Below are 246,046 nucleotides of genomic sequence, written 5' to 3'. Positions count from 1 at the left end.
GGGGCGGGGACTTCTCCCATCCTCCTGGAACTTCCATCCTTGAGCCCGGACTTGGGTGGGGGTGGGGCAGACTGGAAGGAACTGGGGTGCGGTGGAGGCTGGCTCTCTTTTCAGCCCCCGGGGGGAGCCCAGGCCTTTGGCCGGGGGCTGGGGAGCAAAGTTGGCCCAGTCCGGACTCCTGAGTGAGTCAGCCGGATCAGGGCCTCTCTGGGACTAACTTCTTCCTCTAAATAAAGGGAATCGTTCAATCAGCAGGCATTCAAACTTAAAGTCGCTCGTGGCAGACTGGGCATTTCCGAGGGGGAGCCAGGGCAGGCTTGAGTTAAGAAGGTCTGAGCACTGGACTGGGGCTGTGGCGCAAATACTCTAAGAATGAGCCTCAGTTTTCCAATGCATAAAACGGGTGCGACAACCCCAAGAATGAGGCTTGCTGGAGTAAGCTGCGCGCGGTCCACCTAATTCAGGGCAAGAGCTTGCTCTGGCCTTGCACCCCGGGGTGGCTGGGCTGAGAAGGCGAATTAGTAAGTGTACTGCATGGCCCAGCTCCAACTTGCCCTCCTTAGGGAAGACGTCCCCCACTACCATGACAAAACACACGGCCTGTTCCCTCCTCGGTGCCGGAGAATGGAGGACCCCGCCCAGGATCTGGCAGCCCTCAGGGACCCCACTGCCCTTTCCACCGCCCGATCGGGCTGCAGGGCGCCTGGAGGCCTCCAGGTGGCGCTGGAGACGCGCCTGCCAAGCCAAGCTGGGCGGGGCTGGACTTGTCCTTGAGAAAGGGCTGCTCGGGAAGCCACCCCAGATCCACTGAGAAGCCCTTTGGACACCCCCGCCCCCAGCCAAAAGTACTGCATTCAAAAAATGAAAAATTAAGAGTCAATACATATATGTATTTATGTGGTCAAGTTATGACTGAACTCGCCTCATCTTTCTGAGTTGGGGGTCTAGAGCAGGGCCAGAGGTCTCTGTCCTGGCGGGGTGACAGGTGAGAAGTGGCTGGGGTGCTTATCAGAGCAGGGAGATTTAAATAGGGCCTTGAAAAGTGAGTAGAATGTGGAGCGGAGGGGAGAGGGAATTCTAGGCTGGAAGGTGGGACTGGTTCCAACAAGTACAGAACAAAAGAAGTTCATTTCCCGGGTAAGAGGGTGGAATTTGGCGAGTGGAGTAGATGGGGTGGGTGATGTCCTAGCCTCGTCCAGCTTGGGACTGGCCACATTTTGTCTCAGGGTGGCTTCAGGGACATTGAAGGAGGTGATCCATCAGCATGGTGTCCTTGCTCCACTGGCATTTCACTCTGGCATTGACAGATACTGAGAGGTCACTGTGGGCTGTGCCTAGCCTGGGGACACAGTAGGCCTGCCTGTCTGCTTCCAACCTAACATCATCCGAAGCTCCCCAGGGCCCTTGAGACAAAATCTGGGGCCTCAGCTTGAACCTGCATGCCAGTGGCAGCTGGACATTCCCTGGCAGATGGAGATCAGGAACGGCATATGTGGGGCGCTGGACTAGTAGCACCCTCCAAGCTTCTTAGGTCAGAAAGGCATAAATAAGGAGGTCTCGGCACAGGTGCTAAGGTGGGCTGGGCAGTGACTCTGGCCTGGCAGCAGTGGTGGGGGGTGAGCACTGGCGTGAGCCCTTGCTGTTTACTTTTAAATAAAGGCTCAGGGCTTCCTGCGCACCTAGAGCTCACGCTCCGAAACAAGAGAAGCCACCGCGATGAGAGGCCCGCACAGCGCAATGAAGAGTAGCCCCTGCTCGCCACAACTAGAGAAAGCCCGTGTGCAATGAAGACCCAACACAGCCATAAATAAATAAATAAATAAATTTTATATATAAATTAAAAAGTACGGACTTCCCTGGTGGCACAGTGTTTAAGAATCCGCCTGCCAATGCAGGGGACACCGGTTCGATCCCTGGTCCTGGAAGATCCCACATGCCGCGGAGCAGCTAAGCCCGTGTGCCACAACTACTGAGCCTGTGCTCTAGAGCCCACAAGCCACAACTACTGAGTCTGCACGCCACAACTACTTAAGTTCTCACGCTACAACTACTGAACCTGTGCTCTAGAGCCCACAAGCCACAACTACTGAGCCTGTGTGCTGCAACTACTGAAGCCCGTATACCTAGAGCCCATGTTCTGCAACAAGAGAAGCCACCGCAGTGAGAAGCCCACATGCCACAATGAAGAGTAGCCCCCGCTCGTCACAACTAGAGAAAGCCCGCGTGCAGCAACATACTGCAGCCAAAAATAAATAAATAAAATAAATAAATTTATATATATATAAAAAAAGTAAATAGCAAGGGGGACTTCCCTGGTGGTTCAGTGGCAAAGAATCCGCCTTACAATGCAGGGGATGCCAGGTTCGATCCCTGGTCAGGGAACTAACTAAGCCTGTGCACCACAACTACTGAGCTCACGCATCTCAACTACAGCCTGCCTGCCGCAAACTACAGAGCCCAAGCGCTCTGGAACCCGTGCGCCACAACTACAGAGCCCACGCACCTTGGAGCTTGTGCACCACAACTAGAGAAGAGAAAACCCGCAGGCTACAACTAGAGAGAAGCCCGCGTGCCACAACTAAGACCCAACACAGCCAAAAATAAATAAATGAATAATAAATAAATCTTAAAAAAAAAAAGTAAATAGCAAGGCAAACAGAAGTTTCCTAGAGAATTAGATAATCCTTAGGTGGGCTCCGTACACATAATGCAGTCCTTCTCTGGGCTTCATTTCTAGGTCTTCATGTTGCAAGAAATGGAAAATACCAATGTATCTTGTCTAGAACAACAAATACTGGCTTCTGTAGCTGTCTAGAGGTAATGGGATGTCAGGTATGGTATGATCAGGGCTCTGGCTCAATTTCTCTCTCTCTAAACACTGTCTTCTCCATGGGTCAGCTCTGTGTACAGGGTGGCCAAATGCTTGCTGCAGGTCCGGGTGGCACATCCATAGGCCATAGTGACTTGGAGTAGAACAGCAGTGCTCTGGGCCAGGGTGCCAAGCATGCCCTGGGGTCTCTCCAGATTGGGCAGTTTAGGTCACAGGCCCATCCCTGGAGCAATGATGACCTGGATGGGGAGGTGACCTGGATGGGGAGGTGAGAGTAGGGGTTGGCCCAAGGCTCAGGAGTTGAGAGGATGAGCCGAGAGTGGAATGAAAACCTGGACTGTCTCTAAAAAGAAGGGGAGGGACGGATGTGGGGAAGGAGCCCAGGGAAGAACAATGGAGGGAAAAGAGGAGATTGACAAGGAAATCCCTTAGGCGGGTTGCGGCTGGTGTAATCATCCAGGCTTGGGGACTGTCTGGCTGGCAGCGGGTGCAGTAGCTCTGGTGTGGAGGGCGGAAGGGGCTCTGGGTGAGGGTGCAACTGGAGGACCTTGGTGAGGGGGCTTCAACGCCGGGACTCCGGAAACCACACCCAGAACGAAGCCACTCAGGCCCTACCAGAAGCCTCCAAGCTCCCCAAACCTCCTACTGCTCTAACTGCCGCCTCCGCCAGCAGGAAACCAGGGGGGAGGGGAGGCTGCTCGCGGAAGGGGACAGGAAGGGCCGTCTCGGGACTCGGCCGGTGCGGGAAGTAATCGGGTAGCAGGAGTGTTGCAAAGGGCGGAGGGACCCGGGGGGCGCGGGATCCGCTGGGGCGGTCCGGGCGTGGCTCTGCAGGGCCTCGCGGACCCCGGGGCGCCCCCTTCCTAGCCGCGCCCAGAGTCAGGGGCTTCCCCATCGCGGGCGGGGCCTCTGCTCGCCCTGATCCCACTGCTGAATCCCAGGCCCCTTCCCCCCGTGGCACCCCTCTCCCATAGACCCTCCTTCTCCCCTGGGGCACCCGACGGCCTCTGCAGGACCCGGAAGGAACCTCAACTACAGCAGGTAGCAGGAGCCCCGCCCACTCTCCCACAGGCCCCGCCCACGTCCGGCCACAGCCCCGCCATTGGCTTCCCAGAGCTGGGGCTTCCCCGGATTGGTCCATCTCCGCTAGACCGCGCCCTCCCGCCAGCACAAAGAAAGGGGCCCACGCAGCCCACCCCCACCGCAGACTGCAAGGAATTTGGGGGGGCTGGGTCCCAAGGTTGCAAGCCCCGCTCTCGCCCCGACCGAGGCGCCCCGGCTGAATCACAGCCTGGGGGTTGTAATAGTAACTGCGGTCGAGGTTGTTGTGAGCCCCAGATGCGCTGACTCAGGCCTTGGGGGGTTCCGCTTTGGGAAAACCCGGGTCTCCCTACCCAGACCTCGCGCCCCGCCCCCCCGCCCTCCGGCTCCATTCCCACCCAGGAACTTACCCTCTAGGCCCCGTCACTCTGTCACTCCGCTGTTTCCCCTCTCTGCCCTTAGTGCTGGGGTGGGGGTGAGTGGACTCACCAATTTCGAGTTAACTTGATTATGAAGCTGTTACAGATGAGAAAACTGAGGCTCACAGAGGGTAGGTAGCCTGGGCCAAGTCACACAGCAGTCAGGAGTAGCCGAAAAAAAATAATGAGGTGCGGGAAGGGTGGGGGAGGGCTGTGGACGGTGTGATCATCCGTGCCTCCTCCCCACCTTCCTCCCTGCACACCTGAGACTCAGCAGCCAAGTCAGGGAAGGGTCTTCAGGGTGACAGAAGGGTGTGCCAGACAGCCTGCAGGCTGGGGGAGGGGATTTGATTTGATTTGATTTATTTACTTTTTATGGTCAGAACGTGAGCCATTTTAATGTAGTCAAGATTCTTTGTTCAGAATTTTTTCTTTATCAGTGATGTGCTTGATCCCAAACAACTGCACTATCCAACAGATACATAATGCCAGCCATAAACGCAAATCACATATTTAATTTTAAGGTTTCTTGTCTGGAGGAGGGGATTTTAGCAAGAAAACTCGGCAGTGGTGTCTAGAGAGCGTGTATAGGCTTTGTTCCCACCTCCACCTCCCAGGCAAGTTTTGCCTCCTAGAAACTTTCCTTACCTGTAAAATGGGTTGGTAACAGCTGTGAGGATTAGATGAGACCCTGCCAGTGCCAGGCACACAGTGGGGGTGGACATGCATCACTGTGAAGAGTGAGGAGCCAAAGTCCACAGAAACTCAGCGGGGGTCCTGGAAGGTGGCTGCCTCAGGCTCAAGGTTTCTGGTGGGGAGGAGCTGATGGCTGGAGCCATGAGGGCAAGCTGGGGTGAGGATCCAGGCTGCCCCAGGAAGCGTGGGTGTGGGGGGGACATCCGGGCCATGCCCAGGCTGGGGCGGTGGGAAGCGGGGGACGGGGATGGAGCCTGCCAATGCCCAGCAAGGACCAGCAAGGGGTGTGGGTGGGCTTGAGGCCCTCACGCTCCCCAGAAACACCTTAAACTGTTTCAAAGCTGATGGCACTTCTGAAGTTTTGGGAGAGGGTGGGCGGGTGGTGGGAACACTGGCCAGGACCCCTGGATTCAAGCTTGAGGTGTGTGGTATATCTCCAGGTGAGGGGTCAGGGCTGTCCCCTTGTCCTCAGCCAGTCAGTGGCCCTGCCCTCCTGGAGGAAGCCCCCTCCTGCTCTCTCCACTTCCCTGGCTCATTGCTGGGGCCTCTCCATTCTTTCTCCTGAACATAAGAATCCAAACCCTCCTGCCACCTCCAGGGTCCATGCAGGGTACAGCCATCACCCTCTGCCACCTGGCTTCACGTCCCCAAGCCGGCCACCCCACTCCGGCACCCCCCCACGGGAGCCCTCTCCACCCTGTGCATGGAAGCCCACCTGGCTCTGCCCCAGCCAGTGGCTTTAGGACTCAGCTGTTCCAGAAGGGAAATGAAAGAAGGGGCAAAGGGGAGAGGAAGGAAGACATCTTCTCTGTTTCTCGCTTTATCTTGAAAACTCACGCCAAGCGTGCAGTTTGTAAGGAACGCAATTCCTTTCAGTTTAACGTGACGCAGGCTTCTCCCCACTCATCTTTGTGCTGTCCTGGGAGGGGGTCTGGGGCTTCCAGGGGCCGGTCCAGGGCAGAGACAGGTGGGGAAGCCGGAACAGCAGGGGTGGGGTGAGGTGGGGTGGGGGGTGGGTGGAGTGGGCGAGCCTGGAGGAGGGTGGGGCAGGGCAGGGGCCTCCAGGCCTCTCCTCTGCCCTTCCCTTCCAAGACAATGGGCTGCCAGCTGAGGGAGCTAAGGGGCTGGATGGGGGCCCAGTGGAATCACAGCCTCTGGCTGCTGCCTGGAGGAGGGGGGCTTCCCCGAGGATGGCCCCCCCACAGCCTCCAGGGCCTCTGGCCCCCATTACTCTGCGCCTTCGTGGAAGGGAGGCCCGAAGGCTGTGCCTGGTCGGTCACCAGAGCCCCCCTCCTGACTCAGGGACTCAGTCACTCAAGGACAACGTCTTCCTTCCTCCCTCCCTCATCCCCCCCACCGCCTTTCTTCAAACGCAAAGTGCACCTACCTTGAGTACAAGTCTGCGTCTGTTGAGACGTGTCCAGCCAGGATGTCAGCCTGTGGAGCCCAGGATGGGCCTGTGGTGGGAACGGGCCAGGTGCGGCTTGGCGGAGTGTAGGTGGTAAGTGTAGGCTTAGTTTGGAGGGAAAGGAGAACCTAAAAATTTCTCAGTACCTTTTGTATTGATTACAGATTGAAATGATCATATTTGGGGCATACTCATGGGTTAAATAAGATATGTATATATATTTTAAGATATATTATTAAAATTGATTTCGCTGGTCTATTTTTACCATGTTAATGAGGCTGCTGGAACATTTAAAGTTACATCTGTGGCTAATACCGAACATTTCCAGCTCCTAGAAACCCCCTGGAGCCCCACCTGGCCAGCACCTCCCCGACTAGCTTTGACTGTTCTTGAACTCCCTAAAAGGAGTCACCCAGCAAGCGCTCCTTCCCGTCTGTGGGGTCATCTTGGTGGTGCAGTTGCTGCACCCTCATGGGGAATTTAACAAGCCAGACTCTGGACGGAGCACAGAGATGCTGTGGCCACCACGACAGCCGGGTCCTTGCCCTGGAGCAGCCCACACGTGGCGGGAATGATGCCGGGGCTCCCAGGGGCTGCAGAGGGAAAGGGGCACCTGAGCGAGGCCCACATCTGAACTGGACTGGGTTGAACTGTGACCCCCCCCAAATTCATTTCCTGTTGGAACCTCAGAATGTGACCTTAGGATAGGAAATAGATCTTGGCAGGTGTCATTATTTAGGGATCTCGGATGAGAGCCTGGGTTGGGGGCGGCCCCTCCATCCATTGGCTGGTGTCTTTTTAAGAGAAAGGAGAGGGAGATTGGGACCCAGAGAGACCCCAGGAAGGAGGTCTTGTGAAGGCAGAGGAGGAGATGGGGTGATTCGGCCACAAGCCAAGGAACACCCGGGGCCACCAGAGCCCGGAAGAGGCAGGAAGGAGCCTTCCCTGGAGCCTCTGGAGGGAGCACGGCCCTGCCGACACCTTGACTTCTGCCTCTGGACTCCAGAACTGTGAGAAAATAAATTCCTGTTGTTTTAAGCCAACTAGTTTGTGGCAATTTGTTATGGCAGCCCCAGGAAACCCAACTACGGAGACTTGGAGGAGCACTCCTCTGGGAACAGAGGGGAAACTGAGGCACTGGGGGCACGCGAGTGAGGTCTCCTCACAGAGCACAGGTTTGGGACCCCTCCCGGACTAGCTGGGCATCCCTGAGCAAGTCACTGCACCTCTCTGAGCCCCACTGTCCTTCTCCTTGAAGAGGCGCTGCTGAGAGTGGACGGAGACCCTCCTACCCAGGGCTGGGGGGCACCGCGGATGGTAGGGAGGGGCCTCCGCCTCTCTGCCCCCAGAGGTGCTCTGAGCCTGGTTCCTCAGTGACACTGATGCTGCAGGAATCAGCTCACCATCAGCTCCACCATCACTGTGCGCAGACCCTGGGGTGCCCGGAGACACTGGCTTCTAAGGCATTCCTGTTAGGGTTTTGTCTTGCACAGGTTTTATAAAAACATCCATAACTAGGCCAGAGACAAGGCAAGGGACACTGCAGCCCTCTGACCACTGCGTGATGCCTGCCAGAGCCCAGCCAGAGCTGCTGGGAGGGAAGTGCCCCCTGCGGGCACTTCCCAGCCTCTGCACCCCGTCTTCCCCTCCGCTGCCTTCCTGCTGGTCACCGCCTCGTGGGGTGAGGGCTAGAGGGCGGTGGGAGTCTGGGGACCGCAGGGGGGAGGCGGAAGGAACTGTGGGGTCCCAGCCAGTGTGGAGAGGCTGGGGCTGGAGGAGGCCTTGATCTGAGCAGGCTTGTGACCCGCCCCCAGGGGCCTGTCTGGTCCTGCTCATGCTGCCCACTTCCAGCCCCTCAGATGGTGTCAAAGTTCTTCCCCCCAAAACAGAAACTGCTTTCTGAGCACATCCCCCGGGCCCTGCTTGGTCCTCGTGACCCTCGGGATGTGGGGCTCCGAGGCCCCCCCCCGCTCCCCATCATGCTGACTCATCCTCCTGCACACGGCACCTCCTCCCCATCTCAGCCCCGGGGCTTGCTCCTCCCATCTGTCTTCCCCAGGTATCAACAGGACCACCCCACACTTCCACTGAAACCTTCCATGGCTCCCCAGCACTCTCAGGATAAACCCTGAGCACAGACCTGCAGGCTCCGGCCTCTCTACCACCCTGTCTCCCCCTTCCCACTCCCGTGCACCCCAGACCAAACCCCAGGTGGTCCCTGAACTCCTCCTGCCCTGCAGGCTCCCGTGGACACATATCTTTTTCAGGACATTTCCCCACAGCCCCCTGAGGTGGGCAGTATGGTACCCATTTCACAGAGGACAACACTGAGGCTCGAGAGAGAAAGGAAGCTAGAGGATGAGCAAGGGCCTGCACCCCAGTGGCTGCAGCTGCCCACAGCCCTGCTCGGAGACAGTTGCCCCGTCCGTGTGCCGACCTCTATTTCTTTGGCACCTTTGGTGAAAATCAAATGACTGGATAAGTCAGTTGGGCTCAGTCTTCTCTTCCATCCACCTGCGTGTCGGTCCTGTTCCAGAACTTTGCCATCTTCCTTACTGTGGTGTCAGAGAAAGTCACAAGGTTAGGGAGCAGTAAGTTCTTTTTGTTTTTTCCCCTCACTCAACCCCCCCCCACCACCATTCCACCTTCTGTCTCTCTGAGCGTGGCTCCTCCAGGGACCTCATATAAGCAGAATCCTACAGTATTTGTCCTTTTGTGTCTGGCTCAGTTCACTGAGCATACTGTCCTCAAGGTCCACCCCCGTTGTAGCAGGTGTCAGAATTTCATTCCTTTTTAAGGCTAGATGACATTTCATTGTATGATGGACCACATTTCGTTTATCTACTCAGCTGTCAATGGGACTTCTCTGGTGGTCCACTGGTTAAGACTCCACGCTTCCACTGCTGGGGGCACGGGTTCGGTCCCTGGTCAGGGAACTAAGATCCCACAAGCCACTCAGCGTGGCCAAAAAAAAAAAAAAAAGCTGTCAACGGTCACTTGGGTTCCTTCCACTTTTTGGCTACTGTGAATAAACGGTGCTGTGAACATGGGTGTACAAATACCTGTTCAGGTCCCTGCTTTCATTCTTCGGGGCTTATACCCAGAAGTCGAATTGCTGGACCATATTGTCATTCTATGGGGCGTGGATTTGGGGAGAAGCACGTTGTCAGCTTGGCTAAGAGAAGTGAGGGGAGGTCTGCAGGAGGGCTCTGGGACAGGTTTCCTCTATTTATAAAAACAGCCTTCCACAGAGAGCTGCTGGAGTTAGGGAGTCTGGAGTCTCTGAACTCGGATGAGAAAAGTCACATCCTGATCGTCACTGACCGAGTTCAGCATTTCCCTTCTTTAGGATTGTGAACAGCAAACCCCAGAAGGGCCTGTGCCTTTGCCACCAACACTGTCACCGAGGGTTTCAGAACATAGTACGTCTACTGCAGAAACTTCAGAATGTCGTTTGGACTCAAGTAATGGTAGTTTTTGAATCCACCACTAGGTATTATTTAATGTATTAAAAGAAAGCCCATATTAGCACATCACAAGTAAACAATAGGTTGACAATTTCAATGTAATTGGCTTCCTTGGTAATGCTACGTATTCTGTCTTATGCATTTAAAAACATGATACTGAGAAGGGGTTTGTCAAAAGCCTAGTTTAGATGATGCTGGGGGGATGTGATGTCTGGAACCCTGGTAGCCATTTTGTGACTCTGAGGGGCTCAGCCTGAGAGTAAAGCTGACTCAGTAAGGATGGTAGAGAGGAGTAGGGGAAGTTCCAGGGTCCTTTCCCAGCTATTATCAGAATTACCCAACCCAGGAAACTCCCCTCTTTAGGGCTTCTTATTTCTTGCCATAACTACTGGACTTGTTATTGATATTTATCCAGTTGAGTCAAGTTTCTTTCTTTCTTTTTTTTTGGCCACCCTGCAAGGCTTGCAGGATCTCAGTTCCTCGACTAGGGACTGAACCTGGGCCACGGTAGTGAAAGCCCGGAACCTAACCACTAGGCCACCAGGGAACTCCCAGTTTTTTTGGTTGGTTGGTTGTGGGTTTTTTGGCCGTGAAGATTTCATGACTGAAAGACAGTGTTTCCAAAGGGATCCATGAATGGCCTAGGAAAAGATGGGTGAGGACAGAATCCTGCTGGCCTGCACAAAGCCTTTGTGTGAATTAGAAAGAGGTGTTCCTCTGGGTGGCTAAAAAGTGCCCTGGCTGGGGGCTATGGCTTTTGGCAAGAATAAAACGTCTTTTCCTCCAGGCTGACACAGCCCCCAAGCTGGGGCACAGGGCTTGTCTAAGGGGGCTTGAGTTGGCTCTCCCCCCACCCCAGCTGTACACAGAGGCCCTGGGAGAAGACCCCAGGTTGAGGAGAGCAGGTGGGCTTCATGGAGGGGCTGGACATGAATCCGGTGGGGTAGAGAGGGGCTGGCAGGACCCCTGAGCCAGGCACATAGTGAAAGGTTCCCCTTCCCCGTATGAGCATTTGGAATTCCCCAGACAGTTGGAGCTCCCGAAATGCCGTGCAGACTCCACCCCAGGCTCTTTCGGGGAAGCAGCCAGAGTGCTGGTCGGAGACCACGTGCCCACTTGTGGAACTGTCAGGGTCTGGAGTCGGGGAGGGTCCCCGGGCCGCGGAGGATTGAGCCAAGAAAGGCCTGGGCAGCAGGGAAGGTGAGGGAGGGTCTGGTGTCCAGGCCACATCACCCCTCCTGCCTCTGGGTCCCTCTGTCTTGCTTGGGGCTGCCTGGCTGCTGGGTGGGCCTCAGGGATGCATGTGTCAGGGGTTTGTGCAGGGCCTGACATGGGTGCTGCTGCTGTGGCACTGGAGTTGGGGGTGCGGAGAGTTGGGGGTGCCCTGGCTGCTGGTGCGGGGGGAAGGCAAAAGAGGCAAGTCACCAACAACTGGCCAAGGCACTGGACGCTTGTTGTCACATCTGTCAACTCGTGGGATATCCCCAAACTCTGCTCTAGCCTCCCAGGGCAGGGCGAGGCAGCGCAGGCTGCTCCGGCCGCAGCAGAAGTGCCCGGACCTGCGCTTCTTACACGTAAACGAAACACAGTGAAGCAAAATGAAAGGTTCCTCAGTCACACAAGCCACATTTCAAATGCCCCACAGACTCATGTGTGACCTGAGGCTCCCGTATCGGACAGAGAAGGTTCCAGAACGCTTCCATCACTGCACAAAGATGCCTGCCTTGACCCCTGGGACGCTCGGACCTGCGGAAACAGGGCCAGAGTTTCCCCCACACACACTGGGGGCCTCCCCAGAGGAGATGGGGGATGTTTGAGGTGGGTCTTTTGCATGAGCAGGGGTTTGCAGGTGGAGAACAGGGAGAGGAGGAGAGCGAGGCAGGAGAGATGGACAGAGGCTGGACCACCAAGGGCTCTGGGCACCGGGGAGCCGTGAGAGAGCTTTAAGCTGCGGGGCAGGCAGGGCTAGCTTTGTGCCATGGAGGAAGCTGCCTGGCTGCCCCAGTGGATGGGTTGGGGGTAATGGAGGAGGCGGGCGAGGCTGCCGTCCCTGTGGAGGTGCTCATCACTCTTTCTCCCTCCGCAGGCGTCAGAAGTCAATCAGAATAGCGCTCAGAGCCCTCTGGGTGGGGGAAAAGCGGGCACCGTGCTCCTTGCAGGTGACCGTGATGCCCCTGGACCTGTGGGCGTTACGTAGCAAGGGTTCCGTGCAGGCTCGGGGAGGATGGATGAACACACCATTTGACAGACGGGGCCTGAGGCCTGAGGCCAGAGGCCGGCCTGTGCTGTGGAGGTTCACGGGCACTGGTGGAGGGGCGGGGGGGCCCCGAAGGTCGGCCGCAGGCCGAGGAGCAGGAGTGGGGTGGCGGCCAGGTGGGGCTTAGCCGAGGCCTGGCATGGCCAGGGAATCGGCCTTGCTCCTGGCAAGGACGCCTTGGCAGGAGAGGGCTTCTGCCCAGGGTGCTAATGCCCTCTTAATTAGCCAGGCACTTGCCAAGCAACTGCCGCCACAGCCTCACTTTACAAAACACACTCGGGTCTCAGAGCTGTTCCAGCACCTGCCATACTGTCAGGTGGATGGCCAGGTGCGGCCTCTGAGCTGCCCGCTGAGGCCAATCCAGGCCTTCCCCTCGGGACTTCATGGTCCAGGACGACAGAAATAGAAATGCTTTGTAGGGACACGCTTTTGGTAACAGACACGGGGCAGGTCAGCCTCTGTACCTTTGCTCCAGCCAGCCTGGCTCTGCCCGGCTGAACTCCTGTTCACCCAGCGTGGCCACCACTTCCTCCTGGGGGCCCTCCTGGACCTCACGGTTAACTCTGGGGTCTCCCCCACCGCCCAGGACAGCTCACTACGTGGGCCACGCTGTGGGCACCCACAGGATTGGTTTCTGACTTAGAAGGGTTACAATTTAGGGGCAGGAGGGGGTGTCACGGATCGCTTGGCAAATCTGAGAAGAGCCACAGACTGGGCCCCTGGGCAGTGCATGTCCCTCCTGAAAGCTGGACCAGAGTCTCGCTGTTCGGTCCAGGCTACAGTTTCCCTGCCTGTAACCTGGAGGCCCTGAACCCATATTGGCAGGGATGTTTCTGGAGACGGGGTGATGGGGTGACAGTCGGTCCTGCCCTCCTTGGCTCCGACCCGACAGTGCTGGGGTGTGGCCCGTGGCCCTGGAGGGCACAGCTGTCCATCGGTTACTCCCACTTAGGGCGCTTGTGAGGGATGTGAGGGGTGCAGGGATGCAGGCCGTACCAGGCTGCCTCGAGGGGCCACAGGGGCAGTACAACAAAGACACCATTCACAGGCTCTGGGCCCTGAGGCCGGTCATCTATGGGGGCTGGGCCATTGACATCTGTGCATCTGCAATGTGGATGGCCCTTCTGGCCCCTTACACACGCCTGGGACACACTTACCTCCTTTTGAGAGAAGGGAAAGTGAGGCTCAGAAAAGACGGGGAGCCCCCTGTTCACGGCTCTAAGTGATGCTGGCGGGAAACTCCCAGGATGTCACATCCTGTCCTTTTGCAGACGAGGAACTGAAGCTTCGAGGGGCCTCAAACCCTGGTCCCTGGACAACAGTCAAGACCAAGTGAAGGGCCCATGCCCTGAAAGCCGGCAGCCGTGGTCAGGTGTGACAGGAGGTTTCTAGCGTTGAGATCCTGGCAGGCAAAGACAGGGTGTGAGACTGCAAAGCTGGTATGAAGCGGGAGCCCCAGCAAGGAGCGGGAGGTGCTGGGGGCGGGGCGGGGGGCAATGGGAGCCAGCCTAAGGCTTGATTTTGTCACTCCTAGCTGCATGATTTGCTTATGTTCTTTTTTCCCCCAAGATTGATCGATTTTTTTTAAGTTGAGGTAAAGTTCACACAACATAAAAATGTACAGCACACAATTCTGTGGCATTTAGTATATACATTCACAATGTTGTGCAATCACCACCTCTATTTAGTTCCTTTTTTTTTAATTTAAAAAAATTTTTGGCTGTGCTGCGCAGCATGTCGGATCTTAGTTCCCCGACCAGGGATCGAACCCTCGCCCCGTGCAGTGGAAGCGTGGAGTCTTAACCACTGGACCGCCGGGGCAGTCCCTCTACTTAGTTCCGAAATACTGTCTTCCCCCCCCACCAAAGGAACTCCGTCCCCATTAAGCAGTCACTCCCCGTTCCCGGGCCCCAGCCCCCGGCAGGCACCAATCTCCTTTCTGTTTGGTTGTGTTTCTTCCGCTGCTCAGGCTCCTTCTCCTCATTGGTGAAGTGGGGATGACACCCGGTTGTCGGAAAGTTAAAGCAGATAAAGCCCTGGGCACAGTGCCTGCAGCGCCTGTGATTGTGAGTGGTTTAATGCCCGCCTCCTGACTGGAGCCCAGCACCAGTGACCCCAGGAGTGGTGGGAGCTGGGGCCCGGGTCTCGGCGGTTGGGAGAAGTGGGGCTTGGGAAGATTTCCTCGAGGAGAAGCCACGGGGAGCCCAAGGTGCCGGAGACCCTGGGCAGCGTAGCTTTGCCCCAGCCCAGGTGAGACGGCTCAGCTCCGGGACAGGCACAGGTCAGGGCCCAGCTAGTCCAGGCAGGATCAAGCCTGAAGCGTCAGGTCAATGTGACAGCCTAGTAGGAACCTGATGACCTTCCACATGCCAGAGACAATGGGGTTGAAACAGCCTTGGGGATGGAGGGGGTGGGGGGCGTTCACTGGGCCAAATCGTCATGGGATGTAAGTAAGATGCAGAGCAAAAAAAAAAAAGCCAAATTAACAAAACCCTCAGAAATAAAGCTATGCACTTCTCTATCTAAATATCTATCAATATCTCCTACCTGTCTATCATCTACCTATCACCCCTCCATCTCTACCTACATAATACATTTCTGAATAAAGGTACAGAGAAGGCTGGCAGGATGAGGTCCAAACACAACAGAACAGCACACACAGGAAACAGGACTAAGGCATAGGCGAAGATACAAGGTCAGAATGTCAGGGTTCATTATTGTTATAAACATGTTCAGGCAGACATAAAAAACACAGTATGTTGTCTCTTCTCGTGCCGTCACTGCTGGCACAATCATTACATCCTATCTATTCCCCACCACCACTATTTTTCTGGGGGGGAAGGGAGGACTGGGGTATTTTATTTTTTATTTTTATTCTTAGTGTCCTTGTCCAAAACTTTTTTATTATGGAAATGTCCAAACATTTATTAAAGTAGAGAGACTCGGGAATTCCCTGGCGGTCCCGTGGTTAGGAGTCCGCAGTTTCACTGCCAAGGGCCCGGGTTTGATCCCTGGTCAGGGCCACGAGGCATGGCCAAAAAATAAAAATAGAGAGACTCACAGAATGCAACCCCACATGCCCACCATCCTGTCTGGAATAGTTTAAGGCAAAACCCAGGCATCATGTCATTTCATAGGGAGTGTTTTTTCATGGCTTGAGGGATCTTAGTTCCCTGACCAGGGATCAAACTCGGGCCCTCAGCAGTGAAAGTGCCGAGTCCCGACCATTGGACCGCCAGGGAGGTTCCTTTAGGGAGTGTTTCTGACAGGTAAAGACATTTGTTTGTTGCTTTTACAAACACTGTGCCATTTTTATAACTACCTCTGTGTTGTCCATGAGGAACTCTGCATGTATTATTATTTCCATTTGACAGGTGAGGAAACTGAGGGTGAAGTAACCTGTCAAAGGTCCCATGGCAAGCATGTGTCAGAGCCGAGAGCCAAGTCAAGGCCTCCTGACTCCAGCTTCTGCTCCTTGGCTTTTGCGCTGGGATGCACCCCAGGATGTCATTTCAGGAAGCCCCTGCCCATCAGTGGTGGGTGGGCACAGGGAATTCTCCAAGCCTGCTGGACGGGGGAGGAGTGTGAGTCTTCGTGGCTCAGGATCCTCACTCGGGGAACTGGGTTCACGGCTAGCTGAGCAGCCCTTCCTGGTGGCCTCATTTCCCTGCCCAGACCAGGCAGGAGGGCGCCCGGCGGCCAGCCTGGGAGCGGCTCAGGCCTGGCCCCAGCCAAGCACCTCCGTTCTCCCCGTGCCATGCCCTTGTTCCGGGCAGCTCAGGTGGCGCCTGGGTTCCCGTGGGGCCCAGGGACACAGCGTCCGTGTTCCTGTCCTTCCCCAGAGGGACCCAAGGTGGAGCCTGCAGACAGGACCGTGTGACTGCACTGGACACAGAAGTGCCCAGTGTAACTGAGACTTGGGGAAGGGAAGAGGCGGGAACGTGGGTGCAGAGAAGGGAAGGAGTTTTGAAAATGCTCTTTTGCTAAACTGACCTAAGATTTTGTTCCTATATTGGCTTTTCAGCAATAATTAATCATAATAATAATTTTTAAAAAAACTGAGATGCTTCCCTCTGCCCTCATCCAAAGATCTATGGTCATGAGACTCAGCCATCTGGTAGTTTTCCCTGTACACAGGAGACCCCTCTTTCCCAGCAGCTGCTGTGGGCCAGGGCTCCCTCACCCCCCAATCTCCTCCCAAGCCAGAACAAGGCAAATATGTATCACCCATATTGGCTTTGGACAGAGGACAGAGTGAGCTCCCCATCACCAGAGGCATTCAAGCCAAGACTGGACAGCCTTAAGTTTTTACATGGTGCCTGCTGGGTAAAGAGAAACATGAAAACGTGTTGGTTTGTGGTTGAGGGCATCACTCTTGGAAGGAGGTTCTGGCCAAAGCAGGGCATCAATAGCAACAACCCAAATGTCCATCCATATGGCAGCAGTTAAATAAATGGCACACTCATGCAGTGGAACATTACACAGCTGTGAAAGAGAATAAGGAAGGCACTCAGGTACTGAAGCAGAAACTGGGTTCAGATGCAAGTAAGAAAGCAGGATTGAAACTACTGTTTAAAGATGCAGAGATTTACAAGAATACAGACGCAGGTTCGCTTGTCTTTGAAGTTCAAGGAAAGGAAAACAATCTAACAGCAGTTATGGAGGTAGTGGGTGGGAATGGGGGGAGGGGGGAGGACAAAAGCCTTTTTAGGGTTTGGGAGATTTGAACTATGTGAATATATTGTCTGTTCAGAAAAAAATTAAATATACTAATTTAGCTCCATGCCTATTGAAACGAACCTCGGTTCTTCATATACTCACCCCTACACCGCCCCTTGCCCCCAGTCTCAGGACTAACCTGATTTTCCCCAACACTTCAGGCTCTATGCTGTTCACTCGACTTGGACTGCCCTCGTCTGTAGGGAAATCCAAGGTCCCCTTTCTCTGTGCCCTCCCCCACACTGCTCCATTTGATTTTAATTTATTCAGCAAATCAAATCGGCACAAGGTTCATGCTCCTGACCGACTGATCCTAAAGCTTTGTACTTCACCATCGCTCTGACTACGGGACTAGGGTCCTGGGGATTCCTGGTGACCCTGGGGGCTGGAGGGAGTCTGGCCCGTCCCCAGGACTGTTCCCTGGACCAGCTGGCATTTATGAGCACTGACCACGTGCCAGGCACTATTTTTTAGGTGCCTGGTGTGTGGAGTCACCAACTTGTCTCCGTTTGCCCAAGACCTTCCTGGTTTGAAAACCAAATGCCACGTCCCGGGAGGCCCCTCAGTCCCGTTCACAGCTCCTTCTGTCCTCTCAGCTTCTCTCCTGGGGCAGGTGCTATCATTATGCCCTTTTTAGAGATGGGAAAACCACGAACCAGGGCTGTGCATTTGAGCCCAGGAAGCCTGATGCAGGAACCCAGGCTGCCTCCATACCCAGCCGGGCTCACCAGTCTTTCTATCTGTCAAAAGCATCACCTGGGAAGGCCTGGACCCGCTCCCACTCCTGGCCTGAGAGGCAGGAGCCCCCAACCCCAGCCTCCTTCCTGGCCTCCATGCTGCAAAGTTGTAGGAGGGGGACTCGGGTCAGAATGGGGAGCTGCAGAGCCAGGAGGGAGGTGCCATCCAGCCCCCATCCCAGCAGGCACGTCTCAGCAGACTCCAGTCCTGCTGCCAGCATGGACCCCGCCCCCAACCTTCAGTTATTCAGCTCCCTCTCCTCTGAGCCTTGGTAGTTGGCCAGAGGGTTGGGGTCTCCCTTACTAGGGCTTTCTGGGGACTGGAATGGGTTCTGAGGGTGGCCAGGGACAGTGTCTGCTGAGCTCCATGCCCTCGGGGACTCTCAGACAACCCTGAGATGGGGGATTTGTATCTCTTCTACAAAAGGTGAAACAGGCTCAGAGAGGTTAAGTGACTTGCCTACAGTCACACAGCCAGCGAGACCCTGGGTTTCAAGCCTATTAGATGACCTCAAAAAGAGACACTTGATTTCTCATCTCTCCAGAGGTGAGCTTTGTGGGACGGGATGCTGTGGGCAGTGCCTGCCTGGGGCTCAAGGACCTGCCAGTAAACCCATTTGACCCAACTGATGGGAAAGTAACATGAAATTACCCTGAAAGATAAAAATCCCTGGAGGAGGTTGCCTGGGGGGAGCCACAGGCACAGACCAACCAGCCCAGGAGCTAGTTCGGTGCCCTCTGCCTTTGGCCTCGAGACCTTGTGGGCAGCCTGTGGTCATGCTGGCATTCCAGGGGCCTGCTTGGCATGTGGGGAATGTCCCAGCAAAAGTCTTGGCCTTTGGAGATGCTCAGAAAAGGGAAGTGTTCCTCTACAGGGGTGGGGGTGGGCATGTGTAGGGAATATCCACGTTGACGGAGGAGGATGGAGGGCTGTAGCCAGCGTCGCCCCCTCCTGTGTGCCAGGCTCTGCGTCCAATGCAGTGGGGGCCTGGGGGTGGGTATCAAGTGGGAGGCACGCTGGCCCCTGGGGCTGGAGACCTGGGTTCCGCCCCTCGGGGCTGTACTGCCTGAGCCGCAGCACGTCTCTGACCTGCTCAGTAAAAGGGCACGCTGCTCACTCTATGCCTGGAGAACCTCACCAGAACCCTGTGGCTTCTGCATCCTCAGAGTGGACACACTGCCACTTGTCTCAGCCACTACCACGGAGACCTATTTGGGCCAGCCCGGCTGGGTGCCTGGGCCACAGGGAAGGGTCTGGGTGGCTTTCAGGGCAGTGTCCTGCGAGGGAAGCCTCGGGGAACCGCAGCCCCCGCTCTGGAGGCTGCAAGGCCTGGGTTGGGTGAGTTGGGGTCTGCAGGCCCCTCCCCAGCTCCTGGCCTGCACCCCACTCTTCCACCCACAGGCCCTTGGAGGGTCCCTTCTCAGCTCCTTCAAGGCTCTGCTCTAAAGCCACCTCCTCTGAGGAGCCTCCAGGCCGCTCCGCTTGGTACTGATGTGCTCTGTGGTCTTGCGGTCTCTATCACAACCTCAAACCTGGCTCGGCCTTCCTCCCGGCTGGGCTTGGGGTGCGGGGCCTCCGAGGGGTCCCGTGCTCTGGGTGAGTCCTCAGGCTGCGGTGCTGCGAGGGCGAGGCCTTGGCATTGGCGGGGAGGGGGCGGTGGCCCGAAGAGGAAGAGGGGGGACTGCCGAGGCCGGCCGAGCAGGGAACGCGGCGAGCCCAGCCCCCACCCGCGCCCCTCCAGGCCCCTTCGAGACTCAGTTCGCTCCCTGGGCCCCGGTGCCCCCTCCTCGGCGAGCCCCGGGGCGGGGCGGGGGCGGGACCTCGCGACGCTGACGTCACCCCGCCTATAAAGGGGCTCGGGCGCCACGGGCCGGCTTTGTAAAGCGCTGCTGAGGGTGAGCGCACGGCGGCGGCAGCTGAACAAAGGAGCAGGGCGCCGCCGCGGGGACCCACCACCGACCTCCCGGGCCGCGCCGGCCTCCCGCCCGCCGCCACCATGACCGCCAACGGCACGGCCGAGGCCCTGCAGATCCAGTTCGGTCTCATTAACTGCAGCAACAAGTACCTGACGGCCGAGACGTTCGGGTTCAAGGTGAATGCGTCGGCCAGCAGCCTGAAGAAGAAGCAGATCTGGACGCTGGAACAGCCGCCCGACGAGGCGGGCAGCGCAGCCGTGTGCCTGCGCAGCCACCTGGGCCGCTACCTGGCGGCGGACAAGGATGGCAACGTGACCTGCGAACACGAGGTGCCCAGTGCCGACTGCCGCTTTCTCATCGTGGCGCACGACGACGGCCGCTGGTCGCTGCAGTCCGAGGCGCACCGGCGCTACTTTGGCGGCACCGAGGACCGCCTGTCGTGCTTCGCTCAGACCGTGTCGCCGGCCGAGAAGTGGAGCGTGCACATCGCCATGCACCCCCAGGTCACCATCTACAGCCTGGCCCGCAAGCGCTACGCGCACCTGAGCGCGCGGCCGGCCGACGAGATCGCAGTGGACCGCGACGTGCCCTGGGGCGTCGACTCGCTCATCACGCTGGCCTTCCAGGACCAGCGCTACAGCTTGCAGACGGCCGACCACCGCTTCCTGCGCCACGACGGGCGCCTAGTGGCGCACCCCGAGCCCGCCACCGGCTACACGCTCGAGTTCCGCTCCGGCAAGGTGGCCTTCCGCGACTGCGAAGGCCGCTACCTGGCGCCGTCGGGGCCCAGCGGCACGCTCAAGGCGGGCAAGGCCACCAAGGTGGGCAAGGACGAGCTCTTCGCCCTGGAACAGAGCTGCGCCCAGGTCGTGCTGCAGGCGGCCAACGAGAGGAACGTGTCCACGCGCCAGGGTGAGTGGGGACGCCGTCCCCCGCCTCTCTGGGCCATGCACAAAGCGAACCCCACCCCAGTCCCCGCAGCCTCCCGCCCTTTCTCGCCCGCGGCGCCCCTGCAATCCCGAGCGACGCCCGGTGCGCCCCCGCTGGGCGCGCGGGCCACCCCACCCCACCGCGGGACCTGCGCTCCGATCCCCGGGAAGGGGCGAGGGGTGGGGCTTTGCCCATCCTTGGGTGCCGCTGCATAACCCCCACTCCGCCTTGATGTTGGGGCTCCTAGGCCGCGATTAGAGGCCGCCCCTTGTGCCACCCTCCGAACCCTCGGCCTGATCTGGGTCCTCCCTACGCGCGCAGATCCCTCCCTCGCATCCGCGGGCCTAGCCCGTGGGGAGGGACGCCCCTCGCCTGTTTCCTCGTGCCCCTCCCCCCGGCAGTGGGCCTTTGGCTCCAGGGCGGAGACTAGGGGTCGCAACAGGCGCGGGGCGCGCCCCCGCTCCATGAAGGCCGCCTTTCGCGGGCGGGATGGGGGTAGCCTTTGATCTCCGCAGGGTGCGCTTCCACCTCCCCTCCCTCCGGGCCTTTCTCCACCTCCGCTGGCTGCTGGGAGGGGTTGGCCTCTGCTGGAGGGGGGCGCCCAGTGTGTCTGCCCTTCCCCCCCAGCCCCTCCTCCCGCGTCCGCCCCGCGCTCGAGGCCGCGGCCTTTGTGAGCAGGGGGGCGGGCTCGTCGACAAAGCCCTCCCTCGCCCCCTTTGTCCTGCTCCTTCTCTGCAGATGGGAAAACCAGATGCGGCTGGGCGGGGGAGGGAATCGACTTTCTGCGGGTCCCCCCTGCTGAGGACCCCCCGCGCCGCCCCCAGGCCCAGTGCCCCGTCCGAAGCCGCCCCAGAAGGCGGCCTCCCTGCTCGCGCCCCAGCCCCGGGACGGCGTGGCGCGGATGGCGCCCCGCCAGGCACTCCGCCCCGCGCCCGTCGCGCGTCTCCTGGCCGGTACCCTCTGCTCTGCGGGAGACAGAGGGGTCTCAGCCTGAGCCCGGAGACCCCAGCCCGGCACCCTCGGGAAGCCCCCCTACCCTCGGTTGAACCCACCCCCAAGACTCCCGCCTGGAACAACTGGCTGCAACTCGATGCGTCCTCTCCCGGGGCCTCCCGCTGGCCTGGCCATTTCCTACTGGCCTGCGCGCCAGAAGTGAACCCTCCTCTTTCCCTTCTTAGACTCTCCCCGTAGGCGGCTTCTCTTCCTTCTGGCGCCCTCGCCCCTCCTTTGGGGGAACCTGTGGGTGTCTGGCTCCCCCAGCCGAGATGTTGGACCCCAGCCTCTGGAGATAGCTGGATGGGAGCCCAGTCATTGCCCAGCCCCCCCTCCCCACTTCCTTCTGACGGCCACCCTCCTGACCCGGCTCTGCCAAGGAGGTCGCAGCCCCGTGGCAGTTTCCTACCCGAGTGTGCTGATTGAAGTGGGCGGTATTTCCTCCATCCTACAGATGGGCAGGTTTAGGCCCAGAGAGGAGAAGCCATGTGCCCAAGGTCACACAGCAAGTAAGCAGCATGAAGAACTGGGTTTGACTCTAGAATGAGCTCTTATCTGGACCCCCTGATGCCTCCCAGCCTCTGGGGCACAGGTCCTCCCCTTTCCAGTCTCACACAGTACGAGGTGGGGCACGACTCCCCACCTATTCAGCAAACACTGAGCGCCTACCAAGTGAGACATGCTGAGGCCTGAGTGGTGAGCACATGGGCATCTCCTGGATCCTTCCCTGCTGAGCCCAATGTTCTTATTGGGACATGAGCAACATCCCAGAGGTGTCAAGCAAAGGTCTGGGGGTCCAGGAAGTACATGAGGGTCCCAGATTAGATGGGAGAGGTCCCTTTCTGAGGAGGACACTTGACCTGACCTGAGGATGAATAGAAAGTAGCATGTATCAGGTGTGTGGAACGGTGTTGCAGATACAGGGCACAGCTTGTGCAAAGGCCCCGAGGCAGGAAGGAGCAGGAAGCCCAGTGTGGCTGAAGAGAAGCTTGTGAGCTTGGTAGATGGGACTGGAACAGCCAGCAGGGCCACAGGACCTAAGTTGGGTGCTCATCAATGCAGGCATGCTCCATGCTTGCTGGGCTGCATCCAGCACCTGCCCTGGGGAAGGTGTGGCAGGAACGGGTGGCCCTGGCCCTAGCCCTTGGCGCCAGAAAGGAGCAGAGAGATCCTGGGGGTGTTTCTGGCAGGCACTGGTGAGCCTGGGCAAGTACCCTCTCCTCTCTAGTGAAGCTCGCTGGTGGTGTCATGGTGTGACTCCAGCTGATGGGGCGGGAGGAGACGGAAATTGCACCAGCAGAGCTGCTGGTTCATCTGTGCCTTTAAAGGGAAGAGAGCTTTGGGAGCCAAGAGTGGAGCTACACTGGCCTCAGAGTTTGGGGTCCTCATCTCGTTCTGATGTTGGCTGACCTCGGGTCTTCTTTGTGGGGTGGAGGATGACCAGAGGACCTGGAGCCGGCATGAGCTTGGGGGGTGTGTCTGCAGAGGCCATTTTGGACAGGCCTGCGTGGCAAGGAGGCTTCAGCTGTGCTTCCGACACATGTTGGGAAACGCCAGCCAGGAAGGAGGAGCATCCTGGGTTTAGCTGGCTGGGGGAAGTGAATCATCCTCCCCGTAGGCCTGCACAGGCTGGGCCTGGTGGGGGTGGGTTGCTCCCTGCTGAAGCTGCAGCAGCTTGCTCTCTGGCCTCAGTTTCCCTATTTGTAAAGGGCTCGCCCAGGGCTGCCCTGGGCACATTCTTTTTGGCCAGGCTGTGTTTCTGGGAGGAGGCCATCACAGCCTACATTAGAGGCAGGATCGGCCACAGGGCGTGGGGGTCCCAAGAGCTGATGTGACAAGGCAGATGGCACATGTCTATCCCAGGTCCTGGGAAATGCTGTAGCTGTGACCACACAGGTGAGGACATGGCTTGGGCAGGGATAGAGGATGGCAGGGCCACTGAGTGAGCAGTACTCATGCTACTTTGGAGCCTCACCTGCCCTGGGCTCCAGCCAGACCCTGGGCAGAGCTTCACCACACTTCCCACCTGGTCTCACAGCCTCTTTGCATCTGGCCAGCTGTGCCCTGGGGACTCCATGCTCAGGAAGTGCCCAATCCCAGCCGCTCGAAGGTGAGGCAGGCTGGCTGAGCAAGGGCTGGTCAAGCTGGGCTTTGCAGGATGTGTAAGAGTCCTCCTGATGCGGCAGGGCATTTCAGGCCCAGGGAACAGCTTGTGTAAGGACGGAGTAGGGATTTGAAGTGGTCAGGTAGTGGCAAGAGCTGACTGGGAAGAGGGCAGGGGAGGGGAGGCCACAGGTGCTTCTGGGCCCCCTCCCTTAAACTGAGTCGGGGTGGTGGAGAGTGCCTGCTTTGAGCAAGCCAGGGGAATATGCGGACTGCTAAGGCTGAGGGGGATGGGGACCATGGGGTGTGTTGGCAGGGAGGGGGTGCCCCCTCCAAGCCACCGTACAGGATGGCTCAGAGGCTGGAGATGGGGAAAGCCACGATGGGGAGGGACATGCCAGGGCCCGGTGTCTCAGTGGTGCTCCCTGGAGCGGGTTGGGGGGACGTGCCCATGGGCTCTGTTGAGCCCCCGCATCTCCTGCCTCCTCAGGGCTCCTGTGGGCCTGTGACTCAGGTTTTTTGTGCTGCTGTTGATGAAAAGAAAAATTCCGAAGAAAACCCTGTTCCCATAGTAACCGAGCTCTAATTAGAGACTCCAAGGCCCCACTCCAAGTGGGGCCTTTCCCATCTGGGCAGGGCCTTGGAGCCAGGAGGTACCCCACTGGAATGGGGAGGGGATACTCTTCCCACCCCTTCCTATTGCGGGCGGAAGACCTGGTGTCTACTTGGCACTGGGCTGCTAAATCCTTTCCATCTCAGACCGGGCCCTTTTGACAGGCAGAGAGGGAAACTAAGGCTGCGTGGGGGGAGGCACTCAAGGGCGCCTGGCCCCGGCTTTGCGTACCTTGCGGGCTGGCCTAGGCCTGTTTATCAAACCAGTTCCAGGACTGGACACACCCAGGCGGGACGGGGTCTGAGGGACTGAGCAGGTGGTGGTGGTTGTGTGGCCCTGGGGAGGTACCAGCCGCTGCAGAGCCTCCCTTTGTTCCTCGAAATAACTCTGGAATTGCTGGGAGGAGTCAAGCCTATGGTTGTCCACAGGAGCGCAGGGCTGGCTAAGCTCTCAGGAACCAAAGCCTCATTGAAAAGGAGCCCCTGCACTTGCTGTGTTTGTCCTCGGGCAGGCTGGCGAGCGCCTTGTTCACTGGCAAGCCTCTGTTATGTCAGGTAGGCTGGGCAGTGCTAGAGATCTGCCTGCCATTCGGGGCCCTTCCCTGCCCCCGTTGCCCCTCTTTCTGGGGAGCCCCCTCTGTCTTTTCTGCTGCCCAGGTGTGCCCGGTGGGGCTCCTCCTCGTCTGTGCTTTCCTTCCCATCAGCCGGCCTGCCACGTGTTGGGCAGGTGGTGCCATGTGGCTGGGCGAGGTCTGAGCAAGGATGGACCCCAGCCCCACATTGTGCTCCTGGGTGTGGCCTTAGGATGGTCGTCCTCTGGGTGGCTCGGGCATCCAGAAGGCCCAGCCCCTGCTGATCCTCGCCCTGTGCTTCACTGGGGCGTGATGGTGGATCGAGCTCACCTCTACCCCCGGGGCCTCAGTAGTCAGCAGATCCCTGACACTGTGGCTAAGGGGACCCAGGGGGCCTGGAGGGTCAAGCCCAAGCGTTGTGAGGGTCTGCTTCAGAGTGACCCGTGGAGGCCACATCCACCAGTCCACAGAGGGGAGGGAGGGTTGGGGAAGAGGGCATGGCAGGAGGCCTGAGTTTGCCCATCTCTCCTCCCGAGAGCCCTGGACCCCTAGCTTTCTCTCTGGGTGACCTTGGGCAAGGGCACCACCTCTCTGCCTCATTCTCCTTTGTGATGGATGGGGTGGCGCTGACATGGGACACGAGACCTGGTTAGCATGGGGCTGACACCTTTCAGGCCCTCTGGGTGGCGGCTGGAGAACTAAGAATGGGTCCTGGGGGAGGGCCTGGGGGTGCTCAGACCCCAGGCTCCGCCACCCACCAGCCTCTGCCACCCGCCAGCTTCATCTCATCTAAAAGAACACCTGCCGCCCGCCACTGATCCTGGCTTCAAAAGGCCTCAAGGCCCAACTCACCCTGCTGCTGAGGCTCTTAGGATCCATGGCGCTTGGGGATGTGAACTTGTTGGGACCAAAGATCCCCCTTCAGGTTTTATCTGGAGGAGCCCATACGGATGTGCAGAATGACATGGCTGCAGCTTGTGGGAGCAAGACTCTGGAAGCCACCCCCTTCACAGACGATTTAGGGACATGGAAACGTGTAAATGTGTTAGGCAGATCATTTGCAAATCAAGGTCTGTAGCATGCATGCACTTGCAGGTCAAGAAAATGCATATGTGAGCGCACGGGGAAAAGGCTAGGAGTGTGTGGTCACCCGCCGTTCACAGTGGCGTTCTGGGGGTGTGGTGGGCATGGGGGTGTGTGTGAATTCGCATTTATGAGTTTTCTAAATTCCCTGAAGGGAACGTGTGCTGTGACTCTCTTGACACGTATACAGAAGCAGGAAGGGTATCATGAACTACCCTATACCGAGTCCCCCAGCTGCAATATTCTGCCACACTAGCTCCCTGGCCCTTTATTCATTGCTTCTGGTTGTACTTAATGCAAATCCCTAACATCAGGGCGTTTCATCTCAAAATGTTTGTATCTCTAAAAAACAAGGCCATTTTCTTACATAATGACAACATGATTAACAATAATTAATCCATGCTCTCCAATCCTGGACCATGTTGAGAGTCTCCCAGTTGGTTCTACAATATCTTTTTTTTTTTTTTTTTTTTTTACAATATCTTTTTGCACTTGGTTTGTTGGAAGGTATTGCTTCTGTAATCAGAGAACGTGATGTGTAAATGGACCTAGCTGGCCTTGGCCCTTGACTTGTCCTGCCTGGGATCCTGGGTTCCGCCCTCTGACGTGAAGGCCAAGGGGTCTGAGCCACACTGTGGGGTCTCAGCAGCCCCCCGCTGTGTTGGTGTGTGCGGGCAGGGCTGAGGGTCAGCCAGCACTGGGGGGGCATGGGGGTCCCTGTACTAGCTGGAGGCTCTCCCCGCAGGTATGGACCTGTCGGCCAATCAGGACGAAGAGACCGACCAAGAGACTTTCCAGCTGGAGATCGACCGCGACACCAAAAAGTGCGCCTTCCGCACCCACTCGGGCAAGTACTGGACGCTGACGGCCACCGGGGGTGTGCAGTCCACTGCCTCCACCAAGTGAGTGCCCCGCTGCCCGCCTGTCACTGCCCGCACTCGCCCAGGCTGGCCTTCCTGTGGGGCGGCCTCGCCTGACCCTGTCCCGCCACCCCCAGGGATGCCAGCTGCTACTTTGACATTGAGTGGCGTGATCAGAGGATCATACTGCGCGCGTCCAACGGCAAGTTTGTGACGGCCAAGAAGAACGGCCAGCTGGCTGCCTCGGTGGAGACGGCAGGTAGCCACCTGGGGGCACACCTCAAGCCCTTGTTCCCTGGAGGGTCTAACTGTATGCCGTGGTCACTTAAGAACCCCACCCGAAGCCTGCCCCGTGCTGGGCATCCTCCCAAACTGGCACCACCCTGCCTCACCCTAGGGCTGGCATGCTGTGTGACCCGAGACTCCCGCTCTCCCTCTCTGAGCCACACCCTGGGTGTGGCACCCCCAACCCCATGAGGCTCACTTCTTTTCCACCTCCTGGGACAGGGGACTCGGAGCTCTTCCTCATGAAGCTGATCAACCGCCCCATCATCGTGTTCCGTGGCGAGCACGGCTTCATTGGCTGCCGCAAGGTCACAGGCACCCTGGACGCCAACCGCTCCAACTACGACGTCTTCCAGCTGGAGTTCAGAGACGGCGCCTACAACATCAAAGGCAGGTTCTCCTGTGGGCAGTGCTGGGTGGGGCCCCCTGGGCTCAGGGGGCCAATGTTGGACACAGAGAGCAAACCCCTGCCCCACTTGAGCCTGGCTTTGGGGCTCGGCTTGGCCACCCTGTGATGTGGCTTGGGCCAGGCCCCATCTGGACACCAGAGGCTGTAGGCTGGGGGGTAGCCCCTTCCCCTCTTGTCTGTACAGGAGGGAGATGTCCGGCCCACCCCAGATAGAGCTAGAGAGGGAGACGGGATTCTGGAAAGGCTGGGCAGGGGAGGGGTCACACACGAGTTGTGGGACCAAAATTCTGGTGGGAGGCGGGGGAAGGGACTCCAGTCCAGCATGGGCCGGAGGCTTGGGTGGATGTCACAGACCCCCGCCCCGCCCCATTCTGGAAGCCATGACTGGAGGGTGGGGAGCGGAGCTCAGGCAGGGCCTGATGGGGCCCCCCTTGGCCCTGCTCCAGACTCCACAGGCAAGTACTGGATGGTGGGCAACGACTCCTCCGTCACCAGCAGCAGCGACAGCCCTGTGGACTTCTTCTTCGAGTTCTGTGACTACAACAAGGTGGCCATCAAGGTGGGCGGGCACTACCTGAAGGGGGACCACGCGGGGGTCCTGAAGGCCTGCGCGGACACCATCGACCCCACCACGCTGTGGGAGTACTAGGGCCCCGCCGCCGGCAGCCCCCTCCCCACCCTGCCCCACCCGCCCTGCTAACTCTCTTCTCCAGGTGGGCTCTGCTGTGGGTGGCGAGCCCCTTGCCTTTCAAACTGGAAACCCAGAGCAAACGGTGCCCTCACCTGTTGTCCCACATGGTCTCCCCTGGGCAGGTCAGAGGCTGTGACCTGGTCCTTGGAGGGATTTCACATCCCTCCGCCCTCTCTTCTCTGCCCTGGGCGAGGCTGGAACTTCTTTCTTCTGACCTCAGACAACTCTGAGCCTTATTTCCCCGAAGAGGCCGAGGAGGAGTGGGGGGCTTGGAGGCCTTCCCGAGCTCCTGGGAGCGGCGGGGCGTGTAACTGGAATCTCCTGTCCCCTCCTGAACCTCCCCCTCCCCCATTTCCCGGGAGCCAAGCTCTTGCCCCAGGCCTGTTGGTGGCCCCCCTGGAGCGCCATCCCTGTGTTGTCAGGAGGACAGCTGGTGGACAGGACGGGGCTGGCTCCAGGCCCCTGTGAGTGGAGCAGGCCTGGTTTGGTGGCCGCCCGGGCCTGGCCACTGCACACACATCCTGCTGTGGTCCGGGGGTCCTGCTCCTGTCTCTTTTCTTTCACTCTGGCCTGACTGGAAGCAAAAAATGACCAAATCAGTAACTTTTTTCTTTTCAGTGAAATGTTATTGCTGGGGGAGCCCCAGGCGAGCCTGGTTGTAGCCATGAGTGGTCTTCAAGGGGTCTTGGTAGGGGGGTGGTGTTGACGGCATCTCCGGGCCTCAGTGCCCTCTGCCCACTAGTGGTGGGGTAGGTGGGGTGCCTCCCTGAATCCAGAACCTGCCTCCACCTTCCCAGGGGGTTCTCACCGGCCCCCTCCCTCCCATGTGCCTGGGCCCCAGGCCTGTGTCCCCACCTGGTGGTGCTGGGCCCTTCACCGCCTCAGCCAGGGCCCCTGGTATGATCGGTGCTCCTCTTCTGACTGGACTCCCGGGTCTTGGTGGGATGAAGCTGGGCGTTGCCCTCAGCCGGGAGCCCCGTGGAAGCCCCCTGGTCGCTGGCTCCTAGCCCCGCCCCTGCCAGTTCCCTTCCCCTCTGGTTAGTGTCCACCATGCATCTCACTCTGGGTGTCTTGGTCTTTTATTTTTTGTAAGTGTCATTTGTATAACTCTAAATGCCCATGATAGTAGCTTCAGACTGGAAAGAGCAAAATAAAGTTAACGCAAGTCTGCGCCCCTGAGGTTGCGTGTGTGTGTGTGTGTGGGGGCGGGATGAAGGCAGGTGGGAGGGGTGGGCCTGGGAACCCTCCTGCAGGTTTCTGAGTTAGAGGTCAGGCCCACACAAATCAGCAGAGCGAACTTCCTCCTGCCTTGGCAGGTGTGCGTTGACTAGAGCTTGGAGGTACGGGGCCTGGGTGCTCCCTTTCCATACTGCAAGGGGCTTTGTGTGCATCCATCCACACCCCACCACAGCAGGCTTGGGCCCCTTGGGACCTGGATGTGCTGTCTGGGCGCCCTTGGAGGACAGGCCCGGATAGAGGTGGGCACAGGCCCTGGGAGAAGTCAGCTGGATGAGCTAAGCTTGGAGTCCAGGGTGGATACCTTCATGAGAACAGGACCCCTAGGCCCAACTTGGGGAGGAAGGGAGGCACTTCTCTATTTGGCAGATAAGCTGAGGAAGTTTCCAACCTCAAGGGGGGAACCTGGGTCCTAAGCCCACCCTGCGGGCGTGGCCCCTGGCAGAGCTCCAGGTGGTCAGCCCTGCAGAGACTCCAGAGAGGAGGGGCTGGGTTGGGCCCTTACTGCGCAGTATCATGTTACCCAGAGCATACCTGTTCCCATCTTACAGAGGAGGAGACTGAGGTTCAGAGTAGCGAGGCAGAGCTTTGAGGGTGGAACGCGGTGCCCCATGGGTGTCCAATAAGTAGGCGGTGATTGAAGAGGGACTTGGGCGTGTGGCCGTCTTGCGGGGGCAGCGGGACCGGAGGGGCCGGAGCTGTCAGCAGAAGCGCTGATTGGCTGCTGATGACGAAACTGGGATGCATGCGCCGTGATTGGTGGTCCCTGGGGGCGGGAGTCTCGAGATTGACAAGCACAGATGGCGGCTACAAAGGGACGTTGGGCTCTCAGCGGGGTCCTGGCGGCCAACCCTCCACCACTGTTAAAGCCAGGCTGGAAGCCAGAAGAGTCTCAGTGACGTGGAAGGGACCAGATGAGTCCTCCGGAGCCAAGCTCCTCCAGACTGTAGGGATGGGGATGCACTGGAAGGGGCTCAGGGAGGGGTCCCCAGTTGGGCGGTTGAGCGACGTTGAGCGAGGTGGTTCCCTGCGGTGCCCGGGGTGGGCGTCTGCCCAGGAGCAGGAATGACCTGTCCTGGAATGATGCAGGCACCCCTCCCCGCATCCTCCCAGCCAGGCCCAGGCACTGATTCTGAATTCCACGCGTTCTACAAAAATGGGCTCAGAGCAAGTGGCTGCGCGTTACAGGGGCTTATTCCCCCCCTCCCCCACACACACACCGCGAATGAGGCGCAAAGGCTGGTGGGGGAGGTGATCACACCTAGGGAGGAGGGGCGCCTAACCCAATACTAGGGACAGGAAGGGCAACCAGGGCAAGGGAACCGCACAAGCAAAGGTCAGGTGGGAGGAACCTTGGGGCGGGGCCTGGTTGCGTCCCGGATGAAGAGTGGATTTGAGTGAGGCCATTGTCTCTAGGCCCACGTGGAGGCGACAGGCGTTCCCGGAGGCGGCAGACACTCCCGTGGGCGCAAATGGAGCACCGTGGGGACCACCAGATTCACTCCTGCGCACGCACCGGGACTCCCCATGTCCTGGTCGAAAGGTGCCCCCCGTCAGAATTGGCTCTAGGGCCCCCAGAGCTCAGATTCCAGAGCAAAGGATGCTGTTCTTCCTCAGTGATTCCCAGTTCACAAGGGTCATTGTGTGATCCTGCACACACGCACACGGGCTTATGTACATGCGTGGGTGAGTGCACACAGGAACACATGCAGGCACGTACAGGAGCGCAGTGCACACACAACACACATGCAACATAGAGACATACGTGGACGCAGGCACAGGCACACGGACCAGCCCACAGGAACAAAGAGCTTACGGTTTGCTCACCAGCCTGCACTGACTCAGCCCACAGGCTTCCAACCACTGTGCCTGGGGACTCCGTTCCCCTCAGTTTTCCCAGACCCTGACTGGCAGCTCCTCTCACCTCCAGGCTGGGTTTCCCCAAGCCTGCCATGGAGGGCCAGCAAGAGTCCAGCCTCCCATTGCTCAGATGGGGACACCAAGGCCTAGAGAAATGCCCAGTGAGTCTGGGCAGCTGCAGCCAGTGCTCCAAGTTACTCGTTGGGGTTAACTGTGAGCCTAAAAGATCATGTCAGAAGGAAAAACATTCAATTAAACTTGTAAGGAAGCAAAAAGGAAGGAGAGGCAACCCTTCTTCCCTTCCGTGGCTCTTTCCCTGTTAGGGGCAGGACTGCCGGAGGCCGGGAAGCTGGGGGCAGCTGTGGGCAGCTGCGGTCCCCAGGATGTAGCCTGGCCAGAGTAAACTGGGATCTCCACAGGTTGGTCCTTTAGGTCCATCTTGGGGTGGGACCCCAAGCCCTGCTGGGGGCTCCAGCCCCAGGAGGACACAGGTGGTCCCCCCTGGTGGGGGGAAGCCTCTGAACTTCCCAGGTGCATCTCCACAGGACACTTAAAGCCCCCTGCCCTCCCCAGCTCAGGTTCCTCCCCTGTTCATTTCTGGGGAGACCTCAGTGGAGGATATCCCAGACCTGGCTGGGCCCTGCTTCCTCCAGGGCCTCTGCTAGGATTGGGAAGGATGAGAGGTGACCTCCAGTGACCTTGGAGCTCATATCTCACACTGAAGGGTAAGGTAGGTGAGGCTACAAAGGGACCCCCGCCACTCTGGACTTCCTGGGGACCCTCTGGCCTCAGTTTCCCTCATTTGAGCGACGGACAGCTGGTCCCCTGGGCCGCAAGACTGTCTGACGGGGGAGGGGCTCTGAGACCTCTGGGGCAGCGAAAGGAGAAGGGAACAGATGGGGTCTCCCCAGGCAGAAGGAGGCCTGGAGAAGGGGCTCCGGCCTGGGAAGGGTGGGGTGGAGCTGAGCATTTGGCCTGAAGCCCCAGCCCTTTAGTGGGGCCCCTGAGCTTAACCAGGAGGAGGCTGATTCTCCGTGAGGAGATGGGGGAAGAGAAATTGCTCTCTTCTCCCCACCCCTCCCCCCAATCCAGGCCTGACCCCTAGAAGGGGAAGGGAAACCCACCTTCCAGGAACCTGGAACTGGGCAAGCTACTCTGAAAGGTTTTACTATTACTATCATTACTGTTACTTTAAGAATTAAGAGAGGGACTTCCCTGGTGGCACAGTGCTTAAGAATCTGCCTGCCAATGCAGGGGACACGAGTTTGAGCCCTAGTCCGGGAAGATTCCACATGCCGCAGAGCAACTACGCCAGTGTGCCACAACTACTGAGCCTGCACTCTAGAGCCCGCGAGCCACAACTACTGAAGCCCTCGCGCCTAGAGCCCGTGCTCTGCAACAAGAGAAGCCACCGCAATGAGAAGCCCGCGCACCGCAACACGAAGAGTAGTCCACGCTCACCGCAACTAGAGAAAGCCCGCGCACAGCAAAGAAGACCCAATGCAGCCAAAAAAAATAAATAAGGGCTTCCGTGGTGGCGCAGTGGTTGAGAGTCCGCCTACCGATGCAGGGGACACGGGTTCATGCCCCGGTCTGGGAGGATCCCACATGCCGCGGAGCGGCTAGGCCCATGAGCCATGGCCACTGAGCCTGCGCGTCCGGAGCCTGTGCTCCGCAGTGGGAGAGGCCACAACAGTGAGAGGCCCGCGTACCGCAAAAAAAAATAAAATAAAATAAAAATAAATAAATAAATTTATTTAAAAAAAAAAGAATTAAGAGAATAGGGACTTCCCTGGTGGTCCAGCAGTTAAGACTCCTTACTCCGAATGCAGGGGCCGGGTTGGACCCCCGGTCAGGGAACTAGATCCTGCATGCCACAACTAAAGATCCCCCGTGTGCGGCAACTAAGACCCGGCACAGCCAAATAAATAAATAAATAATTTTTAAAAAGGATTAAAAGAATAAATACCTAGAGTGTAAAGTCAAAGGGTGCCCCAGCCTCAGTCCTCCCCCATAGGTAGCACTGAAGTTACTTATACTCTTCCAGAAAATCTTATTTTATTTATTTATTTATTTATTTATTTGCAGTACGTGGGTCTCTCACTGTTGTGGCCTCTCCTGCTGTGGAGCACAGGCTCCGGACGCGGAGGCTCAGCGGCCATGGCTCACGGGCCCAGCCGCTCTGCAGCATGTGGGATCTTCCCAGACCGGGGCACGAACCCGTGTCCCCTGCATTGGCAGGCGGACTCTCAACCACTGCGCCACCAGGGAAGCCCCCAGAAAATCTTATTTTTAATTTAAGGAATATAGCCCTTAACTATGTGCCACGTACAAAGCCCTTCATTACCTCATTTAGTCCTTATGATGAGCTGAATTGTGTCCCCACCAAATTCATATGATGAGGTATTAACTCCCAGTACCTCAGAATGTGATTGTTTGTGGAGATCAGGTGTTTAAAGAGGTGATTAAAATTAAATGAGGTCATTGGGGTGGGCCCTACTCCAATATGACTGGTATCCTTATAAGAGGAGGGGATTAGGGACTTCCCTGGTGGCGCAGGGGTTAAGAATCCACCTGCCAATGCAGGGGACACCGGTTCGAGCCCTGGTCTGGGAAGATCCTACATGCCGCGGAGCATCTAAGCCTGTGCACCGCAACTACTGAGCCTGCGCTCTAGAGCCAGTGTGCCACAGCTACTGAGCCGGTGCCTGTGCTCCACAACAAGAGAAGCCACCATGATGAGAAGACTGCGCACCACAAGGAAGAGTAACACCCACTGGACACAACGAGAGAAAAGTCTGCGTGCAGCAATGAAGACCCAACGCAGCCAAAAAAAAAAAAAAAAAGAGGAGGGGATTAGAACACAGACAGGCACAGAGGGATGACCATGTGAGGACAGAGGGAGAAAACAGCTGTCTGCAAGCCAAGGAGAGAGGCCCAGGAGACATCAACTCTGCTGATACCTTGATCTCAGACTTCTGGCTTCCAGAACTGTGAGCTAATATATGTTTTTGTTTAAGCCACCCAGCCTGTGGTACTTTGTAACGGTGGCCCCAGGAAATTAATACAGACCTTATAACAGCCCCGCATGGTAGGTACTGTTGTTATTTCACTTACTGGTGCAGAAACTGAGGCACAGAGAGGTTAAGTAACTTGCTCAAGGTCACACACCCAGTTCGTGGTGCAACTGGAATTTTTATATAAAAACCTAACAGGTGGAAATGCAAATCAAAGTCAAAATGAGATACCACCTCACACCTGTCAGAATGGCTATTCTCCAAATGACAACAAATAAGTGTTGGAGAGGAATTTTAGAGAAAAGGGAAGCCTCGTGCACTGTTGGTGAGAATGTAAATTGGTGCAGCCACTATGGAAAACAGTATGGAGGGTCCACAAAAAACTAAAAATAGAACTACCGTATGATCCAACAATCCCACTCCTGGGTATTTACCCCAAAAAACACTAAATCGAGGGGCTTCCCTGATGGTGCAGTGGTTGGGAATCAGCCTGCCAGTGCAGGGGTCATGGGTTTGAGCCCTGGTCTGGGAAGATTCCCACATGCCATGGAACAACTGGGCCCATGAGCCACAGCTACTGAGCCCACATGCCACAACTACTGAAACCCGCACGCCTAGAGCCTGTGCTCCGCACCAAGAGAGGCCACTGCAATGAGAGGCCAGAACACCACACCGATGAGTAGCCCCCGCTTGCCACAACTAGAGAAAGCCCGCGTGCAGCAACAAAGACCCAACGCAACCAAAAATAAATAAATAAATTTATTTAAAAAAACCCCACTAATTCGAAAAGATACATGTACCTCAATGTTCATAGCAGCATTATTTATAATAGTCAAGGTATAAAGACAGGGCTTCCCTGGTGGCACAATGGTTGAGAGTCCGCCTGCTGATGCAGGGGACATGGGTTCGTGCCCTGGTCCGGGAAGATCCCACATGCCGCGGAGCAGCTAGGCCCGTGAGCCATGGCTGCTGGGCCTGTGCGTCCGGAGCCTGTGCCCCACAGCGGGAGAGGCCACAGCAGTGAGAGGCTCGCGTACCACCAAAAAAAAAAAAAAAAAAAAAAAAAAGATATAAGGACAACCTAAGTGCCCATCAATAGATGAATGGATAAAAATGGATAAAGAAGATGTGATACACACACACACACACACACACACACACACACACAATGGAATACTGCTCAGCCATAAAAAAGACTGAAATCTTGCCATTTGCGACAATTTGGCTGGGCCTAGAGGTATTATGCTAAGTGAAATAAGTCAAAGACGAATACCATATGATTTCACTTATATGTGGAATCTAAAAAACAAAACAAATGAGCAAACATAACAAAACAAACAGACTCAGACACAGGGAACAAACAGGTGGTTGCCAGAAGGGAGGGATTGGGGGGATGAGTGAAATAGGTGAAGGGGATTTAGATATACAAACTTCCAGTTACAAAATAAATATCACCAGAATGAAATGTACAGCATAGGGAATATAGCCAATAATATTGTAATAACTCTGTATGGTGACAGATGGTAACCAGATTTGTGGTGATCATTTTGTAACATATATAGTACATTAGTGTAATGCATACTATGTATACGTATAATCTAATGTACACTATGTTGTACACCTGAAACCAACATAGGTCAATTATGCTTCAATAAAAAAATCAACAAACATAACAGGACTTCCCTGGAGATCCAGTGGTTAAGACTCCGCGCTTCCACTGCAGGGGACGTGGGTTTGATCCCTGGTTGGGGTAGATCCCACATGCCGCACAGCATGGTCAAAAAAAAAAAAAAAAATCAACAAACATGACAAGTATGCACAGGCACACAGGCACTCAAAGTCATCAGTTCTCCCAGAAACAGATGGATACAAGCGTTCAGGCCAAGTGACTACTTTGGAGGTGACCCAAGGACAGGGAGAGGAGGGGAGAAGGAAGGCAATGGCAGGGCAGCACCATGGGCACCAGGCCCTGAACCCCTCTGGGTGGTTCAGGAGATCAGGACAATGCACTGCAGAGCCTTCCCTGAGGAGCAGGGACGCAGGCCTGTCACCACCAAACCTCTCCATCATGGTGGGCTGCTTTCCAGAGCGCCAAGCTGTACTCTGGACTTTCCCTGTGTGGACAGGACAGATGCGTGCCCACAGCTGGAGGGCTGCTGGGCGGGGGGCAGAGGGTGGTGCGGGGGTTCGAAGGCAGCACCTCTGCTGCAGAGGGGGAGCCAAGGGGATATGTGAGGGGCACCGACATGGCTGCTATGGTCTATGTTGTCATGCACTTATTATCATGACCCCCGTTGTATTTATTTTATTCCAATTAGTTAATTAAATAACTTTTAATTGTGGTAAAATACACTAGCACAAAAGCTGCCCTCTTAACCGTTTCTAGTGGTTCAGCGGTGTTAGGAATACCCACATTGTTGTGCCATCGTCAGATCGCCACCGTCATCTCCAGAACTCTTCCTCTTGTACAACTGATGCTCTGTCTCCTCCCCCAGCCCCTGGCACCCACCCTTATACTGTCTGTCTCTATGAATGTGATACTGTAGGGACCTCATCCTAGCGGAATCATGCAGTGTTTGTCCTTTTGTGACTGGCTTATTTCACTCAGCATAATGGCCTCAAAGTTCATCCATGCTGTGCCAGAATTTCCTTCCTTTTTAAGGCTGAATACTATTCCATCGTATTGATATGCCACATCTGTCAGTGGACATTTTGGTTGCTTCCATCTATTGGCTATTGTGAGTAATGCTGCTATGAACATAGGTGTACAAGACCTTGCTCTCAATTCTTTTTTTTTTCTTTTTGGCTGCACGGCATGGCATGCGGGATCTTAGTTCCCCGACCATGCCCCCTGCAGAGGAAGTGTGGATTCTTAACCACTGGACCACCAGGGAAGTCCCCCTGCTTTCAATTCTTTTCTTTTTTTTAATTTTTAAATTATTTATTTATTTATTTTTGGCTGCATTGGGTCTTCGTTGCTGCTTGCAGTCTTTCTCTAGTTGCAGAGAGAGGGGGCTACTCCTCGTTGTGGTACGCAGGCTTGTCATTGCGGTGGCTTCTCTTGTTGCGGAGCATGGGCTCTAGTTGCGTGGGCTCTAGTAGTTGTGGTGCACAGGCTTAGTTGCTCCGCGGCATGTGGGATCCTCCCGGACCAGGGATCAAACCCGTGTCCCCTGCATTGGCAGGCAGATTCCTAACCACTGCGCCACCAGGGAAGCCTTGCTTTCAATTCTTTTGGGCATAGACCCAGAAGTGGAATTGCTGGTTCATGTGGCCATTCTAATTTTAATGTTTTGAGGAACTGCCATAATGTTTTCCATAGCAGCTGCACCATTTTACATTCCCAGCAATGGTGCATGAAGGTTTTATTTTATTTTTTGACACATGCAGCATCGTATGCGTCCACTGCTCCGTCCCTTCACTTGTCACCCAACACATGCCGGTTTTCCTTATCTGCCCAGACAGACCTCACTCTGTCTTCTCATGCTCAGCCCTGTGACAGCCTCTCTTATCTACCTTGTCCCCTGCTCATGGACATTCACATCCTTTCTCATCTGTCATGACTGGCACAAACATGGCTGAATGGAACAACGGTGGGTAGAAGCCTTTTTACAAGTCTCTGGGGTAAATTCCTGGAAGGATTAAAATTCTTGGGTCACTTGACATTTTGATAGATGTAGTCTGACGGCCTCCCCAAAAGACGCTCCCCCCGGCCCCTGCCCAGCTGTGGGTGTTTCTTTACACTTTTCCCAACGTGGATGGAATCGCTCTTGAAGCTTCTTGCCAAGCTGAGAGGTGAGAACCCGGGTCCTACGTGTGTTGGTGTGTGCCATCAGCACTGTGCTCAGGCTAGTCTGCTAACCGGGAACACAGGGTGTTTGGCCCAGGGGGCTCCTGACTGCTGGGGCTCCCCCTTTCCCAAAGCACCACTGGCAGATTTGAGGGGTGTAAATAAAAACCTCGTACATCTCCCAGGGCTCCAGATAAAGTCTCATCAAAGAGCTGGTAACTGGGACTTCCCTGGTGGTGCAGTGGTTAAGAATCCGCCTGCCAATGCAGGGGACACAGGTTCGAGCCCTGGTCTGGAAGATCCCACATGCCACGGAGCAACTAAGCCCATGCGCCACAACTACTGAGCCTGCTCTCTAGAGCCTGCAAGCCACAACTACTGAGTCCATGTGCCACAACTACTGAAGCCTGCATGCCTAGAGCCAGTGCCCTGCAACAAGAGTAGTCACTGAATAAGAAGCCAGTGCACCACAACTAAGAGTAGCCCCACTTGCTGCAACTAGAGAAAGCCGTGTGCAGCAACAAAGACCCAACACAGCCAAAAATAAAAATAAAATAAATAAATTTTTTTTTAAAAAAAGAGAAAAAGAAAAAGAGTTGGTAATCAAGGAGGCCCTGGGTCCCTGCAGCTCCAGATGTGCTGAAGGGGGCTCCAAGGTGGCTGATGGTCAGTCAGTCCCCTAACTCACCTGGGCCAAGGTCCTCCCCACAAAGGCTGTCCTCTTTGAGGGTGTAGGCTATGCCCTGTCTGGCTCCCTTCCCCTTCTGTTTATTTTTTTCACTCTTTTTTTTGTGTGTTTCTTTGTTTTGGATAGTTTCTATTGCTGTCTTCAAGTTCAGTAACCTTTTTTAAAAAAAAATTTTTCCCCTGTAGCATCTAATCTATTATTAATTCCACCCAGGGTATTTTTTTAAAATATAAAACATTGTATAGTTTCATCTTTATAAGTTTAATTTGGGTGGGTTTCTCCCCACCCTTTTTTTTTTATCATGCTCATGTTTTCTTTTGCCTTCTTGAGGGAATCGATTTACATCTATTTATAATAGCTGTTTTAATGTCCTTGTCTACTAACTGTATCTTCCTGTTTCTAGTGATTGATTTTCTTCCATCCTTAATATGGGTTGTATTTTCCTGCTTCATTGCATGCCTTGTAATTTTTGATCGGACGACAGATATTTAGATTTTCATGTTGTTGTATGCTGGATTTCTTTTCTCTATTTTAAAAAATATTTTAATTAATTAATTAACTAATTTTTGGCTGTGTTGGGTCTTAGTTGTGGCAGTCAGGCTTCTCTCTAGTTGAGGCATGTGGGCTACCTAGTTGTGGCATGCAGGCTCTCTAGTTGTGACATGGGCTTAGTGGCCCTGTGGCATGTGGGATCTTAGTTCCCTGACCAGGGGTCGAACCCGCATCCCCTGTGTTGGAAGGTGGATTCTTAACCGCAGGACCATCAGGGAAGTCCGGATTTCTTTTCTTTTTTTGTGTTTCTTTTAATGTCTGTTAGCTTCATATGTTTTTGCTCTGGGTTGAAGTTAAAGTACTTGGAACAGCTTGATCATTTGAAGGCTTGCTTTTAAGTTTGGGGCCAAAGCAGCCCTTCAGCCTTTCATGCCCACTATGGCGGCGACATCTTTCTGAGAATTCTATCTCTGATCCATGCACTGAGATTCTTTGCTCTGCTGTGGGGAACATGAACTATTCCCAGTGCTGTGTGGCCTTTGTGGGTCGTTTAGTCTGCTTCTTTCTGCTGGTTATTTCCTGGCCTGACACCGGGTCCTCACATGCATTAACTCATCAATTGTCAGCTGAAGACAGAGGAGGCCCCTCTGTAGACCCCTAGAGCAGCTCTCCCCTCTTTTCTGCTCTTTTGCTCTGTGGATTCTCGGCCTCACCAAATTCTCAACTCTCCTCAACTCTGGGAGTCCACTGGTCTCTGCCAGGGCTTCCTGTTCCTGTGCTGCAGCCTGGACAACTCTCCAGAAAGGAGTTCACTTCATTTGTTTCTCTTGTCTCAGGGGTCACTGACTTTGCTCCTGTTGTCCACTGTCTGAAGACTATTGTTTCATATATTTTGTCTGATTTTTTAGTTATTTAAGGGGGAAGGGTAAATCCAGTCGGCCTTGTTACTCCACATGGCAGAAGTGGTATTTCTCCCCTCCCTCCCTCCCCCTTTCCTCTTTCTTCTCCTTTTTTTTTTTTTTTTTTTGCAGTGCACGGGCCTCTCACTGTTGTGGCCTCTCCCGTTGCGGAGCCCAGGCTCCGGACGCGCAGTCTCAGTGGCCATGGCTCACGGGGCCAGCTGCTCCATGGCATGTGGGATCTTCCCGGACCGGGGCACGAACCCATGTCCCCTGCATCGGCAGGTGGACTCTCAACCACTGCGCCACCAGGGAAGCCCGTCCTTTTTTTTTTAAAATAACAGCTTTATTGTGATAATTCACATACCATAAATTCATCACCTCAAAATGAAAGACTGTAGGGACTTCCCTGGCGGTCCAGTGGTTAAGACTCTTTGCTCCAAATGCAGAGGGCATGCAGTCTTTTTATTTGGCACACACTCTTTAGCTGTCACCCCCTATTCTTCCATGGCCCCCTCCAACCTTAAGCAACCACTAATCTACTTTTTGTCTATATAGGTTTGCTGATTCATATAAATGAAATCACACAATCTGCAGCCTTTTGTGTTTGGCTTCTTTCACTTAGCATAATGTTGTCAAGATTCATCCACATTGTTGGAGGTGTCAGGACTTCTTTCTTTTATGGCCAAATAATATCTCATTGTGTGGATAGACCCCATTTTGTTTATCCATTCATCAGATGATGGACATTTGGATTGTTTCCACTTTTTGGCTATTTATGAATAATGCTAAATTATCATTGTATTAAATACATTCTAGGGAAACATCTCTGTAGATTTATAACCCCAGCTCTTGATATCTGCACCATCAGGACACTTATAAAATCCCAGCCCATTAAAGCAGGGAGGGCTTTTCAGGCTACCCAGCCAACCCCTCCACTTTACAGATGGGGGAACTGATGCTCCGGCTGGCAGGTGACTTGCCCACCATACCAGGAGTGGAAGGAACACTCACCCACATTTTCTGATTCTAAAAACAATGAAGGTAACATCTGTGTGGCTTCCGGGGGTCAGATTGCATCTCCACATACCCTGTCCCATTTGATGCCCTACATCCCCCTTCTGAGGTGGGTCTTTTTATCCTCATTTCACAGATTTCTTCTTCCAACAGTTATTGCCTGAGCACCCCAGACCCTGAACTGGTGCTGGAGATGTTGAGCTGGGCAGAATGGTGCTCCTGGGATTTCAGGGAGGCAGGCACCGTGGAAAATATTCCAAAGGCAGGGCATCAATCAAAGATGGTCAGTGCCTCATGAGGATAGAGGTCAGGGGACTGGGCTGTGTCTCAGAGGCAGGAAATGTCAGAGCTGGGTAGGAACGCCCAGATTCAAGGTCGCTCTAGGCTTCCTTTTTGGCCTTACTCCCCATCAGAAGGGAGAGAAAGTATATGTCTGTGGGGGAGGTGTCAGCTTCCCCGAGGTCTGAGGCTGTGAGCAGGCTTGGCCCCCAGGGTGCCTGGGACAGGTGCAGCTGGGCCTCCAGCAGGTCGCAGAGATGTGCCTCTGCCTGCAGAGTGCCCTTCCCTTGAGCTATGGGCATGTCTCCATCTTATAGAGACACTGACCCTTGTAACTCATGCGTTTCAGCATGCGAGGTGAAGCTGCCTTTGAAGACCGGGCAAGGACGCCTGGTGGAGGTGCATTCAGAGCCCTAACTCTGGGCTGTGTTCATTTTATAATCATAGCTTTGCTTTTGTTCCAATTTGGTTTCTCTGTTTGTTTTTATATCATGTGTATTTTTGGTAAGTGGCCTTAAACGCGATAGAAATGAGTAAAGAGGGGGGAGGGGGAGAGAGAGAGAGACAGAGAGGACCAGACTTGGGGCTAACAGAGAAAGGAGGGACAGAGCCACTTTAGAAGGCTGCGGCCACAGTCCCCCCCAGGCGCCTCTTCCAGCTGTGAGAGGCGAGCCGCGCACAGGGGGCCACAGGGCTTGGTTTGGGGCACGCTGGGCGCTGCGCGAGGTGGTTTGTGTGCGCTGGCCCCGGGGAGCCCTTGACAGCCCGCGCCCATCGTGCTGGGGGGAAGCTCGGGCCGCGAGGGGCGAGGGGCCCTGGGAGGCCATCTCGGGGCTGCAGTCTCAGACAAACCGCAGCAGGGCTCAGAGCTGCCCGCGGTGGTTTCTAGCCATTGCGGTCTCTTGCTCGGGGTGGTTTCCTGCTGCCGAGGCCGCGGAGGAGCGGGTGGAGCAGCGGCGGGGGAAGGGGGCCGCTAGCCCCGGGGCGGGAGGAGCTCGGTTGGGCCCTGGTGGGGGCTTGGAGGGGAGGGGAAGAGGGACAGCACCGGATCTGCTACCCGACGCCCAGTAACCAGAGGGCCGGAGAGAGGGCTCGGCGGGGCAAGAGGCTCCTACCCCTGTCGCCGCACCCCCTGGACTTCCTCCCGCTTCCAGACTGCCCCTCCGCCCGCTCTCTAAGCGAGCCCCTCAGGGCCCCGGCCTGGCCTGCTCGGCAGCTCCAGGCCTTCAGGACGCGTCTGCAGGAGCGCCTCGGCAGGCCTCCACGTGCCCGGGCCCGCGGCTCCGCCAGCGCAGGACAGGCTCTGAGCGCCACCGGGGGTCCTCCTGTCCCTCAGCCAGTCCCCAGGAGCCAGGTCCCTTTGGACTCTCTCCTCCTTCCTCCCAGATGTGCTGCCGCCTCAACTGCTCCAGAGGCTCTCTGCAGGCCCAGCACTGATGAGCTGCTTGAAAATGCAGATTCCCAGGAAGCACCGGAATCACGGGCCCAGGAGCCTATTGACAAGCCCCAGGTGATGGAGAGGAGGAGCCAGGTTGGGGTCTTTCCCCACCCTCTTGGCTGGAGGCACCTCCTCTAGGCCACCTCCCCAGCCCATGGGAGCCTCCTGCTGCGTCTTCTATTCCCACGGTCTGCTGTTTTAGTGGCATGTTTTTTGTCACCACTGCTGGGGAGCCTGACAGCTCAAGACCACCCAGCTGAGTGGCGCCTTCCTGAGGCCCAGCCCAAGGCTGTACCATTTAGTGGCGCGTGCATAGGTGCCCACTGTGTGCAGGGCGTGGGGCATGGTCTCAGTGCCACAAGGGTTTTATTTTATTTTTTATATAGCAGGTTATTAGTCATCAATTTTTTTTAAATTTAATTTTTGCGGTACGCGGGCCTCTCACTGCTGTGACCTCTCCCGTTGCGGAGCACAGGCTCCGGATGCGCAGGCTCAGCGGCCATGGCTCACAGGCCCAGCCGCTCCACGGCGTGCGGGATCCTCCTGGGCTGGGGCACGAACCCCTGTCCCCTGCATCGGCAGGCGGACTCTCAACCACTGCGCCACCAGGGAAGCCCCTAGTCACCAGTTTTATACACCTCAGTGTACACATGTCAATTCCAATCACCCAATTCATCACACCACCACCTCCACCCGCCACCCCCCCCCCCCGCCGCTTTACCCCCTTGGTGTCCATACGTTTGTTCTCTACATCTGTCTTAATTTCTGCCCTGCACACCGGTTCATCTGTACCATTTTTCTAGGTTCCACATATATGCGTTAATACACGATATTTGTTTTTCTCTTTCTGACTTACTTCACTCGGTATGACAGTCTCTAGATCCATCCACGTCTCAACAAATGCCGCGAGGGTTTTAACTGGCACCTTCTAAGGCAAAGCCAAGCCAAGCCAGTAATCAGTTCTGCCAAAAGGATCAGTCCTTGCCAAAAATGTGCTGATGAAGGGAGAGGAACTGGTTCTCCAACATAATCCTGACTAAGAGGGATGACACAGATGGGGATTTAGATGTGACCATTTCCCACCAGGGGTCATGGGAACAAAGGGCCAGCAGGCTGGGGAGGGTTGGCTGTGCACCAGCCTTCAGGAAAGAGATTTTAATAAGCCCAAAGAGAATGCTAACAGAGCCTGCAGCAAGAGGTTATAAAACAAGGAGCTAATTAAAAATCATGTTTCAGAAGCACTTGCTCACATGTACCTTGTTACTGCTCAAGATAGACTGAAAATCTGCACATCTGGCTTACTGGTTTTGCGAAATACACCATATGTATCACAGAAAAAAAAATACACTGGAAGGAAGAAACATCAAAATATTGTTAGTAGTTACCTTTGGGTAACAAAGCACTTCTTCTTTATACTTTTTTGTGTTTTCAATTTTTTTTCCATTTAAAAACATTCACAATTGGCAAATATATTTATTTATTTAAAAAAGACACTTAAGGATGGAAAAAATAAAAGTTTGGACATTATAATGACAAATGCTCCTGACCTAAAAGCAGTTTTACCTAAAGAAAGAGGTGAAAATACAAATGATGCCTCCATGAGGTCAGATTACAGAGGGCATGTCTTAGGACAGCAGGGTGGACCATGGTCACAAAGATGTGCCAGTGAGGGGCGAGAGCACAGCCAAAGGCTCTCATCTGTGGTGGGCTGACACAGCTTTGCAGGAGAGGAATCTGGCAAAGCTACTGAAATACACCTGGAGAAAAGGGGGAACCCTCCTACACTGTTGGTAGGAATGTAAATTGGTGCACCTACTACGGAAAACAGTATGGAGGTTCCTTAAAAAACTTAAAATAGAGTTACCATATGATCCAGCAATCCCAGTCCTGGGGTTGTATCTAGAAAAGGCAAAAACTCTAATTCGAAAAGATACATGCACCCCAACATTCTTAGCAGCATCATTTACAATAGCCAAGACATGGAAGCAACCTGAGTGTCCATCAACAGATGAATGGATAAGGAAGATGTGGCACATATATGCGATGGAATACTACTCAGCCATAAACAAGAATGATAATGCCACTTGCAGCAATATGGATGGACCTAGAGATTATCATACTAAGTGAAGTAAGACAGAAAGACAATCATATGATATCACTTATATGTGGAATCTAAAACTTGTACAAATGAACTTATTTACGAAACAGAAGCAGACTCACGGACACAGAAAACAAACTTATGGTTACCAAAGGGGAAGGCGGTGGGGGATAAACTTTGAGTATGGGATTAACAGATGCGTGCTACCATATATAAAATAAACAAGAAGGATTTACTGTATAGCACAGGGAACTACGTTCAATAGCTTGTAAAAAAAGTATAATAGAAAAAAAAAATCTATCTATATATATGTATAACCAGATCACTTTGCTGTACACCTGAAACACAATATTGTACATCAACTATACTTCAAAAAAAAAAAAAAAAACCACACACACCCCATCCTTTGATTCACAACTCCACTGCTGGAAATTTATCTATTGCAACATCAAAGGGAATGTCCACTGAGGTGTTGTGTGTGGTGGCAAGACATCGCAAGCATCCAAATTTTCTTTAATGGGGCAATGGTTGGATCACTTGTGGCAAATATATACAAAGAAATATCATGGAAGGCATAAAAGGCACAAATTAGAGCTATATTGACCCACAGACCTGGAGGGTACTCCATAATTGCAAAGAGAGAAAAGTGAGTTTCAGCCAAAAGTATGAAACCACTTTTGTAACAACAAAGGCCCAGAGCCCTGATAAGCAGGTGCATGTTGAAATGTGCTGGAGGGCGAGTGGGGTAAAGAGGGAGGAATGTGACTCTGGTTACTTGAATGGAGGATGGGAAAAAAAGATGGTAGCAGATTGTGGGGAGAAAACATTACTTATCTACTGATGGAAACTGCAGAACAGTCTATGATATTGCTGCAAATACGTAAATATGGAACACGTACAGGAACAAGAACTAGATGGCATGGGTAAATTTAAAAATACACAGATTTAGAAGCTGGCAATGCAGGTAACTTTTGTCTTGGGTTTACTTCAGTACACCTTTTTCAGATGTGCAATTAAAAAAAAAAGAAAGATGTCACTCAGTAAAAAGTTGCAAGTGGAGAAGAGGATAGCGTGTCTTCTCAACATCTGAGCCCGAGCGTGCTGTGACCCACCCGTGCCCAGGGTACCCTCCAGGCCTGGCAGGTGGCAGGAAGTGTGTGGAAGGGGGTGTACCTGCAGCTTCTCTGCCTAGGGGCTCCCTGTTCTCAGGACTGGCCTCCTGTCTTGAGTGAGGTTTCTCTCTTTTGCATCCACCTCCAGGGCTGAGTCAGTGGCTTGCTGCAGGGGCCTGGAAGAGGGGCTGACCATACTTTCTTGAAGGGGATTCTGTACTGAAAAACAAATTAAAAAACCCCTTTGTGCCCAACCCGACCTGAGCAGCCACCCAGGCAGGGTTAGCATAATGGATCACCTGATCTTCCTCCTGAGCAGGCCCAGCCCCTCGGGGCTCCTCTGGGGTCAGATCCTGCAGCTCTCCAGCAGCATCCCGACCTCCGCTCTGGGTGAGCAGTGCTACGTGAGGTGTTATCACTCCCCTGGAATACGCTGGCTTTCAGTCTGAGCAGCCCCTGTAACTCTGTGGGGTCGTGGGGCCTGCCTGATCCGGCCGTGTGGAGAAACTAAACCAGAGAGCAGTCTGCACAAACATTTATTTACAAAAAACCAAGTTACATATGGTACAGGCTTTTTACATAACACAGTAGTTTAAACAATTTTATGTATTTTTACTACCAGAAGGTAAAGAAAAGAATTTAATAAACTAATCGTTTTTGCTATTTTTATACAAAGTGACAGGTCATGCACATTTTTTTAAGTTTTAAAATCTTTTGCTAAGTGCAAATACTAGATTCCTCTCTCCAGTTTTAAGGCAAGAATGGGACTGTTGCTGGGCAGTCTCTCGCTCCAGGGAGCAAGGAAGGCAGCCCAGAGGGGAAGGTGCCAGGCTGCCTCCGGGACTGCTCTGTCCCCCAGACAGGGGTTGATCTCTGGGGGTGTCCTGTCGTTTGCATCTTGCAGCCACTGACTGGTTTGTCTGATGGTTACAGCGCCCTCTCTCCCCAACCCCATCACTAGTACAGACTGACTCTCCAAGACACGAGGCACCTACAGGGTCATTTTGCAGACATGAGGGGGCTCATGCTTGGGTCAGAACTTGCGGCAAAAGTGACTGTGCTACATCTGCAGACCTGCGAGCCACTCCACAGCCTGGCTCAAGGAGGAACGTTAGAAATCAGGCGCCCTCGGCTCAGAAAGGCAGGAGTGGTTCCCTAGCTGCCTTGTGTGGCTAAAAACAGCCAGAACTCATCTCAAAAGACAAGTCTTCAGTTTGGCCTTGGGGGAATTATTCTGGTCTCCCTCCTGTGCGGTAACCTTTGGACTTTCGCATGCCAGGTCCTAGGGCAGTTGCTGGACCACAGTGTCAAGGGCATGCGACACCAGCCCAAGGTCTGTCCTTGCCGCTGCCCCAGGACCTCCGTGGAGCCACATACCCTGGGCTGCTGGGCAAAGGTGGAAGCTGGTTCCTTCGTTAGTTGATGAATCGGGTCAGAGACCCAGAAGGTTGTGGTGGGCTGGGGTGAGCACTGTCACCAGTGGGGCAGGTTGACAGCACCTGGGGTCACCCTCCCCATCCGGTGGGACATCTGTTGGCAGTTCACAGCCCTCAGAGACCCTCCCTTGGGGAAGCACAGGGAACATGCTTTAAAGGTACTTGAAGAAATCCTGTTGCTGTGCCCTGAGGGCAGGGGCAGGAAGCCCAGTAGGGAAAGGCTCCTGGCAGCAGAGACTCAGTGTAGCCTCTCTTCATGCGCCCCCCACCCCAAGCCCAGGGGGCCACCTATCCGCAAACCCAGAGGGAAGACAGCAATAACAGGCAACCTGGCACATCATCTCTCCATTTTAATCTCTGAAAAACATCTGAGAAGCTGATGGCAACGGGTGACCACACGGTGATGCCTGGTCCCAGGTGTGTCCCCTCCTCTCTGAGGTCTGTGTGTGTGAACTTCGGGGAACCCCACAGCCATCAGAGCTTCAGCAAGAGGAACGGAGGCCAACACAGGGAGCCAGGCAGGTTCATTCCCCACTGAGGCCTCTGCTCTGCACATGGGCTGGGGCATGAAGTACTGCAGAGCGGGTGGCTGGGGTGAGGCTCAAACACCTGGCTGGGGCTGGACAGCAAAAGGCAACTGGGAACATGGCGCGGACTCCCAAGCAAACCCACAGCCGGACTCACCTGACCTCAGGAAAGGGTAGCTGCCGAGCGCAACCTGGGTCACGTACCTGCTGGGGAAAGCCAGCGCCACCATATCTTAGAGGAGAATCTGTTCATTACCTCGGTGGTGGCAAACACGGATCCCCGGGAGAGCCACCAGGCCTCTGTCACAGCTACTTCAAAAGGATCTCGTGGGGCTTCCCTGGTGGCGCAGTGGTTGAGAGTCCGCCTGCCGATGCAGGGGACACGGGTTCGTGCCCCGGTCTGGGAAGATCCCACATGCCGCGGAGCAGCTGGGCCCGTGAGCCATGGCCACTGAGCCTGAGCGTCCGGAGCCTGTGCTCCGCAACGGGAGAGGCCACGGCAGTGAGAGGCCCGCGTACCACAAAAAAAAAAAAAAAAAAAAAAAAAGGATCTCGTGGTTGGCAAAAATTTCAGGACCATCCCACCCGCATCAACTGCCAGGCACGGGGCAACAGATTTCTTTGACTTTCCAGAGACTGAGGGAGAGAAACTCTAGTAGGCCACAGAAAACTGGAAAAGTTCAAAGTGAGTAAACAGCAAATGTTTCTTTAGATAAACTACAAACATCCCATTGCATGAAATGGCTCTGTGGTCTCATCCGAGAAGATCAAGAGGGAAGGCGAGACCCTGGAACAATCACTGTGGTGGCGGCCTGGGGTACTGCACTTGGACACGGTCCACAGCCTCCCCAACCTGAGCGGCGCTCCCAGGTCTGTGGACATCGCTCTGCACTTAGACCAACCGGCTCAGGGCAGTGGGGTGCACCTCACTCTAGGTGGGCTTCAGAGCGAGGGGGTAGGAGAACGAGGCCTCCACGACATGGTCCCGAGCTCTCAGCTCTCTCGAAACTGCACTTGTTACTTCACTTTATTATGGATCACACTGCTACGGTAAGGAAGGCTTACGTGGTTTTTAACTGAGAGACTTCTGTTGTCTGCCGGGGGAGGGGATAGAGGCAACCATTTCCCTTCATGTATCTCTGCAGGGACGTGAGTGACAGAGACGGGCTACCTTGTGGCCCAGGGCCACCACGTTGGCTGCTAGGATGGCAGAACTCTTCAGGAAGAGGGTTTTGCTGCTCCCTGATCTCTGGCCCAATCCTGTTACGGGCACCCAGAGGGTACTAGCCTGCTGACCACTCTTCAAGGAGCAATTGCCCTTCCCAGGAAGAAATCCAGCCTATCCATTCAACAGGCAAGTCCGTCATCCCTACTTAGCAGGCATGGGCACAGCCATCAGCCTTGGGGGCAAAGAAGCATCTATCTATCCAGCCTCCAGCCTGCACGGGATGCTTGGCGGGGCTCCCGGGAGGGGTGGGGCCTGGGTGTCAGAAGCGATGCCGTGGCTGGGGGCCAAAGTGCATAGGCAGGTTGTGCTCCAGCGGCACGTGGACGGGGGCAAAGTCGTAATTGACTCGTACATTGGGCAGAGGGGGCACATAGGGCGCTGGGATGGGGCCCATGTTGAGGGGGAAGTTGTTGAACATGGGCCGGACGGGAGGCAGGGGGAAGGCTGGGTGCACAAAGGCGTACGGGGCGATCTGTGGCTGGTGCAGGTTCTGTGGGACGGGCCTCGGCAGGGCTTCGATCCTCTGGACTTTCTCTGGAGGCTTCTCCAAGGGGGGCCCAATGCGTTTGAAGGTATTCTCTGAAAAGAAGATGGGATTTAGTAGAGAAAACAGTTAAATCCCACTGTGTTTGGATCTGGCTTGGGACCAGAGCTGTATATCCTGACCCTGGTCCCAGGGGCCCTGAGCTGTAGGCTGACAGCCTGGAGCATGAGGGCAGACCAGGAACCTCCAACTTTCAGCATCATTCTTCCCTGTGGACACAGGAGGGGTGGCCAGGCCAGAATAAGGCCGATTAAAGCCCAAAACGTAGCATGCACGCATGGGTGCATAGCCCCCTAACCAGCCATCACCAAGGACAAAACCATACTTCCCACCGAGTGTCACACTCCACAAGGATCACCGTGGAAAGAGGCAGACTGATCCAGCTCAGAACAGGTGAAGCTTCTGTGAGAGGATTTCCTTTAGAGCCAGGGCGTGGATGGCCACTTCCAGAAACTCCATTTCATTCCTCTGTAACCTCAGAGGGGCCTACTGTCTTTTTAAGTCTGCTTTGGCTTCCATTTGCTTCCTAAGCTCAAACTCACCCCTTGGGACCTCCTGGCCATCAAGGAGCTGCTGAAACTGTGTCTATGCTTTCAGGGCCTTTCCCAGAGGGAGGTGGATATGTGGGTGGGGTATATGAGTGGCCACCTGAGGGACAGCACTTCCCGGTGGTCCCTGGCTGGGTGGAGTGCCAGGATCCTGATGCAAGCCGGCAGCGGGGTCCCCTCCTCCCCTGTGCACATGGAGTGAGCGAGCACAGGGCCTGTCTTGGGGAGCACTTGCCTCCGTTCTTTCTTTTCTGTTCCTCTTCGGCCTCCTTCTGGATCTCCTCAATTAGCTTCTCATCATCTTCCTAGGAGAAAGGAAAGAAGATTACAAGCTTGCTCTCAGCCAGCTCCATGCAGCGCTGAGGCCCTCCCGGGACACGCGGGAGGCCAGCTTGCTGCCCATCAGCCATGGGGCTAAGCCGGAAACCTGCTGCTGACCAGCGAGGTCGTGGGCTTGCGTACCACCCATTCCCAGTTCCCCGAGAATCTTCTTCCTTCATCATTAGATGGTGTTCCCATGAGGAAGCCCATCTGAAAGGCTGGGACCAAGGAGCGGGTCTGTGCACTGCAGGTGGCTGTCTGGGGGCTGGGCTAAGAGAGCGTGCTCTGTTCACTCAGCTGTAAGGTAAGAACTCCCCACAGCTCGGAGAGGGCAGACTGATAACCCAAGGGTCTGGGATGGGTGTGAGTTTGGAGTGGGCAGGGCCTGAGGAGTTTCAGATCTTGAGTCTACAAACTCTGAGCACAGAAGTGCTCTCTGTAGAGCCCGGAAGTCTTGCTGGCTCCCCGAACTGAGCTGGACAAAAGACTATGCGGGCCTGCTGAGCCCTGAAGCTGGCCTTTAGCTCCTAGACAGTGGTGGGCTGTAGAAGGAGCAGCATCCTGCCAGAACAGTGGCCAGAGCTACAAGGAAGGGCACAGCAGTTTAAGAACAACTCCACTGTAGACCTCATCATCTCCCCTTCCCAAACTCAGGCTTGGTAGGCCTGCTTCGCGAATGGGCAATTCAGACTTGGATTATCCCTGTCTGGGGACAGGAGCCAAAGAGGTGCTCTGGGTACAGGCAGATGTGTTGGCTTCACCAGGGAAACCCTGGGGTCTGTGCCACATACAGTTCCCCCATCTCCACCTGCCCCAGGCACCGTGAACTGGGCTGCTGGCCCGGGACAGACAACCTGAACCATGCCTGTTCTGTGTAATGTGCTGGGGGTTCAACCCACTCCTCAGCGGCCCTGCAAAATGGCTGGGGACTGAAAGCACACTTGCTGGATTGAAAACACCACCAATACGGTACATGTCTTTGCTGCCAGCCGCAGGGCTGCTGCTGAACCAGCATGGCCACGGAGGGCATGGGACTTAAGTCTACCCGCCACGAGCTGGGGCTCGACAAAGAGCAGAGTAGACACTGCAGCCACAACCTGAGCGTGGCAAGTGCACTGATCAAACTGAGAGACAGGCAGGCATGTTCTGTTTCCTGGGGTCTTGCAGTAGCTTCTCCAGGAGTTAAGGGCAGTCAAGCTGGGAAGAAGTAAGGAGAAGGGCAGTGGTGCCCAGTGTGGGGCGGGGAAGCATGAGCCAAGTTTCAGGACTTCCAGAAGCCTGCTAGAAACATGGGTTGCCCCAGATGACGCATCAGGCAAGGCCTCTCCACATGGCCAGTGTGGTCTGGGTTGGAATAGTCAGTGCTAACTCTGGATTTTTCACGCTGATTGGATGCTCTTGACTGGCTGACGTCACCCGTGGAACTTCTGGGAGGTGAATGGAGGGCCACAGAAGGGAGCGCGTGAGCTGGAAAGAACACCTGGAGAGCCTGGGACCAGGGGAGAGCACAGCAGCCTCAGTGTGGAGCTGGGGAATGGGCAGTCTGCATGCAATGGGCAGTTACTAATGTCATAACCAAGATGGTAACTGTGGTTTCACAGACAGTTATGGCCCCTCCCTGATTCTGGAGTCATGAGTGTTGCTCACTCAGTGTGTGCTGGACACCTACTCTATACAAACCCTAAGACACAGTCATCCAGCCTCTTGGTGAACACTCCAAATGAGGAAACTTACTACTCTACATAGTAATCACTAAGCCAATCGACACTAAGGGCTCCAGTAATGCAGCAGGCTTTGGTGGAGGCAGTTTGAAGCTCTCCATGTGAATGTCAAGATAAATTCTACCACTATCTAGATTAGGAGCTGGCAAACATCTTCATTTTGGTGCCAGTGGCAAGCCTAGGAAAAAAGATTAAAAAAAAAAAAAGAGTAATCTAGAAAAATGGAAAGTAGGAGAGCTGTTGCTCTGCACTGCTCACTGAGTGACCTGGGCAAATTCCTGAACATCTGAGTCTGGGCATCTCACCTGTAAAATGGGCTGTTGCAAGGACCGTATGAGCTCAATTGTGTCAAGGACCCAGTACAAAGCAAGTACTCCTTATTAAGGACAGGAAAGTTGTAAAAAATGGCAGGAATAAAGATTTCAGAAAGGTGAAAAGTTTCAAGAAAAAGTGGTAAAGATTGGGAGATGCCCTAACATTTCTCTCAGTGGCTTCTTTTTTTAAATTTTATTTTATTTTAATTTTTTAATTTTTTTTGCGGTACGCTGGCCTCTCACTGCTGTGGCCTCTCCCATCGCGGAGCACAGGCTCCGGACGCGCAGGCTCAGCGGCCATGGCTCACGGGCCCAGCCGCTCCGCGGCACGTGGGATCTTCCCGGACCGGGGCACGAACCCGTGTCCCCTGCATCGGCAGGCGGACTCTCAACCACTGCGCCCCCAGGGAAGCCCTCAGTGGCTTCTTTATGGTATGAGTGAGGTCTCCTGCCTCTGGTCATCAATTGTAACAGTACTACATCACCCCCACCCCCACCCCACCCCACCTATCTCATCCCTCTTCTATCATATCACCTAAATGTGGTCATGCCCATCAGTACCCAGAGGGACACCTAAGGCCTCCGATGGCACAGGAAGGCACCTTAGAAACCAGGCATTCTAACTTCCTTCTACCACAGAAGGTAAGGTCCCAGAGCAGGTAAGTGGTTCAAAGTCATGGTTAGTTGGTGGTGGACTAGGCAGTGTCACTCAAATACCTTTCCTGGAGAAAATCCACAGAAAACTACTTTGAAGGTTCCCTGTCCCTGTCGTTTGATTTGAAAATGTGGAGGGTATATGTATGCTTTCATTCAAGAGTATGTATCGTGTGTCCAGTATGCATCAGGCACTGAACTGGATGTACAGCTAAGAATAAGGCAGACCTGGTCCCTTCCCTCATGGAGCTTCTATTTTTGTGCTGTGATCACAATTCCAGCTGGCATTCCACTCTGGAATTCTACATGGGCTTAAAGAGTAATTTCACAGCATTAAAGACTAACCCCTGACCCCCACCCCCTCTTTCCCCTCAGACTGTCTTGTGACATTTCTGTCAGGATAAATGAAGAATGAGGGATACTTTCTGAGTAAAAGATTCCAGGTCTCTTATAGCATTGTTAAGGGTATGGATGAACAGGGCATCTGACCGATTTTTATCAATACTAAGTTTCCTGTGATAAATCCGAACGCTCCTGGTAAAAGTTCACCCTTGAATAAATGCAATGTAAGAATTCCCTTAGGCCTGGAGGGGTGGGATAGGGAGGGTGGGAGGGAGGGAGATGCAAGAGGGAAGGGTTGGGGGAACAGATGTATATGTATGACTGATTCACTTTGTTATAAAGCAGAAACTAAACAAACAAACAAACAAACAAAAAAACAAGCCAACCACATAAAAAAAAAAAATAGAATTCCCTTAGGTGGGTCTGAGGCACTTGCACAGGCAAGTGTGAGCTGAGCGTCCTGACACGGATCTGCCGGCTCTGGAGGACAGAGCAGCCAGGTCCACCAGCTGGCAGAAACTCCCAGGCTGCCACTGAGAGCTCTTCCGGGGTTGGGGGGCAGGAGAAGCCTTAGAGCCTCGAGTTCTTCACCTTCTGAAGAGAGCCACCTGGAGCCTCTTCCCCTCCTTCCTTGGCTCTGATCACTCTCCTGATTTGTTAAGTGGACTCAGGACTATCTGTCCTTAAGCTCTGGCTTTCCCTGGTCAGGCAGTGCTCTTACAGTCTAAATGCAGTCTGTATTTCACAAGAAAATGTCAGCACTCAACTATTTTGAGCAGTGATTGTTACCATAAGAATGTGCGAATTGTTAGTTACACCTAGAATATGGGTCAAGCGTTTCAGATTTCAACTTTCTCCAACTGGTTGGAGTCACAGGACACTATATTTCGAAACTAAGAACTAAAACACTTTTCAATATTTTTTTTTTAAGATAAAAATTACATTTTCAGCCAAATATGTTAGACTCTAAGGGGGAAGACTTTTTCTTCACCTGGGGTAGAATTTCCTTCCATAAGCAGTTTCCCTTCAGTATTTAAAATTCCTCAAGTCAAGAGTGAAGGCATGGGCTTCCCTGGTGGCGCAGTGGTTAAGAATCTGCCTGCCAATGCAGGGGACACGGGTTCGAGCCCTGGTCCGGAAGATCCCACATGCCGCAGAGCAACTAAGCCCGTGCGCCACAACTACTGAGCCTGCGTGCCACAGCTACTGAGCCCGCGTGCTACAACTACTGAAGCCTGAGCACCTAGAGCCCGTGCTCTGCAACAAGAGAAGCCACCGCAATGAGAAGCCTGCACACCATAACGAAGAGTAGCCCCCGCTCACTGCAACTAGAGAAAGTCTGCGCGCAGCAACGAAGACCCAATGCAGCCAAAGATAAATAAATAAAAAATAAAAATAAAATTTTTAAAAAATTAAAAAAAAGTAAAGGCAGACTGAATTGTACACTTTAAAAATGGCAAATTTTGGGCTTCCCTGGTGGCGCAGTGGTTGAGAGTCCGCCTGCCGATGCAGGGGACACGGGTTCGTGCCCCGGTCTGGGAAGATCCCACATGCCGCAGAGCGGCTAGGCCCGTGAGCCATGGCTGCTGAGCCTGCGCGTCCGGAGCCTGTGCTCTGCAAGGGGAGAGGCCACAACAGTGAGAGGCCCGCCTACCGCAAAAAAAAAAAAAAAAAAAAAAAAAAAAAAAGGCAAATTTTACTTTACCACAATTTAATTAAAAAAAAAGAGTGAAGGTAGTAGGTTTAGGGTTGATTTTGAGATAACACATGAGGACTGGTCCCTCATCAGAACACTTCTTGGGTTGGGTAAGTGATACATGGGGATATTAAGGCTCTTCTAGAGGTGAGCTCCCTTGGGAAACAATCTAGACATCCCAAGTGTCATCATTCACGGTGAATAAGGACACTTGTGAAAAAGTCGTGCCATTCTGCAAATCTAGGACACACCTAACCTGCTGGAAACAGGGAACAATAGGAGGAAAAAAGATGATGAGAGGGCCAGGGGTGTGTGGGCTGGATCACAGAATTAACTGTCCTCCAGCCCCCCTGCAGGGCCTGAGTCACTTACAGGAAATCCAGGCATGCTGGAGCGGCCCCCACCGTAGTGAATTTTATCTTAAAGCAGCACTGGCTTCCTAACAGGCAGGCAGCTGGTGTGATGGGACTCCAGCTTTGGGGTTCCACAGACCTTGGCTTGGGGACCCCTCTACCCAACATGACTTAACCTGGAGCCTAATCATTTCCATAGCAGGTTTACTGTGAGAAGCAAATGATCTCACTTTTTATAAAGTGCCAAGCACAGTGATAGTAATAATGGCTTATTGTGTGCCAGCTCCTGTTCTAAGCACCTCACATAGATTTCATAACAACTCCAGGAGTTAGGTACTATTAATTAATCCCCATATTACAAATGAGGAAAACTGAGGTTTTTAAAAAATATTTTTTCTGATCAGGGATCGAACCCACGCCCCCTGCATTGCAAGCACGGAGTCTTAACCACTGGACCGCCAGGGAAGTCCCACGCATAGTAAGGTTTGAATCCAGGCCTTCTCAAAGTCTGAGCTCTCAAGTACTTAAACCACTAGTTTCTGAATAGAAGATTCTGGAACAGTATGACTGGAGGGGCCCAGAGTACTCTGCCTGCCCTGAGAACTGTCAGAGGTGACTATTTCTAAGCCCTGCTTTGTTCTAGAAAGAGTGTGTCTTGCTCTCTTTGAAATATAAGAGTTCCTTCTCTTTGGGATGGGCAGAACTCTGAAATCTCCTTTCTCCACTAAATAAAAGAAGGGAATAGGGCAAAATAAAACATCTCTACTCAAGGAGATGAACAGCCAGTACAGCAGAGAAGGGGACACTTGCCTGAAAAATTCCCATTTTCCTGGGGTCAGCTCACCCAGAAGTACATGTGCCATCACTTGGAACATCAGGTCTCTGACTGGCCTCCCCAGCACTTGGCCTTTGAGACAAAGCCAGCAGAACCTTCTCACCCAGAGTGGGAGCCGGGAGCTTGGGGAGAAACCAGAAGCCTAAGGTGCAGGCCAGGCTCTATCACTGAGGCCACAGGACTTAACTGGCTCATGGTAACTGAGTCGCCTATCGCTCCTGACCTGGGCGCTGTTCCAGGCCATCTCCAGATGTCCTTGCCTTGTTGACATGTTTTCTCATGAGGCTACCAAGTTACTTGTATACCTTGGAGTCCCATGGAATTTTCTCCTTCTTCCACAAAAAGCCAGGGTTTTTTTTTTTTTTTGCGGTACGCAGGCCTCTCACTGTTGTGGCCTCTCCCGTTGCAGAGCACAGGCTCCGGACGCGCAGGCTCAGGGGCCATGGCTCACGGGCCCAGCCGCTCCGCGGCATGTGGGATCCTCCCGGACCGGGGAACGAACCCGTGTCCCCTGCATCGGCAGGCGGACTCTCAACCACTGCGCCACCAGGGAAGCCCAAAGCCAGGGTTTTGATTCTCACACACATTAAAGCAATCTTGGGAAAAAGTTAAACAAAACACAAATAAAAAGGTAATTCCGGGCTTCCCTGGTGGAGCACTGGTTGAGAATCTGCCTGCTAATGCAGGGGACACGGGTTCGAGCCCTGGTCTGGGAGGATCCCACATGCCGCGGAGCAACTAGGCCCGTGAGCCACAACTACTGAGCCTGCGTGTCTGGAGCCTGTGCTCCGCAACAAGAGAGGCCACGATAATGAGAGGCCTGTGCACCGCGATGAAGAGTGGCCCCTGCTTGCCACAACTAGAGAAAGCCCTTGCACAGAAACAAAGACCCAACACAGCAAAAATAAATAAATTAATTAATGAACTCCTACCCCCAACATCTTAAAAAAAAAAAAAAAAAGATAATTCCTGGGACTTCCCTGGTGGCGTAGTGGTTAAGAATCTGCCTGCCAATGCAGGGGACACGGGTTTGAGCCCCGGTCTGGGAAGATCTCACATGCCACGAAGCAACTAAGCCCGTGCACCACAACTACTGAGCCTGTGCTCTACAGCCTGCGAGCCACAACTACTGAAGCCCGCACGCCTAGAACCGTGCTCCGCAACAAGAGAAGCCACCGCAATGAGAAGCCCGCGCATTGCAACGAAGAGTAGCCCCCGTTCGCCGCAACTAGAGAAAGCTCACGGGCAGCAACGAAGACCCAAAGCAGCCAAAAATAAAAAAATTAAAAAAAAAACAAAGAAAAAAGAAAGGTATTCCTCACCAGAGATAACTCCTAGGAAGATTTTGGCCTAATTCCCATTGGTTGTTTTTGTATCCACATCTCATTTTCAAAATCCCTGAGGTTCCCTTCTAGAAGGCCACACTCTGCACACTCAGGTCCCACTTCCCTGTGTGTACTGCGCTTGTTCACACACGCCTGCTCTCCAAGTGTCTCTCCCAGCCCCAAGGGGCTGGCAGGATTCTACCCACGAGGCAACAGGCTCTGACAAGGCAGTTATGTGTTGAAGGTCACCAAGTAGATGATGAAGAGTGAAATCAGAACCAGGGCAGGGCCAGGCTGCTTCTTCTGGGCTTCCAGTCCCCAGGGGAGCCTGGGCAGCTCTGGACTCTGCAGGCAATCAGAGGCCAAAGGCCTTGGGATCAAGCTATTAGGGGCCCCTCTGACTGCTCTGACCCCAACAAAGTTGGAGGCTAAACCGAGCCCATTTGAGACCTGAGCTCCCCTTCACACCCTGCCTGCCTTGGTCAGTGGTTAACTGTGGGAGGAACAGACAACTCTGTCCGGACTCCCTGCACTGGACACCTCGACAGGCCCTAGTGAATGTCCACCAAGGGCAACATGCCCGCCCCAGCATTCCTCTCCTTGGCCTTTGGCTCAGGGTTTAAGATGGACCCAGTAGGCTTTTTCTGCCCTCTTTCTGGCCCCTCCTCATCTTGGTGAAAACCTTTAAACAGATCCACAGAATATGCATATAAGCAAGTCTCAGACTGAGCATAAGGTAACTGTGGGAGGAACTGTGGGAGTAGAAGTGAACCCCACGGCACTTTCCATCACTATGCACAGCCACTCTGGGAGGGGAACCCACAGACCACCACTGAATGTAATGAGAACTGGGATGGGAACACGTGCAGCACCCACAGTGGGCCAGTGCACCCCAAATGCAGTGCTGAGGACAAAGGATCACAGCAGAGTGACATGGAGTCTCGCCGCCCAGCAGATCTGGAGGAATGCTTTATATAAAGAAATGAGGCGTTGCATCTTAACAGTGAGAGGATTTTATTTCCTTTCCCTGAATTCCTCTGAGCTCAGCAAGATACAGAAATGCTGGCCTAACAGAGAAGACTCTGACACGCTTGCTTCACATGGAGGTGGGTAGGGAGTGAGGCAAGGCAAGAGCATGAGGGGGATGGCAGGGGCCCGGCTTCTCCAAAACACCGACTCAGCACGCCAGCTGCCGGCAGGAAGTGAGGGAGAATTCACCAGAGAGATTTTAATGAAGAGAAACAACCCCAAACCCCAACTCCTTAAAACGTGTCCCTCAACAATGAAGCCCCACAGCTCTGCCCATGGAGCAGGGTCTGGATGGGAGAAAAAGAAAGAAGAGAAACTGCAAGTGGTTAAAGGGAAAAAGAGAAGGTTTCCACCAATCAGATATTGACAACAATCGCCAGCCACAGGCTGAAGGTTCCTAAAATAAATGTTTGAGTACTTAGCACACGGCTTGTTCTTGCGAGGCTTTTAAACATCCTTTTGAGCCCGTTTTCTTCAACATTTCTGGACACCAGAGCTGCCAGCCTGCTTGCCTGCTGCCAGCCTCCGGTGACCATGAAGGGAGGGTGGTGACTTTTCTTCTCCATTTAACTTTTCCTCCCCGTAAAAAGGTGACAGAATTGCAAGTCAACCGCTGCTTCCCTCCTGTAATTTTGGGGGTGGGGCTGGGGCTGGGATCCAGGTCATGTATGGCCACAGCTGTTGTTAATAAACTTGCAATGATTTCATAAAAGGCTTCCAAAGAGCTGAGGATTTAGTTTCAAATTATTCCCAGATTGGCTGCAGATTGCCGAGCAACACCAGACCCTAACCCCCCAGCGCCAGCTGTCCCCCTGCAACAGGAAATTGGGGGGAGGAGGGTGCGGCACGGCCTGGAGTGGCACATGCTGTGCAGCTGGGGTCTGGAATGGCCGGGGAGGGGGGAGGGGGTGCGGTGGAGGTCTGGACAATGTGCTGGGGAGGAGCAAAGACTGGACGGCTCTCTGCTGGCTTCTGCAACTATCTCCTCGGGTCACGGAGGCCTGGAACGCAAACACCTTTCTGTCTAGAGCTCCCCCCAGGGACCTGAAGGCAGCATGGGGTGTGGCCATGTTGTGACTCCTGTCAGGGTCAAGCACTCAGCCTGGGGCCTGCTGGCATCTGCTGAACATGACACATGCCAACATGCCATGTTTACCGGACTGAGCCATCCTGTGGCCCTCCTTGGTACAATCCTCTAGTGACATCTAAACCCGACTGGGGACACTGTCAAGGCCCCTTTCTACCATCTGCAGCTTGCTCAATGGGGAAGGGTCCAGCGAGGACCTATCCCTTGACGGAGGCCTGCTTGACTCACTGGGTGCAGGGACCCTGCGGGCAGCTATCAGCAAGCTCCCGTACTTGTGACCTCTTGCTCCAGAGAGTGGAGACTTGGGGAGTGGAAGGAGCTAACAGCTGGCTGAAGACCTGGATTTGCACCCTGGTTCTACCAAGTGACCTGAATCTTGTTTTCTTCATCTGCAGAATGTGAAAGTGGTCCCGTCTCCATGTTGTAACAGAAAGAATGGTGTTTAAAACAGTGACTTGAAATAAAATGCTAAGGCCAACTGTGGAAGTTAAGTGATGGGGCAACATGGGCGTTCACTTTACCATCTTCTTCACAGAAGGTAAATTTTGAAAGTTAAGGAAAAAAACCTGGAACTGAAAATTAGTTACCGAGCTAAACGCTGGAATACCTTTCTGAAGATACTCCCTAAAATGATCTCCACCTTTTCCTCCTCAACCCTGTCTGAAATACTTTTATTTCCTCTTCCTTTCCCAGGCCACTCAAACAAGGGTCTCAAAGGTGCCCAGTGCCCTCCGTGCCCGTGACCCATCAGGAAGACAGACACTGGTCCAGGCTGGGTGGTGCTGGAGCCAACTAAGGGGAGAAAGCAGAAAGCAGCTTTGTTTAAGATGCTGAGAGAACAGAAGACCTGAGATCAACACATGCCACGTTTTTTTTTTTTTTAATTTGGCATGCAGGATCTTAGTTACCAGACCAGGGATTGAACCTGCACCCTCAGCAGTGAAAGCGCAGAGCTCTAACCACTGGACCACCATGGAATTCCCCATGCCACCTTTTACTGACCACAATCTTCTGCAAGTTTCTTCATTTATAAAACTGGGATGATACATTGGCCTTAGAGGACTGTCAAAGAATTAAATATATTAACACATATTAATGTCAGGTTCAATCCACTGCAGGCTTGAGAAAAATAAATAATTCTCTTAACCAAATGGCTAGACGATAATGGTGCCAAATTGTAAACTGGCTGTTAAAGCCCTAGGGTTTTATTTGAACTGAACATGCTTCAAATTCTTATATTAAAAAACAAAGAAGTTGTAGAAAACAATTCTGTGCAGTTTCTGGTAGCCAAAACCCAAGATAAATACCGACTTTGTTTTGTATTAAAGAGAAAATGCTCTGTGAATTTTGCCCCACTTCTGGAATCCGGACTGCCAGATGATTGCTCTGAACATGGCTTCTAACAGTTAAGATGTAACTTGTTAACCCCCTTAAGTTACCACTCACGGACAAGAAAAAAGTAAGCACATATGGGTCCAGTAAAGTCCCGGGGTAACCATTCACCCACTGCAAAATAATGTTTGTTCATTTATGTGTTGTGATTTGGCTGTGCATTCTGACCCCTAAGCTAGAAAACTGTGGTTTGTTGTGACTGGTTTTCTTTTTTCCTTCTTAAAAAGACATCTTGTTTTTACAAGACTCTTGGTTGAATGTTTTGAGCTTATTTCTGACAACTAACAGATAACTGACAGCTTTCTAATATGCAGTTAGTTCAGTTCCCAAGCAATCTCTAGTCATTAAGGATGAAAACTCAACTTCTCTCCAAACCACGAAGGGATAACTCTCTCATGGACAAATGAGAGATTCTTCCTGGCCTTGCCGGTTAATTAAGCCAGAGAAAAGGCTGGATGACAGGGCATGCTTTGTTTCCCTGAACTTCTGAATGGCTTTGTGTTCCCAGAAGCCCCAACAGATGCTGGGTTGGAATTCAATCGGTCTCCTGGTGAGAATCAAGGAAACGGGGCTGATCCCGGTTTTGATGGGAACGGGACAAATGGAACAAAATCTCTGGCTGTGGCTACCAGAGGAAATCGGAGGGATTTGTATTTGCCTGACCTTCCTTTCGAACTTTATTTTGAGCAAATACAGAACCTTTCTCAGGGTAGAAGACGACAATTCAACATGAAAATGAGGGGCAGTTGCATGCTATGGCACCCAAACAAGGTAACAGAACACGAGATACGTTTATAATCAATTCCACGTGTGGGAAGAAAAGGGCGGTGGCAGGAGAAGAACAAGAGAGAGCAGAAAGGAAAACGGGGCTGCGGAGAAACCAGACTGCCTGCCGCACACCCTGCCGCACATGGTAACTCCCACGCTGCTCTCTGCTTCTAGAGAGGAAAGCAGCCTGAGGAATGCTTCTTAGGAGCCCGCTGAAGAAATAGACCCTATTTCTTCACCAAGTTCCTAGAGATGCTCAGGCCCCCAGTTTGCTCGCTGGATGGGACTGAGGAACCGAGTCAGTGGAACTGCCAGGGCCTGGGAAGTTTTGTCACAAAATACAGCGTGGGTTACCCTGGAAAGCACTTCCCACTGTGGGCCACACCTCCCTCCACTCAACCAGCAACAGAAGGATGACGGTTTATTCCAAAGTCGCCCCTTTCTTTCAATTATTTCCTCAGTGGTAGGAGGGCAGGCTTGCTAAGGGTCTTACTGGGTCACGGAGCTGTGGAATAAGAGCAATTCCTGGGTCCCTCAGCCCAGTTCTCCACCCAGGAGGAGACTGTTCCTGACATGCAGATACCGGGTTTTCACAGAGGACTCAGTGCTTTACAAAACTGTGGGGAGTTCTGAGGATTAGGATTAGGCCACCAGCCTGGTCTGCTGTGGCTTTCAACAGGGGCCAGCCTGTTACCCTGACACCTTTTCTTATCAGGCATATTGGAGGTGTTCTATATGAAGGATAAAGATTGGTGGCTAACAAGACTTTTATCTTTGACTTGAAAAGTTCTAGCTAGAACAGTGTTTTAGATTTGGATTAATGGTCAATCTTTAAAAACTGGGAGATTTCACATTAAAGTACAGATTTCCAACCTCTCTGGAAAATCTGAAGCCATGGTAACTGAGCACAGTCCCATCTGGCAACAAACTATGGGGGCTTAGGCCAAGTCACTCGTGTACTCAGGGCCTGCAACAGCTCCCAGCACACTCAGTGAGACCCACGGCCTGCTTCTGTGCCCACCTCTCTCACCTTCCTCCCCTCGTTCACCACCTGCAAGCCACACCAGCCTTCTTTCTGTTCCACGAATAGGCCGAATCTGTTTTATTTCTTTGGCCTGCCTTGCTCCTCCTCTGCATGCAGGTTTCGCTGTAAATGCTGCCTCTCAGAGAGGCCTGCTGAGATGACTCCCCCCTCCGGCTCCTGTCATTCTCCACTGCATCATTCTTACTGTTCCTACACAGTACCAACCACATGAAGGATCTCTGTTTTAAACTTAATAGACTGGAAACTCCAAGAAAACTAGTCCTGGCAACACTGAATAGTTACAAAGAATGGATGAATCTATCATTTCTCCAGTGATTTGAATGAAATTTTGGTCACACATTAAATTCTTATGGGACTGTTCCTGGTCTCTACCTTGTCCCCTTGATTTATCTGTCTATTCTTGCATTAGCCTACGTGATTTTTTTTTTTTTTTTTGGTGGTACGTGGGCCTCTCACTGTTGTGGCCTCTCCAGTTGCGGAGCACAGGCTCCGGATGCGCGGGCTCAGCAGCCATGGCTCACGGGCATAGCCGCTCCGCGGCATGTGGGATCTTCCCGGACCGGGGCACGAACCTGTGTCCGCTGCATCGGCAGGCGGACTCTCAACCACTGTGCCACCAGGGAAGCCCAACTCTACATGATGTTGATTTGTGCAGCTTCACAGTAAAAATTAGTCTCACTTTCAAAATTACAGGTAATCTTTCAAGAAAAAAAAAAGAAATCTGACTGAATTTAAAAGGGAATTGCAGTAAACTTGTAGATTACTTTGGACATAAGTAATCTCTCTGTAATACCAAGTCTCCCCTTTGAGGGACAAGGTGCTTCTCCACTATACAGGTCATCCTCACTTGCCCCAGTGAAAGCTGACTCGTCAGTGGCTATCCCCAGGCCTCCACGGGCTATGGTGCAGCTTCCTTGCTAGCTCCAAGTTGGCAGGGTATCTATCCACTGTTATGTGCAATCGTTTTTTGGTAGAACAAGTCTTCTCACACACTACATTGCCATCCTTACAGAGCAACTTACAACTAATAGTAATACTATCAAACTTAAAATTATTGGGACTTCCCTGGTGGCGCAGTGGTTAAGAATCTGTCTGCCAATGCAGGGGACACGGGTTTGGGCCCTGGTCCAGAAGATCCCACACGCCGCGGAGCAACTAAGCCCGTGCGCCACAACTACTGAGCCTGTGCTCTAGAGCCTTCAACTCACAACTACTGAGCCCGCATGCCAAGAGCCCGTGCTCCACAACAAGAGAAGCCACCGCAATGAGAAGCCTGTGTACCGCAACAAAGAGTAGCCCCTGCTTGCTGCATCTAGAGATAGCTTGCACGCAGCAACGAAGACCCAACACAGCCAATAAATAAATAAATAAGTAAACAAATGAAATTTATCGTTATTATATACATAAAAAAAAGAACAAAGCATATTTCTCCACATGTTCAAGTCTCTTCATGTCCTTCAATACGGTTTTATAGTTTTCTTCATACTTCTTGTTAAAGTTCATTTCCTGGGTATTTCATGATTTATATAGCTACTGTGAATGGCGTTCTGTATATTTATTTTGTATCTAGCCATCTTTCACTGCTTCTGATGCCTTTTCAGTTGATTATTTTGTCTTTTCTCAGGTTTAAAACAGTAGGTTTGCCTTTTTTTTCTTTTTTTTGGGGGGGCTGTGTTGGGTCTTCGTTGCTGCGCGCGCGCTTTTTCTCTAGCTGGGTGAGTGGGGGCTACTCTTCATTGCAGTGTGCGGGCTTCTCATTGCGGTGACTTTTCTTGTTGTGAAGCATGGGATCTAGGCGCGTGGGCTTCAGCAGTTGCAGCGCGTGGGCTCAGCAGCTGCAGCTCATGGGCTCTAGAGTGCAGGCTCAGTAGTTGTGGCACATGGGCTTAGCTGCTCCGTGGCATGTGGGATCTTCCCAGACCAGGGATAGAATCTGTGTCTCCTGCACTGGCAGGAGGATTCTTAACCACTGCACCACCAGGGAAGTCCTGCTTTCCTTCTTTACATATAAAAGTGCTTAGAACTTTTTATTGGGCACACAGTGGGTGTCCAATAAGCATTAGTGATTATCTTCTCCAATATCTATATTTTTCATCTTATTCTCTCAGCTAACTGCATTGGATAGCACAAATAATGATGATAGTCTTATATATGACTTTTGGGGAATGCTTCTATGTATTTCACTATTAAATACATGCTAATGACTGTTTTGAAATATGGGGCTTATAAAACATATTAAGTATCCTTCTAATACTACTGTTAAAGCTTAAATCAAGAATGGATACAGTCATCCCTAGATATCCACAGGGGATTGGTTCCAGGACCCCCATGGACACCAAAACCAGTGTTGCTCAAGTCCCTTATATAAAATGGTGTAGGATTTGCATATAACCTATGCACATCCTCCCGTATACTTTAAATAATCTCTAGATTACTTATAATACCTAATACAATGTAAATGCTATATAAATAGTTGCTGGTGTGTGGCAAATTCAAGTTTTGCTTTTTGGAACTTTCTGGAAATTTTTTTCCCTGAATATTTTCAATACATGGTTGGTTGAATCCACAGATGTAGATAGAACCTGCAGATACAGAGGGCTGACTCTATTTGTCTTTTTTTGTTTGTATTTTGTTTTGTATTTATTTATTTTTCACACACACTATTTTATTTCTACAAGAGATAAACTGACACCAAGCACTGTAAATGGATGACCACAACAAAAGCAACAATGATTGCAATTACCAAACATGAAACACACTCGTACTATGTCATAATACTGACATTCAGTCCAGTAATCCTCCACTGTAACAGCTCCTTTACTTTGCAGTGAAAATTGAGTTATAGGGGCTTCCCTGGTGGCGCAGTGGTTGAGAGTCCACCTGCCGATGCAGGGGACACAGGTTCGTGCCCTGGTCTGGGAAGATCCCACATGCCGCGGAGCGGCTGGGCCTGTGAGCCATGGCCACTGAGCCTGTGCAACTGGAGCCTGTGCTCCTCAACGGGAGAGGCCACAGCAGTGTGAGGCCCGTGTACCACAAAAAAAAAAAAAAAAAAAAAAAAATTGATTTATATATTTTTTGCCTCTGAGTCCTTGTGGGATTTTTTTTTTTTTTTTTTTTTTTTTTTTCTTTTTGCGGTATGCGGGCCTCTCACCGTTGTGGCCTCTCCCATTGCGGAGCACAGGCTCCGGACGCGCAGGCCCAGCGGCCATGGCTCACGGGCCCAGCCGCTCCGCGGCATATGGGATCCTCCCAGACCGGGGCACGAACCCGTATCCCCTGCATCGGCAGGCGGACTCTCAACCACCGCGCCACCAGGGAGGCCCAGGATTTTTTTTATTCCAACAGAAAGTCACAAAAATTATAATCATCCTCATCAGTGTATTTGTCTTTACCATCTAAAGATATCATATGGTAAATCATATTAATAGGGTTCTTAATACTGAACCATCCTTGCACATCTGGAACAATCTCACTTGGTCATGGTTTCTATTTGCTGATATTTTATTTAGAGAATTTTAAACCTATATTCATAAGTGAGATAAATTTGCAGATTTCTTTTTCAGGGTTACCTCTGAGAGGTTTTGGTATCAGCATTATGATGGCTTTATACAAATATATGTAAAACATTCCTTACACTTTTCTATCCTCGGAAGTATTTCAAATGGCATAGAAAAATTTTATTCCCTAAAGGATTAAAAGAATTTGCTCATAAACTGTTGCAGAATGCTGCTTTCTGAGGAGTAGCTTTTTAGCTACTTTCTCAATTTTTGTGTGTAGTTATCTATGCAGTTCCCTATCTTTTCAGGATTCAAAATGTGTTATTTATGTATAAAATCTTTTTGTCATATTACATTATAGATACTTTTTCCCTACAAAGCAACATGTAGCCATGCATTCACTTACAGTGGGGTCGGTCCAGAGGGAGCATCTTGAACACTCCTGGCAAGGGGCTCCTGGGGAGCGAGGATGCTGGCAGAAGTGGTCATATCCATTGATAGATACTCGACAGAGGTAGCACATTTGGGCACCGCAGCGGCAAGACATGCGGTTGCAGCCTTCTGATTTGATGAGGCCAGTTCCACACTTATGGCATTTCCTAATGCGGGCTGCAGTCATCTTTTCTTCACTAAAAAAAAGAAAACAGGATTGGAGATAGCACGGAAGATGAAAAAGAAAGAAAAATATGGCCCTTAAAGTCTTTCTTTCTTTCCACAGATAATGATTGCTTGGCTCTTTTGGTGACATTCGAAGGGTGAAAAGAGCCTATGTTTTGGGCTTCCCTGGTGGTGCAGTGGTTGGGAATCCGCCTGCCAATGTAGGGGACATGAGTTTGAGCCCTGGTCCAGGAAGATCCCACATGCTGCGGAGTAGCTAGGCCCGTGCGCAACAACAACTGAGCCTGTACTCTACAGCCCGCGAGCCACAACTACTGAGCCTGCATGCTGCAACTACTGAAGCTCGTGCGCCTGCAGCCCATGCTCCGTAATGAGAAAGGCCACTGCGGTGAGAGGCCTACGCACTGCAATGCAGGGTGGCCCCCAGTTGCCGCAACTAGAGAGAGCCCTTGCGCAGCAACAAAGACCCAACTCAGTCAAACAAACAAACAAACAAACAAACAAAAAAAGGAGCCTATGTTTTGGAGTCTCAGAACTGGCTTCAGTTTTTCAGTTGTATGACCTTGGGTAAATTATTTAACTGCCTCAAGACCCAGTTTCCTCATTTTTAAACTGGGAGAACCCAACTTTCTCATAGTGTTTTTTAAAATTAATTAATTAATTAATTAATTAATTAATTTTAGCATCTCATAGTGTTCTGAGGATTACAGATAAGATACAGAGCACCCTGTGGGGCAAGTGCCTGGCACCTAGTATTTAGAAAATGATTATTCTATTTGTTATAGGAGTCCCTATAGGCTTAAAATGGAGAGAAAAAACTCAGTGTCTTCCTAAACAATGTTTTTTACATACACAAAGCTGGATAATGGAGAGCCAGTAAACCTTAGTTACATACACACCTTAGATTTTTAAATACATACTTGACATAGGGCTGGGGTAGACACAGCTGGGGGTGATCCAATAGTCACCTCATGACTTCTTTCTGTTGGCAGAGCTCACTCCTATGACAAACTGGCATGTTGGAATACTACCTTCCCAGACTCCCTTGCAGCTAGGGGATGGGCACACATATGACTCAATCCTGGCCAATGGGAAGCTTGTAGGGAGGCAACTTGTTTCCAGAAGCACTTTTTACTGATATCTAGAGTCAAAATGACAGGTCTTGGCTTGTTTTCAAGAGCTGGCACTGCTGAATTAGTTACTTCTAATGGTGCTGTTCATAACTCTGAAATAACACTTGCCACCTTTGCCTATAATTGCTTATGTGTGTCTTCCTCTGCTGTGTTGAGTTCCTTAAAGTATAAGGCAGAGGCTATGATGCCTGTACCCAGCTGGCATGAAGAAGTATCATCTTGATGGGAAGGAGTCAAAAGGTATTCCTGCTGAGACCAAGAAGAGCATGAATGACCCCAAGAATGGATAGCCTTGAAGGACTCATCCCATTGCTCGAGAACTTCTCTCCTTTCCGAGTACAAACACAGTGTGTAACCAGGTAATTGCTTCAATGTAAAGAATGTAATAGTGTGGGGATGAGTTCTGATCTGCACTCTCCCTCCTAGAGCTGAAAGAATGCAGCCTTCTTCCTTCCACTGCTCCCAGTTTTTCTGCTAATAAGTAAGAGTAGCCAGATGAGCCTGTGGTCAGGCAAGTGTTTTTTCTTCTTTTTTAAATATACATTTAGGACTTCCCTGGTGGCACAGCGGTTAAGAATCCGCCTGCCAACACAGGGGACAAGGGTTCGAGCCCTGGTCTGGGAAGATTCCACATGCCGCAGAGCAACTAAGTCCGTGCGCCACAACTACTGAGCCTGTGCTCTAGAGCCCGCGAGCCACAACTACTGAGCCTGTGAGCCACAACTACGAAGCCCATGTGCCTAGAGCCCGTGCTCTGCAACTAGAGAAGCCATTGCAATGAGAAGCCCATGCACCGCAATGAAGAGCAACCCCTGCTCGCCGCAACTAGAGAAAGCCCGCCCACAGTAACGAAAACTCAACACAGCCAAAATAAAAAATATTAAAAAAAATTATATACATAAAAAATACATTTATTTATTTATTTTTGGCTGCGTCGGGTCTTTGTTGCTGCGCACGGGCTTTCTCCAGTTGCAGTGCACGGGCTTCTCATTGCAGTGGCTTCTCTTGTTGTGGAGCACGGGCTCTAGGCACGTGGGCTTCAGTAGTTGTGGCATGTGGGCTCAGTAGTTGTGGCTCACGGGCTCTAGAGCGCAGGCTTAGTAGTTGTGGTGCGCAGGCTTAGCTGCTCCATGGCATGTGGGATCTTCCCGAACCAGGGCTTGAACCCATATCCCCTGCATTGGCAGGCAAATTCTTAACCACTGCGACACCAGGGAAGTCCAGGCAAGTGGTTTTAATTATTGATATTTAGAAGACTGTTGTAGAATGCTCCTCAGAAGCCAGATCATGTGTTTAAAAATAGAAAAATACATTAGGAAATTGGCTGCTATTCATTTCATTTAGGTCTGTTTTGAATGGCCCAAAATGAAGGCAGGCAGAACTTTGGCTTGAAAAGAATTTAAACCCAGTTCAAGTTACGGAAGAACAAATGAGTTCTAAGTTTTGCTGAACAGGAAACAAGGTCAAGGAGACAAAGTTTTAAAAAAGTAAATATATTATTGTCAACAATGTACACATGTCCATGATTTCAGTTAACTCAGCAACTGTGAAGACAGTTCTCAATGTTCCATGTTAAGACTCACAAGGTTCTGGGACTTCCCTGGTGGTCCAGTGGGTAAGACTCCATGCTCCCAATGCAGGGGGCCCAGGTTCAATCCCTGGTCGGGGAACTAGATTCCCCCATGCATGCCACAACTACGAGTTCGCATGCTGCAACTAAGAGTTCGCATGTCGCAACTAAGAGTCTCCATGCCACAACTAAGAGTCCTTGTGTTGCAACTAAGAAGCCCACATGCCACAACTGAAGATACTGTATGCCACAACTAAACGTGCCACAACGAAGATCCCATGTGCCACAACTGAGACCTGGTGCAGCCAAAATAAATAAATAAATAAATATTCAAAATTATTATTATTTTAAAATAAAGTTCTTGTCTTTTATTTTATTTTTTATTATTTTATTTATTTATCCCCCTCCCCGCTATGCTTTTTTCAGCTGTACCGGGTCTTAGCTGAGGCATACGGGATCTTTGTTGAGGCATGTGGGATCTTTCATTATGGCGTGTGGTCTCTTCATTGCAGTGCTCAGGCTCCTCTCTAGTTGTGGCGTGTAGGTTCCAGGGTGTGTGGGCTCCAGAGCGTGTGGGCTCTGCAGTTTATGGCTCGCGGGCTCTCTCACTGAGGCGTGTGAGTTCAATAGTTGTGGCGTGCGGGCTTAGTTGCCCTGCAGCATGTGGGACCTTAGTTCCCTGACCAGGGATTGAACTTGCGTCCCCTGCACTGGAAGGCTGATTCTTTACCCCGGACCACCAGGGACGTCCCCAAAATTACTATTAAAAAAACAAACAAACAAGACTCACAAGGTTCTGATGAAAAAGTTTCCAATCTGAAAAGCTGTGACCAAAATACAATTGCAATTTTCTATGGCACAAACTTTCTGTGTACACGCACCCTGGAGACTGAGGTGTGGCTTTAAGCCATTGCACTCTGCCTGGGGCTGGCTCATGTCTTCCCTGGGCAGCTGCTTAGGCTGTAGTGTGGGAGAGGAGTGGCTAAAGAGAACCAAGGTTATATAGTCCTTTCCAGGAAGGGGGTGCATTTGCTTGCTCTGTTCCACCAAGCTGTCAGTCGCCAATGTGAGATAATACTGGGTGTGGTGGGGGAGAAAAGGAACTTCCAAATGGATGGAGAAATATGAAAAACACATACAACTCAGCATGGTTATAATGTTCAAATAGCTACTCAACACTGCAAGGATATCTATTCAAGTCCTTTGTTTCTGCAAAAGAACAGAGCTAGATAGGGTCAGAATGGCCCTGTACCATAAAAGGACTGCTATTATGGGATGTGGTGACCACCTATCCAGTAACGTGAAAGTGCAAAATGGGACTGGGGAGAAATCATAGTTGATTTTTTTGGGAGGAGGGTGATTTGGCAAGTAGATTCTAAACTAGGCAGGAAGCAAACAGCCCTACAGGATGTGATCGTTCGCAGGAAAGGAAGAGAAGCCTGGGCTGCAGCTGTGTGGACTGACCTTGTGTTCAAACAGGAAGGCTCACTACCCTCCTCTGCATAACCAGTCAAGATCCTACGATTCCATGATTATTTGTTCTCACCACTATTTAATTATGCTGGAAACTCCTTTTGGGAGCTGTCCTTATTTCCTGTAGCATACACTATTCAAAATCTTAAATGGCCTTCCTCTGTGAGCATGTGTATGCATTTTTTTGGTGATAATGTGCACATAAAATTTACCATTTTATCTATTTTAAAGTGTACAATTCAGGGACATTTAGTATATTCCCAATGTTGTGCATCCATCACCATCACCTAGTTCCAGAACATCTTCATCATCCCCAAAGGAAACTCTCTGTACCTATTAAGCACTCACTCTCCTCAATCCCATTTCCTCTGCAATCGCTCATCTGCTTTCTGTCTCTAATGGTTTTGTCTATTCTGTACATAGGCGAATATCCATATGCCTATGAATACTTTATATAAATGGAACCATACAAGATGCGGCCTTTGGAAGCTGGTTTCTCTCACTTAGCCTCTTCTGAAGGCTCATCCACAGTGTAGCTAGATATCTTCATTCCCTTTCCACGGCTGAATAATATTCCACTCTATGGGTATACTACACTCTGTTTACCATTCATCAGTTGGTGGACATTTGGGTTGTTTCCTCCGTTTGGCTATTGTAAACAGTGCTTCTAACGAACATTCTTGTACAAGTTTTGCTGGAATACCTGCCCCATCTTATACCACTTATTATGCTGTATCTTATGATTTAGCAATAAACTGCTTATGATTCCCTGTGTGTACCTTGTTGTCTCTTACTACTGACAGCTGGCAACTGGGGATTCCTTGGCTCTCTGGTCCATGGCTTCAGAGCTATATGGTGGCGAAAAGAAGTGGAAGCCCCTTGAGCACCCTCTGCCTACAAAAAGTGATACCAGATTCCTGTGAGCATCTTTTTTTTTTTTAATTTTTTTGTGGTATGCGGGCCTCTCACTGTTGTGGTCTTTCCCGCTGCGGAGCACAGGCTCCGGATGCGCAGGCTCAGCGGCCATGGCTCACGGGCCCAGCTGCTCCGCGGCATGTGGGATCTTCCCGGACCGGGGCACGAACCCGCGTCTCCTGCATCGGCAGGCAGACTCTCAACCACTGTGCCACCAGGGAAGCCCCTTGTGAGCATCTCTGAGAGTGGCACCAGCACCAAAGACTTCAAAGATGCAGGGGTGCTGATTCTCAATGAATCTCCTTTTACTTCTCTGTCTGGACTGTACAGAGGAATGGGTCTTGGAGAACACTGCATTACTATAAGCCTAATCAGGTGCTGACTCTAATTGCAGTTGCTGTTCCAGATGTCATTTCTTACCAGAGCAAATAAACATAACCTCTGGCAACTGATATGCAGCCAATGATCTGGAAAATGCTTTTATTTTCTGAGCAATAAGCCGAGAACACCAGAAGCAGTTGGCAAGGACCTTGATCATCTGTCAACCAACAGACAATCCACTGGACCACTATTCTAATGACATGCAAATAGAACCCAGTGAACAGGAAGTAGCAGGTACTTTACGATACATTAATATGGTGTATGTATGCCAGAAGGTGGGAGATAGATCTCTTGAAAATACAGAGATCTCTAATCTCTATGAATCTCTGGTGGTCTGGAGGTCATGTGTGTATATATCAGGCTATTCCTTCCAAAGCTACACACACATTGCTGTTATCTTGTATCCCCTACCGCAAAGAAAGAAGTCAGACATTTGGGAGGTCTTTCTGGATTTTGTAATTAACATATATCACATCTGGATACATGGTTCTGATCCATTTACTGCTGATACAAAAGCCCAGGGTTAAGTAGGGTCTAAACCAAGAGAAGCCTTCCAACTGCTATTGGACCCAGTGGTGTTCCAAGTATCTATGGCAGACCAACATGCTGAACAGAGCTGGTAGCGGGAACTGACAGGAAAGTCAGAAAGGGGGCTGTGCTTCAAAAAGTAACCAACTCTGGGAATTCCCTGGTGGTCCAAAGGTTAGGACATGGCACTTTCACTGTGGGGGTCCGGGTTCGATCCCTGGTTGGGGAACTAAGATCCTGAAATCTGTACAGTGTGGCCAAAAAAAAAAAAAGTGACCGAGTCTTCTCCTTCTGAGAAACATCTCTGGGTCTGTGACCGAGTCTTGGAGTAGTCTAAATGCCTGATCAAGAACCAGTTTATAGAGGTGGGCAATACTCCATCACCAACTGCAAGTAGAGTACATATGACCAGGCCTGAGCAGGCCCTGAATGCAAGAAGTTGTCTGTTTATGTGCTTTGTCACATTTATAAATCAGGGCTTCCTGCTTAAAAAAGAAAACAACAACAACAAAGAGCTAATACTTATTATAGACTTACCACATGGCAAGAACCATTCTGGGGATTTTAATCTTCATAACAACCCTATAAGTAGATATGATTATGCTCTATACTTTACAGATAAGGAAATTTAGGCACAGAAAGATTAAAAAATTTGCCTAAGGTTCCTAACTACAGCTATCCAGGGTGAGCACTCAATAAATCTGTACTGACTTCATGAATGAGACATCCTTCTTTGAGGCAAAACAAAGGCTCAAACAGCAACAACAGAAATCATCCGTTCCTCCCAACTCAAACTAGATATGACACGTCCACAATAACAAGAACAGATTTTGGGGGAGCTGGCTCGTAAACTGGCTGAAAGACAATTCCAAATGAGAAGTTTAAAGTGTTTTAGGCAATAGCACAACTGCTAGAATACTGCCAGACAAGAGGATGACTTTGAAAAAAGAACATTTTTTGACATGTTCATCACTCAAGGCCATGCCACTGGTCAGGGTGGTGGTCACTCTAAAATATAAAGGCTGGCTGACAGGGGTAAGTCTGGATGTGAGGAAGCAATACCAGATTTTTCTAGTTGGCGTGGTATTTGTGATTACTATGTATGTGGCTGCATTAGTTTTCTTTTGTTTACTGTAACCTTAATCACATCTGCAAAGCCCTTTGCCACGTGAGATTAAAAACAAAACAAAACAAACCACAGGTTCTGGGGATTAGGGCATGCATTATCTTTGGAGGCCATTTTCTCTTCTCTAACATAGTCTGCCGTCTGGCTTCCAAAGACTGATAACCATCCCACATGCAAACTATAGTCACCTCATCCCAAGGACCCCAAAGATCTCATCCAGTGTAACATCAACTCAAATTTCATCATCTAAATTAGGTATAGATGAGACTCTGGGTATGATCCACTATGGGACACACTTCCTCTCCATTTGTGGGCCTGGGAAACTGAAGAAACAAATTATCTGCTCCTAAAATACAATGATGGGACAGGCCTAGGACAGCAGTTACAGATATTCTGGTTCAAAGGGGGAGAAAATGGAAGGAAAAAAGGAGTCACCATTCCTAAAAAATTTAGAAATCCAGCTGGGCAAACTCCCTTATATTTCAGCTCTGAGAACAATCCTCTGTGGCTCATAGCTCTGCTCATGGCTTGAAGAGGAATAATCCTTCCTTTTTCAAGAAAGGTAGCATATGTTTGCAGCTGAGTAGTTTTTAATCAGCCTGTTTGCTGCTTATAGAATTTTGGGGGTCTGACAGACTTCTTTCATTTTGTACTGTCTCTTTCAGTCCAACCTGGCAGTGTTTCTACTGATATAAAATTCTCAAGAACCTTGTGGGTCTCCCATGTATGTCACAGGGATTCATTCCATTAAGACATGAAGCTCAGGGGCTTCCCTGGTGGCATAGTGGTTAAGAATCTGCCTGCCAATGCAGGGGACACAGGTTCGATCCCTGGTCCGGGAAGATTCCACATGCTGTGGCGCAACTAAGCCCGTGCGCCACAACTACTGAGCCTGCACTCTTGAGCCCACAAGCCACAACAACTGAGGCCCGCGTGTCTAGAGCCCGTGCTCCACAACAAGAAGCCAATGCAGTAAGAAGCCCGTGCACTGCAACGAAGAGTAGCTCCTGCTCGCTGCAACTAGAGAAAGCCCGTGCACAGCAACGAAGACCCAACGCAGCCAATAATAAATAAATAAATAAATAAATAAATAAATAAATGTATTATTAAAAAAAAAAAAGACATGAAGCTCATTCACAGATATTTCCTTGATAATCCCACCTCTATTTTTGGCTTCTGCTTAGATGGCTGAGGGATAATGCCTGAGTTTCCTAGAGGCTCCCTGGTTACACTGAGGGGATCTGTGAGTCACTCAGGCTCTTCAAAGAGCCTTTGTGTAGCTGAACACTCTGACATTCTCAATGCAGCCTTGGTTTTTTTCTCTAGAGCATGCTTTTCCTGACAGTCAATCTCTTAATTTTAGGGTCTTTTATCATCTGAAGAGTATGGGATTTTCAGAAACAATCAAGCCTGTTCCTTTAAAAAAAAAAAAAGTTTATTTATTTATTTGTTTGTTTATTTATTTATTTATTATTTTTGGCTGCGTTGGGTCTTCATTGCTGTGTGCAGGCTTTCTCTAGTTGCGGCGAGCAGGGGATACTCTTCGTTGCAATGTGCGGGCTTCCCATTGCAGTGGCTTCTCTTGTTGCAGAGCACGGGTTCCAGGCGTGCGAGCTTCAGTAGCTGTGGCACGCGGGCTCAGCAGTTGTGGCTCGTGGGCTCTAGAGTGCAGGCTCAGTAGTTGTGGTGCACGGGCTTAGTTGCTCCATGGCATGTGGGATCTTCCTGGACCAGGGCTTGAACCCATGCCCCCTGCACCGGCAGGTGGATTCTTTTTTTTTTTTTTTTTTTTTCCCTCAATATGCGGGCCTCTCACTGTTGTGGCCTCTCCTATTGCGGAGCACAGGCTCCAGACGCGCAGGCTCAGCGGCCATGGCTCACGGGCCCAGCCGCTCCGCGGCATGTGGGATCTTCCCGGACCAGGGCACGAACCCATGTCCCGTACATCGGCAGGCGGACTCTCAACCACTGCGCCACCAGGGAAGCCCTGCGGCAGGTGGATTCTTGACCACTGCACCGCCAGAAGTCCCACCTGTTCCTTTTTGTTAACAGCTCTCCTCTCAGTCTATCTCTTTCCACTTGCATTTTCTACTCTTCAATACTGTGCTTGGGGGACTTCCCTGGTGGTCCAGTGGGTAAGACCCCGTGCTCCCAATGCAGGGGCCTGGGTTCAATGCCTGGTTGGGGAACTAGATCCCGCATTCATGCCTCAACTAAGAGTCCGCATGCCGCAAATAAAGATCCTGCATGCCAAAACTAAGACCCAGCACAGCCAAAAAAAAAAAAAAAAAAAAAAAAAAAATACTGTGCTTGGAAACTTCAGTTAAATGTCGTTTCACCATTTACAAGTTCTACTTTCTTCATAACTGCTGGACACAAGTCAGCTAAGCTTTCTGCCATTATATAACAAGGATTCCCTTTCCTCCAGTTTTCAATAACATGTTCTCCATTTCCTTCTGAGTCCTCACCAGCACTGCCTTTCGTGTCCATATTTCTACTAACAGTCTATTCACGGTGATTTAAGTGTTCTCTAAGGTAATTTAGGCTTTGCCCATAATGGTCCTTACTTACTTCTGAGCCCTCAATGGTGGTTTCTAATGTCTGTATTTCTACTAATGGTCTGTTCAAGGCAATCTATGTATTTTTCTATCATGCTTCTCAAAATTCTTCCAGTTTCTACCCATTGCCCAATTCCAAACCCATTTATACATTTTAAGGTATCTGTTACAGCAGCATTCCACTTCTGGTTCCAAAATTTAGTTTCTATTGCTGCTATAACAAATTACCACAAACTTATTAGCTAAATGTAACACAAATTTATTATTTTATAGTTTTGTAGGTCAGAAGTCCAGCACGGATCTCATGGACTAAAATCAAGGTGCTGGTGGGCTGTGTTACCTACTGGAGGTTCTAGGAGACAATCTGTTTGCTGCTCATCTGGAATGTCAGAGGATTCAGTTCTTTGAGGCTGTAGGACTTGAAGTCCCCATTTTCTTGGCAGCTATAAACAGAAGGTTATTCTCTGCCTCTGGAAGCTCTCACATTCCTTGGCTCATGGCCTTCTTCCTCTATCTTCAAAGATAGCAACAGGAGGTAAAATTGTTCTTGTGTCTCTCTTTGTCCATCATTCCATCTTTGTCTGACCAGAGAAAAGCTCACTCTGCTTTTAAGGAGTCATGTGATTAGACTGGATTTACCTGGATAATTCAGGATAATCTTCCCTATTTCAAGTTCCATAACCTGAATCACATTTGGAAAGTCCCTACTGCCATGTAAGGAAATATATCCAAAGGTTTACAGAGATTAGGATATGGGACATCTTTGAGGAACATTATTCTGCCTACCAAACCTGTGGCAAAGAGCAAAGTCACGGAGCCATTTGCCTAGGTTCAAATTCCTGCTACGCCAATTACTACCTGTGTGACCATGTTTACTTGGGCTCCCTGTGTGTCAGTTGTGTCATCTGTATAACGAGGATAATAGTACCTATCTGTGGTGGAGACCTGGAGACTGTTAACTGCCCCAAAAAGCCATTTCCTACTTTATTTTCTTGGTCACAAAACCCACTCCTTACCCTTCAAATTTAAGCTGGACAGAAAATCGGCCAGCTAGAGACTATATATGGTATCTGCCTTGGAGCCAGGTTGTGGCCATATGACTCAGTTTAGGCCAATAGGGTATGAGCAGAAATAATATATATAATTTCTGCTTCACTTAAAACTTAAAAGCTGCCTGCCTGGCAACTTGTCTCTGTCTCTCTCCTTTTCTATGGGCTGGAGTGCAAATGTGGCTGCAACCTAGTCACAATTATGCAGATAAGAACCCCACCTTAGTGAAGCAATGAGATCAAGAAACCTAGGTCTTTGAATGACCTCATGGGACAGATCTGCCCCACCTGCCAGGCAGGGCTGGACTATTATATGAGACAGAAATAGACTTCTGTATTATATAAATCAATGTATTTAATATCTGTAAAGTGCCCACACACATAAGGAGTGCTATACAGTTATGTTCTTCTTACTGACTGCATTATTTTGCATTCTGGAGGTTGTAATTCTACTTAATGTCTCAGGCCACCAGTCTCATACAGAAAACAGATAAGCAACAGTAGTGCAATGTGACTTAATTAAAATGTGTAATAAGGGACTCCCCTGGTGGCGCAGTGGATGAGAATCCGCCTGCCAATGCAGGGGACACATGCTCAATCCCTGGCCCAGGAGGATACTACCTGCCGCGGAGCAACTAAGCCCGTGCGCCACAACTACTGAGCCTGTGCTCTAGAGCCCGTGAACCACAACTACTAAAGCCCACAAGCCACAACTACTGAAGCCCACACACCTAGAGCCCGTGCTCGGTAACAGAAGCCACTGCAATAAGAAGCCTGCGTACCGCAACGAAGAGTAGCCCCTGCTCGCTGCAACTAGAGAAAAGCCTGTGCGCAGCAATGAAGACTCAATGCAGTCAAAAATAAGTTAATTAAAATATGTAATAACAAATTTTATTTAAATAGTAAAGAGAAGAGGAACCGAAAGTTATTGAATTCATATGTGCCAGGCATTTACTATGTTATGTTTGACCCGAGAAATAGTTCTAAGAAGCTGCAGAGATGAGGAAACAGGGGCTCAGGGGTTAGGTCCCTTCCTTGAGATCATTCTAGCCTGGGGTAGCTTGAGAGCTTGTTTTTCCCACAATATTCACTGCCCCCTCTGCCCAAAAGGCAGGTTAATGGGGGAGTTGCAAATCAGTCAATAAGCCCCCCTGAATCATGTTACTCACATAGATGTTCGGTACTTGATGTCATCTTTTTCAGCCAGTTCTTCACAAGTGAGACCGTTGTGCTCCTTCCAGAGTCCCTGACACTTCCTACAGGTCTCCTGGGGATAAAGGAGAGACACAAAGACAGCTCTTGGTGAGTAGACACCATATACGTTTCTGTATAACAATCGGGAATGCGAAACAAGCTTCACTTGGCTTGAATTCTTTCAGAGGATCTGTCTCCCTTTCAGCAGGGATATTTCTAAAGACATCTCTCAATAGAAGATGTAAGAAACATTATAAGAAAGCATGGGGAAAGTTTTCTCTCCTTGGATCAAAAGAAAATGTCGCTCCCATCACCCAAGGTTTATAAGGTTTTCTAAAATGCCAGGAGTCACCTGAAAAAACTACAGAAGATAAATTTATGTGACCTTGGTTTTTTAAAAATAAAATACTGTGAACTGCTTGAGGTCTGGTTCTGCCCAGTGTTCCAGCGTTGGGTCTGGCATAGACCACATGTGTTTAACTGAAGTGAAGAACAGTCTAGATTAGGATCACTAGGGGGTCCTTAAGGGAGACAGTCCCTCAGTCATCCCTCACTCATAAACATGGATTATCATCCTCCATGGCTTAACTTCATTTATAAACATAAATTCAAAAAAATTACTACTTTTTATTCTAGGACTCTTCACAGTTTATAAAATATTTTCACATGTGCCAGAAACCATCTCACATCAATAACAGGAATTTAAAGAAACACTAATCTAATTTAATTTCCATAAATAGAAATCACAACCCTAATAAGTACAATGAAGGAAGAAATGGTGTTGTCAGCTTTGTTTGGCCTGGGGCGACAGTGAAGGCTTGAGGAAGTGGAGCCTGAGATCAGAAAGATGAGTCAAAGAAAGCAAAAGCAGAATAGCATTCCAGACAGAGGAACAGTAAGAGAAAGACTCTGGTAGATGAAACTGGCCGAGTTTGGTTCCTGTAGCTGGACTGCAGGCAGTGAAAAGAGGCCTGGTGAGGCCCACTGGAGCCAGTCCCTGTGAGGCTTTGTAGGATGTGATGACCAGTTTGACCTTTATCCTAAGAGTGGTAGGGAGGCATCAAAAGGTGTCAGGCATGGCAGTAACATGAGCAGGTGTGTGATTTTAAAAGATGATTCTGCGTGGAGAACAGAGTAGAGGGAGAAAAGAGTGGAAGTGTAAGACACTAGGAAGCTATTAAAGTCATTCAAGAGAGAGAATTTGGAGGCCCCGGTCAGGTAGGTGAGGACATGAAGGAAAGTTGACTGATTTAAGAGAAATTTAGGAAGTAAAACTGGCTGGCTTGGTGACGGCCTGGCTCTGGGAATGAGGAGAGGGAGGTATCGCCCTGATGCCTTGGTTTCTGGTTTGTGCAACCCAAGATAATAGTGACATGGATGGAGCTTGGGAACAGTGGAAAAGGCCTGGCTTGGGAGGAGGGAGGGCAGGTGTGAAGATCCCGAGGTTGATCTTGGCAGTAATGACACAGGGGGCCCTGTGGGACACCCAGTGGAGATGTCAGGCAGGGAGTTGGGGGTACATGTTTAACATCTGGAAGCACCTGGGGTAGAGCTCGCCAGGAGATGTGCTAGGTTATATCTTCACATCTCAGTTCTAGAAACGTCTCCTGCCTCTGTATTGTCCACGTACTACTGAACGTCCTCTAATGGACACACTGCTACGATGACTCTAACAGGGTGCAGAGCAGTATACATAGTACAGATGCCACCACTGCTACGTCAGAAAAGGCGGTGGCGGGAGAATACAGTGATATGCAAAGTCCACCTGAAAGGATACCCAAGAAATTGGTAGTGCTGATTGTCCCGAGTGGCTGTAAAGTGGGGTGAGACTCCTCACTGTAAGCTCTTTGTATCTTTTGTATCTTGGACTACCTAATTAAAATGTAAAATTTTAAAAGAGAAAGCGAAATAAAATGGACTGCTGGAGGAACTGAGAACCTGAATAACTCTCATAAAAAGGCTTCAATCGGGCCTCCCTGGTGGCGCAGTGGTTGAGAGTCCGCCTGCCGATGCAGGGGATACGGGTTCGTGCCCCGGTCTGGGAGGATCCCACATGCCGCGGAGCGGCTGGGCCCGTGAGCCATGGCCGCTGGGCCTGCGCGTCCAGAGCCTGTGCTCCGCAACGGGAGAGGCCACAGCAGTGAGAGGCCCGCGTACCGCAAAAAGAAAAAAAAAAAAAAAAAAAAAGGCTTCAATCAATGGCATGGGGTGGGGTGGGGTTAGAGATGAGCTGATCAGAGATTCTCTATTAAATGCTATTGCTTCCAAGGGATATGCTGCTCTCTGGTCCACTACTTACATCTCTGTCAGTAAACAGAAGCTAAATCAGTACTGACTTCATTACTACACACCCAAACGTAAAGCAGCATAAAACCCCAATTTTTTTTAAAACCCATTTTTAAAAGACCTTGTGCCTGACTATTCTGGGAAACTGGAGGATAAACAACAGCTGGAGAATAGATGAGCTGGTATCTATATCCTAACCTTCAGAACAATACTAACCTAGCCACCCACCAGGAATAACATCTTGGAAACAATGCATGGCATTTAGAGAGTGCTTTCCAGCATTCCTGGTGATCCAGTTATTAATTCATGGGACCTTCTTCATCAGGGAAGAACCCATTTTCTAGGTGAGGCACAGGTCCATGACAGCAAGATGACCTGGCCAAGCTGAGTCAGCTGTGAGGGGTCACCAGGAAGCCACTGCTTACTTCCAATGTCACAGTCTCCTGTAGGTCCATGTGTGGTTTTTCAGGCATGTACTTCTTATTGAAGGGCTGAGGGATCCCAGAGAATAAAAATGAAATGTCTTTTGAAGAGACTAGCTAGTTAGACATTGAAACCCACAATTAAAAGAAGGCAAGCAAATAGCAGGCTGGGTGAATTTTACATTTGGACCTTTCTGTGTGTTGTTTCTTTAAAACGTACCCTCTCTTCTAAACACAGTGTATAGTTCACTAAGCTGTAATTCTCTCCTCTCAAGTACAGCTAGGCTTTGTTCCTAAATGCAACAAATGCTTAAACAATATTAGGCAGAAGAAATGTTCTTCAACGTTTCTAACATGAAGATAATCAATTCTTCAAAGTAAGGTTAATGAAAGTCCTAAGGACCATTTTGGAAGGTGGAGTACAACGTTGACAAGTAACTTCAAAACATGAAGGACATGGGGCTTCCCTGATGGCGCAGTGGTTGAGAATCCACCTGCCAACGCAGGGGACACGGGTTCGAGCCCTGGTCCGGGAAGATCCCACATGCCACGGAGCAACTAAGCCCGTGAGCCACAAATACTAAGCCTGCGCTCTAGAGCCTGCGCTCTAGAGCCTGTGCTCCATGTGCTTCTAACAAGAGAAGCCACTGCAATGAGAAGACCATGCACTGCAACGAAGAGAAGCCCCCGCTCGCCGCAACTAGAGAAAGCCCGCGCACAGCAATGAAGACCCAACACAGCGCCCCCCCCAAAAAAAAAACAAAAAACATGAAGGACATGCATATCCTGGCTGTCAAATATAATTGGAGAGGCTTCCCATCGCCTGTGTGCGTTTTCAGATCAGGAGGAAACAGATGAATTCATCATCAGCCCAAATACAACAGAGAAGGCAGCTCCTTCCTTCTTGATGAGGAAGGCATGCACACACTGGTTAACTCAGCAGCTACCAGTCCATGTTCCTCATGACATCAGAGAGATTTCTGGTTAAGTTTTATGTTGCCCTTTAGTGCGCAAGATGCATCAAGGTGTTTTGACTATTCATTAAGGTCTTAACTTTGTACTCTAAAGAAAGTACTCGATAGCTTCTCTTCATCCATTTTCTGCTGCTTAAATAATGTTTACTGGGTAAGGCAGAAGATCAAGTTTGGTTTCAGATGACCCTGTCAGGGAGCTGATATTTCTTCAAAGAAACAGCTTCCTAAAAGACTAGCAGACAGTGTCCAGGTCATCATCTATGCATAGCAGGGCTTCCTGCTGCTGGCAAAGAACCCGAGAGATGAGACCAAGGGTCCAAGTCACCAGACTCTGCACTTCTTGCTCGCCATCCCTCCAGGCCTGCTCTGAAGCTGCTTGGCTCCCTGTGCACCCCGCCTCTTTCCTGCTTGACTTCCAGCCTTGTCTCAGAAGCGGAACACAGGAGAAACTGCTCACTGATTTCTGAATGGTTCCTCCAGTGAAACTTCTAGACTCACTCTCCAGGGGAGAGAAGTCTGCTGGCCTAAGATATGGGGCATGGGGCTGTGGCCAATTCATATCGAATCTCTGAGATTCCAGCTCTCTGCTTTGCCATCTCAGGTACTCAAAAAATGGTGGGGCTGTAAATCCTCACACCTCTTAAGTAAAAGATGAGGCCCGGGCACCTGACCATTCACAAATGCTCAGCATACTCTAGAAGCCACAGGGCTATGGGCATTCAGGCCACATGTGTCTTCCAGTTGTCAAAGTCACTGGTTCTCCCCACCTCAAGACCCAAATGACATACGGATGCTAGCCAAATCCAGAAAGAGTTCTATTTTAAGACAGGAAAACAGACAATGAGATGGATGCTGGAACCCTTGGGAATCAATAAAGCTTAGCAAAGTCAAAGCTCAGGCAGAATCAGTGGGCTTTCCTTCCTTTCACTAAGGGAATTTGAGGATTTCTATTTTCTCTACGGCAAGGATGCCAAGGAAGTCAGATATGTGACCAAACCAAGTAGAGCACCGTGGAGGTAAGTATAATAATGTACACATGTACGTGTGCATGCGCACACACGAGCACACAAGAGACAGCAAAGGGGGTGGGGCTAAGTCAGACAAGGATTCTTTGAGGAGTTGGTGTCTTCATGGGACTGAATAAAACCAGTATCGTGGGGACTTCCCTGGTGATCCAGTGGTAAAGAATCCCGCCTTACAATGCAGGGGATGCAGGTTCGATCCCTGGTCAGCAAACTGAGATCCCAGATGCTGTGGGGCAACTAAGCCTGTGCGACACAACTACTGAGCTTGTGTGCCTCAACTAGAGAGAAGCCTGCATGCCGCAACGAAGGTCTCTCGTGCTGCAACGAAGACCCGATGCAGCCAAAACAAATGAAAATAAAAAAACAACAGTATCATGAGTGATGAGAACATCCAGGCAACCAGTAAAGCACTCCTCCCATCTGGACTGACAACTCTTAGCGAAGTGCCTTTCCCAGCTACAACAGCCATTAAAGTATGTAAAATGTAGAAGCAGGGAATTCTCTGGAGGTCCAGTGGTCAGGACTCTGTGCGTTCACTGCTGAGGGCGTGGGTTTAATCCCTGGTCCGGGAACTAAGTTCCCACACGCCGCACGGCATGGCCAAAAAAAAAGTAGAACCAGACTCTCAATCAAACATTTCAACAATGAAACATATTCAAAGTGTTAATATTTTAATGAACACAAAACGTTTTCATATCATTCAATAAAATTGTTTTGTTTTGGGCTTCCCTGGTGGCGCAGTGGTTGGGAATCCGCCTGCTGATGCAGGGGACATGGGTTCGTGCCCCGGTCCGGGAAGATCCCACATGCCGCAGAGCGGCTGGGCCCGTGAGCCATGGCCGCTGAGTCTGTGCGTCCGGAGCCTGTGCTCCGCAATGGGAGAGACGACAACAGTGAGAGGCCCGCGTACCGCAAAAAAAAAAAAAAAAAAAAAAAAAAAGTTTTGTTTTTAAAATAAAATTATTTAAAAGTATTTATTTCATCCTACCCTTTACAATTTTCTGTATTTATGTGTATTTTGCAATGTATGTTACAGCAGTAGTACAGACACATAATTTATAAATAAATAAATACATACTTTGGGGGGAATTCTGCTGTACACATTTTTTTCCAATACAGAGAGCAATCGCAAAGTTGTGCCATCTACTACCCTAGATATCAGAAAGTCACGGAAGGGATCCAGATATGGCAGCAACCTGCCTGGGCATGTGTTTCCAAATGCTTTGATGGACTGAAGAGGCTGAGACTAGAGGCAGGAAGACAGTTAAGCAGCAACTGAAGAGTCTGTGGGACTGGGTTGGGGAAAACATGGACTTGGATCAAGGGATGAAGGAGGAGAAGCAGATCTGAGTGAGGGTGGGAGGCAGAGGTGAGAACAGAAGTTTAATTTTAAACGAGCTTATTTATTCACCCTCAATATTTGCTGAATTTTTATCATTGGTTGAGGGCTGTATGAGATGCTGGGGATACAGCATTAAGCAAGTTAGACTCAGTGTCTAACTTCTTGCAGCTTATGTTCTGCTGAAGAAAACAGATATTAGACAAACAGGATATATAGCTACAACTGCAACAGGAACATTCAGAGGAAAAGCACTGGGTGCTGTAAAAGAGCAGAGTTTAATCAGCCCAGCGATCAGGAAAGGCTTTTTGAGGATGTGATATGTTGAAGCTGAGCCCTGAGGGATGAGCAGAGTTAGCCAGACACGGGGGAAGGGTGTTCCAGGCAGAGGGGAGAGGGTGTGTGAAGGCTTTGGTACAGGTGAGGGCCTGTCTCATTCAAGGAGCACAGAGGGAGTTGGTATTGGCTGGAGTCCAAGGGGGAGAGCGGAGAGTAGACAGTGGTCAATCCTGGTGCAGCCACTGAGGCTGGAGGGAGGTGTTTGGAAAGCTAGGCTAAATGGGTGGGAAGTGCAATGATCTAAATTCACATTTTCAAAAGATCACTCTGGCGGCTGATGGCTTGCTAGGTTGTAGGACCTTGCAGTGACCCCCTCACTGAACTAGGGCCTGGTAAATAACTTTTAGGGGAACAAGCCCTAGAGTCTGGATTCAGTTCTTGGCCAGACTTCCTCCACAGCCCTCCACAAATAAGGCCACAACCTCCCTCCTGAACCAAGCTGTGCCAACGCTGAGCCTGGCAGAGGTGAGGCTGACCTGTGACCAGCAAATGGCAACATACCTATCTTTTCTTGCTAGGAGTAAGAGGACCACTTTTCCTACACGATTTCAGAAAGGGACTTCATTATTATTTTAAAAAGGAGATTCTTTTTTCAGTTTTGGCTCTTTAGATGAGTTTCTCATTGAAATGTCATCTATATGGTACGGAACATCTTTAACAAGAGTCTTGAACTCAGACATCTCACCCGAGACCCTGGTTTAAGGTTTCAGACCTATACACCTTCTGGTACAGGCTGTTTACATACACATTTCACTTAGTCTTCATAGCAATTCTACAAGGGAAGTACTGGCCATTATCACCCCCCCCCCCAACTTTTTTAAGTAAACGAGAAAGGAAGGCTCAGAGAGGCAAATTAACTTGTTTAAGGTCACAGAGCTATGGACTCAAGTCTGCTCAAATCCATTTACACTTCCCACTCTATTCTCACTGATTGCCAGCACGGTGTCTGTGAGCAAGAACAGGTCATTGTTTACTGGAAACCTGAGGGCACATTGTTTACTGGAAGCCCTGAGGTTACAATGGGCATCTTGTGTAAGGAGACCACAGACGAAAGGTCAGTGAGGTCACGTAGAACCAAGCGTCAGGGTAGCAAAGGTGTGGACACTGAGCTGCAGCTGTGCAGGATGCCTGCTTCCCCGCGTTTCCTGGAGAGCTGGGAATGACCCATTAAGAGGCAGGATGGACTAGGATTAAACACGAGGACACCTTTTCTTAATGGTAATGATAGGAACCTGCTAATCACAAAGTAATCCTGAACTGGACACATGTGAGGAAGTAGCTGTTCCTGCCGCTTTCAGCCAGTTGCATGTCTGGCGGGGCACAGACAGAAGTGTGTTTTTAGATTCCCATTAGATGTACAAATGTGAGTATTCCACACCAGAACCAAATATCAGTTACCTGGTCCTTCCCTCAACCAGCCCCTGGAACTTTACTTGTAAATACTGGCCACTCACTTCCCCAAAGGTGGCCAGGATTATGATACGTGAAGACGTGCTAGTGAGAATGCTTGAGATGATTACCATCACCAACACTGTGATTCAGTGCAGACAATTTCTGCACTGAAAGGAGTAAGAACACTTTCACTTTCCCTCCCTTGCCCCCTTCAACAAATACCTCCTGAGCGCTGCCATGAGGACCAGGCACTGTTCTCAGCAAATGATCAGTGAACAAATGAAGTCCTTGCCCTCCTAGAGTCTACATTCTGGGAGTGCTGGAGTGGGTGGATCGCCAAACAGATAAATGTCTAGTCTGTAGGAAGACAAGGAGCACCCGGGGGAACTAAAGCAAGGTGAGGGGCTAAGAGGTGTGAAGGACAGCCTTGCGCAGAGGTGGCGTGTCAGCTCAAACCTGAAGGGTATCTGGTAGAGGAGTGGGAGCAGGATGGAGGATGGTGGGGTGAGCCAGGAGAGAAGCTCAGAGAAACAGCCGTCCCAGGTCTCACGTCCATCCCGAGCCAGCACCCAAGGCCAGCACTGCTGGCCTCCTGCCAGTGCCACACGCTCAACACCCTCGACCTCGCAAAGCTCTGCCTAGGTGTCCTTTCTCTGCTGGCAACACCTACTCATCAGCTCTCATTTCAAGTACCGGGGGCTCTGGAAAACCCAAATGACACGGGCAAAAGTTGGCACTCTTTCTCTGGACTCTTGGAGCCCTTGGCTCCAACTCTATTACAGTAGCACTTTTAATAGTGTCTTGTAATTATCTGGTTACATCACATCTCCAAGGAGCCAAGCACTCCTTGCAGGCACAGACTATGCCCTGCTGATCACTACAGACAGGCTTGGAATGGAGGGTTCCATTCATGTATTCAAAAAATGTTATCCTTTGAGGGCCTGTTATGTGCCACATGGGGATACACTGGTGAGTAAGCCAGCAAAATTCCTGACTGAAAGGAGCTTACAATGTTCTACACTGTGTTTCAGCTATCTTTGGATTTCTAGGGCCTTACACTAGGTCTGAGACAAACAAGGGGCTGCAGGTATGAAAAATTACAGAGAGATGAAGCCTGGCAAGACAAAGCACATTCCTCTCCATACAGAGTTACAAATACAACCCCACCCCTACTCCTGGGACTTTTGCATTTTACGTGGGAAAAAGGCATATGAAACCTCTTAGTAAACTGATCCCCTTCCCAAAAGAACATTAGTTCCTCCCTATCATATCTTTTTCTTTATAGTTATGTAAAATATAATGATGATTTTATGAGAAAATCAAGCTATATGTAAGACAATTTCAAGTTAATTCTTCAGAGTTTATGCCTTAAGGATACGGGCTACGCCTTTTCCACTGTGATTCTTTTCTTTGCTCCCTAATCACCTTCCCCAACCTAATGCATAAAACTTACAGATCAGTTATTACCAAGAAGCTAATGGCCAAATGCCTGCAGATGGTGCTTGAGAAAGCACTGCATATATTTCAAATAAGACATTGTTTGTTGATTTTCTCCTATAGCTCCAATATGTGGAAACTGATCTCTCTTCATTTCCAATGAAAGGAGCTTCACCAACTATACTGCTTGTGTGAGCCTCTATTTTAGAGGGATTAAGACTCAAAAATCACGGTCAAGACTTCCCTGGTGGCGCAGTGGTTAAGAATCCGCCTGCCAATGCAGGGGACATGGGCTCGAGCCCTGGTCCGGGAAGATCCCCCATGCGGCGGAGCAACTAAGCCCATGCGCCACAATTACTGAGCCCGCACTCTAGAGCCCACGAGCCACAACTACTGAGCCTGTGTGCCACAACTACTGAAGCCCGCGCACCTGGAGCCCGTGCTCCACAACAAGAGAAGCCACCGCAGTGAGAAGCCCACGTACCACAACGAAGAGTAGCCCCCGCTCGCTGCAACTAGAGAAAGCCTGTGAGCAGCAACGAAAACCCAACGCAGCCAAAAATAAATAAATAAATTTATAAATAAAAAAAAATCACAGTCAGCCTGGCTCTTTCCTCCCAACCAGGGGCTCTGGAAGGTCAGTTACCACCTGAGGTCAGATCACAGGCTCCTCCTGCCCACCCGTCACCCCAACAAGACCAGTCCACTCTGCCTGGGCCCACTTTTCTATTCTTTTTTTTTTAATCACTATTTTTTTTGAATTTTATTTATTTTTAACACAGCAGGTTCTTATTAGTCATCCCTTTTATACATATTAGTGTATATATGGCAATCCCAATCTCCCAATTCATCACACCCCCACCACTTTCCCCCTTGGTGTCCATACGTTTGTTCTCTACATCTGTGTCTCAGTTTCTGCCCTGCAAACTGCTTCATCTGTACCATTTTTCTAGGTTCCACGTATATGCGTTAATATAGGATATTTGTTTTTCTCTTTCTGACTTACTTCACTCTGTATGACAGTCTCTAGACCCATCCACGTCTCTACAAATGACCCAATTTCGTTCCTTTTTATTGCTGAGTAATATTCCATTGTATGTATGTACCACATCTTCTTTTTTTTTTTTTTTGCGGTACGCGGGCCTCTCACTGCTGTGGCCTCTCCCGTTGCGGAGCACAGGCTCCAGACGCACAGGCTCAGTGGCCATGGCTCACGGGCCCAGCCGCTCAGCGGCATGTGGGATCCTCCTGGACCGGGGCATGAACCTGCGTCCCCTGCATCGGCAGGTGGACTCTCAACCACTGCGCCACCAGGGAAGCTCGTACCACATCTTCTTCATCCATTCGTCTGTCGATGGGCATTTAGGTTGCTTCCATGACCTGGCTATTGTAAATAGTGCTGCAATGAACACTGGGGTGCATGTGCCTTTTTGAATTATGGTTTTCTCTGGGTATATAATGCCTGGGCCCACTTTTCTTAAAGGACAAACAAAATTTGAACATTAATTCTTTAAATGATGTCTTGTAATTATTGGATTACATCACACCCCTACAAGAAACCAAGCTCTCCTTGCAGGGGATTTCTCTCTTTTCTCAAAGTAAATAATCACTCTGAGGCAGAAGAACCTTTTGATTTCTGAATGTAGAAATTCAAATCTGGGTGTGACCAGGCAACAGCTCTGGGCAACATAACTGCGGAATGGGCTTCTTGGGGGAAGATTCCATACTGTTCTTATTTTTGGATGGTCACACACACACACTAAACTATGGAGATTTAAAAAAATGTGTGCACTGGATGCGAACCCTACCATTTCTATGCACAGAAGCAGATTTTGAAAAAAGAAATCTCCAAATCTTACTCCTGCAGATTAGAAAGAAGTCAAGCACTCCCTTCCTTTGGATCCACCAGGATTAGGTGACAAATCAGAATAGCTGGTTTATAAACTTGGTTTCTGTGCTAATGCTGCCCCCTAGGGATAGAAAGCTATAAAGGTACGGAGTCTTAGAGATTTACGCTGCCTGGGAAAAGGGTAATGCTTGAGAAATACTGACTGGGAAAAGCCCATTACATCAGGGCCACAGCTGCCTGCTTTTTATTATACTATGGGGACCAGGACTTCTAAGATAAAAAGTGGGAGATAAATGTTTCCTGAAATAAATGTAAGTTCAAATACTGATAACGTTCTCTAGAATGTCCACTTAACAGAACCAATGGGACAATATAAGCAACACCCAGGGCAATGCCAGGAGGTGGACATTAATATAATCTGATTACTGCTCTGGGCATTGGGGAATAAAATGGACAAATACAAATCCCCTACCTTCAGAGAATTTACTGGGGGTGGAGGGAAGGTCACACCATATGCCAAATAAGTAAAATACACAGTGAGATAAGATTACAGGTGCTTAGGAGAAAAACACAGGGAGGAAGAATGTTAGCGTTGGGTTGCAGAAAGGGAAATTGTTCATAATTTTAAAGTGGGTGGTTGGGGAAGGCCTCTCTGAGAAGCTGTATTTAAGCAAAGACTTAGGAAAGCAAGTAGGCTTTGTGATGTCTGGGGGAAAGAATTCCAGGCCATGGAAACAGCAAGAAGGGAGGTGGAAAGGCCAGTAAGCTGTAAGGAGGGCAGGGTGTCTGGGGCCTGGGAGGTAATGATAAGGACTTTGGCTTGTACCCATAGTAAACAGGTTAAAGAGGATTCCCTCTACAAGGACTTGAGTGAGTGAAGTCCCAAAGAACCCCCATCTGCTGGCTCCCCTTTCCTGGCGAGTTCTCAGGTCTCTGAGCCACACCTCCACCTGGGCCCTGGGCCCCTCCCGCCTTGTGCTGCGCTCACAGACTTGAAAGGGCGGGAGGGCAGAGGTTGTGACTAAGCCCTGTCCAAAGGGGTTTGCTCACGGCGGAAACTCAGCACAGTGCAAGTCTGTGGAACCAGCTACTTACAGCTATGATTTTTAAACTATGGACTACAAACCATTGGTGGGTTATGAAATCATTTCAGTAGATTATGATACAAAAAAAAACCTAGAACAGAAAAGAAGATACTAGAGTGCATTCCACAAGTCAGGCATTTGTTTTTTTGTAAAACTATTGTTTTGGTTATACATATATGTGTTTATGCATGTGTTGGTTCTATGGTAAAATATATTCCTACTATAGGTCACAGTTAAAACAGTCTGAAAACCATCAACTTAGGATTCATTCATTCATTCAAGAACCAAAAAGTTTCTTTAAAGGATCAGAGAGGCTCTTTCTCCAGGGACCAGCTGTGAGGAATTGAGAAATGGACCCGTCTCCAGTTTACCCTAGAGGTAATGCTTTTAGTGAGGAACAATGCATGAGAATCAGGTAGAACAACAGTCTTCAGGAGGGCTCAGGAGCAAAGCAATGTATTATGAAGTGGCGGATCTAATAAAAGGTCACTTCGACTGTCAAAAATAAACATTGTTAGAACTTGGGCAGAAACAAGCCCAGTACTCACTCCAAGGGCTACTCCTGGGGGACTTCCCTGGTGGCGCAGTGGTTAAGAACCCGTCTGCCAATGCAGGGGGCAAAGGTTTGAGCCCTGGTCTGGGAAGATCCCCCATGCTGTGGAGCAACTAAGCCCATGTGCCACAACTACTGAGCCTGTGCTCTAGAGCCCATGAGCCACAACTACTGAGCCCGCATGCCACAACTACTGAAACCCGTGTGCCTAGAGCCCGTGCTCCGCAACAAGAGAAGCCACTGCAATGAGAAGCCTGTGCACTGCAATGAAGAGTAGCCCCCGCTAGCCGCAACTATAGAAAGCCCATGTGCAGCAACGAAGACCCAACGCAGCCAAAAATAAATAAATAAATTTAAAGAAAAAGGGCTACTCCTGGGCTTCCTGGAGCTTCTGGGAATCCTGGCCTGGAAGGAAGAGCCAGCTAAGCCAGCTCTTCCCTGCTCTCACTCCAGTGTCAACATGCCCTGGAAGGGAGGCTCCAGATTTCAGGAAAACCAAAAGATGTACCTCCCACAATATGCTTCGAGACCTCATCTATATTTTCATGGTGTTAGCTAGCTGGGCAGGGGTGTTGAGGGGCAGACAGACAATAAAGGCCACTCACAATCCAGAACTTGGAGAGAAGTGACCCTCTACCTCAGTGTTAAACCGGGAAATGCTACGTATTTCTTGCGGAAGACAGACAAGTGGCAGAAGGGCTCAGGGAGCAAGTCTACAAATCAAACAGGAGAGGCATGGCCAAGGAGAAGAGTGCTACAGCGTAATGAACAGCTCTCACAACCTGAGAAACAGAAGGATATTACCTGAGCTACCTGAGGTTAGAAAAAGAAGAAATGAAGGATTTGTCAGCCTGACTCCACATGCTCTAAAGGAGAGGTAACTGCACCAGCCAGCTCAAGTATCTCTGGCCTTGTCACAGCTGCCATCCTGCAGCCGTGACAAATAGCCATGAGATGACTGGACCTGTCCCCTGCCTTGCGCTCCCTCTTAGATGTGCCTTTGGGGACAGACAGCATGTGCTGGAAGGCCAACCTAAGTGTCTATGTGGCAGTTACATCTGGGACTCTAGCTGCATTCTGGTTTCTCTCTCTCTCTTTTTTTTTTTATTAGTTTCTGCTTTATAACAAAGTGAATCAGTCATACATATACATCTGGTTCTGGTTTCTCTTTTAATCTTGTGTGGATTTGGCTTGGGCCAGTGTAAAATTCAGCTTCTGGATCAGTAGTGTCAGACAAAACCCTTGACCCTGGCACTCACCTTCTGTGTGCACAAAAATCACTGGGGTTGCTAATAAGAGATGCAGATTCTAATGCTGCGGTGCTGGGTGGGCCCAGGAACCTGCACATAGAACAGCTTCTTGGGACACTGCTACAGCTGGCTTACAGATTATGCTTTGAGGAACCTTGCCCAGACCCCCCACTGCCTCCTTATGAGGTCTGGCCTTGATGGCTTTCCTCTGGGACAGTCATGACTACTCTTCAAGGGTAAATAAATGGTGATTCATGTCCCTCACCTAATAGGCTGCCCAGCTTCCTGGGCATTCCTGAGTAGACAGCATGCACGCTTTTGTTGGTTTTTCTTCTTTGACAAAGTTAGAAAAAAAAGGTCTTTTGAACATACGGTCCACTTGTATTTTAGCCTGGTCTGATGATGCACTGTAAGCCAGAAAAGTAGAGAAACCAAGCCCCACCACACAGGCCTGTGGGAAGGAGTGGAGACCACCTTAGTTAGCAGCCCTCCCCAGGGGCAGGTCCGGCAACAGGCTGGGAGATTTATGCAGCTGGGGTTCCAATAGGCTGCCCAGGTAGAGGAGGAGCCATGAGGTCTGAGCACAGGAAGGAGGAGGAAGCAGAGACCTCAATCACAGGTAGTGCAGTGGAAGTGCTGATTCTAAGGTGGAGTGCAGTTTCAGGGGGCATTCTGTATCTGTACAGCTGGCAGTGGTACCAGCACCCAGGGTCAGGATTTAGGGTTCAAAATACCCCTTGGTGGACGCTGGATAGGATAGCTCACGGAGGTCTCTGACCTAGGCTTTCCACCTTATGAGCAAACGTTTCCAAAGAGGGAGACCCTGTAGGCCACTCACGGTGGCCTGTTTCCGTAAGAGGCAGCCTGGCTGCTCCCCGAGCCTGTACCTCCACCTCCTTCCTGCCCCCACAAATGGTTTATGCCCTAGCAGAAGAGCCCAGGAGGTGAATATGGTTATAATAAAATGAGAAAACATCCCCAAAGAGGTCTGGACTAACAGTTGTGCTGCACAGGTCAGTAAGGCTCTCTGGGACAGGGAAGGCATTACTAGAAACTTTCTCAAATGTTAAAGCTAATAGAAGAAAATGTAGGCAAATATCTGTGTGTTCTTTGGTTAGGAAAGGATTTCTTAAACAATTCTCCAAAGCACCCACTACAAAGGCGAAACAACTGAACTGAGTAGTTTTATCCTAAGGAGGACACCATAGACCAGGGTTAACAGATGTGTGGCTGACTAGAAGATATCTGGAACACTTAAAACTGAAATAAGATTAATATCTAGAATGTACAGGGAACTGGCAAAAATTGGGAAGTAAAAAAAAATAAGAAATCTGATAGAAAAATGGGTTAAAGATATGAGAGGGGAGATGTGCAACTTTAAAAGTTACCAAAGGGCTCCCCTGGTGGCACAGTGGTTGACAGTCCGCCTGCTGATGCAGGGGACACGGGTTCGTGCCCCAGTCTGGGAAGATCCCACATGCCACAGAGCGGCTGGGCCCGTGAGCCATGGCCGCTGAGCCTGCGCGTCCGGAGCCTGTGCTCCGCAACGGGAGAGGCCACAACAGTGAGAGGCCCGCGTACCACAAAAAAAAAAAAAAAAAAAAGTTACCAAAGACAAATGGCCAACAGACACATGAAAAGATGCTCAACATCACCAATTATTAGAGAAATGCAGATTAAAACTACCATGAGGTACCACCTCACACCAGTCAGAATGACCATCATCAAAAAGTCTACAAATAAACTTTGGAGAGGGTGTAGAGAAAAGGAAACCCTCCTACACTGTTGGTGGGATGGTAAATTGGTGCAGTCACTAAGGAGAACAGGATGGAGGTTTCTTAAAAAACTCAAAATAGAGTTTCCATATGATCCACCAATGCTACTCCTGGGCATATACCCAGAAAAGACAAAAACTCTAATTTGAAAGGATACCCGCACCCCAATGTTCACAGCAGCACTATTTACAATAGCCAAGACATAGAAGCAACCTAAATGTTCACTGACAGATGAATGGATAAAGAAGATGTGGTGTATATATACAATGGAACACTACTCAGCCATAAAAAAGAATGAAATAATGCCATTTGCAGCAACATGGATGGACCTAGAGACTACCATACTAAGTGAAGCTAAGTCAGACAGAGAAAGACAAATATTATATGATGTTGCTTTTATGTGGAATCTAAAAAAATGATACAAATGAACTTATTTACCAAACACAAATAGACTCACAGACATAGAAAACAAACTTATGGTTACCAAAGGGGGAAGGAGGTAGCAGGGATAAATTAGGAATTTGGGATTAACAGACACACACTACTATACATAAAACAGATAAACAGTAAGGACCTACTGTATAGCACAGGAAACTATATTCAATATCTTATAACAACATATAATGGCAAAGAATCTGAAGAAGAATACACACACACACACAACATAAATCAACTATACTTTCATAAAAAAAATAAAAAATAGTTACCAGAAAAATGTATATGAAAACACTTTATACTAAGCAGACTGGCAACAATCAGAAAGTCAATCCACGTGAGGTGCTGGTGAGGCTGTGTGTCAAAGGGAACCGCTGAGTACAGCTGGAGAGTGTCAACTGCCTGGCCACCTCCACCTAGGGTTGCTTCCCCAGGCCCATAAGGATGCATTCAGGGGTCTAGGATGGCAGACAGGTGCTACGGTACACAGGAGAATGGAAAACAAGAGGCTTTGCAGGCAAGGAGAAACATTCACAAAAAGCAATGCAGAAAAGACCTCAAAAACAGTATGAAAAAAAGAACAGAATGAGATCTACAGCACATATCATTTATGTCAATGAAAATGATACAGGCACAGAACTCTATTTTCTCAAGATACACACATATCCAAGGACATATACTGAATATTTAAAATGGGTGTCTAAGGGGGAGGAGATAGGAGTAGGGATTGGAGATGGAGAAAACCCAGTAAAACAAAGAGGGGTCTTCTCTGCAGCTGGTTCTGATGGTGCGCCCGTAGGTGGAGAGTGTGACTGATTCAGATTCGTGGACTTGGGGTTCCAGTCCTCACCCCAAGACTAAAACACACCATTTATACATCCTGGGCTCAAACTGCTATTACTGCCCCCACCCTCCTTAGGATTTAAAAACAGCTGTAGAAAGACTGGATTAACCGCCATATTTGCAAATCAAAAAGCAAAGCACGATGATCAGGGTGTAAGCACAGAGTGTGGGTGTATTCTGGGGTGTATCTTTCACTAATACTTTTATTTTGGTTAGGTCTGGGGATTTATTTCATTGACTTGGTCTAAATATGACTGAGTTTTAGAATACTTTAGAAAAAACCTTGAATAATAAAAAATCAAAATAATAAGAAGAGCACATACTCAGAAAGATGGGTCCTGATAAGGGTAAGAGGACCCTGTAGAATCTGTGATCCTAGGGTACATGTGGTTCTGTATTTCTTGGACAGCTTTACAGACACCAGGACTTTTCACTTGGGATGAAATTCTTAAGAGTGAAGAGGACACAATTCAATCTTTTCTTGGTGACTCACAGTTATGGTCTTGGTGTATGCCAGCCACTCTGAGCCATAAGGAGTCTACCAAGTCTGTCCCCGGGCTGCTGGGCCTTTGGAGTCCTCATGTTTGTTTCAGATAGACAGTATTTTCCTTGCTTTCAGGAGGCCCTTTTTTGCTGCTGTTTCTATGACTGCCCAACATGCTCCTTCTTTCTCCTCATCTATTGTTAAGGAGTTGAAAACTAGGTAACTAAGTGTTTTAGAACTGGATCTCAAATAAAAATAGACTGATCTGAGGGCAAATCTCTAGGCTCACCTTGGAGGACAGAGCAGCACAGACTGTGATGTTAACTAGTTTGGATGCTTCAAAGGCTTTTCTGATTAGCTCCTGCCACTATTTCAGTGTGGAAGATGAAAAAAGGCAGCTGTGGAAAATTCTTCTCAAAAATGGCAATGACTACAAAATCTGCCCTGGCTTGACCTTACAACCCTTTCCCAGCCAGATTATCTTTGCCAGGTATGTTACTGCCATTTTCGATCTGGTGCCCAGGTCTCATCAGACTCATCTTAAATTTTTTGGATTCATGGTTTATGAGATGTTGTCAGTGTACTTTTTTTTTTTTTTTTGGCGGTACACGGGCCTCTCACTGCTGTGGCCTCTCCCGTTGCAGAGCACAGGCTCCGGACGCACAGGCTCAGCGGCCATGGCTCACGGGCCCAGCCGCTCTGCGGCATGTGGGATCCTCCCGGACCAGGGCACGAACCCGTGTCCCCTGCATCGGCAGGCGGACTCCCAACCACTGCGCCACCAGGGAAGCCCAGTCAAGTGTACTTTTATGAAACCCTTGTCAAGAAAACAAGACTTGAAAAGAAAGACATCACAGAGACATAGTATCTGGAACTGTAACAGCAAATGCCATGTTTAATAATGGGATTAATCAAGTGGAGCCTGGATTTATCTGTATTCCCTCATTTGATGTACTAGAAAATGGGGACATTACTGTAATCATGTTTGTTTTCTCCCCAGGACTCAAGGAGAAGGGAGTTACTTTTGAAGAAAACATGACAGATTTAGATTTTATGTGGTGGATTTGGGGAACTGTTTGGCAGTGTGGTTTGAACTTGTTAGGCTAAGAGCTCAGGGAGGGGTGCGGCTGGAGTCCAGATGTATGAGGCTCTGGCACGCAGAAGGCATTTAAGACAGCTTGGATGAGGTCACCCAGGGCGAGTGGGGACAAACGCAAAGGGGCACAGGTCAGAGCCCCAGGGGGCTCCAGGGGTGGCATGCAGGGCAGAGAGGAAGAGATAGGAAGCTTCTGAGTGGTGGGGGTCATTAAGGTACTAGATTAGGTTCTAAAATGGAAAGATGACAAATGAAGGAGAGTGGGTAAGGCTGCTATGCCTCAGGGACTGGCGATCTCTCTTTTGGGCTACTTAATAACATCACACCCATCTCTCTCTGCCTGAGTATTGAGGCACATCCTACTTGCATTTCTCTCTGGTGATGTCTTTCACAGCTCACTACAGAATTTCTGGCATTTTGTAGTCCTACAGTGACAGGAATCCAAAGTCCTGCTAGTGTCGGGCTTCCTGGAACCAAGAATTGGCTCAACTTTGAGCCCATTCAGCCACTAGATAACACTCAGATAATTCTTGGCTCAAATTTTGTTAATTATTGATGGGTTAGAATTGCATCATTCATGTAACATAAGACCACAAGTTGGTAGCAACTTCCTGGAACTAAAAACTTCAGTTTTAATTTACAGAAAAAGGAACTCCTAGGTGGATATCCAATTGGAGTGTACCAATACTGTCTTTGCACTTTAGCTGGGCTTAAGGCAAGGTACTCAGGCCTGAGAGTATACATATAGGAAGAACACATCCTCCATAGAGTTGTTAAAACGGGTAGTTACAGTTCATATGACCATTTTTGATACTGAAACTGGTAGTGATTTCTGGAAAACTTGGAAGAACAGGTTCCTGAAGGAACGGTAGGGGTTGTGGTAGGAAACAGCCAATGACAGCATTAAGGCAGGACAGGGAGGAGAACAATTCTTCTCATTATTTCCCTCAGTGGCTGCCTTTTCTCCGCACTCCTGTGACAACAGGCCCTACTTGTCTGCAGTTTTCTCTCTTCTTGCTCGCCTCCCTGCTGACCCCTCTATCCCAGTCTTTCTCCAATGACGTTCATTTCCCTTTTCAGAAATGGACTTTCATAAGGAAGTAGAGGTCACATGTGAGCCTTTCCCTTGTGGCGTCTGTTGTCCTGTTCCCTTGAACATGGCCCTCACTCACTCTTTTTTGGACCCCTCAGGAGAACGCAATCTCTCTAGTTTCTTTTTTCTTCCTCTTCCCTGAGAGAGACACATAGACTTGCTCTGTTGGAAGGATTTTATGGCTCACCATGCTGGGTGGACAGACTGGAGAAAAAAATGACATATAGGAAGTTAGTTTTCAGAAACTCCCTTAAAAAAAAAAGTACTGGTTTCTGGGACGTGGTTTCAGGTACACTTCTGTGCTGGTAAGTGGTAAATCCCATTGGATTTCCTTCCACTTTTATTTTTAAAGCTCACACGCCCTCCCCACCTGCTGACCCAACCCAATGAAAGGAATAAAGACAACACAATGTAGCAGAGGCTTGGAGAATAAGAGGAAGTATTTGCTGCTATTTACTGCCATGGGCAGAGTCTCTTCTCACAGAGTTACCACTTTCAGGTCTCCCTGCAGTAGTATGAGCATTAAATGAGAAAAGGTATCACCTCTGGTAGGTGCCTGGCACGCAGAGGCTCTCTTTTTTTTTCACATCTTTATTGGAGTATAAATGCTTTACACTGTTGTGGCTTCTCTCATTGCGGAGCACAGGCTCCGGACGTGCAGGCTCAGTGGCCATGGCTCACGGGCCCAGCCGCCCCATGGCATGTTGGATCTTCCCGGACCGGGGCACGAACCCGTGTCCCCTGCATCGGCAGGTGGACTCTCAACCACTGTGCTACCAGGGAAGCCCCTCGTTGTGGTTTTGATTTGCATTTCTCTAATGATTAGTGATGTTGAGCATCTTTTCATGTATTTGTTGGCCATCTGTATGTCTTCTTTGGAGAAATGTCTATTTAGGTCTTCTGCCCATTTCTGGATTGGGTTGTTTGCTTTTGCAATACTGAGCTGCATGAGCTGCTTGTATATTTTGGAGATTAATCCTTTGTCAGTTGCTTCATTTGCAAATATTTTCTCCCACTCTGAGGGTTATCTTTTAGTGCTGTTTATGGTTTCCTTTGCTGTGCAAAAGCTTTTAAGTTTCATTAGGTACCATTTGTTTATTTTTGTTTTTACTTCCCTTACTCTAGGAGGTGCGTCAAAAAGGATCTTGCTGTGGTTTATGTCACAGAGTGTTCTGCCTATGTTTTCCTCTAACAGTTTTAATAGTGTCTGGCCTTACATTTAGGTCTTTAATCCATTTTGAGTTTATTTTTGTGTATGGTGTTAGAGTGTGTTCTAATTTCATTCTTTTACATGTATCTATCCATTTTTCCCAGTGCCACTTGTTGAAGAGGCTGTCTTTTCTCCATTGTATATTCTTGAGAGGCTCTCCCTTTGAATGCTGACCTCACTAGCAGGGATTCTGCTTCTCTGCTGCTCCTCTCACCCCCTGCCATTTTGTGTTTCTAACTCCCCAGCAACTAGAGAAAGCACCAGCAACAGCCTGATGTTCCTCAGGGCTTGCTTTCTACATTTGCACACAGTGCAGTGTGGGTATGTCTGTCTTCTTTTTCTTTTGCTCATAAGGTTTGCAGGGCAGATTCTATGCTGATATCATCCACTTAAAATATTGACTAAGTGCCCACCGGGGGCCAAGCAGACTGCCAGGTATAGTCAGTCAGCAGTGCTTGAAATTATCAAACTGTGTGCTCTCTTTTTGCTTCACATATTGGCAATGTTTTGAACAGAGGGCCTAATCCTTCCACCGTGAACCCTGGCAATACTCTGCCTGGGTTACGCCTGACCACAAAGCTCTTTTCTTCAGAGTTCAGGGCCTTCCTTCATCACTGTCCAGGGAGTGGACGGCCATTTATAAACATCTAATTTGCCCACAGGCACGGTCAGCTCCTGGAAAAGGGATGGCAATCAAGGGGACTACATACTCGCAAAGGTTTTCAGAATGATTTTCCTCCAAAGAACCCAGAATTCTTCCAAATTCTGTACATCTTAAGGAGACAGAATCCTCGCTGTCTTCCCAGAAAGGAAAGAGCAAACAATGGTAAAAAATTGAAAGGGTGCAGTCACTTCTGATCTTTACTGGTACTTTCACATTCCCTCCTGTTCTGCTATCAATGGGAGGTACAATCAGGGCTGTTTAATTCTTATGAAGCAGGTTACAAAAACCAAGAGTGACATGGATTGCTGATGTGTTGCCAATGATAGTCCCTTTCCTTTGGTGTTGGAAGGAACGTTCTCTCCTCGAACTTAGCTGGAGGTAGAGTTACACCTGCTTCACAAGTGCCGTTTATACAGCAGGCTTGCAGGGAGGGAGCGGCTGCCTAGCTAGTAGTTTTTCATATTCTCATTAACAAACAAACAAACAAACAAACCCCCTCCTCAGAGTAAACAGCAATGGTGAGCTTTCAGTCTTTCCCTCCTTGCTCCTTAAGTGTGACAAAAAGAAAAGCCTCTCTCGGGCTCAAGCAATATGACTGAATAGAAGGGTCAAAAAAGGGAGGAAAAACTGTCAACCTGACACAGGGGCATGATAAAAAATGCAAGTGGAAGAATCCCAACTCGAAAGGCACAGAAACAGGAACACAGAGACCTGTCTCGATACAGAACTGCTTCGTGCTGTCACCCTCCTAGTGCCTCACTCCCTCCACGCTCCCACTTAACATGCTTTGGCAACTCCAGTTATGCTCTAAGTTTTCATATATTTTTGTTATAGGAAACAGTAAAACACTATGTATTTGGTTAGTACGCTATCCATCTGATGTCTTCAGATACTATCATCCTTACACCCCTACTGAACTCACATGCCCACATGGCTCTTTATCCAAATTTTTTTCCTTCCCTCCCTCCCTCCCTCCCTCCCTTTCTTTATGCAGGCTGTGCCGGGTCTTAGTTGCGGCACATGGGATCTTTTAGTTGTGGCACATGGGATCTTTTAGTTGCGGCATGCAGACTCTTAGTTGTGGCACGCATGCAGGATCTAGTTCTCCGACCAGGGATCAAACCTGGGCCCCCTGCACTGGGAGTGCAGAGTCTTACCCACTGGACCACCAGGGAAGTCACTCTTTATCCAACTGAAAACTAGTCCTTTCCCTTAGGAATACGAGCAGTTTGATCAATGATTTTTAGTTCTGTGGGACGTAATAGTATAAAGAACATCAGAGAACATTCAGGGGATGGTTACCTAGTTACTTGCTCCTCAAAGGATGGGCAGCACTGTCTTTCCCTGGGAGCTTGTTAGAAATGCAGAATATCAGGCTCCACTCTAGACTTACTAAGCAGATTTGCATTTTGACAAGATCCCTGAGTGATTCTAATACACAGTAAAGTTTGAGAAGCCCTGGCCTCTTCTTACACAGGTCTTGGTTTTGCTGATCTTTTTGATACCTCTATTCAGACAAGAAAAAAAAATCAGGTAATATGGGTTCTTTAGTAGATCAGTTTTCACTACTGGCAATTTTTAGGGAAGGTGACTATATTCATTCTCCATTCTTTTCAGCATGGCTAAGGGGACTGGCAGAGTTGACTCAATGCTCATGAAATCATCACTCCATCTTGCTTCAAGGGAAAGGCCATCAACATATTTAACAGTAGGGGACAAAGAGGTATGAGAGAGTGAGGTGACCGGAGGGGGCACTAGTGAAATCTACAATTCTTCATGCTTGTAAATCAAGGTCTAAAATTTATTATCAAATTTGCCAAATATTGTTGTTGAAAACGAGATGGTGAACACTGCATTTTGGAAAGCACCTTGCAAACAAACAATGCCGGCGCAGGGTCTTCAAGACTCCATATAAACCATCTGCACTGAGCACATACTCGCCTGCCTGTAAAGGCTGCTTGCTGATGCAGGGAAGGACCCAGCTATGTGGGGAGGCAGGGCTTGCCTGATGCCACGTCGAGGAAGCTGCCAAGAAGAGACATTCAGAACCAGGCGAGAGTGCTGAGCTGATTGCTGATGAAGACAAATGGTCTTTTATTTTCTTGTTTGCTTATTCTTGGACTTAAATTTTCAGTACAGTTAGTCACTCAAGTATAAAACAAACCTTAGTATACCACTATCTCAAACACTATCAGAAAGTGTTTGATCAGAGAGAAACTAATCAATGGTGTGTCCTCACCATTTGACCCCAAAGCATGCTTAACCACCACCCACTAATGCTTAACCACTTTTTCATTAGTTTTCTTCATGTTCAAAAACCCAAAGGTGACCTTTGGAAGCAAAAGTGCAACTAAGGTGTTGTAAATGGGTCTCGTAACACAATATGTTGCAAATGTGACTTCCCTCTCATCTTTTTTAAGCTGTTTTTCAGCCTTTATCTGTGGCCCCAATTCTCAGTTCCAGTTATATGGTGGACCGAGGGGGAACGTGTAGTGGTTTGGCCATATACGGAGCCTGTCCACAGCCTTCCTTGAAGGCAAGATAAGTCCAGCCCAGGAAGGTAGAGCTGAAGGTCTACTCAATAGGAACCATGTCACTCACGCCCCCTTTCCATGTCCCCTCCCCTGGAAGGGCCTACAGTGATTCTGTGAACACCCAGCCCTGCAGAGAGCTGCCAGAGTGGTAGCCTGCTCTGGTGTTGCCAGTACCTTTGTTTTTCATTCTCAATTCCTTCCTTACAGCAACTACTCAAAACAACAGATGGACGCTAGGACAACACCTCACCAGAAGCCATTTGCCTTTTGTCAGGCTCCCCGGGCTCTGCTCCACTGGGGCTCAGCAGCAATCGCCCTGTGTGCCTGGACGAAGGCTGGACAACCTGGAAATACACGGCACACATCTGCTAAAGCTCTAACAGATTTGTCTCTGGCTCCGTTGTAAGCTCAATTATAACCACTCCTGATTTATGTGGCTTTCTCACCTGAATCAGGCTACAAAAGACACTGTTTTTTAGGTGGCCATGATGAACTGAATTGTGCTCCCTCCTAAATGCAGATGTTGAAGTCCTAACCCCCAGTAGCTCAGAACGTGAATCTGTTGAGACAGGGCCTTTAAAGGGGTGATTAGGTTGAAATGAGGCTCTTAGGGTAGACCCTAAGCCAACCTGACTGGTGTCCTTATAGAAGGGGTATTTGGACACACAGAGCGACACGGGAGATTTGCCTTCACAGTGGAAAGGCCCTGTGAGGACACAGTGAGGAGGTGGCCATCTGCAAGCCAAGGAGAGAGAAGAAGAAATCAAGAAGAAATCAAACTTGCCAACACCTTGATCTTGGACTTCCAGCCTCCAGAACTGTGAGAAAGTAAATGTCTGTTGTTTAAGCTGCCAATCTGTGGTATTCTGTTATGGCGGCCCTAGCAAATTAATAGGGTGGCCTTCAATGGTGATCAAACACTAGATGGTGGTGGATCCAGAGAGGTCCTGACTCTCTGTGCACACACTGCTGCCCTTTGACCTTCTTCATTCATGCTGAAACTCTAAGTCATGATTTTTGGGGGACAGATGGGAACAGGCCGTGGAGACTGTGACTAAGTCCCTGAAAACCGAGAGTGCCACTGATCTATTTTCCATTCAGATTAACACGTGGCTTCCTGGAAGGGGGGCCTCTAAGTACATGTTGACTTTGGGGGAATAATAATTTTTTTTTTTGGCCGTGCCGCATGGCTTGCAGGATTCTCAGTTCCCCGACCAGGGATTGAACCCAGGCCCCTGCAGTGAAAGCGCCAAGTCCCAACCACTGGACCAGGGAATTCCCAATAATCCTGTAGTTATACCAGTTACTTCTACCTTTACTAATGGTAATCCACAGAATATACCACCCCCCTCAATGCAATGTGGTGCTTAGAGTTTGAAGAGATAGTTTATGCTACTGAACAATTTCAACAGGAATTGGACTCAATATATCTTCTGGGAATAAAAAGAGGTTTCCAGAATTCACAAAATACATGTTGAATTAAATTTGCATCCATCTTCCTGCATTCTCCTGCCAGTATACAACAACAAATAGTTATGATACTAAAGTGTGATTAAATCTATTTCAACAAATATTTATCAAGCAAGCTAGACACTGTATTAGCAAGTGTAAATAAAACCATTAACAAGACTCTGTCTCTGACTTTCAGGAGGAGATTACAGCAGACCAGGAACTGCAAACTCAAAACGCCCATATGGGTGGCAGGTAATGCAAGCTGCTAGAAAATAACCAATCGTGGTGACCAACAGCTGCCAATCAAAAGCGAGATTCAGTTCGCCTAAGCTTTAAATTTAAGAGCAGCCAGAAATCTGAAATTTTACATAAAATCTGATTTCATGTATTGGTAGCTAACTAAAAAACAGTTTATAATGTTGGTGAGGACTAAATGAAAATGGCTATGAGCTGCATCAGGGGTGTGTGTGCACACGCGCATGCGTGCGCTGGGGGTAGGGTTTTCTGCACTTTACAGACCAGATTTAGGACCGGGCACAGCTGGCGGATGAGCACTGGCACCAAGGAAACATTCACAACCTTGGCTCTGGGTTTAGGCTTGTTTGTTCATCCAGCTACTGAACCGCTGCCACTCACCAGCTGGTCCCGCTGTCTCCACCCTGCCCCCACCCTTTTTACAAAGGTATATGTGGTTTTCCTTAACCATCAAGAGACTGTTCCCTCTCCACCTTTCTCCCCGGCGCCCCCCCGCCCGCCCAAGACAAGTACAAGAGTTCATGGTTACTGCTGCTCCGAAAAGGCCTCTGTGAAAAGAGCTGTCTTCTAAGGCAGAGCTCAGCAGGGAGTGGTGGTGTCTACTCCTCATGACTGACTAACCTGTTCATCCAAACAAATGCTTACGCCAGGTGCTGAATAGGTGCCGGCTAAGAGGTGGATCCTACAGTGTTTCTGTTCAGGTATCGGCTAGTGTAGAGTGGGACAAGAGACAAGAAGGGTCACATGGTGTTCTAGGTGTTCAGGGGAGGGGTGGGGCCTGGGAGGGCTGCACAAAGGAGAGGGTCTGGCTGAGGTTCAAAGGCTCAGGAAGAGTCGCCCAGGAGCGGGTGGGGGGTGTAACAAGTACAAAGAGCAGAGATGTGAGAGAGCTGGTCTAGTGAGGACACTCTAGTCGTGTGGGGCTGGAACACGATGCTGGGAGAAGGAAGATGTGCAGCAGAGGAGTCTGGTGAGGCCAACCAGATCCCGGGCCAGATGTATAAGGCCTCCTAAGGTGCATCCTAAGAGCCATGGGGGCTATGGAGGGTCTTAAACAGGAGACAACATGGCCAAGTTTGTTCTGTAGGAGATCACTCCAGTGCAGGTATGGAGCATGAAACTGGAAGTGGAAGCCTTGTGAGGAGGCTGTTGCGATCCGGGCGAGCAGTGCAGGGTAGAGGAGAGATATGGAGAGAACTTGGTGACAGGTTGCAGGGAGAGGTGGGAAAGTGGAGGAGAAGGGAGCTGCGGAGAGTAGGAGGTCTAGGATGGAAGGTGAGAAGCTGAGGCACTTTGTGCTTGAGGTTCTCTCTCTGGATTCTATCGCTTGACCTCTGGGGATCCCTTGGTCAGAAAATCTACAGGAGTGCTGAGATTTCCTAAGCCTTAGCCTAAGAAGCTGCAATTTATAGGTTTGTTCTGTCTTTACGAGAGACATGGGGTGGTATCTATCAGCCTCTCTACCCACTCTCATGGTGGGACGGGGACACGCATGCAGTGTGGGTATCCGCTCTGAACCAACTGGACTCCCTGAGACCAGTTTACTGAACAATCTGATGCTGAGACAGATGTATTCTCTCCAACACCAAATCCCACCTGTGGGCAGTACTGCATCTGGCACCAGCCCTACCTGAGAGGGGGAAGCATGTTAAACAGTCAGTGGTTACTGAGATTCTTCTGTGGAGCCCCAAAGTATAAAACAGGGCCTCTGCCTGCCTGCCTACCTACGTATCTATTTACCTGCCTATTTATCTATTTAATTAATGTGGAAAGGATCCACAGAGCAGTGTGGACTGGAGAGGGCTTTGTGAAGACAGCAGGACAAGCGGTGAAGAGAATGGTCCAGGTGAAGGCACGTGTATGAGCAGAGGCAGGCACATGGAGGACCTGGTCTGGTCTGTGAGAAATTCAAAGGCCTGGGCTCTAGAAGCCACTGCAGGTTCTAATTGGGTGATGTGAAGGAACAACATTATAGGCTGACAACATTATAGGGCAGACTGGAGGGAGGAAAAGAGAGTCAGGAGACTGAGTGCAGGAGGCCACAGCTACAGTCCAGTGAAAGTCCGACCAGGTGAAATGGGGAGATAAGAGATTCTGAAGAAATTCTTCCATATGGCTAGATTTAGACGAAAAAACCCAAACAACCCTAAGCCATCACAGGTTATGAGAAAAATCTGCCAGTCAAGGAATCCTTGGGAAGACTGTTCAAAGAAATGCTGACACCCACTTGTAGGAGTGCAAAGAAGGGAGCCTTTAAAGCAATGTGGATGTAAAACAGTTAATGTTTGAATATGTTAGCTTCATATGTAACAGAGCAGAACTCCCGCAATTTAATTGAAAGGTTAAAATTTGATTTTAAAATAATAGCATGGCAAGAAGAAGTATCAACTCTCGAAGACTCAGATATGGCATCGTTTATTAAATACGTGCTATATACTACTTACTGTACTGAGTGCTTCACACCCATCATCTTGTCAATCCCTAACCCCCTGCACAGAGGCAAGTGAGTCACAGACAAGAATCTAAGGCTCCTGCAAGGGAAGTGACTTTTCTGGGCTGTACCTCCGTGGACGGAGGAGAGAGGCAGGACCACACAGATCATGAAGCTCACAGCACCACCTCTATCTGAAAGAAATTCCCTTTTCCCCAGCTTCATACCTTAAAAACTTATGCAGATTTTAACGCAAAACGAAGCTGACAGTAAAAGTGTTGACAGCAGGTGCTAAAAATGAGTACGACTCTGAAACAAGGTAAGCCCTGTCAGAACCGCTGCTGGGGAAATCTCCCAGGAGCACTTGCAGCAGAGCCAGTGAACTGCTTCCCTGCAGCCTCTGTCCACATGGCATTTCTACGTGGAACAGAGTGGCGCAGTCTGCTCCAGACCTACTGCTTCGGTCCTGTCTGCCTGTCTGCATGGCTACCACAGCTTCAATGGCACTCTGGGAACACAAGCAGCACCCCAGACACCCTGAGAGGGCACAAAAGGGGGACAGGTGCACAATTAGAAAAAGTAGGCTTGTGCTGGAAAAAGCCAGTCTAATCTAAGCCCTTATTCTTGCAGAAGAATGGCACTTCAGGCCTAACAACTGGTAAAGAAATAAAGGACTCACAAACAGTACAATATGAGAACCATGACAGACAAAAAGGCCACTGGCCTTCCTTGGGCCTCAGGTTCAAAGTACTTCCCCTCCAGCCATTGTCCCCTGCTATTATTTCAAGGCTGACCTTGGGCCTATGACCAGGTGTGCATCCAGCTGGGGTGCTCTAAAATGGGACCAGTGAATGCCGGAAATACTCTTATCCAAGGTCCATGTTTCCAGTGGGTAGGGGTTACTGTTTCTTAAAGACAAAGCCAAACAAAAGCAAACCAAAACAAACCAGATTCTGTTCTGTTCTACGACCTCCCTAACTAGCGGCCCAGTTTAAGTAAAATATTGGTATAAAACACACACACACACACACACACGAGTGGGGCCTGCCCACCCAACAGTTTCAGGGTACTCTGATGTAACTTATAAGGTGTGGGAAGCTGAAAATGATGTTATTTTGTATTAGCATTATTTCTAAACTGTCAAGGTGTTCACTTCAGGGCAAACACATGTTACTTAGAGACAGCTGAACACGCACTTCCACGCATCAGTCAAGGAGTCACCAAGGACTCCCCTGTCCTCTGAACACTATGTGCTCTTACTGTATGTGCAGCACAAGCAATGAATGCCTCCTACATTCACTAAAGGTGAGCATGAGATAAATTTTATTGCTAGTGACATATAACTGCATTCTTTTGGCTTTCTTGCCATTCTTCTAAGTTTTCCACTATAAAGGAGAAAAAAAGGGACATCCATGGGGAAAAAAGGGAATGAAATGTAAGATCCAGGCCATGATTTAAAGGCCCACATACAGGGAGTTCCCTGGTGGTCCAGTGGTTAGGACTCCTCACTCTCATTGCCAAAGGCCAGGGTTCAATCCCTGGTCAGGGAACTAAGATCTCGCATGCCGTGTGGCTCGGCCAAAAAAACCCATAAAAAAATAAAAATAAAAATAAAGGTCCATATACAGTTTTTAGTAGACTATAACAACAACAAACACTTATAAAGGCATTGTTCCAAGCGCCTGTCACTACACCTACAATCAGGATCCTCAGATTAGAAAGAAATTACTAATAACCAGTCTGGAATCTGGCCATTCAATTGCTAATACTGAGGGTTAAAAAACAGCTTAATCCTCTTCCAGGTGTGTCTGTCATTACTTCACTCTGCATTTGCTGTCCACAATCCTGGAAGCGTTGTGCAGGACTTCCCAGGAAAGAGTCTGTCCAGGGAGGGGGTTATACATGCAGAGGCCATGCGGGTTACTGAAGCAGAACCCAATAAAAACCAGAGCACGGGGATACTGGGGTGTGAAGGAGTTAGATAGTTTCTTGTTCACTTCCCGGTTCCTGCAGGCCGATGGGCTCCTCTTTTACATACAGTGGCAGACCACACAACCCTCTGCCCCACCCTCAAAGCAAGACTACACAGATTCCCAACTACCGGGCCACCAGATTTTGCAACTGTACTTCTGTAATTAACTGTGATTTCTATCTTCCACCTAGCCCCTATCTTGATATCGAAGGTGGTGGAGTTTCCTCCCAAGTTCAGAGATGGGCACTCCAGTTTGGGCTTGCCTCACTGCACGCCCACTGAAGCCAAAGAAGGCTGGCCTTGGCCTCCCTGAGAGGGCCAGAATCTGCGCTTATTTGTGAGGCTCTGGGGCCCCCTGCTGCCTGCCTGCTGTAACTGTCAGTTCCTCACTAGACCAGTAAGAAAATGGTCCTCAGAAATCTTCCCATCTCACTACCATCTACAAGGCTTTCAATTTACTGAAAACACCCACATGCAGAGAAATACGCAATCCAGCTTCACATCATCTGAGCTCATGGAACGTAAATATTTTTATCCACATTTAATAAACAGGATCTACAGAACATTAAGGCTTGTGCCCAGTCTCAGGACGGGAACTAACACGGTCAAGATCTGCCCGAGATATCCTCTGACCAGCATCGCAGCCTCACCAAGTACGTACAGTTAATCTCATTCTACAGATGAGCACAGTGAGATTCAGACAGATTAAGGCAACCTGGGCTCCCCACACAACCTGGTGGTCAGGAGACTGGCTCTGGGCAGATGTGGGTGGTCTGCCTCGACCACTCACTGAATGGTGACCGTGGGCTGGTAGCTCATATCCCAGCTTTAGTTTCCTCCTCTATGAAGGAGAGATAACAGAGTTACAGGACAGAATGAGACGCTGCACTTCTAGTACCCACAGGGGGGCGGCACCCAGCAGTAGACTAATAGACGTTTTAGCTGCTGCTCTGCCATCGCTATCATCGCAGCCTGGGCCTCCAGGCCTCCTGCCTGCCAAACATAGCTGCAGGAAAACCCTGCCCCATGGGGTCTAGAGCAATAATATGAGTCGGAGAGGCCCCCTCATACAGAAGGTGGCAGAGCCTGTTTTTGGACAGCAGGTTACCAAGTGAGAGCTGGTTTCTCTCACTTAAAAGGCAAAGGGAAATTGAGAGAACTGACCGAGCAATGAGCGCATGAAAGAACCGAAACCCAGGTCCGTAGACACTGCTGAGGAAACTGAGGATGCCGCAGGTGAGCGGAGGATGAGCACCTGGAAACTACATGGGCAGTATGGTCGGCTTCCAGTTACTTTCCAATAACCCTGACCACACAGGGATTATAGAACCACCATGGGAAGAGCAACAGGGAAATTTATGGGAGCCACAAGTATAGAATATTGAAAAGACTTAGTAAGTTGCCAAATCTAAGAGTAGGAGAAATGAGATACACAGTGGGATGAATAATAACAACAGCTAACATTCACCGAGTGCCCATGGACTAAACATCTTACTTATATTAAGTCATTCAATCCTTATAGCCAATCTCTCAGGAGGGGGCTATTCTCCTCCCTATTTTCACAGTAGGGGAAACTGAGACAGAGGGTGAAGTGGGCTGTGTAAGGCCACAAGACTAGTTGGTGGAGGGGATGGGATTTGAACACAGGCAGTGGCAGCGCAGTTCCAGCCAGCCTCAGTGAAGAGCGCTGGACTAACAACCTGCTTTGCCACAGTCTAGTGACTCTGGGCAAATTCTTCAGCCCCAGAATGGTGCAGCACAGAGAAGATACTATATAAACAAATGGTGTATTTATTGATACACTAAAGAGATGTATTTGGTGGAACAGACTGTTAGGAAGCCAGAACTTGGGTGAGGCCTCCCAGTACTGGGAAAGCTGACCGGAGAGCCCCTTGACAGTTCTCCTTGCCTCCAGTTCCTGGGAGTTGAAGTCTTCACCAGATGCGCAGTTATTTGATAAGGCCTTAGCTCCAGGCGCTATGGCAACAGACCACAAAATCAAACCACTGAAATCAAGCAAGTGAAAGAACATTCCTGTTGTGGAGTCTGCCAGTGGAATGTGCTGTTGCAGGATACAATTTTAAAAAAAAGAAAAGGAAAAAAAGCCACCAGGAGAATGAAAGTATTAGTGTGAGTGTGTGCATTTTAAAACAACTGGTCTTACAGAAGCAGGAACAGGAGTGTCTTTAGAATCGCCCTTGGTGAGACAGAACCTGAGCAGCTAGACCATCACACTGATAAAGAGCCAGCCCTCCCAACACACTTGGATCGATAAAGCCAGAACCCCCACTGTCCACACAGCATGCTGGCCCACTCATACCCACCTTTCTGCTGAGCTGCCAGAGCCCCAGGGCAGGGAGCACGGTGGCTCCACCATCACTCTAAGGATGAAAGCGGCAGCGCTAACTGCACTGCACTGCCTGTGTGTGGCTGAGCTGCATCCTTGCACTGTCTCCTTACTGCCCTCCCTGCCTTCAATCTCTTCTCACTTTCAGTCCTTTTTTCAAACTGCTGCCAGAATAATCTTCTGAAAACCTTTGTTTGAGCACATCATCCCCTTTCCCACCCTGGATGGACCTGCTATTGCTAACAAGAAGACGCCCACACTCTTCCCACAAGGACTGTCCCCTTCACCAAATGGCTCATCACCGGCCACCGCCCCACCCCTCCCTCAGAAACACACCTTCAATATGCTGTGTCCTCTTCTGGGAGGCCTCTCCCCACTCCCCTGCCCTAGCTACCCAGCAGCCTTCCAGGTCCAATCCTAAAGTCACTTCTTTAATGTGTCCTCAACTCTCCCAGGCAAAACCAGTAGTCCCCTCTCATCCACTCCCTCCCCAGCTGACACGCCAGGCTCTGAGGCTCTCCCACGCAGGCAGGATCAGCAGGATCGGTGGTGCCCGGCTCTACTCTGGCTCTGACGGCTTCCCTAAGTTGTAGGCCTGCATATCCGACTGGCTCTTCAACATTTCCGCTTGGAGGTCTAAAAGGCATCACAGACACGTCTGAAACACAAAGTTTGATCCCCTCACCTCCCCACAAAGCTGTTCTTAGTCTCCTCTGTATCACTAAGGGACACCACCACCCACGAGCTGCGCAAGCAAAAACGCTGGATTCCTCCTTTTTCTTCACCACCCCCACTCATCCCACCAGCCAGTCCTCTCAGCTCTACCTCAAACCCACCCACTCTCAAGTTTCCCGAAGCCTAAATCCAGAATCACTGCTAGCCTGGACCCTGTAGTGGTGGAAGATACAGAATCTAAACCAAAAATAAATAAATAAATTAATTTAAAAAAAAGGATGCTACAAAGGTGACCAAAGGTGACAAACTCCCTGAGCCAACAGCAACCAGGACGGAACACGTGCGCCCACTCTCACAATGACGGCTTCACAGGCACGTCCGCTGTATGTATGTATTTATTTATGGCTGCGTTGGGTCTTTGTTGCTGTGCGCGGGCTTTCTCTAGTTGTGGCGAGCGGGGGCTACTCTTCATCACAGTGCGCGGGCTTCTCGTTGCAGTGGCTTCTCTTGTTGCGGAGCAGGGGCTCTAGGCTTCAGCAGGTGTGGCACGCGGGCTCAGTAGTGGCTCGCAGGCTTAGTTGCTCTATAGCATGTGGGATCTTCCCGGACCAGGGCTTGAACCTGTGTCCCCTGCATTGGCAGGTGGATTCTTAACCACTGTGCCACCAGGGAAGCCCTCATCGGTTTGTTTTGGTTCTTCTCATGCTGTTTCTTTACCCCAGCAGCTTCTCTCCTCACGGCAGGGACAATCAAGAAACGCCTGCACTAAAATGCAAGCACAACTGTCCCCTCAGAGGACAACTGAGACCAGAGTGGGTGTCATGCTGCCAGGACAAACTCTGTACCGATGTGCTGGCCTATACTTGCTTTTGCTCAAATCTGGACTCCGAAAATTCCTGTTTTGTCTTGAAATCCTCTGGAATCACCTCAAAGGCTACTTCACAAAGCAGCCCTTCAAAGGTGTCAGTGCCTCTCTGAAGGGCAGCCAGGCAGCATGTGTCACTGTTCAGCCTGGGGAAGCCAGTCTCTGTGCTGAAGAACAGATGACATTTTTCCTTTTAAAATAAGCAGCATGTACCGGAGGAAAGATAACCATATACAATCCTGGAAAGAAATTTGCAACTATGTCTTAAGAGTCTTAAGGAAATTGATTCTCTTGGGCCCAGGAGTCCTACTCTAGAGATCTATCATGAAAAATTCTAAAAAAGAGAAGGCTTGGGCTTCCCTGGTGGCGCAGTGGTTGAGAGTCCGCCTGCCGATGCAGGGGACACGGGTTCGTGCCCCGGTCTGGGAAGATCCCACATGCCGCGGAGCAGCTGGGTCCGTGCGCCATGGCCGCTGAGCCTGCACATCCGGAGCCTGTGCTCCGCAACGGGAGAGGCCACAGCAGTGAGAAGCCTGCGTACCGCAAAAAAAAAAAAAAAAAAAAAAAAAGAAGGCTTTATGTACAAGGCCGTGCACTGCATTGTTTGCAGCAGCAAAAAGCGGAAAGCCTCCTGCATTTCCAACTCAGGGGTGCATGTGAATAAGCTGAAGCACATCTGATTGATGGAATGGCAGCCACCCGTGACACAGGTTTACACATGGTTAGAGAATGCAAAAAGTGCTTACGTCATGTTGAGTAAAAGCAAGGCACAGCAGTGTACATATGGAATGACTACAATCATACGGCAAAAAGCACATGCCAGCCTGCAAGCTAAAGGCGCAGCACCACATGGCAGAGCAGAGCATCAGAGGGATCTGTGTGACCCTGAGAAAGTCCTGGCCTCTCTGCTTCCGCAGAACACGGGGAACAAAACACAGGAAAACAAAAACAAAACAAACACGGGGAAAACACGTACCTGGCAGGATGTCTGTACACATAACTGAGACATGCGTCTGCTCGACAACCAACAGCTGCTGTTCTCCCGCGCCTGGTGCTGCGGCCTCACGCCTCAGCACACCCTGAGCAGGCGCCACGTTATCCCCACTCTCCCTGTGAAGACTCCAAGGTCACAGGCACTCAGGCACTGTGATCCTAACTGCTTCACCAGAACTTTCTAAACAGACATTCGAGCCTCAGTCCTGGCTCTGCCATGTACAGGTGTGCACTTAACCCCTGAGCCTCAGTGTCCCCATCTGGTAAACTGGGGATGATGATGATGCCTTTCAGGGTTACTCTGAGGACTGGTAAGAGTTTTTAGAGTGCTTAGCACAGCAGGAGATAATCAATGAGCGATACAGTTATTATTGGGGGAAGTGGGTGGCAATCATATTAGTGTCTTGGGATAGAATCTGTACAAAGCTCATGATTAGCCGAGCAGAGTTTATAGCCTAATTACTCTGGCCATTACCATAGAGACAAGTTAGGATTTTCTAACTTAATTCCGGATGGGGACAGGGGTAGTTTTTGTTTAAAGAAAAACTGCAGGGCTTCCCTGGTGGCACAGCGGTTAAGAATCCGCCTGCCAATGCAGGGGGCAAAGGTTCGAGCCCTGGTCCGGGGAGATCCCACATGCCGCGGGGCAACTAAGCCCGTGTGCCACAACTACTGAGCCTGCGCTCTAGAGCCCACGAGCCACAACTACTGAGCCTGCATGCCACAACTACTGAAGCCTGCGCGCCTAGAGCCCGTGCTCTGTAGCAAGAGAAGCCACTGCAACGAGAAGCCCACACACCACAACGAAGGGCAGCCCCCCGCTCGCCACAACTAGAGAAAAGCCCACGCGCAGCAAAGAAGACCCAGTGCAGCCAAAAATAAATAAATTAATTAAAAAAAAAGAAAAATTGCAACACTATGATATGACAAGTGACATATGGTGAGAAGGCCGCCATGGCTGAGTTAAGGCCTAGATAAAAGTAGACAGTGATGTGTGAAAAACAAGTGGGCAGAGAAGCAGTTCAGCCTGGCCAGTGTTTGGCTCTGATTTGTGATGGCCAAACACGTGTTTCCATTAGCTGGGCTTTCTAAGTGGGAGTCTGCATTAAAAAAAAAAATCCTGAGGGACTTCCCTGGTGGCACAGTGGTTAAGACTCTGCGCTCCCAATGTGGGGGCGCCCGGGTTCGATTCCTGGTTGGGGAAGTGGATACCATGTGCACGCTACAGCTGGGAGTTTGCATGAAGCAACTAAGGAGATCACGTGGAGCAACAAAGGAGCCCTTGAGCTGCAACTAAGGAGCCCACCTGCCGCAACCAAGTCCCAGGGCAACCAAATAAACTAAAAAAAAAAAAAAAAAAAAAATCCTGAGGTTGAAACTACTGCCAGACTTTGTTATCCCTGACCTGCTTGTGCAGGAAGCACCAGCCACCACTCCTGTTGTACAATGCTCCCTGGGGTTTCTAGAAATTCCAGCTTGGCTTATGTCAGTGGCAGCGAAGACCACCCCGAGTAGTCATGTAGCGTCCCCAGTTGCCCTCAGGCCTGGGTGCCTGTGCCCTGCCTGTGGAGCAGAGGGGGAGAAAGGGGGCTCTATTGATTTCTTAACAGCGATTCCAATGGGCTCCCAAGCAGCATATGTCCAAAAGGCACCTCACAAATAGGAAGGAAAAATGAAGCTTTTACTTTTCCATGGTTCCTTCCTTTAGCAAATCAAATGGTGCGCCTCATTTTTTTTTTGAGGTGGCTAAAGAAGTCAATGAAACACCTTGCTTAGCTCCCCCAAGAAGGCAAAGTGGGCTCCTGCTGGGGCCATCTGCACTGCTCCCCACCCACAGGCCCCGCACCCGTTCCTGCTGAGGCGCGAGTGGACGAGGCTGCTGGGGACTGCTGAGGTGAGTCCCACGCCGGGCGAAGCCAGCTTCTGCTGGCCAGACCTCTGTCTGCCCTCCACCCGTGCCACTGGCTGCTCACGCCACACTCTGCTTCCTACAGGGAGCCAGACCACAGTAGAAAGAGGGGTGAGCCTTCATTCACTGACTCGGGCTGTAGGAATCAGGGAAGCACCCTGATTGTCACCCATTGCAAATGTGTGGACACGGGGTGGCTGCCCTGGTGGCGGTGGCCTGAGACGAAAACGAGTACAGTGAGCTCCAACACCGCTCCTCCTCTGCCCACAGGCTCCCTGACCTCCTCCGCCTTCAGAACTAGATGCGACTCATGTTAGGAGAGGGGGACTCCCACTGGCCCCCGTCTGGGGTCTGCACTCTTTTGTGGGCCTGGGCCTACTCCTCCCCTCCCCACAGGCCACCAAGGTTGAAGGACCCAGGGTGCAAGGGAGGACTTTTTTAAGTCTGGGAGAGCAGGGCTGCAGAAACTGTTCTGTTACTGTATTTTTTTTTTTTTTTCTTTTTTCCGGTACGCGGGCCTCTCACTGCTGTGGCCTCTCCCGTTGCGGAGCACAGGCTCCAGACGCGCAGGCTCAGCGGCCATGGCTCACGGGCCCAGCCGCTCCGCGGCATGTGGGATCCTCCCCAACCGGGGCACAAATCTGCGTCCCCTGCATCGGCAGGCGGACTCCCAACCGCTGCGCCACCAGGGAAGCCCCCTGTTACTGTATTTTACTGGACACTAAGGAATGTACACTAAACATTACTACTTTGAAAATACAGCCAGCTACAAGATGAACTCCACAGAGGCGAATTCCATTACCTTTCCTCTTTCCACCCAAAACCAAAAGGACAAAGTGACGAGCTGAAAATGAGAGGGAAGGGTATGCAGTGGGAGGGAAATAAATAGCCAAAAGCTGAACCTGACAGAAGTCATGGTTTAGCCACTCTCCTCTCACAGTTGCATCCAAATGGCAAGTCACCAAGGCTGCAAACATCTATCTCAGGAGTAATTAAATCAAATTAATCTCAGGAAAAGAGCTTTAAATGTTCAGAGCCCCATTAATCCTCATGCCTTGTAATTAAATACGTATGTTAAGAAGGCTTGGACAAAAGCAAAACATTTTCAAATGCGAATTCTTTACATTCACAGCATTATAATGCATTCTAAGTACTGATCTTGTAGAAAACTATGTAAAAAATTTAGTGAAGCACACACTGTAAAAACATGGCAGAAGGTATGCAGATACAATCTCAGTCCATACTGAGCTTTAGAAAAATGTGCCTTGATAAACATCTTCACTTTTAAGCCTCCACCTAAGTCATCCAATGATAATCTCCACTTCGTTTTTGAACTCTCCCTGATCCTTGCCCCTCTGGATCCTGAGGGGGCAGCCCTCACATGCATCTTGGAAAAGTTCTTTGCTTCTGCTCTCCTGGGATCTTCTACTTTATTTCCTTGTTCGTGTCAATCTTCCAGGGTTAACCTTCTCTTTGATAATCAACCATGAAAGAGACTGGTCACCCCAACATACCGTGCGTCTTGAAGGGAAGGTATGCAATCTTCCATTTCTAAAAAAGCGTGTACTTATCAGAAATCTCAAGAACACTACTGCTTCCACGTGGTCTCTGAACAGCTCTTGACTCCTTTGTCAAAGGGCTCTCACCTCACAGAACTTCAACTGCTTCTCACAACCACCCTGAGAGGAGGTGGAATAGGAATCACACGTCCATCTTTCTGATGAGGAGAGTCAGAGTAAATGACTTGCTGACAGTCACACAGTAAGCAGTTTACAGTCTGAATGTTATCAGTTCTCAGATTAAGTGCTACTGGTCAGAACCACTGGTGCCTCCAGGAAAGCCTGTCACAACATAGACCAAATCATCTACAAAAGGCTCCCATGATTTGTCTAAATTGCTTGGTTCTGTTGGAACTGTAGTTATCAATTATTTCTTAAAAAACACTGTGAGTTGGAATTATGGACTGGACTGAAAGTCTGTGTCCTTGGATAACTCATACATTGAAATCCTAACCCCCAATGTGATGGTATTAGGAGGTAGGGCCTTTGAAGGCCATGAGGGTGGAGTGCTCATGAATGGGATTCATTATAAGGAGAGACAGGAGAACCTGTTCCTTCTGCTCTTTGTCATGTAATGATACCTAGAGAAGATGTCCATCTGCAAACCAGGAAGAGGGCCCTCACCAGCACTCAATCTGCCAGCACCTTGATCTTAGACTTCCCAGCCTCCAGAACTGTGAGAAGTAATGCTGGTTGTTTAAGCCACCCGGTCTATGGTAATTTGTTATAGCAGCCTGAGCTAAGATGGCTGAGTTTGGAAAACTTATCAACAAAGTTTTCAAAGACAGGGATATCTGTGGTAAAGGAATTTTACCTCTAGAAGATCTTAAAAGACAAAAGCAGAAGCCCTGATTATTCCAACTGGATTCATTACCATGGTCAACTGAATATATCTATCAGGAATACCAGGTTCCAAATCAAAACCTCGAAATTAAGGGAAGAGGCAGAGTTTTCAGAAACCACAGGAAGAGTCTCTATACGCGCATCTAATGTGTGGACAGAGATACTGTGGCAGGATTGTCACACTGACCCCAGGGGATCTAAGTGACACTGTAAAGTTTCTTTAGGTCCAAAGGTCTGTGTGAAGCTCCCCTGCCCCTTGAAAGATTCTAAGGTAAGCAGACCTCACTCCAGAGGAGGAACCCAGTGAGCCAGCAATGTCATTTCAGAGAGGACCGAAGCAGAGAAACCAAATGCCTCAAATGAGGAGGAATCAAGAACAGTGAAAACCTCGTCTTTTGTTTATTTCCCAAGTCCGAGGGGAGGGAGAAGATAAATGGACCTACCCACATTTTCAAGGACTTAAAGATTAAAGGTGCTCTCTCAGAATTTTACTAATATCCCTTCCTTCAACCCTCAGATAGCCCAGAGAATGTCATCATATCCATTCCACATATGAGGAAACCATGTTACTAAGAAATGGAAGGACTTGCCTAGTTTACATAGGTTATGCCCAGGATTCTCAAAGTCACACTACAATTAACTTCCTATCATACTCTTTCCCCTGTTTTCTAGCAGGAAAAAACAGCTGTTCTGACTATTTTACTTATGTTTGATAAAAGGTCCTGGCTTTTGGAAATGAAACTAAAGAGATGACTGGAGCAGTAAATAAATATCAGAGAATGGATTTTTGTTCAGTGAACAAAGTCTTTGTGTTCTGTGTATTGATTCTGAGAAAACTTAAAACATTTATTTTATTTAATTTATTTACTTTATTTTATTTTTGGCTGCACTGGTGGCATGCGGGATATCTTAGTTCCCCGACCAGGGATCGAACCCATGCCCCCTGCATTGGGAGCACGGAGTCTTAATCACCGGACCGCAGGGAAGTCCCCAAAACATTTATTTTAATGTCAAAAGCTTTTGCCTAGTGAATTTCACTTACTTCTGACACAGCTCCAGGTCTAACAGACGGAGGGAGCACTTCAGTTCAAGTGAAGAAAATGGAACTTTACTGTCTACATTGTCTGAAGTTCTGCCAAGCTTTCCTGGAAGAGTCACGAGAGTATTCTTAACGGAAGACATTCCTGCTTCCAGTCCTGGATTCCTACAGCTGGCCAGCGAGGGCAACAGGCTTTCATTTTGCTGTTAAAAGCACAGAATTGTGTAAAACCGAGATAATTCTGGCAATGATTATCTTCTTTCAATTATTTTTATATTGAGAGAAAAAGTAGAGTAAAAAGCTATGAAAAGTATAAGCAGACGGTAAATGAAGTAGGGTGAAAACTACTTAATATGACACATTCACATATTCACAAACTATAAAGAAAGAGGAGGAGGAGCTACCGACCCGTTCATTCTAAACAGACTAGACTGAACGTCAGGGGGAAAAGTGGTCAGCTGAAGCTCAGAATTCTATGCTGGGGTAGTTTTTGTTTTTTAAATCGCTGTGGACACCGGTCAAAGAAAAAAAAATACATGTACATGCTGAGAAATACAAAAAGGCATAATGAGTGAAAGCCTGTGTTTCATTCCAGAAAAAAAGCTCACACTGCACCCATTTTACCTTGCTTTTTGCACTCGACAGTGCACTTCTTGGAGAGATTTCCTGATCAGTACTTATAGGTCTTTCTTATATATATATAATTTTTGGAATGGGTTATGAAAAATTTTGCTGCTTACTCTAGCAGTGGGCCAATTCTCAATTTATCTATCTTACTTTCTTATCAACAGAAGAGTTGTTTTTTTAAAAAAATTTATTTATTTTTATTTTTCTTATTTTTGGTTGCCTTGGGTCTTCGTTGCTGCACACAGGCTTTCTCCAGTAGTGGCGAGCAGGGGCTACTCTTTGTTGTGGTGTGCGGGCTTCTCATTGCAGTGATTTCTCTTGCTGCGGGGCACAGGCTCTAGGCATGCGGGCTTCAGTAGTTGCGGTGCATGGGTTTCAGTAGTTGTGGCTCACAGGCTCTAGAGCGCAGGCTCAGTAGTTGTGGTGCACGGGCTTAGCTGCTCCATGGCATGTGGGATCTTCCCAGACCAGGGCTTGAACCTGTGTCCCCTGCATTGGCAGGCAGATTCTTAACCACTGCGCCACCAGGGAAGCCAAAAAGGGTTGCTTTTGATAAAGTATGACTCAGGCTCCTAAATGAAGATAACAGTCAACATTACTATGCAGATCACTGTTTTTTAATCATCTTTTTTTTTTTTTTTTTGCTGTGCTGTGCGGCTTGCAGAATCTTAGTTCCCTGACCAGGAATTGAACCCAGGCCCCGACAGTGAAAGTGCTGAGTCCTAACCACTGGACGGCCAGGGAATTCCCAGATCACTGCTTTTTAAAGTAAAAGTTTAAGAGATTCTGAATTCAAATGTTGATTGAGTGAGAGATCAGAAAAACAAACAAATGAAAACATTCGAAGAATTGGATTAAGGAAACAACCTTTCTTCCTTAAGTGGATCTGCCGTGGCTCCATCCCTCATGTCAAGACCTTAAGACAAAATAAGTTCCTGGGATGTAGCACCACCACCAGGACCACTCATGCCCACTGGGAGAGCCGGGGGCGTGGAACTGGAAGGAGTGCCTGCCCTCCCATGCGGCCTGCTTCAGCATAGTGCTGGTGTGTGAGATGTGGGAAAAGGGAGAGGATTTACTTTCAGTTTTGAGAACCATGATTCATTCTCCCTACATTCTCTCAATTCTGGCCGTATTTTTAGTATTAAAAAAGAAAGAAAAAGAAAAGAGAGGCAGATCATGAAGCAGGGAACATAGAAGCCCACATCCTTTCAGTTCTACCATCAAATGATTAATAACTGCTCACTTTCGTGAAGCTGTTTTCTTTCCAAGAAAAATATAAGCTTTGTGTCCTCTCAAAATGGTTTTTCCTGCTTTTCAACAATTAAAAAACATTATTTCAAAGTAGTTTTCCTTTTCTCCTGGACTCAGGGTTGTAATTGTATGATAGCACACTTGAGTAAAATAATTTAGAAATGAAGCGTTCAAGAAAATGATACGTGAGGGGGCAGGTGACCCACGTTTGCAGAGTTCAACTGTCTTACAGTTTACTCATACCTTTGAAGTCCCTTTCTACTTCCTCTTACTCTAGAAGACATGGTCAGTGTACCTGAGAAGCTGGGCAGGCTTTTGATTAGAGATCAGTTTGCTAAGGTTCCCCAGGTGACATTAAAGGCGGCTCCAGCGGCATGAAATTCTCCTCTCCCTGAAGCAACAACGGGAGGAGGTGCTGTCCTCACCTCTCACAGAAACCACTACACCAGCTCACAGGGGCCGTCAACCAAACACGCCCTTGCATAAGCAGGGCTCCATTCCATAGGGAAGAAGGGGGGCTGCTGGCCCCTGCCCTCTGGTAACGCTCTGCCGCCCAGTCTTTTGTACCTTAGGTAAGTGCACGTGCTCGTTCTGCCAAGCTTACATCTCCCAACAACACCGACGTGTCACATTCGCGCGAAGCTGGGATGTGGGGGCTGGATTCGTGCGAAGCTGGGATCTGGGGGCTGGAGGGAGACTTAACTCACATAGGCAGACTCAGACCTGGAGGTGAAGGGCTGATGCCAGCACACGGCACATGGCCAAGCGAGGGCGGAAGCCGGTTCCCCGCAGTCTCCCTGCAACGCCTCTCCTGCCACTTTAACACAGTCCTGTCCGGCTCATACCGCCAGCGCACAAAGAGCTCGCTTTCAAAGGGGTTGTTCTGCCATGATAAGAGTTTTGGATGTTTCAAAGTTCCGACAGAAACGCACCCTCTTCTCTAACCCTGTGCACAGACAGTGAGACTGGGGTGACCGATGTGATGTGAAGAGCACCTCCCCTCCCACCAACAGGGTCTCTGCTGGGTCGGCTTATGGTGAAGATCCACCTCTACCCTCAACAAACAGCACAGACACCGAGCAATTTTGCCTGACAGCAGTATTTTATTGTTATGACACTGTCTTGTGACCCACTTTACTCCCTGCTCCTTACTTCGCAGTAATTAGTAATGTCAGTGTTCTGGCTGGATTGCTCCAGGCCCATTAATAATGCAAGAGCAGGAACAGGATGAATGCATAAATGTGCAACAGAGGTTTCAAGGTTAAAAGCGGTAATGGGGGAGCTGGGGGGAGGCAGGCGGTGTTGGCAGAAGAGGAAAGCGTGTGTGTGTGTGGTGTGTGTGTGTGGTGTGTGTGAGAGAGTGAGAGTGAGAAAGTGAGAAAGAGAGAAAGAGAGAGAGAGAGAGAGAGAAAGAAGCAGGGAGGGTGTGGGGGAGAGAGGTGATGGGGAGTTAGTTTTAAATTTATTTTTTACAATGTCTAGCTTCCCTTTAGGGGCAGTATGTACAGCGAAGCACTTCTCAGTGTCCTTCATCAAGCTGAGTATAGTTTCTCCTCTCCTCTGGAGTGGACACATACCTCTGGCCACCTGGTGGGGAGGGTGTCAGTGCTAAGTCTCAGGCACTGAAGAGTTACCAGTGTATGAAACTGAGGTCAGAGGAAACTATGCCAGTATCTTTCAAACACCTTTCTGGTGATTTAAACGACTTCTCTTACAAAAGGCAATGCCTGCTTGTTCAGCAAAACTGGTACCTCCCCACTTAAGCTTTTACAGGAAAGTCAAGACAAGTGATGCAGAACAGGTCCCGGTCTGGCAGCCAGGTACTCCGTCAGTGCAAGAGACAGAAGACGATGTTGTTGCAACTGCTTCCCCATCTCTGCAAATCTCCATCCCACCGTGCTTCCAAGGGGGGATTTCAAAAGGTACGATATCCAACATTCCTACACAGATCTTTGTATTAGAACTGAATGACAGCAAACAAGCCTGCAAATTAGGCGTGGGAGAGGATTAGCATGGCTATCTGAAAAACATTTGCTTAGGAGATGGGGGAGGGGGCCCTGAAGCAAGGTGGACAGCCATCTGTGACTCCTGAGCTGTTTATAGCTACGTTACCTTCTAAGCAGACACAAGCTTTCACTTGTCCCTCACGTACCAAAAGTGAACTGCTTTACACACTAGGAAAGTAACAACTTTCTCTGCTGGTTTCACAACCAAAACCAGACATTTCAAAAGCCGGTGATAGCAATGCTTGGGTGAATCAGAACCCATCCTTACTTGTTAGTCAGAAATAGTCTCTGTGGGAAAAGGAAGCAGTTGGAAGCAGCCTTGAATCATAGTTACTGAAAGCTGTATCTATTCCCACGGGGCTCTGACTTCTGCGCCAAGGTTTTCTCACTGGCAGCATACTGTCCTGTGTGCTAGAGATGGGGCTCCTGCAGAAAGGCCAGCGAGAAGAAAGGCAGAGCTGCCAGAGTTCCAGTTCTTTCCACTGGCCACAAAATTGCATCACGTCACCTACAACCTGAGGCAAAGCACTCCTTTTGAGGGTGGTGAAGTCAGCCCTCACAGGGATCCAGGAGAAAGGTCCATGGGTTTGAAAATATACAAGCATGTTTTTAAAATCACATGTCTATCATTCTTTCCAAGTTCCCTAAAAACAAATAAAATAAAATCCTTTTGTTTTAATAAAAGTTCAGAGGTGACTGGGTTGATGAAAGTGGGTGCAGTTATTTTTTAATTGGAAAAGTAGTACACGCACAGTACTCCCCCTCTCCCGCCTTACCCTCAGAGTAAGCCTCCCCCAAAGCAATTCCCTGTAACCAATTTCTTATTTATCCTTCCACACAGATTTTATTCACATGTTGGCACCCATCTCCTCCTCTTCCCATGTGAGACCCAGATATAAGCATACAATACCCACTGTTCTACACCTTGTTTTATTTTATTTTTTTTACTTAATACCTCTTGGTGATAGCTCCAGATTGGCACAGCTGGACCCATGTCATTCTCTTTAATGCTGTGGTGTACTGGTTCACAAGTCAAATCTGTTCTGTTGCCTCTTGTAACTATAATCTTAACTGGATCACAGCCACATTCATTTGTTCACATATTGTCTACGGTTGCTTGCAAGCTACAAAGGCAAAGCTGAGCAGCTCTGACAGACTTATATGGTCCAAAAAGACTAAAATATTTACTATCTTGCCCTTTACAAAAAAAGTTTGCCAACCCCTGGTGTGTGCCATTGTATGAATGTCGATATGTAATCTGTTCCCTGTTGATGAACATTCAAGTGGAAAATGGGTATCCTTAAGAATAAAATTAAACTGTAAACATTGAGAGGCACTAAGTAAGGATGAGGAGGAAAGAGCAGGAACTAGCTGGAAGAAGCTGGCATGAAGAAGCAGGCGTAGAGAGGGTACTGCAGGGCAAGCTACAGCCTCCCAAAGTGTTACTTCCTTTTTTTAGAGGAAGTTAAGAGGTAAACTGTAGGTCTTTTGATAAAAGGAAATTCCCCTTTGCTGTATCAAAGCTACTCCCTGTGTTTGTGTTTTTCTAAGTTAGGCAAGGCTGCCTGAAGCATACTCTGACCAAATTAGGAAGCAAGCAGGCTGATGTCTCTAAGCTGGTCACCACATGGCCAGGACGCCCAGGCATGCATACAGAGAGTGATGGATGGGGAAGGAGAGACTCAATCCAAGAAAGAAATGCTATTTGCTTGAGAAATTAGCCTTATGAAAATTACACTTAATAAGAATTGGTAATTGTTCTTGAAGATGAAATTCACTTCCTGCTTCTGACAAAAAAACCCAGGGCTTCCAAGGTTTCTACATGGGAAGAATGTGTGAGGTGCACAGTAGAGATGAATTCTTTGGGGCATTTTTCTGTTTACCCCAAGGGCAGTGAAGATCTTGTGGAGTACCAAGGAAAAACATACCAATTAGCTCTCTGATAGATTAATAAGATATTCAGTTTTACACTACTGAGAAAAAAAGAACTTAGAAAGGTCATACTGAAAAAGACTTGTATAAATTTCTATTTGAAGACTGACTCCTCTCTGCTTTATCTGCCGGAAGGATAACGTTTTAAACTAGTCTTACACTTTCCAACAGGCTGAGGTACGTGACACTGAATCAGTCATTCACACTGAGCTTGTTTCTGCATTCTCTACTCAGTGATATTCTTTTTCAGGAATGACTTCTGAGTTAACTTTTGATTCTGAGCCAATGAGCTCAGAATCTATTCCGACCACCAGCACTATCTGGGTAATAAAATTTAACCTTGAAAATCCTTGCTTTCCTCCCACATTTCCAGATCAGCAAGATTCTTGGACATGATTCTTATTCCCTTAGGAATGTGCTCAGTTCAGTTCCAGTATTTGCTTTGAAATAAGACATGCAGTTAGAGTTAAGGTAAGTTTAAATGACAAAGCAAATCTCAGTTCTTCTTTACAGGAAAATCTTCAAGGTAGCCAGGCAAAAAGACGTGGGCACTGTTCTTGGCTCGGTCTGAGAACGTGCTCTCTCCAGCGCAGCAGCCGCTCCCCACAAAGAAGGCAGAGCCCAGAGCAGCGATCTGCACGGGTGGCCATGGACTGGCACGGAGCTCCTGTTGAAACAGCGTTTTCTGTGCTGTAGCTCAATTTGTGTTGAGTTGGTATCCTGGTTCCTTTGCCAGGCTGCATGGGGCAGGAAATTCGCAGCCCCTCTCTCCAAAGCGCTCTATATGTTGTCAAAATTGCTAAGTGTTTGCTTTCTACCTATTCCTTTATTGACTTTGCATATTTATTTACAATCACCTCAAGGACCCATGGATTTTACAGGTAACACTATAAAGAACAGCTATTTTTTGAAACCCTGGTTGAACCCATCAATTAAGAACTGTATTTCTATTAGTCAAGACTTCTGTGACTCACCTTTAACTGAGTCAAACTGTACACTAATGGACCACTGAGGACATACACAGGTTAGAGAGCTATCCCTGAACCCAAAGTTCACACATAACCAAAAGACGAAGTGTGATAGTTTCCTCAAGCTGCGTGAACCCGGCACTTAACCCCTTTCTTCGTCTGCACAGTGAAGATGTAGGGGCTGTATGAGTCCCCTCCACTCCCTTTATAAATCCAGCACCTACAATTACAAATGGAGAGAACCAAATGCCAGTAACATAGAACCACCCGGGCAGGCTCAGTGCAGTTCCCCCTAACAGGGTTTGAACTACACACTTGTGTCCCACCAGACGAGCGTGAGCTGTCGATGGTACCCAGGTAGATGGGAGGCCTTCCTTGCCCTGCTTTCTCCAACTGAGGCTGCTGCTCGGCAGCCTGGCCAAAGCAGTGATGTGGGCTCGGCCAACGTGCTGCTGTACCTACTGAGACGCGTCCCTCTCCCCAGCTTGTCTTCTGCTTTCCTACTGCAGTGCAGAAGTCACCACAGCTCTACACAAGCTTTGTTGCCCTTTTATGGTAGAAAAATGAATTGCCTGCCCAGCAGTGGAGCAGAGAGAGATGACAGAACGGAAAGTTGTCATTTGTTGTGGTTTTGGCAGCAAGGAAGTGTTCTCCCCTCAGCCACCCTTGGATGGACAGTGCACGCCAGGCATTCAGAGAGGGAAAAGCAAAAGCCCAGCCAAACTGTTCCCCGATGCATTCTTCCTTTGCCTGGGCGGCAAAGGGATGTGTTTATTTATGAACGGTATCAAGCCTCATTCTTGTGAAAATGTACCTTTTACAAAACAAGCCATAAAAAGGCTGTTTGTGTTCTGCTGAAAGATTTAAGCAGAGGTGTCCCAGAAAACATGGTTCCAATCAGATCTCATCCAAGGAACAGACTTCACTTCCTTGTGTAATGAGGATGTAGGACTGGAGCTGGGCAGGGAGGTGACCTCACTCTGAAGGAGGGGCTGTGGCTTTTACTGCAGCCCAGCGCAACCTTGGTCCCTGCCTCCCATATGGCTCAGAGGGACAGGAGAGTAGCCACAAACCCTAGATAAATGCAACTCCTGGGAAAACACACCAATATCCAAGTCCCTGTGGTAATAAACAGCAGTTGGTACCACAAGGCCTTAAACGGTTTGCACTTCTGTCAGGAGGCCCACAGAAAAAAAGCAGGTTTCCCAGCAGCTGGGAAAGCATGTTGTTAAAAGGAAAATTTAGCAAATCTCTGTATGCACATCGGAGTTAGGGAAATTAAGCCATCTGAGTGAGAAATTAAGCTTAATCCAACATGCTTTCAGCTGGAAAACAAGCCTTTTAAAATGTGTGGGGAAAAAACTTCGATGGTTACGTGGTTTCTTCCATGTTTAAAAAGCACCCAAGGACTAAAAAAACCAAACATACTGGTACGGAACTGTACCAAAGCAGCAGCTACTAAAGGATGTGCCCAATGTCTCATTTTGGGGCTCCCTCCACCCACAGGGGCTGTGCTCCAGGACAGCCCCGCAGGAGGAAGGGGCCTCCTGGACACCCGTGCCCAGGCTGTGTCCACCACTGGCCCTGGGCTGGCGCCTCCACCATCGCTCCTGATGGCTGCTGCCCCTCCACTGCAGCCCCCAATCAGCCCTCAGAAGACTGTGTTTCTTCAGGCCAATCCAACCCCATCAAGGCCTTCTGGAGAAGGAAAAAAATCACAGCAAGTACCTGAGGCACTACATAAACGGGCTTTGGGACCGGAGGGTTTGTTAACCGAGGACCACGGGAGCACTGTGCGATCCTAGGTCTGGCGGCACCAGACCCGTTACGATAACTAAACTGACAAGACTTCCCAGCTCCCCCAACATTCTGTATCTCATCTCTCCCCAACTCCCACTCCTCTTTCATGGCTCTACAAGGTCCACCCTCCTTGCACTTTGATCACATTGTCCCAACGTCAGGCCTGCAAATAGCTCCCTGGAGTGTCCAGAATTAGATCCCCTGTCCTTCCTCTGCGTTGCAGAGCCCTCTTCAATCTGGGCTCTAGTTACCTGCCCAGTGTCATTTTCCCCTGCTCTGTCACACTCGTCTACTGGCTGACCTCACATGCAGTTTTGCTCGTGTCAGAGTACCAGTCCCCCATCTCTGCCCGTTAGGTCCCAGTCAGGCGGAGACCCTGGTCTTTCAGGGAGTATTTCCTGACCGCTCTTCTGACTCCCTAGAGCAGTCACCATCACCATCTCACTATCTAACTGCCTTCACAGGAGTTGGCCTCCCCTGCCGAGACCTTGGGTTAGGGCTGTGGCTGCCCCTTTTGCATTTCTTCAGGCACGGCAGCGCTCAATAAGTATCTGAATGACCAGATTCCAACCAAGCAGTGATGTCCCGCCTGTCTTGGCACAAGTCTAGGCTGAGGGAGCGGCTCACAAACGTGTTCAGAGAAGAAGGAAGTAACGTCGGGGAGGATAAGGGGCAAGACCCTCGTCGGCTGCTTCTGCATGATGGCTGGACAAAGGTTTTTAGGAAGGACTGAGTCCAGAGCTCTAAAGAGGGAAGCACCTGCACGGCAGGCAGAGCCATGGAATGAAGGGTTTAGGGGCAAGTGTGCTACCTGGAGAGAAGATTCAAGCCAGGAGAGATACAGTTAGGTCAGAGTGGGCACTGGCCTTGGGGGAGAAAAGAAGGGTTTTAAGGGAGGCAAGAGGGCCTTGGAGCAAAGAGGGCTGTGGTCACAGGACAGGGAGCAACAGAGATTTTTAGCAGCAAAATGTGACAGAAGAGGGGAGAGGAAGGCAAAAGGACAAGCCGCTGTCAAAGACAAGAGAAGAAAAAAATTGCAATCTGTTTCACTCTCTTTGGGCTAGAATCTGGATCAGCTTCTAGGGAACTTTTGAAACTTAAAATGTTTTTCATATATATGCTTCTGATGGGAAATAAAACTGAAAAGTGCTTTTATGAGGCTTTAGGGATTTGATCTGAGAAATTCTCTTAGCCTACTTCTCTTTGAAAACCAAATGCCAATGCCAGTTTGAAAGCCCTCAGTATTCTAGAAATCAGAGACTCTGGACTAGAAGGACGCTCGAAAGGTCATCTGGTCTCCCTCCCGGCCTCGAGGCTAGACCGCACATTGCCAGTCGTCCTAGAGGAAGGAGAATCTGTCGAGGGCTGTACGTGAGCTTCTGCGCAGGGCCCCAGGCTCCTGGAACCTGTTTCACTGGTTACATTATAGTCTAGCGATCCATCTTGGATTCCTGATGGGCAGCTGAAGTCTGTTTTCTCAGGGAAGTTGGAAAACATCAGGTCACCACCACTTGTATGGAAGAATCTTGTACCAATAGAGAAACTACACACATGCAGCCTTCCCTTCTCCAGGATGACTAGCCCTTTAATCTTCTCACAAATAGCTGCTGACATTTTCCTGTTATGTTACAAATTTTCTTCATCTCTTAAAAAAGTGACTACACCATGAAATAGAATATTTGAGTGAAAGGTCTTGCCAGTTTCCAAGAGTGAGGTGCCCTCAAAGTAGTAAAGCAAAGTAGGTCAGAGCATAGACATAGAAAAGTCAAACACATATAGATTTCTGTTTTTAAATTAACTTATTATGAAAAAATTTAAATATATGCAAAAGTAGGTAATATAATGAACCCCATGTACCCATCACTCATGTTTAATAATTATCAGCTCAGAGCCAATCCTGGCTTCTCTAAACCCTATCTGCTCTCCTGTCCTCCCTCTTCCAGTATAATTTCAAAGCAAATCCCAGACTACACATCATTTTGTTTGTAAGCATTTCAGTTTGTATCTCCAAAAGACAAGGACTCTTAAAAAACCAACCATCATACCAAAATCACACCTAAAAACACACAAATAATGATAAGTAAGAAAACCTTGGATGTGATTCAGGGTTGTCACCCTGATGTTGTCACCTGCTAGCTGCGTGACTCTGAGTGGACAAGGAGTAGAAAGCCCCTAAAAGCCGGCAAGAACGCTGCTGGCAGGTACTGTGACTTCCGCCAGGTGTAACGATGATGCTAAACCCCCGCCGCAAGGAACCCTGACTAGATTGGCTCTGACTTTCTGGCAGAGCAGCACACTAGCTTTTGCTCGTGCTCCTCAAGCCAACCTCAGCGGACTGCACTTGGTTTCTCAGCACTGCTGAGTTACCAAGGTGATTCTGAGTCCATCTTCTCAAGAGACATTAGCATGTAATGCAGACGCAGAGCACAAAAGCTGCCATTTGGCTTCAAATGAGATGGCAAGGCTGACTCCTTAACCTCTTATACTGGAGATGAAGGGCAGTGGGTGCTGTAGGTCTGGGTGGTCAGTCCCACTTGGAGCGGTACACTGGCCGCAGATACAGACACTCGTTTCTAACCGTGGCCTGGGAGAAGGTCATGTGGCCTTTGGGAACTACAGAGATGACAGGCCCTTCTCATTCTCTGTTTGTCTCCAAACAGAGGACACTGAGGAGTAAAAGACCATTTACATTTCTCAGCTACAACATAGCAATCGGAAAATGACCTCAAATTCAACAGTAAACACAAGAAATTCCATCCAGTGGCAGCTTTAGCCTAGGCTTCACTCTGATTTTGCCTGAACATTCCTCTCTGCTACTGCTTCCTCCTGCATTCCTCCTCCCTGACACAGACACCCAGGGGGATACAGGGTGTTTTCGTGCTTGTGTTATTACCATAGCAACAATTTTTCTTCTACCTGGAAGGCTGGAAGCCCTGCAGTGCTCTGTGCTGAGAATGCAAAGAGGGGACACTATTGCTTTGCTCTCCAACATACATGCACCACACACAGACACACACACATGCACGCACACACAACACACACTCCTTCCTCAAGGACATCACGATGAGGATCGCTAAAACAAATTAAGATGCTGACACCTAGTAACACAATTAGTGAAAGACAAAAAGGAGGCAAATGACTCTATAAAAATATATTCTGTAGATTATCAATTCTTGAGGGATTTTTAATGTGAGATTTCTAAAGATTTTGAATCAAAATGCATCTCTCCTTTGATGAGGCCACAGGCACAGAAAAATGCGTTATTTTAGCAAAACGTCTAAAGGCACTTAACAAGTAATATGTGGTTTCCAGAAAGAGAGGCACTCAAAGCTTCTGATCCCCGTACGGTTTGTGAACAGGGTTAGGCTGCTATGAGTCTGATAAGCAATGGCTAATGGTGGCCATAAAAACCATGAAAAAGGGTCAGAGTTCCTATTTTAATAAAGTGCCCATACAAACCTGTTAATCCACAGAATCTTTTTCTTTAAGCACCACAGACAGTATATTTTAGTAGAGACCAAAACAACAAAAGACAGACAAGGAGGTGTGTCCATCTGCTAAGAGGACAGCAAAAGGCGAGCAGCCTCAACCTCCAGGGCTGCCTGCTGCACTGCACGTGCGGGTGATGGTCAAGACTCCAAGGTCAGCACCCTGCTAGGAAGACAATTACCAACGAATCATGGAGACGAACCAAAGGTTTTTAAAACTATTCCCTTTGTGACTAATTCTGAGTTCTCCAGCCCAATGTACTGTCAGTTTTGTTTCTAGGTCCTTCCTACACTCGTCTCTTTGAATATCATTCCCTGAGATGCCAATCCTTCTGGAGAGGGGTTAAAACAAAATCAAGGAGAAACCTGAAAGGAGGGGACACAGCAGTGGTGCAGACCAAGCAACTGAGACATGGAGAGCAAACCCACGAGCAGCCTGCTTCAAGACACAGCTCTCCCCAGGGCAGGACGGGGTTCTCTCTCAACTTGAACACTGTGGGCTGAACTGAGAGTGGTTATTTCTGACAGAACATATTAGTCAGCAAAAAATTTAGCTTCAAAAATCTATCCCCTTTCCACTGTGGCATGCTAAAAAGAAATGAAATTTTTTGAGTACATGACTTGAAAAATTAAGGTAAGTGAGGAGTCCTCTTTTGGTCCCCTGATGGGACTTCACATCTGCCTACCTTAGGGGAACTCTGTGCTCTTGTGGTAAAAGATTTTACAAACCTGGGAGAGGTTCCTCCTTTCTAGGAATTCCTGTCCTCACCTGAGCCTGCACTGCACCTGCACACACTGTCGGCATCAGTCTCTGCCTTCCTTGTAAGGACAGCGGCTGTTTACTGACTGAGGAAGTGCTGGGCAGTGGGGTAAGTACTTCAGCTACATCACAGCATTTAACGCCCCCCCCAACCCCCCTGGTGTAGATTTACTGAGATAAAACTGACAAGCCATTTACTTTTCACAAAAGCTCCACGACATAGGTGTAATTGTTCTCCTTTTATAGATAAAGAAAATGTGGCTCAGGGAGATGACGTTTTTACCCTAGGTCACAAAGCCAAGAAGAGGAAGAGCTGGAATTAAAGCATGAGCAGGTTTAATAACAAAATCCCTGTCTTATCCACTATGCCAGACTGTCTCCTTAGCTGCATCATAAGCAGCAGCATGGATTTCTTTGATATTTACAGCCTCAAGGCACCCAGCACAGGGCTGGACCCAGAGCTGTGCATCCATGAATATTTCTCATGTAACTGTATTCAAAAAGAACTCTCAAAACAACGAACTTACTAATAAAGCCCAGCAAAAAAAGTACGTGTCCCAAGCAATGCTGCTGGAGAAAGGCAAAGCCTCTTCATTCTACAGAGAACAGGAAGTTCTGTGATTTGTCTCCTAGAAGGTGGCAACATTTTAACCCTTTAAAGCAGCTTCATTAAGAAGCACCAGAATGTTCTCTGGGGGCAAGACAGAGCAATGCCCATTTCCTGAGGGTGAGGGAAGTCGGGAAAAACCCGAGGCCCAGGCTGCTGCTCTGCCCTCAGGCCCCAAGTCCATACTGACAGCTGTGTCTGGACCACCTTGGCTCTGAAATGCACTCCACCATCTGCTGAAAAGTCAGCAGTCACCCTCTGAGAGTTTCAAGGGGAGAAATCTGAGGGGCTGTGCCAGCCTCCAAGGGGAAACAGGCATAGCGGCACTGCTTGTGCCCGCTTACCAGTCCCCTAAGCTTGGAGATATCATGGGTTCAGTTCCAGACCATGGCAAAAAGCAAATATGCTGTAAAGGGAGTCACATGAATTTTTTGATTTCTCAGTGCATATAAAAGTTACGCTGACAGGGCTTCCCTGGTGGCGCAGTGGTTGAGAGTCCGCCTGCCGATGCAGGGGACACAGGTTCGTGACCCGGTCCGGGAGGATCCCACATGCCGCGGAGTGGCTGGGCCCGTGAGCCATGGCCGCTGAGCCTGCGCGTCCGGAGCCTGTGCTCCGCAACGGGAGAGGCCACAACAGTGAGAGGCCCGCATACCGCAAAAAAAAAAAAAAAAAAAAAAAAAAGAAGTTATGCTGACAGTATACTGTACAATGTACTATTAAGTGTACAATGGCATTATGTCTACAAAATGCATATACCTTAATTACAACTTTTTTTTTTTTTTTGCGATACGCGGGCCTCTCACTGTTGTGGCCTCTCCCGTTGCGGAGCACAGGCTCCGGACGCGCAGGCTTAGCGGCCGTGGCTCACGGGCCCAGCCGCTCCGCGGCATGTGGGATCCTCCCGGACCGGGGCACGAACCTGTGTCCCCTGCATCGGCAGGCGGACTCTCAACCACTGCGCCACCAGGGAAGCTCCTTAATTAAAAACTACTTTATTGGTGAAAAATGCTAACCATCACCTGAGTCTTCAGCGAGTCATAATGTTTTTGCAATAGTAACATCAAAGATCACTGATCACCATAACAAATATAATAATAATGAAACAGTTTGAAACATTCCAAGAATTATCAAAATGTGCCACAGAGACACAAAGTGAGCAAATGCTGTTGGAAAAACAGCAACAACAGACTTGCTCAATGCAGGGTAGACATAAACCTTCCACTTGTTTAAAAAAAAAAAAAAAAAAGCAGTATCTGTGAAGTGCAATAAAATGAGGTATGCCTGTACAAAAATAAAAACTATTTCTGTACAGTTGAGGGGAAGCAAAAATAAATGTTTTATTCATACTGGCATTTCAGTTTAATGCATGCATATTTTTACCTTTCCCTATTTTGGGTGGATATCTATCTCCCTTTTAAGTAACGACTGCAAACAACAGCAGAGATGGTTATTTATTTGACCTTTATTAGGGAAGGCAGGGTGGGAAGAGGTAAGCAATATTTGCCTTTCTTCGCTTTTATTCTTCTTGGAAACACACAAACACACACCCCTAACTGGAAGACCTAGCTTCTCAAACACAATGTTTGATGTGTTAAGATGTCAAGTAAGGAAGGGTGTGTAGTTATCAACCAAAATCTTTCAAGGATTGAGAAGCCTATGATGAACAGACTCACTACGCTGTTTACTATGGAGAATTTTAAAAAGTGGAAAAAAATATTAAGACAAAAACAGAGTTAAATCCTGAAACCTCGCTCCTACAGTGCCAGCTCTACTCAGTGCTTGTTGGGAGGACGGCTCACAGAGATGGCCTTTCGGATCCACTCTGGATTGTTTGGGGGCGGTAGGGAGGCCCCCCTTTGGGTTCTCAGCTCCACCATTTTACCTCAGTGTCCACTTCATAGGGTGGCTATGGGGACCTACAGGAGCCTAGGGTCCCGCAAGGCACCCTTCCTGACACACCTGCACGCCACTGCAGCTTGAGGTCTTAAGCTGTTCAGCCAGAGCCCTCGGGCTCGGAAGGGAGTGACTCACCTTGAGAGAAGCAGGGGCAGCTGAATGCCTGAGAAGGAATTCCCACACCACCCCACTTCTTTTCTGGACTTGCATTATGCAGCATGGACTTCCATGCCAGTAAAGAAGCCCTCATTTGGGGACTTAAGAATCCTTTTGTTACCCAGACATTTGGTTCTTCTCAACGTTACTTCCTGAATAAAGGTCCTTCCTGATAATGAGAACAAGAGGCTCAAGCTTCATTCATATCTAGATAAATGTCAAGGCCTGTGCTCAGCACACGAGTCAGGGGACTGGCTGGGCCTCAAATTATAGTGCTGCCAATAAGTGCCAACCGTCCACTGTCACAGCTGGAGCTGCCCTGGCACTGACAGCTGGTCCAGGATCATTTACATTCTCTTCACGCAGCCATTGAGCTACTTTAGGCGGCTGCAGATGCCTGTTTTTAGCAACAAACTGGTTCACTGCAGATGTGAATTTTGGTTATATTTTACTGCTGCAGAGTCAGTAACACTGAATGCTACCAAGGATAGGATGGTGCCTGGGAAGCATAAAAAAGATGAGTAGAGAAGAAAGCTGGCAGGTGGGAAAGATACATAAAAACAAATATAAGTGACACTGGGAAAAGATGAGTGGTTACACAGTCACTTCACATTCTCCACTAAAAGACACCAAACTAGGCATTCTTCACAGTTACTCTGATTAAAGGCTTCCCTAATAGCACTTGCTTCGTTAGTATTCTTAAAGCTCCACCTTGTGGTCCTGGTTACCTTTCGGGAAAGCTCTACTTACGTATCTCTGAGTTTATGGAGCAAAGTTATGGTTCTAGACAGTTAGAAAGAGACCCAACAGGGAAGCTGCTGACTCTAAAAAATATTCCAGAAGTATCACTTTCAAATCTCTTTTTAATCTAACACCCTGCAGTCCCACACCAAACCCATCCAATCCACTCCTAAAAGCAGCACATTGAAAACAAACTGATGAATCCTTTATCTGACACAGCACACAGGATGCCGAGGGCCTTGACAAAGGCATTTCATCATATCAATGTAACAAAGACTCTCCCCCCATTTCATCAGAGATACAGTGTCTTACTAACTCTTCAGGGATTTCAGGGGAATGATTCCAGGCATTCAAGCCCATCTCCAGATAATGCATTAATATAAATGCCTCATCTCAGAGTGACAAGTTCCCGGAAATCTAACTGGAGTTTAGATTACTGGCAGTGACATTGCAATAAGGAAGCAGAAGCCCTTAGTCTCACAAGGGCCCAAATTAGCTTGTGGCTCATTTCTTGAAGATTAGGAATCCTCAAGGATTAACAGTTGGTTTAGCCAGGTAGCTGAGGAGAAAGAATGTCTTAAGGAGAATGTGTACAAGTGAAAAAGGTAAAAGCATATGTCTTAAAAACAATGACTCTTTGATGTTAAATTCTGAATGCAAAGAGTGGTTTGCTTTGGTACTAAACCTACAAGAATTCTGTCAATTCTGCTTACAGGACAGTGTTTTGCTGACACACATGCTTTTGAAATGCCCAAGAGAAGACCTTTCTTCATGGAGTGTTAGTGCCACCTTGTGGCGAATCTTTCCATAGTTCCTAATAAGGATCAAACGTTTTACTTTTAAGTTCTCCCTTCTTTTCAAAGGACAGCTGGGAACTTCTCAGTAACCGTTAACCGGCTGTCACTGCCTCAGGTCCCATGAGACAGTTTTCCCTTTATTTCTCACAGTGGGCCAAACACTGCAGATCTTACCCTAATGTAGAAAGCAAGTCTAGAACATGAATGCTGCTGTCCGCAAGTGAGGGTCAGGTTCTGAAGCACACGGTGATCTATAACACTTTATGATGCATTCTCTTCACTGTAAAACACTACTAAGGGACATAAAAAAATGTGAATCACTGGAAAGACTTATTGATAGCAGGACAACATTTTAAAGGTAATACTTTCCTTATAAACTCACCTATAAATTTGATGACTCTAATGCAAATGCTGCCAGCATCCTTAGGTGCCAGCATTCTCTAACTCCTGTGACCTAACTCCTAGAGGGCCTCACCCCAAACCCTCCTGAGCTCCCTGCATTCTGCCCTCTGCCTTCCCCCAGGACTCCCGCCTTTCAATGCTTCTTATTCCTGACTCCAAAATCTTTCTGCAGCCCACATCTCTCCTGTGTTCCTGACCCTAGTCATGTCCCAAATAATTACCGAGCACCTGATATGTGCCAGGTACTGGGGAAAAGTACGCTTACTGAATACGAATACCTCCACCCTCAAAACTCAACATGTGCAAAACAGAGTTGATCTTCTCTCCTGGAACCTTTTTCTATTCTATTTCCAATTTTGTGTGAATAGCATCATCACCCACTTAGTGGCTCAAACCAGAAAAGTGAGTCATCTGGGCTTCTCCCCACCCCCACAGTCAAATATCTCTTTCTAATCCTATCTCCCTACTACCTTTCCTTTTCTCCACCCCTATTGTCAGTTGTGGTTCTCATGATCTGTACCAGTCAGAATGTGCTCGGTTATGCTGTTGGAACAAACTCAAATTTCAGTAGCTCAAAACAAACTTATTTCTACACGTCTATCTTGGCAGAAGGAAAAGAGACAGTGAACCATATGCTCTCTTTTTTAAATTGTGATAAGAAACACATAACACGAAATCTACTCTATTAATGAATTTTAAGTGTACAGTACAGTACTGTTACCTATGTGTGCACTGCTGTGCAGCAGAGCTCTAGAACTTCTGTACCCTGTGTGACTGAAATTCTATACCCGTTGCATAGCAACTCCCCAGTTCCCCTCCCCTGGCAACCACAATTCTACTTTCCGCTTCTATGACTTTGACTACTTTAGCTATGCCTTGTCAGTGGAATCATACTGTATTTGCCTTTTTGTGACTGGCTTATCTCACTTAGTATAATGTCCTCAAGGTTCATCCATGTCGTAGAATCTCCTTCTTTTTAAATACTGAATAATATTCCATTATATGGATGGACCATATTTTCTTTATCTACTGGATATTTAGGCTGTTTCCATATCTTGATTATAAATAATAATGCAATGAACATGGTAGCACAAATATTTCTTCAAGATCCTGTCTTCAATTCCTTTGGATAAAAATCCAGAAGTGGGATTGCTAGACTGTATAGTAGTTTTATTTTTAATTTTTTGAGGACACTTCATACCATTTTCAATAGCAGCTGTACCAATTTACGTTCCCACCAACATCCTGTAATGGTTTCAATTTCTCCATATCCTTGCTGACACTTGTTATTTTTTGCTTTTATTTTGATAGTGGCCACCCTAATAGATATGAGGTGATACCTCACTGTGGTTTTGATTTGCATTTCCCTGATGATTAGTTATACAGAGCACCTTTTCATATACCTGTTAGCCATTTGTATGTCTTCTTCACAGAAATGCCTAGTCAGGACCTCTGCTCATATTTGTTTTTTGTGTTGTTGTTGTTTGTTACTGAGTTGCAGAAATTCCTTATATATTATGGATATTAATGCCTTATCAGATAAATAGGTTGCAAATACTCTCTCCCATTCCAAAGGCTGCCTTTTCACTCTGTTGATTGCTTCCTTTGCTGCCCAGAAGCTTTTTAGTTTGATGCATTCCTATTTGTCTATTTTTGTTTTTGTTGTCTGTGCTTTTAGTGTCAGATTCAGGAAATTACTGCCAAGACTAATGTTAGGAAACTTTCCCCCCATGTTTTCTTTTAGGAATTTTGTAAGTTTCAGGTCATTTGTTTATGTCTTTAATCCATTTTGAGTTAATTTTTGTACATGGTATAAGGTAATGTCTAATTTCAGTTTTTTTACATGTGGTTATCCAGTTTTTCCAGCAACATTTGTTGAAGAGACTATCCTATTGTGTAGTCCTGGCACCCTTGACTATAATATGCATGGATTTATTTCTGGGCTCTCTATTCTGTTCCACTGGTCTCTATGCCTGACTTTATGCCAGTAACATACTGTTTGGATCACTGTGGCTTTGTAACAGGCTTTGAAGTGTGGAAGTGTGAGGCCTCCAGCTTTGTTCTTCCTCAAGATTGTTTTGGCTACTGGGGTTCCATATGAATTTTAGGATTGTTTTTTCTGTTTCTGTAAAAAATGCCATTGGGATTTTTTTTTTTTTTAAGATGTTGGGGGTAGGAGTTTATTAATTAATTAATTTATTTTTGCTGTGTTGGGTCTTTGTTTCTGTGCGAGGGCTTTCTCTAGTTGTGGCAAATGGGGGCCACTCTTCATCGCAGTGTGCGGGCCTCTCACTCTTGCGGCCTCTCTTGTTGCGGAGCACGGGCTCCGGACGCGCAGGCTCAGTAGTTGTGGCTCATGGGCCCAGTTGCTCCGTGGCATGTGGGATCTTCCCAGACCAGGGCTTGAACCCGTGTCCCCTGCATTAGCAGGCAGATTCTCAACCACTGCGCCACCAGGGAACCCCGCCATTGGGATTTTCATAGTGAATGTACTGAATCTGTAGATGGCTTTGGATAGTATGACATTTTAATAACCAACTCACGCACATGGATGTCTTTCCACATACTTGTATCTCCTTTATTTCCTTCAACAGTGTTTTGCGGTTTTCAGTGCATAAGTCTTTCACCTCCTTGGTTAAGTTTATTCCTAAGTACTTTATTCTTTTTGATTCTATTATAAATGGAACCGTTTTCTTAATTTCCTTTTTGGATTGTTTGTTGTTAACATATAAAAACTCAACTGATTTCTGTATGTTGATTTTGTATCCTGCAACCTTGCTGAATTTGTTAGTTCTAACAGGTTAAAAAAAAAAAATTATTTATTTATTTATGGCTGCGCTGGGTCTTCATTGTTGCGCACGGGCTTTTTCTAGTTGCGGTGAGCAGAGGCTACTCTTCGTTGCAGTGCATGGGCTTCTCATTGCAGTGGCTTCTCCTGTTGCGGAGCATGGGCTCTAGGAGTGCAGGCTTCAGTAGTTCTGGCTCGTGGGCTCTAAAGAGCGCAGGCTCAGCAGTTGTGGCGCATGGGCTTAGTTGCTCCACAATTATGTGGGATCTTCCTGGACCAGGGATTGAACCCATGACCCCTATGCTGGCAGGAGGATTCTTAACCACTGCGCCACCAGGGAAGTCCCTTTTCTGATCTGAATGCCTATCTTTTTCTCGCTTATTGCTCCAGCTAGGACTTCCAGTACTAATGTTGAACAGAAGTGGCAAAAGTGATCCTTGCCTTTTTCCTGATCTTAGTGGAGAAGTTTTAGTTTTTCACCAATGGCTGCAGGCTTTTCATACATGGCCCTTATTATGTTGAGGTAATTTCCTTCTACTCCTAGTTTGTTGAGTGTTTTTTATTATGAAAGGGTGATGAATTTTGTCAAATGATTTTTCTGCATCAACTGAGATGATATAATTATCCTTCCGTTAATGTGGTCTATCACACTGATTGATTTTTGTAGAACCATCTTTCATTCCAGGGATAAATCCCATTTGGTCATGGTGTATAATCCTTTTAAGGTGCTGTTGAATTTGGTTTGCTAGTATTTTGTTTAGGAGTTTTGCATCTACATTTGTCAGGAACGTTGGCCTGTAGTTCTCTTGTGGTATCTCTGTCTGGCATTGGAAGTAGGGTGATGCTGGCCTTATAAAATGTATACTTGAGAGGAATGTATATTCTGCTCCTGTTGGGTGGAATGTTTTGTATGTCTGTTAGGTCCATTTGGTTTATAGTGTTGCTCAAGTCCTTTGTTTCCTTACTGATTTTTTTTTTTTTTAAAGAAGATGTTGGGGGTAGGAGTTTATTAATTAATTTATTTATTTTTGCTGTGTTGCGTCTTCGTTTCTGTGCGAGGGCTTTCTCTAGTTGTGGCAAGCGGGGTCCACTCTTCATCACAGTGCGCAGGCCTCTCACTATGGCGGCCTCTCTTGTTGCAGAGCACAGGCTCCAGATGCGCAGGCTCAGTAGTTGTGGCTCATGGGCCTAGTTGCTCCGCGCCATGTGGGATCCTCCCAGACCAGGGCTCGAACCCGTGTCCCCTGCATTAGCAGGCAGATTCTCAACCACTGCGCCACCAGGGAAGCCCCCTTACTGATTCTGTCTGCTTGCTCTATCTATGATTGAAAAATGGAGTAGTGAAATCTACAACTATTACTGAATTGCCTATTTCTCCCTTCAGATATGTCAATGTTTGTTTTGTATGTTTGGGTGCTCTGACAATGGATGCATATATATTTATCCCTGTTATATCTTCCTGGTTAATTGATCCTTTCACCATTATATAATGTCCTTCTCTCTTATGACAGTTCTGACTTACAGACTATTTTGTATGACATAAGAATGGCCACCCTGGCTCTCTTTCAGTTATCATTTGCATGAAATATCTTTTTCCATCCTTTTGTTTCCAATGTGCACCATTTAATTTTTTTAAATACAATTAAATTAATTAATTAATTAATTTTTGGCTGTGTTGGGTCCTTGCTCGCGGGTGGGCCCTCCCCAGCTGCGTAAGCGGGGGCCTCTCCCCACCACAGTGCACCTGCCTCTCACCGCGGTGGCCTCTCCACTGCGGAGCATGGGGTCCAGGCGAGCGGGCCTCAGCAGCCGTGGCGCATGGGCTCAGCAGCCGTGGCTTGCAGGTTCCAAAGCGCAAGCTCAGCAGCCATGGCATACAGGCCCAGCTGCTCTGTGGCGTGTGCGGTCTTCCCGGACGAGGGATTGAACCCACATCACCTGCATTGGCAGGTGGACCCTCAACCACTGCACCACCAGGGAAGTCTGCCATTAAATTTCAAGTGAGTCTTTTGTAGACAGTATATAGTTGGATTAAAAAAAAAAAATCCAGGGCTTCCCTGGTGGTGCAGTGGTTAGGAATCTGCCTGCCAGTGCAGGCGACACAGGTTTGAGCCCTGGTCCGGGAAGATCTCACACGCCACGGAGCAACTAAGCCTGTGTGCCACAACTACTGAAGCCCGTGTGCCTAGAGCCCGTGCTCCGCAACGAGAGAAGCCACCACAATGAGAAGCCAGCACACCACAACAAAGAGCAGCCCCCGCTCGCTGCAACTAGAGAAAGCCCGCACGCAGCAACGAGGACCCAATGCAGCCCCCCTGCCAAAAAAAAAAATCCACTCAGTCACTCTGTGTCTTTTGGTTGGAAATTTTAATCCATTTACATTTAAAGTAATTAATGACAGGGAAGAACTTACTACTGTAATTTTGTTGTTCTCTGTCTTACAGCTTTTTGGTCTCTTTTCCTCTTTTGCTGTCTTCCTTTGTGTTTCATTGAATTTCTCGTAGTGACATGCTTTGATTCCTTTCTTTCTTTTGTGTATATTTATAACAACCTATTTTCAGCTGTTAACAACTGTGATCACATACAAAAACTCTTTATATATTTTCCATACTCTTGTCTTTTAAGTTCTATACAAGAGTTAAAAGTGATTATATACACACGTTACAGTATTCTGTTTGTCTACATATCCACCTTTATCAGTGAGCTTTATACTTTCACGTGCTTTTGTGTTTCTATCTAGCATCCTTTCATTTCAACTCAAATGACTTCCTTTAGCATTTCTTGTAGGGCAGGCCTAGTGGTGATGAACTCCCTAAGCTTTTGTTTATCTGGGAAGGTCTTAATTCCTCCCTCACTTAGTTATGCCAGACACAGTAGTCTTGATCGGCAGGGTTTTTTCCTTTACTTTTTTAGCACTATGAATACATCATCTTACTCTCTTCTGTCCTGTAAGGTTTCTGCTGAGATATACTCTGAGAATCTTTTTTTTAAAATAAATTTATTTATTTTATTTATTTATTTTTGGCTGCACTGGGTCTGCGTGCGGGCTTTCTCTAGTTGCGGCGAGCGGGGGCTACTCTTTGTTGTAGTACGTGGGCTTCTCTTGTTGCAGAGCACGGGCTCTAGGCACGCGGGCTTCAGTAGCTGTGGCTTGCAGGTTCTAGAGCGCAGGCTCAGTAGTTGTGGCGCATGGGCTTAGTTGCTCCGCGGCATGTGGGATCTTCCCGGATCAGGGCTTGAACCCATGTCCCCTGCGTTGGCAGGCAGGTTCTTAACCACTGCGCCACCAGGGAAGTGCTCCTCTGAGAATCTTATGGGAGGCTCACTGTACATGACAAGTTGCTTTTCCCTTGCTGTTTAAAAAATTCTCTTTGTCTCTGACTTTTGACCATTTGATTATAAAATGTCTGGGTCCATCTTAATTGAGCATCTTCATGATGATTATTTGGATTCTTTGTCAAGTAATTCACATACCCCCATTTCTTTAGGGACAGTTTCTGAATATTTATTTTGTTCCTTTGGTTAGACCATGGTTCTTCTTGTGCCTTGTTACTTTGTCAGGATCTATATACATTTGAAAAACAGCCATCTCTCCCCGTCTGTAGACTGGCCGTGTACAGGGAAAAACCTTTACCAATCAGTCGGGCTATAAATTATGGAGGACTCTCAAACCTCTTCTGTGGATGCACCTTCTCTGGACCTATGTGTGTGCATTCCCAATTCAGAGAGGTTTTGCTGGCTTTTTTTTTCAGGAGCTTGTAATCTCTTGCTCCCTCTGGTGTCCGTCTACAGTACTGCAGGTTCTCTGGAGGGGCTGTAAGATGCCCAGCTCTTTTTTGTTCTCAGTAGACCTCAGGCATCTAGAGTATGGTGGGTCTCGAGAATCAGTGCTCTGAGTTGGGCAAGAGAGAAACCAGTCCGTTGAAGAGCTCCCCCCTCCCCTGAAAAGCTAGAACATTGGATATATGTTCCACTCTTCCTTTCTCCTGGAGGGAAAAGCCACAGACACATAATGGCCTCTGTCTGCTATACTGTGGGTGCTTTGTAGCAGCAGCAAGCCTCTCAGCTCTTTTTTTCCTCAGAAGCTTCCAGGCATCTAGAGTATGCAGGGTCCTATCAGTGCTGAGTCAAGTGAGACAGAAACCAGCCCCTTGGGCAGTACCCCAAAAAGCTGGGACACTGGATGCACACTCCAACTCTTCCCCTCCCTAACCAGAAGCTGGGAATTGGGGGTTTTCTCCTGCTCTTTGTACACTACTTGTGTACAAAGAAAGGGGCAAAGGTGAGTGAGCGTATGCTAGTCCAAACCACTGCCTTTGTTCTTGATGATGTGAAATCTGGTGCTCCCTCCTGTCGGTGCTTAGATTCAGGAAAGACATAAGCCAGCCCCTTGGGTAAGCCCTCTGAGAAGTCTGAATGTTAGATGTATGTTCTAGTCTGCTCTTTGCCTCCCCAAGGAAGCAAGAAGTTAGGTGTTTCCTCCCATGTGTGCTATGTGTGCTGGGGGACGGGCTCTGGGGAGTGAGCTCCACTAATTTTCCTACAGGCCTCAAGGCAGCTAACTGCCCTGTATGGAGTGCAGGAGCCTCGTAACTGGTTTCTAGATTTCTCACAAAGGAAACTGGTCCATGTATTGTTGAATCAGTGTTTCTGTGGGGGAAGAATTTGGGGCTACCTATTCCACCACCTTGCTGACATCACCCCTAAGCATTTATTTTACCACTTTTTTTGCAAGTGACCTCTCACCCATACTCACATTTCATGGGCCAAAAGAAGCTACACGGCCCCCTCCAAGCTCAGCAGGGCAAGTATATTCCTCCCACAGAGAGGAAGCAGAATATCTGGGTTTTCTGCCTAGTATCTTAAGAGCCTCTAGGAGGCTTTTACTGATATCCCAGGCTGGATATTCTCAAAATACTCACGGGATGCTGTTTTAGACTCATAGGTACCCTGATACATTCCTGTAACTGTCTCTGGCATTCCAAATCATATATGAGCACTTTCATTGGCAAGGTCTAATTTGGAATCATACCAGGAAATAAAATTCCTAGCTCAAACTAGCAATTCCAGGAGACTCCAGAGGGGGGTGACAGTGATGTGCATCTCTCACCTTGATTACTCAACAGCCAAACAGATCTCCCTGCTTTTTCACTCCCCCATCCTCCTGCCTCAGAATGGCGCTGAAGGCCTGCATGGCTCTGGCCCCTCCCAGTTCGGAAGCCTTTCTCTTCACACTCCCAGTACCAGTCAGTATCCAGGATACTACTGCTCCTTGGACCTACCACGTTCCACATCTTCACTTTCACTTTACTCCCACCCTTTTCGTCCCTTGGCTACCTCCCTTGCTCTCTGTATCTTAGTTCAGGCACTGCCTTCCCAGGCATTCTAGAGCTGAACACACTGGAAGCACACAGGACAGTCAGTGAGTCTGCTTTCTTAGTTCCAAGATTCCAGAGACTACTGAAACATTTGTTATAGCAACAGCCTGGGGTGGGGACAAATTACTAATGGATACATCAATTGTAAGAAAATATCCAGATTTTACACAAATGTTAATGTTGAAAACAAAATGAGTAAGGTTTTAGTCTATCAGTGTAGTTTCTTCTTCCTTTTCCAATATCTACTTTAATTTCTTCACTCCCCAAAAGGCGGAGATATTATAATATTCAACTCTGATACTCTATTTTAGGAAAATGGCTTAAAACATACTTGTCTATGTGGATGCCAATATTATATTCCTTAAAAACTCTTAAGTGGCTTATAAATGGTTGACAAATTTCAAGACATTCTTAGTTCACGGAACAGGAGTCTAAAGGGAAGAAAGATTTTCAGCAGCAAGGCGACTAGACAGCTTTGGTCTCACCTGACACAATCAGTCCTTATGTGAACAGCTGAGTGAATCATCTACCGCATGTGACAGACATGCCACCATGACGCCCAATTCTTTAATCAAAGAAATACCACTTGGACTTTGCAAGTGGCAGGAAGTGTGTGCATGCTCATGTGCGCACACAGAAAAGAAGTATTTGAGCACAAGGGGGTGGTGAAAGAGCAAGCAAGAAAAATACTGGCACAGTGGAATAAACACAGAACCCTTCACATTTTTCACTGCAGTATCTGCCCTTCAGGAAGATGGCATAAAATGGGGATCCAGAGCTGTGTAATTAAAATTCCGTAAGTGGCCCCCATCTCTGCAACGAAGTCAACCGCCATTCACAAAGAACCAATCTTCACTTGCTTTCATGAAAAGGAGAGCACCCAAATCCTCCTCATGGGTCAGCATGCAGACAACCAGCACATACCTGTGCCCCAGAGGCAGTCCATAATACCACAGTTCAAATATGAATCTAGAAAAAATATGTGCCTCCCTACCTTCCGGCAGCGAGGATTGGGACAACTGAACCTCTTCACATCACTGTCCAACAGAGCAGGGAAGCTGCAAGAGGGGCACCTAGAATCAAAACAGCAGAAGGAATATTATTCAGAATATTAAAGCCTGATTTGTTCCATGTGATTATTCATACTAAGATGGAGTTTTCAGCTGGACAGCCACACCTCCTTTTGCTCCTTAACTTTTCCTTAAAACATGGACTGAGGCTCTGCTCTGTGCTGGCTCTCACCAGGAAATGCAGGTGCCATTCTGGGTCCTGCCTCAGTGCAAGTCACTCAGTATTTAACATACCTTTCTGAGAACTCCTTACACACGTCATCTTTCCTCTAACCAACGCACAAGGACTGTACCTATAAGCCAGATGATTAAGAGGTGCCAACGAATGTAGGTAAAAATACGAACTGCAAACTTTTCTATGAATACAATTATTCTCTTTTTTAAAAGCAAGAAATGCCAGAAAACCTGGAGATAGAGCTCTGTTACAGAATTTTCATCACCAATGAAAGGGCCCAGGCAGTCTTCCTGACAGGGAATGAGTTGACAAGTGACACTCTGACTCTGAGGACTCACCTGACGAGCTCATCAGCGTAGGCTGCAGCAACTTCTTCTTCTGCTTTTCGCTCATAGTATTTATACAGGATGGTCTGGGGAAGCACCTTCTCCAGTTCACTGGTTGGGAATGAACATGTGCAGCTGCCTTCCATGCAGCTGAGCTCTGACTAGAATGATACGGTCAGGAGGCAAAGGGAAAAAAAAAATTTAACCAAGTTTTCAGAAACACAAAAAAACTTCAGTGGTTAAATGCATCTTTCAATGGGAAGCAAATAAATCGTGGTTTGGAACACAGACTCTGAGATGGCAAAGGTCCCCTCTTCTGTCCCCTCTTCTCTGAGAAACCACACTCAAAACAAGAAAACCATGAAACAAAAACACAAAGTCCACCTTTGATTCTACCAGAGGACGTCTATCAGCCTAAACCACAATATATGAAGACGGGAAGTAGATGAGGAAGGATAAAATCGCTTAGCAGATTACAGGAGGAAAGTCACAGCTCAGTGTCTGAAAAGCAGATACTCATGATAAGCAAGTTGATTCCCTCTACAGTCCGTGGAAAAGCTGGAGTTCCGAACCTCTTGGAAGGCAGAGATGAGTGGTAGGAGGGGAGGGGATTGACAAAATGCTATTGCACACTTAATAGGCTACAGTATAGTGTAAACATAACTTTTCTATGCACTGAGAAATCAAAGAGTTGTGTGACTCTTTTTATTGTGATATTTGTTTTACTGCAGTGGCCTGGAACCGAACTTACAATATCTTTAAACTATGCCTATATTCTGCTCATCACAACTACTCTGCTCAGTAACTGCTACTCAGGGGACTTCCCTAGTGGCACAGTGGGTTAAGAATCCACCTGCCGATGCAGGGGACATGGGTTTGAGCCCTGGTCTGGGAAGATCCCACATGCCACGGAACAACTAAGCCCGTGCGTCACAACTACTGAGCCAGTGCACTACAGCCCACGAGCCACAACTACTGAGCCCGCGTGCCACAACTACTGAAGCCCGCACGCCTACAGCCCGTGCTCTGCAACAAGAGAAGCCACCACAATGAGAAGCCCGCGCACTGCAACAAAGAGTAGCCCCCCTCGCTGCAACTAGAGAAAGCCCGCCGCAGCAACAAAGACCCAATGCAGCCAAAAATAAATAAATAAATATATTTATAAACAAAAAACAAAAAACAAAAAAACCCCTGCTACTCAGTCCTTGACTAAATTACAACCGATTTTAGAATAATTGATGTCAAGTGGTTTGATTATTGGTGGGGCATTTATGAAAAGAAATTTTGGTTTTTAAGTGTTCATTAAGACAAAACAAAACTCCTTTCTATATTGTATGTTGGTGTCAAGAGAAACTGACTTTGGACAGAGAAATATAATCTTATATAAACTATTATTCATTTTATGGGTCTTCCCTGGTGGCGCAGTGGTTGAGAGTCTGCCTGCCGATGCAGGGGACATGGGTTCGAGCCCTGGTCTGGGAGGATCCCACATGCCACAGAGCAACTGGGCCCGTAAGCCACAACTACTGAGCCTGCGTGTCTGGAGCCTGTGCTCCGCAAGGAGAGGCCGCAACAGTGAGAGGCCCGTGCACCGCGATGAGGAGTGGCCCCGGCTTGCCGCAACTGGAGAAAGCCCTCGCACAGAAACGAAGACCCAACACAGCCAAAAATAATAAATAAATTAATTTTAAAAATATTATTCATTTTAATACAACTATATAAAATGTTTTAAAAATTCTGTTAAAAAATACTAATTTGCAGCCTCAAATGTTCAAACAGCCTGCAAGATTCTCTTTTTTGAGTTCATCCTTCATTTTAATTTCAAACAGAAGATGACTGAAGAAGTTGGTGCTCCGGTGAGCTGGGCGTGAGAGCATGGAAGAATTAAACCATTCCCTGAAAAGAAATCTGCTGTGCTTCAAACCAACATAATCACACAAATCAAAGGCTGTCTAGGAATCACACACATTAGCATGTCTTAACAGAGTTCCATATCACCTCAGAAAAGGCACTTCCATGAGGCATTTACACTTGTCTATACATGTGGTGTCCTCAAACTCTGTGAATATTTCCTATGTATGGACACATTGTACGGTTTTTACCTTTCCAGATCCAAAGACTGCCTCTTGGGCATATCTGATGAGACACTCTTTGCAGAACAAGTGAGCATCTGCACACTGCGTCAGTTCCTCAAATGGAAATTCCCCATAGCAGCAGCGGCACTCAATCAACTGGCCATCCTGCAAGCCACCAGAAACACACATGAAATTCCCTACACTCAAGTAGAGGGGGAAGCCATGTTTCATATTCCCCCACCCCCAAATACATTCTGAGGTGAAAAGCAATCCCTAGAAGCCATAAAACAATGATGAGCTGTTTTTTTTTTTTTTTTTTTTTGCGGTACGCGGGCCTCTCACTGTTGTGGCCTCTCCCATTGCGGGGCACAGGCTCTGGACGTGCAGGCTCAGCGGCCATGGCTCACGGGCCCAGCCGCTCCGCGGCATGTGGGATCTTCCCGGACTGGGGCACGAACCCATGTCCCCTGCATCGGCAGGCGGACTCTCAACCACTGCGCCACCAGGGAAGCCCAAGCTGTTTTTCCTGTATAAATCTAGCTTAAGATGCTAGTACAAGTATTAATACGTAGCTAAAGACAGTGAGAGTTTCATGGTTTTTGGGGGGTATTCTTTGGTATCATCCTTTGTATAAAGTTATCATATTCATGAACTCCATGGTACCAACAGAACTGTAACATCTATAATCAGATGTTAACATAACAGTCAGGGACAAGTGGCATGAGGGATATTATTTTTAAAGTTTTGGGCTTCCCTGGTGGTGCAGTGGTTAAGAATCCGCCTGCTAGTGCAGGGGACACGGGTTCGTGCCCCGGTCTGGGAAGATCCCACATGCCGTGGAGCAACTAAGCCCGTGCACCACAACTACTGAGCCTGTGCTTTGAGCCCGTGAGCCACAACTACTGAGCCCGCACGCCTAGAGCCTGTGCTTTGCAACAAGAGAAGCCACCACGATGAGAAGCTCATGCACTGCAACGAAGAGCAGCCCCCGCTTGCTACAAGTAGAGAATGCCTGTGCACAGCAACGAAGACCCAACGCAGCCAAAAATAAATAAATAAAATAAGTTAAAAAAAAAAAAGTTGGATTTTGCTCCTTATTATAAGACAAGAGTGCGATGGGGTCACGACTCAGCCCAAGCTTTATCTTAAGTGACTACTGAAGCTATATAAAGCAGCATCTCAAGTACTGCGAGTACCAGGAAACTTATGCTTTTTATTAAGGGCAGTGATTGATCCAGTCACTAGTCCATTTCTACCATGTTAGAAAAGGCCACTACATGAGGATGACTGACATACAAAAGCCATGTGGTCCTGAGGTTAGACACATCTCTTCCTTCTAACTCTATAAGTGATACGTGAATCCTAAATTTTGCTCTAAAAGTCTATCCAATGGATTCCAGGCAATGTTTTTTAAGGGGCACGACTCTAACAATATTATCTTCCCTCCAAATCTGATCCAATTTGGAAGCAAAAGTGACTATAATGGTTTAAGTACCTGACTGTAACTTAGCCGAAGCTCAAACTCAGCAGATCAACAGCAAAGGTTATACGGGAACCAATTTGTCATCAAAATGCTCAGGAAATGTGAGAAGAGAAAACAGCTAATGAAAATACCCAGAATAAATTGATTAGGTGAGATTTTAACTACCTTTTGATACTGTTCTTCATTCATCTGCAGGGCAAGCAAAAAGTCTTCATGCTGAGGAACAAAAAACCATACACACAGATGCAAATTTAGTCAAGATGCCACAAACCATTTAGCATTTACTTTCATAAACATAAAAAAACCCTATTATTAATACTCATCTTTTCAGTTACACAGTTTAGTAGTTTAAAAAGTTACCTGAGAGTAAATTTAAAATGCATCAGAACACTACACATGAAAAAGGAAACCATATAAGTACCAGAATATATGGGGGAAATTCCTTAAATCTGACTCAAAATATAGAAGGAATAAAAGACTGACATAAAACACTTATGAAGAGTACAGAATAGCATAAGCCAAAAAAAAAAAAAATGAATGGGTAAAAACCAAGCTTGACAACATACTTTGTTGGTGAGGTTAGCGGGAAACAGGCACTCTTGTACATCACTGGTGGGAATGCAAAACAGTACAACCACTATGGAGGGGAATTTGGCACCATATGACAGTTACGTAAGTTTTTACACTCCAATTCATCAATCGCACTTGTAGGAATCTATTCCAAAGTTACCCTGGGGCAGAAATATGAAGTGATGTATGCGCAAAGTTATTTATCATGGCACTATTTATAATAGCAAAAAACTGGAAACAACCCTGAATGTCCCTCAATAGGGGAATAATTGAATCAACTCTGGTACTGCAGACAATGGGACACTAGGCAGTTTTAAAAAGGAAAGAGAAAAATCTCCATGGATTGCTGTGGAGTCAAGAAGCACAGTTAAGTGAAAAAGGCAAGGGTAGAACAGTGTGTACCTTTTAATAAGAAAGAAAGGTTTATAAATAAATATATATATATATATACACATATATGCTTTTACATAAAATAAGAAAAGACAAACCAAAAACTATTAATAATGGTTATGTATAGAGGGAGTTAGAGGACATGGGGAGGACAGACAGGACAGAGGCTAGATCTCTCTGAATGTTCCTTGTTTTATAGTTTTGACTTTAAAAATACTTTACGTAACTGAACAACAGAATTAAATGAAAAAGAAATTAAAAACCAATTCCTTAAAACTTAAAAATAAACAAATAAACTTCTTTGCTTACCAAGTTAATGGCATAACCACACACTTATTTCAAGTAACTTTATAATATTTTAATTTCAAATTCCTAATCTAAGTTATAAATAAATCCTAGACCATATTTAGCAATATTATTGGTAATAATACTGGGTTGTTATTTGGGATCTACTAAGTATACAACATAGGATAAAGGAAATAAGCCGTTATGGTAATGTAATTAAGAGCCAAGATTTTCAGCATAAGAGAAAAGAAATGCTTACATAAAATGAAAGAAGTAAAAAAAAACCTGTAAACCAAAGTTGAAATAAAAATCTTAGTATGAATTTCCACTAAAAGAAAATATGACACCTTGGAAAAGTTGGTGATTCCAGGTCCAGGTTAGGAAAAGCAGAAGTTGAACCTGGGTCACCAGGTGTGCCAGAAAGCAAGGATACTGTCAAAGACGACTAGGTCCAGGACAGAGGAACTAACTTGAAGGTGACACCACTGGCCAAAGAAGGGACAATTTGGACATCAAAAAGATGACCACAACCATCTTGCCAATACTTCAACACTTCTCTGATGAGACTGGCAGTGATATTAGCAAATGTGGTGTTTTGATACTATACTATGAAATGTGCCAACATCTGGAAGGTCTACATAACTCAGTGAATCGGTGTTTATGATAAAATCATGCATGGGTGAAAGATCTATTCGAACTGCAAGCTACACTAACAGATTTTAATGTAACAGATACAGTCACAGGTAACTCTATGACAGCTGCATCAAGATGACAATTCTCCAAAAGTCCAAATTCTGCTTGAGATCCAGAATTTTATCATTGGTCATAAATAATCACTTCATTCATTTTTTTTTTTTTTTTTGTGGTCCACGGGCCTCTCACTGTTGTGGCCTCTCCTGTTGTGGAGCACAGGCTCCGGACACGCAGGCTCAGCGGCCATGGCTCACGGGCCCAGCCGCTCCGCGGCATGTGGGATCTTCCCGGACCGGGGCACGAACCTGTGTCCCCTGCATCGGCAGGCGGACTCTCAACCACTGCGCCACCAGGGAAGCCCCCACTTCATTCATTTTTGAGAAAATTCCTGCTAAATACCTAATTTTGAATAATCATAGTTTTTCTGTCAGTCATTTTTTCAAGTAAAAATGGTGGGTTTTTTTCGGGGGGTGGGTAGGGAGAAGGGCCTAATTCAGCAGCTTGCAATTCGATGTTACAAATGTTTCTCCTTGAGAAAACCATCATAGTCAGTATGCAGCAAAAGCACTTTGTGCATACATTCGGCCCTCCATATATGCAGGTTCTGTATCCACAGATTCAACAACCTCGAATCAAAATTATTTGGGGGAAAAAAAATTCTAGAAAGTTCCAAAAAGAAAAACTTGAATTTACAGTGTGCTGCCAATTATTTACAGAGCATTTACATTGTATTAAGTGTTGTAAGTAATCTGGAGATGATTTACAGTATCCGGGGGGATGTGTGTAGGTTATATGCAAATACTATGCCATTTTATACAAAGGACTTGAGCATCTACAGATTTTGGTATTTGTGGTGGGGGTCCTGGAACCAACCCCCTGTGGATACAGAGGGACAATTGTACTTCCCATTTTGTCATACAGAGTATTGAAAAGATGTTTTCAAGGGTTAAAATTTCATAAAGTAATAATTTCAACTGCTTCATCAAAGCATCAAATACATTTTTAGACGACATGGGCTTTTTTTGTTGTTGTTTTAAATGTGAGTGCATGGTGGTGAAGAAAGTAATGATTTCCAGTAGAGTTTGGTGCCACTGGCTTGATTCACCCTAAGGCACCATTACTTTTGTTCCTCAGTACAAATTCAACAATGTGAAAAAGGTAAATATTGTCTTATCATGATAAGAGATCTGACGTTGCAGACATCCTAAAGAGTCTTGGGAAACCCAGGGGTCCATGGGGCAAATTTGAGAGTTGCTGGTCTAGAAAACACATATAGGCACACTTCATTTTACTGCACTTTGCAGACAGTGCCTTTTTTTTTTTTTTAAAAACAAACTGAAGGTTTGTGGTAACCCTGCATCGAGCAAGTCTATCAGTGCCATTTTTCCAACAGCATTTGCTTACTTCATGTCTTTGGTCACATTTTGGCAATTCTTGCAATATTTCACTTTTTCATTATTATTATTACTGTATTTGTTATGGTGATCAGTGATCTTTGATGTTACCATTGCAACTGTTTTGGGGTGCCATGAACTGCACCCATATAAGACAGTGAACTTAATTGATAAATGTCATGTGTGTTTGGACTGTTCCACTGACTGGCCATTCCCCATCCTTCTCCCTCTTCTCCCGCCTCCCTATTCCTTGAGACGCAACAATGCTGAAATTAGGCTAATTAATAACCCTACAATGGCCTCTAAGCATTCAAATGAAAGGAAGAGTGGCCCATCTCACTTTAAATCAAAAGCTAGAAAAAATTTAAGCTTAGTGAGGAAGACATGCCGAAAGTCGAGACAGGCCAAAAGCTAGGCCTCTTGCACCAAACAGTTGGCCAAGTTGTGAATGCAAAGGAAAAATTTTTGAAGGAGATTAAAAGTGCTACTCCAAAGAACACACAATGATAAGAAAGTGAAACAGCCTTACTGCTGATATGGAGAGAGATTCAGTGGTCTGGACAGAAGATCAAACCAGCCACAATATTTCCTTAAGCCAAAGCCTACTCCAAAGCAAGGCCCTAACTCTCTTCAATTCTATGAAGGCTGAGAAAGGTGAGAAAACTGCAGAGTCTGAAGCAGGCCGAGGTTGATTCCTGAGGTTTAAGGAAAGAAGTCATCTCCATAACATAAAAGTGCAAGGTGAAGCAGCAGATGCTGACGCAGAAGCTGCAGCAAGTTATCCAGAAGATCTAGCTAAGATAATTAATGAAAGGTGGCCACACTAAACAACAGATTTTCAAATGTAGACAAAACAGCCTTATATTGAAAGAAGATGCCATCTAGGACTTTCACTGCTAGAGAGGAGAAGTCAATGCCTGGCTTCAAAGGACAGGCTGACTCTCTTGTTAGGGGTTAATGCACCTGATGACTTGAAGCTGAAGCCAGTGCTCCTTTTACCATTCCAAAAATCCTAGGGCCCTTAAGAATTAGGCTAAATCTACTCTGCCTGTGCTCTATAAATGGAATAACAAAGCCTGGATGACAGCATATCTGTTTATAACATGGTTTACTGAATATTTTAAGCTCGTTGTTGAGAACTACTGCTCAGAAAACGATTCCTTTCAAAATATTCCTTTACTGCTCACTGAAATGCTCCTGGTCACCTAAGAGCTCTAATGGAGATGAACGAGATTAATGTTTTCATGCCTGCTAACAAAACATTCATTCTGCAGCCCATGGTTCAAGGAGAATTTTTGACTTTCAAGACTTATTATTTAAGAAATACATTTTGTAAGGCTTATAGCTGCCATAGTGATTCCTCTGATGGATCTGGGGCAAAGTCAACTGAAAACTTCTGGAAAGGATTCACCATTCTACATGCAAAGAGGAACATTCATGATTTATGGGAAGATGTCAAAATATCAACACTAACAGGAGTTTGGAAGAAGCTGATTTCAATGGAGAAATTAATTGCAGATGTGGCAGAAACAGCAAGACACCTAGAATTAGAACTGAACTGCTGCAATCTCATAATAAAGCCTTAATGGGCAAGGAGTTGCTTTTTATTGATAAGCAAAGAAAGCGGTTTCTTGAGATGGAAACTACTGGTGAAGATACTATGAAGACTGCTGAAATGACAACAAAGGATTTAGAAAATCACATAAACTTAGTTGATAAGGCAGCAGCAGCAGGATTTGAGGAGACTGACTCCAATTTTGAAAGAAGTTCTACTGTGGGTAAAATGCTATCAAACAGCACTGCATGCTACAGAGAAATAATTCATGAAAGCAAGAATCGATCGATTCAGCAAACTTCATTATTGTCACATTTAAGAAATCTGGACAGCCACCCCAGCCTTCAGCAAGCACCACTCTGATCAGTCAGCAGCCACCAACACTGAGGCAAGACCCCTCACCAGCAAAAAGATTATGACTCGCTGAAAGCACAGACGATGGTTAGCATTTTTTAGCAATAAAAGTATTTCTTTTTTTAAAAAAAGTATTTCTTAATTAAGGCATGGACATTGTTTTTTTTAGACATAATGCTATTGCACACTTACTAGACTACAGTGTAGTGTAAACGTAACTTTCCTATGCACTGGGAAACCAAAAAATTCATGACTAGCTTTATTGCAATATTCACTTTATTGCAGTGGTCTGGAACTGAACCCACAATATCTCCGAGGTCTGTCTGTATTAAATAACCAATATATGTATATTCCAGTTGACTTGCACATTTGATAGCATATTTGGAAGAATTAAAGAGCTAAATGGAATCTGTTTTTTCCTCCATTTCCTCTAATTTCCACCATTAGAGGGTGAAGGAGGTGAAACAGATGTGTTTACTAAGCTCCAGTTAAAATTCTCTAACATAAATCTGATTTATGAAACTGTGAACTTCAGTCAGTATCATTATAAAACCTAGTTTTGTTTTCCTTTTAAAAGTTTTCTAGTTTATTCAAATGAATCACTTGAAAGAAAAGGCAAATCTTATAAGACAGTTTTATACTATGCCCTAACAGCAAACCAGAATCCCAGAAACGCATTCCAAGCACATCTTCCTACCTCTGCCATCTCTTTGATTTTCTGCTCATAGAACTCCTGCTCTTGCTGCACAGCTGGAAGGAGAGCACGCCGGTCATAAGACCTACAATGTCGCCGCTTATTTTCCAGAAAGAACATCCTCTTTTCTATTTTTTTGTTACCTAGAAGATAAATGACAATGCAAAATCATGCAGACAACTGTTCTGCTAGGAATCAGGCAGCCATCCCAGTCCTCTGTGGCCTGGTTCTACAGAGGACGGTTAGTGACTCTCCCATAACATATTCTCTGGGGGAAAACTGGGCTCCTTACCATTCCCTAACATTCCACGCACTTCCCGACTCTCTTCCTCTCCACCCCTCCCTCGCTCCTGCTTATTATAATCCAACTGGAAGGTCTCTCCTAGCCTGTTAGTACTGCACTGTGTGAATATACCACAATTTATTGTGCATTCACTACTGAGGACAGGCAGGTTTACAGTTTTGGGTTATTATGACCAGAGCTGCTATACATATGCCTGCAACTCAGCTGAGAATACATGAAGGAGTAGAATTGCCGGATCAGCTTAGAAAACAGTGCCAGTTTTCCAAAGTGTCTGTGCCAATTTACACTCTCCCCCCACCAGCAATATATGTGAGTTTCAATCGCTCCACATTGTCCTCAACACCTGATGACATCAGTTTTTAATTTGAGCCATTCTGGGAGGTGCACACGTGTTTCATGTATGTTTAAAAATTTTTTTATTTTGAAAATTTCAAAGACAGAAAAGAGCAGTACGTAGATTTACAATAAATAACACTTAGAATAAAAGCTAACAAAATGACAAATGTCAAATCTTGCAGTTGGTCTGATTTAGGTTTTGTATTTCTTTGGTTGATTTGGTAATGTACATTTTCTAGAAAACTGTCTATTCCATCCAGATTTTCTATTTACTCAAGAAACCTTGATAATCTCTTTTGATTTTATCAATATTTACTATACACTGATACACTTTATTTTCCCTCTCTTTTCTCTTGTTCACTCTCACTAGTTTTTTTTTTTTTTTTTTTTTTACTCTCACTAGTTTTTAAAAATTAAAACATTTTTTTTCATTGATTATTTAGAAAACCAGTTTTTGGTTCTCTATTCTGTTCCATCTATCTGTCTATATTTCTGCCAAGCCCACCTGGTTTTCTTTTTAAAGAGTATTTTATTTATTTATTTATTTATTTAATTTTATTTTTTTGGCTGCGTTGGGTCTTAGTTGCAGCACACGGGATCTTTGTTGCGGCATGCAGGATCTTTCCTTATAGCACTCGTACTTAGTTGCCCTGCGGCATGTGGGATCTTAGTTCCCCGAGCAGGGATTGAACCCGTGGTCCCCTGCATTGGAAGGTGGATTTTTAACCACTGGACCACCAGGGAAATCCCAAGACCACCTGATCTTAATCACTGTAGCTATGTAGTAAGTCTTGAAATCCAGTAGTCTGATTTCTCCCACTTTATTCTTTTTAATAATCACTGGGACTTCTCTGGTGGTGGAGTGGTTAAGAATCTGCCTGCCAACGCAGGGCACACGGGTTCGAGCCCTGGTCTGGAAAGATCCCACATGCCACGGAGCAACTAAGCCCGTGTGCCACACTACTGGGCCTGTGCTCTAGAGCCCTCGAGCCAAAACTACTGATAAATAAATTTATTAAAAAAAATAATTTTAGCTATTCTAGTACCCTGCCTTTCCGTATAAATTTTAGGATACCTTGCCTGTATCTACAAAAAAATCTTGCTGGGATTTTGACAGAAATTACACTAAGCATGGTACCAATTTGGGGAAGATTTCTTCACTGAGTCTTCCAATCCATGAACATAGTACGTTTCTACGTTTATTTATATTTTCTTTGATTTCTTTCTTCAGTGTTTTGTAGTTTTCATCATAAGTCCTGTACATGTATTGTTAGATTCACATCTAAGTATTTAATTTTTTTCAGAGCGACTTTACTTTTCAATTTACTTATTTATTTATGGCTGCGTTGGGTCTTTGTTGCTGCGCGCAGACTTTCTCTAGCTACAGTGAGTGGGGGCTACTCTTTGTTGCGGTGCGTGGACTTCTCATTGCGGTGGATTCTCTTGTTGCGGAGCATGGACTCTAGGTATGTGGGCTTCAGTAGTTGTGGCACGTGGGCTCAGCAGTTGTGACTCATGGGCTCTAGAGCGCAGGCTCAGTAGTTGTGACACACCGGTTTAGTAGCTCTGTGGCATGTAGGATCTTCCCGGACCAGGGATCAAACCCGTGTCCCCTGCATTGGCAGACAATTCTTCACCACTGCGCCACCAGGGAGGTCCCAGGAAGGTACATTTTTGGCTCAATATAAAGGAAGAACTTTCTAAAAGACATAGCTGACCAACAAGGGAGTAGGTCATCTTGTGAAGTGGTACTTTCTTTTCTCTACCACTGAAAGTCAGAAACAAATACTGAATGACTATGTATTAGGGATGCCTAGTCTAAACTGTGGATAAATTCAGATGAATGAAAAACCACCTGTACACTGTCCCCACTTCCATTCTGCCACAGATCTGTGAGAACGTCATGTCAGGAGAGGACTGCTTCACAAAGTAGCTTGGCGAACTTAGAAGTCAGAGCCTAGGACGTTCTCTTTTAGATCCTGAAGAGTTCAAAAGTTCAAATACTTTCCAACTCTATAACTATCTCATGGATTTTTCATTTAGTCACACCTGAAGTCAAGTTATGAAATTAATTACAGATGTAATGGAAAGACACATAGGAGAAAAGAAAAGGGAAATATTCTTATTTATGACATAATCTACAGGAAAAGTTGAAGTGGACTCTTTTCTTAGACACAAGCAACTAAGATCAAATTTGTTACAAAATTCAGCAAGTTTACCTTGGCGGGGGGTGGGGAGTTAGACCTGAAGTAACCTCTTTGAAAGAGCTTTCAGCAGTTACTTCATCAATATGAATAACAGAATTTTAAATAAACAGCTTAAGTGGCAGTTTAAGAGCTGTCTGGCTTTTTTATGTGTAGAAGCCACTCTCTCAGGTGTGTAAGTGACTCCTCTGCAGTAAGCAATCAATCACTGGTCTAGCTTTTACTATGTAGTGATAAGGTTAATTCTTGTCAAACCTTCAAGACCTCTTTTCCCCCCAAGCTGAAGAATGTCCCCAAACACTTTTCCACATGTGAGTCTAACACTACACACAATTTTCCTGTCATGGTATATCCTAAACAGAAAGATGACAAACGTAGCCACCTTCTAAAAACACCAATGTGCCATCAAAGCAGTCATGTCAGTGACACTCCTCAGACTGCTGTAACAGGGCACTTCTAAGCAGCCACACCACGACTCCCCTTACGGGCTGCGTGGAAGCAGATGGCTCTGCAAACACCATCAGCAACACTCACATTTGGCCATTACCTTGTTCAAATTTGAAATCTATGTAAGAATACTGATTCATTTCTTTTCTCTTTTTTCTTTTTCCACTGGTTTCTGGTGATAGCTCCTGCCATTTTTTAATGGCATCAGAAAAGGCCTAAAAATTGAGAAAGGGAAAGGTTACCGCTGTAAATGGGACAAAAAAAGTACATGAAACATCGGCAATCCCCAAATCTCATGACTCACAGCTATCTTCCCTACATGGCTTACCAGAAAAGGCAGCAGCAAAATAAACAGGTAGCATTTCATTATCTTCATTTTCTCTTTCAACTGCTATAATGGTAGAACCAAAATGCTTACTGATAAAGGTACACAAGAAAATAGAAACTACTGAAGCTGTCCTTGAATAAGCACAGCTTAAATCACATAAGAAATGGCTACAAGTTATATTTTACAGGCAGCATCTTACATGGTGTTTCCCTGGTCAACACTCCCTCCTCCACTTCCCCCACATTCTCATTGCTTTCACCCACATCCCCACTTTGTACTGAACACTGAGTGCAAAATTCTTATGCCAGTGATAATCCCTTTTCTTCCATTCCTTTAGCTTCTCCCCCTTTTTAGATCTTTCCAATAGGCATTTAAAGATGCTCAAGTCTCTGCCATCTTAAAAAAAAAGAAAACCTTTCATTCCCTGACCTCCTTCCTCTTCCAGCTACCGGCCCTTTTCTTCCTCCTCTTCTTTGTAGCCAAACTTATCAAAAGAGCCATCTGTACATCATTCCATCACCTCGCCTCCCACAAGCGGCCAACTCCCTCTAATCTGGCCTCTACCTCACCTTTCCACTTGCTAATCTTCCTAACACGGGGCTAACTCCTCATCTCACTGGATCTCTCAGCAGCACAAACAATGCTGCCTGCTCCACTCTCCTGACTTCCTCCTTCCTCGCTGCCTGCTGCTCTACCTAGTTTTTCCATGTTGGGAGTCCTCAAGGCAGCCTTGGCTCTTTTCTCACCCGACAGTCTCTCTAGGTACACCTCATCCAGGCTGGTACGGTCACCGTCCATATGCTGACGACTCTCAAAATCCCTTCTCCAGTTCGTATTTCCCACCTTTTCTGTCCATTCAGCCAGCCAATGAATTGCTTTTCCTTGTGTCTCACCGGCCCCACCCAGCATGCTGGCAGTTCAGCGTTTCCCAGACAGAATCCATGATTTCTAAGGATCACCCTTGCATCTGAATCTACCTCCTACTTCCCTTCCTTTGCAGAGCTCCTAAGTTTGGGAATCAGAAGGGAATTACCATTTGTTGTGCGCGCCTCCTATAAGCTAAGCACTACATGTGGCCCTTTCAAGTCCTTACTTATTTAATTCTCAGAACAATCCACTGAGGGAGGTGTTATTTTATAGTAGAGGGAAGCCATGCTTAGAGGAAGGAACTTGCCCCCAGTCAAACCTTAATTAAAGCTAGTATAGGAAGTCAGGCCAGTCTCAGAACTAAAGCTCCTCTCTTTAACGCCACCTTGCCCTCAGATTTCAGTGAAACCCCATCAAGAGCTGGCCAACAGCAAGATCCATCTTGCTACCTCTCTATATCCCGGATCAACGTCCTCCACAGCTGCAGTGTCTCCTCCCTTGCTTTCTGTTTCTTCTTCCTGTCCCGCTACCCAAGGTGTTCCCCACAAATCCTTAGGCACCAATCTTAAAGTCACATATTTGTACTCAGCTGCAAAACTACTAACCTATACCAAGTTTTATCTACAGGTAAAACCCCACCCTTGAACCAGGGCTATGTGTAAAAACCCAGGAAAGGAGGCAGGATAAGTTATTATGATCTGCATTTAAAAAATGAGGTAATTAAACAGGAGATGTCATTTATCAGCAACTGATTACTGGAATGTGAACTCAGAGCTCATAACTGGTAGGTAGTCTATGGGGTTTTCAACCACACTACACTGTCATAAAACACAGAGGCTTCTGGGACTTCCCTGGCAATCCAGTGGTTAAGACTCCACGCTTCCAACGCAGGGGGCCCGGGTTCAATCCCTGGTCAGGGAACTAGATCCCGCATGCCGCAACTAAAAGATCCCACGTGCCGCAGCCAAAACCCGGTGCAGCCGAATAACTAAATATTAAACAAACAAACAAAAACCATAGAGGCTCCTGACTGGAAGAACTGAGGTCATTACCTTGGTCCCATTTAAATACTGTTTCTAGTTAGCAGGAAAAAAAAAATCCATATATATGAACACAAATTTATACTTGTCAGGAAGCTGTACCTTAAAGCAAAACGTTGCCTAAAAATTAAAGGCACCTCCAAAATCTTACCTTAATAGTTATATTAACATTCATTACTTATCTTTTTTTGTTTTTTTTCTGGTCGTGCCTCTCAGCTTGCGGGATCTCAGTTCCCCGACCAGGGGCTGAACCTGGGCCACGGCAGTGAAAGCGCTGAGTCCTAGCCACTAGACCACCAGGTAACTCCCTACTTATCCTACTGACTAAAGGTCCAGCAGACAAATAAAATTAGAGAATCAGAATTCCTTCCTTTCGAGACCTGCTGGTTATAATTCACACCTACACAACCAAAAGGCATCACAGTTACTTTTTCTTACCTTTTAGCCTTTCACATATTATTCCTCTAGTGAAAGCATGTTTAAGACCTTGTTCAAATGACATCTTCATTTCTTTCCTAGTGCCCTCATGCAACTTTATTCACTCTATTTTATAATACTCAACACATTGCTTGAGCCTTATTTTAAACTTTAATCTCCTCAAACAGACTGAAAATTCTTTGGAAAGAAGCTAATTTGTATTCTACGCATGTCAGCGTCCTCAGGGTCTAGTGAGTAACTACCACAAAGTAAGTACCCCAAAAACCTAGCAGGAAGAACACAGAACAGATAATGAAGAAAAAATTTCAAAAATCTTCCTTTTGCTGTTTCTAGCACTTTTCCCTCCAGCCTGCTCACACTCACAAATCAAATACCCACTCAAAGTATTCGTTTTGAGAATCAAGGATACAGTCTGGTAAGATTTTGGGGCCATCTCTGACAACAGTCAAACTTCTTTTAAGGGATGACCTAAAAACACGACAATGGTCATGTGATGATGCAAGAGCTGAGAAGTAGACAGAGACTCCTCTGTGGAGCCTGATAGAAAGGTCAGGTCCAGAGACAGGGATATGTTACCTGCATGGAGACAGAGATGACCATTCAAGTACACAGAGGGAGAAATCTAGGAAGCCTGGGTAGTCAATACCCTGAGAACGACCACCTCAGAGAACAGAAGTCAAGGGGTGGGTTAAAAAAGATGGTCCTGTCCACTAGCATTAAGCTCCATGAAGGAAGGGAACCTCTATATTTACTGTGACATTCCCAATGTGTGACTTATGGCAGGCATTCAACAAACTGCCTGAAAGAAAGAGGTAGTCACATCTGGGGCAGAATTATTGAGAAGAATTAGGAGGGGAAATAATTTTTCAATCCAGTGGAACCATCAGTCAAGCATGAGTGTGTAAAGGGAGACACAGAAAGTTGTCAGGATCTAGAATACAGAAAATTAATCTTTGTCAAAAGGCAAAGGGAATTCCCAAGATAACAGCTATGCAGCAGGCGTGAAGAACAATCCGAACAGACTGGAGTCTACCAGCAGATGAATGGATAAAGAAGGTGTGGAATATATATACAATGGAATACTACTCAGCCATAAAAAAGAATGAAATGTTGCCATATGCAACAACATGGATGGGCTTAGAGGGCATTATGCTAAGTGAGATAAGTCAGACAGAGAAAGACAAATACTGCATGATATCACTTACATGTAGAATCTAAAAAATACAACAAACTAGTGAATATAACAAAAAAGAAACAGACTCACATATACAGAGAACTAGTGGTTACCAGTGGGGAGAGGGAAGGGGAGAAGGGAAATATAGGGATGGGGAATTAAGAGGTATAAACTATTAGGTATAAAACAAACTAAAAAGGATATATTGTACAACACAGGGAATATAGCCAGTATTTTATAATAACTATAAATGGAGTATAACCTTTAAAAATTGTGAACCACTATACTGTACACCTGTAACTTATGTAATATTGTACAGCAAGTACACTTTAATTGAAAACAAAGAAAAAAAAAGAACAGACTGGAAGAGGAAGGAGGGGAGGGCTCTGGGTAAAAAAAAAAAAAAAAAAAGAAATGAGAATTGACAGGTTTGACAATAAGCAAAACTAGAATAAGAACAACTTTCAAGTTGTTGGGTGTGGAAAGATTTACCCAGAGTCAAAAAACAAAACAACAAAAAAAGCAAATGAAAAAACCAAGGCAACTGATTTTTAACTCTATGAAAAATACAAAATTCAAAAAAAGGAAACATTATCATAGTACATTACTTGCCCTACCAGTGAAGATTTCCATAGTCATAATAATGACAATGCTAAAAACAGATTTAAAAAGCTGTATGCATCTAAAAGATGAGTGTGTGTTAGATCTAGAACCTCCATCTACCATAAAGAGTAAACTATAACAAACGAATCAAGCATAATTATATGTTCATAAATGTGGAGGTAAATACCAGAAAAAAAAACATAAAAGAGTTGCGAGTTGCCTCTAGAGAGGACAGGAAGAGGATGAAGAAGGGGGCTTCAGCCTGCCACTTACAAAATTATGAGCATTTTGCCACTATTGTATTTTATTTATTTAAAAAAATTTTTTGGCCGCGCTGCACAGCATGCAGGATCTTAGTTCCCTGACCAGGGATTGAACCCACACCCACTACAGTGGAAGTGCAGAGAGTTTTAATCACTGGACAGCCAGGGAAGTCCCTGATTATTTTTAAACTATGGAAATTAATTAGTTTGATAAAAATAAACATTCATTTTAAGAAGTAGTTCCTGTTGTGAATTTTAAGGATGACCAGTTCTCTCCAGTTTAGAAGTTATTCATTGAAAACACTTAGTGCTGATAGCATTTCTGTCCCTACAGAACTTTACAACCAGAAGAAACATTACTGCAGCTGCACTGGGGTCTCCAAGAAGCTTACCCACAGGATACACCCATAAAAAGAGTGGAGCTAAAGTATCCACAAGTGCACACATACGCGGGTTGAGTCTTCCTGCACTCTGGGCCTCCATACCACAGACTTGGAACAAACCAGAGTGGGGCCTGCTGGTCACAGGCCTCTCTAGCATGAATTCAGCGCTGCAAACCTAAGGAGGCCAAACCACCAAAGGCTCTTGTGCTCTTGTACTACACTAGGGACCAACTCTGAAGATAGCACTGAGTAACTGTTAAGTAAAATGGTTTGAAAATTATTCTGTAGCACACAGAAGTGTGAAGGGATGGAAACTTGTTACTGAAACTTGATATATGTGAGGCACTGTGTTATAGGCCTGCTATGTATTATCTCATCTAATTCTCACATTATCCATCTAAGACATTCACTATTCACTAACAGAAAACTGAGCTCTGCAAGTTTAAGACACTTGTTCAAAGTCACACACCAACAAGTGGCAGAAGTAGAATTAAAATTCAAGAGAGGGGCTTCCCTGGTGGCACAGTGGTTGAGAGTCCGCCTGCTGATGCAGGGGACATGGGTTCGTGCCCTGGTCTGGGAAGATCCCACATGTCGCGGAGTGGCTGAGCTCATGAGCCATGGCCGCTGAGCCTGCGTGTCCGGAGCCTGTGCTCTGCAACGGGAGAGGCCACAACAGTCAGAGGCCTGCGTACGGCAAAAAAAAAAAAAAAAAAAAGCAAGAGAGAGAGAAAAAAATCAAACCTAAGTTTGATCAAGATTCTAGATGTAACCATCAATTTATACAAAATTCAGGGGACAGAGGAATCATTTAATTACAATGCAGGGGTGCAGTCAGCAAAATCTAGACTTCGAAAACCTGTAAGATAAAACAACCCAGTTTTCCCCAACAAATAGGCAGGAAGGAAAAATAAAGGGGGAAGAAAGAGAGAGAGCTTACAGATTTTTAAAAAGAGATTTAAGAACTTATCAATCAACTGCAATAAACACATTTTACTTGGAACGCTATGACCAAACAAGCTAAAGATTTTTGACATATTCAGAGAAATCTGAATGCTGACTGAATAGCTGATGATGTTAATTTTTAAGCTGCGATAATGGTATTTTGATTGTGTTTTAAGAATTATTTTGTCTTTGTATTTTTCTTTTAAAGATAAATACTGAAATACCTATGGATGAAAAGAATGAAATGAAGCTTGGAATCTACTTCACAACAGTCTGGGAGGGAGAAGTGTGTAGGGGTGGAAATACAATACAACAAGACTGGGCAGGAGCTGATAACTGCTGAAGCTGAGTGACAGTAAGCAGGGGCTTTTTACAATACCATCTTTACTTCTATATGTGTTTGATGTTTACAGTAAAAAGTGAAAAACAGAGAAATCCACGGAGAATTGACTTCGTCTTCAGTCAGCATACCTTCCCAAAGCTATCACCATGTTTGGGGAGTGGCGCAGGGAAGACATGCTATTGCTGAAACTAGGAAGCATCTCCGGGTGTGTTTTCTACATCCCCGTCCACGTGAGTGTAACTTCCTACAAGGCAGAAGTCTTGTGCACCACGTCCATAAAGCAGGGAGACTTTCTGATTGAGCACATCAGATTTTAGCTTCTGTCAAACATTATTTCTCCTTAAACACCTTACATTCATTCAAATAGTCCAACCCACCTCTTTCCAAAATCCTGCAAATTTTTAAATTACCCATCAAAACAAGCAGACACCATAAAAATATAAAGGGCCAGAAAAACGAGGAAAAAAGGAAGGTATGAACAAGAACTGAGCCACAAAGCCCTACAACCTCCCACCCATATAACTAGTAGGACTTCAGTGGGGAGAAGCACGTGTGAGCACAGTTACTCTTACTGATCTCAGGATGGCGGGAGGGACGTTACCAATGAGGACCAGCCCACACCCAGACCACAGGGGCTGTCTCCTGCTGCTGCCCTCTTACTTCTCATCTAAGCTCCCTGGGAGCTCGGAAAAGGTGTGAGGCACCAAGCGTCAGTAAAGACGCCAGGCAGGGCCTAAAGATGAAAGAGCCCCTTCTTTCTCAAGGTCATTATTTTGCGGGGGGAAGCTCATTCATTTTTCAATGACAGTACAGACATTCCCTCTTTAGCATGGGGAATGAGACTCAGAAACAGAAGGCACTATCTCTGTGTTCCCTTCAGAGTAATTTTACCTAAAATGAACCTATAATTAGGAGTTTGTTGACAGCTGCCTAGATGTTATCAATCTAAAGGTGGAATGGGCCTACACTCAGCAAATTTACCGATGTTCACCTTCTTTCAGGTTATGACCCAGTGGGTGTTTTAACCGGTAAAGTAACTCCACATTTGCTTGTCTTCTGGAAAGAAAAGCACACTGTCTGCTGAGAATCACCAGAACTTCAGCCGGAGAAATGGATTCAAAGGCAGGAGAAAGAAGAGGAACGAGTCAAGGACCTGTTGGTGCTCACTCGTCCATCCTGGCTGACTGCCATGAAACGGGCACTGTACAACGGACTTCACTAAATGAAGCAGGTCTGCTACCCACTAGTGACCAGCACCCTTCCAAGCCCTGGAACAGAGGCCCTTACATGGAACCTTATTTAGGGCCTAGAAGAAAAAAACAAAACCTCGAGAGCTTTCAGTAGCTGCCTACTCTCTTCTGAGGCAAACCACCACTCCCTGGGCAGAGCTGGGTTCCTGGGCCCTTTACAGACTCTACATGTAACTGTTAACTCGGCCATCTGGGGGAGGACTGTGGTGGCCAGCTCCAAGTCAGAAAGCAAATGAGGGAGGAGTAGCACTGAAATGCATCTTTTACACTCTAGTCATCTGCATTCCATGGAAAAATTCATTACCTTCCATGTCTTTATGGTCAAACCAGAACTTCCCTGCTTCTAATATGTATTTCTTTTCATTCAGTTCTCCCTGATCAGCAAATACCTTTGTCTATGTATCTTCACCCTGACAAACTCCTTAGCTCTTTACCATCATAAACCATGCCAGTTTCCACAAGCGGAACTCTTCATTCTGTTACCATGGGAAGGAGCAGTCAAGAGGTGTAACCCCACCAGGGAGAGCAAGCAGAGCACCTTTCGGGTGATTGCATAGTGTCCTTTGAGCTCATGCAGGGCCCACTTGATGTCCTGACTGCTGAGCATTTTGAAGTCGGCCATCAGGAGGTCAGCAGCTTGGATGAAGCAGCGCTGGTCAAGAGGAGCCAATTTAGCATAGTCAAAAAAGTCTATTTTAGGCAACTGAAATGAGAGAGAGGTACAACATTAGAGGCCAGAGGGTGCATTTCCTGTGAGGGGGAAATCATTTGAAGAATTATTTACTACAGAATAGAATAATCTGACTTGTACTCATAATTACTCTAAAGGAGGATACCAACCCTGAATAGAGATGAAGAAATGATAGTCAGAGAGGTTAAACAGTCTGTCTGGAGTCTGAAGACTAGTTTTACTAGTTGGAACTATGAAAAAGTATAGCTGGGGATTTGAACCCAATTTTTTAGCCATTTTCTTTTCACAAAATGTTTAGAAAAATGAATTTTTTTCCAGCTACAAAATACAGGCATACTTCAGGGAAACTGCGGGTTTGGTTCCAGACCACTGCAATAAAGTTAGTATCACAATAAAACAAGCCACACAAATTTTTTGGTTTCCCAATGCAAAGAAAAGTTAAAGTTATGTTTACACTATACTGTAGTCTTGTAAGTGTGCAACAGCATATGTACAAAAAAAAAGTACATGCTGCAATAATTTATTGCTAAAAAATGTTAACCATCATCTGAGCTTTTAGCAAGTCAACCTTTTTGCAACAATAACATCAAAGGTCACTGATCACAGATCACCATGACAAATGTAATAATAAAGTCAGAAATATTGTGAGAATTACCAAAGTGTAACATAGAGACACGAGGTGAACAAATGCTGTTGGAAAATGGCACCAACAGATTTGCTCAAGGCAGGATTGCCACAAACCTTCAATTTGTAAAAAAAAAATTGTAACATCTGAAAAGCACAAAAGAGCAATAAAATGAGTAATACCCATACATAAAAGAAAGAGTCAAAAAGAATTTGTGGTAAGTAGAAGGATGGTACAACAGATCCCAGTGAAGCAGTTCTGAACTATATTTTCCTTCAACCGCTTGACACACTAAATGCTAGTCTGGATCATAAATGAAGACAATGATTAAGATTTCTAAAAACCAAACTGTTTATATCTTGATACAGGATTTGGCTACACAGGTGTATGTACTGTATATAAATCTTATACAAAAAGAAAAACTGTAAACAGACATTAAACTCTAGGCAATAATCTGCATGCTAAAGTATTTAAGGGGCAGTGTATTGATGTTTTTGCAATTTACTTTGAAGTGCATTATAATGAAATAAAACATGAGAGGAATGTGCTGATGGACACAGGGGTGGACATGTGACAAAATGGACATAGTAAAATGTTAACTTTTAACAGTCCTGCTGGTGGGTATATAGGTAATCAATGGAAAAGCCTTCTGACTTTACTGTATGTTTGAAAATTTCATAATAAAATGTTAAAAAAAACCCTAAAATGATATAAATAATCTGGTCCAATTCTTGTTTATCTTAGAAACTTCCTTTGTAGGATTAAAGATATGGAGGATTTGTTTAATTCTTTGTGGGGAAGGGAAGATAGAGTTACAATGAAAGAAGTCAAATACAGAATTCAAAGTGACTCAGATGGAGAAATCCCACTGAAATATATATTCTGAAATCCTCTTTTCCTGGATAGTCTTAAAAAAATGTGTCCTGACAGAGCAGTTTATTCCCTTAAAACTGATGGAAAGAGCAGAGCATCTCCAAGTAGACACTGCGAAACAAGAGCACAACTTGCCTTCATCTCATCTTGGCTGGCAAGCAGGCTGCTATTGGGATTGATAAGGACTCTATCTTCTCTCTTTGGATAATCTGGGTTTTCCAGAAGAAAATTACAAAGTCTGCAAAAATAAATGATGTTACTTTCACAGTGCTTCCAAATCCCACACCTGCCCACTGATTCAAACATAATGTGTGAAAATAAAGTTTCTAGACACACATTATAAATGACCTATTAGGGAATTAAAAAGTTTGCATATCAGAAAAACAAAACAAATAAGTAGACAAAAGACAGTTACACTGAATCTCTATTTTTACTTGCTAATTTAAAAAGTAATATACATACTGAAATATAAACTCTGAAGTTTTTCTATTAGTTGGGTATCAATATAATGAAGTCACTGAAATTCTTACTGGTTGAACTGTATGGGGAAAAGTTTGTATTTACATTCACAATTAAAAATAGTTTTCTAAGAGTTAATAAATGGAACATAAAAGACCTTCTACTAATTCATTAATACTTCTTTAACTCTACGTTAACAAATCCCCATGACAATCTGAGGGATGCTTAGTTTACTGTAAGGCTGAAGGAACAGACCATGTTTGCTTAAGAACAGACTCTCTTCATACCAAACTCACAACCTTGTCTTTTTATCACTACTATGAAATCCTTCAAAAGTAAGGATATAGGGCTTCCCTGGTGGCGCAGTGGTTGAGAGTCCGCCTGCCGATGCAGGGGACACGGGTTCGTGCCCCAGTCTGGGAAGATCCCACATGCTGCAGAGCGGCTGGGCCCGTGAGCCATGGCCGCTGAGCCTGCGCGTCCGGAGCCTGTGCTCCGCAACAGGAGAGGCCACAACAGTGAGAGGCCCGCATACCGCAAAAAAAAAAAAAAAAAAAAGTAAGGATATAGAGAATAAGATAACATGAGAGATGTATCACCACCCAGATTTACAAATGTTAACTAACAAGGCCCTTCACCCTATAACAACCAAAGAAGGCAACAAACTGTACTCCTGGGATGATTCCACACAGACAAGTACAGCCTGGCGGTATGCAGCACGAGCCACTTCAGTAGCAAGAAAGCTTCCCAGTCACAGGGCAACCGGGGCTTCCCCTCTCCTCTACCTTCCTTCCCTTGCCCCTGCAGATTCTGAAGATGACTCCACTGCCTCAAAGGTGCCCCACCATGATTCTCACTCAACTCCCTGCTCCCCAGGTCTCTCCTGTCCAGTGTCAGGAGTGCAGCCTCTAATTAAGACAGGTCTAGCAGGAAGAAGACAGAGAAAAAGTGTTCACCTCCAGCTCCTCTCCTCACCAAGGGCCAGTGTGTGGGGACTAAAAACTAGGGAGGCATGCTTCTTTTGCAATCCCCCTCAGGACCCTCTGCACTGGCCGGAATACAAAGCCCAACTGCAAAGCCCCCTCTTCCTCCTACTCCAGGACCGGTCAGCACACCTCAACACCTTTTTCTTCATCATCACTTCCAGGAGTCGCATGCTTCTTATCGTTAAGCTCTCCTCTTCCTATCACCACGCCCAGTCTCTGGAACACAATGCCAGAGGCCCGGAGAGGGAAAAACCCCTTTCCCATATTACAGTAGTAGCAAGGGGAGACACCCCTAGTCAAGAATTCTGAGCACATTTCCCATTAAAAGCATTGTCACTGATGGTGACTCTTTGTTCCAGTACAAACTGATGAGCACCGCAGGTTATACAGATCTCTGAAGGCTAACCTGAGAATTAGTCACTGTTAAGAACCCAGTATTTGTGGAGAAAGGCATGGAGTTCCAAACAACCCCTTTAACATGCACAACTGGACGTACTACAAACCAGATGTGGAATAGCTCCTCCATTCCAATCTTACCTGTTTGTAACGTTCTGATAAGTGTGGCTACCACAGGCCAACAAACTGCCCCAAAACCAGGAATGTGGGGAAAGATAAAACGGTCAAATATAAAGAATCTTCTTTAATAGAACAGCCATGCATGAGTGAAGCCAGAGGTCTCCTAAGTGGGATGCATGGAAGATGATCTGCTAGGGTGTTGGAAGAAAGTAGTAAAACTTGTTTCTAGTTTTTAAAATCTCATCCTTTAAAATGTTCTATTTTTAGGCACTTTCTAAAGTACATGCTATAGAATAGTAGGTATAATTTCTGAATCACCTCCCCCACCGCATTTTAGAGGTTCTTCTCTTAGCAATTCATTTTATATTTTCAACACTATTAAAAACTTCACATATCGAAATGCTTGTCAGAACTCAAATCTGCCCACCTACTGATATTATTTCATGCTTGATCTGACCTGACAAGCTAAAGGGTTTCGAGAAAGCACTCCCACTAAATAAGCCAGGGTAATATTCCAAGCTTTTATTCTTTAATAGTTGTTGCTGCCTCGATCCAACGTAAGTTGCATCACATGTGAGTGAAAAGTCTTAGTTAAAGCATCAAAGAGTAGGTTACCATCACAGCAGGTTCTCTGGTGAACAGGCCCCTCCTGCTAAAATGACCAGCTGGTTACATCTAAAGGTGACTTAAAGACTGCACACAAAGTGACTGAGAGTCAGCCCCACAAAATACCAGCTTGCTCAACTCTGCTTTGGGCCTCCTTTCGGCCCTACATTAACAACATTTAACTTAGTTTTGAGAATTAACAACTTAGTCTCAACAGCCCAGGGACGAAAGGAAAGCAGTGTCAGGAAAATCATACTGTAAGTTTCAAAAGATTCAATACAATTATTGAACATTCCCTTTCCTCTGGAATTCACAAGAATTTATGTTTAAGGATGAATATTTGCTTTTCAGTGATGCGAAAGGCACAGAGTCAGTAGCCCCCAGAAAAAAGGACATGTATGAGACTCAGGAGGTAGGAGAACAGAATTGTCACAGAATCTGTCAATTTGATCACACTTTAGCGATATTACATTGAAGACTAATTTTGCAGATATTTTTAAAATAATATATTCATCCATAGAATGAGAGGGAAACATTATAGTATACTAAATTTCTAAAGGATTACTTTAATATTTACTATAAGTTATTCAAAATACTACTCGGTATTTCCTATTCAAATCAGTATTCTGTAACTAAATGTGCTAGGTATATACATTTATAGTTTCTAAAATGAACAAACATTATGCTTCATAATCAAGAAAATATTAACAAAAAAAGGAATTCAATGAGACGAGAAGGAGTAAACAATTCACATAGGAGGGAAATACAATTAGTAAACAAATATATGAAAAACGGTACATAGCTAATTATCAAAGAAATGCAACTAAAATGTTAATTACTTTATGCCTAGTAAAATAAGACTACTCAATATTGTTGAGGAATGATTAAACCAATTCATATACATCTCTAAAAGCAACATAAACTGGCACAACTCCACAGGAAAGCTATTTGTTAGTTTGTTTGTTTTTGCTGTGCTACTTGGCTTGTGGGATCTTAGTTCCCCAACCAGGGACTGAACCCAGGCCCTCCGCAGTGAAAGCACAGAGGCCTAACCACTGGACTGCCAGGGAATTCCCTGGAAAGCTATTTGGAAATATGTTTCAAGGATCATGAATCTGTTTATAATCCCTGATCCCAAATCTTAACTTTTAGGGTTTCAGCATACAGTGTATAACAAAAAAAAGGAAAAGTACTACATGGAATAATGCAGAATAATGTTTATCAGAACACTAGTGAAACTATGAACAGGAAAAATATTTAACAAAGAGGAAAATTCAATAGAATAATTTTTATTAAAGGTAATCACTAATAACACCATAAAAAATGGAAAATATTTTTTACATAACACTATTTCATGAAAAAGATATCCAAAATTGTATTTACCCTCCAAAAAAAATTATGTTTTCATTCCAAGAACTAAAAAGGTACGTCAAAAAAAATCAGTTTGAAAAAAAAAAAAAAAAAAATCAGTTTGGACTTCCCTGGTGGCGCAGTGGTTAAGAATCCGCCTGCCAATGCAGGGGACACGAGTTTGAGACATGGTCTGGGAAGATCCCACATGCCGCAGAGCAACTAAGCCCGTGCGCCACAACTATTGAGCCTGCGCTCTAGAGCCCTAGAGCCACAACTACTGAGCCTGTGTGCCACAACTACTGAAGCCCGCGCACCTAGAGCCTGTGCTCCCCAACAAAAGAAGCCACTGCAATGAGAAGCCCGCACACTGCAAGGAAGAGCAGCCCCCACTCACCACAACTAGGGAAAGCCTGCGCACGGCAAAGAAGACCCAACACAGCCAAAAATCAATCAATCAATCACTTGTTTTTTAGTTGAGTGGAAGTCTAGGAGATATTTTTCATTGTAAAAATGTAGTTATTTCTGCTCAATTTTGCTATGAATTTAAAACTGTTCTAAAATTAAAGTTTATTAATTAAAAATAATGCAGTTGTCATCATGTTGTTTACATACTCAAAAAGGAAATATTTTAAAAGCTTAGAACAGCACCTTCACTTCTAGTAATGGCAGACCAATACTCCCAAAGATGAGAAACAAGACCAAAATTAAAAAACAAAATTAAAAAATTTCTACTTGAAGGTATCACTAGCCAACAGGGTGGTAAAGAAGGCCAAGTCTGGGCTTCCCTGGTGGCGCAGTGGTTGAGAGTCTGCCTGCCGATGCAGGGGACACGGGTTCGTGTCCCGGTCCGGAAAGATCCCACATGCTGCGGAGTGGCTAGGCCCGTGAGCCATGGCCGCTGAGCCTGCGCGTCCGGAGCCTGTGCTCCGCAACGGGAGAGGCCACAGCAGTGAGGGGCCCACATACAGCAAAAAAAAAAAAGTAGAGGGAAAATTTAATTACAGCATTTTCAAACAAGTGGAATACTACTTAGCAACGAAAATGCATGAACTATAGTTATACACAGCATGAAAGAATCTCACAAACATAATGTTGAAAGAAGCCAGTCACAAGAGAATACAGACTACATGAAATCTTCATACAGCATTCAAAGATGGCAGCAATGTTCTATTTTTTGAAGATTTCTGGGTGGTGGTTACATGAATGTTTGATTTGTGATAAATTATTAAGCTGTGCATCTTTATTTTGTGCATTTTTCTGTATGTGTATTATAGTTCAAAAGTTAAAAAAAATTAAGTTATACACAATCCAGAATATGGAGGAAAGGCTTGAGAAGAATGAATGGCGTGTAAAATAACAAAATGGCTTCCCTTTCCAGGAGTATGGAAGATTAAGTACCAATTAAGTACCCAGGCAGTCTCCAACTGAAAACTGCTGAATGAAATATTAAAATAAAAAATTTAAAGTACACCAATATGTTTAAGTTAGTAAGGCTTTTTCAGCAGTCCAAACCTAAGTGAAACTGACACCCCTGAGAAATAAGCTAAACACAGAAGCTAGTTTTCCTGAGGGCATCTGTTGATCCTAATAAACATGAGCCCTTAGTTTTCACAGGGCATATAGGATAAGAGACAAAGTTCAGAGACCACATGGAAAAGCATGCCTTAACACTGATGCTGAGTGGATGCATGCGAAAACAAAACTCCCCCTGAGAATTTGTGAAGATTACCCAGTCCTCATCTAGGACTAAAGTCTTACTACCCAGGTAAGATAAAACTTCCAGACAACAACCTAAAGTAGTACTAGACTGACATTGCCCTGAGGCACATGACAAAAGTTAAAGCAAATCCTCCTTGAAGGAACCGTTTCTATCAAGACCTCAAGTAATGCGCTCACAGTCAAAATCTACAAAATAACGCAAGGAAACAGGACACCATGAGGCCAGGAGAAACAACAGAATGAGATTCACAAGAACTTCATGTGTCAGAATGATCGCACCCAGAACACAAAGAAGTTATGTTTATTGTGTTTAAAGACCTAAAGTGATTAAAAATACAAACAAAAAATAAAACACTAGAAGAATGGCCTGAAGAATTAAAGACTAAAAATACTAGAAATGAAAAACATATAGAAACTGAAATTAAAAACATAACGGATGGACTAGTAGCAGATTATACCCCACTGAAAAGACAACTGGTGAGCTGGAGGTTAGATCTGAAAAATCATCTGGAATGCATCTCAGAAACAAAGAGATGATGTTAAGAGCCATCATGGACAAGGGTTAGAAGAAAAGTGTTACAGAAGAGGGGAAAAAGAGAACAGGGCAAAAGAAGTATTTAATGAGATAATGGCTACAAAATTTCCAGACCTGACCAACATCATCAATCTACAGCCCAGCACAGTCTATATTCTAACTGTATTGCCTTAGTGAAATATACATAAGTGCAAAAATAACTACAAAACATTGTTTACTTCACTCAGTAGAGGTATTAGTACTAGTAACATCGGTACTATAATGTTAAAATTATTTTATGTATATTTTAGGATAAAGAAAATAAATATATTAATGTTATTAGAAATTGCATTTTTAGTGGAAGAAAAAAACAACACATAAATGTAAAATTCAGAAAAACTGAGAAAAAAAATTTTTTTTTTTTTTTGCGGTATGTGGGCCTCTCACTGTTGTGGCCTCTCCCGTTGTGGAGCACAGGCTCCGGACGCGCAGGCTCAGCGGCCATGGCTCATGGGCCCAGCCGCTCCAGAGAAAAAAAATTTTAATGTTAAATTTGAATGGGAAATTTTGAATATAAATTCATGATTTTAAAAAAAACTTATTTTCTTGGTTTGTCCCTTGAAAAGGTCCTAGAAGTAATGACAGGCTAGTAGGTACGATGAGCAAGTTTAGCTCCAAGATGTTAGTTTATAAATAACAATCCTCATTCTAAGAAACGTGGGTTTCTTGGGGGAAATGACAGATTCCAGGTTTTGGGCAGAAAAGTTCAAGGTAAGCCTGGGGTAACTTGGCCTATTAGAAAGCCAGGATGTGCTCAAAGACTAATGGAGTCATGCTAAAAAGACACAGGTGCATCTTAAGAGGCTCCTACTGGTCAAATTTAGGATAATTCAGTTTCAAAAAGAAAAAAAATTGTAACTGATTATAAAGCACCACTTATATAAAACCTTTATGTCTACAGAGATTTAAAAAAGAGCACAGGGCTTCCCTGGTGGCGCAGTGGTTAAGAATCTGCCTGCCAATGCAGGGGACACGGGTTCAAGCCCTGGTCCGGGAAGATCCCACATGCTGCGGAGCAACTAAACCCGTGTGCCACAACTACAGAGCCTGCTCTCTAGAGCCTGCGAGCCTGAACTACTGAAGCCCACACACCTAGAGTCCGTGTTCTGCAATAAGAGAAGCCACCGCAATGAGAAGCCCGTGCACCGCAACGAAGAGCAGCCCTCGCTCACATCAACCAGAGAAAGCCTGCGCGCAGCAACGAAGACCCAACTCAGCCAAAAGTAAATAAATAAATAAAAAATAAAAAAAAAAAAAAAGGAGCGCAAGAAAAAAAAAGGCAAAATCTTCCTTACAGCAGAATGTCAGATAATAATCTAGGTGGTGGATACAGGGTGTTCATTTTATAGTCTTTCAACTTCTTATGTTCAAAAATTACAGGGAGAAAAAAATCAGTAACATTAGAAAAAAGTAAGTGGGGGACTGTTCTAAATTAAAAAGCTAAAAAGATAAAGAAATACATTTGAAACCTTGATTCCATCTTGGTTTAAAAAACTGGTAACAGTGCCTGCCTCTGGACAGAGGGGGAGAGATAAGGCTGCCAATGGCACCAACAGTGCCTTTGTATGAATCAGAAAGAAGTACCTCCTCTGGGCTGCTAACCTCAGAAAGAGGGCCCTTCCCTCTTGGTCAAGGCAGCCAGCTCCCACTTGCACCCTTGCTGAGTTCCACAGTACAGAATATAATCCTTGAGGACAGAGGTTTAGTATCCACCTTTAATTAAAATAATCTGTATTAATTAGCCGAAAATTTAATCAAGTTCAATACCTACTGCTCTTTACAAATTTACAACTGTTCCACCTCTGCATACTAGAAGGAGGTGAAAGAGTATAAGAGGAAAGAGACTTATTTTTCATTTTGTATTCTTTGGGACACTTTTATTTTTTAAAAAACATATTTATCATCTTTATAATGAAAACTAAAGAAAACACTTCCATACCTTTCTCCAAATAGGCAGAGTGGCTACAGAATACTTTGTTACAAATATAGGGGAGAATATATCTTTAACATCCTGACCAAAACATGGGTAGTATCAATGTTAAGAATTAACTAAACATCTTAATTCTATAACCATGCATGATTCTATACAAGATCCAGAAAACAGTCTGTATACGACTAAAATTAGAACTCTTCTAATAGGATGATTCAAAAAGACATAATGCTAACTGAAGTAAGCCAGCCACAAAAGGACAAATATTGTGTGATTCCACTTACATGAGGTCTCTAGAGGAGCCAAATTCATAGAGACAGAAAGTAAAACAGTGGTTGGCACACGCTTGGGAGAGGGAGTGGGGACAGGTTCAGTTCGAGAAGATGAAAAAGTTCTGGAGATGGATGGTGGTGATGGTTGTGCAAAAATGTAAATATACTTAATGCCACTGAACTGTACACTTACAAATGGTTAAAATGTTTTATGTTAGGTTTATTTTACCACAATAAAAAAAAAGAAAGAAAAGAAGCATGGTGGTATACTTACACATTCAAATCATAGTAATTTTTCAAATGAATTATTTCCTCAATATACCCATGTGCTACATCTGGAAATCTTACTTCCTAGAAGGGAATAAAAAACATTATTTATATTTCATCTCCTGGAATGGTTTCAAATTGCAATAAAAACCAGATGGCAAAAAGTACATAACATGACTAAAGACTAGAAAAGGACTGTAAAGCAGTTTTGTGTCTGGCTTAAACCTTCACACAAGGTGCCTCCGTTTATCTGCCTACACAGAATATGGAACTTAGAAAGGTATGTAGAGATCACCTGGTCCTCTGCCCCCATTCTGCACGTCTATTCTATAGTCTTTCAATAAATATTGAACATCTCTGCCCAAGCAAAGGAAGTCTAAAAACAAATAAAACACTTTCTAGTGTATACCCTCAAGAGGCACACAATCTAGTAGACCAGACGAAAAAACCTGGAGGAAGAAGGGTTAAAAGACTGTTCCAAGGCAAACAGCAGCCCAGAGAGCCCTGCATGACTTCCTAGGTCAGGGCTATCTAACAGAACTTGGTACAAAGATGGAAATGTTCTATTCTGTGCTTTCCAACACGGTAGCTGTTCAGCCCCATGTGGCTATTGAGCACTTAAAATATGACTGGTGCCACCGGAAATGAAATTTAGATTTTATTTAAGTGTAAGACATTTAAATTTAAACAGCCAAATGAAGCTACTGTATTGGACAGTGTAGTTCTAGGTAATCTTATAAACCTGCTTTAAGGGTTTGAATTTGGAGTTAACTCAAATCCTTTTTAAAAACTGCGGGGACTGCTCATATGACAGCATGAGGGCAACCATGATCTGCAGCTAGAATCCCAGAGGGCTTGCTGAGGGTTTCAGCATACATTCAGGAATCCTGATTCAACTTTCGAATCTTCAGTTTCTCTCTTTCTAGTCTACAAATCTAGGAAATTCAGAAAATGAAGTCCACACACACAAATAATACTTTTGCAATAAAAGGAAACTCAGTATACTTAGTGTGCATGATTATTTACATATCAAAATAAAACTTACTGTTTCTTTCACTAATAGTGCAATGAGTTCTTGGTCTACATCAGGAGCTTCTTGCCCCCAAAGGTTTTCCAAATTGGGCTCCTGAGATCCTTGCAGTGGAAAGGCTGGACCTGGCTCTTCATCATCTATTGCTAATTGTTGGTCTTCAAGCTCTTCCAGAGGATGGGCAGGCTGAGGAGAAGAAGGGCCTGGAATCCCATCCTGCTGGGGTTCTGGTCTTGGAAAAGCCGGTCTTGGAAAAGCTGACCCTGAGGGTTCATGCTGATACAACAGTGGGCCCAGTTCTACTTCAGGCTGCCGCTCCTGAGGCACAACCTGGTTTGTTATCTCACGGGGCTGTTGGTTCAGAGACTGGAAGTAAGAATGGTCTAACCAGCAGTCTTCTTCGATGGCCTGGTCATCTAGGATATCAGTTGATTCTCCGAGGTTTGATAAAAGCTCTGTCTCTGAGTCTTCAGATGACTGGTTCTGAGTGTCCAAAGGATCACTTTCTGGAAAAAGAAGGCTACCTTCTTTCAAGATAATGATTTTCTGCTCTGCTCTGTGGTTGACAATGTCATTTGTTGCTTGGTTATGACTTGGTCCAGGCTTGGGTTCTCTTTCTGTTTGTCCACTTGGCTTAATGAATTCAGAAACTCCAGGAGGCCCAAGATCTAGAAATTCACCGTAGTTATCCTCAGAATCATCCTGTGCCCCAGAACCAAACAACGAGCTGTTACACACAGAAAAAAAGCCGTTCTTATCTGATTCAAAGGCTGCTCTAGATTTTTTAGGCCTTTCTTCTCCCAATCTTTTGAGATCTTGCCACTGGGCAGCTGGTTTGATGAGATTGGGTCGTGATGTCTGAGGTTTATTTGTCTAAGAAAAAATGAAATTTTAATAATAATTCAATTTTTTTCCTGTGTCTATACCTCCCTATGTACTTATATTGAGCCTCTGAGGTTGGAAAGGAAAGAAACAAAAACAAAAACACCCTCCCCCATGAGACCTATTCTTCACATTTATCATAACATTGAAATTTGGTCACACTATAGTAACTGTAAGAATCAAAGCAGCCATTCATTGATTGAAGCATGACTTACAGTTTGAATTATAATTTCACCTGAGACCAGTAAAACAAAAATAACTGCATAGTACAGAAAATAATGAAAGAATCACAACACAGTAGAGGAATGAGAAACGTTCAACAGACACACGAAAAGCAGCTAAATCTCATTAGTAATTCAGCAAAATGCAAATTAAAACAAAGTACCCCCCGCCCAAGACTGGCAAACAATTTTTAGTTAGACAACTTTTTAGTTAGCATTGGTACAGATGTGGGAAAACTCTCATACTATCATTCATTGCTTGTGAATTTAGGAAAGCAATTTGGTATTACTTATTTTTTTAAAAATGTATATCCTTATGATTTGTCACTATCGTTTTTCAGTATCTATTCTATAAACCCTTATGTATCCAAAGGAGGCATATTCACTGCCACACTGCTTGCAATGTAAAAAGAAAAACACTGGAGACATTCTGAAGTTTGTTCCTAAGCGAATAGTTAAGTAAACTATTATTTATCTGCTCTACAAAATACTCTCCAACTCTCCACCCCTCCAAGAGGTAGCTCTATATGTAATGAAATGGAAACCTCACCAATAAACGGTACTACGTGAAGAAAAGTTAAAAAACAATACATACACAGACTGATTCTATTCTTTAAAAAAATCAAAACACAGACATAAACATACCATTTCTAAAAGCATACACACACACACACACACACACGCACACGTGAATACATATGAATTCAAAGAAAAAGATCTGGAAGGATACATGCCAAACTAGTGACAACAGTTCCTCCGGGAAACCTCTGGGGCAGAAGGGGCTAGTGAAGACAGACTTCAGTTTTATCTGTATTGTTTCAATTTCTATAGAGAACACAATCATATGTTATTTATAAATGTAAAAAGTGGAATGCCGAATTTTAAGGTAGCAGAATAAAGATGTCTCTGATCCTTCTCTTCTCTGAAATCACCCCAATCCAGAGAGGAGAATGAGACAAAGAACTGAAAATCTTTGATAAAACCAGCAGACATCTGCGATCCCAAATCACAATATATATGAGAAGGAGCTGATAAATGTAGTGAGGGAAGTCTAACCAGATTTTAGGCAAGGCAGAGAAAGCTTCAGAAAGGCTGAGTTTTCCAAAGTAGGTGGTGTGGCCTGGCGGGCAAAACCAACTCCTTGCTTGGAACAATGGGAACCACCACCCCATTTGGCAGCAAGGATGTTCTGAGGAGGTAAGACTGAATGAAGACACACGTCTCTGCTGGAGGGAGGCTGTCAGTGAGGCAGGAGGAAGAGAACTTTGAACTGGGCTGCTCTGAAACTGGCAGTATCTGCCAGGCAGTAAGAAAGAAAGAAGCATATGTGCATGTAAGCACACCTCCCCCACCTGCCGCCACCCCAGTGTCCTCCGCCACCCGCTGCCACCCTAATGTCCTCTGTCATAGGAAGAATTCCTGCTAGCCAAGAATCGTGCCTGAGCCTTTCCCCAACATAAATGCCTGCAAAAAGCTGGTCCAGGAAAACTTCAGATGCATTCGTCGTTGAGTAGTGATAAAAAAACAACCAGTACAGAAACTATATTCAGATGCCTAACTCTTGAAAACAGAAGTGGTAGCTGAGCAACACGTATGATACAATCAGTACTACACAGCGAATGGAATGAGAAAAGAGAGAAGCAGGAACACAAAAGCAGTAATGAAATAATTAGCTATTTAATATAAATGTTCTAAATCATGGTTTCGTAGAAATAAGGTAACCATCAAAAGTTGGGAGGGGAAATGGAGAAGCTGAGGGTCAAAAGATACACTTAAAGCTAATAAATCAACATATAAGGACATATGTAAGGACAGCAGTTGAAAGTATAAAAGCAAGTACTAGAAGCACTAAAAACAAACAAAAAAAACGTAAGGATAAAAACCTTTCAAATGATCGGCAAGGACACATGCCCCCAATATAAATAAAATAAAACCTCAAAAATGCAGGGAATATAGTGAAAGATCATTTTTAAAAGCAATAAAAATATAAAGCATATTAAACACTATGAGAGAACTAAATCACATTAATAAATACAAATTAGATCAATTCACCTATTTAATTTAAAAGTCTCTTTAAATAGAACCACTAGGCAAAACCCAACTATATAATCAACTACAGGCATACCGCAGAGATGCTGCAGGTTTGGTTCCAGACCACTGCAATAAAGCGAGTATCCCAATAAAGCAAGTCTCATGAATTTTTTGGTCTCCCAGTGCATAGAAAAGTTATGTTTACACTATACTGTAGTCTATTAAGTGTGCAATGGCATTATGGTTAAAAAAACAATGCACATATTTAATTTTTTAAAATGCTATTGGAAAAATGGTGCCAAAAGACTTGCTCAATGCGAGGTTGCTACACACCTGCAATTTGTTAAAAAAAAAAAAAAAGCAATATCTGCAAAGCACAGTAAAATGAGACATGCCTGTATACAATCAAGAGTTAGTAGACCACTGTGATTCAGAAAGCACATGGACAAAGACACCAAAGTGGATTTCTGATTCTAGTAATAGCATGCTAGATCATTCAGATCAACCCTTCTACTGAGTAAAAGCAGAAACCCTGGTCAAAATATCAAAGCAAAACCAAAACATCTACTTGAAGGCCTCAGGATCCAGGAGGAAGAAATCCAACAAAATAAGCTACTTTTCTTCTACAGATGCATTTGCCAATCCCAGACCTGGATGAAGAATGAGAAGATTGAACGAAACCTTGGTATCTTTTTTGAGGAGCTAAGTGCACAAAATCGGAATTCAGAACTCACCATGGTGAGGAGTTCTGGTAAATCTCAAGCTCTAGGGTCATTCCTTGAAGGGTATACCACTGAAGTAAGGGTAAACTGGAAATATGCTGGACCTCCCAGAAGCTGAATCCTAGTTTCAATAGTTTAATCCCTGGATCTGAGTTTCCTGGTCTCCCAAACCTTCTTTGAGAAACAAATATAGGCCCTCTTTGAAGAAAGATAATATCACCTAGAACCTCAAAATTTTCATATACAGTGATACTACTATTCAACAAAAAATAACCAGGCATATAAGAAGTTGATGCAACATAACAGAAAACCAAAACCAAGAGAAGTAATAGACAACAGAAACAAATCTACAGTGATTTCAAATAGTGAAGTTATCAGACATGGATTCTAAAATAACATGCTTAGCATGTTTAAGGAAATAAAAGACTACATTGAAAGTTTCACCAGAGAACTAGAAACTGTTACAAAGAAGGAAAGAAAAAAAAAATCAAATGGGAATTCCAGAATGTAAAAATACAGTAACTGAGATCAGGAATCAATGGATCAGTGCACAGCATTTTAAATAAACACAGTTGAAAAATTAGTGAACGGAAAGACAGGTTAGAAGAAAATAGCCACAATAATGCATAGAGACACAAAATGATTTAAAATTAGATAAGAGAATAGGAGACATAAAGAATAATACAGTGAAAAGGTTTTACCCAACTATGTAACTAAAGTTATAGAAAAAGAGGAGAGAGATAAGAAGCAATATCTGAAGATAAAATACAAATATTCAAGCAGAACAGCAGCTTGATTTCATTTGTGAAGATCTAAACCGGATAATTAAAAAAAAATCCAAACAGACCTAGATACAGCAATAGGAAGACTGTAGAAATCAAATACAAAGATAAAAATTTAAAGCAGCAGCACACACTGCTTTCAAAAGGAAAAAATAAGACTGACTTTTCGGTAGAAAAATGGAAGCCAGATGGATAAACAACAAGGTCCCACTGAATAGCACAGAGAACTATATCAATATCCTATGATAAACCATAATGGAAAAGAATATAAAAAATATATATGTATAACTGAATCACTTTGCTGTATAGCAGTAATTAACACAACATTGTAAATCAACTATATTTCAATTAAATAAATAAATCAAAGAAAAAGAAAAATGGAAGCAAAAAATACTGGAATAGTATCTTCCTTGTGTTAAAAGAAAATAACTGACACACTGAATTCTATGCTCAATGAAAATATCAGATTTACTCTAAAGAAAATCCTAAAGAGTGTTCTTTAGGTAGAGTAAAAGTAATCTGTTTTAAGGCCAGAGATGCAGAAAGGAATGAGGACCAACATAAAAAGATAATTATCTGGAGAAGGTAAAGTGAATACTGATTGTATAAAACAAAAAAACACGGGGTTTAAAACAATGTATACAGGGGTTTCCCTGGTGGCACAGTGGTTAAGAATCCACCTGCCAATGCAGGGGACACGGGTTCGAGCCCTGGTCCGGGAAGATCCCACATGCCACAGAGCAACTAAGCCCGTGTGCCACAACTACTGAGCCCATGTGCCACAACTACCGAGCCTGCACTCTAGAGCCCATGCTCCGCAACAAGAGAAGCCACTGCAATGAGAAGCCCACGCACCACAACGAAGAGGAGCCCCCGCTCTCCACAACTAGAGAAAGCCAGCACACAGCAACGAAGACCCAATGCAGCCAAAAATAAATAAATAAATAAAATTTAATAAATGTATACAGAATCAGAATATATTAAAAAAAACCCAGTATTTAAGTTGGGAGGTGAACAAATAGAGTTAAAGTGTTTTAAAATCTTTACAATCCCCAGAGTTTAAAACACTAAACATTAGTGCTGAGGCCTCTATGATGTGAGGAAGCCTGAACTAGCCTTTAAAATAGACCATATGGGGGGACTTCCCTGGTGGTCTAGTGGTTAGGACTTCACACTTCCACTGTAGGAGTTGTGGGTTCGATCCCTAGTCAGGGAACTAAGATCCCGCATGCCACATGGTGTGGCCAAAAAAAAAGGTTAAAATAGGTCATATGTAGTATTAGACATGATACCAGAACAAGTGACAAAGGAAAAAAGAGATAAACTGAACTTCAAAGTTTAAAACTTTTGTGCTTAAAGGATACTATCAAAAAAGTAAAGCGACAATTCACAAAACTAGAAAAAATATCCACAAATCAAGACATCTGATAAGGTACAGTATTCAGAATATATAAAGATTCAATAATAAGAAGACAACACACTTTAAAAATGAGCAAAGGGGGACTTCCCTGGTGGCGCAGTGTTTAAGAATCCGCCTGCCAATGCAGGGGACAGGGGTTTGAGCTCTGGTCCGGGAAGATCCCACGTGCTGCAGAATAACTAAGCCCATGTGCCACAACTACTGAGCCTGCGCTCTAGAGCCTGCGAGCCACAACTACTGAGCCCACGTGCCACAATTACTGAAGCCTGCACGCCTAGAGCCCATGCTCCACAACAAGAGAAGCCACCGCAATGAGAATCCCGCGCACGGCAACGAAGAGTAGCCCCCGCACGATGCAACTAGAGAAAGCCCGCGCGCAGCAACGAAGACCCAATGCAACCAAAAATTAAAACAAACAAACAAACAAAAAAAAACGAGCAAAGGATCTGCATAGACATTTCTCCAAAGATATACAAATGGCCAATAAGCACATGAAAAGAGGCCAACATCATTAGCCATCGGGAAATGCAAATCAAAATCATAATGAGATACTGCTTCACAACCATGAAGATGGCTGTAATAAGAAAGATAGACAGCAATTATTGGTGAGAATATGGAGAAGTTGGAACACTCACACTGCTGGTAGGAATGTAAAATGGTGCTACTACTATGGAAAACAGTCTGGAAGAGTAAAATACAGAGTTACCTTGTGATCCAGCAATTCCATTCCTAGGTATATACCTGCTATAGTCTGAATGTGCCCACTCCCTCTGCCTCCAAATTCATGTTGAAATCCTAATCACCAAAGGTAATGGCAGCAGTAGCGGGAGTCTTTGGGAGGTGCTAAGTCATGAGGGTAGAACCCTCATGAAAGGGATTAGTGCCTTTATAGAAGAGGCTCCAGGGAGATTCCTAGCTCCTTCCACCATGTGAGGACACAGTGAGAAAGTGCCAGCTATGAACCAGGAAGAGAACCTTTACATGATCGTGCTGGAGTCTTGATCTTGAACTTCCCAGCCTGCAGAAATGTGAGCAATAAATTTCTGTTATAAGCTACCCAGTCTGTGGTATTTTGTTATAGCAGCCCAAATGGACTAAGACAATACTCAAGAGAAACGAAAACATATGTCCACAGAAAAACTTCTACAAGAATGTTCATAGCAGCATTATTCATTATTCATAATCACAAAAAAGTGGAAGCAACTCAAATGTCCATCAATTGATGAAAGGCTAAACAAGATGTGGTATATCCACACAATGGAATATTATTATTCAGCAATAGAAAGGAGTGAAGTACCACTTCATCCTACATCACAGATGACCTTGAAAACGTTATGCTAAACGAAAGAAGCTAGTCACAAAGGACCAAATAGTATATGATTCCGTTCATATAAAATGTCTAGAATAGGCAAATCTATAGAGACGGAAGTGGTTAGTAGTTCTTAGGACTGGGTGGAAGAGAAGAAGGGAGGAGGGAAGATAATGGTTAGCTCATCAAATCAAGAAAAAAGGCTAAAAAAACACAACTACACTAAAATAGAAAAGGAAAATGGAGGAACCATAGGTTCAGAGTAAGTAGAAAGAACAGGCTATTTTGTTTAACTCTATTAAATACATTAAAAAACGCTGAAGAAACAAACGATTTTCTAGAAAAATATCAGGGACCAAAACAGATTCTGAAAGCAAAAGAAAATCTAGACATGTCAATCACCACAGAGGAAGCTGAAACAGTTTCAAAGAACCATCCTCCATGAAAAGAAATAGCCCAGATGCCTTTAGGGTAAGTTCTACCAAATCTTTAAAGAACAGGTAACTCCAACATTATTTAAAATATTTTATCAGAGCACAGAAAAAGAAAGAAAACTTCTAGACTCTTCATGAAGTCAGAATAATGTTTATAAAAAATTTGTCAAGGACAGACCAGGCACACACACACCCCTATGGGCCAATCTCACTCATGAGATCTACGGAGAAAACCCTAAATAAAATCTTAGCAAGTAGAATCTAACAGCACATTACCATCATATTGTAATACCATTACCAAGCAAAGTCTGCCCAGAGACAAAATAATTTACCACATTAACAGATTTTTTAAAAATCACATAATAATCTCCACAGATGCTAAGATTGAATTTGATAGAATTCTACATTTACTCATTAATAAAAACTTAAAATAAAGTAGATAGCTACTTCCTTAACATAATTTAAAAACGGTATCTCAAGCAAAAAGTCACCATCACACTTAAGAAGAAAATATTAAAAGTATTCCCATTTATGTCAGTGGCTATTTTTCTTATTTCTATACCACTATTACTTAAAAATTTTGGGGCTTCCCTGGTGGCGCAGTGGTTGAGAGTCCGCCTGACGATGCAGGGGACACGGGTTCGTGCCCTGGTCTGGGAAGATCCCACATGCCGTGGAGCGGGCCTGTGAGCCATGGCCGCTGGGCCTGCGCGTCCGGAGCCTGTGCTCCGCGACGGGAGAGGAGGCCACAACAGTGAGAGGCCCGCGTACCGCAAAAAAAAAAAAAAAAAATTGAGGACTTATCACTTAATATAATTAGACAAGTATAAAAACTGGAAAGGAAGAAACTGTAAGTATCATTATTTACAGATGGACCAGATACCATTCCTTGGGTCAACTGAAAAATGACTACAGACAATAAAAACAAGCTGACTGATTATGAAATTAATATAAAAACCAACAGACTTTTAAATGAAAAAAAAACAAAGGTTAAAAGGGTACACAGAAGAAAAGATGCCATTTACAAAAGCAAGAGAAAACATAAAATAACCAGGAACAAACTTAAAAATGTTTAAGATCTATTGTAAGAAAAATTGAAAATGCTCTGGCTGAGGAATATAAAAGGTTAGACTGAAAGACAGAACTTGTTCTTAGTTAGAAAGGGTCAATATTATAAAAACTTTCTATAACAATAAAATATGTTTTAAATTAAACAAACTATCTACCTATCTTTTGGAATTAGAAAAGCTGATCTTAAAATCTGCATTAAAATATAAGCACAAAATATCCTGGATGAGTCTGAAAAACATAGAGTAATAAGGGGAGATGGACACTATCTGATATTAAGATACATTATAAGGACATAGTAATTACAACACTGTGGACTAGTACATGAAGAGTCAGAGCAATAGTGCAGAAGTTAAGTCCAGAAATAGACCAAAACATATGGCTTCTGACTTCTAAGCTTAGGGGACATCAGGTAGGGTATAAAAGAGGCTGTTCTCAGAAATGTAGAACAAGTGCAAACAAATAGTGCTACAAGTGTAGCACAAGAGGTGCTCTCAGCTGTTCTATAAGGCCCCTACCCACTACTGAGTGGCTGAAGAATCAGATTATTAACTTGCAATATGCCTCATCACGTTAAGTTTTAGAAAACTCACTTCCGCCAGGATGACATCATCATCCAGGTCCTCTTCATCATGCTGCTGAGGAGCTGGGGTGACCAGCATTGGAACCCCTTCCTCATCAGAGGAGTCAGATATGGTGATGGGTCCATCTCTGAGATTGATCCAGTCTAAAAGAAGGCAGAGAACACTGTTAGGAGGAGGTGGGCATAATCACATTGTCCTTTAATTCAACTTTGGCATGAAAAGGGTCAAGCCTAAAGGCAAGTTTACAGCTATTGGAGTGTTAACTTATCTCCTCAAGCAGCACATGCACCCAAGCATTAAAATGAGCCATTTTCCCATGCTGATCTTTGCCAATAATTCATTTTGGGAATCACCAGAGAAAATCTGACAATTACTATGCTCAAGATTATCAACTTTTTCTTATACTAGACTGGAGTAATCTGTTGATAAAATCTTCTCGACTGCTCATTTCTTAAAAGTGAAATCATGGCCTCCCATCTCACCTCTATTCTTCCAAAGGAATATAAAACACTGCTTTATTCAAACTGATAGGTCTGAAAAAACTTTCACTCAGAAACAGTAAAATTTTCACTTAATATTTAAAATATTAAAATTTGCTCACCTTAGACACAAATCTTAAGTATCACTTACACAAACACATTTCAGTGTTTTAGTCAAACACCCATTTATCATCTATGATAGGAAGCACTTTAACTTTCCTGTTTCCTTTTAAATATAACTAGAGTTAAACTAACCATCTATTGATGGATGTAATAATTCTGTTAAAGGTCTCCAAGTCCTTTTATTTGTTTGAAGACAAAGCTCGTTTGACATAAATTACTGGATAACACAAATTAACAATTCCTCCATTAAAGCTCTAATATTTTTCTCAAGGTTAATGCCTCATGTATTTTTATGTTACCCAAGAATTTGAAAAGCAATATAAAACCAATTATCTCATTTCATTCCTGTAACAGGGCTGTGGTAATGCCAAGACAGTAGTTTAAAACAGGTACGTCCACGGGATCTAAGGTCAGACTGCCTGGATTCCAGTCTCAGCTCTACCACATACTAGCTATATGATGCCATTATTTACTTCTTTAGGCATCCATTTCCTCAACATTAAAGAAAGGCTAACAACACTGCCTACTTCAAATAGCAGTATTACCTAAAATGCTTGTTTATTATAGTACCTGACACACAGTGAAGTTGCCTGATTTTAAGTCCAATGTTACCTACACAGAAACAACCAAGTGAACTGAGGGCCTGTGGAAGTACATTATAGAGGATTTCTCTTAAACCTGCATAATGAATCCAAGTGATTATCACCATCACCTGCTGAAACCCTACTAAAATGATAGTAAAGGAACTTTTAAAAAGTATAACCTCTTAAGTACACAAAGAAGAGAAAAGGAGATAATAGCCAGTAAGAGATTTAAATAAAATTCTGGAAAACAGCAGATTTACACATGGCAAGAGCTCTAGAAGAGTGCACAAGGCTCAAACCCACAGCCTGCAGCGGGGGCGGCCAATCAGAGGTGGCCTAATTCATGTTGCAGAATCATAGATATCCTGAATAACTGTTCTCAATTACTGTATGTCTTTGGTCATTTCCAGTCTTTAAATGGTTATTTTAGACAATTCTGTCTAATTTTACCATTGATTTTGGGGAGAAGATTTGCCAAGCTTCTCACTCAGCCATTCCAGAAGACCCACACTGTGGAGGTCCATTCTGAAGAGCCACTGAGGCAGAGAGTCACTAGACACCAGGCCAAGAGAGGAAAGGGGTGTCACTGGAATAGCCATAATGAGTAAGACCCTGGCTGCCTTCTGCCGCTTGGCTCCCTGAATGCTGGCAAACAGTCTTAGATTCCACATTCAAGACACTGTAGATTCCTCCCTGGAAGAACTGGCCCAAGAAAAAGACACAGACAACAACCGTGGGGCACCCAGCGAAAAAGTTGGTTTTAAACCTATCACCTTAGTGAAGCCCAATGGTTGACAAGATACTCCCCAACATACCACATATAAACACATTAGCTTTTAAAAATATACTTTAAAATTTTAAAGTATAACAGAGCAAAGGCTATGAATTAACACAAAAGGCCCATACCCGTGTGACCATCACAAAGGTTCGTAAATACATTTCTTGCACATTAGCACCCTAACTACTCACATTAGTTCCTGAAAATACATTCTTTTGATTCTGGCTTCCTTGCAAACAACATGTCTGAGATATATCCACGCTGTTGCATGTTACAGTATGTAGTTTCCTTTGCTGTATGTAATTTACTATATGAATATATCATAAGTTACTTATTCTTCTGTTGACAGACATTTGGGTTGGTTCCAGTCTTGCCTGTTTTGGATAATACTGTTATGAACATTCTTGTATATGTATCTTGATAGACTCATTTCAGTTGGGTACATTCTAGGAGAAGTGCTGAGCCACAGGCAAAGCATATGTTCAATTTTAGTGGACAATGCCAACCAACTTTCCAAATTGTCTGTGCCAATTTACACTCCCACCAGCAGTGCAGGAACTTGAAACTTGTTTTGTGGCTCAAAATGTCAATTTTGGTAAACACATGGGTGCAACATTCAATATGTTTGTTTGCTTATTTATTTATTTAAAACATCTTTACTGGAGTATAACTGCTTTACAATGGTGTGTTAGTGTCTGCTTTATAACAAAGTGAATCAGCTATACATATACATATATCCCCATCTCTCCTCCCTCCCACCCTCCCCATCCCACCTTTCTAGGTGGTCACAAAGCACCAAGCTGATCTCCCTGTGCTATGCAGCTGCTTCCCACTAGCTATCTATTTTACATTTGGTAGTATATATTAGTCCATGCCACTCTCTCAACTCGTCCCAGCTTACCCTTCCTGCTCCCCATGTCCTCAAGTCCATTCTCTACATCTGCATCTTTATTCCTGTCTTGCCCCTAGGTTCTTCATAATCATTTTTTTTTAGATTGCATATGTATGTGTTAGCATATGGTATTTGTTTTTCTCTTTCTGACTTACTTCACTCTGTATGACAGATTCTAGGTCCATCCACCTCACTACTAATAACTCAATTTCGTTCCTTTTTATGGCTGAGTAATATTACATTGTATATATGTGCCACATCTTCTTTATCCATTCATCTGTCGATGGACACTTAAGTTGCTTCCATGTCCTGGCTATTGTTAATAGAGCTGCAATGAATATTGTGGTACATGACTCTTTTTGAATTATGGTTTTCTCAGGGTATATGCCCAGTAGTAGGATTGCTGGGTCATATGGTAGTTCTACTTTTACTTTTTAAGGAACCTCCATACTGTTCTCCATAGTGGCTGTATCAATTTACATTCCCACCAAGAGTGCAAGAGGGTTCCCTTTTCTCCACACCCTCTCCAGCATTTATTGTTTGTAGATTTTTTGAGGATGGCCATTCTGACTGGTGTGAGTTGATATCTCGTAGTTTTGATTTGCATTTCTCTAATGATTAATGATGTTGAGCATTCTTTCATGTGTTTGTTGGCAGTCTGTATATCTTCTTTGGAGAAATGTCTATTTAGGTCTTCTGCCCATTTTTGGATTGGGTTGTTTGTTTTTTTGCTATTGAGATGCATGAGTTGCTTATAAATTTTGGAGATTAATCTTTTGTCACTTGCTTCATTTGCAAATATTTTCTCCCATTCTGAGGGTTGTCTTTTCATCTTGTTTATGGTTTCCTTTGCTGTGCAAAAGCTTTGAAGTTTCATTAGGTCCCATTTGTTTGTTTTTGTTTTTATTTCCATTTCTCTAGGAGGTGGGTCAGAAAGGATCTTGCTGTGATTTATGTCATAGAGTGTTCTGCCTATGTTTTTCCCCTAAGAGTTTGATAGTTTCTGGCCTTCATTTAGGTCTTTAATCCATTTTGAGCTTATTTTTGTGTATGGTGTTAGGGAGTGATCTAATCTCCTACTTTTACATGTACCTGTCCAGTTTTCCCAGCACCACTTATTGAAGAAGCTGTCTTTGTTCCACTGTATATTCTTGCCTCCTTAATCAAAAATAAGGTGACCATATGTGTGTGGGTTTATCTCTGGGCTTTCTATCCTGTTCCATTGATCTGTACTTCTGTTTTTGTGCCAGTACCATACTGTCTTGATTACTGCAGCTTTGTAGTATAGTCTGAAGTCAGGGAGCCTGATTCCTCCAGCTCCATTTTTCTTTCTCAAGATTGCTTTGGCTAGTCGGGGTCTTTTGTGTATCCATACAAATTTTAAGATTTTTTGTTCTAGTTCCGTGAAAAATGTAACTGGTAGTTTGACAGAGATTGCATTGAATCTGTACATTGCTTTGGGTAGTATAGTCATTTTCGCAATGTTGATTCTTCCAATCCAAGAACATGGTATTTCTCTCCATCTGTTTGTAGCATCTTTAATTTCTTTCATCAGTGTCTTACAGTTTTCTGCATACAGGTCTTTTGTCTCCTTAGGTAGGTTTATTCCTAGGTATTTTATTCTTTTGGTTGTAATGGTAAATGGGAGTGTTTCCTTAATTTCTCTTTCAGATTTTTCATCATTAGTGTATAGGAATGCAAGAGATTTCTATGCATTAATTTTGTATCCTGCTACTTTACCAAATTTATTGATTAGCTCTAGTAGTTTTCTGGTAGCGTCTTTAGGATTCTCTATGTATAGTATCATGCCATCTGCAAACAGTGACAGCTTTACTGCTTCTTTTCCGATTTGTATTCCTTTTATTTCTGTTTCTTCTGATTGCTGTGACTAAAACTTCCAAAACTATGTTGAATAACAGTGGTGAGAGTGGGCAACCTTGTTTTGTTCCTGATCTTAGTGGAAATGGTTTCAGTTTTTCACCATTGAGAACAAGTTGGCTGTGGAACTGTCATATATGGCCTTTATTACATTGAGGTAAGTTCCCTCTAGGCTTACTTTCTGGAGGGTTTTTATCATTAAAGGGTGTTGAATTTTGTCGAAAGCTTTTTCTGCATCTATTGAAATGATCATATGGTTTTTATCCTTCAATCCGTTAATATGGTGTATCACATTGATTGATTTGTATATATTGAACAATCCTTGCATTCCTGGGATAAACCTCACTTGACCATGGTGTATGATCCTTTTAATGTGCTGTTGGGTTGTTTGCTAGTATTTTGTTGAGAATTTTTGCATCTATGCTCAGCAGTGATATTGGCCTGTAGTTTTCTTTCTTTGTGACATCTTTGTCTAGTTTTGGTATCAGGGTGATGGTGGCCTTGTAGAATGAGTTTGGGAGTGTTCCTACCTCTGCTATATTTTGGAAGAGTTTGAGAAGGAGAGGTATTAGCTCTCCTCTAAATGTGTGATAGGATTTGCCTGTGAAGCCATCTGGTCCTGGGCTTTTGTTTTCTGGAAGATTTTTAATCACAGTCTCAATTTCAGTGCTTGTGATTAGTCTGTTTATATTTTCTATTTCTTCCTGGTTCAGTCTCAGAAGGTTGTGCTTTTCTAAGAATTTGTCCAGTTCTTCCAGGTTGTCCATTTTATTGGCATACAGCTGCTTGTAGTAATCACTCATGATCCTTTGTATTTCTGCAGTGTCAGTTGTTACTTCTCCTTTTTCATTTATAATTCTACTGATTTGAGTCTTCTCCCTTTTTTTCTTGATGAGTCTGGCTAATGGTTTATCAAATTTGTTTATCTTCTCAAAGAACCAGCTTTTAGTTTTATTGATCTTTGCTACTGTTTCCTTCATTTCTTTTTCATTTATTTCTGATCTGATCTTTACGATTTCTTTCCTTCTGCTAACTGGGGTTTTTTTTGTTGTTGTTCTTCTTTCTCTAATTGCTTTAGGCATAAGGTTAGGTTGTTTATTTGAGATATTTCTTGTTTCTTGAGGTAGGACTGTATTGCTATAAGCTTCCCTCTTAGAACTGCTTTTGCTGCATCCCATAGGTTTTGGGTTGCCGTGTTCTCATTGTCATTTGTTTCTAGGTATTTTTTGATTTCCTCTTTGATTTCTTCAGTGATCTCTTGGTTATTAAGTAGTGTATTGTTTAGCCTCCATGTATTTGTATCTTTTGCAGATTTTTTCCTGTAATTGATATCTAGTCTCACAGCATTGTGATCAGAAAAGATACTTGATACGGTATCAATTTTCTTAAATTTACCAAGGCTTGATTTGTGACCCAAGATATGATCTATCCTGGAGAATGTCCATGAGCACTTGAGAAGCATATTCTGTTGTTTTTGGATGGAATGTCCTGTAAATATCAATTAAGTCCATCTTGTTTAATGTATCATTTAAAGCTTGTGTTTCCTTATTTATTTTCATTTTGGATGATCTGTCCATTGGTGAAAGTGGGGTGTTAAAGTCCCCTACTATGAGTGTGCTACTGTCGATTTCCCCTTTTATGGCTATTAGCATTTGCCTCATGTATTGAGGTGCTCCTATGTTGGGTGCATATATATTTACAATTGTTACATTTTCCTTCTTGGATTGAGCCCTTGAACATTATGTAGTGTCCTTCTTTGTCTCTTGTAATAGTCTTTAGTTTAAAGTCTATTTTGTCTGATATGAGAACTGCTACTCCAGCTTTCTTTTGATTTCCATTTGCATGGAATATCTTTTTCCATCCTCTCACTTTCAGTCTGTATGTGTCCCTAGGTCTGAAGTGGGTCTCTTGTAGACAACATATATATGGGTCTTGTTTTTGTATCCATTCAGCCAGTCTATGTCTTTGGGTTGGAGCATTTAATCCATTTACATTTAAGGTAATTATCAATATGAATGTTCTTATTACCATTTCCTTGATTGTTCTGGGTTTGTTATTGTAGGTCTTTTCTTTCTCTTGTGTTTCCTGCCTAGAGAAGTTCCTTTAGCATTTATTGTATAGCTGGTTTGGTGGTGCTGAATTCTCTTAGCTTTTGCTTGTCTGTAAAGGTTTTAATTTCTTCATCGAATCTGAATGAGATCCTTGCTGAGTAATCTTGGTTGTAGGTTTTTCCCTTTCATCACTTTAAATATGTCCTGCCATTCCCTTCTGGCTTGCAGAGTTTCTGCTGAAAGATCAGCTGTTAAGCTTATGGAGACTCCCTTGTATGTTATTTGTTGTTTTTCCCTTGCTGCTTTTAATACTTTTTCTTTGTATTTAATTTTTGATAGTTTCATTAAAATGTGTCTTGGCGTGTTTCTCCTTGGATTTATCCTGTACAGGACTTTCTGCGCTTCCTGGATGTGATTAACTCTTTCCTTTCCCATATTAGGGAAGTTTTCAACTATAATCTCTACAAATATTTTCTCAGTCCCTTTCTTTTTCTCTTCTTCTTCTGGGGCCCCTATAATTCAAATGCTGGTGTGTTTAATGTTGTCCCAGAGGTCTCTGAGACTGTCCTCAATTCTTTTCATTCTTTTTTCTTTATTCTGCTCTGCAGTAGTTATTTCCACTATCTTATCCTCCAGGTCACTTATCCGTTCTTCTGCCTCAGTTATTTTGCTACTGATTCCTTCTAGAGAATTTTTAATTTCACTTATTGTGTTGTTCATCATTGTTTGTTTGCTCTTTAGTTCTTCTAGGTCCTTGTTAAATGTTTCTTGTACTTTCTCCATTCTATTTCCAAGATTTTGGATCATCTTTACTCTCATTACTCTGAATTCTTTTTCAGGTAGACTGACTATTTCCTCTTCATTTGTTTGGTCTGGTGGGTTTTTACCTTGCTCCTTCAACTGCTGTGTGTTTCTCTCTGTTCTCATTTTGCTTAACTAACTGTGTTTGGGGTCTCCTTTTCGCAGGCTGTAGGTTTGTAGTTCCCATTGTTTTTGGTGTCTGCCCCCAGTGGCTAAGGCTGGTTCAGTGGGTTGTGTAGGCTTCCTGGTGGAAGGGACTGGTACCTGTGTTCTGGAGGAAGGGGCTAGATCTTGTCTTTCTGGTGGGCAGGACCGCATCCGATGGTGTGTTTTGGGGCGTCTGTGACCTTATTATGATTTTAGGCAGCCTCTCTGTTAATGGGTGGGGTTGTGTTACTGTCTTGCTAGTTGTTTGGCATAGGGTGTCCAGCACTGTAGCTTGCTGGTCATTGAGTGGAGCTGGGTCTTGGCATGGAAATGGACATCTCTGTGAGAGCTTTCGCTGTTTAATATTACATGGAGCCAGGAGGTCTCTGGTGGACCAATGTCCTGAACTTGGCTCTCCCACCTCAGAGACACAGGCCTGACACCCAGCCAGAGCACCAAGACCCTGTGAGCCACATGGCTCAGAAGAAAAGGGAGAAAAAAAGAAAGAAACAAAGAAAAAAAAAGAAATTAAATTAAATAGTTATTAAAATAAATAATAATAATTTTTTAAAAATTGGGCTTCCCTGGTGGCACAGTGGTTGAGAGTCTGCCTGCTAATGCAGGGGACGTGGGATCGTGCCCCGGTCCAGGAGGATCCAGCGTGCCACGGAGTGGCTGGGCCCATGGGCCGTGGCCGCTGGGCCTGTGTGTCCGGAGCCTGTGCTCCGCAGCGGGAGAGGCCACAGCACTGAGAGGCCCACGTACTGCAAAACAAATAAAATAAAATTAAAAATAATAAAATTAAAAAGTAATTTATAAAAAACGGAATCATAGGACAAATGGTAAAAGCAAAGCTATACAGAAAAAAATCACACAAAAAAGCATACACATACAAACTCACAAAAAGAGAAAAAGGAATAAAATATATATATCATTGCTCCCAAAGTCCACCGCCTCCATTCTGGAATGAGGCTGTCTACTCAAGCATTCCACAGATGCAGGGTACATCAAGTTGAGTGTGGCGATATAATCCACTGCTCCTGAGGCTGCTGGGAGAGATTTCCCTTTCTCTTCTTTGTTCGCACAGCTCCCGGGGCTCAGCTTTGGACTTGGGCCCACCTCTCCGTGTAGGTCACCTGAGGGCGTCTGTTCCTTCGCTCAGACAGGACGGGGTTAAGGTAGCAGCTGATTAGGGGGCTCTGGCTCACTCAGGTCAGGGGGAGGGAGGGGTACAGAATGAGGGGCGAGCCTGTGGTGGCAGAGGCTGGTGTGACGTTGCAACAGCCTGAGGTGCGCCGTGTGTTCTCCCAGGGAAGTTGTCCCTGGATCACGGGACCCTGGCAGTGGCAGGCTGCACAGGCTCCCAGGAGGGGAGGTGTGGACAGTGACCTGTGCTTGTACACAGGCTTCTTGGTGTCTGTAGCAGTTGCCTTAACATCTCATGCCCGTCTCTGGGGTCCACACTGAGAGCCACGGCTTGTGCCTGTCTCTGGAGCTCGTTTAGGCAGTGATCTGCATCCCCTCTCCTTGCACACCCTGAAACAACAGTCTCTCGCCTCTTAGGCAGGTCCAGACTTTTTCCCGGACTCCCTCCTGGCTAGCTGTGGCACAAGAGTCCCCTTCAGGCTGTGTTCATGCAGCCGACCCCAGTCCTCTCCCTGGGATCTGACCTCCGAAGCCCGAGCCTCAGCTCCCAGCCCCCGCCCGCCCCAGCGGGTGTGCAGACAAGCCTCTCGGGCTGGTGAGTGCTGGTCGGCACTCATACTCTGTGTGGGAATCTCTCCACTTTGCCCTCCGCACCCCTGTTTCAGTGCTCTCCTCTGTGGCTCTGAAGCTTCCACCTCCCGCCTCCCCCCCCACACCCCGTCTCCGCCAGTGAAGGGGCTTCCTAGTGTGTGGAAACTTTTCCTCCTTCACAGCTCCCTCCCACTGGTGCAGGTCCCATCCCTATTCTTTTGTCTGTTTTTGCTTTTTTCTTTTGCCCTACCCAGGTACGTGGGGAGTTTCTTGCCTTTTGGGAGGTCTGAGGTCTTCTGCCAGCGTTCAGTAGGTGTTCTGTAGGAGTTGTTCCACATGTAGATGTAGTTTCGATGTATTTGTGGGGAGGAAGGCGATCTCCGCGTCTCACTCCTCTGCCATCTTGAAGGTCTCTCTGTACTCACACTCTGGGTGTATGACTGTTGTCTCCTTTTCTTCACATCCCAGGGCTCTTTGCTCAAAGAAGGTGACCAGTTCAGCTTAGAGACAGCAACACCTGGTGTGCGGCCTGGAGGGCAGACAGGGTTTCAGCCACCCGGGTCTGTCCCGAGTAGAGTGGCAGTCCCATATATGTTTATTATGTCCAGTTTGTTGATCGTGCTCTTCCAGTGTGCCATATTTATACAAATGTTTCTGTGTGCTTGGTCTCTCTCAGTTATTGAAAGAAACATGTTAAGATCTCCCATTTTGATTGCAGATTTGTCCAACTCTCCTTTTAGTTCTGTCAATTTTTTCTTTGTATATTTTGATACCATATTACTACTCTATAGAGATTAAAATTGTTCTATCTTCCCAGACTCTATCTTTCCCAGAACTCTTTATCTGTATAAACACTTCTGGCTGGATTGTCTACTTTATCTAATAATATATAGACTTAACAGCTCTGTCTTGAGGGCTACTGTTTGCATAATGCATCTTTTTTTTTATTCTTGTACTTTTAACCTTACTTTACCTTTATTTTTAAGGCTATCTTCACTGGATATAGAATTCTAGGTGAATACTATTCAGCAATTAAAAGGGATTGAATTACTGACACATGCAACAACATGGATGAATCAGAAAAATTATGCTGTGCAGAAGAATTCAGGACAAAGAGTAAACACTGTATGATTCCATTTATATGAACCCGTATAGTGACAAAAAGCAAATCAGTGGTTTCCTTAGTTCAGGAGTGGGGTGAGGACTACCTGCAAAGCGGCACATAGGAATCTTTCTGGATATGTTCTACATCATGATTGAGATGGTGGTTATATGGGTATATTCATTTTTCAAAACTCACTGAACTATACACTTAAAATGTGTATAGTTCCTCATGATAAAATTCCTCACAATGGGTGCAAAATACACAAAATGTGTCCAATAGAAAAATATACCTCTAAAGCCAATAATTTCCCAGAAGTTATTCTTAAAGAAACTTTGTTGAAGTATATTTAAGACCCAGTTAAAAAAACAATCACAATGTTTATTTGATACACATGTTCAGAAAATTTGGAAATGATCATACATACAAATTACAACTAGGATTTAAAACTTCCTAAATCACAATAAATTATGGCTACAATCAGTAGCAAGTCAGAATACACATTAATAAAATCCTAAAAAATTTGGCATTTCTTTTGTTTTCATAATTTGCACAGTTTAAACAAATTTGTTTTTCTCAATTTATTTGCTTAATAAAATTTGCTCAATTTTAAATTATCTGAAAGCCCTATATACATAATTTACCTTCTGCTGGAAAAAAAAAGCTTCTTCATAAGCACAAAATATTATCAATGGGAAAACACACAAAAAATGGTATAACTTTTTCCATAGAATTTATACTTATGATCTTTTCCTACTCATCAGCATAACGTTTTTCCTTTTAGTCTAGATGTAACTGGGAATTACAATCTGATAGGAAATTTCATATGCATTTAGGAATCTTAGAGAAATGTAGGCTCCCTTCCCTTTATGAATGAATGAATTTCCCCCAATTTTAAACTGTAAAGTCAAAGAATACACGTCCTAAAATTCCTTGTAAGGCTAAACCAGAACCTTCTGGCAAAAACTAAATTAAGTATTGTATGAGGGACCAGAAGTGCTTTAGCAGCAGATTCAGTACTTTCAGAATGTACAGGCCTGGAGGAGCACTCCTCTGCAGTCACCATTCCTTCAAAAACGGAGAACTACCACAGTTCCCATACTCCTACCTCTTAAGATCTAATCTACTTGTGATAGAAGGTTCTTAAACTTCATTCATGCCAGCAGGAATCACCATTTGACATAAAATTCTAGTCTGATGAGTCCATTTAAACCTGATGTCCTGAGATCTAAAAATGAAACGTCTCTGGGTTTTACATGGTGCAGAACAGATTCATTTCAAAGACAATATAACTGTAACACTAAGGGAAAAAGCAATGACGAAAGAGAGAAAGTGCGAACACTTACCTCGTCCCCGGTGGCAGTGGAAGTTGTTCAAGTGAATTACCTCTTCATTGTTGTTTCCCTCTGCCATTTTTCAATGCAGACATACACCTATGTGCTTGCTAATATCTAAACATGGTGACTACCTGTTCCACAGAGTCTGAAAAAGAAGAAAAAAAAAAGAACATTAAGAATGAGGGAATATCAAAACTTTTCCCACATACCTGGTCAAGGTAGCATTCTAAGCTTATTATGAAAACACCACTGAAAAGAAAAACAGGGGCTTCCCTGGTGGCACAGTGGTTAAGAATCCGCCTGCCAATGCAGGGGACACAGCTTCAAGTCCTGGTCTGGGAAGATCCCACATGCCGTGGAGCAACTAAGCCCATGTGCCACAACAACTGAGCCTGCACTCCTGGGCCCGCGTGCCACAACTACTGAAGCCCGCGTGCCTAGAGGCCGTGCTCCGCAACAAGAGAAGCCACCGCAATGAGAAGCCCATGCCCCACAACAAAGAGTAGCCCCCCACTTGCCACAACTAGTGAAAACCCATGCGCAGCAATGAAGACCCAACGCAGCCAAAAAATAAATAAATTAAATAAATTAAAAAAAAAAAAAGAAAGAAAAAGAAAAATAAGGGGACTTCCCTGGTGGCACACTGGTTAAGACTCCGCACTCCCAATGCAGGGGGCCCAGGTTTGATCCCTGGCCAGGGAACTAGATCCTACATGCATGCTGTGACTGAGAGTTGGCGTGCCACAACTAAGGAGCCCATGTGCCTCAACTAAAGAGCAGGCAAGCGGCAACTAAGGAGCCCACCTGCTGCAACTAAGGAGCCCACCTGCTGCAACCAAGACCCAGCACAACAACAACAAAATAGTAATAAATAAATAAATAAAAAGAAAAAAGAATAACTAAAAAGCTAACAGAACCGGACTTCCCTGGTGGCGCAGTGGTTATTAAGAATCCACCTGCCAATGCAGGAGACATGGGTTCGAGCCCTGGTCTGGGAGGATCCCACATGCTGTGGAGCAACTAAGCCCGTGCACCACAACTACTGAGCTTGTGCTCTAGAGCCCGCGAGCCACAGCTCCTGAGCCCGCATGCTGCAACCACTGAAGCCCACGCACCTAGAGCCTGTGCTTCGCAACAAGAGAAGCCACCACAATGAGAAGCACGCGCACTGCAACAAAGAGTAGCCCCTGCTCGCTGCAACTAGAGAAAGCCCACACACATCAATGAAGACCCCATGCAGTCAAAAAAATAAAATAAAAATGTGTATCTATAACAACTTATATAAAATAAATAAATAAATAAATAAATAAGCTAACAGAAGAGGAAAAATGGAAATAAAGAAAACCATTACTGCAAAAGAACATACAAAACAACATACAAAAGATCAGCAAAGGATCAAAGAACAGACGGAACATATATTTTAAAAAAGTAAAATTAAACCGGAAAAATTAAAATAAACAAAAAAGGAACTAAAAAACATTTTTCAAAAAGTAAAATTAAAAACTCAATTACAGCAACCTATGGAATGGGTGAAAATATCTGCAAATCATAATCCTTAATAAGGTGCTAAAATCCAGAATATATAAAGAACTCACAGAGATCAATGGCCAAAAACCCCAAATAATCCAATTTTAAAAAATGGGCAAAGGACCTGAATAGACATTTTCCCAAATAAGATATTCAAATGGCCAACAGGTATATTAAAAGGTGCTCAACAGGGCTTCCCTGGTGGTGCAGTGGTTGGGAGTCCGCCTGCCGATGCAGGGGACACGGGTTCATGCCCCGGTCCGGGAGGATCCCACGTGCCGCGGAGTGGCTGGGCCCGTGAGCCATGGTCGCTGAGCCTGCGCGTCCGGAGCCTGTGCTCCACAACGGGAGAGGCCACAACAGTGAGAGGCCCGCGTACCGCAAAAAAAAAAAAAGGTGCTCAACAGTACTAAACATCAGGGAAATGCAAATCAAAATCACCTCTGCCTGTCAGAATGATTATCATTCATTCAAAAACTCACTGTTATGAGCGGTAACAATGCTAGCAGGATGTGGAAAAAAGGGAACCTTTGTACACTGTTGGTGGGATTATAAATTGGAACAGCCACTAAGGAAAACAGCATGGAGGTTCCTCAAAAATTTTTAAATAGAACTACCACATGATCCAGCAATTCCACTTCTGGGTATATATCTGAAGGAAATGAAATATCTCGATACTTTGAAGATATCTGCACTGCCATGTTCACTGAAGCACTATTTATAATAGCCAAGACATGAAAGCAATCTAACTGTCCACTGACAGATGAATGGGTAAAGAAAATGGAATACTATTCAACTACAAAAAAGAAGGAAATCCTGACATCTGAGACAACATGGATGGACCCTGAGAGCATTATACTAGGTGAAATAAGTCAGATAGAGAAAGACAAATTCTGTATGATCTCACTTACATGTGGAATCTAAAAACAAACAACGGGAGAGGCCACAGCAGTGAGAGGCCCACGTACCGCCAAAAAAAAAAAAAAAAAAGATGTTCAACATCGCTAATCATCAGGGAAATACAAATCAAAATCACAAAGAGATATCAACTCGCATCTGTCAGAATGGCCATCATTAAAAAGAACACAAATAACAAATGTTGGAGAGGATGGGGAGAAAAGGGAACCCTTGTACACTGTTGGTGGGAATATAAACTGGAGCAGCCACTATGGAAAACAACATGGAGGTTTCTCAAAAACTAAAAACAGAACTACCATATGACCTAGGAATTCCACTCTTGGATATTTATCTGAAAAAAACAAAAACACTAATTCAAAAAGATACATGCACCCCAACGTTCATCGCAGCATTATTTACAATTGCCAAGATACTGAAGCAACTTAAGTGTCCAACAAAAGATGAATGGATAAAGAAGATGTGGTATATTTATACAGTGAAATACTACTCAGCCATAAAAAAAGAAAGTTTTGCCATTTGCAGCAACACGAATGAACTTGGAGGGCATTATGCTAAGTGAAAATAAGACAGAGAAAGACAAATACTGTGAAGTATTACTTATATGTGGAATCTAAAAAATACATCAAACTATTGAATGTAACAAAAAAGTAGGAAACTCACCCATATAGAGAACAAAGCAGTGGTTACCAGTGGAGAGAGGAAAGGGGGGAGGGGCAATAATATAGGGGTAGGGGGGATAAAGGTACAAAATATTAGGTATAAAATAAGCTACAAGGATATACTGATTGTACAACATGGGGAATATAGCCAGTATTTTATAATAACTATAAATGGAATATAACCTTTTAAAATTGTAAATCACTGTTTTGTACACCTATAACTTATATAATACTGTACAGCAACTATACGTCAATAAAAAGTCCATCTGATTTTTAAAAATAAATTCTAGTTCTCTGTTGAAATTCTCTTTAACTATTTTATCCCCCTGCTCTTTACAAAACCCATAAAAAACTGCATGAGTGCACTAGTATCAGACAAAATGGATATTACAAGTATTATTACAAACAAGTAGGGAGATTTCATCCAGATAAGAAGGTCAACTCACAGAAGATATAACAACGTTAAACCTGTATGAACTTAATGACACAGTTTCAAAATATATATGGCTTAAATTGACAGACGTTAAAGAAATAAGACAAATCCACACCTACAGCCGGACAGAAGACTTGAATAGCACTATCAAACAGCTGACTTAACTGACATTTATAGATCACTCCACCTAACTACTGCAGAATACACACTCTTTTCAAATGCACCAGGAACATTTACAGAACAGACTACATGCTGAGCCATAAAGCTAGCCTCAACAAATTTGCTGGGCTTGAAATCATATAGCACATGTTGTATGACAACAGTCAGTAAAAGAAAGATAAATTGGAAATTACTAAGTATTAGAAATTAAGCAACCTAAATAACCCATGGGTTAAAAAAGAAATTACATTGAAAATTAGAAACTATTTTGACTGAACTGAAAGGTAATGAAAACAAAACACATCAAAATTTGTGGGATGGAATTAAAGCAGTGCTGAGAGGATAATTTACAGGTCCAAATGCATACTTTAGAGAAGAAAAAACAACCCCAAAATCATTGATTTAAGCTTTGATCTCAAGAGGTTAGAAAAAGAGCAATAAATTAAACCCAGAAAAAGTAGACAGAAAAAACTTATAAGAGCAGAAATTGAAACAGATTATAAACATAAAACAGAAAAATCAAAGCAAAAAGGTTTCTCTAAAAAGATTAATAACATACAAAAAAATCTAAAAAGATTAATAAGATTGATAAACCTTTATTAAGGGAGAAAACACAAATTACCACCATCTGGAATGTTAAAGAAGACACCACTACAGACTCCACAATATAAAAAAATACCATGAATAGCTTTATACCTCTTAATTTGAAATTTTAATTGAAATAAACTCCTTGAGACGTAATTTACCACAACTGAACAAAAAAATTAAATTTCAACAGATCTCTATCAAATAAAGAAACTGAATAAGTAATTAATAACCTTCCCACAAAGAATACAGCAAGCCCAGTAAAGTTTCCTAAACATTTGAGGAAGAAATGTAACTAGTATTACAAAAACTCAGAAAACAGAAAAAGAGCAAACATTATTTCTGAAATCATTTTATGAGGCTAGCACAATTTTGATACTGAATAGTGATAAGAACTTTACTAGAAAGACTAGAATCTCTCATGAACACAAATGAAAAATCCTAACCAAAGCAATGCAATGTTCATTACTAGAACAAAAGAAAACTACATAGTCACTGCAGTTGAAAAAAAGAAGTGTTCAAAATTAACACCTATTCACGACTAGAATCTCTCAGCAAACTGGTACTGGAAGTGAATTTCCTTCATCTAATTAAAGCCATTTCAAAAATACTAGAGCAATCCTCACACCGAAGAGTGAAACACTGAAAAGCTTTCTCTCTGAAACTGAGAAGAGTTTTCACCATTTTTTGGTCAACACTGTATTGGAGGTTGTAGCAAGTAGAGTCAGGCAATAAAAAGAAATAAAATACCAGTTTGAAAGGAAGAAATAAAACTGGTGTTATCTGCAGATGAGATTGTGGTACTGATGCAAAGATAGAAAAATAGAACAGAGGGCTCAGAAACACAGCCACATACACCTGGTCACCCACATAAAAACAAAGGTGTTACTGAAATGCAGTGGGAAGAATGGCCTTTTCAACAAACATTGCTGGGCCAAGTGGATATCTATATGGGAAGAAAATGAGCCTTGATACATTCCTTATACCACCCATCAACATCAATTCCAGATAGATTACATAAAAGAGAAAACAATAAAGATACTAGAAGATTACAAGAGAACAAAATTATGTATATCTGTATGTGTAACTGTACACAGAGATACCACTGGAATAAGTGAATGAATGAAAAACAAAATCTCTAGATACAAGGCCAATATACAAAAAATGAACTAGTATGAAACAAACAAAAAAAGACATTTTAAAAGAGTAGCATCAAAAACAATCAAATAACAGGGATAAACACATGAAAAATGTGTAAGACCTCTACACAGAAAACTGTAAATCATCACTGAGAGAAATTAAAGAAGAATAAATAAATGGAGAGACACACCACATTTGTGGGTTGGAAAACTCAAGTTTGTAAAGATGTCAATTCTCCCCAAATTGGTCTACAAGTTTAAGACAGCCTTAGTCAGATTTTAAAAATGGATATGTACTAGATGATTCTAAAACTTACAGGAAAATGTAAAGAACCAAGAATAAGTAAAGCATTCATAAACAAAACATGGAGAATTTATACTACTGGATATTAAGTCTTATTATTATAAAGCTACAATAATTAAGACAATGTGGTACTGGCAAAAGAAGAGAAAAATAGACCAATGGAACAGAGTCCACGAACAGATTCATTCACATATGGACGACTGATTTATGACAAAAGGAGCACTGCAGAGCAGTGGATAAACATGATTTTTAAACTACATGACACTGTACTGGAAAACTATATTTTGGGAGGATAGGAAAGATCAAAGAACTAGATCTCTTCCTCATGCCTTAGACGAAAACAATTTCAGGTGAACTCTTGATTTAAATGGTAAGGTAAAATAATGAAGTTTCTGAAAGATAACATAAGAAAATACCTGCACAAATTGGAGCTGGAAAAGATATCTTAAACAGGAAATAAAAAGGGGTGTCCACCAAAGAAAAGACTGAAATATTGTACATTAAGATAAAATACTTCTGTTCACCAAAGAAATTATTAAGAGTGAAAAGGCAAACCACTGGGAAAAGAAATTTGCAATACATATAACAAAGGCTCCTATCTAGAAAATACAAAGAACTCCTACATGTTAACTGAAAATAGAAAAAAAAAAAAAAAGAAAGGAAAAGAAGAATCAGACAACTTAAAAGAAAAATGGGGGCTTCCCTGGTGGTGCAGTGGTTAGGAATCCGCCTGCCAGTGCGAGAAACACGGGTTCAAGCCCTGGGCCGGAAGGATGCCACATGCCGCGGAGCAACTAGTCTCGTGCACCACAACTACTGAGCCTGCACTCTAGAGCCTGTGAGTCACAACTATTGAAGCCCGTGGGCCTAGAGCCCGTGCTCCGCAACAAGAGAAGCCACCGCAATGAGAAGCCTGTGCACCACGATGAAGAGTAGCCCCCCCCCCACTCGCTGCAACTAGAGAAAGCCCGTGCACAGCAGTGAAGACCCAAAGCAGCCAAATATAAATAAATAAATAAATAAATTCTGGGAAGATGGCAGTAATGGTGGCACCATAGCTTTTAAATCTCCCCAAATTTTCAAATAAAAAACAGAAAAAAAAATCCCTGGTTACAAAAATTCCAGTTTACAAAAAAACAAGACAAAACAAAGGAGTCTCCACAAACTCCAAAGTGCAAGCACGTGAAGACAAACCACCAAGAGCCACACAATTTCTGAAGCATCACTGGTGCCTCAGAAAGCACAGGGTACCATTCAAACCTGAGAACAGTATCAATATATAACCCCAAATAACCGACAGGAATTCACTGGAAAGCACAGAGGCCAATCTGAAAAAGGAGCTAATACTACGAAGCAGTTTTGCTCAATAGTGGGTAAATGCAAGGAGGCCCTGACCCTGTAAGATCTGAAAAAGATATAGCAGTCTAGGACCCATGAAGTTTTGAAACTCATCAACCAGGGATCCCTGACAGGACACAGCCCTATGAGAAGAAAATGCTGGGAACAGTTAAACTGAGTAAGATAGAGACAAAGGAAAGAGAAGTGTGGTCCAGATAAAAATAGAGAACAGAATCAAGAAGTCTCAAAAAGCAAGCTGCCATATTTTGAACACTGTATGAAGAGGGAGCTCTGTGAAATTAGAAAAAGTTATCCTAAACTACATCTCCTTCTAAAAGTCCAAGAAAGCATCCGTTAACAGAGGAATGGATAAAGAAGCCATGGTACATATATACAAGGGACTATTACTCAGCCATAAAAAAGAACAAAATAATGCCATTTGCAGCAACATGGATGGACCCAGAGACTGTCTTACTGAGGGAAGTCAGACAGAGAAAGACAAATATCATATGATATTGCTTATATGTGGAATCTAAAAAAGGGTACAAATGAACTTATCTACAAAGCAGAAACAGAGCTGCAGATGTAGAAAGCAGACCTATGGTTACCAGGGTGTAAAGGGGGTGAGGAGGGATAAACTGGAAGACAGGGATTGATATATACACACTACTATATATAAAATAGGTAACTAATAAAGACCTACTGTATAGCACAGGGAACTCTACTCAATACTCTGTAATGGCCTATATGGGAAAAGAATCTAAAAGAGTGGATATATGTATAACTGAATCACTATGCTGTACACCTGAAACTAACACAACATTGTAAATCAACTATACTCCAATAAAAAAAATTTTTTAAATCCCAAAAAGCTAATTTCACTAAAAATTAACAAAGAAAAGAACTGATGTCAAAACTCATATAAAGGTGTAAGAAAAACAAGAAGCAAAACATCCCTATAAACAATAACAACATGCCAGAAAGATAAAACAACCTAAGGGTCACTAAGAAAATAATATGACATAAAATAAAATAAATCAGAACTAGAAAAACTCAGAAATGAAGTGACATATCTTAGGAAAGAAACAGAAATTAAAGTGTTTTAGGAATGCAGACTAAATTAGAAGAAACACAAGTGTTAATGAACACAACACATACTGCTTTAGGAGAACTGAAAGGTGAAAGGAAAAATTTAAATAGAAAAACGGAGAGATAAAGGAGCTCTTGAATAAACTGAAAGGGAAGAAAACACAAAAAATTGTAACTGAAAAAAAAACTTTCCTAAAGTAAAAATATTAAAGCTACATTTCAAAAGAGCACAGTACATACCTAAGGAAAGCAACCCAGAATGACAACCATCAAGACACATTCTAGTAAAATTACTGGACTTGAAAGAAAGAAAAAAATCCTTTAGCATCTGGGCTTGAGAATTATAACAGAAAAAATTAAGATTATTAACAGATTTTTACAGTGATGCTTTAAGACACTCGAAAACAGATTAAGATACTTTAAAAAAAAACGTGAGCCATAGATTTTATATCCAGCAAAACTAATTTTAAGAAAAAAGCGCACAAACTTAACAATGTACAAGAACTTCCTACAAGATTTTCCTCAGGCATCAACAGAAAAGCAAGCTTCAGGCAACCAAAATGATTAGAGAGACACTGACACAAAGACTAGTGGTAAACATGAAATACATAATTACTTTAGTACTAAGATTAAATTATAACTAAGATTGAATGATACAGTACAATTGTAAAAATTATGGGGAAGGGAAGCATATGAAAGATTTTAAAGTTGTTTACAGTAATCATGTTGGTGGTGACATTCTGAGACTTTAATTTTGACACTTTTGGGTGTGTTAAAACAAGGTTATAGCATATTCTAATTCTATCAATCCCTGTGTCCTTGAGAATCAAGATTTTTAGTGTGGTAAAAAGGAAATAAAATATAGAAGCAATAAAGTAAGTTAAGTAAAACCACTATAGTCCTAAATTTGAATTATAAATATTAGCATAAACTCATAAAATATTTTACTTCCATCCAAAAAAAAAAAGTTTTCAAACAAGACCTGCTTGCAGCAATGAACATCCATAATGCCCAGATTATTTGAAATACTATTTCTCATCGAAAGAGATGAAGGCTTTTGGGACAAATTACTAATTCCAAGTCTGGGGCGGGAATCATACAAAATAAACATGGAACATCTTGTCTTATCACATATCAAGGAAGCTATCAAAGACTACTTATCAAAGACTGAATCCTGTCAGAATAAATTCCTGAAGAGGCTTCCACTGGCCAAAGATGCAACATTTTGAACTTCAGTAAAGATAATAATTGATATGGTACAAACATCTTAGGAAAATGTATAAATGAAAGTGTTCATAATTTTTTTAAAAGGTCATTTTCAGAAGATGATAGTCAACCAATACATTACCTTTAAAACTGGTAAAACAAAGGCAAAGAATCAGGCATTTTCTTGCCTTTTCTATATAAGCTATATCACTGGGTAACCAAATAGCAGATGAGGAAATCATTTCTTTATAAAATTATTCTAGTATTAATTGAAAACTTCAATTAAAATATCACCATTTTGCAATCCTCAGTAATTTACTGGGCCTTGGAATTCCCTGGCATTCCAGTGGTTAGGACTTGGCACTTTCATTCCAGTGGCCCAGGTTCAATCCCTGGTCAGGGAACTAAGATCCCACAAGCGGAAAAAAAAAAAAAAAAAAAAAAAAAAGACAGGACCTAGACATTGAATATCTTTGACTGCTAACATCATAGAGACAATAAGACATAACTGCCTTCTGAGGAAAGAACACTATCTACTGTCTTGACAGAAACAATCAGATCTGGACACAGCCTAATTTTTAGAATAGAAGCTATCTGAAAAATGAAATTTTTGAATTACACCATTAAGTATGCCATCTAGATCAGGTATGCTCAATGGCGGCAATTTTGCAAGGGGGTAAAAAGATCTTATATATTACAATGGTTTGTCATCCTCCCAAATTCAATCCCACCCAACAAAATCTTATTCCTTAGTATTTAATGGGGGAGAATCAGGAAAAAATGTCTAAAATGGCTCTACAGGGAGAAATGATTTTTTTTTTTAAGCCTGACAAACACCTATCTAGGCTCTGGGAAACTAACAGGTCAAATGATTCAGGTTCAACAACGATAAATTATAAGGAAAAATAAAAGGAATGGAAGAGGAACCCTAGATTTAAAAGATATAGGGATGCACTCAGGTGAAAAAACCATAAAGAAATACAAGAAAACGATCAGACTAATGGTTAATTTCAGGGGTAAGGAATGAATTATGCTCAGGACAGCATGCACAGAGGAGGCTTGGGGATGATCTACTTCTTGACCTAAGTAGTACATACAAACACCTTATAATAATTCATTAAGCCATACATGTTTTATATATTGTTTTATTTGTAAAGGGCAAAAAACTCCCATGAGATACTGCATACCCATAAGGATTGCGAGAAGCCTGAAAATTGATGACCAAGTGTTGCTGAGGATTTGGAGCAATGGGGACTTTCATGTACCATTGGTAGGAGAGGAAACTGGTACCACAACTGTGCAAAAAAGAATCCTTCATACTTTATCAATTATAGTGGAAAATATAAATCCTGGAAGACTCAATCCACTGTAAAATGTGTACTACAGAAATGTACGCTTATACGCACCAGCTCTATGCACAAGAATGTTCACAGCAGCACTATTCCTAACAGCCAAAAACTGAAAAGGACTCATATCAATGACAGAATGGACAAATACACTGAGGTATGCTCATACAATTGAAACATACACAGCATCAAGAATCAAGCCACAGTACCCACACGCAATATGAAGGGATCTTAAAACATAATGGTTGAGTGAAGGAATTCAGACATAAAAGAAAATATACTGAATGCCTCCATTTAGATAAAGTTTAGGCATAGGCCTAAACTTAGCTGTTCAGGGTGAAATTTCTTTGTGTGTGTGTGTTGTATTTAACAATGGAAAACTTAGAGGGAAAAACGTCACCATAAGGGAAAAAAGTCACCCTAAGGGAAAAAACAGAGTGGTTGCCTCTATGAAACAGTATTTGGAGGTCAAGAGAAGAGGATTACTGCTTTTCTTTCTTTCTGTAGCTTGATTTTTTTTTTTTTTTTTTTTTTTTTTTGGCGATACGCAGGCCTCTCACTGTTGAGGCCTCTCCCGTTGTGGAGCACAGGCTCCGGACGCGCAGGCTCAGCGGCCATGGCTCACGGGACCAGCCGCTCCGTGGCATGTGGGATCTTCCCGGACCGGGGCATGAACCCGTGTCCCCTGCATCGGCAGGTGGACTCTCAACCACTGCGCCACCAGGGAAGCCCCTGTAGTTTGATTTTTGAACCATTTTCTTGCTTTACTCTGATGGACATCACAAGAATGAAAATCAGTAAGTAAGAACCAATGGGGGACAATTATAACTGCTACAGTGGCTTTTTAGTTCCAAGATCCTATCTGTAACCTACCCACTCAAGGTTTTTCTCCCTCTCAAAGAAAATCTCAATTTTCTTTGCCTTCCTGTGAGAAATCATGTACTTCAGAGGAGGTGGGCCCCAGACCCTGGCTTATTATATGATATCTATAAAGAGATAGTCAAATAATGTCATCATTTTTCCAACTTAAGATACTATAAAATTTTATATCAAGACTATGTTTAAGTATTACAACAGAACTTTCTGGTATCTATAACTGGACAAAGGTATCTCAATGTTTAAAAATTATAAATCCAAGCATAAGTTTAAGTATCTCGCTTGAAATAACAATAATGATGTTATTGATATTTATAAATAGCATGATATAATGGAAAGAGCTCTGGTATCAAATTTCAACTGCACCTATTCAGGTACTTTTCTTTCAAATACAATTTAAAAAAAAAAATTTATTTATTTAATTGACTGTGCCGGGTCTTAGTTGCGGCACGCAGGATCTAGTTCCCTGACCAGGGATCGAACCTGGGCCCCCTGCAATGGGAGCACGGAGACTTAGCCACTGGACCACCAGGGAAGTCCCATCAAATACACTTTTTAAAAAGCATTTTGGGACTTCCCTGGTGGTGCAGTGGTTAAGAACCCACCTGCCAATGCAGGGGACACGGGTTCGAGCCCTGGTCCGGGAAGATCCCACATGCCGAAGAGCAACCAAGCCCGTGTACCACAACTACTGAGCCTGTGCTCTAGAGGCCACGAGCCACAACTACTGAGCCCACGTGCCACAACTACTGACGCCTGGGCGCCTAGAGCCTGTGCTCTGCAACAGAGAAGCCCCTTCTCGCCGCAACTAGAGAAAGCCCGCATGCAGCAACGAAGACACAACAAACGCAGCCAAAAATTAATTAAAAAAAAAAAGCTTTTGAACACTTAATTCCAATAACCAAGCTTATTTCTTCTTTTACCATAACTAGGTTCCTTCAATTTTACACTGGAAATCAAAGGAAAATGTGATTTATTTTATATCTAATTTAGTTAGACTGTCAAGCTTGTAGTTAAGCAGATTACTAGTGATGCTTTAAAAGCAAGATTCCTCATGAATGGCAAGTACAGTGGCCCCAAGCTGCAGTGAGAAAAGAAGTCTGATGATGAAATTTCTACTCCTGACTAGCTTCTCTGTAAAGGTCATTTAACTCCCTGACATTCAGTCCTCTCATCTGGGCTCAGAGCAGATTGCCTAAGTATGAACCATGGTTTCACCAATTAGTGAATCAGTGACTATGCATAAACTGCTTAATCTCTTGGGCCTAATTCCTTTATTTGTAAAATGACAATACAGTTGTTTTAAAATTAATTGAGTGAAACATACATAAAGTGATTAGCATAATAACTGGCAAATAGCAACTGTCACATTATGACTATTATTATTACCTGTGAAATGGAAACAGCAGATGCACAGTGTTTATTAATAATAATAATATGTTGATAATACAACCAAATGGGGGGAGCGGGGTGGAGAGAGAACTTTATTCTCCTCTTCCAAGCTACTTTTCACTAGTATTACAACTATTCACGTAAAACTTTTACTTCCTTCTATAAGAAACTTCGTTTCCCTTTGGAAGTAGCAAGAAGTTATGTATGTCTTTTTGCTTATTGATCAGACACCAAAGTGGAGTTCAGAAACACGAAATGCCACCCAAAAAGAATATTTCAGTTGTCACCTCTTGCTTTTAATTATACAAATAATCATTTACACATTTATGACTATACTCTCTAGTCAAATATACCAATTAATGCTTCCAAATTAGAACCTAAAATTAGGATATATTTCATCACTTCATTACTCAGTGGAGAATTTTATGTAGTAATATTATAAGAATTTAAGAAAATTGGATGACAATTCTTCTATGTTCTCTTCCACCTCCCACAACTGTCCTAATGATTTTTTTTTATCCCCTTCACTTCGTTGTATGAATGAATCAACATATGATGAGAAGGAGTTCGCATTTTGTTTTCTCCATATGCCCTTGACTATGTCTTATTCATAACTGTACTTCCAGAGTCTCACAGTTGTTGAATGAATGAGTGGCTCCAAAAACATACTCTTCTGCCAGAGACTGGAGCTCTTCATCATAGCCATATACAACCAGAGTCAAGTAACATGGCTTACATGACAACAATCAGTTTATCATGATTTTCTTCAGTTATAAAGTATTACACCATTATAGAAAATTTGGAGAACAAAGGAAGTCAGGAAAAGATGGGAATCACCCATGGTTCTCTCACACAATTTTATGATTTCCGAAACTGCATCTTTGCTTCCTTGTGACCAGGGTCCTTGGGTCTGTCTCTAACAAATCATTTTCTTCTCAATTCTTCTATTCATGTCACTTCTCCACTTTTCCTTCCAGATGCTCCTAATATAATACTGTATGGTCCCAGCGTTTTGTGGTGTTCCTGTTTTCCAGAGTAATCTCCAAAAATATGCCCATCACTTCTGCAACACTGATTCTGGGGTAATAAAGGATGTTTCAGATTTAGTGGGTTAACTCTTTGAATGTTCTAGGGAAAGGTGGGCAAAGAAGAGCCAGGCACAGGCTGAGAGAAGCTGACATGCCCATGTCATATCGGCACCCACAAAACCTCCTCCTAGCATATTTTTTTAAGCGTCTATAAATGATTATTGCTTTTAATTCAAATACTAGTTTCTCATCTTAACATTTAGCTAGCCATTCTTTGTAATCCTGTACTAATATGTAATCAATATTAAATTAACACAGAAAAGTTAATAACGGTTATTTCTAAGTAATAGGTTTACATTTTTTGCTTCCTTATATTTTTATATACTAAATTGGTATTATTTACTTTAACATTTAAAATTAAAATACATTAAAAGAGTTTGGCAAATGTTTATTGCAGGCTCACCACATGGTATAAAGAATTTGTGTTATGCATCATGGGGAACACAAAGAAAATCCAACATGGATCTTGCCTCAAAGAACTTCCATCAGTGAGAGAAAATATGCACACAATTAAGTATACTACAAAGTATAAACCCATTAGTGCAATACAGAGACTATTCCAGTTGAAAGAGGGCAGGCAGTCAGAGTAGGCTTAGTGGAGACAGCAATATTTAAGCTAAACTTAATGCTCTGCCAGTTCCAGGCTTAGTTTTAAGAGAACAGCACTTCCATCTAGGGCTCTTGAAACCCATAGTCACCACGTAAGAAGTCTGACTACCCTGATGGAGAGACCACATGGAAAGCCCCGACACTACATGAAGAGGGAAAGGGCAGCTGAACCCAGTCTTCCAGGAGTCTCAGACAAGGCGTATGAATAAAGAAGCCATTTTGGAAGTATATCCTCCAGTCCCAGCCACCTTGGCTGACAGCATGTGGGGGGGGGGGGAAAGGCCCAGTTGAGTCCTTCCCAATTTCTGTACTCAAAAAACTGCCAACAAATAAAACTGTGATACTAAGTCACCAGGCTTGGAGGTGGTTTGCTAACACGTAGGTGAAGCAGAGCTCTAAGTTTATTTTCTAACCAATGGGAAGCAATGCAGAGAGCTGTGCTTTAGGAAAATCAAGCTAGCTGCAGTGTGTAATCTAGTGGCAGGAAACCCAGGAAGCAAGAGCCGGTGAAGTCTGAACTAAAGGTAACAGTAAGCAGAGGGAGGAAAAGATACAAGATACTGACCACAGAGGTTAGATTCAATGGGATTTTTGTATGTAATTGGCCATGAAGGGCATGAGGAAACAAGGAGTCAAAGTTGACCTCGATGTTGAGATCAGGTGACTGGAAGATGGTGATCCTATTAAGAAAGAACAAGGAAGCTGATGAGCTCAGAATAAGAAAATGCAATGCATATTAATTTCAATACATAAACAAAATGAAAAAACTACAGTAAAATAGCATCCATAATTACAGATAATATGCAAACAATTAGTGTGGAGTTTAAGCAGTTTAAAAGAGCTCTAAAAATCCTGTTATCAGTATCTTTCTACAAAACAAAAGGTTTTAAACCAAAAATTATTCAAAATTTTCGGTGGGGAAGCTACAGAGTTTAATATATAACACTGAGATTTCTCCTCAACTGTCAACTGAAAATTGGTTCAGAAACTGGGATGTGGAAGCAACCTAAGTGTCCATCGACAGATAAATGGATAAAGGAGATGTGGCACATATATACAATGGAACACTACTTAGCCATAAAAAGAAACAAAATTGAGTTATTTGTAGTGAGGTGGATGGATCTAGAGTCTGTCATACAGAGTGAAGTAAGTCAGAAAGAGAAAAACAAATACCATATGCTAACACATATATGTGGAATCTAAAAAAAAAAAGGTCATGAAGAACCTAGGGGCAGGACAGGAATAAAAATGCAGACCTACTAGAGAATGGACTTGAGGATACGGGGAGGGGGAAGGGTAAGCTGGGACGAAGTGAGAGAGTGGCATGGACATATATACACTACCAAACATAAAACAGATAGCTAGTGGGAAGCACCTGCATCGCCCGGGGAGATCAGCTCAGTGCTTTGTGACCGCCTAGGGGATGGGATAGGGAGGGTGGGAGGGAGACGCAAGAGGGAGGGGATATGGGGAAATATGTATACGTATAGCTGATTCACTTTGTTATACAGCAGCAACTAATACAACATTGTAAAGCAATTACACTCCAATAAAGATGTTAAAAAAAAAGAAAGAAAAGAAAAAGAAACTGGGATGGATAGGCAAGCATATCCTCATCCACAAAGGGGAGAAATCAATGTTTTCAATGATATTTTTACAGTTGAATCCGCTGTGAACTCGTGATATCCTGTCCCTTCTATCCCAATACTGTCTACAGGTTACACCCTATGATAAATTTTCATATATCATTGAGTTGTTTTTTTTAAAAACCACGGATCTCATCATGGTAGAGCCAAAATCCTTACCATGGCCTGTGAAACACTGCCTCATTTGGCCCTTGCTGACATAGCTAGCCCCACCTCATACCTCTTCCCCCTATTCACCAATCTGCAGACACCATGGCTCACGTCCTTGAACATTCCATGCTTCTGCCTTCCACTTCCGGCTCTTCTCTCTGGCTGGGTTACTCTTCTTCACTGCCTCTCTTTGACCAAATTAACTGTATTCATCCTTCAGTTCCTCATCTTAAATGTCACCTCCTCAGATAAAAACCTTTCTGGACTAACCCCAGTGTTTGTTCACACACCTCTCATTCCTTCAAAGTACTCACTACAATGATAATCTACAATTTAGGAAGCTATGATTAATATCTATCTCCTCTGCTAAAAAACGTTCATTCCCATAGCCTCAGGACATAGGACACAGCCTGGCAAAAGTAAATATTCCAGAAGAACTTGAACAAACAAGAAGTTCACAGGTATAGCAGGATAATTAGGAGCATGAACTCTGGAGCCAAACTGGGTTCAAGTCCCAGCTCTGATCCTTACAAGCTTTGCAACTAGCTAAGTTATTTTTCAGCACCTCCCTTTCTTCCTCTTTAAAATAAGAATAATGACAAAACCCACGGCACTGAGGAGTCAAAGAGTTAATATATGGAAAATCCTTAGAACAGTATCTGGCTAAAGACAGATGTCTGTAAAGATCTTAACCATAGCCTAGAATTTAGTGAACCCTCATTAAACAGGAACTATCAGAATTAGCAAACACAGGCTCTCCCATCTATCCTGTTTCATAAACTTTCAGTCTCCCAGACTCACATCTCAACTTCCTTTATTAGACTTCTCCAAAGGGGTTGCAAGGCTTCTCTTTTATTAGCTACTGCCTGTCTTCAGGAGAAAAATCTAAAGCCTCTATTTAAGCTTACGGGGAGGTCCAAAATCTGGCCCCAGGCTCTCCAAATATTTCCTTAAATTAAACCACTCCTTACCCCCAGCCGCAATAAATTACTTCTACAAAACACCAACGAGGGCTTCCCTGGTGGCGCAGTGGTTGAGAGTCCGCCTGCCGATGCAGGGGACATGGGTTCGTGCCCCGGTCCGGGAAGATCCCACATGCCGCGGAGCGGCTGGGCCCGTGAGCCATGGCCGCTGAGCCTGCGCGTCCAGAGCCTGTGCTCCGCAACGGGAGAGGCCACAACAGTGAGAGGCCTGCGTACCGCAAAGAAAAAAAAAAAAAAAAACCCAAAAAACCACCAACGAAGCAAGGCCATTTCTTAAAAGTCTTGCAGCAGGCCAGCATACTAAAGTCTGCCCAGCCCTCTCTCAGCAGGGTAAGTCATCTTCTCTTTGCATCAAAAAGCCTAGGACAGGGACTTCCCTGGTGGCGCAGTGGTTAAGAATCCACCTGCCAATGCAGGGGACACGGGTTCGAGCCCTGGTCCAGGAAGATCCCACGTGCCGCGGAGCAACTAAGCCCATGCGCCACAACTACTGAGCCTGTGCTCTGGAGCCTGCGAGCCACAACTACTGAGCCCGCGCACCTGGAGCCCATGCTCCGCAACAAGCCACCGCAATGAGAAGCCCGCGCACCGCAAGTCCCCCCTCGCCGCGACTAGAGAAAGCCCCTGCGCAGCCATAAAAAAATAAATTAATTAATTAAAATAAAAAAGCCTGGGACAACCCTACCCAGGCGCTTATCACGACGCATCCGAGTTCTTTACAGAGCCCTAGGCTCGCTGATGTCGAACCCTGCCCAGCGGATATCACCGGGACCCTGCAGGCACTCAGTGAGCTTGGTCACGGGACTGAAGCGGCCCGAAGTTTTCAACAATCGTCCCACACGGTATTCGGGCCACATCTCACGCGGAATGATCGGCCTCGTTCGCCGCTCGGCGCTCCGGGCACATTTGTCGGGTTCGCGTTCCCCGCGCTGCCCAGGGTTCTGACCCACTCGGGGAGGCCTCACGAGGGCTGGGCAGCAGTGGCCGCCTTCTCGGGAAGACGCCCCTCCAGAGCCGAGTCGGGAGGGTTTGGGACCGCGGCCCGTCAGCCCCCCGCCAACCCCCGCCCGGACCAGGGCGTCCGAGTTCAAAGTCACGGCGTGTTGCCCCACCCCGCGCGCCCCCGGCCGCGTTCGGCTCCACGGCCACCGCCTCCCGTGAGGCGCCGCCGAGGAAACTTGGTCTTTCGGCGCTACCGGCCCGCGAAACTTCCCGAAGTGGCGGGAGCGGCGGAGGGTCCGCCGGCCGCCCGCACCTCTATCGCTCCTTCTCGGCCGCTAGCCCCGCTGCTCCGGCCGCTCGGCGCTAGGCGGCGCCCCGCGCGGCCCCGGGTTCGCTCGCGTCGGGGCCGCGGCTGAGCCCGGCCAGCGCCCCCCGCCGCCCCTCACAAACGAGCCCCCGCCCCCACCCTCACCCCTGGGCTCAATGGAGGCGCCGGGCGGAGACGCCACTAGCCTCACAGAGCCTCCCGAATAGCTGGCGCGCCCCGCGGCCGACACTTACTCGCCACTCAACTCACCGGCTCTCGAGGAGGGTTCGGCGGCTTCTGTCGCCGCAGCTTCTAGTCAGCTGGAGCAGCGCGAGAGCTTCGTGGCCGCAGCCGAGGCCGCCGCTGCGCTCCTTCCGGCCCTGCCGCGGCGTCACCCCGCGCCTGCGCACAGCGCCCCCTCCCGACTAATGACAGGAAGAACCATAGAGGCACGCCGGGTGATCGGGAGGAGGGGTCTGAGGAGTAACACCATAGAGAGGGACGCCTGTGCGCTTCTCCATCCCGGCTCACGGCCAGCTGAATCTTGACTCCCCCACTAGGTGGGAGGACGAAAGGAACTGAGAGCCCCTCAACCCCGTGAGGAGGTGTCGCTGTCTCCCTGGGGTTGAAAACTCCAGGGCGTGAAGCGTGAAGCGGGCAGCCGTGGAAATCTCCTGGATATGCATTTATTTGCATCCGTTGCCTTTGGCAAGTCATTCATGCAACACATTTTCGGAGGGCTTCCAGTATGCTAGGCACTGTTCCAGGAATTGGAGCCAAAACGGTATAGACTGTCCCTGTTCTCATGAAGCTTATGTTTTATTGGGAAGTCAATAACTGGTGAACTAATTAACTAACCAACTAAAATACTGGCCCAGACAGGAAGTGTTCTGGAAACACACACACACACATACACACACACGAAAAATAAAACAGAGAAAGGGATAGAGTGATGGGGATAATAGTGTGGTCTAAATGAAGTGAGGGAGTGAGCCGTGGTTACCACCCGGAAGAAGAGCACTTCAAGCAGACGGTATACAAAGGCCAAAAGCCCTGAGATGGGAATACGCCTGGCGTGTTAGAAAAACAGCGTTATGCTGTGTGGCTGCATGGCAGTGCGGTGAGTGAGACGGAGAGTGGTAGGGAATGGGCTTGGCAAGCTGGTCGGGAGCCAAATCATAGGTCTTAAATTGAATTTGGATTTTATTCTAAGTGTAATGGGAAGCTACTGGAGAACTGGGAACAGGGACGTGAGTTGATTTGCTTGTGTTTTCCGAGACCAGAATCAGGAAAGCCAGTTAAGAAGTTACTGCAGGATTCTAGGGCTTCCCTGGTGGTGCAGTGGTTGAGAGTCCGCCTGCCGATGCAGGAGATAACGGGTTCGTGCCCCGGTCTGGGAGGATCCCACATGCCGCGGAGCGGCTGGGCCCGTGAGCCATGGCTGCTGAGCCTGCGCGTCCGGAGCCTGTGCTCCGCAACGGGAGGGGCCACAACAGTGGGAGGCCCGCGTACCATAAACAAAACAAAACAAAACAAAGAAGTTATTGCAGGATTCTAAATGATAAGAGATCGTGTCTTGGACCAGTACAGTCAGGGAGGAGGTGATGAGAAATGGTCGGAGTAGGGATTTTTTTTAAAGGTAAAACAGAGATTTGCAGATGGATTGGATGTGGGGTGAGAGAGAATGAAAGGAGTTGAGGATAACTACAAGATTTTTGGCTTGTGCAACTGGGTGAATGGTGGTGCCATTCACAAATATGGGGAAAATCAAGAGGAATGGATTTTGGTTGGAGTGAGAAGTGAACATGTTTTGCACATGTTACGTTGCGAACTAGACCTTCAGGTAGACATATCAATATGCAATTAGATCCTTTGTTTCTTGATGACTGAGAAACAAAGGATTCTTGGTTAATCCGAAGACTTCATTTGGGAACCAAAAATCTTTTAACAAATAATCTCTCAGACCTTGAGCCACACATTTCCCCGAAAAGTATGCATTTTTCCCAGCATAATTTTGTTGGGAGTTATGTTATTGAGGCATGAACTAAGATGAATATGTGGAACTGTAATTTAATAGCATAGAAATCTGAAGACCTGCAGGAGATTTAAAAATTCCAACCCTTGTTATAACTTTTTAAAAGACTATGAAATTATCAAAACACAGTGAATCAAGTTTTTTTTTTAATTAATTAATTAATTTGGCTGCGCTGGGTCTTAGTTGTAACATGAGAACTCTCACTTGCTGCATGCATGTGGGATCTAGTTCCCTGACCAGGGAATGAATCCAGGCCCCCTGCATTGGGAGCACGGAGTCTCAACCACTGCACCACCAGGGAAGTCTCTGAATCAAGTTTTTTTTTTTTAATTTATTTATTTATTATTTTTGACTGTGTTGGGTCTTCGTTTCTGTGCGAGGGCTCTCTCTAGTTGCGGCAAGCGGGGGCCACCCTTCATCGCGGTGCGCGCGCGGACCTCTCACTATCGCGGCCTCTCTTGTTGCGGAGCACAGGCTCCAGATGCACAGGCTCAGTAGTTGTGGCTCACGGGCCCAGTTGCTCCACGGCATGTGGGATCTTCCCAGACACGGACTCGAACCCGTGTCCCCTGCATCGGCAGGCAGATTCTCAACCACTGCGCCACCGGGGAAGCCTTCTGAATCAAGTTTTAATATGCTATATGATGGGTGGATGAGACTTTTTTTTTTGAAACTTAAAAGTATTTATTAATTCATTTATAATAACAATAATCAACCTATCACGTGTCAGCATAAATCACGTTTTTAACAGAAAATATCTATATTTTCCAAAACAAGAGAAAATACGTGAGAAGAGTGACATTGTTTTACATTAAGTTCTTTTTACATAAATTTACATCACAGTTTTTTTTAATTCAAACAGAAAGTCACAAAAATTATAATCATTCTCATCAGTTCACTCAGTCCCATGTAATTAATTTTTTTATCTTGATCTTTTGTTAGCACTTTTATGAATTCATCAGTTTTCCATTAGAGTTCTGAAAATGCTTATTCATTCAGCTCAGCAGTATAGTCAGTTACCAGAAACCTGCTTGTCAGTCTTTTCCATGAATTCCTTGAAGATGAAACCCTTTTATAGAAACATTTTTGCAAAAGCTTCAGAGTACACCCAGAACTGTCTGTAAATGACAAAAGACTTAAAAATGTCCACAGTTAAAGATTTGATGAAAGTTCATAATAATGCAATTAACAAGGAAATTTAGTTATTTCTGAGATATACATTTTAAAGTAATAACTAGAATTATGACTTATAACATTATACCAGAACATATAAGATTTTTAGGAACTTCATGTAATGACTGAAACATTTATATTAACATATTTCCATGCAAATAACCCAAAGAAAGTTTAGTATTAGTTTTTCTTTTTCTTTTTGAATTTTATTTTATTTATTTTTTTTTACAGCAGGTTCTTATTAGTCATCAGTTTTATACACATCAGTGTATCCATGTCAATCTCAATCGCCCAATTCAGCACACCACCATGCCCAACCCCCCGCGGCTTTCCCCCCTTGGTGTCCATATGTTTGTTCTCTACATCTGTGTCTCAACTTCTGCCCTGCAAACTGGTTCATCTGCACCATTTTTCTAGCTTCCATATACATGCGTTAATATACGATATTTGTTTTTCTCTTTCTGACTTACTTCACTCTGAATGACAGTCTCTAGATCCATCCACGTCTCAACAAATGACTCAATTTCGTTCCTTTTTATGGCTGAGTAATATTCCATTGTATATATGTACCTCTTCTTTATCCATTCGTGTGTCAGTGGGCATTTAGGTTGCTTCCATGACCTGGCTATTGTAAATAGTGCTGCAATGAACATTGGGGTGCATGTGTCTTTTTGAATTATGGTTTTCTCTGGGTATATGCCCAGCAGTGGGATTGCTGGATCATATGGTAATTCTATTTTTAGTTTTTTAAGAAACCTCCATACTGTTCTCCATAGTGGCTGTATCAATTTATATTCCCACCAACAGTGCAAGAGGGTTCCCTTTTCTCCCCACCCTCTCCAGCATTTGTTGTTTGTAGATGTTCTGATGATGCCCATTCTAACTGGTGTGAGGTGATACCTCATTGTAGTTTTTTTTTTTTTTTTTTTTTTGGCTGTACATGGGCCTCTCACTGTTGTGGCCTCTCCCGTTGCGGAGCACAGGCTCCGGACACGCAGGCTCAGAGGCCATGGCTTACGGGGCTAGCCGCTCCACGGCACGTGGGATCTTCCCAGACCGGGGCACAAACCTGCATCCCCTGCATCGGCAGGCGGACTCAACCACTGCGCCACCAGGGAAGCCCCTCATTGTAGTTTTGATTTGCATTTCTCTAATAATTAGTGATGTTGAGCAGCTTTTCATGTGCTTCTTGGCCATCTATATGTCTTCTTTGGAGAAATGTCTATTTAGGTCTTCTGCCCATTTTTGGATTGGGTTGTTTGTTTCTTTAATATTGAGCTGCATGAGCTGTTTATATATTTTGGAGATTAATCCTTTGTTCGTTAATTTGTTTGCAAATATTTTCTCCCATTCTGAGGGTTGTCTTTTCGTCTTGTTTATGGTTTCCTTTGCTGTGCAAAAGCTTTTAAGTTTCATTAGGTCCCATTTGTTTATTTTTATTTTTATTTCCATTACTCTAGGAGGTGGACCAAAAAAGAGCTTGCTGTGATTTATGTCAAAGAGTGTTCTTCCTATGTTTTCCTCTAAGAGTTTTATAGTGTCCAGTCTTACATTTAGCTCTCGAATCCATTTTTGTGTGTGTGTGTGTGGTACGCAGGCCTCTCACTGTTGTGGCTTCTCCAGTTGTGGAGCACAAGCTCCAGACATGCAGGCTCAGTGGCCATGGCTCATGGGCCCAGCCGCTCCACGGCATGTGGGATCTTCCTGGACTGGGGCACGAACCCGTGTCCCCAGCATCGGCAGGTAGACTCTCAACCACTGCGCCACCAGGGAAGCCCTTGAATCCATTTTGAGTTTATTTTTGTGTATGGTGTTCGGGAGTGTTCTAATTTCATTCTTTTACATGTAGCTGTCCAGTTTTCCCAGCACCACTTATTGAAGAGACTGTCTTTTCTCCATTGTATATCCTTGCCTCCTTTGTCATCGATTAGTTGACAATAGGTGCGTGGGTTTATCTCTGTGCTTTCTATCTTGTTCCATTGATCTATGTTTCTGTTTTTGTGCCAGTACCATATTGTCTTGATTACTGTAGCTTTGTAGTATAGTCTGAAGTCAGGGAGTCTGATTCCTCCTGCTCCATTTTTTTCTCTCAAGACTGCTCTGGCTGTTCTGGGTCTTTTGTGTCTCCATACAAATTTTAAGATTTTTTTGTTCTAGTTCTGTAAAAAATGCCATTGGTAATTTGATAGGGATTGCATTGAACCTGTAGATTGCTTTCGGTAGTATAGTCATTTTCACAACGTTGATTCTTCCAATCCAAGAACATGGTATATCCCTCCATCTGTTGGTATCATCTTTAATTTCTTTCATCAGTGTTTTACAGTTTTTTGCATACAGGTCTTTTGTCTCCCTAGGTAGGTTTATTCCTAGGTATTTTATCCTTTTTGTTGCAATGGTAAATGGGAGTGTTTCCTTAATTTCTCTTTCAGATTTTTCATCATTAACGTATAGGAATGCAAGAGATTTCTGTGCATTAATTTTGTATCCTGCAACTTTACCAAATTCATTGATTAGATCTAGTAGTTTTCTGGTGACATTTTTAGGATTCTCTATGTATAGTATCATGTCATCTGCAAACAGTGACAGTTTTACTTCTTCTTTTCCAGTTTGTATTCCTTTTATTTCTTTTTCTTCTCTGACTGCCATAACTAGGACTTCCAAAACTATGTTGCATAATAGTGGTGAGTGGACATCCTTGTCTTGTTCCTGATCTTAGAGGAAATGCTTTCGGTTTTTCACCATTGAGAATGAGGTTTGCTGTGGGTTTGTCATACACGGCCTTTATTATGTTGAGGTAGGTTCCCTCTATGCCCACTTTCTGGAGAGTTTTTATCATAATTGGGTGTTGAATTTTGTCAAAAGCTTTTTCTGCATCTATTGAGGTGATCATATGGTTTTTATTCTTCAAATTGTTAATGCAGTGTATCACATTGATTGATTTGCATATATTGAAGAATCCTTGCATCCCTGGGATAAATCCCACTTGATCATGGTGTATGATCCTTTCAGTGTGTTGTTGGATTCTGTTTGCTAGTATTTTGTTGAGGATTTTTGCATCTATATTCATCAGTGATATTGGTCTGTAATTTTGTTTTTTTGTAGTATCTTTGTCTGCTTTTGGTATCAGGGTGATGGTGGCCTCATAGAATGAGTTTGGGAGTGTTCCTTCCTCTGCAATTTTTTGGAAGGGTTTGAGAAGGATGGGTGTTAGCTCTTCTCTAAATGTTTGATAGAATTCACCTGTGAAGCCATTTGGTCCTGGACTTTTGTTTGTTGGAAAATTTTAAATCCCAGTTTCAATTTCATTACTTGTGATTGGTCTGTTCATATTTTCTATTCCTTCCTGGTTCAGTCTTGGAAGATTATACCTTGCTAAGAAGTTGTCCATTTCTTCCAGGTTGTCCATTTTTTTGGCATAGAGTTGCTTGTAGTAGTCTCTTAGGATGCTTTGTATTTCTGTGGTGTCTGTTGTAACTTCTCCTTTTTCATTTTTAATTTTATTGATTTGAGTCCTCTCCCTCTTTTTCTTGATGAGTCTGGCTAATGGTGTATCAATTTTGTTTATCTTCTCAAAGAACCAGCTTTTAGTTTTATTGATCTTTGCTATTGTTTTCTTTGTTTCTATATCATTTATTTCTGCTCTGATCTTTATGATTTCTTTCCTTCTGCTTACTTTGGGTTTTGTTTGTTCTTCTTTCTCTAGTTCCTTTAGGTGTAAGGTTAGATTGTTTATTTGAGATTTTTCTTGTTTCTTGAGGTAGGCTAGTATAGCTATAAACTTCCCTCTTAGAACTGCTTTTGATGCATCCCATAGGTTTTGGATCATCATGTTTTCATTGTCATTTGTCTCTAGGTATTTTTTGATTTCCTCTTTGATTTCTTCAGTGATCTCTTGGTTATTTAATAACGTATTGTTTAGCCTCCATGTTTGTGTTTTTTACGATTTTTCCCCTGTAATTCATTTCTGATCTCATAGTGTTGTGGTCAGAAAAGATTCTTGATATGATTTCAATTTTCTTAAATTTACTGAGGCTTGATTTGTGACCCAAGATGTGATCTATCCTGGAGAATGTTCCATGCGCACTTGAGAAGAAAGTGTAATCTGCTCTTTTTGAATGGAATGTCCTATAAATATCAATTAGATCTACCTGGTCTATTGTGTCATTTAAAGCTTCTGTTTCCTTATTTATTTTCATTTTGGATGATCTGTCCATTGGTGTAAGTGAAGTGTTAAAGTCCCCCACTATTATTGTGTTACTGTCGATTTCCTCTTTTATAGCTGTTACCAGTTGCCTTATGTATTGAGGTGCTCCTATGTTGGGTGCATATATATTTATAATTGTTATATCTTCTTCTTGGATTGATCCTTTCATCATTATGTAGTGTCCTTCCTTGTCTCTTATAACATTATTTTAAAATCCATTTTATCTGATATGAGTATTGCTACTCCAGCTTTCTTTTGATTTCCATTTGCATGGAATATCTTTTTCCATCCCCTCACTTTCAGTTTATATGTGTCCCTAGGTCTGAAGTGGGTCTCTTGTAGACAGCGTATATATGGGTCTTGTTTTTGTATCCATTCAGCAAGCCTGTGTCTTTTGGTTGGAGCATTTAATCCATTCACGTTTAAGGTAATTATCGATATGTATGTTCCTATGACCATTTTCTTAATTGTTTTGGGTTTGTTTTTGTCGGTCCTTTTCTTCTCTTGTGTTTCCCACTTGGAGAAGTTCCTTTAGCATTTGTTGTAGAGCTGGTTTGGTGGTGCTGAATTCTCTTAGCTTTTGCTTGTCTGTAAAGCTTTTGATTTCTCCATTGAATCTGAATGAGATCCTTGCTGGGTAGAATAATCTTGGTTGTAGGTTCTTCCCTTTCATCACTCTAAGTATATCATGCCACTCCCTTCTGGCTTGTAGAGTTTCTGCTGAGAAATCAGCTGTTAACCTTATGGGAGTCCCCTTGTATGTTATTTTTCGTTTTACCCTTGCTGCTTTCAATAATTTTTCTTTGCCTTCAACTTTTGCCAATTTGATTACTATGTGTCTCGGTGTGTTTCTCCTTAGGTTTATCCTGTATGGGACTTGCTGTGCTTCCTGGACCTGGGTGGCTATTTCCTATCCCATGTTAGGGAAGTTTTCGACTATAACCCTTCAAATATTTTCTCTGGTCCTTTCTCTCTCTCTTCTCCTTCTGGGACCCCTATAATGCAAATGTTGTTGCATTTAATGTTGTCCCAGAGGTCTCTTAGGCTGTTTTCATTTCTTTTCATTCTTTTCTCCTTATTCTCTTCCACAGCAGTGAATTCCACCATTCTGTCTTCCAGGTCACTTATCCATTCTTCTGCCTCCGTTATTCTGCTATTGATTCCTTCTAGTGTAGTTTTCATTTCAGTTTTTGTATTGTTCATCTCTGTTTGTTTGTTCTTTAATTCTTCTAGGTCTTTGTTAAACATTCTTGCATCTTCTCAATCTTTGCCTCCATTCTTTTTCCAAGGTCCTGGATCATCTTCACTGTGATTATTCTGAATTCTTTCTCTGGAAGGTTGCCTATCTCCAATTCATTTAGTTGTTTTTCTGGGGTTTTATCTTGTTCCTTCATCTGGTACATAGCCCTCTGCCTTTTCATCTTGTCTATCTTTCTGTGAATGTGGTTTTTGTTCCACAGGCTGCAGGATTGTAGTCGAGGCTGTCTGTTGTACCATTTCTTTTTTTGAGTTCTCAGGCATGGTTTGGCAGTGCAAAAACTGTAACATTAACAAATTCAATAAAAATTAATATATGGAAAAAATAGGCAATTTAGATTTATGAGTGTAGCTTCAGAAAGACAGAACTCAGAGGCTGGGGATTTTTAAAAAAATTTATTTATTTATTTATTTATTTATTTATTTATTTATTTATTTATGGCTCTGTTGGGTCTTCGTTGCTGCATGCAGGCTTTCCCTAGTTGCAGCGAGTGTGGGCTACTCTTCATTGTAGTGCACGGGCTTCTCATTGGAGTGGCTTCTCTTATTGTGGAGCATGGGCTCTAGGTGTGCAGACTTCAGTAGATGCAGCATGCAAGCTCAGTAGTTGTGGCTCGCAGGCTCTAGAGCGCAGGCTCAGTAGTTGTGGTCCACGGGTTTAGATGCTCTGTGGCATGTGGGATCTTCCTGGACCAGGGCTCGAACCCGTGTCCCCTGCATTGGCAGGTGGATTCTTAACCCTGGGCCACCAGAGAAGCCCTGAGGCTGGGGCTTTAAACTGGGATTCACTAAGACATATATAATATATAAAGCCTCAGGACTGGCTATACTTATACCTAGGGAATGATTGTAGATAGAGAAGAGAGGACAGCTGAGGGAGGCCAGGGTCACTTGAGCATTTAGGATCTAGAGGAGGATGCTGAGAAGGAAAGGGCAGTGAAAGAGGAGGAAACCCAGAAGAGGGTGTATCCCAAGGTCAAGGAAATAAAATGTCCTGAGGAGAAGGGAGTTATCAGTGGTGCCAAACGCTGCTCAGAGACTCAATACAATGGAACTGAGTCTCAGTGAAATCAGAAGGAAGACCGTTAGCTGAGAGTGAGATCAGGGAGAGGATCTTGGAGGTTTGTGAAGGAAAAAGAGTGGAGGGTGAAATGATGAGCAGAATGCAGAGGCTTGCTGGTCTGGAGTTCTGGGATCATAAATTTAAAATGAAGCCATGTAGGGCTTCCCTGGTGGTGCAGTGGTTAAGAATCCACCTTCCAATGCATGGGACACAGGTTCAAGCCCTGGTCCTGGAAGATCCCACATGCTGCGGAGCAACTAAACCTGTGCACCACAACTACTGAGCCTGCACTCTAGAGCCCGCGAGCCACAACTACTGAGTCCGAGTGCCACAACTACTGAAGCCCATGTGCCTAGAGCCCATGCTCTGCAACAGGAGAAACCACCCAATGAGAAGCCTGCACACCACAGCGAAGAGTAGTCCCCGCTCACCGCAACTAGAGAAAAGCCCACGTGCAGCAACAAAGACCCAACGCAGCCAAAAATAAAAATAAATAAATAAATTTATTTTAAAAAATAAAGAATAAACAATTCATTAAAAAAAAATGAGGCCATGTAGCAAGGATGTGGGTCTTTGTCCAGCCACTTGCTTAGATGCAGGGGAAAGAAAGAAGCTAGAGACATAGGAGGGTATCAAAGAGAGGGATGCTTGAAGGTGAGTTCTTGGAAATGGTGCAGTTGTTGGTAATGATGAAGCCTAGGGTGTGACTATAAGAGTGGGTGACTAAGGTAGAGAGAAAGTCTCGATCATTGAAGCAGAAGAATCAGGAAACTAAGAGGCCTGGGTGTGGATAGATTATTTAAAAGCATGTCCGAAATGGCAGGGGAAGAGCATAGAATAAGACAGGTCCTAAAATTGTCAATGAATAAGAAGGTATGACCAGCTGGCCAGCAGAGAGCAGGAAAGAGGGTGGTATCATTTGATGGCACATGCTTCCAAAGATTCAGTTAATTGTCACTGTTGTTATTTTTTATTTAATGATGCTGCTCCATCTTATTGAGATGCCACAGATGAGCCCATACCAGCCCTCTCTTTGAACCACAAAGCAGCAGAGCTGAAAAGAGAACAGCCTTTCCCAAATCTCAGACATCTGAGCAGTACCGCCACAGTATTTGCCTAATCTGCTTGTTGCCCATTAGTAATATTTTTCTTTAGACTGACTCATTTTTGTTAAAATATATTTAAGATGGATTGGGAGTTTGGGATTAGGTGATGCAAACTATTATATATAGAATGGATAAACAACAAGGTCCTACTCTATAGCACAGGGAACTATATTCAATATCCTGTGATAAATCATAACGGAAAAGAGTATGAAAAATAATATACATACATATATATATATATATATATATATATAACTGAATCACTTTGCTGTACAGTAGAAATTAACACAACACTGTATTTTTTTAATTTATTTTTATTTTTTGGTCATGGCACGCTGCATGTGGGATCTTAGTTCCCTGGCCAGGGATCGAACCAGCACCCCCTGCATTGGAAGGGTGGAGTCTTAACCACTGGACCGCCAGGGAAGTCCCAACACAACATTGTAAATCAACTATTCTTTAATAAAATAAAAATTTTAAATATATATTTATTTAAAAAGCAAACAGACTCACAGATATAGAAAACAAATTTATGGTTACCAAAGGGGAAAGGGGGAGGGGGAGGGTAAATTAGGAGTTTGGGATTAGCAGATACAAACTACTGTGTAGCTCAATTCAGTATCTTATAATAAACTATAATGGTAAAGAATCTGACGGATAAAACTAAATCACTTTGCTGTACACCAGAAACTAACACAACATTATAAGTCAACTACACTTCAATAAAAAATAAATAAAAAGGAAACTTGATTTCACTATATAAATTAAAAATGTCTCACTTTCCATAAGCAGAAAGTAACCATAAAACAGATGCCATGTTCCTAGAGATTATCATACTAAGTGAAGTAAGTCAGACAGAGAAAGACAAATATCATGGATCACTCATATGTGGAATCTAATCTAAAAAATACAAATGAGCTTATTTACAACACAAAAGCAGCCTTTTTTTTTTGTTTTGCGGTACGCGGGCCTCTCACTGTTGTGGCCTCTCCCGTTGTGGAGCACAGGCTCCAGATGCGCAGGATCAGTGGCCATGGCTCACCGGCTCAGCAGCTCCGCGGCATGTGGGATCCTCCAGGACCGGGGCACGAACCCGCGTCCCCTGCATCGGCAGGTGGACTCTCAACCACTGCGCCACCAGGGAAGCCCAAAAGCAGACTTATTGATATCAAAAACAAACTTATGGTTACCAAAGGGGAAACGTGGGGGGAAGAGGTAAATCAGGAGCTCGGGCTGAACATACCCACCCTACTATATATAAGATAGGTAACCAACAAGGACCTCCTGTAAAGCACAGGGAACTCTACCCAATATTCTGTGATAACCTATATGAGAAAAGAATCTAAAAAAGAATTAACATATGTATATGTATAACTGAATCACTTTGCTGTACAACAGAAACTAACACAACGTTGTAAATCAACTATACTTCAATAAAATTTTAAAAAAAGAAGTGTCATAAAAACCCATAAAGGGCTTCCCTGGTGGCACAGTGGTTGAGAGTCCGCCTGCCGATGCAGGGGACACGGGTTCGTGCCCCGGTCCGGGAGGATCCCACATGCTGCGGAGCGGCTGGGCCCGTGAGCCGTGGCCGCTGAGCCTGCGCGTCCGGAGCCTGTGCTCCGCAACGGGAGAGGCCGCAGCAGTGAGAGGCCCGCGTACCGCAAAAAAAAACAACAACCCATAAAGAACAGATATGAAGTCTTTCAGTGTTCAGCTGAGGAGATGAACTTTGTGTTAATGGGGGGCATTTTAAATCGAAGTGACTTATCCGCATCGCCATGTAAGTTACCACGCCTGTCTCCCCCTTCCTACACATTTCCAGTTCCTGCAGCAGTTACCCCTACTGAAGCTGCCATTTATCAGCCCTCTGTGCTTTTGAACCCACGAGCACCGCAGCCATCCCCGGCATACTACCCAGCGAGCATTCAGGTCTTTGTGAACTACACAGCGTACTAGCCCAGTGTTTGAAAGATGTCTGGTGATTCTGAAACCGTCAGAAATAAGACAATTTCTAGCAACTTCAGGGAAAGTTTGTCTATACTCAGGCTGCAGTATTTTCAGCAAACATGATTGGACAGTGGGCCTGTGCCCTATATTTTGGTGGAGTGAAAAATTTGAGCCAATGAAGCCAAATCCTTACAGCAAGCAGCAGGCTTGACTCTTTGCTGATTGCAAGTGGGCATTTATTTATTTTTTAAAAATTTTATTGAAGTAGTTGATTTACAATGTTGTGTTAATTTCTGCTGTACAGCAAAGTGATCCATTATACATATATATATATTCTTTTTCATATTCTTTTCCATTATGGTTTATCACAGGATATTGAATATCGTTCCCTGTGTTATACAGTAGGACCTTGTTATTTATCCATTCCATATATAATAGTTTGCATCTGCTAATCCCAAACTCTCAATCCTTCCCTCTCACCCCCTACCCCACCCTCTTGTCAACCACGAGTCTGTTTGCTATACCTGTGAGTCTGTTTCTGTACCAAAGATAAGTTCTTTTGTGTCATATTTTAGATTCCACATATAAGTGATATCATATGGTATTTGTCTTTGTCTGAATTACTTCACTTAGTATGATAATCTCTGGGTTGCTACATGTTGCTACAAATGGCATTATTCATTCTTTTCTATGGCTAATATTCCATTGTATATATATACCACATCTTCTTTTTTTAAACTTTTTTTTTTGGCCGCACTGTGTGGCATGCAGGATCTTAGTTCCCCAACAGGGATCAAACCCGAACCCCCTGCAGTGGAAGCACAGAGTCTTAACTGCTGGACCACCAGGGAAGTCCCCTACCACATCTTCTTTATCCATTCATCTGCTGATAGACATTTAGGTTGCTTCCATGTCCTGGCTATTGTAAATAGTGCTGCAATGAACATTGTGGTACATGTCTCTTTTTGAATTATTGTTTTCTCAAGGTATATGCCCATTAGTGGGATTGCTGGGTCATATGGTAGTCCTATTTTTAGCTTTTTAAGTGTTTTACTGCTCTCCATAGTGGCTGTATCAATTTACATTCCCACCAGCAGTGCAGAAGGGTTCCCTTTTCTCCACACCCTCTCCAGCATTTATTGTTTGTAGATTTTTGGATGATGGCCATTCTGAGTGATGTGAGGTGATACCTCATTGTAGTTTTGATTTGCATTTCTGTAATAATTAGCAATGTTGATCATCTTTTCATGTGCCTACTGGCCATCTTTATGAATGCATGTGTTTCTTTGAGTTACTCATAATGTCCTTAGCTTGGCTGCAATGCCATGCAGATTTACATGGCTGCTGTTTTTGTTGACTTTGCATTACTTGGATTAACACCTTGAATTGAGAGTCAAACATTCCCTCTTCACTGACCAGCAACGGACCTTTAACTGCAGTAGGAAAAATAAAAATAAGAAACAAAAACCATTTTGTGTGAAAGTTGGTGATAACTGGCACTTAAGTTCAGAAAAACAGTTCTTTATACCTGCTGCCTTAAGATGCTGTCTGCCCAAAGCTCTGAAAGACTTTGATAGGCGGTAATTCTTAACTACAATACTACTGAGTTTTTGTAGAAAGGTTACATTTGATAATAAAACTTGCCTGCTTTAAAAAGAGAGGGAGAAGAATGGAATAGTTAATGACCAGTCAGAAATAAAGGGATATTTGCTCCACATTTTTAGTTTGAGGGAAAAACGAAGTTCTACTTCAATAAGAGGAGTCACTTTGTTTTTGCTTTTAATGTTAACCATCACCAAGAATCAGAAAGGGAAAAAGATACCTACTACAGACAAAATTATTGTCAAGTGACGGTTTGCTATTTTCCTGGGAAGAAGCATGGAAATTCCTTCTACGGAAATTCCTATCAACTGTACTGGCTGTACTTCCATGCAATAGGGCAGAAGGTGTGAAACACACACCAGCTTACTCTGAACCTTCCAGAGTACACCTCTGTGAGTCATCACAGCACTGTTCCCTTGATTTCATTTTCTGGTTACAATTAGTTTAATGTGCCTGTGACCTATAAAATCATTTATAATAGCAGAGGACTGTGTTTTCATAATTTGTGCGTCATCACTTTGTTCCCAAGAGCTGTAAGTATTGTCATCAGCTTTATCGAGATGAGGCTGTACTAGTCTGGCCATGGAGGAAATTATTCCTGAACTCTGTCTGCTTTCAGAAGTAGTAATTTCCTGCCATTCTGGCCCACTGCTTAAAAAAAAAAATCAATGTTATTGCAGTATAATTTGTATTCAACACAACGCACCCAGTATAGGGGTATATTTCTATGAGTTTTGACAGATTTATATGCCCATGTAACCACCACCATAATCAAGATAGATATTATTTCCATCACTCCAAAATATTCCCCGTCAATCCACCACCCCCATCCTTGGAGCTAGGCAGCCACTTATCTGCTTTCTGTCACTTTAGATTAGAATTTCTTTTTCTGTAGTTTCAGATAAATGAGATCATAAAGCATGTATTCTTGTGTCTAGTTCCTTTAGTTCAACATATGTTCATTTTTTGGTTATTTTTATTATGGTAAAATACATATAAAATAAAATTTACCATCTTAACCATTTTTAAGTATACACTGCAGTGGTATTAAATACATTCATAATGTTGTGCAACCAACATCACCATCCATCTCTATAGCTCTTCATTTTGTAAAACCAAAATTCTATACCCATTAAACAATAACTCCCAATTCCCCATTCCCCCCAGCCCCTGGCAACCACCATTCTACTTTCTGTCTCTAGGATTTTCACTACTCTAAGTACCTCATGTATGTGTGATCATGCAGTATTTGTCTGTTTGTGACTGACTTATTTCACTTAGCATGGTGTCCTCAAGTTTTATCCATGTTGTATCATGTGTCAGAATCTTCTTCCTTTTAAAGGCTGCATAATATTCCATTGTGTGTGTTATCACGTTTTGTTTATCCATTCATCCGTCGATGGACACTTGGGTTACTTCCATGTTTTAGCTATTGTGAATAATGCTGCTATGAACATGGGTGTACAAATATAATATCTCTTCAAGATGCTGCTTTCAATTATTTTGGGTACATACTACTCAGAAGTGGAATTGCTGGATCATATGGTAGAGTTCTTTTTTCATTTTTGAGGAACCATCATACTGTTTTCCACCATCTGACATTCCCATCAACTGTGCACAAGTGTTCCGGTTTTTCTACATCTTTGCCAATACTTGTTATTTACTATTTTTTTTTTAACATTATCCATCCTAATGGGAGTGAGGTGGTATCTCATTATAGTTTTTTAAAAAATAAATTTATTTACTTTATTTTTGGCTGTGTTGGGTCTTCATTGCCGTGTGTGGGCTTTTCTCTGGTTGTGGCGAGCGGGGGCTACTCTTTGCTGCGGTGCACAGGCTTCTCATTTCAGTGGCTTCTCTTGTGTGGAGCACGGGCTCTAGGCGCGTGGGCTTCAGTAGTTGTGGCACACGGGCTCAGTAGTTGTGGCTCGCGGGCTCTAGAGCACAGCTCCTAGAGCGGGTTCTCCATGTTCCTCAGCATATGGAAGCTTCCCGGACCAGGGCTTGAACCCATGTCCCCTGCATTGGCAGGCAGATTCTTAACCACTGGGCCACCAGGGAAGCCACAGTGTCATAAAGATTTTGCTGTGTTTTCTTCTAAGAGTTTTATAGTTTTAGATCTTACATTTAGGTCTTTGGTTCATTTTTGTATATGGAGTTAGATAAGGGTCCAACTTCATTTTTTTGCATGTGTATATCCACTTTTCCCACACCATTTGTCAAAAAGACTGTCCTTTCCCTCATTAACTGGTTTCGGCATCCTTGTCAAAATTCACTGGACCAAGTATTTGAGGGTTTATTTCCTGACTCTTGTTTTCTATTCCATGTCTGTCTTTATGCCAGTACCATACTATTTTGAGTCCTGTAACTTTGTAGTAAGTTTTGAAATTAGGAAGTATGACCCTTCTAGCTTTGTTTTTGTTTCTCAAGATTACTTTGGCTATTCGGGGTCCTTTGAGATTTCATATGAAATTTAGGATGGCTTTTTTCTGTCTGTAAAAAACATCATCGGGGGACTTCCCTGGTGGCCCAGTGGGTAAAACCCTGCGTTCCCAATGCAGGGGACCTGGGTTCAATCCCTGGTCAGGGAACTACATCCCACATGCATGCCACAACTAAGAGTTCGCATGCTGCAACTAAGAGCCCACATGCCACAACAAAGATCCTGTGTGCCACAACTAAGACCCAGCACAGCCAAAATAAATAATAAATATATATAAAAAACCATTGGGGTTTTGATAGTGATTGCAGTGAATTTGTAGATTGCTTTGGGTAGTATTGACAGCTTAACAATACCCTTTTCCAATCCATGAACATGGAATATGTTTCCACTGATTTATATCTTCTTTCAGCAGCGTTTTGTAGTTTTCATTGTACAAGTCTTTCTCAGCATATGCTTTTCAGTTTCCTCTGTGTTGTTTATGTGTGTTAAAGGTTTATTCCTTCTTATTGCTGCATAGTATTCCATTTCATGGATATATCATAATTTGTTTATTCACTCACCAGTTGATGGACACTGAGTTGTTTCCAGTTTGGGGCTATGATGAATAAAGCTGCTATGAACATTAAAGTACACGTTTTTGGGTGGATATGTGTCTTCATTTCTCTAGGGGTGGAATTGCTATGTCATGTATTAAATGTCAAACTATTTTTCAAAGGAGTTGTACCATTTTACTTTCCCACTGGCAATGAATGGGAATCTCACCAGGTGCTCCCCCTTCTCATCAACAACCTTTTGAATTTTAACCATTGAAATGGATGTATAGTGGTATATTGGTGTGGTTTTAATTTTCACTTCCCTGATGGCAAATTATATTCAGCATCTACTCTTGTGCCTGGTGGCCTTTTTATATCTTCTTTTGTTCAATTTTTGTTCAATTTTTTTGCCCATTATTTAAATTGAGTGGTTCATCTTCTTACGATTGAGTTGTAAGTGTTCCTTTTACATTTTAAAAAAATTTTTATTTGTTTATTATTTAGTTATTTATTTTTGGCTGCGCTGGGTCTTCTTTGCTGTGTGCAGGCTTTCTCTAGTTGCGGTGAGCAAGGGCTACTCTTTGTTGCGGTGCGTGGGCTTCTCATTGCGGTGGTTTCTATTGTTGTGGAGCACGAGCTCTAGACACGTGGGCTTCAGTAGTTGCAGCACATGGGTTCAGTAGTTGTGGCTCATGGGCTCTAGAGTGCAGGCTCAGGAGTTGTGGCACGTGGGTTTAGTTGCTCTGCAGCATGTGGGATCATCCCGGACCAGGACTCGAACTCATGTCCCCTGCATTGGCAGGCAGATTCTTAACCACTGTGCCACCAGGGAAGCCCTCTTTTTACAGTTTTGATGTAAGTACTTAGTACTGTGCGTATTTTCTTTCAAATCTCTTACCTCTTTGTTCTCTCTTAACTTTTTGTTCTCTCTCTCTCTCTCTTTTTTTTTTTTTGCAGTACACGGGCCTCCCACTGTTGTGGCCTCTCCCATCGTGGAGCACAGGCTCCGGACGCGCAGGCTCAGGGGCCGTGGCTCACGGGCCCAGCCGCTCCGTGGCATGTGGGATCCTCCCAGACCGGGGCATGAACCCGCGACCCCTGCATCGGCAGGCGGACTCTCAACCACTGTGCCACCAGGGAAGCCCACTTTTTGTTCACTTGATGCTCTTTTGAAGAGCAGAAATTTTTAGTTTTGATATATTTCTTAAAATTTCCATCCAACTTAAATATTTTGTTACTTCTCTTGTGATCTCTTTGTTGACTCATGGATTATTTAGAATTGTGTTTTAAGTTTACTATTTGGGGGAGTTTTCTAGATCTCTTTCTCTAACTGATTTCTAATTTAATTTTTTGTGGCCAGAGAACATATTCTGTACGCTGTCAACTTGAAAAAATTTATCAAGACTTGTTATATGGCCAATGATAGGGTCTATTTTAGTGAATCTATGTACATTTGGAAAGAATGTGTATTCTTTTGTTCTTCAGTGGAGTGTTCTGGTCATGTCAACAGGGTCAGCATTAAAATCTGCATCCTTACTGAGTTTCTGTCTCTTTGTTCTTGCAGTTAGGGAGAGGGGAAGTCTTGAAATCTCCAACTAAAACTTTGGGTTTGTTGACAGCATACGTTGGGTCTTGCCTTTTTATCCAACCTCACAATCTCTGTCTTTTAATCCAAGTGTTTAAACCATTTTGATTTAATATAATTATTTATATGATTGGGTCTAAATCTACTGTCTTGTATTCTTGTTAATTGACCCTCTTATTCTTTGTTCCCTCTCCCTCTTTTTCTGCCTTCTTTTGGATGTAACTGAGTAATTTTGAGATTTCCATTTTATCTCTACTGTTGGCTTATCAGCTATTCCTCTCTGTATTAATATTTTAATTATCTCATTAAGGTTTATAACATGTATACTTACCTTATCACAGCCCATCTTCTAATAATGTTGTACCCTTACAATCATATACTTCCATCCCCCACCCCCGTCTTTTATGCTTTTACTTCCATATATAATTTGAACCTCAATTCTACTCTTTCCCAAATCATGCCCTACAGTTTCTGGCTGCCTGAGTTTCCTTGAGCTCTAATCTTTATCTCCTGCACTCAATAAGGGTCCTGGGCTCTGATTAGGTCTCCCCTCCTCTTGCCTATGGTCCGGAAATTGCTTCTGGGCAGAAGCTGGGGTAGTTATAGGGCTCATTTCCTTTGTTTATCCGTCTCTCAGGCATCCAGTCCTGTGTTTCATGCTGTCCAATGTCTGGAAACTGCTGTTTCATATATATATATGTGTTCAGTTTTCTAGTTTTTTACTGTGGGAGGATGACTCTGATTCTTGTTACTCACCAACATAGGAGGTGGAAGGCTCAGCATTACTTACTTGAATCTTCTCCTGAGTGATAATGTTTTTGAAATCATGGATTTTTTATGGTCCTTATATTATTTATATTCATTTAAAAATAAGTAACTATTAACATGCAAACATGTGACAATTAAAATAATTTTGCTTAGTACCAGTGGTATATGTACCTGCTTTGGAAAACCCTGAGCCAGTCTTATCTCAAAGTGTTATAATAGGTGGAAAACAGAGGATGAGTGTCATGGCCAATGTCACACAGACTGTTAATTTCAGATTCTGATCTAAAACTCAGGAGGGAGACTTCCCTGGTGGCACAGTGGTTAAGAATCCGCCTGCCAATGCAGAGGACACGGCTTCGAGCCCTGGTCCTGGAAGATCCCACATGCCACGGAGTAATTAAGCCCGTGTGCCACGACTACTGAGCCTGCACTCTAGAGCTTGTGAACCACAACTACTGAGCCCGCGCGCCTAGAGCCCATGCTCTTCAACAAGAGAAGCCACCACAATGAGAAGCCCGTGCACTGCAACAAAGAGTAGCCCCAGCTCGCTGCAACTAGAGAAAGCCCGCGTGCAGCAACAAAGACCCAAAGCAGCCAAAAATAATAATAATAAATAAGTAATTTTTTTAAAAAACCCAAAAACTCAGGAGGTTTTTCAACTTCTAGATAATTTCCACCCCCATTGCATTTTCTTCTGCTTTCTCTAGCTCTTTCCACATCCAGATTTGAAAAGGAAGCTTCTAGGGGAAGAATCAGATTCTACAAACATGTACTGAGTACCTGCTCTTTGCCTAGTCATCATTCAGGCATCATATCAAATGTTATTTTTCTCATGGAAACTTTTTCTGACAATTAAGGCTAGATCAGTTTCCCCTTTGAAACATTTCTTCATAGCCCATTTACAATTTGTAGTTATGTATGTATTAGTGTGATTATTTGATTAATGTTTTCTTCTCTACTGTGGTCACTGTATAAGGACAGGGGGGCTGGGTCTGTTTATTTTTCTCTTTTTCTTTTTTTAAACTTTTATTTTATTATTATTTTTAAAATATTTTATTTATTTATTCATTTTTGGCTGCTTGGGTCTTAGTTGCGGCATGCAGGCTCTCTAGCTGAGGCGCACGAGTTCAGAAGTTGCGGGATCAGTAGTTGCGGCATGGGCTTAGCTGCTCCGCGGCATGTGGGATCTTAGTTCCCCCACCAGGGATCGAACCCACATCCCCTGCATTGGAAGGCGGATTCTTAACCACTGGACCACCAGGGATGTCCTTTCTTTTCTTTCTTTTTTTTTTTCCACTCACCACTCTTCCTCTAGCACTCAATGCCTAGAATGTGGAAGGCACTCCATAAATATTTGTTGAACAAATACAGTAAAAAAGAACATCAATAAAGAAGCTGTAAACCACTCAGAGACTCAAAGAAGTGCCTGTATAAGACCTGATCCGGACTTCCTGGTTGGGCTCCAGAAAGCAAAAGACCTGGAGAGCATGTCCCCAGATTGGTTGAAGTGGCCCCACTATGTGGGGATTTGTCCTGTAGGCCCCTCTGGTGGAGTTGTTGCCAGCTGCCTTTCAGTCTCCACCTTGGAAGAATGCCAGGGCATCCTCAAGGACACCCAATTAGCCAACATCACCAGGGTACCTGAGCTTCAATACTGACCTGAGGACTTTCCTGGTGGTCCAGTGGTTAAGACTCTGCGCTTCCAAAGCAGTGGCGCGGGTTTGATCCCTGGTCGGGGAACTAAGATCCCACATGCTGCTGCATGGCAAGGCCAAATATATATATATACATACACATACCTGAGATCCGACCATCACAGATGACCCATCAGAAATCTAAACTTGTGAGTATCATGGGACTCCAGATGGGGGGAAGAAAGATTAAGAACAAAAGAAGCAATCTTTACACATACTGCTAACCAGCAGGTGGAGGGACAGTCTCATCAAAGAAGGGCCACAGGGATTGGCATCCTGATAGCAATCCTGGGAATTTTTCTGCTCATCTGCTGTTGGTATTGTAGAAGATGTAGTGGATAAAGAACCTTGAAGGACAAAAGCCTTCTTGCTGGTACTCAAAGTACCTTGACAGGAAGGAGCCCACATGATGGGTTTGCCCACCAGGACAGCAAACTGCCTTTTCAAGGGAACAATTGTACTCCTGTGATTCCCAATGATCTACCTGCCCATGAGAAACTCTGAAGAACCGTTGCCATCACCTTATTCACCTTTAGAGCCAACAAGTCACCTCAGAGGTGCTGAAATGATTTCCTTCATGCTTTTGCTTAAATTTAACACAGGTGGGCTCCCCTGGTGGCGCAGTGGTTGAGAGTCCGCCTGCCGATGCAGGGGACACGGGTTCGTGCCCCGGTCCGGGAAGATCCCACATGCCGCGGAGCGGCTGGGCCCGTGAGCCACAGCCACTGAGCCTGCATGTCCAGAGCCTGTGCTCCGCAACAGGAGAGGCCACAACAGTGAGAGACCCGCGTACCGCAAAAAAAAAAAAAAAAAATTTAACGCAGGTGTCTAATGTTCTTGATTAGCCTTTAAAAAGGAGGAACAATGTACATCATCTCTAATAATAAGCTTTGTGTCAGATTCTTAGTAGGGTGATGTTATAGGCAGAGTTGTGTTCCCCAAATATCCATATGTTGAAATCTTAATCCTCAGTACCTCAGAATGTGCCCGTATTTGGAGACAGGGTCTTTAAAGAAGTAATTAAATTAAAATGAGGTCATTCAGGTGGGCCACAGTCCAACATGACTGAAGAGGAGATTAAAACACAGAGGGAATTGGGTATCTCCCTTCCTCCATGTAGAAGCCTAGAGCCAGCTGGAGCTGGTATTTCTCTTTCCCCAGGTCACTTAGACCCTGATAAAACCCTAGCCGGTTAGGCTCTGGTTAAGCAGTTTCTCCTGAGAGCAGGTCTTGTTAAGAAGAACAGAACTGTCTGGTGTCTTTTAAATGGGTTACTTCTCCTCTCCCCCTGCAGAAAGCATCGGGGTGGAGGTGGGGGTCTTTTCTATATTCACTGTGAGAACCTGGTCAGGCTCCTGGAGGTAAACTCACAAAAGCATGGGGACCCCACCCCCATGATGGGGTGTCCCTGGAGTTTTTGGCTCTCAGACTCATCCACACTGGAGCCTCCAGCAATTCATCGATTACAGTCCAGGTTTTCCTGCCCCGGAACTGGCTCCCTTGGAGGTTTCTGCTTGTGGGTTTCTGCTCTGGTAAGTTGTGATTCTTTGTATTCACTGGACTGTCTTTCTAATTTGGGGTGCAGTGGCTTGCCCTGTGACCTCACTTCTTTGACAGATCTAAGAAGAGTTGCTGATTTTTCAGTTTGTTCAGTTTTTTGCTTGTTAGGATGGAGTGGCAACTCCCAGGCTCCTTACATGTTGGACTGAAACCAGAAGTCCTGTCCATCTGTTGTTTTAGGCAGTTTGTCCACCTTTATGTGAATCTGGAAGTTTGTGGGGATCTGATGGAGTATAGTTGGTGGATTGTTTCCTCATTATCCTTGTTGGCTTTGTTTGGTTCTTTAGAAGTGGGAAGATTGAAAACCAACCTGTCACCCTGCTCCCACCACATTAAAAAATATATATATATTTCAATGTCTAATGTATGCCAGGAATTGGGCTAGCCACTGGTGATGCAGCAGCAGATAAGAAAGACCCTATCCCTCCCTCCTGGCACTTGCCTGCCCACCTGGAGGGAATCCATTCATTTTTTAAGTGCCAACCTCAAATGTTCCTTGCTTGCTCTGTAAATCTCAGCTGATCATATGCTTTGATGGGGAGACACCACCCTGCTGCCGAGTTCTTGGTTCTGAATTATACCAAGGTGCATCCAAAAGGTAGAGCAGGACTTCCCTGGTGGCGCAGTGGTTAAGAATCCGCCTGCCGGGCTTCCCTGGTGGCGCAGTGGTTGAGAGTCCGCCTGCCAATGCAGCGGACACAGGTTCGTGCCCCGGTTCGGGAAGATCCCACATGCCGCAGAGCGGCTGGGCCCGTGAGCCATGGCTGCTGAGCCTGCACGTCTGGAGCCTGTGCTCCGCAATGGGAGAGGCCACAACAGTGAGAGGCCCGCGTACAGCAAAAAAAAAAAAAAAAAAGAAAGAAAGAATCCGCCTGCCAATGCAGGGGACACGGGTTCAAGCCCTGGTCCAGGAAGATTCCACATGCCGCGGAGCAACTAAGCCTGTGCACCACAACTACTGAGCCTGCGCTCTAGAGCCTGCGAGCCACAACTACTGAGCCTGCGCTCTAGAACTGGTGCTCCACAACAAAAGAAGCCACCGGGATGAGAAACCCGAGCACCGCAACAAAGAGTAGCCCCTGCTCGCCGCAATTAGAGAAAAGCCTGCACGCAGCGACAAAACCCAATGCAGCCAAAAATAATAAATAAGTAAATAAATTAATTTTTTTTAAAAGGTAGAGCAAATACCAAAAAGAGGTGTCACTCCCATCTTTGCATGTCATATTAAATTACCCTCTGACCACGAGAGCTGCTGTGAGGCCAGGAGCTGAAGGCGTTTTGACTGAAGAGAAAATACTTTCCTGTTAGAATCTGCAGCTCCAGGTGATAAAAGAGAAGTTCATTCCTTGTGTGCCAACCTCAGAAGTAGACGGATGATACAATCTCACTTATGGAGACACGTAAGTGATAAATGAATGAAGGGTGCTTGTATCCACATGTCTACACTCGTCCGTCTCTGGCCGATTCTGCTTCCATCAATCAAACAACCCCCCTTTGTTCCTAATCGTGTAGAACAAAGCTTCATATTTGAAATCAGCTTCAGAATCAGCAGCCACAATGGACACTCCCAGGCTTATCCTACTTGTATCAACACTCCATTATAAACGATATAAACAAATGATGGGTCCAAGGATATGAAGGCTATCTGAGCAGTAAATGACTTTTTTTTAAGGTTTTGTTTTCATTTCTGTTTTAATCTAAGGGGTTAGATTAGTGAGCACTATTGCCACCGGGCTCCAAAGGATCATGATTCTGTGATTCTGTGTTGCTATGGGGATGAGATTATATGACTCAAATGCACAGCATGTTCCGTTGCTAAGGTAATTATGGGCATCTTCACCCTCTGTATCAGGGCCTGCTTTGTCACCGATATTAGCTATGGGATAAAACGAGCTTGCGGCCTCGGGTGCCACGAGCCAGAAGTGAAAATCAGCCCTGTGGAAGGTTTTAGAGGAAGTGGAAAATTCCATTCGCTGGTTGACTTGGCTGGCCTCTTGGTGACAACCAGCAACATGGATTGCATGGTTACTACTGCTTTTCTGAAGAAAGCTAGTTCCAGGGTAGGAGACAGTGATTGCCATTTCCCAGGTGCCTGGTGGTATGATGGTTAAATGCCTTGCTCAGAGCCACCGGCAAGTAGGGACCCAGAAGGCTTGAGTGCTCCAGAAGATGTCAGACTTGTGTGGCGAAGGGGGGTGAAGATTGACTAAAACCGGGCTGAGGGAAACTTCTGTACTAATGGGCAATCGTATCTCCTGCTGGGTTTTACGTATCTGCAAGGACATGTATCCAGCATTGTAGCATCATATGGAATAACTTCACTGCCCTGAACTTCCTCTGTGCTCAGTCTAATCATCCCTCCCTCTTCCCTAAGCCCTGGAAACCAGTGATCCTCTTACCGTCTCGAATGTCATATACCTGCAATCACAGCATACCGTAGCCTTTTCAGATGGGCGTCTTTCGCTTAGTAAATATGCATTTAAGTTTCCTCCACGTCGTTTCATGGTTTAATAGCTCATTTCTTTTCAGTGCTGAGTAATATTCCATTGTCGGGATCGACCACAGTTTATTTATCCATTCACCTACTGAAGGACATCTTGGTTGCTTCCAGGTTTGGGCAGTTATGAATAAAGCTGCTATAAACATCTGTGTGCGCATTTTTGTGCAGACGTTAAGTTTTCAGCTCCATTGGGTGAATACCAAGGAGTGTGACTGCTGGATCATATGGTAAGAATATGTTTAGTTTTGTAAGAAACTGCCAGACTGTCTTTCAAAGTGGCTGTACCACTTTGCATTCCTACCAGCAATAAGTGAGAATTCTTGTTGTTCCACATCTTTACCAGCATGTGGGGTTGTCAGTGGTCAAGATTTTGACCATCCTCAGATGTGTAGTGATGTCTCATTGTTGTTTTAACTTGCAATTTTGTCTTTTTTTTTGGCTGCGCTGGGTTTTCATTGCTGCACGTGGGCTTTTTCTAATTGCTGTGAGCAGGGGCTACTCTCTGTTGCAGTGCGTGTGCTTCTCATTGCGGTGGCTTCTCTCGTTGTGGAGCACGGGCTCTAGGCGTGCAGGCTTTCAGTAGTTGTGGCACATGGGCTCAGTAGCTGTGGCTCGCGGGCTCTAGAGTGCAGGCTCAGTAGTTGTGGCACATGGGCTTAGTTGCTCTGCGGCATGTGGGTTCTTCCCGGACCAGGGATCGAACCTGTGTCCCCTGTGTTGGCAGGCAGATTCTTAACCACTGCACCACCAGGGAAGTCCCAATTTGCAATTTTCTAATGGCATATGGTTGCAGGGCAGGTCTAATCACAACAAATTCCCCCAGTTTTTGTCTGAGAAAGTCTTTGTTTCTCCTTCACCTTTGAAACATAATTTTTCAGGGTACATGATTCGAAGTTGGTGGGTTTTTTTCTCTTGACACTTCAAATACTTTACTCTTGCTTGCATGGTTTCTGAGAAGTCAGATATAATTCTTGGCTTTGTTTCTCTATAGGTAAGCTGATTTTTTCCTCTGGTTTCTTTCAGGATTTTGTTCTTTTATCTTTGATTTTCTGACGTTTGAATATAATATGCCTAGGTACAGGATTTTCTTTGTTTTTTGTCATTTATCCTGATTGATGTTCTCTCAGCTTCCTGGATCTGTGGTTTGGAGTCTGCCATAAATTTGGGGAAATTCTCAGTCATTATTCCTTCAAATATTTATTCTTCTTTCTCTCTTTCTTCTCCTTCTGGTATTTCCATTATTCATATGTTATGCCTTTTGAAATTGTCTCAGTTCTTGGCTATTCTATTCTGCTTTTTCATTCTTTTTCTTCTCTTTGCTTTTTAGTTTTTAAGGTTTCTGTTGAGATATCCTCAAGCTCAGAGATTCTTTCCTCAGCCATGTCCAGTCTATTAAGGAGTACATCAAAGGCGTTCTTTATTTCTGTTACAG

At 45.6% G+C, this 246,046-nt stretch overlaps 2 protein-coding genes across 7 annotated transcripts; one reads left to right on the top strand and one right to left on the bottom strand.

Annotated features, from left to right (window-relative positions):
• Positions 1-19,455: 19,455 nt before the first annotated feature.
• Positions 19,456-29,208, top strand: FSCN1 (fascin actin-bundling protein 1). Its single transcript, XM_081257871.1, has 5 exons — positions 19,456-20,403; positions 26,530-26,686; positions 26,782-26,903; positions 27,152-27,319; positions 27,785-29,208. The coding sequence occupies exons 1-5, from the start codon at positions 19,572-19,574 to the stop codon at positions 27,985-27,987; spliced, it is 1,482 nt and encodes a 493-aa protein (XP_081113997.1). The 5' UTR covers positions 19,456-19,571; the 3' UTR covers positions 27,988-29,208.
• Positions 29,209-46,187: 16,979 nt separating this feature from the next.
• RNF216 (ring finger protein 216) lies at positions 46,188-219,545 on the bottom strand. 6 transcript variants are annotated; one of them, XM_081257478.1, is made up of 19 exons: positions 219,412-219,545; positions 215,679-215,793; positions 212,022-212,134; positions 200,455-200,590; positions 188,546-188,679; positions 179,099-179,956; positions 178,061-178,137; positions 169,507-169,609; positions 167,721-167,885; positions 159,649-159,763; positions 156,261-156,400; positions 150,488-150,538; positions 148,867-149,004; positions 146,777-146,925; positions 146,188-146,266; positions 79,141-79,238; positions 67,027-67,249; positions 50,474-50,543; positions 46,188-49,725 (listed from the first exon to the last, which is right to left on the bottom strand). In XM_081257478.1, exons 4-19 carry the CDS (start codon positions 200,519-200,521, stop codon positions 49,406-49,408), a joined length of 2,787 nt encoding a protein of 928 aa, XP_081113604.1. In that variant the 5' UTR covers positions 200,522-200,590; positions 212,022-212,134; positions 215,679-215,793; positions 219,412-219,545; the 3' UTR covers positions 46,188-49,405. The 6 variants fall into 6 exon arrangements, with proteins under 6 accessions (XP_081113604.1, XP_081113605.1, XP_081113606.1 ...); XM_081257479.1 differs by lacking the exon at positions 212,022-212,134; XM_081257480.1 differs by lacking the exon at positions 215,679-215,793.
• Positions 219,546-246,046: the final 26,501 nt, after the last annotated feature.

This window comes from Mesoplodon bidens (assembly GCF_964165515.1).
Source record: "Mesoplodon bidens genome assembly, chromosome: 15".
NCBI lineage: Eukaryota > Metazoa > Chordata > Mammalia > Artiodactyla > Ziphiidae > Mesoplodon > Mesoplodon bidens.
The sequence above is the reverse complement of the archived record's forward strand: the minus strand, read 5'-3'. Positions and strand labels throughout refer to the sequence as shown.

What these genes read in the sequence shown, in the direction of transcription:
- RNF216 (XM_081257478.1), bottom strand. Translation starts at nt 200,521, where the DNA reads ATGGCAGAGGGAAACAACAATGAAGAGGTAATTCACTTGAACAACTTC. An exon ending in ACTATGCAATCACCCGAAAG is followed by an intron (nt 159,764 to 167,720) that starts GTGCTCTGCTTG and finishes CTCAATTTTTAG; the next exon opens with GCCTTTTCTGATGCCATTAA. An exon ending in CCAATCCTCGCTGCCGGAAG is followed by an intron (nt 79,239 to 146,187) that starts GTAGGGAGGCAC and finishes CTTTATCCCCAG; the next exon opens with GAGACCTGTAGGAAGTGTCA.
- FSCN1 (XM_081257871.1), top strand. Translation starts at nt 19,572, where the DNA reads ATGACCGCCAACGGCACGGCCGAGGCCCTGCAGATCCAGTTCGGTCTC. An exon ending in GAACGTGTCCACGCGCCAGG is followed by an intron (nt 20,404 to 26,529) that starts GTGAGTGGGGAC and finishes CTCTCCCCGCAG; the next exon opens with GTATGGACCTGTCGGCCAAT. An exon ending in CAGTCCACTGCCTCCACCAA is followed by an intron (nt 26,687 to 26,781) that starts GTGAGTGCCCCG and finishes CGCCACCCCCAG; the next exon opens with GGATGCCAGCTGCTACTTTG.